A 274,977-nucleotide genomic window follows, 5' to 3' on the forward strand; every position below is an offset into this window, starting at 1 on the left:
CCACAGGCCGACGCTCCATCCACTAAGCCAAACCGGTCAGGGCAATGGTTTTAGTTTTTGCCCATTGAGTATGATGTTTGCTATAGGTTTGTCCTACTAGTATATGGCCTTTATTATGTTGAGATATTATCCCTCTATTCCCACTTCGCTGAGAATTTTTATCAAAAAAGGGTGTCACTTGACATGATCAAGTGATTTTTGCTTTTCAATTTGTTTATATGATATATCAAGTTATTGATTTGCGAACATTGTACCAGCCTCGCATCCCTGGAATAAATCCCACTTGGTCATGGTGTATGATCTTTTAAATATATTACTAGATCCAATTTGCTAATATTTTGTTGAGGATTTTAGAGTCTATGTTTATCAGGGATATTGGCCTGAAATTCTCTTTCTTCATAGTGTCTTTATCTGGTTTTGGAATTAGGATAATGCTGGCCTCATAAACAAAGGTTGGAAGTGTTCCTTCCTTTTAAATTTTTGGGAATAGTTTGAGGAGGGTAGATGTTAATTCTTTAAATGTTTGTTAAATTCTCCTGTGAAGCCATCCCAACAAGGGCTTTTGTTTGCTGGGAGTGTGTTTTGATTACTGCTTCTATTTCATCAGTTGTTATTGGCCTGTACAGGTTTTCTGATTCTTTCTGATTGAGTTTTGGAAGATTGTATTTTTCTAGAAATTTGTCCATTTCATCCACATTGTCCAGCTTGTTGGCATATAGTTGTTCACAGTATTTTTTCACAATCCTTTGTAATTCTGTGGTGTCAATTGTTACTTCACCACTTTTGTTTCTGATTTTATTTATTTGGGTCCTTTCTCTTTGTTTCTTGATGCATCTGGCTAACAGTTCATCAATCTTGTTTATCTTTTCAAAGAACCAACTCTTAGGTTCATTGATTTTTTTTGTATTTTTTTAGTCTCTATATCATTTATTTCTGCTCTGATGTTTATTATTGCCTTCCTTCTTCTTACTATGGGATTTTCATGTTGTTCTCTTTCTAATTCTTTAAGTTGTAGTGTTAAAACATTTATTATTAATTTTTCTTGTTTTAGAGGTAGGCCTGTTGTGCTATGAACCTCCCTCTCAGGACTGCTTTTGCTGTGTCCCAGAGATTTGGGGTTGTTATGTGTTCATTTTCCATTGTTTCCAGGAAGTTTTTGATTTCTTTCTTGATCTCATTGGCAACCCATTCTTTGTTTAACAACGTGCTATTTAGCCTCCATGTGTTTGAATATTTTTGAGGGTTTTTACTGTTGTTGATTTCTAATTTCATTCCACTGATATCTGAGAAGATGCTTGATATGATTTCAATCTGATTGAACTAGTAGAGACTTGTTTTGTGTCCTAACATGTGGTCTACCTTTGTAAATGATCTATGTGCACTTGTAAAGAATGTATATTCTGCAGCTTTGGGGTGAAATGCTCTATAAATGTCAATTAAATCCACCTGATCCAGTGTGTCCTTTAGAGTCACTGTTTCCTTGGTAATTTTTTTGTCTGAAAGATCTACCCAGTGAAGTCAGTGAGGTGGTAAATTCCCATACTGTGACTGTTTTATTATTGATCTCTCCCTTAAAGTCCTCTAGAAGTTTTTTTTATATACTTAGATGCTCCTATATTGGGTGCATATATGTTTACTAGGGTTATATCCTGTTATATATCCCTTTAGTGTTATATAATGCTTTTTGTTGTCTCTTGTGATGGCCTTCATTAGGAAGTCTATTTTGTCAGATATGAGTATTGCTATCCCAGCTTTTTTTTGTTTTGTTTCCATTTGCATGGAAATTTTTTGCCATCCCTTCTCTATCCTGTGTGAGTCTTTTTTCTAAGGTGGGTTTCTTGCAGACAGCACATAGTTGGGTCATGTTTTTGTATCCATTCAACTACCCTATGTCTTTTGATTGGAGCATTTAAACCATTTATATTTAATGTTATTATTGATAGATATTTATTGCCATTTTAATTCTGTATGCTTATGTTTCTCTCTCTCTTTTTCTCATTATAGCAGTCCCTTTAGAATTTCTTGTAGTGCTAGTTTTGTGGTGATAAACTTCTTTAGCCCCCACCCCTATTTTTAAATCTGGGAAGCTCTTTATTTCACCAACTATTTTAAAGGATAGCATTTCTGGGTACACTAATCTTGGTTTCAGATCCTTGCTTTCCATTACCTTGAATACTTCATGCCATTCCCTTTTGGCCTATAAGTTTCTGATGAGGAATCAGCTAACAGCCTTATGGGAGCTCCTTTGTAGGTAACAACTTGCTTTTCTGTTGCTGTCTTTAAGATTCTTTATTTGTCTTTAATTTTTGGCATTTTAATTATGATGTGTCTGGGTATGGGCCTGCTTAGGTTCTTTTTGCTTTGGACTCTCTGTGCTTCCTGGACTTGTGTGACATTTTCCTTCACCAGGTTAGGGAAGTTCTCTGCCATTATTTATTCAAATCACTCTCTATCCCTCGCTCACTTTCTTCTCCTTCTGGCGCACCTATTATGTGAATACTATTATGTTTCATGTTGTCCCACAGCTCCCTTAAGCTGTCCTCCTGTGTTTTTAAAAAATATATATTTTATTGATTTTTTTACAGAGAGGAAGGGAGAGGGATAGAGAGTTAGAAACATCGATGAGAAATAAACATCAATCAGCTGCCTCCTGCACACCTCCTACTAGGGATGTGCCCAGAACCAAAGTACATGCCCTTGGCTAGAATTGAACCTGGGACCTTTCAATCCACAGGCCAACGCTCTATCAACTAAGCCAAACCAATTAGGGCATGTCCTCCTGTTTTTTAATTGTTTTCTTCTTTCTTTCTTTCTTCCTTTCTTTCTTTCTTTCTTGATCTCTGATTTTTTTAAAAAAAATAAGATAACATTTATTGGCTAAATCACAGGGGTAGAAAAAGTAATTCCTAGAATCAATGGTTTTAGGAAAAAAGTCATAGATGTAAAGGAAGGGCCCTTGGAGCTTGGGAGTGAAGAAGCTAATGCTAATGTGCCTGAGAGGGGGAGGGAGAGGACACAGTTGTGCTCCTGGGAAGGAGTGTGCATTATCTACCCTGTCTTCTAATTCACTAATCTGATCCTTGTCTTTCCCAAATCTACTGTGTATTCCTTCCAATGTGCTCTTTATTAGTGCTATGTCATTCTTCCTAGTTACTATATCTTTTCTTATGCTGTTGAGCATCTTTACCATCATTTTTCTGACCTCTATGTCTGATACATTTCTTCTTATCTTTTAATCTTTATTGTTGAGATTATTACAGGTATCCCTCTTCTCCCCCCCCCCCCCCCCCCCCCCCGCCCATTGCTCTCCTCCACCTGGTTCCTGCCACACCCCAGGTCTTCACCACCCTATTGTCTGTGTCCATAGGTAATGTATATATGCAAATAAGATCTTTGTTTAATCTCTTCCTACTCCCCTAACCCCGTCCCCTCTGAGAATAGTCAGTATGTTCCATTTCCATGCCTCTGATTCTATTTTATTCACCAATATATTCTGTTCATTAGATTTCTTATTCAGTTATTTTGATTTTTTAGATTCAATTGTTGATAGGTATGTATTTGTTGCCATTTTGCTCATTATTTGATATTTTTCTTTCTCTTCTTCTTCCTCCTCTTAAAGAATACCCTTCAACATTTCATATAATACTGGTTTGGTGGTGATGAACTCCTTTAGCTTTTTCTTGTTGGTGAAGCTCTTTATCTGACCTTCAATTTTAAATGATAGCTTTGCTGGGTAGAGTTATCTTGGTTGTAGGTCCTTGCTATTCATCACTTTGAATATTTCTTGCCACTCCCTTCTGGCCTGCATAGTTTCTATTGAGAAATCAACTGACAGTAGTATGGGCATTCCCTTGTAGGTAACTAACTGCTTCTCTCTTGCTGCTTTTAAGATTCTCTTTTTGTCTTTAACACTTGCAATTTTAATTACAATGTGCTGTGGTGTGGTCCTCTTTGGGTTCCTCTTGTTTGGGACTCTCTGTGCTTCCTGGACTTGTAAGCATATTTTTTTCACCAGGTAGGGGAAGTTTTCTGTCATTATTTCTTCAAATAGATTTTTAATAGCTTGTTCTCTCTCCTCCTCCTTCTGGCACCTCTATAATGTGCATGTCCCAGAGGCTCCTTACACTATCGTCATATTTTGTATTCTTTTTTCTTTTTGCTCTTCTGGTTGGGTGTTTTTTGCTTCCTCATATTCCAAATCATTGATTTGATTCTCAGAGTCCTCTACCCTACTGTTGAATCCTTGTATATTATTCTTTATTTCAGTCAATGTATGCTTAATTTCTGACTGGTCCTTTTCCATTTATTGGGAGGTTTCTAGGAGATTCTTGAGTAACCTTATAACCATGGTTTTGAACTTTATATCCAGTAGTTTGCTTTCTTCCATTTTTTTCATTTGCGACATGTTTCTTTGTCTCCACATTTTGGCTGCTTCCCTGTGTTTGTGTCTATGTATTGGAGAGAGCTGATATGTCTCCTTGAGTAGGTAGAGTGGCCTTGTGTAGTAGGTGTTCTATAGGGCCCAGTGGTTCAGCCTCCCCAGTCACCTGAGGTGGGCACTAAGTGCACTCCTTTGTGGGCTGTGTGCATCGTCTTGCAGTTGAGACTTGATTTCTGTTGGTGTCACTGGGAGGAATTGACCTCCAGACCAATTGGCTGTGAGGACCAGCTGCAACTATAGTGGGAGAGCTGCTGTGCAGGAGACACCCCTATAGAGCAGGACTTGCTTCAGTGGGGCTTTGGTGCTCACTGAGTCTGCCCCTTGAGTGTGTTGCTTATGGATGTGTAGAGTTGTAATCTGGTATGGTCTGACATTGACTACTGAGTGCACTGGCTCTTGAGTCTCCAGGGAAGTGCAAAGTCAGCCACTGCCTTGGGCCACCTAGCAGGGGCTACTGGGGGATCTGCAGATTCCTCCTTTTTGTATCAGGTTTGGAAGTGCCCAGATGAGGCCCAGCTGTGAAGCAAGGCAGGCTAGTGCTGGTGCTGAGTCTTAGGCCTTTTATTGACAGGTTTGGGGCTCCCTGACCCAGTGTAGATTGTTGGAGAAATTTTAGCCTAAGCAAGGGCAGGTCATTCATATGCAAAACCCACTGCACACAGCTTGGGTGGGGTTATAAATTGAATGAGGTCAGCCCTGTGACTGGGGAGGTCCCAGCATAGGAACAATGATTCCTGTGAACACCTCCATCTCATTTGGCTTCTTTAAAAAACAGAGTTTCTCCCTGGCTGGTAGCTCAGCTGGTTGGAGCATCGTCCTGTGCACCAAAAGATCGGGTTCGATTCTCGGTCAGGGCACATGTTAGTTTGTGGGTTCGATCCCCATCATGGCTTGTAAAGGAGGCAACCCATCGATATTTCTTTCTCTGTCTCTCTCTCTCTCCCCCCCCTTCCTCACTCTAAAATCAATAAACATATCCTCAGGTGAAGATTAAAAAAGAGAGTTTCTGTACAGCCATGTTGATTTATTCTTCACTAAAATAATTAGTAATTAAGGTCAATTTATTTTAAAGGATATTCTCACTCTCTCAAGGCAGGGATTTAGAACTGCACTCTTCTGTGAAATTTTTGGTATTAGTTTTTCTAAATCTAGAGACTATCTGAGGATACCCGCATCCTCTCTCTTGGTCACGAACAAACATGGCATCATCACATCTGCTGGCAGTTTTTTATCATCTTTAATTAGCCAGTGATCTTTTCCTTGTAGGTCAAAATTAACTCTAAGGTCATAAAGAGATGGGAGATGGAAGCTTACAAAATTCACACACACACACACACACACACACACACACACAATATGTATCTGGCTAATCCTGATTTTTTTGTTAGAAAGTGTGTCTGAGAGAAAATTCAACAATATGATAAAATATGTATCTTTTTATGAGAATTGTAATTTTTTCACTTTCTTTTGTTATAAAGTTATTTTTAAATTCCACCAGTCATATATTTTTATCTCTAACGCTTCTAACTCGATTTGTTCTCATTCTGTGGATTTTATTTTCTGTCCACATTTCATAGACGAAACCCTTTTCTCTGTGTCACTGGGAATTTTCATTATGTTGTTTTAAATCGTGGTCTTGCTCGTGTAACTGGATTTTCTCTGATGCAAGTTCTTGCATTGCTCCCTCTCTCAAGGTGGTGTTACCCCTAAATGCACAGTGACATTTGAACATGCGCTCAGACCTGTGGCTGGGAGTCCCCGTCTGCTGCCTGTCACCTCTTGGGAAAGCCCGCTTGGGAAGGCTGGGGTCTGTGCCCTCAGCCTCACTGTCCTCAGAGACAGCGAGAAGCAGGGCTGTCTGACCTGCTGGACTCTGCTCTGGGCCTCTCTTAGGACTGAGCAGCATTTCCCACAGCCTGGTCTCCGCGCTGACCCACCCCACCCGGGGGGAGGTAGGCATTCCTGCCTTTTTACTGGGCCCTAAAGGAAAGGAGATGGGAAGGGGTCATCCCTCCGGCACTGTGGTCCCTTTGCCCAGCCCAGCCCCAGGCCCCTCCACCTGGAAGCCTGGGCACCTTGGTAGTGACCCTCCTCCTGCTGTGTCCCACAGATCCTGCTCTCCACCTTCCAGGAGCTCCTCACAACCCAGTCTCCACATGTGTTTTGATTTTGAATGTGACTTTGTATATTATTATTATACTTTATAGTTTTGCATGAATTTTGAGGCAAATGGGGTACTGCAGCATGTATGCAGTCTGCTGTCTAGAAGTAGTTTTGTACCAAAGTTAACATATTTTAGAGAAAAAGTTTAGTAAGGATGCTCCCTCTGTGGGCCTCCTGAGGGAGGGAGGCCAGGTAGGTCAGACTCATTCAGGTGCTGGCTTTGGCCCAATAAGACTTCACAGAAGTGCTGTCACCACGTGCCCATGACTGGCCGTCCTCCGTGCGCACCCCCTGCTGGCCTGACCTGGACGCCAGGCCCTGACCTGTTGGTGAGTGGCTGGTCCGTGCCAAACTCAGAATACACTCAGGCCTTGTCAGAACTTCCCCCCAACGCCCCCGTTTCCACGATAACAAGTTTCCCTTTGAAAGGTGCATTCCAAAGGGGGTGTCCTGGGTCTGGAGGCCTCAGCACCTGAGCTCAGGTATAAGAAGTCTGCACGTGCTCTTGGCGGCTGCCATGCTGCTGTCCTAGCCACCCATCGGTGGGCCCAGCAACAGAAGCAGACCCCGTCCACTGGCCACTCGGCTTTCTAGTCCCTCCCTCTGGGATTCTGTCATTGTCCTGAACCTCAAGGACTGGCAGTGGTTTAATGAATTAAACAACATTGTCAGTTTAGCATAATGCAGCAGAGCCTACTGGAGAAAACTATGGGTGATTTTCACTCTGGGAAAGTCTCAGTCCAAATCACAGCAAACATTTTTCTCTGTGCTTAGCTGGTTTCAGGGGACAAGCAGTTCTAATCTCAGCTAACCAAGTATGACAGGAGGAGGAAGAAGGAAGTTTGGGTCTGTCATGAGAGGAGGGAGAGCCTGTGTGTAGCCTGAGAGGAGTGTGAAACTGAATGAAGGAAACCTCATTTAAAATCGAGTGGGGAAGCCCTGGGGGGAGCTCTCACATACTACCACTCACTGCCCCTTGCAGACTCCAACAGGAAAAACTATATCCTGAAATTTCACAACTGCCTACTTTACTATTCCAGCTGGAGGAAGCTTTTCTCCTTGCCCAGCAACAGACTCAGCCAATAAGAACCTGCTATGACTCAATGGGAAGTCACTACACTTGGAACTCCCAGTTTCTTCCAATGGACATTCTGTTTACAACAGCCCCTCCAAATGTCCCCTTTTTTGTCTATAAAGCAATGTTTCTCTCCTTCGTTCTCCTAGGCAAACAAGGACTTGGATTATGGTTTGCCATAGCTTGCATGTCCTGAATTGTAATTCCTCTGACATTTCTGAATAAACTTATTTTTGCTGGTGAAATAACATGTTTTATTTTTAACTTTGACAGGAGTAAGGTGTTAGGGTCTCCAAAGGAGGAACACATGAGGCCAAAAGGAGTAAAGAATTATAAATTTACTAGTGGCCCGGTGCATGAGATTTGTGCACGGGGGAGGGGAGGGGTGTCCCTCAGTCCGGCCTGCACCCTCTCCAATCTGGGACCTCTCGAAGGATGTCCTACTGCCGGTTTACAGGGATCAGGCCTAAACCAGCAGTCGGACATCCCTCTCACAATCCGGGATTGCTGGCTCCTAACTGCTCACCTGCCAGCCTGCCTGATTGCCCCTAACTACTCTGCCTGCCAGCCTGCTCACTCCCAATCACCCCCCGCTGCCGGCCTGCTCGCCCCCAAAGTCCCCCCCCCTGCCAGCCTGAACACCCCCAACTGCCCCCTGTGCCAGTGTGCTCGCCCCCAACTGCCCCCCCTGCTGGCCAGCTCACCCCCAACTGCCCCCCCCTGCTGGCCTGCTTGCCCCCACCTTCCCTCCCCACTGGCCTGCTCACCCCCAACGGCCTCCCTGCTGGCCTGCTCACTCCAAATTGCACCCCCCCGCCGGCCTGATCACCCCCAATGCCCCCCCCCACCCGCCTGATCACCCACAACTTCCCTACCCTCTTGGCCTCTAACCACGTCTACCTCGGCCCCGCCACCATGGCTTTGTCCAGAATAATGTCCAGAAGGTCTCCTGGAAGGTCTCCCAGTCTAATTAGCATATTACCCTTTTATTAGTATAGATAGAGGCCTGGTGCATGGGTGGGGGCTGGCTGGTTTGCCCTGAAGGGTGTCTCAGATCAGGGTGGGGGGTTCCCCTGGGGCATGGGGCGGCTTGGTGAGGGGCCTGTGGTGGTTTTCAGGCCAACCACACTCCCATGGGGTGAGGTTCACCGCTGGGTGGGTGTGGACAGCCTGGGTGAGGGACTGATGGCTGTTTGCAGGCTGGTCATGCCCCCCAGCGGGGACCCTCACCCCATGGGGGTGTGGCCAGCCTGGTTGAGGAGCTGAGGGCTGTTTTCAGGCTGGCCACACCCCCTTCTGGGTGGGGGTCCTGCTGGGGTGCCTGGCCAGCCTGGGTGATGGGCTGAGGGCTGTTTTCAGGCTGGTCACGACCCCCAGTGACCCAGGCCCCCAGCCCCTCCTGGAGCCAAGCCCAGGCCCCCAGCCCCTCCTGGAGCTGAGGCCAGGGTGGGCAACCCAAGCCTCCTGCTCACTTCAGCTCCATGGCTGCTACCATCTTTGATGGGTTATTTTGCATACTCACCCTGATTGGCTGGTGGGTGTAGCGGAGGGATGGTCAATTTGCATGTTTCCCTTTTATTAGTGTAGATGAGGTCATCTGGAAAACCAGCTGGGCTGAGCCCCAAAATGGTGACAGCCCCCAGGGGTGGGGAGTCTGAGGTTTTAAAGGACTCTAGGCGGGCTTTTCTGGGCAGAGAATTCTCTGGGCGGGTCCTGAGGGGAAAGATAATGGTCTTAGGAGGTGGAATGTGGTCTTAGCAAGTGCTGAGCAAAAGGGAATGTCAGTTGTGAAGTGGTGTAAAGGTCAGTTGCCAGGGGAGGGGTGTTGATTCAATTATTTGATCAGACCTCACAGAAGGGGCAGGGGGTCTGAATCCGTCCTGAGAGGGGAATGAATCCTGAGGGTCTGTCTCCTTGTTAGCAGGTTCAGCAAAGTGGGTGTGGCTTTGCCAAGGGACACAGGTGGTTCCCAGGAGTCTTGTGGCCTGGACAGTGAGTCTCACCTGTGGCAAGGGACAGGGTGGACACAGTGGAGGACGAGATGTATAACTGCTGCTAATTCCGGGAGCACAGGGCTCAGGTAAAGCTAACAGCCAAGCCGGTAGATGTTCAAGGCCTCAGAGGAAGGGCCTGGGTGGGTGGAGTGGCACCTCCCTGCTCCCCTGGGAGTGATGGCAGCCTCCTGGGATTTGTCACTTCTCTTTGCCCATTTGACCAGAAAGAGAATGTTGGCCATAGAGGCTCCAGGCCAGCCCTGATTTCATAGTTGCCAGTTCAGACCATGTGCCTGCACGGCCACCCAGGCTTCTCCTGCCAGCAGCACAGGCCCACTGGGCATGGTGCCCCCTGCTGGAGCTTAGGGCGATGTGGGGGCACAAGCACCAGCCTTGACACGGCCCCAGCCAGTGGGCGACAAAAATACTGCAACTTGCTGAAAGGTACATGTGAGACAGATGCTTTGAAAACTTGACTCTGATGCAGACCAATGGGAAAGCCATGTATCAGGGGCTCGGGGTTCAGATCTCCACCCGCTCCCTTGTCACATCTTAGGTGCCATGCTGAAGTTTCCCCACATAATGGAGGCTGACCAAGGTAACCTGTCCCCTCGCTTACTTTATATTTCCACATAGAATGGAGACTACGTGCAGGCCTGGCACAGAGCCATCACCGGGCAGATGGTGCCTCTGTGCGCCCCTCCCCTCTGCCCACAACAGCCAGGGTATGGTCTCCTTCATGACTTCTGAACAGGGCAGGAACAGCCATGCCTGGGCCCACCGTGCACTGGGGGCCTTCCCTGCTCTGGCCAGGCGCACTCCCCCGTGCACCTGCCTGAATGATTCATTCGCCCAACCAGGAGCCACTGAGCACCTGGGGGCTCACAGCAGGCCTGTTGCGATGAGACGTGCATTCTATTGTGGGAAGACAGGAAGCCGGGGCAGAATCAACATGACAGCAGAATGACCAGCGCTCTGGGCAGAGCTGAGGCGCCATGACGAGGACAGTGCAGAGGGGCCAGGCGGGCCTTGCACCAGAGTGAGGAGCTGGGCTCCCCTGAAAAGGGGACGGGCAGGGAGGGTGGTGGCTGATGGAGTGTAGCTGGCACACAACGCCCATGCTTATTAAAGGTGAACAGTGTGGTAAGCTTTCACACAGCTGACCCTCGAACAACATGGGTTTGAAATGCAAAGGTCCACTTATATGCAAATTTTTTCAATAAATATTCACAGTACATACTATAAATTTTCTTTTCCTTCTGACTTTTAATAACATTTTCTGTTCTCTAGCTTATTTTATTATAAAAATAACAGAAAATGTATGTTAATCAGCTGTTTAAGTTACAAGACTTCCAGTAGTTAAGTTTTGGGGAGTCAAAAGTTATACAGATTTTCAACCCCCATGATGTTCAAAGGTCAACTGTACAGATATATTGGTGACATCACCACCAAGAGAGCAGACTCATCATTCACCTCCAGGACTTCCTTCTGCAGTCTCCGACCTCTCCCTAGGCAACTGCTGGCTGTCTTCCCAATACTATAAATAAGTTCACACTGCTTCATTTATACTGCTGTAATTAGCTAGTTATTAACACGTTAAGTGCCCAGCCTGTTTTGTCTTCCAGATGGAAAGTATAGTGTCAGTCACTGGTGACTTAACGCGTTAATAACTAGAAGCCAGGTGCATGAAAATTCGTGCACTGGAGGTGGGGGGTAGGTGGTCCCTCAGCCCTGCCTGCGCCCTCTCACAGTCTGGGAACCCTCAGGGGATGTCCAACTGATAGCTTAGGCCTGCTTCCCGGGGGCGGGGGGGGGGGGGGGGGGCGCGGGCCTAAGCCGCAGTATGGCCTCCCTCTGTGGGAGGCAACCAGGTGGGCTGATCAGGGGTCGGCCGGTCCTGCCCCGCCCCCCCCTCCCAGCCCCTCAGCAGTCACTGGTTGCCGCAGCCCCCCAATCGCAGTCCCCTCCCTCTGCCTGCTGGCATGCGCCTTGGATGGCCTGGCGTTGCCTGCTGGCCAACCTCACCTCCCGCCGACTGGTCGTTCTGCTGTTCAGTCAATTTGCATATTACACTTTTATTATATAAGACAGGAAAGGAGCAAAGAGAAGGCACACATTATAGGCATGTCATTTGTGCAACTTCACCAAGAAGCTGCAATTTTACACTCCCCACAGAGCACAGGGGAAAGAGGACAACAAAGGGGAGACAGATGCGTGTTTGGTGAAGTTGGCGGGGCTAGGGAAGGTGCCTCTCCATCACACCTGGGAGCAGAGGTCATTAGCCAGAATGGGCGTGGCCACTACATGCACAGGGAAATGCATGACTACATAATCCCCTAAACAAAGGAACTCTCTTGCTTGTTGCCTCTCTTGTTGCTTGTGTGGCTCTTGGCTCTCTTGTGTTCACCTGTGTGGCCACATGCAATGGACCGATGGACTAGAGTGGGAAACACAAGCTAAGCAGCCTCATGCTAGACTGGGCTCGACTCCGACATGGAAAGGAAACTGGACTCTGGCTCTGACTGGAGCTCTACTGAAGCCCCAGCTACGCTTCTTCTATGGCGGGACTGAGGGAGAGGGCACCTTGGAAACTCATGGATTTGATTCCACACAAATAAAAATTACTCATCCTCCTGTGCGAGTCTCAGAAACTCTTTTTCTTGGGATTTCACAAAAATTCCACTCCCATGAGCAGCAGGAGAGGACGAGGCGCTCCACACCAAGGAGCATCGTCACATATGATCACACACAGGCGGGCACTCCTGTTTGGTCGTGTGTCTTCACTTGGCACACACTTGAGACTTATCCATTTTGTTGGATACATTCTTCCCTGTCACTGACCATCGATGTAAGGGCAGAGCGCGAGGTGTCCACTGCTGCCTTCGATGGACGGCTGGGTCCAGTTCCTCCTCAGTTCCCGACTCTGCTAAAGCTGCTGACGCTCACATGCAGCCTCGGCGTGGACAGCTTTCATTTTCCTAGGTCAGTGGTCGGCAAACTGCGGCTCGCGAGCCACACGCGGCTCTTTGGCCCCTTGAGTGTGGCCACGAAGTTTCAATCGCATTGTACGTGTGCGCCCGCACGTGGTATTTTGTGGAAGAGCCACACTCAAGGGGCCGCAGTTTGCCGACCACTGTCCTAGGTGAATAGCCAGGAGTGGGAAAGCTGGGTCACAGGGCGAATACACAGTTAACTTCTTAAGTCACTGCCACATGGTTTCCCAAAGGACTGGGACCATGTGGCGCTCGCACCAGCAGCAGGAGTCCTGGCTCCGCACACCTCCCAGCACCTGCGCCTGGTGCTCCTCACTCCGCCTTTCCGGGAGCGCGGCCGTGTCTCTGCTGTTACATCCACGTGCTTGTGATGGCTAATGACAGCAAGGGCTTTTCATTGCTTCTTTGCCATTCATATCTTCTCTTTGGTGAAGTATCTCTTTAAATCCTTGGTTCATTTTTGAGAATTGGTTTATGTTCTTGTTTTGGCAGTTTTAGAATTTTTTATGCCTGGATACAAGTTCTTTATCAGGTATCAGTCTGTGGCTTGGCTTGTCTCTTAATTCTATTAACAGTGTATTTTGAACAGAAGTATTTAATTTTGATGAACTCTGATTCATGAGGGTTCTTTTTAAAATGTATTGTGCTTTTGGTATTGTATCTAGATCTTTGCCTAGCTCAAGGTCATAAAGACCTTTTAATTTTTTCTAAAATTTTTACACTTTTATGTTTTACTAGAGGCCCGGTACACAAAAATTTGTGCACTTGGCAGGGGGGAGGGGGTCCCTCAGCCCAGCCTGTGCCCTCTCGCAGTCTGGGACCCTTCGGGGGATGACGACCTTCTGGCTTAGGCCAGCTCCCCGGGGAATTGGGCCTAAGCCGGCAATCAGACATCCCTCTGGCAGCCCGGGAGCCCTCGGGGGATGTCCACTTGCCAGCGGGGAGCAGGCCTAAGCTGCAGTTGGACATCCTTAGCGCTGCTGAGGAGGCAGGAGAGGCTCCCACCACCACCACCGCTGTACTGGCAGCCATTAGCCTGGCTTGTGGCTGAGCAGAGCTCCCCCTGTGGGAGCGCACTGACCACCAGGGGGCAGCTCCTGCATTGAGTGTCTGCCCCCTGGTGGTCAGTGTGTGTCATAGTGACCAGTCATTCCCAGTCGTTCTGCTGTTAGGGTCAGTTTGCATATTACCCTTTTATTATATAGGATAGAGGCCTGGTGCATGGGTGGGGGCCGGCTGGTTTGCCCTGAAGGGTGTCCCGGATCAGGGTGAGGGTACCGCTGGGGTGCCTGGCCAGCCTGGGTGAGGGGCTGATGGGTGTTTTCAGGCTGGCCACACTCCCTTCAGGGTGGGGGTCTCCACTGGGGTGCCTGGCCAGCCTGGGTGAGGGGCTGATGGCTGTTTACAGGCTGGTCAAGCCCCCCCACCCCCAGTGGGAACCCTCACCCCATGGAGGTTTGGCCAGCCTGGGTGAGGGGCTGATGGCTGTTTTCAGGCTGGCCACACCTTCTTTAGGGTGGGGGGGTCCCCACTGGGTTGCCTGGCCAGTCTGGGTGAGGGGCTGAAGGCTGTTTTCAGGCTGGCCAAGCACCCCGGCAACAGAAGCTGCCAGCCTCTCCTTTTTTTCTTTTTTTTTTTATTCTGAGATTTATTTACCTTCTATAATTGAAACTTTGTAGCCTTGAGTGGAGCTCAGAGCCGGCCAGGGCGGTGGGAAGCTTGGCTTCTTCCATCGCCAGGGGCAACCCAAGCCTCCTGCTCGCCCCAGCTCTGTGGCCATGGCCGGCTGAAAGCAGGTATCTGGGGTTTATTTACCTTCTATAATTGAAACTTTGTTGCCTTGAGTGGAGCTCAGAGCCAGCTGCAGCAGGTGGGAAGCTTGGCTTCCTCCATCACTGGAGCAACCAAGCCTCCTGCTCGCTACAGCTCTGTGGCTGCCAGCTGCCATCTTGGTTGGGTTAATTTGCATATAGTCGCTCTGATTGGCTGGTGGGCGTGGCTTAAGGCATAGCGAAGGTATGGTCAATTTGCATGTTTGTCTTTTATTAGATTAGATATTTGGGTCTATGCCCATGTTGACTTGATTGTTGTAGATGGAGAAGTACGGGTCAGTTTTAGTCTTTACACAGGGACAGCCAATTGTTCCAACACTATCTGTTGAAAAGATTATCCTCTCTTAACTGAATTGCCTTTGTGCTTTTGTTGGAAATCTGGTGTCCAAATGTTATTGTGGCCCATTGATTTACTAAGCTATCTTAATGCCATTAACACACAATCTTTATCACTGTAGCTTCATAGTACACTTTTAAATCAAGTAGTTTAACCCCCAAATGTGCCCTGACCGGGAATCGAACTGTGACCTCCTGGTTCAAAGGTTGACGCTCAACCACTGAGCCATGTCGTCTGGGCTAAGTGTTTTAATTGCTTTGGCTGTGACATAGCTTAGTCAAAAATTAAGAAAATATGTTAGTCACTTATGGTCAAAGTTTATGAATGATGTGAGTCATGTTCGCAGACCTGCCTATAAAGCCAGTCCCAGGAGAAATGTTTAAAGCTAACTTTGCTGAGAGGATAGAACAATGCAGCTAGCTAAGCATAAAACAATGACGGCTCACACAACGGCAATGATAATACAACTTCAATTTCTGCCTTTTTCTTTAAAGATGCACAATTATGAGATATTTTGCAGAATCTTGGTTCTTCAACCTGGTTGGGTCACTGACCAGTGATGAAGGCACCAGACAAGGCAACATCAGAAACTGAATGAATGGGACAAAGGAAAATGCTGAGGCTTGCACAGCTCACCATTCAGCGTCACACACACACCCTCCCACCCTCGGTCTCTGCCTTCAGACACCCTTGATGAAAACCACCAGGGGCTGGGCTTACCTGGGGGCTTTGGAGGCTGGGTGTGCAGGATCCACGGCCCTGGGTGGTGGCCTGGCCGTCCCGTCGCTGCCCTGGCCTGGGCAGATGAACCTGCAGTGCGGAGCTTCCAGAGGCCATGCCCGTTCGCGGGACAAGCCAATGCTCCCAGTGTGGGGGCAGACTGGCTGCGGGGGGGGGGGGGGGGGGGGCCTGCCGGGCACGCTCTCCGCGGGATGGGGTGTGACGGGTCTCGCTGCCCACGCAGCTTTTACCATCAGCTCCTGTATTATCCCCCCATTTACCATTAGCTACTATCGTACCAATTTTTACCATTAGCACCTGTATGTTACTTGCTTAAAAGGAATGAATTAAATAAATTTGCTGTCCAAAAAGGTAAACTGAGAGAAACCCAGTAACATGAGTCACAGATGACGGGAGAACAAACCAAACAGAGTGAAAACCCAGGACTGCGTCCCGGCCGCTGCACCGTGCGCCTCTGCTTATCACAGGGCAGAGCAGGTCTGGAGCCCGGCGCAGGCCCAGGCGCAGACGGGCAGGTCCACTGGTGAGAGATGGGTGTGCAGCCCACGGCGCCCGTGAGCCTGGGGAGCTGCGGGAGGCAGGAGACCACCCACTCACCTTTCACCGGCAGCTGGACAGGAGCGCGGCCCAGGGCTGGCATTCTGTGAGGAACGTCAATGAGGTCTGGGGACACCTGCCACGGCCGCAACATCGTTCACAGCACCTGGGGGCTCCAGCGGCGACACCCAGGTGCTGATATCCCGACCCCCATTCCTCCCCAAGCAAGCCCTCAGTCGCTACCCGGAAATCAGGGAAAACAAGGATGCAGTTCCCACCCCAGCATGGAGCCCACGTCCTGCCCAGGCCCTGGCCTGGCCCCAGCATGAGCGGTCTGGGCCAGGCTGGGTTCCACCCGACCCTGTGGGACGACACGCAGGCTGCCCCTGTTCACAGCGTGCCCAGGGCCACGGGGGACAGCAGACCTGCACTGTGGACCCAGGACGAACAGCGTTTCAGGCCGTGGGATGCCCGTGCCAGCGTGTGGGGGGCACACACCAAGTGTCCGGAGCAGGAGAGCCAAGGCTGGCGGAATGGATGGAGCGAAGCGTGCAGAGGTCGGAGTCCTGCAGGCCCGCGCCATCACCTGAGGTAGGCCCCGCTGCTCAGCCTCCAGGGACCCGGAAAGAATGGGCGTTGCCCTGGACCCGAGGGGGAGACACCTGGAAACGGCCAGGCCCCCTGCCACCCAGGACGGAGGCTGCTGCTGGGGGTGACCAGGGCACTGCAGCGCCCCGGACACTGCAAAGCTCATCACCACCCAGAACCCTTGGCCAAGGCCACCCAGACTGCCCTGCGGTCCCCGAGCGTTCCAGCACCCCACCCCTCACCCCCACCCCGCTGCCGTCTCAGGCCGTCTGCTCCTCTGGGAGCCACTGAAAAGGAGAGTTTGAAAAACCAAAGTCCTTTTTCCCCCAAAATATTCTTTATTCTTGCATTACATTTGTGTTTCCAATTGTGAATAAAAAAAATGCTAAGAAAGTGATTACAAAACAGTGTGAGCGGACACGAGGCGCACTCGCCTTCTCTGCATGAGACGACCTGGGCCTGCGTCGGGGTCGGGTCAGCCTGCCTGGGCTCAGCTGGGCTTCTCACTCTCAGAATCTAGAAAACAAAACCACCACAGCTCATTACAGGCCCGACTGGCCGCCCGGGCCTGGGGAGTGGGGCTCCGTTCCTGGGAGGCCTGCCTGCAGCCTGCCCCATGCCCGCCGGCCGCCTGCACACTAAGCAGCTGCCCGAACCAGCCAGGACCCCCAGCCCCCCACCCCCAGGCTGGCAGGGAGAGCCATCTCCGGCACCTGTGGCACAGCAACCACGAGCTGCCCGGCCTCGGCCAAGGCCAGCAGTGAGCTGAGGCACCCAAGGCAGCTGGGGGTCCCCACTCCGGAGCAGAGGCCCCAGACCTGACTGCATGGCAGCGGGAGTGGGAGTGAGGCCTGCAGAGGGGGCGGCCGCCTCGCCGGTGGACAGAAGGCACTGTGACCCCAGCTTGAGTGCAGGGCCCAGGCCACGGAGCAAGAGGCCAGAAACACATGCTGAGTCCCACAGGGTGGGGGAAGGGGGGAGCGAAAGGGGGTCGGTCAGGAGGAGGACCCTTCCCAAACCCAGCCGGCACCGGGCCCTGTGCCTCCCGTACAACAGAGGCACTTCCATGGCCGTGGGTGGCCCAGCCCCAACCCTCCTCTCACAAGGCTGGAGTCTGGCCCTCCCCCGGCAGGGCCCGCAGGGCCCACAAACCCAGCTTTCCTGGAAACAGCCCCTGTGGACAGGGGTGGGGACCCCGTTTGGTTGACCACGAGGCTCACGCAGTCCGTGGACAGAGCCCCCGGATCGGCATGCAGCTCAGGCTCAGAGTGGTGGAGAGTGAGGAGGCCGCCATCCTGGGGCCCAGGCGCACCCGTGGGCCGAGCAGAGGCCCGAGTCCATAGGACCCCACTCACGTCTCCCGAGCCTGACTCCACGGGCGACGGCGCCCCTGCGCCCGCCCACCCGGCTGCCGCCTCCTGTCCTCCCTGTGAGGCTCGCTGGTTCGGCTTTTATGTGGACACAGAGTAAGAAAAATGTTGTTTCACACTATTTTCCAACAAAAATGTTTATTTTTCTCCTTCATATACAGTCTCCTGGGGATTCTGTGCCACTGGCCCTGCGTGTACAAGGCCGAGCACCAACACTCCCGAGGGTGCAGTGGGCTGCAGGGCGCGGGGTGGGGCTTCCAGACACAAAACTCAACAAGAGACAGAGGGGCACCTCTCGGAGAAAGAAGCCGAGCGCGTGCGCAGCCGGCAGAAGATGCTGCACAACCTCCCAAGTCAGTTCTCACTGAACTGACGGAGTAATACATAGACACCAAAGCAAGTGAGCCGTGCTAGCGAGGTCCCCAGGACACGGTGTCTGCAGTCACAGCTGCGCAGCCCCCAGGGCCTCCCGAGCAGCGGCCAGTGAGGGGCAGGGCCTCCAGCTCCCGCCAGGCTCCTGCCGCTCTGGGCCAGTCCCACTGCCCCTTGATGGGCAGCCATGGAATCTGGAGAGCAGCCTGGGGCTCCAGGGGTGGGGGAGGGGATATGGAGGGGTAGAGCAGGCCACAGGGGGGGCGCAGGCAGCCCCAGGCCTGGGGAAAAGAAGGAGGCGGGCAGGAGGAGGGGCGCAGGCCAAGGGGGTGCTGTGCCTGCAGGAAGGAGGCAGCTCCCAGGAGCCGACACCCTCACCTCCCAGCTCACAGCAGTCCTGCCTGGCTGTGGGCCCGAGGGCTCGTCTGCTCACCTAGCACTTTCCAGCAGCTTCCACACAGCCAAACACAGCTGCTAACGTTCCTCACTGAGACAAACGCACGGCTGGGACCACGCACCCTGGCGCTGGGCAGTGCCCAGCCTGCAGCTGTGGGTGTGCCCATGTTTGCGCCCAGGGACCTCCTACACGCAGGAAGCAGAGCTCCCCACCATCTGCAACTCTTCATAGTCAAGGTCACTAGTTCAATTTTAAAAAAATGACCACTTACAGCACCTAAAGGTCAGACTGCAGCTTCCGATTTGTAAACCACTGATCTCTCTCTGCAACTTAAAATAGGAAATAAGGTATCAACACACAAACCCGTTGTCAATGAAATACTCCTTTTCCAATACATGATTTTACACATCTCTTTCCATCAGTCCCAGGCACTGTAATCCTGCAGGGCGATTACAATGTGCTAAGCTTCGATTCAAGTACAGAAAGTGGATGCAAGATGGTGAGTGTGGCCTATGGGAACCTTGGGGGTAAGTGGGGTCATCAGCAGGCCCTTCCCTGGGCACCTCGGGCAGGTGGGGCAGGACCAGCAGGCCAAACCACAGCCCGACTCCTATGGGCATTCAGTTCAACACGTTCCGTCTGGCAAGTGGCTAGACAGAGCTACAGGATCCACGGCCTGGGGCCTGGCATGCTGACCACAGGTGGCCACAGGAACTCAGGAAGCATGGGCCTCCCGGCTGTGCCCACGCCCGGCCCCCAGGTAGAGCTCCGGCTGCCAGCCTGGGTGGCCCAGGGACCCCAGGACACAGGAGCTGGGAGCGGGCTTCTGTACTGGCCCAGAGGCCATGCACAGGGTGGGGCGGAGAGGCCAGAGAGGGCAGTACCTGGCATGGGCACGGGCAGGGCCAGGGCAGTTCCAGGAATGACGGTGGTGGGTAGAGGGCCGGACGCCAGGGCCAAACATGGTGTCCCCACTGCTGCTCGAGGTGTGTTCATCTACAAGACAAGAAGGGGAGGCACATGTGGCTGAATCAGCTGGCCCCCAGCGGCCGGTCCTGCAGTGTCCCAAGACCTGCCATGGGCGCCTCCTGACAGCAGACACCAGAGTGACAGTGAGGGGCAGGAAGCAGAGGCCCGCCTTTCCGCACTCTCCAATCTGCAGCCCGGGCACCTCTGGGCCAGACCCCCGCCATCCACAGGCCAGAGCCGCTGCGGAGGCCAGACCTCTGAGGGTATCACGAGAGACCCCGCACCCCAACCCGAGGCCTCCTATTTGACTGGTCAGTGCCTTACAGGGTGACAGAGCCCAGGAGCTGTGAGGGGCAGTGCCCAGAGCCTGCGAGCCAATGGCAGGGCAGCCCCCTGCTCCCCACGCCCCAGAGCAAAAGTACGGGTGTGGCGGGCAGTGAACAGAGAGGTTGGGAAGGCCAGCAGGCTCTGGTGCGGAAACCTCAGGAGCTGCAGCAAGAACAGAGGCCAGCAAACTTCAAATCCCCTAACAAAGTGTTAGCAGATCGAACCCAGCAACTAAAAAAGATAAAACCTCACCCACTACGGGGTGTGCCCCGGGAACACCTGGAGGGACAGCCGTGGGCTCTCGCTCTCCCAATGCTCTTCCCCCAGACCCTCTGCTCCAGCCCACATGCGTGGGAAGTCCCAGCCGAGGCAAGGGGAGGAGTGGAGGCACAGACCGGAGAAAAAGTGGAACCAGCTTTATTCACAGATGACAAGATTGTGTATGGAGAAAACCCCGAAGAGTGAACAATTTCTAGAACTAACAAGCAAATTTCGCAAGTCTGCAGGTTACAAGATACAGAACTCAACTGCATTTCTCTGCTAACATACACCCGCAGAATAAAATTTTAAAACAATACAATTTACAACTGGCATTCCAAACCATCTACTCCCTAGGGATGCATTTACTGACATATGTATAACAACTTTACACTGAACCCTACAAAACTTTTATTTTCTCTTTGAGAGAAAATAAAAAAGACATAAATGAACAGATATGTCAGGTTCATAGGAACACTCAATACTGTTAATATGTCAAATCTCACCCAGTTAAACAACAAAAAAAACAACCCCAATACAATCCCAGTTAAAATCCCAGCAGGCAATTCTGTAGAAATTGATGGGCTGTTTCTAAAACATACATGGAGATATTAAGAACCTAGAAAAATCAAGAACTTCTTGAAGAAGATCAATGCTGGAGGTCTTACACAGTCAGACAGGAAACTTACTATGAAGCCGCAGTGATTCGGAGGGAGTAGCGTTGCCACATGGATAAAAGAATGGCTCCGTGGAACAAGACAACGACTTCAGAACAGGGACCTGCACAGCTGCTGCTGAACAAGGAACATGCTGGTACAACCGGAGCTGTGCATGGGGGAACCTGAGCCCACATCACATCATACACAGAGCTAATCTGAGGTGCTTACAGGCTGGCTGCAACAGCTCAAACAGGAGAATGTCTCCTGGTCTTGGAAGAGATAAGATTCCTTAAATAGAACAAAAATATTACTGAACATAAATAATTTGATAAACAAAATTAAAAGGCCTGCCATTTCACTTTCACCAGAAGATGTAGAGAGCACCTGGGAAGGCACATGGGCATTTCTTTAATTATTGTCAGCTGCAGCCAGTGGCGTTGGCAAAGCCATGTCCTGGAAACACACTTTGCCAAAACCAGGTGCCAGGGGGTGGGTTTTGTTATTTAAATCCAGCCGAGCACGAGGAATGAATACCCAAGAATGCACATAATCTCCTTTGTCTTGACTTTTAGTAAAACTTCCTGTTTTTTGCTGTATAAAATAAACACGCTGTATTGGCTTGGGGTCCCTGTCCCTGTCTCATCATCAGAGGACAGTGGTCCCACCCGGCCCCAGCTTTTTTCTTCCATCTCTGTGTCTGTCTCTTTCTTTCATTTTCCCAATCCCCAGCCGCCCCTACTCAGGAACCGGAACGCTCTCTAGCCGTGCTGGATGCGGAGAAGAGAGACATATTTACAATAAGAAAACAGAGACAAGCCACAGACTGGCAGAAAAACCCACATCTCAGTGACCGAGCAGGTCAAGCCTGTGCTGTTCAAGGCCAGCTGCTGTCCCAGCGCAGTGGGGACCCATATGCAGAGGCTGATGACAGTCACATATGGGTTTTCAGCGGCATGGGGGTTAGCACCCTCAGCCCCGGCACTGTCCACGGCTCCGCTGTACATGGTGAAGGATAGACGAAGAACTCCAATAAGTCAACAATAAAGAGTTATCTCAACTTTTAAGTAGTAAAGTTCCTTGACCAGGAACTTTACACAAGATAGCCAAAAAGAATGCCCAAAGGCAAACAAAAATAATAAAGAACCTACTTCGAAGGCTTCAAATTCTTTTTACAGATACATTTTCAAATATACTATCCCCCACGCATTGTACAAAAGTCACAAGAAAAGACAAGGTAATACTAGGTGAAACAGAAAACGGAAACTATAAAATACTAAGTGGAGGAGAAAGAAGACTGAGAATTTGGACACAGAACTGGAGACTGTAAAAACATCCAGAATAAAGTATCAAGAGACAAAAGAAGTAAGAGATCAAGGACAAAGTGCGGCTTAGCTGGTTGGGCATCCTTCCATGCACCAAAAGGTTTCCGGTTCAATTCCCGGTCAGGTACATGCTCTGGTTGTGGGTTCGACCTCCAGTAGGGCCAGTGCAGGATGTAGCCAATTGATGTTTTGCTCTCATACCAATGTTTCTCTTTCTCTCTCCCCCTCTCCCTTAATCTCAAAAAAAATAAATAAATAAATTACAAGTGGACCGGAGTCTTAGGATGAGAGGTGAGTGCAGCAGGAGCAGTATGGGAACAGATAATGGGGGAAATAAAATTTGATCAAGAAATCAAGCCCTGGAGTCGTGAAGCCCTCTGAAGTCTAAGCAGGATAAAAATTTATATTCTTGGGCACCACATAATAAATCCTCTGAAAATTAAACTATTAGAAACCAGAAGAAAAAACATTTATTATCTTCAAAGGAGCAACATACAGATTGGCAGCTTACTTCCAACAAAAACAAGTGTAGCTAAATAACAATGGAATGAAAATGTCAACATGAATCGTATAACTATTGAAAATATCCTCCAAAAATGCTAATGAAATAAAGACATTTTTAGACCAAAACTGAAAAAATAGTCACTGGTCCACATAAAGGATCTTCAGAATGATTCCAGATGGGAGATCAGAAGCAAGGAGGAACGAAATGGCACAACTGGTAAACATGGAAATGGATGAAAACGTACTGGATAAAAACTGTGTTGTGGGATTGAAAGGCCATACATAATTTAAACAATAAATGCCAGGAGGGAAGTAAATGCAGTTAAAATGTTTTATGGTCTTTGTAGTGTCTAGAAAATGGGTAAGAAAAAGATAGGCTTTCATAATTTACATTAAATGTAAATAAACAAAATAATTTAAAGACAGAAAAAATAAACAGACACAAATTATGTGCTGTTTACAAGAGCTACATCTAAAACAAGGGTATAGGAAGACTGAAAGTAAAAAATGGGAAATCATACACCATGCAAATAATAATCCAACACAACCTAGTACAGTTATAACAATTTCAGACAAAGTATATTTAAAGGCAAAAATAATAATAGAACACAGCTGGCGTGGCTCAGTGGTTGAGCACTGACCCGTGAACCAGGAGGTCACAGTTTGATTCCCAGTCAGGTAACATGCCCAGACTGTGGCTCAATCCCCAGTAGGGGGAGTGCTGGAGGCAGCTGATCAATGATTCTCTCTCATCATTGATGTTTCTATCTTTCTCTCCCTCTCCCTTTCTCTCTGAAATAAATACAAATGTATTTTATTTTATTCTTTTAAAATATTTTTATTGATTTTAGAGAGGAAGGGAGAGGGAGAGAGAGATAGAAACATCAATGATGAGAGAGAATCATTGACTGGCTGCCTCCTGCACACTCCTTACTGGGGATCGAGCCCACATCCCGGGCATGTACCCTTGGCTGGAATTGAACCTGGGACTCTTCAGTCTGCAGGCCGACACTCTATCCACTGAGCCAAACCAGTTAGGGCAATAAAAATATATTTTTTAAAAATCATAATAGAAATACTTGGTAATATTAGAAGTTCAACTCACAAGTCAGACATGATAAATCTAAATTTGAATATACCCAATAACATAGCTTCAAAAAAAATATACAGCAAAAACCAAAAGAACTACAATAAGAAATACACAAACCTATGACCATGATGGTAAATTTAAAAATTCCTTTTTCAATAACTGACAGAATATACACAAACACACAGAAACTCATTAAGAGTGATGTCACCAAAATAGAAGAGTAGGTAGCTCCAAACTTTCATTTTTCCACAGAAACACTGAAAGAACAACCAGAAACTGTCAAAACTAACTTTATCAAAACTTCAGAAAACAGTTAAAGGTCTGTAGCAATCAAGTAGAAGCAAAAGGCAAATAAAGAAAAAGGCAAAATTTTGAAAGTAGAAAAGCACCGTGGTATCTTACTGGCCCGTGGCCCATCCCCTGCCTGGCTTTACAGCTATCTTGAAGAAGGCAGCCTACATTCCCAGTGTGGTACCTGGTCCATGGTTCTGGAGGGAGCAGAGATCTTATTCACAAATTATTTTGTATGTCTGTCCTAATCTGTCTGGAGGCCACCTGAAGGGCTGACACAAGGTTCGCATATCTCTGCCTGACCAAATGTGGAACTCTGTCAGGGCAGAAAAATGGCGTGTATGGTTAAAAACATTGCAAGACAATCAAAACATCCACAATTGCTCAGAGCCAAAGATCATGACTGAGACATATGCAGGCGGTGTAAAGCCAGGACAGGAAAGCATGCAAGAGAGCTTCTTTGGGATAATAGGGCGTTCACAGTGTTGTATACTCAGGAACCTAGAAAGCCATGTGCACGCCCAGAGCAGGACACTGCACAGAGAAGACCTGAGCAGACCCTAATCTTCACTATTAGTCTCAATGGAAGTAAGAAGTAAAGGCTCAGGCAAATTAAGCTCCTGGTGTTCAAGAAAATCTTAGCCAAAACAATGGCTAAACACAAGCTAAGTCTTCAACAAATAAAGCCAGCAAATACTGGGGGAAATGAGAATTTGATTTTCATAGTTACTACCTACAATATTCAAATGTCCTGTTTTCAATACAAAATCACAAAACATGCAAACAATTAGAAAAGCATGGCTCATTCAAAGGGGAAAATAATTAGCAGAAACCACTCCTGAAGAAGTCTAGATTTTGGACTTACTAAATAAAGACTTAAATCAGCTGTCTTTGTTGTTGCTATTGTTAATCCTCACCCAAGGATAATTTTTCCACCAATTTTTAGAGAGAGTGGAAGGAGGGGAAGAGACAGAGAGAAATATCGATGTGAGACAGACTCATCGATTGGTTGCCTCCTGCACATGTCCCGACCAGGGCCAAGGATCAAATCTGCAACCGACCTCTGTACTCCTGACCGGAATTGAACACAAGACCCTTCAGTCTGGGGGCCAATGCTCTATTATCAGACCAAACAGGCTAGGGCAGTGGTCAGCAAACCGTGCTCGAGAGCCACATGCGGCTCTTTGGCCCATTGAGTGCGGCTCTTTCACAAAATACCACGTGCGGGAGCGCACATACAGTGCAATTGAAACTTCGTGGCCCATGCGCAGAAGTCGGTTTTTGGCCTGGGCGAGACTATTGTGAAGAAGTGGCGTTAGAAGAAGTGGGAGGTGTCGGTCGGTTGGGCGACGGGAGACGCGGTGCAGGTGCGCCACGGGATACGCAGCACGGGGAAGGCGCACGTGATTCGTGCATGAGTTGACTGAGCCAGTCAGTCAGCAGTCTTATTGTGCAGTGGTTAGTGCTAGACGCGTCCGCAAATCGCGAGCGGGTGACAAAAGTACCTACTCGAAGCATAAAGTTACCTGTATTTTTCCAACCAGCTGCAAATCCTACAGGTATTTTTGTCATCAATTTAAGAATTGCAATTATTTTGTGTTGGTGGCTTTATTATTATAAAATGAGGACGTTTTTAGCAAAGGCCAGCTTATTATTATAAAATGAGGACATTTTTAGCAAAGGCCACCCTAATTAAGTTAATAACAATGTACCTTCAATATAGTTTAAGTTTAAAAAATTTGGCTCTCAAAAGAATTTCAATCGTTGTACTGTTGATATTTGGCTCTGTTGACTAATGAGTTTGCCGACCACTGGGCTAGGGCAAATCAGCTATCTTAAATGTGCTGAAAGAGCTAAAGGAAACCATGGACACACAGGAAACCAGGAAAATGACAAATGAACAACATGAGAATATCAACAGAGACAGAAATTATAAAAGGAACCAAACAGAAATATTAGAGCTAAAATACAAGAACTGAAACTTAAAATTCTACTGGAGGGAACCAACAGCAGACAGAGCAGGCAGAGTACATAATCACAAACTTGAAATCATACAAGTAAAATTACGGAGTGTGGGAAACAGAAGGAAAAAAAGAATGAAGAAAAGTGTACAAAGCTTAAGGTACCTGTGGGATACTGTTAAGCGATCCAACTTATGCATTATGAGCATCTAAGAAGGAGAAGAAAGAGAGATGGGGCAGAAGAAATACCTGAAGCACAGAAAGAAAAAACTGTCAACCAAGAATTCTACATCTAATGACATAATGCTTCAAGAATGAAGGAGAAATTAAGACTCTCAGATAAACAAAAACTAAGAGAGGTTGCTACTAAAAAATCTGCCCTACAAGAAATGCTGAAATGAAGGTATAACAGGCAGTAACTCAGAGCCCTATGAAGAAAAAATAAAGTACTACACAGGTGAATATGTTGGGCTTTCATTTTAATTCCTTGTTTCCCATGTATAACTTAAAAGGCAAATGCAATCTAATACTAATAAAATTGTAATATGCTAATTAGACCAAACATCTTCAGGACTTCCTTCCGGACAAAGCCACGGTGGTGGGGGCCGAGGCAGAGGCGGTTAGGGATGATCAGGCTGGCAGGGGAGGGCAGTTGGGGGAATCAGGATGGCGGAGGGGGGCAGTTAGGGGTGATCAGGCAGGCAGGCGAGCATTTAGGAGCCAGCGGTTCTGGATTGTGAGAGGGATGTCTGACTGCCAGTTTAGTCCTGATCCTGGGCAGTCGGACATCAACCGAGGGGTCCCAGATTGGAGAGGGTGCAGGCCAGGCTGAGGGACACCCTCCCCGCATGCATGAATTTTGTGCACTGGGCCTCTAGTCCTATATAATAAAAGGGTAATATGCAAATAGATCGAATGGCAGAACAACTGAACAACCAATCAAAGCGTAATATGCTAATGATATGCTAAGACTGCTCCAACCACTAGCTATGATGTGCACTAACCACCAGGGGGCAGAAAGTCAACTGGTCAACCAGTTGCTATGACATGCATTGACCACCTGGGGGGCAGATGCTCTGACCAGTAGGTTAGCTTGCTGCTGGGGTCCAGCTGATCGGGACTGAGTGAGATGGGCCAGATACGCCCTGGAGCCCTCCCTTGGTCCCTCCCCACCTGATCGTGCACTAATGGGGCCCTTCAGCTTGGCCTGCGCCCTCTCACAATCCAGGATCCCTCGGGGGATGTTGGAGAGCCGGTTTCAGCCCGATCCCGCAGGCCCACTCCCCTTGGGAGGGCGCCAGACACAGGGCTCATGGCTGGCAAGCGCTGCTGCAGCAGTGCGAGCCTCACCCGATCGGGACTGACTGGGCGCGAGCCTCACCCGATCGGGACTGACTGGGCGCGAGCCTCACCCGATCGGGACTGACTGGGCGCGAGCCTCACCCGATCGGGACTGATTGGGCGCGAGCCTCACCCGATCGGGACTGACTGGGCGCGAGCCTCACCCGATCGGGACTGACTGGGCGCGAGCCTCACCCGATCGGGACTGATTGGGCGCGAGCCCGCAGCAGGCACAGTGGGGCCGGGATGAGCAGGAGCGGCAGGTAGGAGCTGCAGGCGGCGTTGGACTGCGGGTTTCAGCCTGATCCCTGCAGGCCACCCAGAGGGACCCCACCAATGCACGAATTCGTGCACAGGGCCTCTAGTAAATAATCATTATAAATATATGTTACTGGGCACACAACATTTAAAAATTCAGCCTCAGCCAGTTTGGCTTAGTGGATAGAGTGTCAGCCCGTGGACTGAAGGGTCCCAGGTTCGATGCTGGTCAAGGGCACATGCCTGGGTTGCCAGCTCGATCCCCAGTGGGGGTTGTACAGGAGACAGCCAATCAATGATTCTCTCTCATCATTGATGTTTCTCTCTCTCTCCCTCTCCCTTCCTCTCTGAAATCAATAAAAATATATTTTAAAAAATTCAATCTGTGACAAAAACAATACAAAGAGAGTAGGATGGAAATATGTAGGAGCAGAGTATTTATATACTATTCAAAAGAGTTGGTATTATTCAAACTATGTTGTTATAAATTTAACATGTTAATTGTAATCCCCTAAAGGTAAAGAGAAAGGGAATCAAAATTATGTACTACAAAGAACAATCAAATATGTTTTTAAACTTTTAAAAAATATATATATATTTTTGTTTCAGAAAGGAAGAGAGAGGTAGAGATACAAAGACACAAAGAGTTGAAAGTAAAAGGATGAAAAAAGAGAGCTGGGTGGCTATTTTATTATCAGACCAAATAAATTTTAAGTCAAAAAAGGTTACAAGAGACAAAGAAGGACATTACATTGGATCCATCAAGATATATAAATTTATACATATCTAACAACAGAGGTCCAACTTAATAATGATACAAAGAGAGAGAATTAAAGAGAGAAATAGATAATTCTACACTAATAGTTGTAGACTTCAATATTTCACTCTCAATAAATAGAACAACCAGACCTATTAGTAAGGAAAGAAAAGACCTGAACATCACCATAAGCCAATTAGCCCTAGCAAACATTTACAGAATACTCCACCCTACAATAGCAGAAAATACTTTCTTTTTGACATTTTTATTGACTGAAGAGAGGAAGGGAGAGGAATAGAGAGCTAGAAACATCGATGATGAGAGAGAATCACTGATTGGCTGCTTCCTGCATGCCCCATACTGGGGATCAAGCCCATCACCTGGGCATGTGCCCTGACCAGGAATTAAACCGTGACCTCCTGGTTCATAGTTGATGTTCAACCACTGAGGAACACTAGCTGGGCCAGAATATACTTTCTTTTCAAAAGCACATGGATGATTCTCCAAAACAGGATATCTAGTAAGCCATGAAACAAATCTTAATACATTTTAAAAGATTAAAATCATACAAAGTATCTTTTCTAACACAATGAATGAAATTAGAAATCAATAACAAAAAAATACTAGAAGACTGACACATGTGCAGAAATTAAACAACATACTCTTAACCAACGGGTCAAAGAAGTAATCATAGGAAAATTAGAAAATACTTTGGGACAAATGAAGAGACAACACATCTATATTTGAGATAGAGAAAGAAATTCTCAGAGGGAAATTTACAGCTGTAAATCCTACATTAAAAAGGGAAGATCTTAAATTAATAACTGTATGTTATAATAAAAATAAACAAAATAAAGAACAGAAAAACAATAGAGAAAAATCAATGAAACCAAAATTAGCTCTTTGAAAAGATGAACAAATTGACAAACTTTTAGCTACCAAACTGGATAACTCACATAAAACAGAAAGATTTCTTTTACCATAACTCATTCAAGAAGAAACAGAAACTCTGAATAGACCTATAACAGTAGTGAAATTGAATCAGTAATCAAAAACCTCTCAAAAAGGAAAAGCCCAGGACCAGATGACTTCACTGGTGAATCTACCATCTAAAAAAGAAAGAACACCAATCTTTCTTAAACTCTTCTAAAAGTTGAAGAGGTGGGAATACTTCCTAACTCAATCTATGTGGCCAGCATTATCCTGATACCAAAACCAGATAAATACAACACAAGAAAATTACAGATTAATACCCCTGATAACTATTGATGGCAAAAACTTCAATAAAATATTAGCAAAAAGAAGAAAAAATATATATTAGCAAAATGAACTCAGTAGCATATTAGAAGGAGTATACACCATGACTAGATGGGTTTTATCCCAGGAATGCAAGGTTGGTTTAACATATGAAATCAATGTGATATACATTCAAAATTAATGCAGACAAAGCATTTGACAAAATTAACACTCTTTCATGATAAAAGCACTCAAGAAACTAGAAATAGAATGCACTTCCTCTATATGCTAAAGGCCAGATATATATATCTAAAAAACACATAACTAATATCATATTCAATGGTAAAAGATTTAAAATTAGAAACAAGACAAGGATCCTTGCTTTTGACACTTCTATTCAATATAGTATTAGAAGGTCTAGCCAGAGAAATTAGGCAAGAAAAAAATAAGTAAAAGGCAACAATATTGGAAAGGAAAAGTAAAATTATCTCTATGCAGAGGTGACATGATCTTATGTGTAGATGACTCTAAAAGTCCACCAAAAAAATTGTTAGAGCTAATTCATAAATTTAGAAAAGTTTCAGGGCATAAAATCAGTTGTATTTCCATGCATGAATGATGAATAATCTAAAAAATAGATTAAGAAAACAATACATTCACAATAGTATAAATAAGAATAAAATTTAGGGGTAAATATAAGGAGTTGAAAGAGTAGCACATTGAAAACTAAAAAACATTGCTAAAAGAAATTAAGAAAGACACAAATAAAGCATCCCATGTTTATGGATGGAAAGACTTAGTATTTTTAATATGTTAATACTACCCAAAGTGATATACAGATTCAATGCAATCACTATTAAAGTCTCAATGGCATTTTTTCAAAAAAATAAATAAACCATCCTAAAGTACATTGCGCGCGCGTGTGCGCGCACACACACACACACACACACACACACACACCATTAGGATTTTCAAGGGATGGCAAATAACCAAAATAATCTTGAAAAAGAAACACAAAGTTGGAGGACTTACACTTCCTGGTTTCAAAACTTACCATAAAGCTACAGAAATCAAAATAGTATCATACTAGCAAAAGGACAGACATATAGACAAATGGAATAGAATAGAGAATACAGAATTTGCCTTTGCACATATGGTCAACTGATTTTCAGCAACGGTGCCTGGTCCATTCAATGGAGAAAGGACAGTCTTTTCAACAACTATTGCTAGGAAAACTGGATATCCACATACAAGAGAATGGATTAAAGGGATAAACATAAGAACTAAAATTATTAAACTCCTAGAAGGAATCATAGGGGAATCTTCATGACATTGGATTTGGCAATGATTTCTTGGATATGACACCAAAGACAGAGGCAACAAAAGAAAAAAACAGATAAATTGGTCTTCATGAAAATTAAAAACTTTTGTGCATCAAAAGGCACTACTGACAGAGTAAAAAAGCAACCCACACAATGACACAAAATATTTGCAAAGCATATGTCTGGTAAGGTATTAATCTCCAGAATACAAAACTCCTAAAACTCAACAACAAAAAAAGCAATGCTATTTTAAAATGGGTAAAGGACTTGCATTGTTATTTTTCCAAAGAAGATATAGAAATGGCCAATAAGCACATGAAAACATTTCAACATCACTAATCATTACAGAATTGCAAATTAAAGCTACAATGAGATACTACACCTCAAACCCAATAGGATGGCTACCATTTAAAAAAGAAGACTATAGAAACTATTGACAAAAATGAGGAGAAACTGGAACCTCTGTGTATTGTTGGTGGGAACATAAAATGGTTTAACCACCGTGAAAAACAATTTGGCAATTCCTCAAAAAATTAAAAATAGAATTACCATGTGATCCAGTGATTCCATTGCTGGGTATATACCCCAAAGAACTCAAAGCAGGGTCTCAAACATGTTCATAGCAACATTATTCAAAATAGCTAAAAGGTAGAAGCAATCCAAGTGTCCATGGATGGATCAATGAATAAACAAAATGTGGTATATACACATGGAATATTATTCAGCCTTAAAAAGGAAGGACATTCTGACACATACTACAATATAGATGAACCTTGAGAGCCTTATGCAAGATAAAATAAGCCAGTTATAAAATGATAAACACTGTATGATTCCATTTATATGGGGACTGGACCTACAGTAGTCAGATTCATAAAGACAGAAGGTAGATGGTGGTTGCCAGGGGCGGTGCTCCTACAGGGAGCTATTTTCAATGGGTACAGAATTTCAGTTGTGCAAGATAAACCAATTTTGGAGAGGGATGGTGGTGATGGTTGAACAACAATATTAATGTATTTAATGCCAATGAACTAGCACTTAAAAATGATTAAGATGGCAAATGTTGTTACATGTATTTCACCACAGTCTTTAAAAATTAGGGTAAGGAATGAAGTTCTAAAACATGCTAAACACGAATGCACCTTGAAGACACGAAGTGGAGGAAGCCAGACGGAAAGGACAATGCTAAGTGACTCCACGTCCGTGAGGTGCCAGCCGTGCGCACTCGTGGAAGCAGGAAGCAGAAGGGGATTTACGGGCTGGGCAGCCAGAGGCCCGGCGCAGGGCTATTTCTGGTGAGCTGCTTCTGTCTGGGATAATGAAAATGGTCTAGATGTGGACAGTGTGATGGCTGTACAACATTGTGAATATTCTTTTTTTTAAATATATTTTATTGATTTTCCACAGAAAGGAAGGGAGAGGGAGAGAGAGTTAGAAACATCGATGAGAAAGAAACATCGACCAGCTGCCTCCTGCACACCTCCCACTGTGGAGGTGCCCGCAACCAAGGTACATGCCCTTGATCGGACTCGAACCTGGGACCTTTCAGTCCGCAGGCCAACGCGCTATCCACTGAGCCAAACCGGTTAGGGCTGAATATTCTTAATGCTACTGAATCACACACTCAAAATGATTAAATGGGTAAATTTTGTTATTTAGATTTATCACAAAAAATAATAAGGAAACAAACAAAACCATTATTAAGAATCTCAGCCATCTGAGCAGCAGGATTAGCAGCTGAGGGAGGGCGAGGCGGGGCCCAGGCTGAGCAGCGTGGGGCCAGCAGCGGAGTGGACGGCCTGTCCAGGTGTGGGCTCCGCAGGGCCTGGGGCCATGGTAAGGGTCTCAGCTTTGCTGCAGAATAAGGGAGAACGGACATGAGGAGTCAGACTAACAGAGGTGTGTGTGCCAGGAGGTGCTGCCGGCGCCAGGAGAGAATAAGCGAGGCTCAGGCTGGGAGTGGCCCTCTGAGGGAATGGGAGGGGCGGGCCTCCGTCCTCCATGCAGCAGTGACCAAGACTGACAGCCTGGGTCAGACAGCCAGTCCCGCAATGTTTAACAAACTGAAATCACTAAAGTTTAATCTCATCAGTTCAATTAGGCAAAAAACCCAACAAAACAAAACAAATAAATGGTTAATACAAAGATCACAAGGAAATTAATAACTATAGTATTTAAAATCATCGTGGAAATTGCAAATATTTTGAACTGAAGGTCAAAGAAAATGCTACTTGGGCTGCAGCTAAAATAATTAGAGGGAATTTCGCAGCCGAAAGCCTGTGCTATAAGAGAAAAAAGGCTGCAAATCAATGAACTGCACATCTCAAGAAACTTTCTAGAACAAAAATGAAAACCCAAAGATAGAAGGAAAGAAATAATAAAAGGAAGAAATTCATGAAACATACAATAATGAATATCATCAGAGCCAAGAAGAGTTCCTTGAAAAGGCGAATGCCGTTCATAAACCCTACAGCAGTGATGGCGAACCTTTTAAGCTCTGCGTGTCAGCATTTTGAAAAACCCTAACTTAACTCTGGTGCCGTGCCACATATAGAAATTTTTTGATATTTGCAACCATAGTAAAACAAAGACTTGTATTTTTGATATTTATTTTATATATTTAAATGCCATTTAACAAAGAAAAATCAACCAAAAAAATGAGTTTGCGTGTCACCTCTGACACGCGTGTCATAGGTTCGCCATCACTGCCCTACAGAAAGGGAGCGTGCACAGCTGCCTCGCTGCAGACCGGGGGAGAGGTTATGAACTTTAATGCCAATTAAATTGAAAACTTCGATAAATTTAGAGAAGCACCAACTGCTAGAAAAGCAGAGTTTAACAGAAAGAGAAACTCCACATGGTACTAAAACTATAAAAGAAATGGAATCCATTAACAAAACCTTACCCTCATGGGATGGAGGCCTGGGATAAAAAACAGCAAAAAGTCAATCACAGCGTGCAGGCAGGAGGCACACGAAAGGTCACTGCAGAATTTTAAACTGTCCCATGTGGTTGAAATTTTTCAAAATAAAAGGTCATAGGAGAACCTTCCCACACTCAGCAAAGAACTTCCAGCCCAGACAGTGTCCCCAGCAAACTTTGCTAAACGTTTCAGAAAGAGCACATCTTGCACAGACTCCCCCGGAACACGTCGAAGAGGGAGCACTCCTCCGGCAGGGCAGACACACAGCCCCACACAGGAACGCATCACGCGACAAGGTCAGCCAACAGCTCCCGGCTCCTGCCCACCTGCTACGGGCATACCCGAGCCCAACAAGGCGTGCCCCTGAGGGCAGGGTGCAGGCCCCCTACATCTCTAGCCTGAGGTCACCAGACCCGGAGCAGCCCACCTAGTTGTGCCCATGCCAGGCTGCAAGCTGCTGCTCTGCTGAAATCTGAGGTCCCAGCCCGGCTGCCATCCTGTCCCTTTGACCCCGCCACGCCCCACTTACAGCCCGAATCTCGCCGGAGGCCGGGGGCCAGCCAGCTGTCGCCTCCATGTCGTGCAGCTTCTGCGTCTGCTTCAGCTGGTTGAGTGACGGCTTCAGCTGCGGAGCCCCCGCCGTCTGGCTGGCCCACTGGTCCACCAGCCTGTGCAGGTCGTCCGTGAACGTGCCCTTCTTGTTGTTACTGTTGTTCACCTGCGCCTGGGCGTGCAGGGCGGCGGGAGGGCCCGGCTCGGGGCCTGGGGCCAGGCTGCTGGTGGAGGACCCTGGGGAGGCACACACAGGCAGCGTTGGCGGCCTCGCCACCAGCAACAGGGCCAGCTGCATCACTCAATGGTCGCACGTGCGCAGGCCAGGCAACACCTTGCTTCAGGAGATGGTCTGATTAGGAACCCACGTGCCCACTGCGGGCGTGGTGAAGCGCTTCCGCAGGCCACAGGGGCCTGGGCCGTCACCCCCTCATCAACCAGCAGGGGCAGGGCCCGCTGTCGCAGCCTCAGGGAGCATCCACTGCTCAGCCCGCCAGACCAGGGAGAGCTGGGGAAGGAAACTCCTGGCGCAGACGGGAGGCGGCCTGTTCGGGCCCTGCACGCTCAGCTGACATCAGGACGCCAAGGGGCTGCTCTGGGCACACAGCCGCTGCTGTGGGTGGATCGCTGGCATTCCTGTGACTTCAGTGGCTTGGTGTTTGAATTTAAGACACAGAAATTGCACCTCTCCTCGCCAGAGCATTGGGGGAGGTGCTGATAAAGGGCACAGGCCTAGAGCTTCCCACCCGCAATGGCCGCCACCTGGGAGCCACCCGAGGCAGCCACCAGCAGCTGGAGCGGGAGTCAGGCTGCGGGCCCGGCCGAGGCTCGGAGAGCTGGGCGAAGACACGGCCCTCCCCATGGCACTAGAAGGTGTGTTTTAAATGACCCAAACAGGGTGTTTTACTTTAAAAAAATGCTGTGCCCTCCCTTTCTTCAACATATAATTTCTGGTTGGCAATTTTGAATAGGCCACTTTTTTAAAGTTCTGTATTTAAAAATAACCTAATGACCATCTCTTCAAACAAGCTATTGCAAAATGTAGTCTACTTTAGTGTCTAGCAACAAAAAGCAGACACGACAGTTATATGTTAGTAATGAGAGTCTACACACAAGCTGTATCTACATGAATGTTTCAGCCAGAAAAGAAAAAAAGGAACAAAACAAAACAAAACAAAAACGGCATGACATGAGCAGCGGGCAGCCCAGGCAGCTGGTCCCGCTCTGGCCCGCACCCTCCTCTGGCGCTATCCTCAGCGCCTCACGGAAATACTCCTCCCTGCGGTTTTGGAAAAGGAGCCAATCAGCGGCTGGTAACGTATGATGCTCCAGAGGGCAGCCTGTTAGATGTGAACTGGCTAGAATGCAGTCTCAGACCCACAGAGACGCCAAGGGGCACCGCCAGTGGCTGCCCCACCAGGCAGTGGTGAGCGGTGCCCACGGAGAGCGGGCGCAGTGCAGGCCCACGCCTGCCCGCCCGCCAGCCCTGCGGTTCCAGGCGGCCGCGGAAGCCAAGGGGCACTAGCCACAAGAAAGGCCATGCGATGGCGAGCGGACGAGTGAAAAACCGATAATTACGACTGCTGTGCTCTTTGCCTAGACAGAGACGCTTCAAGGCAGACCCTGCAAGGGAGAGAGAACGACACAGACCACAGGGTTAGGCCAGACAGTAGCACGGGACAAGCCACACTCTAAGCGAAGGTCATCGGTGTGCGAGGAGGAGCGGTGGCCAGCAGGCCGGAGCAGGAGGACGGCCTCGGGCTCAGGGTGCCCCTGGCTCGGGGTGCAGCTCCGCACGCTCGCTGAGGGCGAGGGGCAGGCCAAGCCCACGTTCAGAGAGAAGAGTGTGTATCTCTAGAAACATATTCCAAAAAGGAAAAGAAAAGAAAACCAAACCAAGAAGAGGGCAGAGCTCACCACCTGGCTCTAAGGCAGGGCTCTGGGACCCCTGGCCGCTGGCTCTGGAGCCGACCTGGCCCCTGGGCCATGGGGTTTTCCAAGTGCAAAAAGATACATTGCTTTGCGGGCTGAGGCCAGCGCGGGCAGGAGGGAAGGCAGGGTCCTGTCCAGGGTGGGAGAGGCAGGGACGATTCTCTTCCACTGGGTCTTGTCTGGTATCTCCTACCCAGCAGGCAGGGCCAGGCCCCGCCCCAGGCTGCCGGCCCTGGGGTCCCAGAGCCTGACCTCAGTGTGGGCGGGTCCTGACAGGGCGGGAGGGACTCCGGGAGTCAGGAGCTGAGGTGGGACAGGCAGGGGGCTCGGCATCCCCAAGGTCACTCAGCAAGGCTGCGCCAGCGGAGGGTCTGGGTTCCTGCCCACGGCCCTCACAGCAGCAGGCCCTGCGCACAACCATGCCGCTCCCGGAGGCGCTGCAGCCCCCAGCACGAGCCTAGGAAAGCAAGCCACGTGCCCTGAGTGAGGGCAGGACAGCCACTGGGCCCCCATCTGCCTGTTCTTCAGTTCATCCTGCCGTCTCTAACGAGCACATAAAGCAAAGGGACAAGCAGCACCCAGACCCACCCCGGGGGGCGGAGAGCCTTGAAGGGCCTGTGCATCTGTGCTCCCCACGGGCCTCCAGGGCCGCAGGGCGCGTGGCCACCCAGAGCCTGTCTGCATGCTCCCCGTCACGTTCTTGGGTGAGAGCCTTAGCGTCTAGACCGCAGCAGGCCCCAACCGGTGACCCAGAACACGGGACAAACACCAGCCGGGTCTCCAGCCGAACGAGTTCTGAGCGGGCCGCGGGGCCACTGGCCGGAGTTCTGGGGCAGGGCTGGCTCCCATCCTCCGTGTGATGGCCACCACGGCCAGGTGCCTGCTCAGACCCCCAGAGGGCCCTCAGTGAAAGCCCAGACAGACCTCACCGGAAACCCAGGGCCGGGGCGGCCACCAGAACACTGCTCAGGGTGCAGAGCCATGCAGGCCCCACCCCACACCCGACACAGGCCGGTGAAAGCCAGAGCACAGCGGCTCCAGGCCCTCCGCTGACCTTCAAACACAAAGCAGCCCTGTCCGGCCATGCTCTGCGCTCACGCCACTGGGCTGAGGCAGAGCAGCCACCATGTGCTGGAGCCCACAGCCCTGCCCCTTCAGCCTCTCCCAGGGTCCGCGCCTGCCCGCGCTGCCCTGGATGCTCACCAAAGCGACGGGCCCTGCACTGCGGTGCACCTGGCTCCCACCCACAAGGCCTCGGCAGCAATGCAGGGCGCCAGGAACCACACGGGGCTGACACAGGCCCCACAAGGAAGCCCGAGGAGGCCTCGGGGGGCATAACGGTGAATAGCAGACCAGCTCCCCCCCCCACCCCCCCGCCTCCCGCCCAGTTTCCTGTGGAGTAGGGTGTCCCCGGCAGGACTCTGTCCTCAGCCAAGGCCCTGGGAAGAGACCAGCCAGCTTCCAGGCCCCAGAACACTCCGGAATGTCCACGTGGGCAGGACAGCTGCTCTCCTGCCTGAGGGCAGCACGGAGGCCGTGCAGTCTGTCCTATGCGGCGCATGGCTGCAGGGGTGCCGAGCGGCCCGCCTTCGCCCCACATTCACCCTGGCACAGGCACAGGGGCTGCTCCTGGCATGGACAGCCAGCCGGCTGGGTGCCTGCTGGGCACCTGCCCCCACCTCTCCCGGCCTCTGGCTGGCTGCCAGGCGATGCCTCCAACTTGAGGGTGCCTGCTACTCATAAATGGGCCAGGCCCATAGACGCCCACACCTGCCTCTGCCCTGTGCTCACATGCTGCCACAGGGCCGGGCCCCGCGGGGCTCCCCACCCCACGATGAGGCCCATCGCTGAGGGGTCGTGCACCCCGACAGCGTCAGGACGCACTCGGTTCTGCACAGAGAGGAAAACGGGATAGCACCAAGGTCCTGCTCTGGGCGTCTACTAGTATGTTCTGAGCCACCAACTTCTCAAGCTGAGAAAAGTGCCAAAACTGGTTTGTGGAGCAGAAACTGGGCAGCAGATGCGTCGGCTCTGCCCAGGGGGCTTCACCCAGCAGCCCTGTCTGGGACGCACAGGCCCAAGCACAGGGGCCGGCCCCTCAGACAGCCTGCGGGGCCACATGTAGGCGCTCCTCCTCGGTCCCCCTGGGCCCGCTCCCACACCCACCGCAGCGGGTCCTCACAGGGAGGCAGGAGGGACACACCAGGCTCAGGCGGGCCTCGGGGTCTGCACAGGGGCCACGGGTCCCAGAGACAAACTTGCTGCAGCCTGGACACTGGGCACGTGGCCAAAGGCACGGAGCACACGCCGGTCCGTGTGCAGAGCGAGTCCCGGAGGACGTGAGCCCTGCCTCTGGTCTGGGGGAGCCGAGGCAGGAGGGCCAATGAGGAGCGTGGGGCCTGTGCTGGGCCCTCTTGTCTGGGGCATGGAGCCGTGAACGCCCCTGCCGCTCTGCTGGGGCTGGAACAGCCAGGACCCCTCCCTGACAACTGCTGACAACAGGACACCAGGACACCGTCACTTCCGCAACCCGCCCCGGCCGCCCCAAGCCGTTCACCTGGGCAGGGGGCCTGCAGGATGAGCAGCAGCTGGACGGCAGCAGGGTCTGCCCTGCTCAGGGCCGCCCACCTGAGCTGCTGAGGCTGTGCCCACCTTGCTCTCGGCCCAGGCCTCCCAGCGCCTGGCACTGCCCACAGCTCCGCAGGGCCACCACCCATTAGCCACCTCTCTCATCTCTGAGTCCCAGGGGACCTGGGGCCTCTGTGCTTCAGAACTTTACACAGAGTTGACTTTCCCAGAGACCTGTCTCCTGTTCCTTTCAGGAGGGGGAACCGAGACCATTCTCTGCTTTCCCTCCGGCCTAGGCCAGGCCCGCAACCCTGACTCCAGCTCCGCTCCGCCTCCCCGTGGCCAACCTCTCAGCCCCCCCAGACCCATGTCCCGCCCCTGTCGTGTGCCCCTGGGACACCAGGCACCTGCAGACAGGAGCTCCAGGAGCCGAGGGCCGGGTGGGTACCAGGACCGAAGGGAGAGGTCCTGGCTGTCCCAGCCCCAGCAGAGCGGCAGGGGCGCTCACGGCTCCATGCCCAGTGCAGGCTGCACACTGCTCACCGCAGCCTCAGAGCCAGCGGGCCGCTTCACGGCCTGAGAGCCGGTTGGGCTGTGCAAACAGCAGAGTCATCGCCTTCCCAGCACCCGAGGGAGCAGGCCAACCAGGCAGCGGGTGCCACCTGAAACCCAGCACCGCCAGGCGGGTCTGCACCGAGCTGTGCCTCACACATTCCTTTCCTCCGGGCCAGGGGGGAAGCAAAGCCTAATCTCCTTGTTCCTGCTAGGCCTCAAACTTTTCTTTTATGTTGGAACAATAAGTAATAGTGAAAAAAGAGAAAAACCCTAAAAGAGAAAAGCAGAACCAGGTGGCTCTGCAGGGAAAGTGGTGATGGCCTGAGGCCGGTGGTGATGGCCTGAGGCCAGTGCTGCTCACACGCTGGCTTTCCTCCGTGCCCGGGGAAGCCCCTGCTGGCAGGCACTTCCCACAGAAATGCCCGGGAACCCAGGTGTGCTCACACCACAGCTCCCAGGCAGCCACACACAAGGCAGAGGAGTGACAGAGAGCTGGCCCCCCTCTGACCAGCAGCCTGAGCCCCCCAAGCTGAACCTGCATCTGTCCTGAGCAAGGAGCGCCCGGGCGGTCCCTGGGCCCTTCTCCCTGGTCCCTGCCTGCGACCCGCCCGCTGCCTGGGAGGAGCCGTGCCCTCTGGGGGGGGGATGGGTGCCTCCTGTGGGCGTGGCCTCAGGTCCCAGCAAGCAAAATGTATCTTTATTGTACAAGCAAAAGACCACACGCCCCAAACCAGCATGTCCAATCTAACTGGCAAAAAGCTTAATTTTTCTGTTAAAAACAAAAATCTAAAAGCCCACAGCTTTTGATTCACTTGCCAATCCATCTGAGGAATAAGAAACAATTTGGGAGAGCCCTGAGCAGGTGCCCCATTCCTGGGCACACGTCCTGGTCGCAGGAGGGCACCAGGGTGTGGGCGGCTGGGACTGAGTGCTGTCACGGGGCTTGTGGGCCGCACAGCCGGCTGCCTCGCTGGCCCTGAGTCGAGGGGGAGTCACCAGGTGCAGTGCAGGCGCTAGAGACCCCAGAGGGGCTGGGGGCCAGCTCTCCCGGGGCTGGGAGGTTCTGGGGCGAGCAGAGGGGAGGGGCTGGGTGGCCCAGCTGGCGTGCGCGCTCAGCATGTCTGCATGCAGGGGGGCGGGGGTTACTGGATGTTGTGACACGGGCCTTGTACGGTGACCTGCCAGCACTGTCTCGCTCACATGCATGTCTTCAAAGTCCAGACACGTGTGAAGCACGCCATGCATGCATGGAGAGAAGGCCGGCTGTCTTGTTGTTGCTGGAGCTGGGGACCGTGGACGTGTGGATTTGCCACAATCGCAACAGAAGTAAAAGTACGTCCAACGTTAAAAAATACAAAGTGACAAGAGAAGTGCAGGGCGGCCTGGGGGCGGGGCGGGTCTGCGTGGGCTCAGGCGGGCCGCTGCACGAGCGCCGGTGCCGGCAGGAGCCGCGAGCATGCACCGTGCTTTCTGGGGCCAGGCGGGTGGGTGTGGACGAGGCTCTGTTCGATATTAAATAAACGAGGTCAATGGTGTAGGGGAGGCTCCTATAAAGCATATGGAAGGTGATGGAGACAGGGAGGGGGGAGGGAGAACCAAGGGCCGGGAGGTGGTAAAATACAAAAGAACAAATACAGACAGATGGACACAGACACGGGTCCACTGAGGAATCGAGCGCGAGGTTTGCTACTAGACTTATGGGTCACTCTCTCAGACGTTGGGTGGAAAACCGTCCAGCCTGCAAGTGAATATAGAGGGAAGAGAACAGAGAGACAGGCATCAAGTACAGTCTCGGGCTGCCGCCTGACCACCAGCCACTCAGCCTCGTCACCTAGCATCCGCGGCTGCACCTAGCCCAGCCCCGAGGACCACAGCCACCGGCCACAGAATGGAAAGGAGGAAGCGCTGGAGCGGAAGAGGCGGACCCAGGAGCACGTGCGGGGCAGGGCAGGGACCGGAGGGGCTGTGGTCCCCACGCCTCTGCACAGAGATGGCGTGGGAGAAGCGCCTCATCGCACAGCTGCTGTGTCCACGGCCATTCCACCTCAAGGCCCAACTCCCAGCTCCAGAGCTGCGCCCTGGCCCCCAGCGGCCCTTCTGGACCCACGTGTGGCAGGGAACGGGGCAGGGCAGAGCGGGCGGCGCCTGCACCCGGCACAGACCGCACAGCAGATGCCACGTCTGACCTCAGTGGTCCCTCCCCAGGCTGCTCTAGCCAAGCATGCCTCCCTCGGAGCCACTTAAAGCCTGTGAGGCGTGGCCACCCACTCTTTTCATTCAAAGGCTGCCTCTAGGATCGCGTCTTTCAGAAGCTGTCGGCAGCCTTGGCCACAGCGCACATCCCCTCTACACCACACGGCCTGCGCGGCTAGCACATGCTCAGAGGCGGGCAAGCTGGGAATCACCTGGGCCGTGCGCTCCGCCCCCGTCACTGGCTAAGCCGGAGCAGATGTCTGCAGACAAGGAGGCCCGCACGGAGCAAGGCTGCTGGGTCTGCACTGCCTTCCCACAGGAGTCTGCCGCTGCGGCGGGCCCTGCCCCGGCCCTGGCGGGGTCCTGGGCAAGGGGGGCGCGGCTGCAGTCTGACAAGTGACCTGAGTGGGGAGAGGGGACAGGCACCATGAGGCGCCGAGGGCCGCGGCCAGCACGGTGCGCAGCTGTCCTCTCTGCTTGTTGCTGGGTGACCTTGGGGAAGCTGAGTCCCTGCAGGCAATGGGCACGGGGCTGGTGAGCCATGTGGGCGTGGTGGGAGGATTAAAGAAATGACCAGTCTCCACTGGTCGACAGCACCGATCGGGCTTGCCTCACGCCAACGCATGGGCAGGACATGGCAGCTCCGGAGGCCCTGGCCGCTCGGGCCAGCGAGCCTCCCCTCACTCCGTCGGCTCTCGGGCGGGCACGGGGCCTGAAGCTCTGCACCTGTGCCCCACACCCTGCAGGTGCCATTCGACGCCAAGAGGGAGGGCCTGTGGCCAGCTTCCCACCTGGCGTGACCGAGCGTTTCAACTCACTGGGTCTCCGCCCCAGGGTGCAAGGGCTCAGGGACCGTGGACAACCTCAGTGCTGGGGGTTGTGGGCAAGGGCTGGAGCCCCACCACCCTTCCCCTCCCCCAAGGCAGCTGCTCAGCCCCCGCTGTCAGCAGGTGACATATGTCTAAGAAACGGGCCAGAAAACAGCCCCGTCCTGGCAGCACCCTGCAGGGCGGAGCCCATGGGGAAGAGCAGCCCCTGCTCTGGAGAGCCTGAGCCCCCCCACCCCCCCTTCCTCGCTGCAACTCCCGGGCTGGGTCCTTTCCTCTGGCCACAGCATAGGGGCCCAGCCCGCCACAGCCCCATGGCCCGCTCGCATGAGGGGTAAAGAAGTGCCCCTCCAGGTCTGGGTACCTGCCTCCACCTGCCCAGCCCCCAGCCCAGCCCCCAGCAGGGCACAGGGCCGACCTGTGCTGGAGGCCACGACCTTGAGCTGCTGCACCAGTGGAGTCAGCAGCCTCCCAGCCTTCAGCTTGCTCCTGCTGGCCTTCCTCCGGCGGCCGGCAGGGGGGGCCGTGTGCAAGAGCCCCAGGTTGGGGGGCAGCGTCCTGCCCAGGCGGCGGTACAGGGCTTCGATCTCTCGCTTCTGCTGGCTCTGCAGCTCTGAGATCTCCCGCAGGTGCCTGCAGTGGGGAGCAGAGGAGGGCTGGGTGGGCCTCCCGGGCCCCTGGCGGAGAGGAGCGTGGGGCAGGCCCCTGCAGGACACCTGGGAAGTACGGCTGCTCAAAGGAGCCGGCATTTATTCCAACGTCTTCTCAACCACGTGGGACTCAAGGGGCCCTGACCAGCCTGCAGAGACGCGGTTCCCTCCAGGCTTGGAACAGGGCTGGGTTGTTTGTTTTGGTTTTTCTGGTGTGGGGGGAGGCTGGGGTATGGACACCTTCACACATTTATGCTCACAATATAAACCCTGTACATAATCACAGTGATTAACCAGCACTCAGAACTGGGAGGTGCCTCGTTTACAAGCTGTTTTCTCCTCCCCGCAGGGAGCTAGCACCAGGGTATCTCAGAGGGCCCGACAGGGGCGAGTGGAGACATGTGGTCAGCCAGGGATCTGAGGCCCTGGCTGCAGCCCCTCCCTGCCAGGGGCTCCCAGCTCGGGCACCACCCCCACGGGGCAGAGCGGACCTGGCAGGCCGCACAGGTGGGAAGCCTCTGCTAAGACGTGGCAGCACTGGCTGTGGGCAGCCTGGGCACCTCCTTGGTGTGTGGCGGGGAAACAGGTGTTCTCACGGTTAGGCAGAAGGAAAAAAGTTCTAATTTCTCCTATTACATCTTCAGCGCCTGCCAGATTTGTTTTAGAAAAATGATTCTCTAAACAGAAAAGTGCTATTGCATCAGATTAGATTCACAGAGTGTGAAGTTTCCAGGGGGAAGCTGGCTGGAGTCGGGGAGAGATGCCTGGTCAGCTGGGAGCGCCTGATTCAGGACTTGGGGGAGACCTGCACGCTCCCCAAGTCCTGCCCAAAGTGGGCCTCTCAGATTATGGGGCTCTGGGGCCCTAAGAACTGCCAGTGCAGGTGGGGAGGCAGGCACTGTATCCCCACAGGGTGCCCAGGGGGCTGACACAAGGCACCAGGGGAGGGAGCTCAAGTATGGGGTGCCCAGGGCTGGGATGAGGGGGTGGGTAAGGGAGGGGCTGGCCCCTCAAGGGGTGGGGGGAGGGGGCCAGGGGCCAGGGCAGGGCAGGGCAGGCAAGCTCTCCTGCCCCCTCCCTGCAGGCACAGCCCTGCCTGCCCACCCAGAGGGAGGAGCAAGAGAGGCTGGCTAGGCTCCTGGGCCTGTGGGCAGCTCCTGGGTCCGCCCCAGAGCTCTCCGCCCTCAGCTTTCTGTCCAGGACACCAGCCTCTCCCACGGTAGCAACCACATGGGGTCCTCCTGCCCAGGAGGCCAGGGTGCAGCTTGCTGGGGCCCTGACCAGGTGGTAGCCGCACTTCAGACCCAGCGTGAGGGGCCTGGTCTGAGCAACACCTTGCTGTCCTGCTGAGGCCACAGGAGGGGGTGGCCGTGGGTGAAGAGGCACCGCCCCAAGGCCAGGGACCAAGCCACAGCACAGCAGCGTCGCTCTGCCCGGCACTGGGCCCATGCCCTGGGGTGCATGGCAGAGCCTGGGCCTCAGCGGCCACCGCCCACGGGACCTACTTCTCTCGCAGGCTCTGCAGCTCCTTCCTGATGTCTGCGTCCTCGGGCTCCGAGTCATTGTCACTGCTTATGTAGGACGACTGGGAGTGGAAGGAGGTCACACTGATGGTGGGGACCTTCACGCCCGGCCTGCGGGGGGCCTCGGGGCCCGGGGGGCCAGCCCCCGCCGACCTGTGCAGGAGGGCGGCGGCCTTCCGCACGAAGTCGCCAGCTGAGCTGCCACTGCTGCGGGGCAGGGAGCCCGGCCTCAGCGCCGGGGGCCTCCCGGGGACACGCTCGTCCCCAGAGTCGCTGGACAAGGGCTCCTGGCAGACCTCGAGGGAGGAGGCCGTCTGCGCCCGCCGCAGGGCCAGCTTCACGTCGGGGCTGCGGGGCGCCTCCTCCAGGTACACGTCAGGCGGGGCCGAGTACCGCAGGCTATGGGGGGAGGCCAGGGTCCACTCGTCCTGGGTGCTGACCACGGAGAACCGGCCCACGGTTTTGGCTGGAGAGCTGCCGTCCCGCTGCCCTGGCTGCTTCTGAGGGGACCCTGAGGTCAGAGCACCAGGGGGCTGGAGGGGGCTGGCCGGGCCGCCCTGGGTCAGCAACCCCGGGGCCCTGCCGCTCTGGTCTGCGGGCTCCAGATGTGCAGGGATGGTGGACACGGGGGCATCCTTGGGAAACAGGAAAAGAAACGATTCCACACGAATACCAGCAGAAAGCGAGCTCCACCACCCGGCCGAGCCCCTCACGGTCTCATCGCGGAAAACGACCTACCTGAGGGGCCCTGGTTGCTGCCGGTGAGCCTGAGGCTGCCTGGCCTCCCTCGGGGCCCAGTGTGCTGCTCACAGGTGCTGCTGGGGACAGGGACACCATCATTCGGGCGAGAGCCAGGACAAGGGCAGGCCGCGCTCAGGCCAGGGAATCACGGAAGGCACGGTGGGAGGGAAGGCGCCACAACGGGTAGCTATCCCAACCTCCCCGCCTTCACAGGGGGCGCCCTAGAGCCTGGAGGGAGCAGGTCTCAGCAGGCCCTCGACACAGTGATGGTCACCTGTCCGCGTTAGGGAGAGGAGGCAGGGACTGGCCCAGGGCAGGCTGAGGGGTCTCGCCAGATGCACTGGGCACAGGGCCGGGAGCTGGCAGGGCATCGATCTGGGGGTTGGCCTTCTTGGCTGAGGCGGGCTCCCCGAAGCCTGCAGGGTGATGGGGCCTCTGGAGGGGAGGTGCAGGGCCCTGGGGCCACAGCCAGGACCCTAGCAGCCAGCTGGGCATCACGAGTCTCTGCCGCCTCTACCACCCAATGGTGTCACCGCTCTCACTGACACCTCTACCACCTGACGGTGTCACCTCTCTCCCTGACACCTCTACCACCTGATGGTGTCACCTCTCTCCCTGACACCTCTACCACCTGACGGTGTCACCTCTCTCCCTGACACCTCTACCACCTGATGGTGTCACCTCTCTCCCTGACACCTCTACCACCTGACGGTGTCACCTCTCTCCCTGACACCTCTACCACCCAATGGTGTCACCGCTCTCCCTCTCACCTCTACCACCTGACGGTGTCACCTCTCTCCCTCTCACCTCTACCTCCTGACGGTGTCACCGCTCTCCCTCTCACCTCTACCACCTGATGGTGTCACCTCTCTCCCTCTCACCTCTACCTCCTGACGGTGTCACCGCTCTCCCTCTCACCTCTACCACCTCATGGTGTCACCTCTCTCCCTCTCACCTCTACCACCTGACGGTGTCACCGCTCTCCCTGACACCTCTATCACCTCATGGTGTCACCTCTCTCCCCCTCACCTCTACCACCTGATGGTGTCACCGCTCTCCCTCTCACCTCTACCACCTGATGGTGTCACCTCTCTCCCCCTCACCTCTACCACCTGATGGTGTCACCGCTCTCCCTGACAGGGTCTGGTATGAACGGGCCTCAAGAGGCCCTGGAAGGTGCAGATCAATAGTGCTGATGCCTGGCCCTGCTGCTTGTGTCTAGGGAAGGTCACCGAGGCTGCCTCAGTTTGCCCTCTATAGAATGGGAGCACAGCCTGGTATTTCTGAGCCGCATTCCCAGAACTGCTGTGAGGAGTGAATGATAAGAGTAGAGCGAGCTGATGTGTGGGAGTCTGGCCTGAGCCAAGACCCACATGCGACAAAACCCATGCAGGTGGCACCGTGTCAGCTGGCTGCACTGACAGGCTGACACCCCGCCAGGCGGAGGGAGGGGCCGCTGTGCCCACAGACTGTGGACTTTCTCTTGGCGCACGAGCACGTACTAAGGCACCATGATGGGCTCTGCTCTGTCTGGTCCCCACGCAGGTGCTGGGGAGGAAAGGTGGGGTGCACCGTGCCCCCCGGGCCCTGGGGCGGGTCGGCGACTGGGCTCACCACCTGTCCCTGGCGAGGCTCTGGCCTGCTCCAGCGCAGCTGCCGGCCCAGGTGCCAGTCCGGGCTGGTCCAGCTGCAGGAAGAAATAGAGAGGAGCCAGGAGCCTCACTTGCTGCCATCCCTGCAGCTAAACCGTAAAGCTCTCCCCACCCACGCTGTCTCCTCCAGGCTGGAGCCGGGCAGCCCAGGCGCTCCACACACATATCATGAGTCTCTGCCGCCGGGTCCTGACTCGCACACCACACCCTGCGCCCCCCAGACTGGCCACTTGCTGCAAAACACACTGGGCAGGTCGGGCTCAGAGGTGGGTCTCGGAGCAGGAGCGCCGGCTGGAGGGAGGCGGTGCTGCATGGCCAGACCAGAGCTGGCCCTACCCCCACCCGGACCCCTGGCCCAGGATGGCACCTCTGGCCAGGCCAGCACTCACCACCAGCTGGGGTGGCAGGGCCAGGTCCCCCGTGGAGGCCTCTGTGCAGGGCGGATCCCCTCTCGGGGGCTCCAGGGTGAAGTCTCGGTCTCCCGTCTCCACCGGGGTCCCAGCCGAGGCTGAGGAGGTGGGCACGTGCTCCTGGTAGAGCAGGGTCCGCAGCTTCTCATCCAGGCTCTTGATGGTGCTGTCCACGAAGCCCACCCTGGGAGGCGGCCCTTCCCCGTCCGACTCCAAGGCAGACAGTGGCTGGGGGAGGGTGCTGGCCCCCAGAGGAGGGCTTGGGAGCTGGGGGGCAGCCAGGCTGGCGGCCCCCACCGCGTTAGGGAGAGGAGGCAGGGACTGGCCCAGGGCAGGCTGAGGGGTCTCGCTGGAGGCACTGGGCACAGGGGCCGGAGCTGGCGGGGCATCCATCTGGGGGTTGGCCTCGTTGGCTGAGGCGGGCCCCCCGAGGCCTGCAGGGTGAAGGGGGGCCTCTGGAGGGGAGGCACAGGGCGCTGGGGGCGCATCCCGGGGCCTAGCAGCCAGCTGGGCATCACGAGTCTCTGCCGGCGGTTGGGGGGCATCACACTCATTGGCCGTCCCCTGAGAGGTCACTGGGGCCCCTGCCTGCACGGCAGCCCCCGTCGCTGGCTCTGGCCTGGGGCTGGCGGTTGGTGCGGCCATGTCCTGGGGCACAGCAGTCACAGGAGGGGAGGATGGCACCGCAGGCGCTGGTGTGCCCCCGGTGGTGTCCCTGGAGCCTGGTGGCTTCGGAGGCTGCACATCGGCCGGGGCGCTGGGCTTTTCCTTCAAGGACAACTGGTCTTTGCAGGGAGCTGGGTCTGAAAGAAACAGAAGAGGCGCCTCTGTGCCCGCTGGTCCTGGTCACCTGGCACCTGCTGCCAAACACGTGCCCTGCACACGCTGGCCGCACCCACACACTGGTCTCCTCTCCTTTTCTCTGATGCATCAGCTTCAAAACAGGGCAACTTTGAACACACATATTCCCTGAATTATAATTTGCCCCAATACAATAAATGCTATAGCAAGGGCTTCTTAGGATAAGATAAGGTATCTTATTCTGTCCAAATTTTTAATAAAAAGTGACAATGTTAAAATGGAACCTCCCCTTTTATGTACACCAACACTGAGTTATATCAAGAAATCAGAATCACCATTCAGCTCTGGGCATCTTACTACATGGCAGGAAGTATGTATTTATTTCCACTTAAAGAGTTGGCAATATTGGACAGATAATAGAAGAGTGGATGCCTTAAGTTGGTACCGACTCCAAGTAAAACTTTGCTTTAAAAAACCTTGTTTTGAAATGAATGGCATTTTCTTCAAACGAGAAATAAAGCTTTTGTCTGACCACCACGACACGTCCTTAAACATTTACAGGAAGCAGACAGGGCGCGCTCTTAAACTCCGCGGCAGAGGGAGGCCCCGGGGGCGCCAGGGTGACGCTGTCCGGGCCACAGAACTCAGGTCGCACTGTGTGAGGCCAGTCTAGGCTTCTTCGGTCCTGTGGCTTTTCCTTCTTTTTGCTACTTCTTTCTCCCGTTCTCCTCTCCCTCCACCCTCCTAGACCCTCCCCTCCGCACCTCCGGGAGGGGACTGAGGGGAAGTGGGGATGATGTGTATCCTTATCTTGGTCTTTCAGAGAGAAAGCACTCCACACAGCAGCAAGGGAGGATTTCCTATTGTTTTTAAAATAAAAATACTTAGGTCCCTGTTATTTAAAGTCACTAAAGGACACGCACAGGGAAGACGAAGTGCAGACACGAGGGAGAGTCTTAGGACCACAGAGGCAGAGGCAGGGACGCGTCCACAGACCGGGCGGCACCGCGCAGACGCCCTGCAGCCCGGCACTGCTGGCACCGCATTTCAGTCTCCCCCTTCGGAACTGTGAGAACAGACATTTCTGCTGTTTTAAGTCACCTGGCTTGGAACACCTTGTCATGGCAACCCTGGGCAGATAATACAGACTCCATAAACATGAAAACATGAGCTTAGAAAAAAATCAATTTAAGTAAAAATTAAATGATTGAGTTCCAGCAACCGTGGGTAAAAAGGCTGGCAAATCCTCTCCCCCCAAAACAACTATAAAACTGGACAAAACACGTATTGAAAACAACAATTATTCCAGGACTTTGGAATAAACCAAAGGCATGCAACAGACCGAGGAGCATCTATTTAGTAAAAACTGCTGCATTGTGGGTAAGAATAGTTTGCCTTAATGGCAGCCAGGAAAGTCAGTTGAGACGCTGCTGTGTCCTGCACCCCTCCTCCCAGTTCTCATCCAAACAAACAATCACACACACACACCACACGGGGGCACTCTCACTGCAAAACAGCAAACCACACCACATGAACTCCACCGATTCTCATCCTCCCGCCTCACCGCTCTCCGCTGGCATTACCGCAGCTACACAGAGAGAAAGGATTTTGTTGTGCGTTTGTTTTGATATTTAGATAAAGGTGTACTGTCCTATAAAAGAGAATAAAGCCATGAATGAATGTAGAATTTGATTAAATGTTTTCCTCCATCTACTGAGATGGTCAAATGCTTCTCCTTCAAACTGTGCCTCTGACAACCGCCATTTCTCTCATTGGTTCTGAGTTCAACTTTATCCCACCCCCCCCGCCCCCCAATTCCACATATGATTGAGATCGTGCAGTGTTTGTCTCTCTCTGGCTTATTTCCCATAGATAATGACCTCCATGTACCTCTATACCGTCACAAACGGCAGGATTTCCTTCTTCTTGAGGCTGGAGAATTTCCCACTGTACATAGATTTACCCCACTTGCTTTACCCCATCAAGTGTCGACACTGTTCCCACGTCTTGCTGTTGGGATGCTGCTGCAATAACCACGCAGGTGCGGCCATGCCTGCGAGACAGGGATTTCGTTTCCTTTGGCTGCACACCCGGGAGTGGACTGCTGGGTTAAAAGGTAGGACTATTTTTTGAGGAACCTCCATAGTGGCTGCACCAATATACATCCTCATCGACAGTGGGGAATAGGGCTCCCTATTCCCCACATCCTCTCCAGCACGTCATCTACTGCTTTTTTCTCTCTCTTTTTTAATCCTCACCCAAGGATATTTTCCCACTGATTTTTAGGGAGAGTTGGGAGAGGGAAAGACGGAGAGAAATATCGATGTGAGAGACACATTGATTGGTTGCCTCCTGCACCAGCCCTGACCAGGGCCCGGCCCGGGGAGAAGCCTGCAACCAAGGTATGTGCCCTTGACTGAAATCAAACCCAGGACCCTTTGATCCATGGGCCAATGCTCTATCCACTGAGCCAAACCGGCCAGGGCTCATCTACTGTCTTCTGTAACAGAGCCATCCTCACAGGCGCCAGGCGACGCTCGGCACGGACTGCACGCATTTCCCTGACGTCAGTGCCGCCAAGCGCCTTTCCAGGGGCCGTCGGCATGTCTTCTGGGAGAAACGCCCCCTCCTGTCCTCTGCCGTTTTCCAATTGGATTATTGGTTTTCTTTTTTCTTGAGCTCTGTGAGGCCCTTCCATATCTAAAGAGGCCACTATCCCCTCCGCAGCTGCCTTTTCGTTTCGTTGCTGGCCCCTCCGCTGTGCACAGCCTTTCTGTGTGACGTGGGCCCACTTCCAATTTTTGCTTTTGTTGCTTGTGCTTTATTGTCAGATGCAACAACAAAACCATTGCCACAACCAGCATCAAGGAGGTCCCCGCTTTCTCCCGGGAGCTTTATGGTCTCAGGTCTTACGTTTAAGTCTTTTATCCATTTTGAGTTGATTTTCCTTGATGGTGGAGGTAGGGACCCACTTTCGTTTTTCTGCATGTGGCGATCCGGCTTTCCCAGCACCGTTTACTGAAGAGACTGTCTTTCCCACGTGTGCTGGCAGCCTTGTCACAGGTTAACTGGCTGCACGCGCACGGCCTCACTATTCTATTGGTCCAAGTGTCTGCTTTTACGCCAGCACAATGCTGTTTGATTACTATGGCGTTGCAACAGAATTTGAAATTAGGAAATGAGATGCTTCCCGCTTTGTTCTTTCTCAAGATTGCTTTGACTATTTGGGGTCTTTTGTGATTCCAAATGAACTTAGGGTTGTTTTTCCTATTTCTGTGAAAAATGCAATTGGAATTTTCACAGGGATTGCATTGACTCTGTAGGTTTGGGAGTACGGACATTTTACCGATATTAATTCTTCCAACCCGACAGCACAAGACAGCGTTCCATTTATTTCCGTCTTTCTCACTAAGGTCTCACAGTTTTCAGTATACAGGGCTTCGTCTCCCTAGTGAAACTGATTCCAAAGTTTGTTTTTTTATGCTACTGTACGGGGTTGCTTTTCTTCATTCATCTGTCAGGTGGTTCACGGTTAGTGTATGAAGTACAACTGATTTTTGCAGGTTGAGTTTGTATCCTGCAACTTCACTGAGTTCACTTACTAGTTCTAACCACTTTAGCGGAGACTTTAAGGTTTTATGTATGTAAGACTATGTCATCTGCAAACAGAAACAATTTTATTCTTCCTTTCCGATTATAATACATTTTAGCTCTTTTTCTTGCCTAACTGCTCTGGCTAGGACTTCCAACACAATGTTGAATAGAAGTGGTCAGAGTGGGCATCCTTGTCTTGTTCTCAACCTCAGAGAAAAACTTTAAGCTTTTCACCACTGAGTATGATGTTAGCTGTGGGCTTATGTATATGGCCTTTATTATGTCGAGGTACATTTCTTTTATTCCTTATTTGTTGAAAGTTTTTAATCATGAAAGGATGTTGAATTTTGTTAAGTATTTTTTTTCTGAATCTATTGAAATGATTGTGGTTTTACCCTTCATTCTGTTAATGTGGTGTATCATATTTGTTTTTTGTTTTGTTTTGTTTTTTTGCTTATATTCAACCATTCTTGCATCTCAAGAATAAATCTCACGATCATAGTGTATGGTTCTTTTAATGTGCTGTTGAGTTTATAATGCTCGTATTTTGTTGAGAATTTTTGCATCTATATTCATCAAGGATACTAGCCTATAGTTTTGTTTTCTTGTCATGTCCTCATCTAGCTTTGTTATCGCGGTAATGCTGGCCTGGTAAAATGAGTTTAGAGGTGTCCCCTCCTCTTCCATTTTATTTGTGAAAGAGGTTGAGAAGGAGTAGTATTAATTCTTCTTTAAGTGTTTGGTAGAATTCACCAGTGAAGTAATTTAGTCCTGGACTTTCCACTGTTGAGACATTACTGATTACTGACTTAATCTCCTTACTAGGTATAGGTCCATTCAGATTTTCTATTTCTTCATGATTCAGTCTTGGTAGGTTGCACAATGCTTTTAGGAATTTACACAATTTTTTTCTGGGTTACCAAATATGTTAGATTACAATTATTCACAGTAGTCTCTTATGATTCTTTGTATTACAGTTGTAATGTCTCTTCTTTCGATTATAATCTTATTTATTTGTCCTTTTTTTAGTCTAGAGATTTGTCAATTTTGTTTAACTTTTCAATAAACTACCTCTTAGTTTCATCTTTCCTACATTTTTATCATCTCTAGCTCATTCATTTTTGCTCCTATCTTTTTTCTTTCTTCTGCTATAAGCCTTAGTCCTTCTTTTTCTAGTTCTTGAGGTGTGAAGTTAGGTTGTTTTAAATTTTTCTTGTTTCTTAATGTGGTCTAAACTTTCCTCTTAAAACTGTTTTTGCTACATCCTATTAGTTTCAGTATGCTGTTTCCACTTTCATTTCTCAAGATATATTTTTATTTCTCTTTTGACTTCTCCTTTGACCCACTGGTTATTCCAAAGTGTGCTGTTTAATTCCTAAATATTTGTGTATTTTCCAGCCTTCCTGTTGCCGATCTCCAATGTGGTTGGAAAAGAGAACCTGATGTGACTTTAACCTTCTCAGGTTTGTGAAGACGTGTTTTGTGATCTGATACAGTACCTCTCGGGAGAAGGTTTCATGTGCACTTGTTAGGTCCATGTGTTCTAAATGGTGTTTAAGTCCAATATTTCCTTATTCATTTTCTGTCTGGATGATCTGTCCATGTTGAAAGTTGAGGTATTAAAGTCCCTACTATTGGTGCATTGCCGTCTATTTCTGCCTGCAAATCTGTTAATATTTGCTTAATATATTTTGGTGCTTTAATGTTGGGTGTGTATATATTTACAATTGCTATATCCTCTTGGTGAATTGATTCTTTATCATTATAAAATGATATTTATCTATTATGCAAATTTTGACCTAACGTCTATTTTTGTCTGATGTAAGTATAACTATTCCTGGTCTTTGGTTTACATCAGCCTGGAATATATTTTTCCAACCTTCACTTTCACGTGTCATTAAAGCCGAAGAGAGTCTCTTGTAGAGAGTATATAGTTTTATCTTGTGTTTTTAATCCATTCAGGTACTTTATATCTTTTGATTGGAGACCTTAGTCCATTTACATTTAAAGTAATTATTGAAAAGTAAGAACTTATGACATATTGCTGTTTTGTTGTTGTCTGGCTGTTTTGTAGCTCCTTTCTTCCTCTTTTGCATGGCGTACCTTTGTGATTAGATGATTTTTTCCACAGTGGTAATCACTGGTTATATTTTGTGCATCTACTATAGGTATTTGCTTTGTGACTACCATGAGGCTTATGTTAAAAATATAGTCGTCACAGTCTATTTTAAGTTGTTAACTTTGATTACATACAAAAACTCTACACTTTTACTTTCCCACACATTTAATGTCTTTGATGTCACAATGTACATCTTTTTATATTGTGTATCCATTAAAAATTACTATAATTATTTTAAATACTTTTTTAACCTTTTTACTTGAATTAAGTGGTTTACACACAACCATTATACTACTGTTCTGAATGACGGTACTGTGCTTTACCTGTGGATTTCTCCTTCCTGTGTCTCCATGTTGCTAACTGGGGTCCTTTCCCTTCAGCTTGACGAGCTCCCCTTAGCGTGCCTTGTGAGGCCGACACAGTGGTGAGGAGCTCCTGCAACTTTTGTTTTTAATGTAGGAAAGCCTTGACTTCATTTCTGAAGAACAGTTTTGCCAACTGAAGTGTCCTTGGGTGTCAGTTTTATCCTCCCAGCACTTCAATTATATTATTTCCACCCTCTCCTGGCCTGCAAGGTGTCTGAGAAATCTGCGGAAAGCCTTGGAACATTCCCGAGTAAGATATGAATTAGTGGGGGTTTCCCCTGCTGCTTTCAAAATTCTTTGTCTTGGATTTTTTGATAGTTTTATGTTACTGTGTCTTGATCAAGTCTCCTTTGGGTTGAGTATGTGTGGGGACCTATGAGACTCATATACCTGGATGTGTATATCTCTTCCTACATTTGGGGATTCCTGTGCTTTCTCCTTCTGGGATTCCATAATGCAAGTATCACTTGCTTCCTGGTGCCTATAATTCACATAGCCTTTCTTTACATTTTTCACTCTTCTTCCTTTTTGCTCCTATGACTGGATAATTTCAAATAAACTGATTCTTTTTTCTGCTTGATCAAGTCTGCTTTTGATGCCCTCTATTGCATTTTTCTTTCATTTGTTGTATCTTCAACTCCAGAATTTCTGTTTGGTTCTTATTATTTCTACTAGAAGCCTGGTGCGTAAAATTCGTGCACTGGTGGGGGGAGGGAGGTCCCTCAGCCCAGCCTTCACCCTCTCACAGTCCAGGACTCCTCGCTCCTTACCACCCACCTGCTCGCTCACTGCTCCTTACCGCTTGGCTAGCTGCTCCTTAGTGCTACCACGGAGGCAGGAGAGGTTCCCGCCACTGCCGCTGAGCTTGCCAGCTGTGAGTCTGGCTTCTGGCTGAGCGGTGCTCCCCCTGTGGGAGCGCACTGACCACCAGGGGGCAGCTCCTGCATCAAGCGTCTGCCCCCTGATGGTCAGTGTGTGTCATAGCGACTGGTCTTTCCACAGGTTGTTCCACCATTCAGTCAATTTGCATATTAGGCTTTTATTATATAGGATTTCTCCACTGAACTTCTCATTTTGTTCATATACTGTTTTTCCTGATTTTATTGAATTGTCTCTTGAAGATCACCAAACTTCCTTAAAGTATATTATGCTGATTTTTTTGGCAATTAATGGATCTTTAATTCTTCGGGGGTCACTTATTGAAAAATTAGTGGTGTCATGGTTCCTTGCTTTTTGCTTTTCTGTGTCTCTTGTAGCCCTGTGTTGATATCTGTTCATCTGATGGTGCAGTCATCCCTTCTAGTCATTAGAAACTGATTTTGTTGAGTAAAGACCTTCACTTGCAAGTAGGTGCAAGGACACCAGATGGGATGGGGTGGTTCTGGCTACAGGGCTCTGTGCAGCTCTGTCAGCTGGGAACAGCATTGGCAAAGGCCTCAGGTGTCCTCAACCACTGGCTGAAGTGGCTGTGGGGGCTGTTGGGGTCTTCAGCGGTGAAGGCTTCCGGGCACCTTCTGCTCTCTTTTTCTCCCGTGAGGACGTTGTGGCTAAGGGGATCCCCTTTGGCACCAGGTCCAGATGTGGGCACTCTTGTGGTAGTGGCTGCACTGGTGGCTGATGTGTAGGCCCCCATGGTACAAAAACAAAGCAGAAGTCTAAAAGTGCAGATGCTCACAGAGTGATGGCAACTCCAGATTCTGGGTGCTGGCTAGTCCACAGCAGCAGGGCCTCCAGTGTCTGGGGTACACGAGTACGGAGCTACCGTGGAGCTGGGGAATAAAGCATGTGTGCACCCAAAGCAGCCAGAGCTCTGGGATCAGGGGTCTGCAGGGGGCTGGGGAAGGCAACTGGCAGGCCTGGTCCCAGGATAGCACAGCAGAAGCTCTTTTTTTGGGGGGGGGGTGCAATAGCATCTCCCTCCCTGGAGGGTCCCTGGCAGCAATGGCTGTTGCTTACCTTGACAGCAAAAGCTGCCAACGTCTTCTGCAAAGCAGGCCAGTGGGCTCTAGGCCAAGTCACAATGTGGGTCCTCTGCTCTGAAAGCTGTATGGAGCCCAGGGCTGTTCTGGGGGCTGCAGAGCTCCTCAGCAGCAGAGGATGCTGGGTCCCCCAAAAGCAGACCATGTGACTGATACAGATACCAGCCCTCTTTGTTCCTAGCTGTCTCCTGAGAGCTCAGCTAAGGCCATCTCCCCAGCAAGCCTTTCTTTGCAATTATTCTTTGCTTTTGTTCTACTGTGTTCCCACAGGTTCTTAATTGGACTCTTAATCCCTCGCAGGGATGTTTCCTTATATAGATAGGTGGCTAATTGTTGTTTTTATGGGGAGATGAGGGCTGGTGTCTCCTACTCTGCCATCTTGCTGGCGTCACTCCGTCCCATTATCTTCTCAGGGGTCTCTTTCCCTCTGTCTTTTCAATCTGGGCAGAGTTCTCCACTCCTCAAACTCCAGCTGTCCCGAAGACTATTTTCCCCGAACACAGAATTCTGGGTTGATGCTTTCAACACTTTAAAAATACATTGCCGAAACCGGTTTGGCTCAGGGGATAGAGCATCGGCCTGTGGACTGAAAGGTCCCAGGTTCGATTCCGGTCAAGGGCATGTACCTGGGTTGCGGGCACGTACCCAGTGGGAGATGTGCAGGAGGCAGCTGATCGATGTTTCTCTCCCATCGATGTTTCTAATTCTCTATCTCTCTCCCCTCCTCTCTGTAAAAAATCAATAAAATATATTTTAAAAATAAAAAATAAAAAAAATAAAAATACAGCACCACTTCCTCCTGGACGCCATGGCTCCATGGCTATCTGAATGACCATTCCCCTAAAGGTAAAGCGTAATTTTTCTATGGCTGCTTTCACAATGTTTTGTCTTCAGTTTTCAGCAGTTTACAATGTGTCCAGATATGGATTTATTTGGGTTAATCCTATTAAAATTCACTCAACTTCTTGAATCTGTAGATTTATGTCTTTCACCAAATTTAGGAAGTTTTCAGTATTATTTCATTATTTTTTAAGCACTGCATTTTTCTCCTCTCCTTCTGGGGCTTTGATGGCATAAACGTTACACCTTTTTTCTTGTTCCACAAGTTCTGTTTATTTTTTTGGGTCTTTTTCTAAGTTCTGATGGGATAGGTTTGGGCATTCTAATTTCTAGTTTTACAATTTCCATTGCTCTCTTCTTCATATCTTTTATTTCTTTGCTGATACTTTCTATTTTACATTTGTTTCCAGAATGTTTATGATTGTTTGTTCAAGCATTTTTATAATAGTTGCTTTGAAGCCTTTGTTAGTCAGATCATTCCAACATCTATGTTATCTTGCCATTATCATGTGATGGGCATCTTTTTCCATGCAAGTTGAGATTTCTATGGTTCTTCATTGGACGAATACTTTTGGATTGCATTCATTTGGTTGGATTAGACTGGATTTTGCATAATATGAGATTCTAAGCCTGTTTAAATCCTACGGAAATGTTATTTTTGCTTTAGCAGGCAACTGACCTGGTTAGGTTTAAGTTGCAAGTTGCAACCAGCCTTCTATGAGCTGTGGCTACACAGTCAGTTCAGTTATCTGTGTCTCTGCTACACTAATCTGATCTGAAACACGTGTGTATCATCCAGGAACCAGTTTAGGACCAAGGTGAGAATCCATCTACTAGCTCAGTTCTCAAAGTTCTGTATATGCTAATTCGGATCAGAACCATGCATGCACAGGTGAAAACAGCTTTATCAGGTTGCTTTCCCAAGCTCCTCTTTCCATGGTTGCCCTGGTACTTCCTGGTTCCCTGCAACTCCCCTTACAGACCTCTGGAGAGAAACCATCCACTCCCACAATTGTGAGAAGCAAGACTAACTGGCAGGAGGTCAGAGAGAAAAAAAGTAATGGTTTTGGTTATGAACTCTTTGAGCCCCAGCTCCACCCAGTGGAGAGGAAGGCTCTCCCCTCCCGAGGTTTTCTCCTGCTACCTGTCGCTGCCCCTCAGGACTTTCTGTGAGCTGAGGAGGAGGAGAGGGATCCACACAGCTCTCTCAGAGCTTGAAAAGTACCCTTTCTGCTCTGTGGGCTGAAACCAGAGGGTATCTCCTGGAGCTTCTCTGCACCCAGAGTTCACTCGAATCTTCACGCTGCTCTGAGCCAAGGTCAGGAGACACCACGGGGGAAACGCTAAGCTTGCCACCAGCTCCATGGTACTTGGAATTCTGGGTGCTTCCCCATCCTGCCTCTGCTATAGATTTCCTGAGTCCGCAAAGGTCTGTGCCCTGCATCAATGGACCCAGGTGTATAGTTAGGTTCAGTGGAGAAAGGGGTGATGGGCTGTGTATTCACCATCTTATCCAGAACCGGGACTTTCTGACCTGTTACTTTTTATGATGTGCCAAATACTGGGTCCAGAATGGTGTCACCTTTGTGTAAAAAGAACTTCTGTACTTCTGCCTGAGCACGCGGCATTCTGAAATCACCTTCATGAGGGCACCATGCTTGGAAGCAGCCCCTCTCTCGGCCTCGTTCCAGCGGCCCTTGCTTCTGCAGCCCAGTACTCCAGCAGGGCCCACCTCCTGGCCGGGAGTTCTGGGCCCCTTACCCCAGGCGAAGCATCAGTGCTCAACCTCTCAGCCATCCTCGAGAATGGAAAACGCCCCAGGGGAACAGACCAATACTGGGCTCACATCCCAGGGCTCCGTCCTCTCTGGACCCCAGCCTGATCATTCTCCACAGTCTGCAGGTTTCCCAAACACCTTCACAGGCGAGCTTTGTACTTCATCCAACTTGTTTGGTCATCCTCCGTGAATAGTTAATCCAAATCAATCAATCTGCCATCCCTGGAGGTGGCCACCTCCTCTTCCTTTTATTTATAGATAAAGAAGCTGGCTCTGGAAGGTTTCCTGAGGTTGGTGCAGAGATGAAGGACTAGAGTTTAACTGCAGGCATGTCCTTTTAATCACTAAACCATACTGAAAATTAAGATTTATTTTGTAAGGGTTTTTCTCCCCCAATTAACTGGCTATATCAAAATGAAAAAGTAATACAAGAACACATTCTTATTTTAAAACTGAGCCCCTGCAGGCAATGCTGCTTCCCCCTTGGTCCCTCTGCCAGGCAGGGCCAGGCCCTTCACCAGGTCTGTCAGTGGCTTCGTTAGGGCTTAGTAGGCTGACCTGTTCGCTTTGGGAATAAATCTTCAAAGATACAATGGAAGTTGCTGGAAACATATGGTAAAACATTTAAAATGATTAACAGATATTCTTCTTCAATGTACAGTAGTTCCACTGCATGGGACACATCACCAGATCCCCAGTGGATGCCTGAAATTGCCTTACAGTACCAAACCCTAGATATACTATGTTTTTTCCTATATGTAACATACTTGTTAAAACTTAATTTATAACTAGGTGCAGCAAGAGATGAAAAACAACAGCATAATAAAATAGAACAATTAAAACAATATACTGGCCCTAGCCGGTTTGGCTCAGTGGATAGAGCATCAGCCCATGGGCTGAAGGGTCCTGAATTTGATTCAAGTCAAGGACACGTGCCTCAATTGCAGACTTGATCCCTGGCCCTGGTCAGGGCATGTGTGAGAGGCAACCAGTTGATGTGTCTCTCTCACATCAGTTTCTCTCTGTCTCTCCCTCTCCCTTCTACTTGCTCTAAAAAAATAAATCTACACTAATAAAAGACAAAGATGCTAATGGACCATACCTTCGCTATGCCCTAAGCCACACCCACCAGCCAATCAGAGCAACTATATGCAAATTAACCCAACCAAGATGGTGGCAGGCAGCTACGGAGCTGGAGCAAGCAGGAGGCTTGGCTGCCCGGGCGATGGAGGAAGCCAAGCTTCCCACGAGCCCTGAGCCGGCTGAGGCCTCCGCTCATGGCAACAAAGTTTCAATTATAGAAGCTAAATAAATCCCAGATACCTGCTTCCAGCCAGCCTCCACTGGGAGATTGGGTGGCTGGGGGCTGTGGCCAGCCTGCAAATAGCCATCAGCCCCTCATCCAGGCTGGCCACACCCTCATGGGGTGAGGGTCCCCGCTGGGGGGCTCAGCCAGCCTGCAAACGGCCCTCAGCCCCTCACCCAGACTGGCCAGGCACCCCAGCAGGACCCTCCACCCTGAAGGGGCTGTGGCCAGCCTGAAAACAGACATCAGCCCCTCACCAAGGCTGGCCAGGCAACCCAGGGGGGACCCCCACCCTGAAGGGGCTGTGGCCAGCCTGCAAACAGCCATCAGCCACTCACCCAGGCTGGCCAGGCACTCCTATATAAAAAAAGGATAATATGCAAATTGACCCTAACAGCAGAATGACTGGGAATAACTGGTCACTATGACACACACTGACCACCAGGGGGCAGACGCTCAATGCAGGAGCTGCCCCCTGGTGGTCAGTGCGCTCCCACAGGGGAAGCTCTGCTCAGCCACAAGCCAGGCTAATGGCTGCCAGTACAGCGGTGGTGGTGGGAGCCTCTCCCGCCTCCTCAGCAGCACTCAGGATGTCCGACTGCAGCTTAGGCCTACTCCCGCTGGCAAGTAGACATCCCCTGAGGGCTCCCAGGCTGCCAGAGGGATGTCTGACTGCCAGCTTAGGCACAATCCCCCAGGGAGGGGGCCTAAGCCAGCAGGTGGTCTACCCCTGAGGAGTCCCAGACTGCGAGAGGGCACAGGCTGGGCTGAGGGACCCCCCCCCCCCCGCCCCCGAGCGCACAAATTTTTGTGCACTGGGCCTCTAGTAAATAAAAGTCAATGGAAAAATATCCTCAGGTGAGGATTAACAAAAACAATATACTGTAATAAAAGTTAGAAAAGTTATATGAGTGTGCTCCCAGCAAACTAGCACTAACTTCTTTTTCCTTCTTCAGCTTCAGATAGAAAATTTGTTCTTACTACAGACTTTAGCAACCTAACCATACGATCTTTATTCTTTCCTTATTAAGTCAAGAACTTTCACCTTTCCACTTGAAGAAAGCAATTTACAGCTTCTATTTAGTATATCTGAATCATCAGCATCGCCGCTCTTGTACTCTGAGGCCATTATTGAGAAAAACACAGGTTTCTTGAACACAAGCACTGTGATGCCTCAGTGTAGGCAGACTCAGGGAGTGTCAGTGACTGAGTTGTGTGGCTCTGGGGCAAGGGCCCCCCACTCCCTCCTTCCCTGAAGTCTGGCCAGCACCACCTTCACAGGAGATTCACTCACCTCACCATCCCAACTCCCAGCAGCTCCACCCAGCATAGCTCAGGTTCCTGACAAAACCTGGGACAGACTGAGTTATGTGCTCCAGGACAGGGCCATTTTTCCCTCACACACTTGACCAGTGCAAAGCCTTCCCTTCACAGGGAAAAATCTTGGTCTGTTTGGGCCTGGTAAACTTGGATGGCTTCCCCCTGATGATTTCCTGAGATCACAAAGGTCTGTGGGCACCTGGGGGGTGGCAGCTAGATGTGGGTTACTCTGGGACTTTTACTGAGTGGCCTCAGACCCAGCACTGACACTGAGTTGGAACCTGCATCAGTGGGCATGTGTGGGAGGCAACCAGTTGATGTGAACACCCCTCACCTGTGCCTGGGGACTCACTGAGAACCTTCCTCATGCAACCTGAGTCCCACCAGGCTCTTTCAGCGACAGCCTAACAGGCAGCCAGCAGGTGGAGGCAAGTGTAGGTGGATCTAGGGGTGCCTTGGGACTTGCTGACCTGCGCCCAGACTCACTGCTGGTGGAAGCCAGACATGGTGTACAGCTTGGTCCTTCCCATGCGCCCAGGCCCAGCAGAGGCAGCCAGAAACTGCAAATTGCTTTGTAGCTCCAAACAGGTTACCAGGCCCATCACAGGCAGCCTCTGACAAAGACCTGCACCAGAGTCTCTCCTCAGAGGCCCCAGAACCAACATGCCCAGTGGCCAGCTTCAGACAACACCAGATTAGATTCACAAGTGGCGTATATAAAGGGAGATCTCAGAGAGCACAGACCCTTCTGCTTCACGTGGTCTGGACCCGCACCCGCACCTGCACGGCCAGCCAGCCTGAGGGTCAAACCCATGCATGAATGGGCCAATAGTAATCAAGACTCAATTACATCAGGAGGGTTCACATGGCCCACACAAGGGACATTCCTGGAGCACCCAGCTCAGGTGTTCAAAGAGACTGTGCCACTGGATCCCAAAGGACACCTACTACATAAGGCCACCCAACATAGCAGATATACCCAATACATAGAAACAAACTCAAAGAGGAAGACAAATGGGGAGCAAAGAAACATGTCCCAAATGAAAGAACAGGAGAAATCTCCAGAAAAAGAGCTAAATGATAAGGAGCTAAAGCAATTTACCAGATACAGAGTTAAAAAATATGGTTACCAGAATGCTCAGGAACTTAGTGAGGACTAAAATAGTGTGAAGAAAAGACATAGAAACCATAAAAAGAACCAGTCATAAATGGAGAACACAATATCTGAAATGAAGAATATACTAAAAGGAATAAATAGGAGGTTAGATGAAGCAGAGGACTGAGTCAGCTATTTGAAAGACTAAGTAGCAGGAAACACCCTATCAGAGCAGCAAAAAGAAAAAAGAATTTTAAGAAATGAGTGTAATTTAAGGGACATCTGAGACAACATGAAGCATAATAACATCCACATCATAGGGATACCAGAAAGAGAAAGAGAGCAAGGGATAGAGAACCTACTTGAAGAAATAATGACTGGGGATAACCAAGATGGCGGCATAGGTAAACACCGGAGACTGCTGCCACAAACAACCACTTCAAAAATACAACTAAAAGACGGAACAGACATCACCCAGAACCACAGGAAAGCTGGCTGAGGAGAGACTCTTCAACTAGAAGGAAAGAGAACAGTATACCGAAGCTCAGAAGAGGCGCAGTGTGGAAAATATAAAGGTACCGAGGTGCACGCGCAAAGCGGGCTGGTGGCTGAGGGCGCGGTTGTCATTTTCAATCAGGAGGGAGTCTCAGACTCTGGGCTCCAGATCCGAGAGAGTCTCTAGGGACTCAGACTCAGACGGGAGAAGCGGGATTGTCCGGCATCAGTTGGAATCTGAGGGCAGCCTTCTCTCCGAGGTTTGCAGTGGCGGCCGGGGTTCTGAGAAGCAGAGCCTCTAGGACCAGGACTGAGAGCAGCCATAACTGCTCCCTCCACCCGCCCTGTTGATCCCGCCCCGCCCAAGCCCTGCGCAGAGCCATTTGCTGGATCGCCTCAGGCAAAGACTAGATTAGCACCTCCCCAGAGGACAGAAGTTTTCCACACAGCTGATTCTCACAGCCAGTCGGCCTGGCGGTCAAATCCCTCTAGTATTAACTACAACAATCAGGGCTTAACTACAACAAGACTGCACACAAAGACTACTAGGGGGTGTACCAAGAAAGCGTAAAAAATGCGGAGACAAAGAAACAGGACAAAACTATCAAGGGAGGATATTGAGTTCAGAACCACACTTTTGAGATCTCTCAAGAGGCTTCTAGAGTCTGTCGATAAACTTGATGAGATGTACAGGAAATCTAATGAGACCCTCGATGGTGTGATAAAGGACCATCTAGAAAGTAAGCATACACCGACTGAAATAAAGAATATTATACAGACTCCCAACAGCAGACCAGAGGAGGGCAAGAATCAAGTCAAAGTTTTGAAATGCGAAGAAGCGAGAAACACCCAACCGGAAAAGCAAAATGAAAAAAGAACCCAAAAATACGAAGATAGTGTAAGGAGCCTCTGGGACAGCTTCAAACGTACCAACATCCGAATTATAGGGGTACCAGAAGATGAGAGAGAACAAGATATTGAAAACCTATTTGAAGAAATAATGACAGAAAACTTCCCCCACCTGGTGAAAGAAATGGACTTACAGGTCCAGGAAGTGCAGAGAACCCCAAACAAAAGGAATCCAAAGAGGACCACACCAAGACACATCATAATTAAAATGCCAAGAGCAAAAGACAAAGAGAAAATCTTAAAAGCAGCAAGAGAAAGAAACTCAGTTACCTACAAGGGAGTACCCATACGACTGTCAGCTGATTTCTCAACAGAAACTTTGCAGGCCAGAAGGGAGTGGCAAGAAATATTCAAAGTGATGAATAGCAAGAACCTACAACCAAGATTACTTTATCCAGCAAAGCTATCATTCAGAATTGAAGGTCAGATAAAGAGCTTCACAGATAAGGAAAAGCTAAAGGAGTTCATCACCACTAAACCAGTATTATACGAAATGCTGAAAGGTATCCTTTAAGAAGAGGAAGAAGAAAAAGGTAAAGATACAAATAGTGAACAACAAACATGCATCTATCAACAAGTGAATCTAAGAATCAAGTGAATAAATAATCTGATGTACAGAATGAACTGGTGATTATAATGAATCAGGGACATAGAAAGGGAATGGACAGACTATTCTTGGGGGGGAAAGGGGAATGGGAGATGCGGGGAGAGACTGGACAAAAATCGTGCACCTATGGATGAGGATAGTGGGTGGGGAGTGAGGGCGGAGGGTGGGGCGGGAACTGGGAGGAGGGGAGTTATGGGGGGGAAAAAAAGAGGAACAAATGTAATAATCTGAACAATAAAGATTTTAAAAAAAAGAAAGAAATAATGACTAAAAACTTCCCTAACCTGGAGAAGGAAAAAGACACACAAGTCCAGGAAGCACAGAGATTCCCAAACAAGATGACCCTGAAGAGGCACCACACCAAGACACATCATAATTAAAATGGCAAAGGTTAAAGATAAAGAGAACCTACAAGGGCACTCCCATAAGACTGCCAGCTGATTTCTGAACAGAACCATTTCAGGCCAGAAGGGATTGCAGGGAGAGAGAAAGAGGAGGAAGAAGGAGAGGAAGAGGAAAAAGAAGAGGAAGAAGAAGGGAAAAGGAAGAAAAAGGAAGATGAGGAAGAAGAGAATGAAAGGGGAAGGAGAAAAAAGAGAAAGAAGGAGGAAGAGGAGACGGAGAAGAAAAAAGGAACATAGTTAAAATAATAAAATGGCAATAAATATGTACTTATAAATAATCACTTTAAATGTAAATGGCTTAAATGCTCCAATCAAAAGACATAGGGTAGCTGAATGTATTAAAAAAACAAGACCCATATATATGCTGTCTAAAAGAGACCCATCTCAGAATGGAAGAGACACTCAGACTAAAAATAAAGGGGTGGAAAAAGAGATTTCATGCAAATGGAAATGGAAAAGAAAGCCAGGGTAGCCATACTTATATCTCACCAAATACACTTTAGACAAGGAAGAGACAAGGAAAGACACAACATAATGATAAAGGATCAATCCAACAAGAGGTTATAACTCTTGTAAACATTAATATACTCAACACAGGAGTACCTAAATATAAAAGCAAATGTTGATGGACATAAAGGGAGAGTCAACCGCAATACAGTTATAGTAGAGGACTTTAACATCCCATGGCAATCTATGGATAGGTCTTCCAGACAGAAAAATCAACAAGGAGATGGCTACCTTAAATGACACACTAGACCAGATAGATTTAATTGATATCTTCAGAGCCTCTCAACCCAAAGCAGCACAATGTACATTCTTTTCAAGTACCCATGGAACATTTTCTAGGATAGACCACATATTAGGACACAAAACAAGTCTCAATAAATTTAAGATTGAAATCCTAATTTTCTCTATCCATAATGGTAAGAAACTAGAAATTAATCACAAGAAAAAAAATGAAAGACACACAAAGTCATGGAGGCTAAACATGTTACTAAACAATGAATGGGTTATCAATGAGATTAAGGAAGAAATCAAAAGATACCTTGAAACAAATGAAAATGAACACCCAACAACCCAAAATCTATGGGACACAGCAAAAGCAGTTCTGAGAGGGAACTTCAGAGGATTACAGTCCTACTTCAAGAAATAAGAAAAATCTCAAGTAAACAATCTAACTTTACACTTAAATAAACTATAAAAAGAAGAAACAAAGCCCAAACTGAGTAGAAGAAAGATATAATGATAATAGCAGAAATAAATAAAATAGAGTCTAAAAAAATAGTACAAAGGAAAATGAAACCAAAAGCTGCTCTCTGAAACAATAAACAAAATTGACAAATTTTTAACAAGACTCGTCAAGGAAAAGAGAGGACCCAAATAAGTAAAATCAGAAATGAAAGAGAAGTAACAACTAACAAGAAAATCATGATTGTAAGAAAATATTATAAACAGCTATACGCCAAAAAATTGAAAAATCTGGATGAAATGGATAAATTCCTAGAAACATACAATCTTCCAAAACTGAATCAAGAAGAAACAGAAGCCCGGCCGTGGTGACTCGGTGGTTGAGCATCAACCCATAAACCAGGAGGTCACGGTTCGATTCCTGGTCAGGGCACATGCCCAGGTCGCGGGCTCCATCCCCAGTGTGGGGCATGCAGGAGGCAGACAATCAATGATTCTCTCTCATCATCGATGTTTCTATCCCTCTCTTCCTCTCTGAAATCAATAAAAATATATCTTAAGAAAAGAAGAAACAGAAAATCTGAACAGACTGATTACAAATAATGAAATCAAAGCAGTAATCAAAAAACTTCCAACAAACAAAGTCCTTCACTGGATGGCTTTATAGCTGAATTTTACCAAACATTCAAAGAAGAACTAACACCTATCCTTCTCAAACTATTCAAAAAAATTCAAGAGGAGGGAAGATTCCCAACCTCATTTTACGGGCCAGCATTACCCTAATTCCAAAACCAGATGAAGACACTACAATGAATGAAAATTATAGGCCAATATCCCTGATGAACATAGATGCTAAAATTCTCAACAAAATATTAGCAAATTGGATCCAGCAATAAATTAAAAATGTCACACACCAGGACCAAGTGGGATTTATTTGGGGGATGTGAAGTTGGTACTTGCATCCATATTTGTAAATAAATAAATGTGATACATCACATAAACAAACTGAAGGATAAAAACCACATGATTATATCAATAGATGCAGAAAAAGCATTTGAAAAAATCCAGTATCCATTTATAAAAAACAAAAAAACAAAAAAACTCTTAGCAAAGTGGGAATAGATGGATCATACCTCAACATGATAAAGGCCATATATACAAACCGGCAGCCAAAATCAGATTTAATGGGCAAAAACTAAAAGCTTTTCCCTTAAGATCATGAACAAGACAGGGATCTCCTCTTATTCAACAGAGCACTGGAAGTCCTAGCCACAGCAATCAGACAAGAAGAAGAAATAAAAGGCATCCAAATTGGAAAGGAGGAAATAAAACTGTCACTATCTGTAGATGACACACAAGAAACTGTATATAGGGAACCCTAAAGGCTCTACCAAAAACTACTAGAACTGATACATGAATTCAGTAAAGTAGTAGAATACAAAATTTATATTCAGAAATCAGTTGCCTTTTATTACACCAACCAGGGGCCGAGTGCATGAATTTGTGTGCCTTGAAAGGAACTGTGGGTCGCGAGGCTGCGGTGGGCACAAGGGCGGGTCTGAGCCCATCCTCTGTGCCCCAACCCAGCCCCTCCTGCCAAGGCCCCCAGTCCCATCTGCTGGCAGCCCCGCTCCTGCTGCTACCACTCCCACGGCGTGGCCCCGCTCACACCCACTGGCGATTGAGCCTGTGGCGCCAGCAGTGGGTGCGAGCAGGGCCGGTGCCATCAGCGGTTGCGAGCAGTGGCTGCTGCCTTGATTGCCCCTCAGGAGCAGGGGGAGGTGGAGAAGCCCTGAAGGGTGATTGGGGCCGGCAGCCACTGCTCGCACCCAGTGACAGCGCCGAGTGACTGGGACCAGTGCTGGTCGCCAGCAGCAGGTGTGAGCAGAGGCTCTGGCATAAGCAGCAGGTATGAGTGGGGCCATGGCCAGAGGCAGCTGCCGGCCCAGATCAGCCCTCAGGAGCAGGGGGAGGTGGAGAAGCCCTGAGGGGCGACTGGGGCCGGCAGCTGTTGCTCACACCCTCTGACAATGCCGAGCGATCGGGGCCGACACTGGGCACCAGCAGCCGGTGTAAGCAGGGCTGGCACCGGCAGCAGGTGCAAGCACCTGGTGGGACCTCGGCGCACAAGAACGAAGAATTTTCAGCAATCACCAGAGGCTCTCCCCGATGACAGTGACCGGCACCCCATCTTGGTCTGGCGCCCCCGCTCACCTGCTCCACCATCCTGCCGCGGCCGATGCCCGCCATGTTCTGCGCACGCCCCCTGGTGGTCAGCGCATGTCATAGCGACTGGTTGTTCAGCTGTTCTGCCGTTCGGTTTATTTGCATATTAGGGTTTTATATATACAGGTAATAAACTATCAGAAAGGGAAACTAAGAAAACATTGCATTTACAATTGCATTAGAAAATACATGGGAATAAATTACTGGCATAGAACATAAGCATATAGATAAATGGAACAGAATAGAGAGCCCAGAAATAAACCCACAGCTATGATCAATTAATACTTGACAAAGGAGGCAAGAGCATACAATAGGGTAAATACAGTCTCTTCAATAAGTGGTGTTGGGAAAACTGGACAGACACATGCAAAAAAATTAAACTAAACCACCTTTTTACACCATACACAAGAATAAACTCAAAATGGATTAAAGACTTAAATGTAAGATTAGAAATCATAAAAATCCTAGAAGAAAACATACACAGTAAAATCTTGGACATTTCTCATAGCAATATATTTTCTAATATATCTCCTCAGGTAAGGGAAACAAAAGAAAAAATATAGAAATGGTACTGCATAAAACTAAAAAGTTTTTGCAGCCCAGCCAGTGTGGCTCAGTGGTTGAGCATCGACCCATGAACCAGGACAGGGTTCAATTCCAGGTCAGGGCACATTCCCAAGCTGCAGGCTCGATTCCCAGTAGGGGGCAAGCAGGAGGGAGCCGATGGATGATTCTCTCTCATCACTGATGTTTGTAACTTTCTCTCCCTCTCCCTGAAATTAATAAAAACATATTTTTTTTAAAAAAAGTAGAGTGACATTTAAAAAAATAAAGTTTTTGCACAGTGAAGGAAACCAGCAACAAAATGAAGACAACCACTGAATGAGATAACACATTTGTCAATAATAAATCTGATGAAAGGTTAATATCCAAAATTTATAAAGTACTTATACAATTCAACACCAAAAAACCCTCAAACAATCCAATTAAAAACTCAGCCGAGGACACAAGTAGACACTTCTCCAAAGAGGACATACATACAGATAGCAAGAGACATGAAAAGATGCTCAATATCATTAATCATCAGAGAGATGAAAATTAAAACCACAACGAGTTATCACCTCACACCTATCAGAATGGCCATCATCAATAAATCAACAAACAAGTGCTGGCAAGGATGTGGGGAAAACAGAACCCTCGTGCATTGCTGGTGGGATGCAGACTGGTGCAGCCACTGTGGAGAACAGTATGGAGTTTCCTCAAAACATTTAAAATGGAACTGCTTTATGACCCAGGATTCAGCATTGGGAATAAATCCAAAGAAACCTGAAACACTAATGAAGGAATATACGCACCCCTATGTTCATCACAGTGTTACCGACAACAGCCAAGCCCTGGAAGCAGCCCACGTGCCATCGGTGGTAAGTATAGAAAGAAGCGTGGTACCTCCACACCAGGGAATACTACTCGGTCTTCAGAAAGAAGGAACTCTTACCACCTTTGGCAACGGCATGCAGGGGCCTGGAGGATCAGGCTAAGTGAAGTAAGTCAGTCAGACACACAAGTACCATATGGTCTCCCTTGTATGGGAACCTAATGAACAAAATAAACAAACAGAACAGGAAGAGACTCATAGAGAACAGACTGACTGCTGTCAGTGGGGAGGGGAGCTGGGGGGCTGGGTGAACAAAGGCGAAAGGATTAAACAAACAAAAAGACACCTCACAGACACAGACAACAGGAAGGTGATTACCAGAGGCCAGGGGCGCAGGGGGAGGTAAAAGAAGGCGAAGGGCACGAATGCTGATGTAAGGAGACTTGACTTTGGGTCAAGATACTATATTAGGCCAAAACCAGTTTGGCTCAGTGGATGGAGCGTCGGCCTGCGGACTCAGGGGTCCCAGGTTCGATTCCGGTCAAGGGCATGTACCTGGGTTGCGGGCACATCCCCAGTGGGGGATGTGCAGGAGGCAGCTGATGGATGTTTCTAACTCTCTATCTCTCTCCCTTCTTCTCTATGGAAAATCAATAAAATATATTTTTTTAAAAAAAGATACTATATTAGAGGATTGTCTGTTTGAAACCTATAATTTTATTAACCAATGTTATTCCAATAAGTTCAATAAAAATTTAAATAGCCCAACTGGCATGGCTCAGTGGTTGAGCATCAATCTATGAACCAGGAGGTCATAGTTTGATCCCCAGTAGAGGGCGTGCAGGAGGCAGTGGATCAATGTTTCTCTCTCAGCATTGATGTTTCTATCTCTCTTTCCCTCTCCCTTCCTCTCTCTGAAATCAATAAAAACATATTTTTTTAAAAAATTAAAATAAGTAAATAAAATTTATGGATTGTTATTTCTGGGATTTTTCCATCTAATGTTTTTGGGTCACAGATGACTGCAGGTAACTGAAGACAGAAAGTGGAAATGTGGATGAAAAGGACGACTGTCAAGTTATATAATCAGCAACGTTTTCCTGCCAGCTTATAGGGAATTAACCTTAAATCTGTTTAAGTGATTCTTTTCAGCCTCCCAAGGAACCACAAAAATCAGGACTTAACCGACAGCCCAAGGGCAAGTTTGCTGGTATTTGTCCACCAGATAAAGATCAATATCCGAGCGTCATTTTCCTTGGTGACAATTTAAAATCAGAGTCTCAACACTACAAGGGACTTTTCCACCCCAAAACCAGCAGGGCATCCCTGCCGGCGGCCGCTGAGGGATGGGGCAGGGAGCTGGGAGCTGCAAGATGACACTGGTAAAAGAGAACGAGGCGGAACGCTTCCAGCACACACCTGTGCAGCCCTGGGCGGCACCTCACAGCCAAGGTAACCAGCAGCCCAAGCCTGGGTCCTGCCATTCGGTAGAAATTCTGGAGAGGAATACAGCCCCGCAGGCGGCTCTGGGCTTTGGGATGACAGCGGGGGCCAGTTCCTTGCATTTAGCGGGGCACACAGCACTGGCGCTGACCTGCGCGCACGAGTGGAGCCAGGTGCAGAGCAGTGCCAGGGAGAGAAGCGCTGGCCCCAGCAGGCGGCCTGGCGGCTGGTCCTACCTGGGCTGGCTTCTGGCTGCACGGAGCTCGGAGGAAGTGGGGGCGAAGATTCGGGGGCCTCTGCAGCCGGGTGTTCGGCCACCGGACAGATGATAAACCACCTCTTCCCAGTGTGCAGGACTAAAGGGCAGGACAAAGCAGGTGGTGAGAGCAAGCATGTTTCTCCCGTGGGACCCTTGCCCCTGGGCCACACTTGCCATGAGACGCTCTGGGGAACTCACACACCACTGAGGGGCATGCAGCCGTTCGCGGCTCCTCAGCGGCAGCCCGGGGCCCCAACAAGCACTCCCACCGGCTTAGTTCCCAGGACGCCCAAGGGACCATCACTGAAGGGGCAATGCCAGCCGAGGCCAGCAGACAGTGGGAATCTATGCCACCCTGCCAACACCTGGGCCCGACAGGGAGGAGCTGGGGGCGAGGTCACCACACAGTCCAACACCCACAGTGTGATGGCCAAGCTCCCGCACAACATGCTCAGTGGGGCTCTAATCACCCGCCGCTGGAGAAAGAAGGGACAATGACAGGAGTCTGGGGGGGCTCAGGAGGCACGTACCGTTCTGCTGATATACTGGGGCGTTAGCTTGGGACTGGCGATTCTCCTGAGGGAGGTGAAGGCAGCCATCAGTAAACTGCGGACTGAGCACACGGAGCCCAGGCCTCGCAGCCCCGCGGCCTCGGAGCCGGGCACTTCCACCTGTGCTAACCGCGCGCTCTGGGCGGGCACCTCGCCCCACGCTGCACCCTGCAGGCTCTCCCGGCAGGAAGGTGGGTGGCTGCTGCCCGCAGGCCTGGAGTGGGGGACTCAGGCCCCGCCCTCCCAGGACAGCCGCCCAGCTCACCTCTCCGACACCCAGGCTGCAGGTGCTGAGGGGTGGTGGGCTTGCCCCCGGGTCGGAGCCACGGTCCACGTCCGTGTCCTCACTGAGCATGTCCTCTGCCTTGTCCATGACATCCTTCATCTGCTCAATGAACGTTTCCCGCTCGGCCTGCAGGATGAAGTCGTGCTCCACCTGCAACGGTACACGCAGCCCTGCCCATGGGGACTCACAGGGCACACGCAGCCCTGCCCATGGGGACTCACAGGGCACACGCAGCCCTGCCCGAGGGGACTCACGGGGCACACACAGCCCTGCCCGAGGGGACTCACGGGGCACACACAGCCCAGCCCGAGGGGACTCACGGGGCACACACAGCCCAGCCCGAGGGGACTCACGGGGCACACACAGCCCAGCCCGAGGGGACTCACGGGGCACACACAGCCCAGCCCGAGGGGACTCACGGGACACACACAGCCCAGCCCGAGGGGACTCACGGGGCACACGCAGCCCTGCCCGAGGGGACTCACGGGGCACACACAGCCCAGCCCGAGGGGACTCACGGGGCACACACAGCCCAGCCTGAGGGGACTCACGGGGCACACGCAGCCCTGCCCGAGGGGACTCACAGGGCACACGCAGCCCTGCCCGAGGGGACTCACAGGGCACACGCAGCCCTGCCCATGGGGACTCACGGGGCACACATAGCCCAGCCTGAGGGGACTCACGGGGCACACGCAGCCCTGCCCGAGGGGACTCACGGGGCACACACAGCCCTGCCCATGGGGACTCACGGGGCACACACAGCCCAGCCCGAGGGGACTCACGGGGCACACACAGCCCAGCCCGAGGGGACTCACGGGGCACACGCAGCCCTGCCCGAGGGGACTCACGGGGCACACACAGCCCTGCCTATGGCGATGCAGAGCGGCCTGCAGATCTCCACCAAGTGACCCGCTTGGCCTCTGCTCTGCACTAAACCCCCGTGGGCAGAGGCAGCGGCGGCCTGGTCCCAGCCCAGGGCTGCACAGTTCAGCAGGAGAAGCCGAGGCTTGAGCAGCAGCCCGCGGGGACCGGGCCCGGCAGCCACTGCAGAAGCTGCAGGACAGGGAAGGCTGGCCACAAGGGGGCTGGCAGCCAAGTGCCCAAAGGACCCGGAGGGGGCAGCCTGGCCACCCCGGGCGGTGCCGCCGACCCAATCACCGGGCAGACACCTGCGCACCATGTAGGTGGCGATCTCATCGGGTGCGTCCCCATCCAGGTCGAACTTGAACGTCACCATCTTGTGGTTGTGGGTCTCCAGCTGGCACTCCACCATCTTGTCACCTGTGTTGCACACCTGCGGGTCCAGGACAGTGAGACCCAGTGTTGCACACCTGTGGGCTCAGGGTGGTGAGACCAGGTGTTGCACACCTGCAGGTCCTGGACAGTGAGACCAGGTGTTGCACACCTGCGGGTCCAGGACAGTGAGACCAGGTGTTGCACACCTGCGGGTCCAGGACAGTGAGACCAGGTGTTGCACACCTACAGACCCAGGGTAGTGAGATCAGGTGTTGCACACCTGCGGGTCCAGGACAGTGAGACCAGGTGTTGCACACCTGCAGACCCAGGGTAGTGAGATCAGGTGTTGCACACCTGCGGGTCCAGGACAGTGAGACCAGGTGTTGCACACCTGCGGGTCCAGGACAGTGAGACCAGGTGTTGCACACCTGCGGGTCCAGGACAGTGAGACCAGGTGTTGCACACCTGCGGGTCCAGGACAGTGAGACCAGGTGTTGCACACCTACAGACCCAGGATGGTGAGACCAGGTATTGCACACCTGCAGGTCCTGGACAGTGAGACCAGGTGTTGCACACCTGCGGGTCCAGGACAGTGAGACCAGGTGTTGCACACCTACAGACCCAGGATGGTGAGACCAGGTATTGCACACCTGCAGACCCAGGGTAGTGAGATCAGGTGTTGCACACCTGTGGGTCCAGGACAGTGAGACCAGGTGTTGCACACCTACAGACCCAGGATGGTGAGACCAGGTGTTGCACACCTGCAGACCCAGGGTAGTGAGATCAGGTGTTGCACACCTGCAGACCCAGGACGGTGAGACCAGGTGTTGCACACCTGCAGCCAGGTGGGAGCTCCCGCCCGCCACCCACCACCCCTGCCTCCTCACATTCAGGATGGTCAGCCGGGGCCGGCTGAGCCTCTCCGGGCGGGATCGCGTGCGTGTGGACCTGCGGTGGTGTTTCCGGGCCGGCCTGCCTTCTAGCCTCCCCACTCCGAAGGTGCCGTCACCGCTGTCACTCAGCTCCCTTCCAGAAGGGGCGTCAGACCCTCCGTAGCTGTCGGAAAACCAGGGTTACTCACCCACGAAACGACTGCACACTGGCCTCCCGGGGAAGCTCAGCTCTTCAGGAAGCAGCCAGGAGCTTCAGCATCTGCATGCTCAGCTAGACCACCTGAGGGCTGCAGCCAGCCGTGCCCCACGGGGCACCCCTGCACGCAGCCCTCCTGCCGCCTGGGCAGCACTGAGGTGACGGGGGACACGTGGGCTTTCTGACCTAGGACCTTGGTCCTCTCAGCCTCCTGCTCTATCAAGCAAGCCCCACCTCCTCACGGTAAACATCAAAATTCAGAAACAATCCTCTCCCGTGCCTCAGTTTCCCTATCTGTGCAAAAGCAACAGGAACATGCCAACCACACGGTTTGCTGCAAGTATGAGAACTTGCAGAGCAGTGAGCTTGGTGCTGACCTACCAAGAGGGTGGGACCCAGGGTCACTTCCTGTAACCAGTTCCCTCCCAAACTCCGCATGCCCATGCCTGGGAGCCACGGGGGACGGGGTGCGGGCCCTGCCCTCCCAGTCTCCTCCCCACCAGCACCTGGAAACTCTCGCACACAGACCAGCACCAGGACCAGGACACAGCCTGAGGCATCGCACAACCCAACTCCAGCACGTGCTGGCCAAGACCCAGAGGCTCCTGGAGGCCCCAGCAGGTCAGGGAGGCCCCACTGATGTCATCAGAAGCCCTGCCCCGTGAGGGGCCGGGCAGGCGGGTCCCCGTGACACAGCCGCGGGCCATACCTCTCACAGCTCTGCAGGAGGCCAGGCTGCGTGTCCTGGGAGGCCTGCTCCTGAAATAAACACGAGGATGAAGGGTCACGTCCCTCCCGCAGCCAGCGCAGCAGCCAGCCCAGCCGCTGCCTGGTCCCTTCTGACCGTAGCAAGCAGACCCCGTAGGGCAGCGGGCATGAGGGTTTCATCTTGTTGGAGCCAAGCCAATCCCTAAGAGCCGGGACCCTCCCCTTCCCAAGCACACTAACCCACTCTGGCCACCCCTACAAGGAAGCACACCGCCAGGGAGGCTTGTAAAAAAAATCTACTTGTAAAAAAACAATCACACCTTCCACCTGGAATGCATTTAAGGAAACTGACATCTGGGGGCAGCAGAGGACGGTGAGCAGGCACATGTGTCCCAAGGTGCGCGTCCCACCTCCCCACACACCTCTGGAGCCAACTCCACAGTCAGCTGGACGGCTGAGCTGAGGCTGGCGAGCCCAGGCCCACTGGTCAGGGGCAGGTTGGCGGGGGGCAGCGCAGTGGACTGGACAGGCAAGCTCGGAGTCGCAGCCATCGGTGCGGGGGCCTGCGAGCTGGGGAGCTGCAGCAGGTGCTCGGGGGCAGCGGAGGGCAGCCCTTCCGGCACGGGCGGGGAGAGGACGGCAGCAGGAGTGGGCCCCGTGGGGGCCTGGGCGGTGACATCCACAGCATATGGAGGCGGGTGGCCAAGCAGGATCTGTGAGCACAGAAGGCATGCAAGTTGGAGTGCCACTGCCTTCCGGGGGCCCAGCAGCCAGGGCACAGCAGACACCTCCCTGTCCGGGCGGGTGAGCAGGTCTGGGGGTCTCGAGGCACCCTCTCCAAGGCACTCACTCCTGCCCAGGCGAGCCCTGGCCTCTGAGAACACTTGTACACAGACTTAGAAGAAACAAACAAAGGCACTCTGAGTCCCCACTTGTGTCAACTCTAATCTAAAACGACACCTCCCTTTTGCACGTCTAGTGAGTCTGGCTGAAAAGCCCTACGTGTGGTCACTCAGCGTCAGCCTCGGGGCCTGGACCGAACGCTGCCCTGACCCCTGCCTCCTGAGGGAGAAGCGCTGGACCTTGGCCTTCCTTGGGGTGACCTGGGAGGTGGGCCTGACTCCCCACTGTTCCCTCTTTAAAAGCTCTCTGTGGAAGAACGACGCGGACTGAAATGGAAGGCCCCCTGCTGGGCCTGCTGGCAGGAGACTGCTCGGCCAGGGGAGGAGGGGGTGCGGCAGGGGGGGAGGGGGGGAGCTGGCTAGCTCCTCGATGAAATCGAGCCAGCGCGGTGCTCCCATGTGCCAGCCAGGCCCTGCCACCGCAGGCCCCGAGCCTCCCCACAGGCCCTGGCTTTCCCCACATGGCCTTGACCCGTGAGTGGACACCACTCTGACCCACGAGCTGCCCAGGGCCTGCACAGCCAGGGCGCCGGCTGCTGACCTCCTCGCGCGCGCGCGCGCGCGCGCGAGTGTTTAAACAAACGCCCTCCTGTGGTCAACAGAAGCCACCGTCCTTCTCTGAGTGCCAGCCCCTCTGGGACTCAGACAGTAAGAAGCACGCCCAGGAGCCTACGCGACTCAGGACGGGCTCTCAGCCAGACTGGAGCAGTGCCGTGAGCTGGCACCCGGCACCCATGCTTCGGGGTGGATCTTCCCGGCAGAATCAAAAGGAGGCATCTGCCTACCTTAGCTTAGGAGCCTAAGCTTTAAAAGGAAAGCACGGTGCCCATGGCACAGGCTGTTGAGGGTTAGGGCCAGGTGGGAAGGCACCCAGGTGGGAGGGCACCAGGTGAGAGAGTGCCCAGGAAAGAGGCCCCACCCCACTCCTCTCCTCAGAGGGTGGATCACAGCCCTGACTCTAAAACACAGGGCTGGGCAGGTAGCAGAGCCACGCGGAGGCTCACCCAGCCAGCCCGGCGCGTCTGCGTCCCTTCACTGTCCGCGTGCACCGGCCAAGATCCCCTCCTGACCCTGGGACATCATCCTTGTCTGCCAGGCCCACCCTGGAGCCAGCAGCCACACGCTCCCAGCCACTGCCTGGACCCCAACTGATAGATCAGGTCCCTGGACCCTGGGGCCCCATTTCCCTGACATGGGGTTATTAACCTACCTCGTTTTGACAGGTGACAAGATGGACAGTGTGAGCCTCCCCAGCACCCTCAGAGGAGGCTGCCAGGCCCCACTAGGTGAGGGCAGGTGCCGCGGCACAGCAAGGTGGGGAACCCACAAGCAGCTACTGCCCTACCGTGGAACCTTTGGCTTCTGACAGGTGCTGGGAGTAGGAGGAGGCAGCAGACACCCAGGAGGAGAGCCCAGCCGGTGGACAGCGCTGCCTGCTGGCCTGTCCCCACTGGGACCCCGCCCTCCAGCCACGAAGGAGCAGAGCCTCGGGCCCTTTGCATCTTGGGCACCACAGGGTCTCCCAGTGCGGGACAGCAGGCCCTCCTGGCAGGCATTACCTGGCTCCCCACCTGGGGGACAGCAGCCGGCTCAGGAAGGTGGGTGACGCTTGGCAGGCGGGGCTGCGGCAGCACGGGGGGTGCCTGCTGCAGAGGGGCAGCCTGCACAGTCTGCGCCGTGTGGAGAGGAGAAGGCGGGACGTCACTGGGCACCATCTGCGGGAAGGCTGCCTGGTACACGGGCTGGGCTGGGAGCTGGGCCACGGCTGGGTGGATGGACAGGGTGGCCACGCCCTGCGGGGCCACGGCCAGCAGAGGGATGGCAGTGGCGGTGGCCGCCACATTTGGCACAATGGTCTGGCACGGCATGGCCAGGGGTGCCCCGGCGGTGTGGGGAAGCTTGACCGTCTGCAGAGGCAGGGCTGGGGACGCGGGCAGGGGGCCGGCAGCACTGAGCGGGAGGCTTGGCAAGATGACGGCAGGAGAGAAATACTGAGAGGGAGGCGGCACCGCAGGCCCACTGGCAGCCGGCAGGTCGGGGAGCGCCGAGGGGAGGCTGTCGAGTGTGGCCAGCGGAGCAACTGGTGGGATGACAGGAGGTGGAGGCATCTGAAAGAGATGGAGCACGTCGGCCCCGGGAGGCTCGGCCCCCGGGACAGCGCCAGCACAACCAGGTTCTGCCTGAGATACTTCTGTGCAGCTGCTGCCAAAGGAACCCAAGAGGAAACTCAATTCCAGTGAAACCAAGCGCATGACACCTTCCACAGGGAAGGAAAGAGGGTGGCCTGGGGGAGCCCCCGTCGGCCCCACCGTGAGGGCCGCAGGCGGTTCTGAGGATGGCCAGGCATGTCGGCTGTGCCACCAGGACTGGGAGGATGAGTGTCCCCACCATGGGAGCACCCAAACCTTCTGGTCCGAGGCACCCAGCACCTGGCCCCTGGGTTCCACACTTCACACTCCAGCGCTTCTCGGCCAGCTCTCTCCGGAGCAGGGCTTCTGCCCGGCGTGCATGAGGACTCGCCAGCACGCAGCGCCTGACTATATGTCAGCGCACTGACCTCTCCCTTCGATGGTCAAATAAGGAAATAACAACAGCCAACACAACCATCGATGTCTGCTGTGAATGAATCAAAATTCAACCTATTTTGTCAGATTGGCAAAAAATACATTTTCTGAGTGCTGCCGAGTTTCAGGAATCAGTCTGTGTGCCATCAGGTGACAGGGCTCGCAGCCGCTGCCCTAAAGAGAAAGCCGTTCTGGCGGCAGCACACGAGCGTCACACGCACGCGGCCGGGCAGCTCGAAGGTGGTGACGAGGTGCAGGCCGACCTCTGTGCATTGAAAAGCAACTAAACGCCGCGGCCACCAATAAGCGAGGGGTGGTTAACTAGACGGGAAGGGAAACCTGGGCTGTGCCAGGTGACAGCTGGCAGGTAGGAACCTGTGTCGTGGGGGAACCTCAGGGACACTCATGCCTTCCCAGGAAGCGGCACTTCCCATCAGCTCGGTAACCCCCACGAGGCAAAAGCACCCATGACCATCACTGGCACGAGTCTGGGCGATGGCACCCGCACCAAGCATGTGCTGCCAAGGACCACGTCAGCAGGGGGCGGGGAGGAGAGGGGCGGTACCTGCGGGGGGACTGGAGTGAGTGGCTGCAGAGGCACCGGTGGCATCTGGATGGGCGTCGGCTGCGCCGCGGCCACCTGGGAGGTCGAAGCCAGGTACGGAGGCAGGTGAGCGGGCACCGGCTGGAGAGGGCGCATGGGCGGCGGGGCCAGGACCTGTGGCAGGGGCGCTGGCTGGGCCAGCGCAGGCTGGAGGGAGAGGGGCGTCTCTTACACAGCGTCCCACTGAGATGCCCACAGGTGCTCGGACGTGACAGAGATAATCAGTGAGTGTGCACACACACATACTTACAAACCCAGCAGGGAGCCCAGGACATGCAGATCTGGGAGAATGCTGTGTGTGAATGAGGCCCCTCTCAGTGCTATGGGACTTGAATTCCACAGACACAAGAGACCTCCCTGTCCCATGAGCGCCCTGGGCCCAGGCCAGCCATGGCTGATTGTCAGGGGAGACTGAGGCACCGACGGTGGCCATAGGAGGGGCAGCCCACACTCACCTGGTGGCCCGAGGGCATGGGCTGGCCTGGGCCGGTCAGCACAGGGGTAAAGCTCACGGCTGGCTCCGGGAAATGCTGCGGTGGGAGCGAAGCGTGGGTGGAGGGCGGAACGGAGCCCGCCGGCAGGCCAGGCTGCAGAGAGCGGGGGCACGCTCAGTGGCTGCCCTGAAGACCCCACCCCCCACGAGCTTGACAGACGCAAGGACCCACTCACTCCCCATGCCCATCATCTGCTAGGGACGGTTTGCCTAGGAACATGACTCACAGAAGCAAGATGTGGCGGCCTTGAAGGCAAATATGGTCACAACTCCTAACCAAGGAATGTTCTAGAGCAGCGGTTCTCAACCTGTGGGTCGCAACCCCTTTGGGGGTCGAACGACCCTTTCACAGGGGTCGCCTAAGACCATCAGAAAACACATATATAATTACATACTGTTTTTGTGATTAATCACTATGCTTTCATTATGTTCAATTTGTAACAATGAAATTGGGGGTCACCACAACGTGAGGAACTGTATTGAAGGGTCGCGGCGTGAGGAAGGTTGAGAACCACTGTCCTAGAACATTAGCACCAGAGAATGTGATGCAGTCGTGAGAAAAGGCCGTTATAAGGGCTTTGTAGAACTAGAGGAACGCTGGTTATGACAACAGTGGGGAAAGATAAAGTGCATTTGCTTCCTGACTGTATAACACACGTGTGCACATGCACACAACACGGAAACGTGGAGGCAGACATGCGGCCTGCAGCCCCGGCCCCTGCAGAGCGGGGTCTCCAGCACGGCTGTGGGGGGCCAGTCAGAACTGCTGCTGATGTGTTCACTGCTGGTGCACCATGGGAGTGGGTTGTTTCCAGGGGTCTGGATCCGGCAGGTATAGGCTGAAATGTTTACGGACAAAATATCTTTCCGTTTGGGATTTACTTCAAAATAGTGGGGAAGTGAGAAGCAGGAGGACACGGCAGGTGGCAGGAGCCAGCCTGCTCTCAGCGACGGGTCGTTGTCTCTGGGGCTTCTGGGTGAGTCCCAGGATAGTGATCTGCCACCTGCACCTGTTCTGTCGTGTCCACCTTTCGCAGTGAAGGCTGCGACGGACAAGCCTGCCATGCACTCAGCGGAGCCCGGGCGAGTCGCCCTGCACGGCTCCCGCCCAGCCTGGCCACGCTGGTTCAGGAGGCCCCAGCCCCTCCGCCCTGCTCTCCTTCACCACAATCACCCTTCCCAGGAGACCCCGGACACTGGGGATCCCCTCCCACCCTCTGTCCAAGCTGTTTCTGCATAAACAGGCAAGACATGGGAGAAAGCACTCTGGTGGCATCCAGCTCCGTCCTGGCCGCCGGCCTGTACCCCCGGGGCTCGGCCTTCCCGTCTGCAGGCAGGAGCTGGACAGGCAGGGCTGCCCGGACGGGCGGCCGGGAGCCAGAGGCCTGACCTGCGCCACCGGGCAAGCCCAAAGCCAAGACACGTGCTCTGAGTAACAGTGGCTTTCCCGACAGAGCTGCTCGTGCTGTGATGACTAACTGCACTTCACCTCATTTCACAATACGAGCAAACCACGCCAGTGCCACAGAGCCTGGGCTCTGCCCAGCCAATGCCGACTGCTTGTCCGGAGCAGCTTCTGAGCCCAGAGGACAGTGGAGGCGGGGCCACCGTGGGAGGGTGTGGAGAGGGAGGGAGAGCCTGGGACCGCGCTCCAGGCAGGCCTGGCCCTGACCACCTAAGCCCAGGGGCCCTAAGTCTCCTGCTGGACCGCACTGCACCACCTGCCTCAAGGGCAACTTCTCTGCCTGCTTAGGACTGGGAAGCAAGCAATTGCTTTGCTTTTTTTGGCATTAAAATCAACATCTATGGATATAAAAGCCTCAACGACTGAACAACAGGTCCACAGGTGGCTAAGATGCACACGGACCATCAGGGGCAGATGCTCAATGCAGGAGCTGCCCCCTGGTGGTCAGTGCGCTCCCACAGCCAACCTCCACTGCCGGTCAACCTCCTGTGGTCCCTCCCCCAGCCGCTGGCCCCAATTGGCCCCGATTGCTGGCCAGGCCGAGGGGCCCCACCCGTGCACAAATTCATGCCCTGGGCCTCTGGTTGAAAAATATATGCCAAATGTGACCCTTTACCTAGCCATTTCCATTCACCTAGGAGGCTTACAAATTATTCCTCGAACGCATGAGCCCTTTTAATCCGCTTCTCAAATGGCACTGAAAACATTTCTCACGATTCATGCACCTCCACGCCTCACACTGGGTTCACTGGCTGTTTTCTGTATTTCTCACCGGCAGGCCTCCAGCCTGCAGCCTGCACTTCCCCGCACAGACGGACCTCCTGCGGACCTGCTCAGGCAGGCGGAGCTGAGCATGGGCCGCAGAGCCGAGGGCCCATCCCCGGCTCCAGGCCGCGTGGACGGGCTCTGTGGGGCAGGGCCAAGCTGACTCACCGTGGCGGGCTGCGGGTAGGCCCCCAGCGAGGGCAGGCTGTGCGGCAGGACGAGCCCCTCGCTCATGCTCACGCTCACGCTCACGCTCACGGGGGCGCTGCACACGCTCTGGGCGGTGAGTGGGGCGGCATCTGCCAGTGAGCCCAGAACCACGCTCTGCTGGCTGCTCTGTGAGTCCGAGTACACGGTGGAGCCCTGGCCGCTGTCGAATGTGCTGTCCGCTGGGGAGGACAAAAGCACAGCTCAGAGTGGGGCCCCAAACGCCGCCCCCATGACACGTCACACAGGCCCCGGGAAGGCAAACGTGGGCTCCCACGAACACGCAGTTCGTCCGGACGTTTCTCCTGGGAGAAGACTTGTGTTTCCAGGTGGTGTAAGCAATGAATGTGCAGCATTTCACATAACCAGCGACAGAGCCGTAAGGGACCAACTGCACCCCGAGACGGCCCTGGCAGCCCACCCACACAGCTGACACCTGGGGGGCTGCCGAGGCCACCACACATCCTAGGGCACCTCACACAGTCCGCACAGGCCGGGCAGCTCCCTCCGCCCTGGCTTGGACGGGGCCTCACACAGCGCCACCCCGGCCTTGAAGTAAGCCCTCGTCCAGCCCTGCAAGGGCGCAGGGTCTCGGGAGGCCGGATGTCCGCGTGCGGAAAGACTCCGGTCAGCGGTCACCCGTGTCTTATGATGGGGGGTTCGAAGACCCTGACCACCTTCACCTACAGTGACAGGGTCTGAAGCAGGAGATCTGGGTCCAAACCCGGCCCCCAAGTCACAGGCCGGGTCTAACTTGGTTGGAAAATGGGGCTGACAAGGCCCTCACCCCACAGGGCCTGGGACATGGCCAGTGGGCGGAGCTGCCCACACCTGGGGGCGGGGCTTGTGAAGGGAGCAGACAGGACCCACATGGCCCACCGGCTCATCTGACCAAAGGTTCAAAAACTGTTTAAAACGGCACTCCCAGTCCATTACTACCAGATTCCAAAAGCTACACAAACATTACAATTTGTCATGGATGTACACCAAGCTATTTCTACAGGGGGCCACTGTTCAGATTGGCAATATTATTTAAACAAATAAAGTAAAAGGGGTATCTTTTCAACTTTGTATAAAAATAATTTTTTCCCACGACTGATTAGGACTTATTTTGACCGAGGAAGACATAAGAATGCTGAGGTGGGATTGTGCAAAAGCAACCAGACAAGCGGCTCTGGTTTTTAATGAGGTGACTGGCAGTCATTTCCACTTATACAAAGAGAGAGAAAGAGACAGACAGACGAAGAGACAGACAGAAAAGGAGTTCACAAGAGAGACAGAGAGACGCAGAGGAAGAAAGAGACGGAGGGAGCTGCACGGAGGACGTGAAGAGACCCGACAGGTCTCACGTACAGCAGCTCTAACCATGCACGTAACTTCCAAAATTCTGAGGTGGACATGTCTATTATTTGTATAGTTAAAAATCAAATTTTAAAAAGAGATTTTAAACTACTGATGAATTCCACTCTCACGGTCCGGGGAGTGGGACCACGCCTTCCTTGCATGGAGCGCGATCTGAACTGCGGAGGCGGTCACGGCGTACGCGGCACTCGTGGGCACATCTGCTGCACCTCCCGATGGGTGCTGGTGCGTGTGCTTCCATTTGCTTCCCACGATCCGGTCCTTCCTCCGGGGTGTGCTGCCTGGGGCCCCTGTCTGTCCAGCTGTCTGTCCGTGGGCACTGTGGCCACAGGCACGGCTGTGCACGGGCTCCCTGCTCTGACTGAGAGTGCGGTGCTGAGTGTGCAGGTGCTGTGGGCGGGAGCCGAGCGTGCAGTGTGGGTGTGAGTAACCGTGCGTGCAGGCTGTCTCGGGAAGTTAGCGGGCATCAGCGGACCAGGGAGGACGCTCACTGGCTTTGTGTACATCCTCTTCAAATGTGACAAAAGGCAACCTCCTCACTCCCATCTCAGAAACCGTGCAGCTAACGAGTATATTTGCAGAGTGTGTGCGCTTTTTCCTTCAAAGTTATGCACGTCGATTGATTGATTTGGTTTATAAAAACATGGAGTAAGATGCTACAGCAGTTTTATTCTCCACAACAAACTTGAGGAGGTTGGGAAGGAAGCAAACAGTAAGCTAACTGTCTCAAAGTGACACCAGCCACTGCTTTTAGCTTAAAGAGCCTGCTCTGAAACCATCCCACTGCGTTAACGGTAAATGGAGGGGGTGCCTATTCAATACGTCACTCAGACTGTTCCACCTCCCCACGCACACAACCCAACCGCAGCCCATGGTGCTGCCCGGCAACTCTGTGCTTCTCCAGAGAGGAAGGCCGCCCTGCCTCGGCCACAGTGGCACGTGGGCACGGAGGGCAAGGCAGGCCCGCTCCTGCCTGGATCTGCAGAAGACGCTGCTCTGGTCCAAAGGTCTGGGCAGAGCCAGGTACGCACGGACCCCAGTGCCCACCAGTAACACACACAGTCTCAAGGTTCGACACTAGGTCACCTTGGGGACGGACACTCCTAAGGACAAAGGTCACACAGCACGACCACTCAACCTTCGGCCGGCAGCCCAGGGCCCCATGCTGCTGGCCGGTACCCTCCAGTGGATGAGGAGCCGCCGGAGCTGCTACACCCACAGACTGGCACGGCAGCTCTGGGGGACCTGCACGTCTGTGCCCCTGTCCTGAGGAGCTGGCCGAGAGCTCTGTGCAGCACCAGGGATGCTGCCACGCCTGCCTGGGAAGAGCCCTCCCATGCCAACCCCACACCCGCAGGAGAGCCGGGGACGGGGGAGAGCGGCACTCACAGGCCAGGGAGGTGGCACTGGCCGGCAGCGCGGGGGGCAGGAGGTGCTGGTCCGCCTCGGGCTCCTCGGGCTCCAGCGGCCCCGCCGGCGTGTGGTAGGTCACCTGGACCTGCAGGGGCGCGTGCGGAGCCCTGGCTGTGTCGGGGCTGCCCGGGTCCTGCCGCTCCTGCGGCTGCAGCACTGGCCAGATCCTCTCCCGCCGCCACTGGATCAATGCCACGCGGTCTCGGATGGACTTGGCCACAATCTTCACATCGCTCTCGTGGAAGAACCCAGACTCGATCTGCAAGGGGATCCCCGGTCGTTACTGGGACCATCCCCCCACCCCCTCCCGTACACCCCACTGCCCAGCCTGCCCTCCAACCGCACCGCCACTGCCCAGTCACCGGGTCTCAGCACCAAGTCCCTCCTCAGGCTCCTCCCATCCTTCAGGGACGCTCTCATCATCCCATGAGGACAGCCTCAGTGCCAACTACACCCACAGGGGGAGTGACCCTCTGGGCCTCACTGAGGTGAGCTGGAGGGAAGGAAGCAGCCTACTGTCTGAGCCCTGAGGCTGCCTGGTGCCCCTCCCCCACCAGGCTGCCTGAGCAGACGGTGTGCTGGGGGCAGGGACAAGGACCCGAGGCCAGCGCTGTTCTCAGCATTCTCCGAGAAGGCATGGCTCTGTAGCTGGAGACCAGGACCTTGTGCAGCATTAGGGACCCGGCGCACCCCACAGGGTGTTGGGGAGCATTTGTAAAGGAGCCGAGGCTCCTGGGAAACACCATGGCTCTCTCCAAGGAGATTCATGGTCAAACCACAAAAGAGGGGAGGCCAGGCTCCTGGCCATCACTCGGATCCCCATGTGGAAGAGAGAAAATCAGAGGAGAAGCCTGCGGTGCTGGCCTGGAAAAGTGTGACCCCAGTTTACAGGCACAACAGACAACACGCAAATGTCGACAGGAGCATGGCACAGGGCGACAGCCCACGCACGGGGTCAGGTCGGCAGGAAGAGGGCAGGGGCTGGACGACGCCTCCTGCCAGAAGGGAAGCAGATGCCAGCGCCCGGCTGCCCACCGGCGGCATCTGGACATTCTGAGCGTCTAAGTGCACCGTGCTACCAGGCGGGTTAAAGGGCGTGTCCACACGCGTACACCCAAGGGACACAGGTCTGCGGGCAGCAGCGGGAGTGTCCCTGTGGTCCGAGGTTACAAAGGGGGGCCACGTATGGGCATTCCGTCTGTCTGTCCCTCTCCTGCCTGTCTCTCATCTGCGTTCATCTCAATCCCTCTCTCTAACTCTCTCTGCCTCTCTCCACCTCTCTCTGCCTCTCTCCTTTTGTCTCTCAGCCTCAGCGTCTGTCTGTCTCCCTCCCTCCTGGCTCACTGGCTCACGCGAGGCCACGTCATGAACGGTCTGTGGAACAACCCCCCTGGCTAGAGACTGAGTCTCCCCGGAGCCACGTGAGCTGGCCTGGTCCTCACCCCTGGTCGCCCCTCAGCCCAGGTCAGCCTTGGCCACACCTCACGAGGGGCCCTGACCCCAAACCGCCTGCTGAGCCACACCTGGACCCCCGACCTTGGAGAATGGGGAGAGGTGTGTGCACAGTGTGGAGTTGGGGCATTGGTTGCACGGTGAGGGGTAACTCACCAACGGAGCATATAACCTACTGAATAAAGCCCAGCTGTGCGTCCACAGAAATAGAAATAAAAAACCTGGTGGAACGGAGACACTGCTAGTTCCACAGCACCTCCCACCAGCAGTCACTACGGAGGGCTGCACCTGCAGACCCCCACCACGCGACCACAGGAGTCCGGGAGGCGAACTAGAGGGCGGGCTGCCCTGCCTGCGCACAGGGCTCCTGAACACAGCCTGGCACTGAAGGATGGGCCGGGGGCGGGCTGCACTCCGGCTCTGACCCCGGGAGCTGGGCAGCCACGTCCTCGTCCTAGTCCTGGGGCGCAGGCCCCAGGCTGCCCGGTGGCGATGTCCTCACACAGGGCTTGGGCGCATGCTTGCAACCCTTTGGGACGTCCGTGATGACTTCACTCACTCAGGAGACGACCCCCGCGTGCCCCTCCCCCCCACCCCAGGCTCAGCGGGTGAGAGCAGGGGCCAGGCCGGGGGTTAGCACGCGCCGCCCAGGGCACAGCCGCCTGACTGGAGGCCCTGAAAAGAGGCCGCCCCGGCTCCTGCTGCCACTTCTATTTCTGCCCGTGACCCACTTTCCTCCCTGCACGGCACAGACGCCGCGCCTCCCCACAGTCAGCCTCGCCAGGCCTCGCTTCTGTTTTTTCCCAACCAGGGAAGATTGTAGCCACATCGTATGTCACCCCGAAAGCCCCATTATCCGGGGGATGAGGCAGAAGTAAAGCTGGCACATGACCTCGAGAACCCCCTGTGCTGGGCTCCCCACCCCCGCCCGCCGCCCAGGGCCCACTGAGGGGAGCCTCCAGATCAGAGACCTGCCTTCTCTCAGCCCCCCAGGCATCGTCTTTCTGATCCACATCCCCCACCCCATGCCCCTGCCTGAGGACCTGCTGGGAGGGGACAAGGGTGTGTTTAGGGGGAGAGCAGAGCTGTCCAGCAGCCTTAACCAGCCAGCTGACCAGCACCAGCCAGCTGACCAGCACCAGCCAGCCCGGCAGGAGCCGCAGGGGCCAGGCGCGAGCACTGCTCCCTGCCACCCTGAGGGCCTTGTCAGAACCAAGAGCGGGTGCCAGGATCCCCCCCCCCCCCTCCGTGCTCAGACCTCAGTCCTAGAACGAGGCAGCAGCCCCAGTGCTCACTGACCTCAGTCCTAGAACAAGGCAGCACCCCCAGTGCTCAGACCTCAGTCCTAGAACGAGGCAGCAGCCCCAGTGCTCACTGACCTCAGCCTTAGAACGAGGCAGCACCCCCAGTGCTCAGACCTCAGCCTTAGAACGAGGCAGCACCCCCAGTGCTCACTGACCTCAGCCTTAGAACGAGGCAGCACCCCCAGTGCTCAGACCTCAGTCCTAGAACGAGGCAGCAGCCCCAGTGCTCAGACCTCAGCCTTAGAACGAGGCAGCACCCCCAGTGCTCACTGACCTCAGCCTTAGAACGAGGCAGCACCCCCAGTGCTCAGACCTCAGCCTTAGAACGAGGCAGCAGCCCCAGTGCTCACTGACCTCAGCCTTAGAACGAGGCAGCAGCCCCAGTGCGGGGTCACCCTATGCTCCTGCTGAGTTTCCTTGTGAGTTACCTTCCATTTATGACAACTGGCACGTCTCATTCATGACGTCTGTTACTCTATGTTTGGAGGAAGTCTGTGCTGAGTTAAGGCTGCTGGGCAGTGAGCCTCCTCAGGTCCTGGCGCTGGCCCAGGGCTGGCTGGGAGACCTGGGGCTGCAGAGGCCGGGCCCCTGGTGCCAGCTCTGGGGTTTACGGTGGGTGGGGAGGTAAGAACCGGGCCAACAGCCACGGGACCAGCACCAGCCAGCCTGGCAGGAGCCGCAGGGGCCAGGCGCGAGCACTGGCAGGCAGCGCTTCGGGTCAGCACAGCCGCTCCACCCAATCCGGCCCGCGCTCCACGCAGAGCAGTGGGGACACGCTGTTCTGGTTTTGCCTGGAACTGAGCACGGGACGTGCCTGCTGCGTGGACACTGCACTGCAGGGAAAGTGCTCCACATGGAAAGCTCTTCTGAAGGAGACGGGGGTGGGGAGGGGTGCGGGGGGGGGGAGAAGGGAGAGGAGAAACACTGGCCCAGGGCCTCCACTGGGACCTGCTGCCAGTTCAGCGAGTGCCAGGGACTGGCGAGTCAGGCCTGGGGGGGCGGCTGGGCTGCAGGAGAGCAGCATCGGGTGGGAAGAGTCCTCCAGGGAGGTGGGCAGACCCAGAAAGGGCAGCTGGGTCCAGACCCCTGAGCGGGAGGCGGAGGCTGTAGGCTGAGGGGCAGGCAGCACCAGGAGGCGCCCCTGCGGCCCAGGCACTGGACACTGGACCCAGCTTGGCCCCCCAAAGTGAATCCCTCCGGGCAGGAAGGCGCCCTGGTGCCCAGGCTGACCCAGAGAGGGCGGGGCGCACCGCTGGCCGCCTGCGCCTCCTGCGTCCCTGGCCCTGGCCCCACCCTCAGAGCCCAGAGGCACCTGTCCCCCAAGGCTGTCCCAGGGCACCTCATCTCCTCGGAGGGCCCCCTTCCTGCCCCCTGGTCAGTGTGTGCTGCTGGCCAGGTCCCCGGCCCGAGGTCCCTCCAGGACACTGCACACGACCCACACCCTAACGTCGCCTCAGGCTGCTGGCCTGCATGTCGCCTCGCATGTCACTTATTTGTGCTTTAAATTTCGGCAGAGCGCGGAAAGGAGCCGGCAGCGTGAGGAGGGATGGCGCTGCCGCATCACAGGGCACTGTGCAGGGTATTGTGTAGATGCGACGCTAAGTAAATGCGCAGCAGTCCCCAGCACGCCACGTGGGCCAGCGTAACACGTGTCTGCCTGTGGCTGGCAGCTGGGAAGGGGCGGGCTGGTCCTGACCTGGGAGCCAGGCCACCGACAGGATGTCACACCCACTGCAAATGCGAGCGCTGCAGGGCACAGGCCGCATCCGGTGGAAGGTGGGGCCGTGGCTGGCCATGCGGCGCCCACTCCGTTCCCTGCTGGCCTGTTGCACCCTCACCTCACCACGTGCCTGGGCCCCGTGAGCCCACCGACCGCCCTCAGCCGTGGCTCCCGCACTCGCCTGCACAACCAGCCTGGCTCCTCCTGGGAGCAGGGCCTGGACCCAGCGGGAAGCTGCACCTCTTCCGGGCCAGCCCTGCCCGGCCACTCCTCCTCCTAAACCCCCCGCGCTGGCGAGTCCAGCTGGGCAGCACCTGTTGGTTGCACCCTGTGGGCACTTCTGATAGATGCGCTATATTCAGTCACGGTCATTTAAAGGGAAGGCGGGCTCGCCCTCTGCAGTGACCCTGCTGGCTCTCACTTCTGCCCAGTTTCTCCAGGAAAAGCCGGTCTCATCAGTTTCTCACGGTACCTTTCCTCTCTCCGCGACCCTGAGCTCACCCCTGCCTGCTCCCGCTGGCCTCCTGGGCCAAATGCAGCTCAAAACACAATGTAACACAATCCAAACTCAAAGGCCCACATTTATGCAAAGTCGGCAGAACCCGGTCAGAGCGGGGCCTTTCCTGACACCCCGTTTCTGAGCCACGTCCCGCATCTGGGCAGCGGGGTATCCGACCCACGCTGTCCCTCACAGACACACGCAACACAACCTCCTTCCAGACGCCTCCCACGGCAACACCCTTCTGGCTTTGTTCCAACCTTTGGAAACCACAGACTCAAGGCTGTGCCCCACGATTCCACAGCCCACCCAACGCCCACCACCACCCTCCACTGCCCACCAACACCCACCGCCCCCCCACTGCCCAATGCCCACCGCCACCCTCCACTGCCCACCAATGCCCACCGCCACCCTCCACTGCCCAACGCCCACCGCCACCCTCCACTGCCCACCAACGCCCACCGCCACCCTCCACTGCCCACCAACGCCCACCCCCCCCACTGCCCACCAACGCCCACCAACACCCACCAACGCCCACCGCCACCCTCCACTGCCCACCAACGCCCACCGCCACCCTCCACTGCCCAACGCCCACCACCACCCTCCACTGCCCACCAACGCCCACCGCTACCCTCCACTGCCCACCCACCTCCCACCGCCACCCTCCACTGCCCACCAACGCCCACTGCCACCCTCCACTGCCCAATGCCCACCACCACCCTCCACTGCCCACCAACGCCCACCACCACCCTCCATTGCCCACCAACGCCCACTGCCACCCTCCACTGCCCACCTACGCCCACCGCCACCCTCCACTGCCCACCAATGCCCACCCCCCCCACTGCCCACCAACGCCCACCGCCACCCTCCACTGCCCACCAACGCCCACCGCCACCCTCCACTGCCCACCAACGCCCACCACCACCCTCCATAGCCCACCAACGCCCACCACCACCCTCCACTGCCCACCAACGCCCACCGCCACCCTCCACTGCCCACCAACACCCACCACCCACCGCCACCCTCCACAGCCCACCAACGCCCACCAACACCCTCCACTGCCCACCCACCTCCCACCACCACCCTCCATAGCCCACCAACGCCCACCAACACCCTCCACTGCCCACCCACCGCCCCACCGCCACCCTCCACTGCCCACCAATGCCCACTGCCACCCTCCACTGCCCACCAACGCCCACTGCCACCCTCCACTGCCCACCAACGCCCACCGCCACCCTCTACAGCCCCCCGCATTGAGTATCACTTTACCATCTCCTGCGCCACATCGTCCGGCGTCTCCTTCTCCAGGTCGAAGGTAAACTCTATGGCCCCATTGTCCTTGGGCTTGCCCTTCAGTTTCTTGGGGTCCTCTACCCAGAGCCTCAGGGCAATGGTGGACTTCCGGCCGTGGTCCTCCTCAGCCAGCTCCACCCTCACGCCCGTGTCCTCCGCGAAGAAGGCGTGGCTGAGCAGGTCCTTGATCTCGTACCTGGGGAGGGAGCAGCTGAGGGCACACCTGCTGGGGTGGAGGCCACCCGCTCTTTGGACCATCTGGACCACCTGCTCGACTGCTCTACCTCCAGGGGGCACGGAGCAGCTTACCAGTGCCCGCCCTGCCTCCTGGGGGGACAAGATGGCTCCTGACACATCTCACCGGGCAGCATTTGAGGCTCTTCTCTAATTATAAAGAGAAAGCATGCCCAGGGTGAGAGCCCAGGAGCCCAGGGAGGGCCGGTCAGCCAGGCTCTGCAGTGCGGACATGGGCCACTGTGGGGCAGGGAGCCCGGCGTCAGACACCTGGCTCCATAGGACTGAATGGGACCTGGAATCTGAAACCATCTTCAGGGGTTTTCTGGAAGCTCCTCAGGACAGGGCAGGCGCAGCGGCTGGGAGTTGCCATGGTAACCACTTTGCCCCCACCGCCCCCCCCCCGCCCCCCCCCACCATTCCAAACACTAGCGGCTGTCTGGCAGGAATGGATCCATGCACTGTCCCAACAAGCCTCCACCAGGGTCAACTCTGGTCACCACGGCTGCGAGCTCCAGGGCCCAGCCCTGCGGGGCCGGCACACACAGGGGACCGGGCGAGGTCCTGGCGGGCGCTGGCGTCATGGCTAGGAGGTGGTCTCACAGGGTCTGTGCGAGGATTCTCCCACCCTATTTGTGTTCCTGCACTGTTCTGATAGGGGTTATAGCTCACACTTTTTAGTATTTCTCCTTAAACGAACAAAACATGACCACCTGCAGGGGAGGAGAAGTGCCCAGGGACCAGGACAGGGCCCTGCCCCAGAGACGGTGGCTGTGGAGAATGGCAGTGACCAACCCTGGGCACAGTGACTGAACATGGGGCTGGGAGGCGAGGGCTGAGGAAGAGGAGGAGGACGGGAGGGGAAAGATGGGCAGGAAAGGAAGGGCAGGGGGAAGGCAGAGGAGAGGGGCGCAGGGGGAGGGAGGGAGGAACGGGAAGAGGGGCAGGAGGAGAGCTCAAAGCACAGCCTCGTTTCCTGCTGAGCAGCTGAGGGAGAGGCCTGAGACCACCTGAGGAGGCGGGCGGTTGGGCGGCCTCCCGGACTCGAACATGATAAGCTGCAGGAGGTTTGGATGGATCAGACACAGATGCATGGGATGTGCACAGGGGCATCCTGCAAGCCGGAACAGACGGATCCACCAGAGAAAACAGAAAAGGCAAGGGGCAGAGCGAGGCCCCAGGAGCCCCCTGGTGGGCCAGAAGCTCCCAGCAGATGGAAAGAGGGCTCCAGGACAGTCCCCAAGGTCAAGGAGTGTATTCCAGTGCGTCCCACTGACTGCAGCGGGCTGGCGCCCATGGCCCAAGCTCTCTGCAGGCCAGCTGGAAAGATTTCAGCGGCCCGGTGCCGCTGGGAACTCACCTCTCCTCCTTGTTTTTGCAGATGCACTCCCCAATAATCTCCTTGATTTCGGGGTCGTGCACTTTCTCAAAGCTGGCCGGCTTGATGCCCTGCAGAGATGAGCAGTGTCACCTGACGCGGAACTGGGCTCTCCAGGGCCCCCACTCTCCTCACACTAACCCCGAGGACCAGGCAGGAAGTGCACCGGCTTCGGGTGGGGACCGGTGGGCGTGAGCTGGGGAAGGAAGTGGGGACCCTCACCCACTTTGGTGAATGGAGGAGGCGGGGCTGGTGGGTCTGCCCGAGGGTCTTGGAGGCTGGAGGAAAGGCCCCTCCCAGGTCAGCCTTTCCCCCACACGCTTGCTCAGGGGCGCTAAGGGCAAGATCCGTAGTCACTGCGGCTGACGCAGGGCCACCGAGACCCTGGCCCACTGAGGGTTGATTTCCCAGGCCCGTAGCTCAAGGCTTTTGCAAACGACTGTGCTATTCAGTTCCACCATCCAGTTCTGTGGCAGCGACCAGGCCAGATGACCTTTAGGCAGGGGCAGGGTGTGCCAAGCATCCACACGGGCCAGTGCCCCAGCGGGCAGTCACCGTGCAGCCTGGCCACGGTGCGGCAAAAGCGCACAGTATCGCAGGGCGGGGCCAGACCGCAGGGTTTCTCTGTCATCTGCGGGAGCGAGGGGGTGCCTGAGGGACATCCGGTGGTTAAACATTTAAACACACTGAGGGCTCAGCCATCATGTTCTTTCTCCTTCAGCAAGACCCCCCTCCCAGGGCCGTCCCGATGTCCTTTTTCATGTATAGAATGGGGAGCGCATTTTCCCACCATGAGGGGGGACAGACCAGAAAATGCCCCACAACTCCGCAGTCCAGGTGAGGCCCCACTGCACCCACCAAACCCTGACCCCCAGGACCACACCCGTAGCCAATGGGGGTCGTTCTGTGTCTGACCCTGGGCTTCAGGAGCGGAGAGGGCTCCCCGTGGAGGCAAGAGCTGTGCCTCTCCCCGAAGCCACAGAGCAAGAGGCTTCCCGCTGCCGGGAGGAAGGGAGGACCCTGTGGGCGGGTCTGAGGAACCACCACAGGCAGGTGGGCACACTGCCACTTACATCTGAGAAACCGGAGCCCCCAAAGCCGGTGAAGACTGTGCCAGAAGAACAGGGCACGGCTCTGGAGGGGCCATGTCTGGGCTCGTTGCATGGAGCCAGGGGAGCTGAAAGCTGAGGGCACAGTGATCCCCCCGAGCCTGAGCCGAGTGCGGGTGCACAAGGAGTGAGCTGACGGCAGGAGCACGGTGCCACTGGCCCGAGGACACACTGAGGGTCAGGAACACGCTGCCCGCTGCCTCCTCGGGGACGTGCTGTCTGGCTGTGCCTTGCTTTCCCAAACCACCATGGGTCCCACAGGCGCCTCGGGACCTGGCCATGGCTTGTTTCTGGGGCCTAACAGGGCTGTGGGGCTGCTGGGAGAGCCAGGTGGCCGAGGAGCACGCCCTCGGGGCTCAGCCCATCTCCCCAGGTCAGCAGGTGGACCAGAATGAGGGTCTCCAGGCGGCTCCTCCCACACCCAGAGCCAACACCAAGGCCCCGCATGAACCTGCATCTCTCAGGCCCCGCCACCCTGGAGGAACTGCCCACAGCCTTTCCTGCCAGCAGCACAGGGAGCTGCACCCAACTGTGGGTCCTGACCTGCCCCGGGGCCTCCAACCAGAGCCCTGCTCTCCTCCTCAAAGCCCGAAGCCCGAGCAGCAAGCAGGAGGGGCTCAGAGCTCACGCGTGACCACTAACTCAGAACTGAGAACCAAAGGCGAGAGCCAGCGAACCCCAGGCTGGCTAGGGAGTGTGCAGTGGGCTGGTGCTGGAGTGGCAAGAACCAGGCTCCTCTGCAGAAGCCAGGAGCCTACAGAAGGGAGTGCTCTGTCTGGGGGGAGCCCGCCCAGTGCTGCAGGCAGCCAGGGACCGACTAGGGCCCGGAACAGCCACGCCCGCTGCGCTCCCCCAGGCAGAACGGCTGCAGGGGAGAATGGGTGGCCTGTCTGATTAAATCCAGAAGACACACACGCCCGCGGCCCCTGGCATGGCCCAGGGGAGGGGCTCCAGCCTTGCAGCACTGAGGCCCTGGCAGCCCCAGGCACTGCTCGCAGCACTCGCATTACTGCTGCTGCGGCTCCACCTGCAGCTGGAGCCCGAGCCCCCCCCCCCCCCCCCCCTTCCCCATCGGAGAAGGCCCGGCCCTTCCTCTCAGCGCTGTGCTTTCCGAAGGCCTCGCCGCGGCACTCACACAGGTGACCTTGCGGTAGATCTGCGCGGCGTTCTGGCACTCCGAGTAGGGGTACTCCGAGGTGGCCATCTCCAGCATGCACATGCCGAAGGCATACACGTCCACGGACTCGTCGTAGTGCTCCTCGTACATCTCGGGCGCCATGAACTCGGGGGTGCCTGTGCCGGGCAACAGGTGCAGGTCAGCGGTCAGCGGCCCAGAGCCCCGCCCCATCCACGTGCCGGGCAGCAGGTCCCGGAACCCTGACTCAAACAGGACTGTTCTGTAGACAGAGGTTCCCGAAAACCCACCCAGGACCCTCCTGCTTCTGGCTGGACCAGCCCACAGAGCTGGGAAATGCTGGGTGCCTCTCAGGGGCAGAGCACAGCCCGCACTCCCCTCCGCAGGCCCAGGGAACCAGAGCAGACAAAACCCGTGGCCACCACAGAACTGCTGAGATGGCAAAAACCCAGAAGAGCCCCAACATCCCGACAGGCCCATCGCACGGCAGAGCGTGGGCAGCAGAGCAGGACGGCACGGCACGGCACGGGCACTGGCTGGCAGGTACCAGGTGGAGACCATTCATGCGTTCCAAGACACAAGGCTTTAAAATGATGTTCACTCTGAATTAAGGCCGTGAAGACTTACCACAGGCAGAGCAAAGTACACAAAACACACACGTGTGCACACGCTGACCTCACGGGGCGCGGCCATGAGCACAGACGGGACTCATCTGGCAGCTGTGACAGCGGTTTTCCTTAGTGACACTAGTCTAGGTTTTTTTTAGTTTTTCTCTAACAAATTTTTGCTCTAATAATCACACTCCTTTTGTGTGAACAAGTCCAACTGAGCATCTGTCAAGCTAAACACAAAGGGCATCCTCCTCAGTGAGGCTACTTTTTAACTTCTCCACTGACTATGGGAGGTTTTCTGAAGGTCCAAGTTTTTTAAAAAGCAGCTGCAAAATACCATGAACTAGCTGTTGTGTTAGAAAGCATATGGCGGGAGGGGGGTTGTCTTCAAAATGTTTATACCGCAGCCCTGGCCTGCGTGGCTCAATGGTTGAGCATCGTCCCGTGCACTGAAAGGTCACGGGTTCGATTCCCGGTCAGGGCACATGCCTGGGTTGGGGGAGTGCAGGCAGCAGCCAACCAATGATTCTCTCTCATCATCGATGTTTCTATCTCTCCCTCTTTCTCAAATCACATGTCCTCAGCTGAGGATTTACACAGCTATCTCTGTGGTGTCTCACGGAGCCCCACTGGGAGCCGTCGAGCCCTGCAGCACGTTAGTGAGTTCCAGGTGTCCTGAACCCCATAAAGAGCTGCCCCAAAGCCCCTCCAAGCTCTCTCTCGGCAAAGCCAGGAGAGCCACTGCCTGAGGCCTAGACCCTGTGGACAAAGAGCACCCCCTGCTGGCCAGGACCCCACTCTGGCCACACTCAGAGGCCAGACGCACCTGTCTCCCCTGACTGCAGCCAGGGCCCCGGCCGCTGTGGCTCAGTGGTTGAGCATCATCTCATGAACCAAAAGGTCGCAGGTTAGATTCCCAGTCAGGGCAATGCCTGGGGCTGCGGGCTTGATCCCCAGCAGGGGGCGTGCAGGGGGCAGTCAACCAATATTTCTTTCTCTCCCTCTCCCTTCCTCTGAGGGCTCTGCCCAGAAAGGCTGCGGAGTGGCTCTCAGAGGAGGAAGAGAGAGGCAGAGGCCAACACAGCCAGTAAACCGCATCCACAGTGAAGCCCCAGACCCCGCCCACCCAAACCCTTGTTCAGTCCAGGCCCCAAATACCTCGGCTCCCCACCTGCAGAGGGCGCTCCAGCCTCACCAGCCGGAGTCCCCGAATCGCTCTGTTGTTCAGGCCACCTTCCTGCTCCTGAGCGCCACAGCCCACAGGCGCCAGCCTCACCACCTGACCCACAGCCCCACGCAGGCCCGGGAGGCCACAGCCTGGCTGAGGGGAAGAGGGGGCAGAGGGGGTGGCAGGGCCTGGGAGAGCTGAGCTCACCTATCACACTCTTGGCAAAGGACGCTCTCTTGAGGGTTGCCAGGCCCAGGTCGCCAATCTTGACGGAGCCAGTGGGCCCAGTGATGAAGATGTTGTCACACTTGAGGTCCCGGTGGATGATGGGGGGTGTCCGGGTGTGCAGGAACAGCAGCCCCTTCAGGATCTGCCGGCACCAGCTGCGCAGCACCTTGGGCTTCATCACCTTGAACCGCTTCAGGTACCTGCGGGGGGGGGGGGGGGGGGGGGGGGGGGTGGCTGCTGGTCACCAGCTACTCATGTGTGAAAGGGCTTCCCACTGCGGCGGGCCATGCATTTGTCACCCAACAGGGCACCCTGTGAGACAGGAGTGTTGACCAGACACCAGGCAGGACCACCGGCTGCTGTGGGCCCCGCACCCTGGGCCGAGCCCGCCCTGAGGCCCCGGTGGGCCAGGCGGCCAGGCAGGCGACACACTCACGTCTTCAGCGTCCCGGAGGTCATCAGCTCCGTCACCAGCACGATGCACCGCTTCCCCTTTGCGCTGGACTCCCAGAAGTCATAGAAGCGCACGATGTTGGGGTGCTGCAGGCCCTTGAGCATCTCGGCCTCCTCCTTGAACCGCTGCCGCTCGAGCTTGGTGAGCTTCCGGTCCTAGAGAGACAGGCACAGCTGAGCGGGACAGGGCATGGCCTTTCACAGAGCCTGCTGATCCCAGGGGGTCACTCCCTCATTTCCTCCTGCTCAGGGAGCACAAAGGAGGGGGAGGGGGAGGGGAGAGCCCACCCTGAGGAGGAGCCCCTAGCTCATCAGAAAGAGCTCTGCCCTGGTGGGTGTGGCTCGGTTGGTTAGTGTTGCCCAGGGCACTGAAGGGTCACAAGTTCAATTCCTGGGTGAAGGCACATACCCAGGTTGTGGGTTCAATCTCTAGTGGGGGCACACACAGAGGCAACCGATGCATGTTTCTCTCTCACATTGATGTTTCTCTCTCTCTCCCTAGATTCAATGAAAATCATATCCTTGGGTGAGGATTAAAAAAGAAAAAGATCTCCAGAGCCAGAGCAACCTCCAGCCACTGCAGTGCCAATGCTCCCCTCCCTGCGCACACTGAGGGTGCCTCCTGGCGCACCTGGGATCTCGCGCTGCCGAAGGGAAGCACTGACATGGGACTCTGAGGGCCGGTTCATGACCACAGCATCACAACCAGAAACCAGGAGAGACCAGAGCCAACGGCAGAGGAGGAAGGCCAGGGTCCCAGCCACGCCCACGTCGGTGCTGGCACAGGCACACATGCTGCACCCACACCCTCAGCACATGGGACACACTCCAGCAGCCTGCCCAAAGGCTACACCTGACCCCGCGCCAGCCACCACCCAGGCCCTGCCTCGTCCATCCCAGCAGCCTTCTGCATCTAACTTCGCCTCACAGATCAACCTCACCTCCGCAGGCCCCAGCACGCTTCTCCCACATCCTGAGCACATGGCCCCCAATGTCACCTCTGTCGCAGTCCAGCGAGCCCACAGAGCCTGGCAGCACACGCCTGGCCCTCCCACAGAAGGAGCCCCAGGAAACAGGAACACAGCTGTGAGTGAACAGGGAGCTTTGAGGAGTTGCAGGAAGCAGAAGAGGTGCATTTGGACAGATGGTGGGAGAAATCAGAGCTGAAAGGAAACACAGGCCTGGACTCTGGGGATATTTCCAAAAGAGCCCAAAGGCATAAAGATTCCAACAAATCCAGAGAGGAGGTGGGGAGGGGCTGGGGTCATATAGAGGTCATCGGGTTACGGGATTCTATCCCAAGTGGTGCTCTGAGCCTTAGGCACCCTTCCCCACAAACCAGCCCCATCCCACAAACCCCCCATCAGCCTCGCCATGCCAAGTGGGCCCAGCTGGCACGAGCACCCCAGAGCAAAGGAATACCAGGAGAAAACAAAGACAACTTCGAGAACATCTAGCTCATGTGCTCGAAGGTCCAAGAGGCTGACACACATAAATGAGAGCAAGTTTCTACTGAAAAAGGAGCAATCAAAATTCCCAGAGAACCAAGATGGTTGCGCAGGTACTCGCCACCTCCCACAACCACATCAAAATTACAACTAAAAGACAGAACCACATCATTCAGAACTGCCTGAAATTGGGTTGAATGGAAGCCCTACAACAAGAGAAGTAAAGAAGAAAGCACATTGAGGCTGGTAGGAGGGGCAGAGGCACGGAACAGGCTGGTCCAGCACCCACCTGTGGTGTTTTTTAAATCAGAGGGAGATCTCAGCTGCAAAGGCCTCCCATGTGGAGCAAGGGGTCCCAGCTCAGGGTTCCAGAGCTGAGAAGTTCCCATAACTCTGGGCTGTAAAAACCAGCAGGGATTGTAGCTGAGTGACACAGAGGCTGCTGGAGACCCAGGTGTTCCTCTTAAAGGACAAGGCACACGGACTTACACGGAATCACATCTTCTGAGCTCCAGCACCAGGTGGCTTGGGGGGGCCCAGGGACATACGAAGAGGAACTAGACTGTCTGGTATTGGAGCAGGAACTCGGGGGCAGCTTTCTCCCAGATCAGGGAGCTCACAAGGGTCATTGTTCCTGTGCTGGGACCTCCTGTGTCACAGAGCTGACTGGCAGCCATATCTGAGTTTTCACTAGCTGGAACACACTGTTCACTCCGCCCTGGTGATTCTGAGACCCTGCCCCATCCAATTTGCAGCCCCACCCAAGCTGTTTGCAGTGGTTTTCCCATATGAATGGCCTATCATGGCTCAGGCTTCAGACTTTGCTAAAATCTCTCAAACAAGCAGTAGCTGGTGTCAGCATGCCCCAAACATATCAGTAAGAGGCTCAAGACTCAGCACTAGCACCAGCCTGCCTTGCTTCACAGCTGGGCCTTGTGTGGGCACTTATAAGCCCAATACAAGTAGCAGCCTCTGCAGACCTCTCTGTATCTATTGCCGGGTGGCCCCAGGCAGTGGCTGACTTAGCACCTCCTGAGAGGCCCTAGAGCCAGTGCACCAGGTGGACAACTTCAGGCCATACCAGACTACAACTCTACACATCCACAAGTGGCACACTCAAAAGGCAGACTCAGTGAGCACCAAAGCCCCAATGAAGCAAGTCCTACTCCATAGGGGTGCCTCCTACACAGCCGCTCTTCCACTGTATTCCCAGCTGCTCCTCATAGCCAATTGACCTTCAGGCCAACAGCAATAGAGGTTCAACTACAAGACTGTACACTAAGCCCACACAGGGGTGCACCTAGAGTGCCCAGCTCAGGTAACTGGGGAGGCTGAACACTAGGCCCTACAAAACATCTACTATACATGGTCACCCTACCAATTCTAGGAGATATAGCAACTCTACCTAATACATAGAAATAAACACAGGGAAGCAGCCCAAATGTGAAGACAAAGAAACATGTTACAAATGAATGAAATGAAAGCAAGCAAACTACTGGATACAGAGTTCAAAACCAATAGGTTACTCAAGGATCTTGATGAGAGCTTCAAAGGACTCAAAGAGAGCTTCAAGGGGCTTAGTGAGACTTTCAAGGACCTTAGTGAGAATGTCAAAGACATAAAAAAGGACCAGTCAGAAATTAAGCATCCACTAACTGAAATTAAAAAAATAATTTACAGGGATTCAACAGTAGAGTAGAGGATTCCAAGAATCAAATCAACAATTGGAATATGAGGAAGCAAAAATCACCCAATCAGAAGAGCAAAAAGAGAAAAAATAATCCAAAAATATGAAGATAGTGTAAGAAGCCTCTGAGACAACTTCAAACGTACCAACATTCGCATGGGGGGGGGGGGGTGCCAGAAGGAGGAGAGAGAGAACAAGATATTGAAAACCTATTTGAAGAAATAATGACAGAAAACTTCCCCTACCTGGTGAAAGAAATAGACTTACAAGTCCAGAAAGCACTGAGAGTCCCAAACAAGAGGAACCCAAAGAAGCTCATATCAAGACACATCATAATTAAAATGTCAAAGTTTAAAGACAAAAAGAGAATCTTAAAAGCAGCAAGAGAAAAGCAGTTACCTACAAGGGAGCTCCCATAAGACTGTCATCTGACTTCTCAACAGAAACTTTGCAGGCCAGAATGGAGTGGCAAGAAATATTAAAAGTGATGAAAAGGAAGGACTTACAATCAAGATTATTCTACCCAGAAAAGCTATCATTTAGAACTGAAAGTCAGATAAAGAGCTTCACAGACAAAAAAAAAGCTAAAGAAGTTCACCACCAAACCAGTATTACACATAATGTTGAAAGGGCAAAGTGGGGGGGGAGGGGAGGGGAGGAAGAGAAGGAGGAGGAGGAGGAGGAGGAGGAGGAGGAGAGGAGGAGGAGGAGGAGGAGGAGGAGGAGGAGAAAGAGGAGGAGGGGAAGGAGAAAGAAAAAAGGAGAAAGAAGAGGAGGTAAAAATATGAACAATAAAATGGCAATAAATACATAGCTCTCAATAATTGAATCTAAAAATCAAAATAAACAAAGAAGGAATCTAATGAACAAAATAAACTGATGAATAAAATAGAACTAGAGGCATGGAAACATGGAACAGACTGATGAATCTCAGAGGGAAGGGTGGGCAGGGAGAGATTAACCAAGGAAAATATATATGTGTGTATATATATATATATATATATATATATATATGCATGCCCTGGTGCACAAAACTTTGTGCACTGGCGGGGGTGGGGTGGGGGGGTGAGGGGGGTGTCCCTCAGCCGGACCTGTGCCCTCTCACAGTCTGGGACCCCTTGGGAGATAACCACCTGCTGGCTTAGGCCAGCTCCCCGGGTGGCAGATGGCAGGCCCTCTGCCGCGGCGCCCCCCCCCGCTGCCCACCACACATGGCAGGCCCGGCGGGCGGTTGGACGGGGCGGGCGGATCACAATCAGCCTGGCGGGCAGCAGGGCGGGGCATGGGGCGGGCAGAACACCAGGCCGCGCACACGGACTGCAGGCCCCGCCGGGCGCTGGGCCGCGCACACGGACTGCAGGCCCCACCGCCCGCCAGGCTGCGCACATGAATGGCAGGCCTGGTGGGCGGCAGAGCAGGCAGCGGCTGGCGGCAGGGTGGGCGGATAGCACTGTCCGGCCCTGCCTGCAGTATGCAAATTATCCGCCATCTTTGTTGGCAGTTAATTTGCGTATTACACTGATTAGCCAATGGGAGGTGTAGTGAAGGTACGGTCAATTACCATGTTTGTCTATTAGTAGATAGGATATATATATATATATATATATATATATATATACGCGCCTAAGCGACCGAAGGACCAGTTGCTATGATGCACACTGACCACCAGGGGTCAGACGCTCAATGAAGGAGCTGCCCCCTGGTGGTCAGTGCGCTCCCACAGCCAACCTCCCACGGTCCCTCTCTCCAGCCAGCCAGCTCTCTCATCAGTCTTGATCAGGGGGGCTGGCTGGCCAACCTCTCGCAGTCCCCCCGACCCCCTGCCGCCAGCCAACCTCCTGCGGTCCCTCCCTCCCCCCCGCTGGTCAACCTCCTGCGGTCACTCCCCCCAGCCAGCTGCCCCGCCCCCCAATCAGCCCCAATCGCTGGCCTGGACAAGGGACCCCACCCATGCACAAATTCGTGCACCAGGCCTCTAGTATGCATATATGCATTACCTATGGACACAGGCAGTGGGATGATGAACACCTGGGGAGCGGCGGGGACTGGGTGGAGGGGGACAAAGTGGGGAAGAGGAAGACATCTGTAATACCCTCAACAATAAAGATTTTTTTAAAAGAAAAGATAAATAGCCCCAGCCGGTTTGGCTCAGTGGATAGAGCGTCAGCCTGTGGACTGAAGGGTCCCAGGTATGATTCTGGTCAAGAGCACACGACTAGGTTGCGGGCTTGATCCCCAGTAGGAGGTGTGCAGGAGGCAGCCAATCAATGATTCTCTCTCATCATTGATCTTTCTATCTCTCTCTCCCTCTCCCATCTTCTCTGAGATCAATAAAAAATATATTTTAAAAAAAGATAAATAAATAAAAGTTTTTAAAAAGGAACAATCAAGAATTCTTGAAAATTAAAGTTCAATGTTTTAAAAATAAGATATTCTGTAATCCAATGAAACATTAAGTACAAAATGTCAACTTTTATTTTCTTTTATTGTTGACAGTATTACAGATGTCTCCCATTCTTTCCCCCTTTACACACCTCCGCTCAGCCCCTACCCACCCCCCAGGTCTTCACCACCCTACTGCCTGTGTCCATGGCCTATGCATATCTATATATATAAAAGCCTAAGCGACCATTCAACCGGTAGCTATGATGTGCACTGACCACCAGAGGGCAGATGCTCAATGCATAGGTATGAAAACATGGAACAGATTGATGAATCTCAGAGGGTAGAGGGGAGGGGGGAAGAGATTAACCAAAGATCTTATATGCATATTAGAGGCCTGGTGCACGGATTTATGCACCGGTGGGGTCCCTCAGCATGGCCTACGGGGATTGGGCCAAAACCGGCAGTCTGACATCCCCTGAGGGGTCCCGGATTGGGAGAGGGCGAAGGCCAGGCCGAGGGACCCCACTGGTGCACGAATCCGTGCACCAGGCCTCTAGTAAGATATAAGTTCTTTGATTTAGCTCTCCTTGTCCTCCACCCCTATATGGAGATATGACAGTCTGTTCCATGCCTACATGCTTCAGGTCTTATTTTGTTGGCCAATTCATTCTGTCCATTAGATTCCACAAATAAGTGAGGTCATGTGATATTTGTCTTTCTCAAATTGGCTTATTTCACTTAACATAATAGTCTTCAAGTCAAAAAGTCAACTTTAATCTAGATAACATGGAGACATATTTGACTCATCAAATATTTAAGAAAATACAAGTCAAGCCATAGACTGAGAGAAACTATTCCCAAGCAAGTATTTGACAAGGGACTCATATGAACTCCTGCTGTTACCAGAAGTGAGGTATCCCCTTCCCCCCTGAGCACTGGGAGTCGTGCCCTTATGATATCTCAAGAGAAATAATTTTCTGTGACTCACATGGGCGGATGAATGATTTTTATTTGTGTGGAATTAAATCCTTGGGTTTCTAAAGACCCTTTCCTTTAACCCAGTCCTGGAAGATGTGAGGCTGCGGATTCAGTAGAACTAGAAGCAAAGCCAGTGTGCAGAGCTCCTGTTCCATGTTGGAACTGGGTCCATGTAGCATCAGGCTAGTTGCAGTCCCACAGTCCATTGTGTGTTGGGTCCACATGGCTGTGAACCACGGGGATGAATGCAGGAGCGCAGATGCATGAGAGAGCCCCTGAGGAACCAGGAGCATAGGAAGGCAAGAGGGAGAACTCCTTTGTTTAGGAGATTAAGTCTCTCCAATCTTCCCGCTCGTGCAGTGGCCACGCCCATTCTGGCCAAGGACCTGTTCCCAGGTGTGACTGATGGCTAGTACCTTCCCTATTTCACCTAGACTTTATTGGTCATGAGTCTATTCTCCCCCTGACGGGTGGCTCCCTTGCAAAGCTGAACAAATGGCTATAATATTTGGCCTTCCCTTTGCTCCTTTCCTTTATTCATAACTAGGTTTATTACGGTACCACTATAACTCAACAACAACAAGAGCAGAATGGCTATGTGACACAAAAGATGCATATGAAAAGGCGCTTGGCATCCTGAGTCATCAGGAAAATCCAGCTACAATCACAAGATCCCGCTTCACACCCACCCGCAGAGTCATTCCAAGAAGCGTCCTTCCAACCCTGGATGGTGCTGAAGCTGAGCCCTCTGGCACGAGGCTGTTGGAAGTGCAGGTGGCACAAGCCTCAAAGAAGCCTTGGCAGGTACACACCCAGCTCTAGCCCTAGTCACACCCCACCAGATACCCACACAAGAAAAAGAAACAGGCAGCCACATAAGACAGGCACACTGGGTTCAGAGCTGCTCCACTCACAACAACCCCAAACTCCAGAAAAGGCAGAACTGTGGGGTAGAAATCAGAGCAGCGCTTGCCTCTGGGGGGCAGGTGCAGGTAACTGGGTGCAGTCACCCCAATACATACACCTGCTTGTACACTTAAGATGTGTTTTATTATATGTCAGTCAGTGCTCAACTTTCCAAGTGTCAAAAAAATAAAGAGAAAACATCCAAAACCAAATGTGAGAAATAGAAGAGAAACATCAAAACATGGAGATCCAGATGAAAGTCCTGACAACATGTACCAGGAGTTCAGAGGGAAGGAGAGGAATCAGGAAGGAGAGGAGATAAAGAAACAGCATTTTCCTGAGCTGAAAGCAGAACTACCCTATATAATAAAAAGCTAATATGCAAATAGACCGAACAGCGGAACAACCAAACAACTGAACAACTGGTCACTATGACGTGCGTTGACCACCAGGGGGCGCACACGGAACATGGTAGGCATCGGCAGCAGGCAGCAGAGCGCAGAACATGGTGGGCGTTGGCCGCAGTGGGATGGTGGAGCAGGTGAGGAGGGCACCAGACCAAGGTGGGGCGCCATTTGCTGTTATTGGGGCGAGCCTCTAGTAGTTACTGAAAACTCCCATGTGCCGCAGTCCAGCCCGGCACCTGAACCTGCTGCTGGCTCTGATCGCCCCTCAGGGCTTCTCCACCTCCCCCTGCTCCTGAGGGGCAATCGGGGCCAGCAGCCACCTCTCTCACCCACTGTCAGCGATGACCCCGCTCGCACCCGCTGCTGGTGCTGGCCCCGCTAGCACCCACAGCCGGCACTGATTGCTTGGTGCCATTAACAGGTGTGAGTGGTGGTTGCCAGCCCCGATCACCCCTGAGGGCTTCTCCACCTCCCTCTGCTCCTGAGGGGCGATCGAGGCAGCAGCTGCCATTCACACCCGCTGCCAGCACCAGCCCCACTCGCACCCACTGCTGGCGCCGGCCCCAATCACACTCTGCACCATCAGCAGGTGTGAGCAGAGCTGGCGCCATCAGTGTGTGGGAGCGGCGGCGGGAGTGGGGCTGCTGGCAGACAGGGGACCAGGGGCTGTGGTGGGAGGGGCTGGGCGGGGGCGCAGAGGATGGGCTGAGACCCGCCCCTGTGCCTACCGCTGCCTCACAGCCCACAGTTCCTTTCAAGATGCATGAATTCATCTGGGCCCCAGTCCTATATAATAAAAACCTAATATGCTAAGTGTCCGGTCGACCAGTCAGCCATTCAACCAATCAAAGCATAATATGCTAATGATATGCTAAGGCCTCTCAACCGCTCGCTATGACGTGCACTGACCACCAGGGGGCAGACGCTCCAACTAGTAGGTTAGCTTGCTGCTGGGATCCTGCCTATCAGGACTGAGCAAGACAGGCCAGACACGCCCTAGAGCCCTCCCGCAGTCCTTCCCTGGCTGGCCAACCTCCCACCTCCCTCCATGGCCCTGATCATGCACCAGTGGGGTCCCTCGGCCTGGCCTGCACCCTCTCACAATCCGGGACCCCTCGGGGGATGTCAGAGAGCAGGTTTCAGCCCGATCCCGCAGGCTAGGCCAAGGGACACCACTGGTGCGTGAATTCGTGCACCGAGCCTCTAGTCTATATATCCTATCTAATAATAGACAAACATGGTAATTAACCATACCTCCGACACGCTTCCCATTGGCTAATCAGGGCAATATGTAAATTAACTGCCAACCAAGATGGCGGCCGGCAGCCAGGCAGCTGAAGCAAACAGGAGGCTTGCTTGCTCCAGTGAAGGAGGAAGCCAAGGTTCCCTGCCTGCCGCTGCTGGGCTCTGAGCTTGCACTCTAAGAAACAATGTTGCAATTATAGAAGCTAAACAAACCCCATGCTTTCAGCCAGCCAGCCGAGCTGGAGTTGCAACAGTGTTTCAACTATAGAAGCCAAACTAACCCAGATACCTGCTTTCAGCAGCCAAGGTCTCAGAGCTGGAGCTGAGCCTCAGAGCTAAAGCCGGCTCTCAGCTCCAGTGACAGCCATAGAAGGTAAATAAATCCCAGAATTAAAACAAAAAAGAAAAAAAGGAGAGGTTGGGAGCTTCAGTCACCCGCCAGCCTGAAAACGGCCCTCAGCCCCTCACCCAGACTGGCCAGGCACCCCAGTGGGGACCCCCACCCTAAAGGGGGTGCGACCAGCTGCAAACAGCCATCATCCCCTCATCCAGGCTGACCAGGCACCCAAGCGGGACCCCCACCCTGATCTGGGACACCCTTCAGGGCAAACCAGCCGGCTCCCACCCGTGCACCAAGCCTCTATCCTATATAGTAAAAGGGTAATATGCAAACTGACCCTAACAGCAGAAGGACTGGGAATGACTGGTCACTATGACACACACTGACCACCAGTGGGCAGATGCTCAATGCAGGAGCTGCCCCCTGATGGTCAGGGTACTCTCACATGGGAGGAGCTCTGTTCAGCCACAAGCCAGGCTGATGGCTGCCAGTACAGCAGTGGTGGTGGGAGCCTCTCCTGCCTCCTCAGCAGCGCTAAGGATGTCCGACTGCAGTTTAGGCCTGCTCCCTGCTGGCAAGTGGACATCCCCCTAGAGCTGCCGGGCTGCCAGAGGGATGTCTGATTGCCATCTTAGGCCCAATCCCCTGAGGAGCAGGCCTAAGCCAGCAGGTGGTCATCCCCTGAGGGGTCCCAGACTGCGAGAGGGCACAGGCCAGGCTGAGGAACCCCCCCCCCAAGTGCATAAATTTTTGTGCACCAGGCCTCTAGTATATGTATAAAGGCCTAATATGCAAATTGTCCCCTCAGGAGTTCGATTGCTCACTATGATGTGTGCTGACCACCAGGGGGTGGCATGGAACAAAGGAAGGCCCCAGCTGGCAGCCAGAAGGCCCTAATTGGCCCTGATTGCCAGCCAGGCCTAGAGACCCTACCAGTGCACGAATTTCATGCACCAGGCCTCTAGTTTAGAATAAAAGCAAGAGTAAATGAAAAAATGATCCACCATCAGACCAGTTCCAGAGAAATTCAGACCACTGAGGGCTGAGACCAAGCCCTGCCCACCAAGGAGGGTTTGTGTGGTTTGTTGTGGTGTGGTTTATTTGGGGCAGGGGGGAATGGGTGTCTCATCAGCAATCAAGGGCACAGCCAATGAGGCAGCCTCCTCAAAGTGCTGACTCTGATGTGAAACTCTATACCCAGCCAAACTGATGTCAAACCCACGGCCCCAGGTCTGATTCTCAAATCAGAACTCAAAGGTAACTCTCCTTCTGCACAACACAAAACAATGAGTGAGTGTGGCAAGCTGTGCCTGCCATGGAACGTGGCCACAGGGCTGTGCCTGCCACTAAACTTAGCCACGGGACTGTGCCTGCCACCGAACGTGGCTGTGGGGCACCCCTGCACCACATCCGCAGGGCAGCTGGCTCAGGACAATGACATTTCAGCTCCAATTCCTTCCAAAGGTCTGCCCACGGATTCTACAGGAAACTCAGACTTGCTTACCATAGAAATTGTTTTTGCCAATATTTCAGCACTAGCCCGCAGCAAAGTAAAAGATTGCTCTGTAGTCTCAGAGCAAAAGATTCGTGTTATATAAATAGCATAACTGACAACAATTAAGAGGGAGGAAGGTGCCCAGGACATGCTAGTTTCGTTCCCTGTGACCGACACAGGCCAGTGGTGACAAGGACATGGGTACGATGCGGAGGCTAGCTCTTTAGACAATGCCTCTTAGAGCTGGGTGGGGGCAGAAACAGGAGAAACAGACCTTACTTTATGTTCTAAGCCACCAGGCTATTTTTAACTTCGTGACACACTGCTTGATAATTTAAAAGGTCAGTTGGCGGGTCCTCAGAGTGCTGCTCAGTGTCTCCCCACCGAGCTGGCCCAAGTCCTCGACACTGTTTGTTGATTGCTGTGCAATCAGTGCCTCCACGGAGGTAGAGCCCCTCAGCAACTGGCATTGTCACTGCCGTGGGAGGAACTCATTCCCTGGCTTCTGGGACGGCTGTGGTCACAAACCAGGGCAGGAGGGAAGCTCCTGGTCCCTGCGGGGCCCTCCAACCCTGCCAGTCAGGTTGTTCTCCAGGTGCAGTGGTGAAAGGTGCTCTGCTGCTCACAGGGCCTTGCTATGGGACGGTCCATGCCCCCAGACAGGTGGGTAGTCACAGACCAGCCTCCCTGCCAACAGGCCCTGATGCTGCCAGGATTAGTGGTTCCTATTCCCCCAAAGATAGTGAGAGCCAATCAGATTACAAAGGAGAAAACATTCTGGACAATGCTGGCTCTCGTCTCCACAGGAAAAAAGCCAAGCTAGTTGCAAATGTCACTTCGTCCCCAGCGCCACCCTCAGAGCGCAGGCAGCGAGGTGAGTGGGGTGCTCGGGTCAGGAGGCCAAGCTGGCCAGGAACGGCAGCCCTGAGCATGAAGTGCTTCCCGTGTGGCTCAGGAGGCGCCAGCTCCGCTCCAACAGCCATGCCCGTGAGGCTGAGTCCTCAGACCCAGAGGCCACCCTCCGTTCGTGGTCGGGTCCTGCGGCCATCTCCTTCCAGCTAGGCAAAGCCCAACCAATCCCATGAGGACAGAGCTGCCCAGGGACCCCAAGTCCAGCCAGGGATGTGAGATCCACACACACAGGGCAGAGGAATAATAAGCAGCTGGAAGGAGAGTGTCCAGAATGAGCACAGGTTGTCAAACCTGGCCTGGGACCTCTCTCTAGCCCCATTACATCATAAATCAAAACGAGAAAAGCTTAAAGAGACCCATCACTTATACAGAGAAGTCAGCCCAGGATGGGACTCCGGGTGCCAAGTCAGCTCAGATCATGCAGCTGCAGGGGCAGGGTTGGCCCAGGAATGGGGCTCTAGGGACGGGGCTGGCCCAGTAGAGAGGGCACAGCTCAATCCATCAAGGCCCCTGCTCCTAGTGGGCATCCACTGGCCCAACTCAGTTACCAGATTGTCTCTGAGGCTATGGGTTGCAGGTCTGGGCTGTGGATAACTTCGCGGGGAACAGGCAACAGACAAGAAAACAGATAACCACGCAGCTACACCACGCCTGAGAACGGATAACCACGCAGCTACACCATGCCTGAGAACGGATAACCATGCAGCTACACCATGCCTGAGAACGGATAACCACGCAGCTACACCATGCCTGAGAACGGATAACCATGCAGCTACACCATGCCTGAGAACGGATAACCATGCAGCTACACCACGCCTGAGAACGGATAACCATGCAGCTACACCTGAAAACAGGGTGAGGGAAAGGTGGCAGCACCAGCCGGGACGCCCTGGGCCAGGGGAAGTTCCTGTGGCCTGGGCGAAAGGCAGGGCAGGTGTCCCAGGAGGAAGTATCCCATGTGCAGGTGTGAGGTCGGGGAGAGCAGGTCACCTGTGGTTTATGTCCTCAGGGGCCAGCAGGTAGGCTGGCAGCCCGATGGTGGGGCTGTCCTGGCCCCAGCTCCCACCAGGGCCACCAAGGCAGAGACCTTGATAGAGTGTGATATCTCATACTTTTGGGCTGTGACTTGTACCCTCTAATATTTACTGCAGTTTTAAAAGTAAACTCACTTCTTTTAATCCCAAGTGCTTTCCTATCTCATCTGAGTAATAAAATATGTGAAATCACAGGTGAGTGGTATATGCTTTTTGGTTTCTTTAGTCATTTTTTATTTTTCAATTATAGTTGCCACACAATATTATACTAGTTTCAGGGGATTTCCAGTGATTTCTTGCTCCCTCTCTTCTCCTTCTGGCACCTCCATGATGCGAATGTTAGTATGCTTAAAGTTGTCCCAGAGATTCCTTACACTGTCTTCATAATTTTGGATTCTTTTTTCTTTTTGCTGTTCTGACTGGGTGATTTTTGCTTCCTCCTATTCCAAATCGCTAATTTGATTCTTGGCATATTCTACTCTACTGTTGATTCCCTGTAAACTATACTTCATTTCAGTTAGTGCTTCCTTCGTTTCTGATCAGTCCTTTTTTATGTTGTTGATGTTTTCACTAAGTTTCTTGAAGTTCTCAGTAAGTTCCTTGAGCATTCTATAACCATTGTTTCTGTCTCCATATTTTGGCTGCTTTCCTGTGTTTGTTTCTATGTATTAGGTAGAACTGCTATGTCTCCTGGTAGAGTGGCCTTGTGTAGTAGGTGTCCTATAGGGCCAGTGGCTCAGCCTCCCTAGTCACCTGAGCTGGGCACTTTAGGTACACCCCTACAACAGTCTTGTTGTAGTTGGGCTTGATTGCTGTTGGCATCACCGGGAGGAATTGACCTCTAGGCCAATAGGCTGTGAGGACCGGTTGTGACAGAGGAGAAGCTGTTATGCAGGAACTGATTCTATGGAGTAGCACTTGCTTCAGTGGGGCTTTGGTGCTCACCGAGTTCGCCCCTTGAGTGTGTTGCTTGTGGATGTGTAGAGTTGTAATCTGGTGTGGTCTGAAGCTGACCATTGGGTGCACTGGCTCTGACCACCAGGCATGAGCTACAAAGCAATCTGCAGATGGCTGCTACTTGTTTGGGCTTGGAGGTGCCCAGGAGAGGCCAATCTGTGAACCAAGGCCGGCTGCTGCTAGTGCTGGGCCCAGAGCTACTTACTGAGAAGTATGTGCTTGCTGAGGCCAGCTGCTGCTTATTGGAGAGATTTTAGGAAAATCTGAAGCCTGAGCCAGGACAGGCCATTCATATAGAGAAGCCACTGGAAACAGCTTGGGTGGGCCTGCAAATTTGGGTGGGACAGGGTCTCAGAATCACCAGGGCAGGGCTAAGAGTGTGAGCCAGGTTGATGGAGACTCAGATATGGCACCTGCCTGTGGGCTTTGTGGTTGGGAGGGCTCAGCAAAGGAACAATGACCTCTGCCAGCACTTTTGTCCAAGAGAAAGCTGCCCCCACAGCTCTTGCCCTGATGCCAACAATTTAGTTCCTCCTGTATGTCCCTGGTTCTTTTCAAGCTACTGCCCCAGCGTGGAGTTCAGAGGCAGTGAGTCTGAGTAAGTTCATCAGCAGGTCCTTAAGGGACTCCCGCAGCCTCTGTGTCACTCAGCCACAATCCCCACTGGTTTTTACAGCCCCAAGTTACAGGGACTTCTCTTCCCAGTACTAGAACCCTGGGCTGATGGATTTGGTGTGGGATTGGGACCCCTTGCTCCTCATGGGGACCTCTACCACCAAGATATCCTTCCCGATTAAAATAAAATGGCACACATGGGTGTTGCACTAACCCATTCCGCCCCTCCGCCCCTCCTCCAGTCTCAATGTGCTTTCTCCTTTACTTTTCTAGTGGGAGGCTTCCATTCAGCAGCTTTCGGGTGGTTCTGAATGGGTGGTTCTGGGGCCGAGTTGTACTAGTGATTTTAATGTAGCTGTGGGAGGAGGCAAGCACCTGGGCTAACCTAGGACACCACCTTGCCCTCTGTGGTATGTGCTTTTTCTTGTTTCTAATTCACATTTAGAATAAAGGCATTGCTACTAAAACAAGTAGTCCTCGGGAGTTCTCCGGCCACTGTTACCACTTAAGACATGCCCCTTCCCCTCCTCTCTCTCCCCCCACCCCCGCAGGCCTGAGAAAGATTGCTGGGGTCCAACCCCAGCGGGTCCAGGAGTCCCCAAAGGTGTGGACGGAGTCGGCGAAGAAGGAATGACACGGAGACAGCCTTCAGTTGATCAGCAGCCTAGCCAGGATCTCTAGCCAAGTTCTCCAGCCAAGTTCTGTCTAGGATCTCCAGTGAAGTTCTGGTCAGGATCTCCAGTGAAGTTCTGGTCAGGACCTCCAGTGAAGTTCTGGCCAGGACCTCCAGCGAAGTTCTGGCCAGGATCTCCAGCAAAGTTCTGGTTAGGTTCTCCAGCCAGGTTCTGTCTAGGTTCTCCAGCCAAGTTCTAGCCAGGTTCTTCATCCAGGTTCTGTCCAGGTCCTCCTGCCATGTTCTGTCTAGGTTCCCCAGCCAGGTTCTGTAGCCAGGTTCTGTCCAGGATCTTTTGCCATGTTCTCTCACTAGGTTCTGTCTCTAGGTTCTGTCTAGGATCTCCAGCCAAGTCCTGTCTCTAGGTTCTGTCTCTAGGTTCTCTCTAGGATCTCCAGCCATGTCCTGTCTCTAGGTTCTGTGTGTGATATCCAGCCAAGTCCTGTCTCTAGGTTCTGTCTCTAGGTTCTTCAGCCAGGTTCTCTCACTAGGTTCTGTCTTCTGTTGTCTTGTTACATCTGTATTTATACCAGTTGATTTTAACCCTGTCAATTTCTATTCCAAAGGTTAGGGCGTTGTTTCTTATCTCCATTCCAGGGAGTAAAGATTATGTAGCTTAAGCGTGATTGCTCTTTGTTAAAGTGATTAACTACCCGCCTGGCACTTAGTTAAGGGGTTTTATTCCCTCCCTAACTTCAGGGAAAAATTCCTACCTGGGGAAACAACCTTTCTCGGAGAGGTGACCTTGGTTAAAACACATAGCACCAAGAAGGGGAGCAAACATATTAAGGACAGTATGCCATATACGCCAGGTCCCTTGAAACATGCTGTGCAGATGTTTCTTCTCTGAAGCGACTGTGTCAAGCAGAAAGGATGGACCGGCTCCCGGCAGAAGATCCCGCTGGGCAGGGGCTGAGGGTAAAATCTTGGGAACAGGTGGCTCAGGGAGGGTAAGGCACTCCAACACTCACAGCTTCCCTGTCACAGAGCCAACGAAGTTGTCATTCCCAGAGAAGGACAGCTGAATGCTGCTACCGGCTCCTCACAGCGTGTATAAACACTATCTTTAAAAATATTTTTGCCAGGACCGGTTTGGCTCAGTGGATAGAGCGTCGGCCTGCAGACTGAAAGGTCCCGGGTTCGATTCTGGTCAAGGGCATGTACCTGGGTTGCGGGCACATCCCCCATGGGAGATGTGCAGGAGGCAGCTGGTCGATGTTTCTCTCCCATCGATGTTTCTAACTATCTATCTCTCTCCCTTCCTCTCTGTAAAAAATCAATAAAATATATTTTAAAAAAATAAAAACATTTTAAAAAATATATTTTATTGATTTTTTTTATAGAGAGGAAGGGAGCGGGATAGTTAGAAACATCAATGAGAGAGAAACATTGATCAGCTGCCTCCTGCACACCCCCTACTGGGTACATGTCCTTGACCGGAATCGAACCTGGGATCTCTTAGTCTGTAGGCCAATACTTTATCCACTGAGCCAAACCTTGTTAGGGCTATAAACACTATCTTTAAAGAGGGAAGGAGCACAAAACCCTCCAAACCAGTGTCTTTAAGGGGCCTTTGCTCTTTTAAAAGCCATGCTGGGCCCAGTCAGTATGGCTCAGTGGTTGAGAGGATCAACCCATGAACTGGGAGTCATGGTTCTATTCCCCATCAGGGTACGTGCCCGGGTTGCAAACTCAATCCCCAGTAGAGGACATGCAGGAGGCAGCCAATCAGTGATTCTCTCTCATCATTGATGTTTCTATCTCTCTCTCCCTCTCCCTTCCTCTCTCTGAAATCAATAAAAACATATTTAATAAATAGAAATATTTTTTAAAATAATGAAAACCATGGGTCATGGGACCCCTGCTCTTCCCTCAAAAGGTAGAGTCACCACGAGCCAGCTGGTGGGCTGGCTCACCTGCCACCTTTGGGAGACTGTGCACTGGTGTTCTCGCACATGGGAGCTGGGATCTAGACTGCTCTGTCATAGTTTGTGTAAAGGACGTCACCTCCAGCATTCTGTAAATACTGACATTACTTTAATGCTCTGAATCAGTTCCCAGGGCATTTGATAGTCTCTCTGGCCGTTTTGCAAACACATGAATGAAACCGCAGTCCAGACCCACATTTCCACACCCGCAGACCTAATGGAACAGTTTTCCTGAAAGTCCTTATTGACCACCTGCCATGCTTCTCTGCTATAGGACAGTGCTTACTGCAATTTCCACTTATTTCCTATGGTCGCACAACCCTGGTCAGCTTTTTCTTGGATTGAGTCACCAAACAGATAACAAATGTGACTGAACATGCACCTCTCCCAACTGCTTCACACACCACCCACAGTGCACCTTATCACCACCAGATGAGTCCAGGCCAGCATTGCTTCTCTCACCGTGGGCTCATGGCATGTCAGCCTGCAGGCAAGGGTGAGGGAGCAAATCACAACATGTGCAGAGCTGTCTCGACTCAATCTGAGTGTGTCCCCAACCACAAGGAAGCACCATCAGGGCCTCCTCAGGTTCCATGAACACAGTGTAGCTGTCAGCCCATCCACAGTGACCCATCCCCGGGCTTCCACTGGGGTCTGGGCAGGGTCGGCCGTGAAGTGAGAGTCAGGGTGGGTAGGGGTGCCCCCTGCCTATCAGAGAGACCCCGCCCCTGGCATGAGTACAGAGGGACAGTTTTGGGATAGGCCCTCTGTGGTGGACATCGTGGGATGAAGGTCTCTGCTCTATCCCCTACCCAAGCCATGGGTCAAGGTCAAACTGCAGGGCCCTATCCATCTCAGGCCTGCCCACCACCCTCACCATGGAGCACAGACAGGGCCATTATTGGAAGCCACAGAGCGGGCACAGGCTAAGGAGGAGCCAAGAGAAGGAAGAGGACTGAGTGGGGTGGAGAGGCTGCCAAGTCTATGGAGCTGGCAGTCTGGGGGTGGGGAGCATTTGCTCAGAGTCATGGCCACAGGGCATGAGCACCCCCAGGGGCAGGAACAGACTGGGCAGGCCCTCCACCCCACAAAACCTGCCCCAGGGACCGCAGGCCTCACCCACGCCATGGGCAGACCTGAACAAGACCCAAAGACAGTCCAGGGCAGAGACAGAGTCACAGTGGAGTTGGTTTCTTCCTGACCCAAGCCCTCTCAGGTGGGATGAGAGAAACCTCGAGGCCAGGGCAGCAGACACCACCCAGGACCATGGCATCATGGAGGGCTTGGCTCTTCTCAGGGGCACTCAGTTCTAACCCCAAGTGGACCAGAGCAGCAGGTCTTCAAGGTGTGAACTGCAAGCAAGAGCCAGCAAGAGCATGTGCACTGGCCACCCTCCCTGGGACTACCAGGAGGACCCCCGAGACCCCCTGGGCAAGAACATCAGCACGCACCCAAGGTGCCCCTGAAGCACAGCACACAAAGGCTGGGCAGTGGCCACCCCTGCAGCTGACCACACCACATGTCTGATTGCCAGGAAGGACCACCCCACCCCAGGCCCTGGGGACCCCCTAAAGATAGATGTGGACACACCATGGACAGAGGATCATGCTTGTAGGAAGAGGTAGGGCAGTACAGTCAATACCCCACACCCCCAGGTCAACTCTTTTGGGTGGGGCCAGTCAAAAGGCATCTGCCCCACCCCTATCCAAAGGAGGGTCCTTATGACAATCTGCTAAATTCTGTCGACCCTCCCCCAGAAAGCACACCTCCCTCCCCCGCACACAACCCACCCCAATGAAAGCTCAGATCCACAGCTCTAGCACTTAGGATCAGAGAGGAGGGGGACCTGGTGCCTCTGGCTGTAGAAGGCACTGTCTGCCAAGCCCTCTGAGCCCCACATTAAGTCACCTAGAAGTCACCTAGACCTCACTCTTCTGTCCAGAGGCCCTGGGCAGCCTGAGCAACCCTACCACCAGACCTAAGATGACCTCACAGACCAGATAGCCTCAGGCCAGTGGAGATGCTGCCAGAACTGAACATCCACGATGTCTCCTGGGCCAGGCACTGTGCCAGAGTATGTGGTAGGGGCTGGGGAGCATCAACAGATAAACCTGCCCATGTGATCAGGGCCACAAAGAACCACAGAGGCCCAGGGCAGGTGAGGTAAGGCTTTGGAGCTCACATCTGGCCCAACCCTGTGAACTAACTTCTTGGTTCTTCCCCAAGTTGGCAGCAAGAGCCTTGGGGCCAAAGTCCGAACTAGACAGCAGACACACAGTGCCCACGCATGTGCTGAGACACCAGTTCCGTGTCTGCCTGCACCCAGCACATTCTCCCTAGTGTTCTGTCATCCAAGACAATAGCTAGGAGCACTTCACATGCACTAGCCCACACGAAGATACACACTAGACTTCGGCTTTCACAAGACAGTGCTGTCTCAATATCAGCACCTGGCACTGGACTGGAAGCTGAGATGCTGGACAATGCTTCCCAGTCTGGCAGGGCCTGCTGAGGGAGGCCTTGGGTAATGCCCAGGCTTTTACTCTAGTCCAGGAGATAAGACTAAACAGCAGAAAACCAAGAGGAAAAACCAGACAATAGCAACAAACCCCCAGAGGATCCAAATATTGTAGTTAACAGACACAGACTTTACATTACTGTGATTAGTGTGGTCAAGAAAATAGAGAGCAAGATGGCCAAGTTCACCAGAACTGAAATCTGCAAAATAAGAATAAAATTAGCCCAGCCAGTGTGAATCAGTGGTAGAGAGTCATCCCATGCACCAGGAGGTCACAGTTCAATTCCCAGTCAGAGCACATGCCCGGGTCGTGGTTCAATCCCCAGTAGGGGGCATGCAGGAGGCAGCTGATCGATGTTTCTCTATCATTAATGTTTCTCTCTCTCCCTCTCCCTGAAATCAATAAAAACTTTTTTAAATTTTTTAAAGAATCAAATGAAAGCTAGAACTAAGAAATGAAACTCAATATATGGGTTTAACAGAAGATTAGACATAGCTGAAGACAGGATCAGCAAACTGGAAGACATGTGAGTAGAAAATATACAAAGTGAAATACGAGAGACAAATGGATGGAAAACAAGGGAAAGAAGATTAAAAAAAAAAAAAACTTATAGAACACAGTGAAAAGGTCCAACCCATGCATAAGTGGAGTTTTGAAAGAAGAGGGTACAAAGAATAGAACAAATGCAATATTTAAAATAATGCCCCAAAGTTTTGCAAAACTGAAATTCAAGATGTGTTATAAACCCCAAGCAAGTTAAATAAAAATAAAAAACACACCTACACCCACACCAAGCCACATTACAATAAAAAACAAACAAAAAACCTCCTGAAAACTAAAAACACAAAGAAAGTCTTGGATGCAGTATCACAAAAGGCAGGCAGAGGGGGTAGGGGTAGAGAGTTCAATGTTCTAAGACCTGTGAGTTTATATCAGACTTTAATAATCAAGGATACATGCTGTAATCTCTAGTGGAACCACTGGAAAAAAATGTAAAAGAATGCCTGACAAGCTTTCTAGGTGCAAGCTCTAAACTGCCAAAGCCTGGAGCTCCAAGAATGGTTTGTCCAATTACTGGGCAGACACGTCTGAGACCACACCTCAGTTGTTAAAATCACTGCTGTGTGGATACACAGTCTACAATGAAATAATGACCCCAAATTACAAATACACAGTGAAATGAGCATGCCACCCAGTGACCCTGCTCTCTGTCATCCTCCTGCTACCCTCTCCAGTTGCCCAGCCTTACAGCGCAGGTCTCCCAGGGTTGCCCTGATCATCCACGGGAAGATGGCATGTTTGTCCTTCCCTCAAATCAGAACAGAATCCCAAATCCAACAGAGCCAGTGCTCAGTGGGGCTTCCTTCCTGAAGGTGTGTTTGCTCCCCAGGTGATGGTAAAGCCTCCTGCCATCTCATGGCTGAGACCAACAAAAGCTGTCTGGCATCCCTCAGGGGCTTCTCCACCTCCACCTGTGATGTCTCATCTCCAACAGATGCGAATAACCCAAGGCCCAGGAGCAGCTCTGAGGTCCGACACCACGTGTACTCAAGGTTGGGAGAGCTGGAGTGGGGAGGTGGGTGAGGAATGCCCCTCCCTCAACATGCCCATCGCTCTCTCCCTCAGGCAAACATATAATGGCCATGACCTACTGGACAGCCACATGCCAAGCCCACAAAGATGACCCCAGACAAGACCTCTGCCCCTGGTGCTCACCCTTAAAAGCCATGCACGTGCATGCTGCCCATTTACAAAGAGGAAGCTAAGGCTCAGAGAGGCTCAACACCCCCAAGTGCAGGTCAGATGTGACCACCAGCCAGCCTGGCTCTTTCTGCTTCTAGATGTGTGGGAGGCCTGAGTGTCCCAAACCCTAGGGGACAAGAGGGGAGGGGGCGGGATGGGGGCCTGACTGAAGCAAGCAGGTCTCTGTCAGACAGAGGGACAGGGAGGGGCCAGCCCCTCTGGACACTGGCCTGCTGATGCACAAGCTGTGACCACACCAGGCAGGCAAGCTGCACCAAGCAAAGCCACGGGAGCAGCTCTGACTCCTAAGCCAGTGCTCCCTTATCTCACCTTCCAGCAGCTGGCTCTGCTGGAACCCACAGACCCAGACGGGAAGGAAATCCTTTCCTCTGGGGTCCCCTGTAGGGTCTGGGAAGGCCCCACAACTGATGGATGAGAGCAAATGAAGGAGTGAATGAATGAAGAGTGAATGAATAAATGAAGGAGCAAGTGAATGAAGGAATGCAGACTGAGATGGATAACAGAGAAAAGTGAGGGGCTGAAGGCTGCACAACAGCCAGGGAGAAACCAGCATGTCGCAAAGGCCCAGCCTAAAAGAGCCCCATGTCGCACAGTACATAGAACACCATGCCATGTGCCACACATCACTCACACACCAGGTCACGGCACGCATGCTGTCCATGACGGCACTGGCACATCACATCACCTCAGCTATGGTTGGGCCTCTCCCTTTTTTCTGTAAGATCGGCGTGATTTCCGTTTATTCTTTCCTGGCCACATCTTCCAAACAGCACATCCTGAAGAGGAAGGGAAGTACCTACCTCGACCAAAGACTTTCAAATGGCAGAGTGAGGCCCTTACCTCTTGTCCATCGGACAGGTGAGGAGCGAGCATCTGCTGAGCCCCCACCGCCACCTCAGCCCTCCCAGAAAGTGAGCCTCCTGGGATCTGTCCCCCAGGGAACTTCTGGGGACCCAGTGGGCCCCATCATTCCTCATCACACTCCTCATGCATCCGTGTGTCCCCTAAACCAATCACCACAGGAGGACAAGGCATATCTGTCCTGTTCCTGCACAAACAGAAAAGGGATACAATGGTATACTGGGCTCCCAGGCCTGGGGGCTGCCCTGACTCAGCATCCCCGAGGCCTGCCTGCCTGCCCCCTGCTCAGCTGCCCAAGGACGTGGACCTGTGTCCTGGCTGCAGACTCCCAGGAGCGAGGCTGGCGCAGGTGAAGCAGCACTGCAGGTGGCGGTGGGTCTCGGGCAGCGTGGAGCACACATCACCCTGGGCCAGGAGGTTTGAAGGGATCTGGGCCCTCTGCCCACAAGGGAGTGCCCACCCTCAGCTCACCCAGAGCAGGGCCGCTCAGAAGCAACAGTCGCCCTCGCAGATGCCCAGCTCAGTCCCAGGCAGGAGGTACCCTCTCCCCCTCCAGCCCTCACAGGGCACCTCACCCCAGAGCCTCTTCCCTCCATCTCTGTGCCCCCTCCTCCATCCCGTGCCTCCTGAACCCACAGGTACCCACGATACCCAGCTCAGGACCTGAACAACCGGCCCCATCGGCTTCCTCGCCAGACATAGGGACCCTCCTTTCTGGGGCCGGGCAGACGTGGGCGAATGTCAAGGCAGGAGGCGCCTGCTCCCAGCCGCCTGGCCGTCCCTGTCTTCGGGGACGGACACGGGGGGCGGGGGGGGGGGGGGGCCTGCTCCCAGCTGCCTGGCCGTCCCTGTCTTCGGGGACGGGCGGGGGGCGGGGCGGGGGGGCGGGGGCCTGCTCCCAGCTGCCTGGCCATCCCCATCTTGGGCGGGGGGGCGGGCGGGGCGGGCGGCGCCTGCGGTCACTGCGCAGCTCTGACCTGGCAGGGCTCCTCCTGAGCGAGACCCCCGGCCTGCAGTCCCGCCTGAGGATGCAGGGGAGCACGTGCTGCGGCCGGACAGGAGGGGCACTCTGCCCTGTAAACACCTGCTCCCTCTGCTGTTGTCAAAATATTCCTCAGGAGCAAAGTCCAGAGGGCGGCAGAGTAGCACCACATGTCTGTCTCGCATCCACCCTCGCCCTCGGCTCCCACTCCCGGGAGCCTCCAAAGCCTCGCGGACGGAGTCTGGCCGCTTAGTTACAGTCACGGGAAAGCGCACTCCCGAGGGCCTGCGGTGGAGACGAGGGCTCTGCGGGCCTCAGGGCAGCTGGGAGCGGGCGAGGGCGCAGGCGCCAGGCTGGGATTTACTAGGAAGTCACCCTCGCCAGGGGAACGGCGAGAAAAGGGCTGTGCTCAGGGCGGAGTGGGCGTGTGTGTGACCTTTTCTTCCTGCCTGGTGTTCCCAGTCCTCTGCAGTCTGCTTCACGTCACAACTAAAGGGAAGCACACGGCCGAGTGCCGGCTGTGCCCGGCAGCATCGTGTGGCAGAGGCTCTCCCCCACAGAGGGGGCAGCCCCCAATTTCCTCAAGTGCCACCTTTGGAGTCTGTCCTGTAAGTGGCTCTGGGGTTTGCACCAAACATGCTGGATACAGAATCCCAACACTGCAAAACCCACAAGCCTCTGACCATATGCCCCAGGGGCTCTGTCTCCTCCAGGTCAAAGAGGAGGGTGGCCTGTCCTGGACTGTGCTATGTACCAGGAGCTGCCCGAGATCTGGGCAGGTGACCCCCAAGGGTGCATGGGGGGCTACCCAAGTCTGAGAGCTTGAGAAAAAGATAAACATGGCCCGGCTGCGTGGCTCAGGAGTTCATGGTTCGATTCCCGGTCAGGGCACATGCCAGGTTTCAGACTAGATCCCCAGTGAGGGGTCTGCAGGAGGCAGTCAATCAACGATTCTCTCTCATCGTTCATATTTCTCTCTTTCTCTCCCTCTCCTTTCCTCTCTGAAATAATTTAAAAATATTTTTTAATTTTTTTAAAAAGAAAAGGTAAACATGGGAGACTTCTGATGGTACCTGGGGGTGGGACAAGGTTTGTTAGTCACTGTCTCCACTTCCTGGCCTGTTGGAAGGGCCAAGCTGATGTCAGAAATAACGGCGCTGGGGTTCTGGCCCTCAGCCTGCATCTGGTGCAGCTCACCTGGCCCCGATGTGGACGCACCAGGCATGGCCCATGGGGCGGCCATGCCAGGCGCAGGAACTGTGGGCAGCAGACCTATGGACACCTACGAGAGGCCGTCACCGCAGCAGGTGAAGACAAACAGGGAGCGGCGCTTGGCAACCCCTAGGGACTGGCACCCAGCTGCCTTCACAACCTTCCCCAAGAAAATGAGGGGAGGGCTGTGAGGGACCAGAGCTGCACTAGCTGGACTTCCTGCTCCCCGCCCGCTGGCAGATGGCGGCCGGCGCCCTGAGGACCCACTCCTGGCTCACAGGACAAGCACACCCTGGCCTCTGCCATGTGGCTGCCCCCTCCCTGGTGCTCCAATGAAGGACACCTAGGAATTCACCCGCTCCCAGCCAACGCCCAGGTGTGCCGAGCCAGACGGCATCTTCTGGGCATCCCGGGGGCACCCTGGCAAGGGGTAAGGCCATGTCACAGCAGTTGCAAACACTGAGCAACATGGCTGCTCCTAGCTGCCATGACAAGAATGAGTGGGGGGACGCAGCCCTGGCATCCAAAGAAATGGGGCCACATGGTAGGGGTAGGAGTGACAGACACCATGCCCCGCGGGCTGTGGAGGCAGGACCCTCTGTGTCCTTGGTCACACCAGAAGCAGGGGCGTGACTGCCCAGCACATGTGAGGCTCCACGTGGGTCTCCATGGGGCCTGGGTGCTGCCGGTGAGCTGTATTCTGGCCACCAGCTTGGGCTCAGCGGCTTGTCAGGGCCCCCATTCCAGACTCCCCGCTTGGGATCCTGTCACTGACCAAAACCCCAATGCAATCTGTGACCCACATTATCTGCTGCCCTAGATGCTGCACAAAGTAGTCGGTGCCTCTGACCTGTCCACGGACCCCGGGGGAGGAGCCACCTCTAATGAACTCACAGAGAAGAGGGGACCCGCAGGCAAGATACACCCAGAGCAAAGGCTTCCTTGCACGCTGCCCTGAGCTCTTCCTGGGTACTGCGCACTCCACTCAAAAGCAGCAGTCAACACCAAAGATAAAATAAATAAAACCTGCGGTGCCAAAAATACCTCCCCACAGTGAGGAGCCACGCCAGCTTCCACAACAGCAGTGGTTGCTATGGATACGGGCTCCAGCCAGCAGGGGGCTGGGGACTGTGTGGAGAGGTGAGGGAGAGGGGACAGAAATGGGGGAGGAAATAGAGACGCACAGACCAAAGGTGGAGGGAGAGGCCAAGACAGGGCGGACAGACACTGAGGCAGAGATGGGGAGAGGACAGGGACGGGGCAGAGACTGGGGAGAGGACAGGGACGGGGCAGAGACTGGGGAGAGGACAGACACTGGGCAGAGACTGGGGCAGGAGGCAGGAACGGGGCAGATAGGGGAGAGGCAACAAAGATGGGCAGGACAGCTGAGATGTGGGCAGAGACATGGACACAGGGGGTGGGGGAGGGGGACAAAGCAGTGATGGGGACAGACAGAGATGGGGCGGCACAGAGAGGTGCTGGCAGGGGCAGGAGAGACTGGCAGTGAAAAGGAGAGGTGCCTGGCCCTCCTGCCCGGTCACTGGCGCCTCTGACCGGGTAACGCTGACCTGCAATAGATTCTAGGGAGGGGCAAGTGCTGAGCAACAGCGCTTATGCGGGAGGAAACAGCATCTCCCACAAACATGAACACATTCTGATGTGAACACCACGGGTCAGCCCTGTTCTCATACCCCAGCTCCCCTCACTAACACTGTCACCGCCGCAGGCTTCTCTCTGCTGTGGGGGTAGCCGGACCGCCCCCAGCCCGGCCTGCCCTGGACACCACCAGGCAGGGCGATGGTGCCGAGGGAGAGCCACGCGGACACAGGCCCCCTTCCCCTCCCTGCCGCTGCGCCCCCAGCCCTGGCACACGGAGCTCTGTGACGGTGGACAGGTACGGGTGCCCCTCGTCCCCAAGCCCAGAGGCCAGGCCCCAGGCAGGAACTTTCAGGACAGACCTGAGTCCTCCTGCACCCAGTCCCGGCCCAGCCACACCTGCCAGGGGCTGTGCAGGGTGCTCAGCCCGTCCCTGGAAGCCGCCCTCCCCGGGAGCCTGGCGTGTCTTCAGCACATGCAGCCTTCAGAGGCCTCACTTCCTTCTGCCACCCCTGCCAGGCAAGTGAGCCCCGACCAGGCGGCTCCTGACGGAGGGGCCCTACAGGCATCATGGCCACTCTGGGTTAATGCTCCTGCACCTCCCACACAGCGCCAGGTCCCTGCTCCTGTTTTCATGTCACCCTCCAAGGCCTGCAATGGCCCTGGTACCACTGACCAGGCCAGAAGGTTAATACACCCCCGTGTGGCCTCAGGTGAGCCCTCTTCTCCAGCCCTTACCCAGACACACCCCCTCACAGCCAGCTGTCCCAGAAACCTGACCTGGAGGCCATGCCAGTTGCTACCAATGGCCGGCTCAAAGCTAGCCTTGTCAATGGTCCCCAGCGCCCAGCATAGGAGCCTCTCAGCCCCTGTCACTCCCGCAGCCCCTAGCGCTGTGGCCAGAGCAGCCTGAGGAGGCATGTCTCAGGCGTGGCTGCCTCCTAGGGCTTTGTGGGGAGCGGGCCCCTTGTCCAGTTTCTAGACAGTACCAGTTCCTTGGTATCTTCCGCAACTACATCTCCCCAAGACGCCATGCCCCTCCTATAAAGACCAGGCCCACCGTGAACCCAGGATCATCTTCCACCTCAAGGCCCTCGAGTCAACTGCGCCTGCAGTCCCCCCAGCAGGGCACATGGCCACAGGCACCTCTATCACCCAGCCCTGCACCTGGCGTCCACCGGCCGTGGGCCTGGCCACGGGCACCTCCTCTATCACCCAGCCCTGCACCTGGTCATCCACTGGACTCTGGGTCTGACCACGGGCACCTCTATCACCCAGCCCTGCACCTGGCCATCCACTGGACTCTGGGCCTGGCCACAGGCGCCTCTATCACCCAGCCCTGCACCTGGCATCCATCGGCCCTGGGTCTGACCACGGGCACCTCTATCACCCAGCCCTGTACCTGGCCGTCCACCGGGCCCTGGGCCTGGACACAGCAGCTGCCCCCGGCTCCCTGCCAGCCTCCCTTGGGCCAGGCAGCGCCAGGCTTCACGCCATATGTCCAGGCAGCACCGCCATCTCTCTTATTTTTCCTTTTTCTTCTGTAAGTGAAGAAAGAAGGTCCGAGCGGCCACACTGTCTGCATCCCCAGCTACCGCAGCCCTCTGCCGCTGCCCACCCAGGCCCTTGGCCAGTGGGCCAGGCCTGCGTGCCCTCCTGGCTGCCACACCTTTCCCTGGGCCACACCCCAACCCCCAGCTGGTACCCCAGTCCAGCTTTCGCGCCCCAGCGGTCACATCCACAAAGATGCTCACGGCCCAGACAGTGCCTCCACCAGGCCTCCCTCCACCAGTGCCCCCATCACAATCAGGGCTCTGAGCTCCAGGGGCACCGGCCAAGGCAGCCGACTGACTCCAGCCAGCGCAGCGGCATGGCCCCAGGCCCCACAGCCCAGGGCTGAAGAACTCAACAAGAGGAGGTCCGCACAGGCCGGCAAGGACCTGTGACTGTCAGCAGGACCATTCGTAATTACACTCAGTCTTTCAAAACCAGCCTGATCCAGCCTCCGCCAAACTGTACCTGTCCCGCCCCGCCCTCCGCATATTCCCTTCCCAAAGAGAAAACACAACAGAAACCTTTTGTTGAAAGGCCATCAGCCATAGAACATCCGCCTTCCCAGTTCCTGCCCAGTCGCAGGAGGAAGCCTCTGCTGCCCGGGAGGGCCCGGGCCACGCCGCCAGCACCCTGAGCCTCCAAGGGCTCGTTCCCACTGCAGCACCCCCGGGCGGGCAGGCCTCTACACTGACAAGCAACCCGGGACACCATGGCACAAACGGCCTGTCCATGCAGCAGCCAGCGGGCGGGGAAGCCAGGGTCAGGCGCCATGGCTGCCACACACAGGCCACGGGAGCAAGACCACACAGCGCGCCTGTAGCAGCCCAGCCGAGCCCAGCCGAGCCCACCAGGGCCCACCAGTCCACTGGACACTGACCCCTCTGCTGTACTGTCAGGCACCCACACCAGACCTAGACCCCTGGCTCCTCTGAGGCCCTCCCAAGACCTGGGGCCGAGGGTGTGCCCTAATGTGAGTCTGAAGGGTGCGCCCCACTGCGACCTCGGGCCCAGCCCAGGAACAAGGGGCAGCAGGCGGGGCTGACTGCTCCACCTTGCCAGGCCTGGGAGGCCCGGCCCTGCTCCACACAAAGGGCCAGTCTCAGGAATGTCCGGAAAGGGCTCCAGAGGCCTCGCTCACCCTCCAGAACAGAGCAGCCTTTGTGCCTTATCGTCACCTCATCGCATCTCACAGAGGCGGGCGCCCCTCCAGGCCCACAGACCTGAGCCAGACGCCAGCCAAACACCTGCTTCCGCGACCGAGGGGCAGGTGGGCCGGCGGGGCCTTTGGGGCGGGTCTGTATCCTTGTCACCTAGACATGAGCCCTGGCAGGCTGCGCCACCCACCTCGCTCCCAGCACACAGGCACAGAAAACAGCTCTGGGGAGCCGAGGGCAGGGAAGGGGCGCCCCGAGCCCACGTGCCTCGGTGTCCCTCCGCCAGGGACGCCAGAGTGGAAACTGCCAAGAACCCAACAGCAGGTGGATGGACAACAGACTGTGGAGGTCCACGTGGTGACCAAGGGGCCGACTGCCCACTGCTCGGCCGGGCTGAGTCCCAAAGAGCAGGGCAGCAGGAAAGGCCACACACTCGTGAGACCCACGTGCAGGAAACAGGAGATCCAGGGACCCACAGGACAGGAAGCAGCGTGCCTGCGGCCGGCCGGGCAGCCCGCCTCCTGCAAGGGCGCAGCACACCCCCCACCGAGGCTCCAGCAGCTTCGCTCTAAAACAGTAAAGTGCATGCCTCGGTCCTTCAGTGTCTTTTTATTGGTTTCAGAGACAAGGGAGGGGAGGAGAGAGAGAGACCTCAGTGATGAGAGAATCACTGTCAGCCGCCTCCTGCACGCCCCGTACTGGGGATCGAGCCCACGACCTGGGCATGAGCCCTGACCAGGAATCGAACCGTGACCTCCTGGTTCCTAGGTCGATGCTCTACCCCTGAGCCACTCCGCGGACAATATCTTATTTTTATAAAATACCATTTATCCACTTCTTTTAAAAAACTCTCACTTCTTTTCATCTGCTTGTAATGGGTTTTGCCACTTTCCCTCAACTCGTCCTATTCGCTCTCTCTCTGAGTTTACTCACTCTCTGGCCTCCTTTTCAGCCTTCTTTTCACAAACGGCCATTGCGGCGTCTGTGCAGCCCCACGGGCCTGCGTGCCGAGCAAGGCCATGCAGTGGCTGACAAGGTGGGAGGAGCAGACGAGCCCCAAGCCCAGGAGATGCGGTCAGTGGGGTCAGTGGGGTCAGTGGGTCCACTGGCATCGAGAGGCAGAACATCCCACGCACAGCCCCTGCCCTTCCCCAGGGGACAAACCCCTCCCAGCATGAGCAGTCCCTCCCCCAAGGGGGTGCAGGTTTGGGTCTGCTCGATGCCCACATGAGGCCCACAGTCCAGCCTCCACGCCTTCACCGGAGTCCTCCCCTGCGCCCTCAAGCACCAGCTCAGGGGCTGTCCCAAGGAGACCCACTCTGCTCAGAAGGCACCTGCGAGCCGGACAGGACGACAGCCCCATGAGGCAGCCTTTGCCCCAAAAGAGCCCAAATGACAAGCCAACCCCCTGCATCCTGTCAGGGTCAAACGATCCTGAAGCCAATGCCAGCACAGCTCACAAGCAGGTCACAGTGTGCAGGCAGGGTCAGAGGGTGCGGTGTGTCCCCAGGGCCCAAGGACATGCCGCCGCCCACAACACTCCATGGGCCCCTAGAACTGGCCTCTCTGCCTATGCCTGTGGCCACCCCACCCCAGACCCCAGGTGCCTGCTCCCCGAGCAGGAGCACAGGCTGGCCCGTGACCCCTGAGGGATGGAGAAAGGGGCTCCTCCAAGGGTCATTCAGCCGTGGAGGGGACCCTGTGCTGACCCCCAACTCTCGTAAGTCCCAGCAGGTCAGTCCTGGTGTTGTGTAAAAAGGTTTTCCCAAAATCCAAGCACTCGGGAGCCCCACAGACCCAGGGAGAAGTCCCAGCATTGCACCCACCTGCTCCCCATCCTCTCTCCTTTGCCCTTCAGGGCCCTTGCAATGATTCTTCCAAAAATGAACTCACTCTCCTGCTTGAACCCCTTAATTAAAAAGAAGAAATTCCTCGTAACCTGTCTGGGCAGGTGTCAATGGTTTGGTGCCGGCCAACTTGGCAAGACGCCTTTCTGGCTGGAAGAAACAGCACAGCGCCATGCTCCCCTGGGGGCCGCCATGCTCCCCGGGCCACAGGGCTGAGGAGACACACCCTCGTCTTGCAACACGTCAGGCCTTGCCCATGCTGGAGGCGGGGCCCAGCTGCAGGGGCGGGGCTAGTGCTCAGCCCACCCTGAATTTGCCCACCTCCACCCCCACCCCCCACCCCCCACCCGGGACAAGGGAGGCTGGGGGCTATGAGCCCTGCAGTGGGCTCACAACGCAGGTGGGGCCACAATATGACTTTGCAAGGAAACCAAGAACATAGAAACAGACAAGAAGGGCTGGTACCAAAGTGAAGATGGCTGTCTCAGGAGATTAGGGGCAGCTTTTTTGTAAGATTTAATTGGCTTTCCTAAACGATTCATGAATCAGGCAGCATCCCTTCTAGCAACGAGAAGGGAACGCCCAGGGGTCGCACACAATGAAAGGTTTTCGGGGGCAGCTTCTTTTTCAGGTTTCAGCACCTGCCCGTCTGTCACATTCCGAAGAACTTAAGTAGCTGGAAACATCCCCCCCCCCCCCCCCGTGAAGTGGCCTCCCCACCCACTGCTGGCCACCGCCGCCGCCATCCTGACAGTCCCCGCTCACTGGGGGGTCCAGCACTGGCACCTGGGGGACCTGGCCCTCTCCTCCCTACTGCCCCCTTCCAGGATGAACAGGGGTGGGGGTGGACAAAAGCCCCTCACGGGCAGCAAGGCCTGAGGATGGCCCCTAGAGGTCGGGGGTCCCCTGCCAAGTCTCAGGGCAGGGCCCCTTCTCCTGCAGAAGCCCACACCGCCGGCACCGGGAGCTCAGGGTACAAGCAGCACCATGTCCAGCGTAATCCAGGTGGGCACCCTGTGCAGGTCGCTGGCTCAGGCAGGCAGGGCAGGCGGCCCAGGAGGCCCACATCTGCAGCAGCCTCCTAGCAGTACCCTTCACGGCTGGGTCAGGTCCCGGCTCCGCCTGACTGCCCATTGGGAGAGACCAGCATGATCTGATCTGTCTTCCCCAAACCCTGGATGATTCCAACAGGATCATCCCATATGGGGGCCCAAGTCAGAGACTGTGGGGCCAAGAAGAAGGCAAGGTGGCAAAAGATACAAAAATAATGATTAAAGGGGTGGGAGGGCTGCTCTAGATTAAAACTGACGTGAGCTCGGCCGGCCTGGCTCAGTGGTTGAGCGTCGACCTACGGACCAGGAGGTCACGGTTGGATTCCCGGTCAGGGCACATGCCTGGGTTGCGGGCTCTATCCCCAGGAGGGGGCATGCAGGAGGCAGCCAATTGACGATTCTCTCTCATCATTGATGTTTCTCTCTCTCTTTCCCTCTCCGTTCCTCTCGGAAATCAATTAAAATATATGTATTTTTAAAAAACTGACATGAGAACCAGAAGCAACACCCCATTACTGACTGGGTCCTGGATCCAGGCGGAAACGCCGAGCGCACGGGCACAGTCCACGTCAGCCGCGGCTGCCGCCCCCTTAGCTTCGATGCGCACAGCTGTGTTGTGTGGGAAAACGCCCTGTTCCTATAGGAGCTGCTGCTGGGGTGCTCAGGGCGAGGTGTAAATGGGCCAGAATAACGCATATGCAGGGAGAGAGAAAATGCAGGTGTGGCAAACTGTTAAAAACTGGTACCACAACTTTCCTACGTTTTCCAAAACAAAAAGTTGGTTAAGAAATAAAAACTGGATTGCTGGAGAGAAGAAAGCTCCCAGGAGGGAGGAGAGGGGGAGGTGGGGTCCCAGGGTGGGCGGAGTCCCCTGCACAGCTTGGAGGTGGAGGGGCGGGGTAGGGAGGACCCAGAAGCATGCCTCAGCCTCAGGGAGCACTGGCTCCTGCAAGACCTGGGGGGATGAGGGACCCAAAACAGGGCAGGTCAGCCCACCCTCCCAGCAAACCCACCGTGCCCAGGCCCCGGGAACAGGACAGAACCGACCGGGGCCTTTGAGCCTTTCCCAGAGCCCCTTGCAACCCGCTTCTAGCCAGAGAGACCAAGAGGATTACAGCCAACATTCTCCTTTACAGATTCAAGTGTGACACCTACACCTAGCCAGGCCCTTCCTTCCTGCTTTAAGATGCAGTTGGAATTCCTGGTGTGGCAGCGACTGCTGCCTGAGGCCTGAGAGAGGGGACAACCCAGCCAGGCTGAGAGCAGGGAGCCGTCTGTCTCTGTGGACACTGCCGGCGCCAGGGCCCTCCAGCGGCCATTTCCAAGAGTCAGATTCGGGGCGACCCAAGTTCTGCACTGCTTGGTCACGTGGCTTGTAGTGGAGACTGTTCCCAGGCACTGGCTCCTGAGCAGGCACACGCCAGGGAAGCGGGCGAGGGGAAGAGTGGGTGTGGGAGACCAGCAAGGGTCTCGGGCAGGGCCGATTTCCACGTCCAGCTCCAAGCACCCCAACCCCAGCAGCAACAGGGCCAAGACATGCCCTGGGGGCATCTGCCTCCGACGGCACACCTCTCCCCATGGCCCGTCCTGTCCCATGGAGCACGAAGGACAAGGTGGAGGGGCGCCTCCCACGCCCACCCCTTCAAGAGCTTCACAACACGGCCAGCGTCTTACAGGCTCTGAAAAGTCCCCACAGCAGCCTGCCTGACCCCGCACTTCCACGTCTTTCTGTAGCAACCCTTTGAACGCTGAAAGGTGACCGCCCAGGGGAGTCCTGGCGCTGCCGTCTTGCTCTATGAGCTTAAATATGACCCACCTCCCCGGCGCCCCTCATCTGGGAGAGGCCTGGAACCCTAACAGTGGCTCTGAGGACCTGATGTGCTCAGAGCTTCCTTCCCGCCCTCCCACCTGTGTCCTGCCCACGGCCAGCTGATGGCCAGGCTTGGACCTTCTGCCGAGGAGGCATCCCTGAAGCCCAGCCAGAAAAGCCCTTGACAACTACCAGGACTCGGGGGCACCAAATCCCTCACCCAGCGCTCCCACCGCCCCACGGGCTCCTCTGCCCATGTGTCTCGCTCGGCAAGCTCACGGCACACCTTTCATGTCCGGAGCCACTGTGGAGACCTCACCCCTAAACACTGGGACGTACACCTGCTGGAGGTGAGGTGGGTGTGAGGGGACCGCCTTCCCCGGCACACCCGCACTAAGACCCCTGGAAGCAGACACTCTAGAAACAAAAAAATAACAGATTTTAAAAGCTGTGACACCCTGCAATCGCAGCTGCATTTATAAAAAAGATGTATGTGTATATGAATAAGCTTCAAAGTAATATGCAAAAATAATAAGTTATATTCACTTGGATTATGAGTGGTTTTTTTCATTTCTGCAAACTTCTTTAGAGTAGCTGTTATACTGTTTTTTACTTAACAGACTACTTTTCAGAGAAGTTGTAGGTTTATGGAAAGACTGAGCAGAAAGTATTTGCCATGAATTCTCTCATACACACAGCCTCTTCTATTAGTAACATCTTGCATTAATGTGGTACATTTGCTAGAACTGCTCCACAGCTGACATCAGGGTTCAGTCTACGGGTTCTGACTGGTGTACAAGGACACGTATCCAGCATTATCTTACCACACAGCGTATTTCAGGGCCACCCTAACCCTGACCACCCATCCCCTGACTGCCTCCACAGCTTCGCCTTTTCCAGAACGTCACGGCAGGCGGCCTTCCAGATTCCTTCTCACTCAGCACGTGCACATGAGGTTCATCCGTGTCTTTCCGTGGTCTGACAGCTTTATTAAAATCACAGAATGTCCACGGTCTGCGTGGACTGCCGTCTGTGTGTCCGTCACCTCCGAGGACACCCTGGCTGCGTGCGCGTCCTGGCGGCTGTGAATCAAGTGCTATAAACATCCTGTGCGGCTTTTTGTGTGGACATAGTTTCCAGGTCCTTTGGGTAAATGCCAAGGAACATGACTGCTGGATCGTGCGGTGTGTTACATAAGAAACTTCCCAACTGCCTTCCAAAGTGGCTGCACCATCTGCGTTCCCACCGGCAAGGAGCTCCGGGGCTCACGGGCCAGCACTGCGCTGCCAGGGCGCTGGCTTTTTCGCGTTCTAATAGGCGTGCTGTTTCAACTTGCATTTCCTGTCAGTATGTGAGGTGTCTTCCCTTTTCATATGTCTATTTGCTATCTGATTATCTTGTTTAATGAGGTGTCGACTAAGGTCTTTGGCCCATTGTTTAATCACACTGTGCGTGCTTGTCGTTGTGTTTTAAGAGTTCTGTGTACATTCTGGGTCGCAGTCTGTTATCAGGTCTGTGTTGGGCAAAGACCTTCTCCCAGTCTGTGTTCTGTCTTTCCGTTCTCCCTTAGTGGCTCTGCAGAGCAGTTTTCCATTTTAATCAAGTTCAACTTACAGTTTTCCTTTCTCGCATTTTACTTCTGGTGTTGTATCTAAAAAGTCATCTCCATGCCAAAGGCCACCTACATTCTCTCCTATTATCTTCTAAGAGTGTTAGCTCTGGTTTTACAGGGAGTCTGATCCATGACGAGCTAACTTTTGTGAAGGGAGGAAGTTCTGCACACACACCCCCTTTCTGCACGTGGGTGGCCAGCTGCTCCCGCCTGCCTGCCTCCCCGAGGGCAGCTGACTCTAGGATGTGGGTCTGTTTCTGGGCTCTCTAGTCTGTCCCAATGATCTATTTGCTATTCTGTCACCCAATACACAGTCTTGATCTTTTATTTTATTCTTTTCCAAAAATCTTTATATTATTAAAATGCTGGCACTATTGGATGTAGAAATCAAGGCTTCCGGGCGATCTTAAAATTCAACCCTCCCAGGAACAGAGCCCGGATTGGAAAACTTTTTGAAGCAGGAAAACACTCAGGCTGCCCACGTCCCAGGGCTGTGCTTCTGCTCTGAACTGATCGCTCTGGGCCTCTCTACTGACCCCCAGCACCTCCACCATCTGTGGTTGAGGCAGATCCTCACCTGCTTCCTGGCGATCCCAGTTGCTGCCTCCACACACCCTTTCCTCATCTGCAGCGCAGAGTGGGTGGGTGCCCCATCGGCCTGCACCAGCGGGGAGCGACAGGCAGGCCTGGCCCCTCCAGGTCAGCTTGCTCACCCTTCCACCTGTGCTTCTCAAAACTGTGTCCTCGAGGGGAGCACAGGGCGAGGAGAGCTTCCCTGCGAGTGCCTGCTCTCCAGTCTCCTCACTCAGACAGGTAAACTGAGGCGCCCCAAGGGAAGCTGTGGGGCTGGGGTCTGCATGGAGCAGGCCTCCTGCTTCTAGGGTGTTTGTGTGCCTAGTTGCAGGGCTCCTGCACACCCCTACAGCCCCCGCAGGCAGATGCCAGCACCCGCCTGCCACTCAGCCCGGCGGCGGCACGGACCACAAAGGAGACCAGGCAGGTGGCCACACCTCTGCTGGGCCAGGTCAAGCTCTCTCCCACCAGTGACACTGGAGCTCCATGTAGTCACCTTGGGCATCACCAGCTCTGGCCTGAAGCTGGTCTGAGCCACTGGCCCCACAAGATGGTCAGAGGCCGCCAGTCCAGGCCGATATGCAAGGTGAGTGGCAGACGCAGGCAAGCCCGCCGGCCCCTGACCGCAGGGCAGGCTCTCCCCACGCGCACCCCGCCCCACCCTGCAGCTTCTCACAGACGCCTCTCCGTGACGGGCCCTGCCCATGGTGGTACCCCAGGTGAAACCAGAGCACACACTCAACGGTGCCATACATCTGAGCCAATGAACCATACTGCACTGCGGAGCTCTGAGCACGGGGCCTGGTGCCGGAAACTTCTGGAACATCTGCTCCCTCTCCTCTTAGCAATTTTTTTTCTCACCACCATCATGTCTGGAACCACAACCCACCAGCAATGCTCACCCACTCAGAGTAAGCCCCCAGCCACCACCCAGAAACGGCACAGGGTGGGGAGGTGCCCGCCAGCCCTCTCAGGGCGTGAGGCTGTCTGGGCCCAAGTCCTTCAGCGATTTGGCCCTGAATAAGGCTTAGCTGCTGCCCACACAGCAGGGCCTCCAAGGACGCCCAGAGGGCACACAGCCGGTCTCAGGAGCGCTTATTTCCAAAGGGAAGGAGCCAAGAGTGCCCCATGTGCCCACGATGGTGGCCCCAGCCTGTCCATCTTCACAGACCACATCCCTCTCGCCAGCACCACCCAGGCAGAGGCACCCACGGCCTGCCTTGGCGGGCGGGAGCGGTCCTCACAGGCCTCCAGGTGGCTGGTCCCAACCTTTCTCACCAGCCAAACCAGAACCGTGGTGTGACTTCGCTTGGAAAAAACAAGCACAGCGTTGGCATCCAACTGACTTCAAAACACAGCTCTCGCAACAAAACTCAGCTCTTAGGAGGTTAATAACAATACCAACACAGGGTAACCACCTGCAAACTGACTGCAGCCCCTCTCAGGTCCTGCTACACGTGCGCATACCATCTCCTCGGAACATCCCCCTCCCATCAGCTGCTGAGGGCTCCTGGGAAAGCAGGAGGGGCTGGGAGGGGCGACCTCTCCACCTTGGCTGGGGTGCTGGTGAGGTGGGTGGGCGCAGCCTGTCTACGAAAGGGGGGGTGCACTGGCAGGAGGCAGCTGAGCTCAGGGCCAGCGCGGTGCAGGAGCCATGGCCACAGGAGAGGCAGCTGGCCATCCTCTGAGGCCAGTGAGTGGACCGGCGCAGTCAGCACGGCCACATGCAGCACATTCCCAGGCGCATCACCCACGTCCGAGGCACAGACTGGTGAACAGGACACAGACGTCTGCCTGGCACAGGAGGTGGGGAACACGGTGCCTCTGTGGCCGCATCGAGGGGACACCAGCAGGGCACACATTATCAGGTCTTGTGGTCCCCACATTCGCAAGCTGCTCCCTGGCCTGAGTCCAGGCCATCCCCATCCCCGGGAGCCAGCCACCTCCAGGCAGCACAGAGGTGCAGGATGGCTCCATGACAGAACCGGGGAGACCCAGGGCCTGAGGAGTGGGGCTCGGCCTCGGGGTTACCCTGAAGGGGCGCTCCGTGCCTGGGTGAAGGTCAAGGACTGACACACCCCATGAGGCAGAAGGACCCCAGGCTGGGCATGAACCTGGACACACGTGGGAGACAAAGGTTCCGGGGGGCCCGCCCAGGAGGCTGTGCCCAGCCCTGCAACAGCGGCTCAGACCTCCGTGGGGGGAGTTGCCAGGGGCCTAGGACTCTGAGAGAAGGGACGCCTGGTCCCTGAGGAAGACCCGGGAGAGGCAGGTGGGCCGGGAGCCTCCAGCTAGGCTCCCGCCTCGGCCTGTGTGGGCTGGCTTCGTTTTCTCTCCAGGTCTCCCACCGGCACAGAAGTGCAGTGACCTGAGCAGCTGGGCCGTGCGCAGACTCTGCTCCGGCCGCAGGGCAGGACCAGCCGCCGACGAGAGCACCGTCTCTAAGAGGGGTCCCCGTGGACCCCTCGTGGGCCGGCGGTGGCCCAAGGACGTGGAGACGTGGGAACCTGAGCCAGAGCGAGGGCAGCGATTCTGGGCACACTTGCACTTCCTACCTCAATATCGTAATGTGGTCTGATGCCAGGATAAACGTCCACTTGGAAGAAAAGAGACAGGAATAATATTTTTAAATGGCTTCCCCAAAACATCAGTGTCATCTCTGGACATGTGCAGAGTTCAGGTGACGCCTCACTGCTCCCTCGGCAAAGCACTTCCAACACTGAGGACGCCAAGGGGACCTGATGTCCTCCAAGTCACACTGTGAGATCCAGAAACGCGCACGGCCTTCCCCGGGCAGGAGACCCAGAAAACGCAGGCAGGTGACGCTGTCTGTTCTGGGTGCCCCAGAGGCGCCCAGGGGTGCCAACGCCCCCTGCATGCAGAGGGTGAGAAATTACACAGACTCTGAGGGTGGGACTTGGGGTGTCGGAAGCTGCCGGCCAGGCGTTCTGAGACAGGGAAGCCTCCTGTGTGAAGCTCCCTGCACTGAAGGTGACGCTCCAGGTGACCCACCCTCCACTGGGAGGGAGCCTGACACCAGGCGTCCACACTGGAGCCCTCTCCAGGCAAAAAGCCAGAACACCACCCACTGTGCTCCCCATGTGCAGTGGTCCTCCAGGCCTAACCTGGCACCCTACCCTCCACGCTCACCTCCAAGCCTAAGTGGACGGCCACCAGGCTGGGCCTCCTCCCAGGATGATGCTATCTCCCTCTCCACCTATGTCCTCACCGCTGGCCTGAGTGGGGGTCCTCAATAAAGTGGGGGAAACAGCAGCCTCTGGTGGGTGAGGAGCAGGTTCCCAGCTGCCCTCAGCTGGTCCTCACTCCCCCAGCAGCAGGCAGACGCCCAGCGCCGCACTGGCTGAGGCTAACATTAGCGGGACCCTCACTGGGGGAGATACAGGACGGTTTCCCTGCTGGCTCGGGACTCCCGGTAACGCTGGGCCAAGGCACATGGAGGCCTTCTCCAGCCTTCCCACCACCAAGTCCAGGCCCTGGACAAGGCAGGCTCCACCTCTGAGCTCTGCTCAGGCCCTTGCCCTAAAGGAAATGAGGGGCGACAGCACCCACAATGCCGCGGCCAAATCCCCTGTGCTCCACGGCTGAGGTCTCACCAGGCCTGCCGCCTCCTGCCTGGGCATGACCCGGGAGCACCGGGGTGCGCACTGCCATGCCGGAGGCCGGATCACTGGGCGGTGGGACTGCACAGCTACTCTCTAGAACCAGGAAGCCTCCTCCTCCCTCCCCCACCCCTCGTCCCCGATCTTCCCTCTCAGATCTTCGCTCCTCTGCATTCTCGTGAGCAGTGATGCCCACTCACTCCCGTGCCATCTCAGGCCCCGGCCACCTCAGCGGGGCCATGAAGGGGAGGGGCAGCTCTTTCGTCCTTGGACTCCCTGGGACACGCCTGCATTTCCACAGCAGGACCAAGGGCTTCACTCGGGAGGGCGACCTCTGGGTCCTTTGTCTCAGGAAAAAGGCTGAGGACAAGTCAGCACCACCAGCCTAGTCCAGCGTGCGCGTGCTCTCTCTCCTTCTCTCTCAAACACACACACACACACACACACACACACACATACACACATCTAACCAGAGCCTGGAGGACAGAGCAACCAAATCCCTTTTCTGAGCCGAAAGGCAGGCAGCCTGCAGTGTGGCAGTGGCCTGCGTCAAACCTGGAAGGCCCAGCTAGCTTTACGGGCACTGGGGTCGGCTTACACCACCGAGGCCGGCCTCATGCTGGACAGCTGCCCCCACAAGACAGAGGGCCAGTAAACACCCACTGTTACAGGCATGGCCCAGGCTGCCACGGCGCCCAGGGCAGCTCGGGTTACGGTTTATATAATCTTCCAGGGCTGGGACTGACACAGCCATCGCAAGGGCAAGGTGATGAAAAATACATGCACAGAGCCTTGGCAAAAAAAAGCCACCCATCTGCCTTCAGCATGACTGAGTTTTAAGACCTCACGCACCCACTTTGTGAACAAATGTGCTTTGGGAGCTCCGAGAAGCACTCACAGCGCTTCCAGGCCTCGTCCAGCAGCCCAGGACCACCAGCCCACCCTCAACAGGCCTGGGTCCGGAGCAGCCCCTTAGGGACCCCAGGCCAGGGCACCTACACCTGGCAAGACTGGAAGGTGCTCATTAAAGCGCAGCTCAGAGTTCCCAAGCCCAGGACTGCCCGGCAGCCCCCACACTTCTGCAAGGACACAGGATCCACACCGCCTGGGTCAGTACAGCCCTGAGTTCCGAGTAGGGAGGGGCCGTGAGAGACACACCCTCCAAGTGCTCACTCTCGTGTGGGCCACGTTGTGCCAGACTCGGAGGCCACACAAGGGGAGATCCCACCTCCACCCCCAATCGGTACCACACGGAGCCACCCTCACCCCGCCCCACACGCCGGTCACACACAAAGGTGAGCGCTGCTTCAGGCCAGGTAGGCCAGGCACGGAAGGAGGACATGCAGGGCCCACCACGCACCTGCAGCTCGCACCAGGCCACCTCCACCCAGGTCTCCGTGTCCAGCCCCTTGTACACCGTCTTGAAGGAGCCGCGGCCCAGCTCGATGTCGAACTTGAGGAAGCGGCCGTCCAGGGAGGTGGCCACGGCCTTGAGGTCATCCTCATCGTCCTCCTCCTCCTCGGGCTCATCCCGGCGCACAGGCCCGGGCTCCGGCCTGGCCTCAGGCGCCCCTGCGTCCTCCTTCCTCGCCGCTACCGCCTCCTCTCGAGGCCCGTCCGGGGCGGGCGCCGACACCGTATCCAGGCCAGGATCCTGCGCACCCGCGGGCTCGGAGCCAGGGGTGCTGGGGGCGCAGGGCGGCGCGGCGGCCGCGGCGGCCGCGGGGGCGGCGGGGCGGCCGCGGGCGCGCTCGGCGATGAGGCGGCGCGACTTGCAGAGCAGCAGCACCCGGCGCTGCAGGGGCTGCGGGGGCTGCGCGCCGGGCGCCTCGGCGGCCTCCAGGCCCGGCGGCTCCTCCTGGTCCGACTCCACCACGCTGCGCCGCAGGAAGCGCTGCGGTCCGGGCCGCGCCGCCCTGGCCCTGGGCACCGCCGTCGGCTCCGCCATGCCCGCGGGCTCCGCGCCGCGCCCGGCCTCCCCCGGCGCTCCGCGGGCGTCTAAGCGGCCATCACCGTCCATCTCTGCGGGCAAGGACACAGGCCGCGTCAGCGGGCCCGCACCTGTCCGTCCCGGCCGCGGTGAGACAGCGCCGCGCGGGCCCGTCCGCCCCGCCCGCCCGGCCGCGGAGGGACTCGGGGCTGTCCCCGCGGAGGGGCTGCGGCGTGAGCGGGCCTGGGTGGGGGAGGAGGCCTGATGGGCTGTCCCCGGGGCCCCGGGCTGAGAGCTGGGGGCCGGGAGGTGAGGGGTGAGGAGGGAGGGACCAGCGCACAGCGGCTCCACAAAGGGCTTGGCCGGGGGCGCAGGAGGGGCGCGCGGGGAGGGGGCTGCGCGGCGCGGCGCGCGCACAAAGGAGGCGGCGGGGGGCTCCGCACTCACAGGGCGAGCGGGCGCCGTCCATGCCGCGGCCGGGCGGGCAAGGCAGCGCTTCGGGCCGGTGGCTCTCGGGTCCGGTCGTGACGCGCTCCCTGGAGCCTTCAGCTGCGGCTCGCGCTCCCGCGTGCGGCTCGGGTTCCGCGCGGCTGCGCTCCGCACCGGCTCCGGCTCCGACCCGGCGCGCGGGAGGGCGGGGCGTCAGCGGCGGCGCGGGGCGGGGCTGGCACGCCCACCTGGCCGCGGGGCTGGCGGCCACCTGCGGGCGGGCTCCGGGGCCCCCAGGCCTCCGCCCGCCCGGGGAGCCGCAGCACGCTCCGCGCTGACCCCTGGCGACCCCGGCCCCGCGGGCCTTTGGACTGCCTCGCGCAGCTGCCGGCCGGAGAGCCCGTGTGTCCGCGAGAAGAGAAACAGGCTCACCTCCTCACCTAGCGCAGCAGGTGTGCCAGGCCGCTGAGCCCTGCGCCAGGGCAGCATGGGCAGGCCAGAAGGCAGCGGTCCAGCGCCAGGGTCCCCGCCCTTAGGAAGACCGCGAGAAGATGCCTCCGCCCCGCCCCGCCCCAACGGGGTCTCAGCCTGGTGGAGGGGTGGGGTGCCCCTCTCACTTCACTAGGACCCGCCAGGACCTCACCACCTCACCAGGAGGGTGAGTGCTGTCCTCATAATTCCCATTTTTCAATTAAACAACCGAGACCCCAAAGGCCGAAATTATCTTCTCTAAACCCCAGAGCTCCTAAACAGGCGAACTGCCCTGTGGGTGGTGCGGGCAGGAGAGCCTTGCGGAGGCCCCGCCCCAGCGCCTCCTCACCCCCTCCTTTAAATGGCACCGTCCTCTCTTTGCAGATCCTCTGGACTCCCACAGACATGCCCTTCTCTGGAGCACCTTGAACCTTGCGTCAGGGAAATGGCCTCCCGCAGACTACCCTGCTAGTTTCCCAGCCCCACTGCGTGCAGGCCCTGAGCGCACCCCCTCCCCTGTCCTCCGTGAGCCTGTGGTGTGTGGTCATGGGCCCACTTCCAGAGCCGGAAAGGGAGGCACGGGGAGGCAGCTGCCAGGGGAGATGCCAGGCTGTTCTCATGTTGGTCCCTACCCCCTGCCTGGCACACTGTCAGCACACAAACTTTCAAACAGGTGGTGTACCTGTGGCTGCTGGGCCCGGGCCGTGGCACAAAGGCACTCTGCGCCGGCAGCCCTCGGCGTGGGGCGGGGCCCGCTGACTTTCCAGAGCAGCAGGGCTTGTGAGGTCAGGCCGGTGCCCTTGGGGCTGGAGCCAGCAGAGACCACCTGGGGAGGGTTGACAGTCACACGTGGCAAAACAGGGAGAAATCGCACCATGGAAATGGGCAGATGCCACGGATCAGGACTACCCCCAAGAGCCGTGGTCCCACGGAGTGCTGGACTGGGCTGGGCATGTGGCCCACACCTGCTAAATACAGACTGCAGTCCTCACGTCTACTCGTGGGACGGGTATCAAGCTCAGAGTCCACGTGAGGAAGGGTTAACAGCAGACCCAGCTCTGCCCCCCGAGGACACCCTCTGATGTGGGGACCTGAGCAGGTCCTCCCCCCGAGTGGGGGCCTTCCGGGCAGAGGAGAGCGGGTGAAGGTCTTCCCTGTGGGGCTACAGACCCAGCCTGGCCCTGCCCTTCGCACGGCCCTGGGCCGTCCCGCCCTGCCGAGCCCAGTATCCCCCCTGAAGAACTGGCCTGACCTCCTGGTTTCTCCCATCTGGAAGACTGCCAGTTTCTCCAAGACTCAGTACGTCCTCAGGCACCGGCAGTCCCGACCTGGGATAGGCGTGCCTCGCCTTTCCAAGGGGAAACTCAGCAGGGGTGGATCTCTGCATGTCCCAGACAGATGCATGTCACCAGACTGGCCCCACTGGTGGCATGTGGCCATCATGCCTGCCTGGTGATGGAGGAGATGACTGGCCATTCACATTGTGGCCTGTGAGCCGCTGCCCACCCACAGCCCGCAGGTGTGCAAAGTATGGCAGCAGTGTTCCCACACATCAGAGCAGCTCAGGGCCTGGGCGAGGGGGACAGCCTGCCCTGCTGAGTGCGGTGTGTGCTCTCGGCCCTAGGCTGGTTGCAGGCCCCCTGCTCACACGCCTCCGTGGCAGGGAGCTTGACTCCTCTGCTGCCCCATGACCACGGAGTCCATGGCTGAGCAGCTAGTGGAGAGGTCACCATTCCCTTTGCGAGAAACCTTGCACTGGGCTCTGGTACAGATCCTAGGATCCGGGAAGGGGAAGGCGGAGGCGTCCTTGAACAGACCTTGGGACCAGAACTTTGCCAGGATCACTGTGTGTCCTCAGCCACGTCTCTTGACGCCTCTGAGCCTCTATCCCTGGCTCTGACGGGGAGAGAAGCACTGCCTGTCTGGTTGCCTTAGGCTGGGACAGCCAAACCGGTGGAAAACACTCCGCACAGGGTCTGCCCCGGCTGGTGATGGCAGCACCTCTCTCTGCTGCCTGGAGCGGCCATCTCAGTGGCTGTTGGGGCCAAATGGGTTGATTCTCTCCATGTCACAGATGAATATGTTGAGGCCCAGCCCAGAGACTTTTTGATTTTAAGTAGCTTGCTCAAGCCACAGAGCTAGCCACGGTAACCCTCCACCACCAAGAGCTTTCAGCCACCTACCTCAGACTCCAGTGCCAGTGAGCCCCAAGTCACCCCAAGTCCAGTCTGCCCTGGTGCCCAACCTAGTCAGTAAGATGGGCACTTCCAGGGCCAGAACCCAGCAGGCAACAGAACCATGTCAACAGTTTGGTTACCTGTGAGATGGACATAATGGCCATAATCAACAATGCTGAGGTGCAGTCAGTGTTCAACACAAGTTCTCTCATGGAGGCAGGGAGGGAAGAAGGTAGACCCCACCGTCTGCCTCTGCTCACTCCTCCCTGGAAAGCACCTCAGCAGCGTGAGGTTGGCCCTGCCCGAGGGAGCACAGTGTCCGGCACTGCCTCTGAGTGAGCTCAGGCAGCCAGGACAGTCTAGTGGTCAGACCAAGTGCAGCCTCCTGGAGCCCCCACAGGGCACAGCACAGGGAGGCAGCCCCTCGCCAGCAGGGGCCACTGGACCACCGTGTGGAGCCGCCCAGTACCAAGCAGGACAGCAGGGAGCTCTGGTCCTGAGGGCACAGTGAGGGCGTGGAGGCAGGAGAGCAGAGTGGGGGGTGGCAGGAGTGTCCTGGGAGCACAGGGACCTGCAGAGGAGGCCTCTCAGGGACCAAAGGAAGGGTACAGTTGGGGGAACACGTGGGTGTGGTTGTGTGGCCTCTGAAGAGTCCTGTGTGGCTTGGGGGGCAGTCTGGCCCTTCCACTCCCACCCCACCCGATGGGGGCAGTGTTCTATAGCAGCAGCCACTAGCCTTTCGGACCTCACAGGCCACCAGTGGTCCGCGGACTTCCAGTTGGCGACCGCTGTTCTATAGCACAGTCTTTATTTTATTCTTCTTCATAATTAATACGCTGATGTAACATTTTCTTTACTCCCAAATTTAAAAACATGTTGATTTTTTAAAATAATAGCTTTATTGAGGCATAATTCACACTCCACAGAATTCACTTTTGTAAAGTGTACAATTCAATGGTTTTTAGTATCTTCACAGAGTTGTATCCCCATCACCACTCTCTAATTCCAGAACATTTTCATCACTCCCCAGAAAAGCTGTCCCAGTTACCAGTCACTCCCACTCGCGCCCTCTCAGCCCCAGGCTATCTCTATGGGCCACCTCTGCTGGACTCTCATGAGTGGGGCCTCACCATGGTGCTCCTTTGTGACTGGCTCTCCCCCTCAGCATGACTGACAGCTCATCCAGGTGGCAGCAGGTGGCAGTACTTTGTTTCTTTTTATGGCTGAACTAGAGGCCCAGTGCATGAAAATTCATGCACTGTGGCGGGGTGGGGGGGGGGGGGAGGTTCCCTCAGCCCGGCCTGCCCCCTCTCACAGTCCTGGGGCCCTCAGGGGTGGGAGGCGACCCAGAGATCAGGGGAAGGTGATACCCCATCACACCTCTGCTGCTGCCACTGCCGGCAGCGCAAGCCTCAGCCGGCCCTGGTTACCTGCGCCTCGGGCGGCCCTGGGCAGCTGGAGGACCAAGGGGACTGGGGGACTATGGAGGCAGGCATGTGGGCCCAGCCTTACCACGTACCTGCTGCCCCGGCAGGGCTGAGGGGACTGGGTGCTGCCATCTTGTGGCTGTGGGTGTCGCCATATTTGAGGGTGAGGCAGTCAATTAGCATATTCCCTCCTTATTGGCTGTGGGTGCTGCCATCTTTTGTGACAGCGTGAGGGTCAATTAGCATATTTCATCTTTATTAGATAAGATAATATTCATTGAATGGGTCTGGCCAGTGTGGCTCAGTGGTTGAGTGTTGACCCATGAACCAGAAGGTCACATTCAATTTCTCGTCAGGGCACATGCCTGGGTTGTGGGCTCAGTCCCCAGTAGGGGGCAAGTAGGAGGCAGCCAATCAAAGATTCTCTCTTCTAATTGAGGTTTCTATCTCTCTCTCCCTCTCCCTTCCTCTCTCTGAAATCAAGAAAAACTTATTTTTTTAAATATTCATTGAATGGATATACATACTGATTTTTTAAAAGCATGTTCACATTATAGAAAATTTATAAGACAGAAAAAGTGGAAATAAAAATTTTTCAGTGGTCCTTGTGTTACTATCCAAGTGTGACACCCAGGGCACCCCCTGCAGCTGCATGTGTGTGTTGGTGGCAGTTGTCTCCTCAGGAGATTCTTAGCAGGCTTGAATCAAATAAGCAAATTGCAGTTTGAACCTTTCCTCTTACGCATAGTTATTATTTAATTTTACTCAATTAGATTTGCACCAGATGCAAAATCATACCTCCTGTTTTGTGTGGTCCCGAGCACAGGGTTTTAGCCCTCAGCAGCCCTAGGATGCACAGGTGTTTGATATCTCCTCCCATATCCTGCTGAGGCAGCCAGGGCGGCGGGGGCGGGGGCGGGGGGGTTGGTCCATCAGCCCACAGCCTTCCCTGAGGCTCAACTCTAGGCCTCAGGAATGTTTTTCAATGGACACAACTCTTAGAAATGGTTTATTTTCATTTTCTGCTGAAGAATTTTAGGAAGAACAGCTAAGACCAGTCAGTGGTAATTCCAACCCAGTCAGTGGCCTGAGTAGTGGGGACTGCAGCCCAGTCTCCACTGGGAACTGCAACATAGGTACCACATTGACTGTACGCCTGAGACCTGGGGGCAGCAGCAGCTAGTTTGGGAGCTGGAGCGGTGCTTTCACCCCGATGCCCTCTGTGCCCTGGCTTCTCACTCTCTTCTGGACTTGGTAAAAGAAATCAGGTGTGACCTCTGGGTGCTCACAAGAGAAGGTGCCAGTGACCCTCTGGGCAATTCCCTTTGCAGCATCCCAAAGCCAGACTCAAGTTGTTCTGCAAACAGAGGGCCATGAGGCCCAAGGGGCTTGCGTGGATCATGAAATATGGGGATGAGCAGAAGAAAACAAAGGCCATTTTTCAAACTTTTATTTTTTATTTCTTTTTCATCTTTATTGTTGAGAATATTACAGATGTCCCTCTTTTTCTTTTCTTTTTTATATTTTTTATTGATTTCAGAGAGGAAGGAGGAGGGAGAGAGAGATAGAAACATCAATGATGAGAGAGAATCATTGATAGGCTGCCTCCTGCAAGCCCCCTACTGGGGATCAAGCCCACAACCTGGACATGTGCCCTTGATCGGAATCAAACCTGGGACCTTTCAGTTCGCAGGCCGACGCTCTATCCACTGAGCCAAACCAGCTAGGGTGATGTCCCTCTTTTTCCCCCCATTATCACCCTCATCCTGTTCCTGCCTCTGACCTCCCCGACCCGCCCAGGCCATCACCACTCTATTGTCTGTGTCCATAGGTAATGCATATCTATATATATAAAAGCCTAAGCAACCATCCGACCGTTCAACTGTCCAACCGTTAGCTATGATGCACAATGGCCACCAGAGGGCAGATGCTCAATGCAGGAGCTGCTGAGCTGCGGTGACTTGGCAGCTGCGGTTCTTGGATGATGCACCTGGAACCGGAGAGGAGAGAGCTCGATTTCGGGATGATTCACCTGAGAACCACCCTCTCGCAATCCAGGACCCCTCAGGGGATGTCAGAGAGCTGGTTTCAGCCTGATCCCCGCAGACCAGGCTGAGGAACCCCACCGGTGCATGAATCCATGCCTCTAGTATGTATATAAGATCTTTGGTTAATCTCTTCCCACCCCCTATTCCCCTTCCCTCTGAAATTCTTCTATGTTTCTATGCCTCTAATTTTATTTTATTAATCAGTTTATCTTATTCATTAGATTTCTTATTCATTTATTTTGATTTATAGATTCAATTGCTGGTAGGTATGTATTTATTGCCATTTTATTGTTCATATTTTTTACCTTTTTTTTCTTCTTCCTCTTCTTAATGAATACCTTTCCACATTTCGTGTAATACTGGTTTGGTGGTGATGAACTCCTTTACCTTTTTCTTGTCTGTGAAGCTCTTTATCTGACCTTCAATTCTAAATGATAGTTTTGCTGGGTGGAGTAATTTTTGTTGTAGGTTCTTGCTTTTCATGACATCGAATATTTCTTGCCACTCCTTTCTGGCCTGTAAAGTTTCTGGGCATTCCCTTGTATATAACTAACTGCATTTCTCTTGCTTCTTTTAAGATTCTCTCTTTGTCCTTAACCCTTGGCATTTTAATTATGATGTGTATTGGTGTGGGCCTCTTTGGATTCCTTTTGTTTGGGGTTCTCTGTGCTTCCTGAACTTGTAAGTCTATTTCTTTCACCAGGTAGGGGAAATTTTCTGTCATTATTTCTTCAAATAGGTTTTCAATATCTTGCTCTCTCTCTTCTTCTGGCACCCCCATGATGTGAATGTTGGTACGCTTGAAGTTGTCCCAGAGGCTCCTTACACTATCTTCATATTTTGGTTGTTGTTGTTTTCTTTTTGCTCTTCTGATTGGGTGATTTTTGCTTCCACATATTCCAAATCATTGATTTGATTCTCAGAATTATCTACTCTACTGTTGAATCCCTGTAAATTATTCTTTATTTCAGTTATTGTTTGCTTAATTTACAACTGGTCTTTTTTTTTTTTATGTCTTTGACATTCTCAGTAAGCTCCTTAAGAGTCTCACTAAGTCCCTTGAAGCTCTCATTAAGATCCTTGAGTAACCGTATAAACATTGTATTGAACTCTGTATCTAATAGTGTGCTTGCTTCCATTTCTTTCATTTTTGACATGTTTCTTTGTCTCCACATTTTGGCTATTTCCTTGTGTTTGTTTCTAAGTATTAGGTAGAGTTGCTATGTCTCCTGGAATTGGTAGAGTGGCCTTGTGTAGTAGGTGTCCTGTAGGGCCCAGTGGCTCAGCCTCCCTAGTCATCTCAACTGGGAACTCTAGATCTTGTTGTAGTTGAACCTTGATTGCTGTTGGCGTCACTGGGAGGAATTGACCTCCAGGCCAATTGGCTGTGAGGACCAGCTGAGACTACAGTGGGAGAGCTGCTGGGCAGGAGACACTCCTATGGAGCAGGACCTCCTTCAATGGGACTTTGGTCCTGGAGTCTGCCCCTTGAGTGCCTCACTTGTGGATGTGTAGAGTTGTAATCTGGTATGGTTTGAAACTGTCCACCAGGTGCACTGGGTTTGGGGCCTCCTAGGAGGTGCAAACTCAGCCACTGCCTGGGGCCACCTGGTGGGAGCTACACAGAGATCTGAAGATGGCTGCTATTTGTATTGCTTAGAAGTACTTAGGCGAGGCCCAGCTGTGAAGTAAGGCAGGCTAGTGCCAGGTCTTGGGCTTCTTACTGATAGGTTTGGGGCACGCTGACTCCAGATGCTGCTTGTTTAAGAGACTTTAGCAAAGTCTGAAGCCTGAGCCAGGACAGGCCATTCATATAAAAAAAGCTGCTGACAACAGCTTGGGTGGGGCTGCAAATTGGATGGAGTGGGGTCTCAGGGAATCACCAGGGCAGAGTGAACAGTGTGGGCCACACTGATGGGAACTCAGATATGGCTGCCAGTCAGCTCTTGGATGGGGAAGGTCTCAGTACAGGAACAATGACCCCTGTGAGCACCCCCGTCTGAGAAAAAGCCACCCCCAATTTCCTGCCCCGATACCAGACAGTCCAGTTCCTTTCCATATGTCCCTGGATTCCCCCAAAGCCGCTGCCCAGTGTTGGAGCTCAGAGGAAGTGAGCCCATGTAAGTTCATGCTCAGGCCCTTTAAGAGGAGCACCTGGGCCTTCAGCAGCCTCCCTGTCACTCAGCCACACTCCCTGCTGGTTTTTATAGCCTGGAGTTATGGTTACTTCTCTTTCCAGCTCTGGAACCCTGGGCTGGGGGTTTGGTGTGGGGCTGGGACCCCCTGCTTCTCATAGGAGGCCTTGGAAATATCTCTCCTGATTAAAAAATCACACGGGTGGGTGTCAGACCAGCCCATTCTGCCTCTCTGCCCCTCCTACCAGCCTCAACGTGCTTTTTTCTTTACTTCTCTAGTAGGACTTCCCTTCAGCCATATTTCAGATGGTTCTGGATGATGGTGGTTCTGTATTTTAGTTGTAATTTTGATGTGGTTGTGGGAGGCAGCGAGTAACTGCGTTTACCTATGCCGCCATCTTGGTTTGCATTTTTATTTCTCCTTAAAGCCCCAGGAATTTGGCCCAAGGATCTTGAGAAACTGCTAGCCTCCCAAAGTGGGAATAGGTCGCTGATCCCAATAGGTGGTGTGGATCCCCAAGTGAGTCGCGCAGCTAAAATAAAAATAATGCTGATGCTGCCAGCACCACTAGGCACGTGGTACATGCCCACCACCTAGCTGTGTCTTGTAGGAATTCTCTCACTCATCCCACAATGCCTGAGCGGTGGCCCTGTGATCAACAGGTAGGAAGTAGCAGAAAAGCCACCAGACTGACCCAAGCTCAACCTGCGTCCTGGACATGATAGGCCAGCTCCCCCCCAGCCTACCACGAGCTGCTGCTCAACCTGCGGCTGCTGCTGACCAATCTTCGTAAGGCCTCCATGGCCAGGCCCTGCCTCTTGGCCTTCGTTAACTCCAGGGCAGGTCCTTGGCCAGGCTGGTACGTGCCCTCCACACCAGCTCTGTCAGCATCTGCATCCATGCAGCCATGGTGGCTGTGGAGGTGCTGGGAGGAGTCTGAGTGGAAGGAAGGTGTCTCTTCCTGTTTTCGATTACATCAACCCCACTGGGCGCAGGGCACACGGCATCCAGCGTCCTTTGGCCTCACGCTGGTCACACTGTGTCCCTGTGAGCGAGTAGTGAGTGCATGGCAGCACCACCATCCATTGGGCCCGAGCACCACCGGAGGTGGCCGCCCTCTTACACTTCAGGCTCCTCTCTGCTCCCAGCCCCAGCGCAAGCTGCTTTCTGGGCCCCAGAGGTCCCCATGTGCTCACTCATGCTGGCCCCTGGCACTGCCATGGTGTGGAACCCTCTATTGGAAGAACCCCACTCTGCTGTGCCCAGTATCAGCTTCAGCTCTCTTCTGTGCTTCTAAACTCCTTCCTCTTTGGGGCTCCATCTTAATGGGAAGGCCATGGGTCAGAGCCCTCCTTTAATTCTAGTTTGATCTCAGACCCAACATGTCCATCCCCTGCTCTCCAGGGCAGCCGCCGCCTCTGAGGCCCTGGACTCTAGGCGATGTTCTCTTCTTGGCCCTGACAGTTCATGTCACCACCCTGTCTTGTCTGCTGCCTTCGAGTGATTCCCTGGGCAGACAAGTGCCGGCTTCCTGGAAAGAAGTTCAGGGTTGGAGCAAAGTCCAAACAATGTTCCTACCCTTGACGTGGACAATCTCCTTTTGGAGATTTATACCAGGAAGGGACCAGCTCTGCGGCCAGTGGTGCCTACAGATGTTCACTGAAAGGTTGTTTGTAATAAGCATGAATGGCATAAACATTCAATAATTGGAAAATGGCTCAGTAAATTATGCTATCCTTTATAATAAAACCCTAGTATGCAAATCGAATGAACAGTGGAATGACCGGTCACTGTGATGCGTACTGACCACCAGGGGGCAGACACTCAATGCAGGAGCTGCTGCCCCCTGGTGGTCAGTGTGTTCCCACATTGGGAGCAATGCTCAGCCGGAAGCCAGGCTGACAGCTGGTGGAATGTAGTGGCAGTGGCGGGAGCCTCTCCCGCCCCCACTGCGGCACTAAGGACCCTTCGGGGGATGTCCGCCAAGGGGTCCTGGACTGCGAGAGGGCACAGGCCGGGCTGAGGGACACCTCCCTCAGTGCACAAGTGCCGTGCACTGAGCCTCTAGTTCCTACATAATCACACGTGGTGAAGCCCTGCCCTTCAAATGCTGCGTGTGGAGGCTTATAGTGAGAGACAGTGGAAAGTGACTGCACAGGAGAAGGATCAGAAAGAGATACACCAAAATGTCCTACTTTTGTGCATTTTTCTGCACTTTGGACAAGAGGCAGCTGCTCCTAACTTCTGGCCCATGTTGTTGGGAAAGGGGGGAGCGATGAGATAAGTGAGGGTCAGTGGAGAGCAGGGTGTGTCTGGAGGCGCGGGTCTGATTCACATCCTGGTGCCGCCCACTGGCTGCAACCTTTGACCTGTCACTTTTCCTTTTTCTGAACTTCAGTTTCTGATCAGTCACTGCGTGGCAGTGGAATCCATCTCCCAAGGGCTAAAGACAGCGGTTCTCAACCTGTGGGTCGCGACCCCTTTGGCGGTTGAACGACCCTTTCACAGGGGTCTCCTAAGACCATCCTGCATATCAGATATTTACATTACAATTCATAGCAGTAGCAGCATTACAGTTATGAAGTAGCAACGAAAATAACTTTATGGTTGGGTCACAACATGAGGAGCTGTATTTAAAGGGCCAGAAGGTTGAGAACCACTGGGAGGATCTGAAGTTCCCAGGTTCCAGCAGCACAGCAGGCCTGAGCGTGGGCCTCCTGGTCTCTGCCACTCCGGCCTCAGCGTCTGCCCCCTTGTGGTGGGACCCGCCATGAGAGAGGAATGGCCCTGACTCAGGAGAGCTGTCCAGCCCTCATTTCCGGGGTGGAGCTCTGGAGGTCCTGGCCATGCCCCTGGGAGAGGTGCGGGCTGTGTGAACAGCAGGTGGAAGACGCATGAGGAGCTGGGTGGCCACAAATCTTGGCAGCCAACCAGTGGGTGTGGCTGGGGTCCTGGGAGCAGAGCCCAACCACAGACCAGGTAGGTCTGACCAACTGGGGTCTGGGGTTCGCAGGGCCTACCCCGCCCCCCGCCCCCCCCGCCACCCTACCCCCGTCTCCGCATTGTACTCTGTGGGCGCTGTGCAGCTCTGGGTGCAGCGAGTGCCCTCTCTGAGTCACTGCCCGCAGAGGGCTTTCTCCACTGGCCTGCAGCTCTCCTGCCTGTGAGAGTTCCTGGCTGCTCAGTGCACTAGCACTTGCGTGCCTGCCCCTGGCAGCACCTACTGGTTCAGGCTGAAGAGGTGCCCGCGTGACATGGCACAGCGCCATGTCACTGCCAGGCCTCCGGTGCGCTGGCCCAGCAGGCACATCGCAGGCAGGCCCCAGGGAGGGAGAGGAGGTGCTATTGCTAAAGGGAGACACAGAGACCAGGGAGGTCAGGGTGCCACCTGAAAGGGACCGCACACCCGGTGGCCCTGAACCGTGTGGGGCGACGCAGGCGCACGCCTGTAAGCCTCTGGCCACAGCGCTTTTCCTCAACCAAGGAGTACAAACTTTTCTGTATGTTCCCACTTGGGACAGCTTGGTCACTGTACTGTCAGTTCATTGCCACTGAGCTCCGAGCGCAGCACTGTGACTCCTGCCTCGTGAGCCTCCTGTGCATTTGCTCCACGAGGCCCCGCACACTTCCTGGTGGACAGGACTCCAGGTCTGCAGTTGGGACCATTATAAACTGCAAAACCACTCACAAAAAGGCAGAAAGACGCAAAAACTGCGATACAGAGAGATTGTGAAAAGAGCACTTGCTTCCCGTCTGAGATGAGAGCTGGGACCAGAAGGCAGGTCACCGGGGCGGTGCTCGCGGGGACTCAGGCTTTCCTCGCTCTGGCACGTCCACCATGACCTTGGAAGGGCAGCAACCATGGACTATGGGGTCACAAATAAATGTTAGCGAGTAGGTGAATTCACAAATACAGAGGCCACAAATGATGGGCATCAATGCATACCACCCAGATAAGAGAAGGATGGATTTAATGATATAAGGCTGCCTAGCAAAAAGTACCATGAAGTAGGAAGACAAAGGACAGTTTTCTTAATTCATAAATTGCTCCCACAAATCAGTAAGTAAAGACCAACAACATAATAGAAACACAGACAAATCATGGAAGGAGACAACTAAGAAGAAAAATACAACTGCCTCGTAAATACAAGAAAAGCTCAACTTTGCTCATAATAAGAAAATTTCCAGTTAAACCCTCCTGATACCACATTTCACTATCAGGTTAGCACAGGGGTGGGCAACCTTTTTGTGAGTGCGTGCCAAAACCAGCCAAATCTCTGACTCAAAATTCTTCTGCGTGCCAACCCTAATTTGTTGAGAACATGTTACGTGAACTTGATATCTCTTAAGGTGTACGTATGTGAAGAACCTTGAAGAAATAATAAAATTCGAGCAACAAAAACACAGTATATGATGATGAAAAATACATTTATTTTTTAATGTATACATGTTATGTAAAATTATTCATTTATCTAAGATGCACTTACACTGAATTTATTTGAAAAATAAAAAAGTCGATATTAAGAAAAAAATTGTAAATTGGAAGATTATAAGAGAGGGTTTTGCGTGCCAGCAAAAGCGACTGGCGTGCCATGTTTGGCATGCGTGCCAGGGGTTGCCCACCCCTGGGTTAGCAGAACCGAGAAAGTCTGAGAGCGCAGTGGTTGTGGAGGGGCGGTCCGGTGCCCTGGGCCACAGAACGGCGCCCGCGCCTCTGCCCAGCCACCCAGGAAGGGCTGCAGGCTTTGCTAGAAATAAATGGCAAGCAGTTGTTTGGAGGCCTCAGAATGTGCACAAGGGGACACAGCCAGGCAGCAGTGCAGCAATGTCTCAAAGAAGAAAGGCAAGTGAAAGTTCTCACAGTGGAAAGCATGGTCCTGAGAGTGATCAGTTCTATCCTTAGCCCAGGATCAGCCCAGGGTGCTTATCCGGCAGGTGTCAGGAGGACGGGTGGTGGGCGCCGGGATGGTGGGCGTCGGGAGGACGGGGCGGGGGGCGCCGGGAGGTCGGGTCACTCGGTGCTCGGAATAATGGATGTTGAGTGGAGCACATGTGAGTCCTGCAGGGGAGTCCAGAGGTCCGTCCAGGAACTGGCCAAGGCCGGGCATTTAGAGTTCAGGTGCCACGGCCAGTGAGAACGAGAGGGTCCCCCTGCCCCGCCTTCGCAGTGTGAACAGCCCACCGGCTCGGTGCCGAGTCCAGCACGTCCCTCTTCACCCTCCTGCCCCTCCCGGGAGCACTGAGCCCTCCCACCCCGGGAGCACTGTCCGGTGACCGGTCCTCCCCTACTGCGTGGGCGCCCTGGGCTCCAAGTCACGTGTGTGAAGGTTGCGTGTCTCCACATCTCCCTCCCTCCAGTGTCTGGGAGTGAGGCCCTTGGGGGGGGGGGTCTGTTCACAGAACACACTTGCCAGCCTCAGGCGAGCGGGCTGGTGCTGTGCTCTGGCTTGTGGGCTGAGGTGCCTCAGGGGGGCCAGGCCCAGATTGCAGGTTTCTCAGTTCATTCCCATTGAGGCCACCCCCACACCGCCCCACCCCCCGCAGGACAAAGACCCCCTCCGACACCCCACACCGCCCCACCCCCCGCAGGACAAAGACCCCCTCCGACACCCCACACTGCCCCACCCCCCGCAGGACAAAGACCCCCTCCGACACCCCACACCGCCCCACCCCCCGCAGGACAAAGACCCCCTCCGACACCCCACACTGCCCCACCCACAGCAGGACAAAGACCCCCTCAGACACCCCACACTGCCCCACCCCCTGCAGGACAAAGACCCCCTCAGACACCCCACACTGCCCTACCCCCTGCAGGACAAAGACCCCCTCAGACACCCCACACTGCCCTACCCCCTGCAGGACAAAGACCCCCTCAGACACCCCACACCGCCCCACCCCCCGCAGGACAAAGACCCCCTCAGACACCCCACACCGCCCCACCCCCATAGGACAAAGACCCCCTCCGACACCCCACACTGCCCCACCCCCCGCAGGACAAAGACCCCCTCCGACACCCCACACTGCCCCACCCCCCGCAGGACAAAGACCCCCTCCGACACCCCACACTGCCCCACCCCCTGCAGGACAAAGACCCCCTCAGACACCCCACACCGCCCTACCCCCCGCAGGACAAAGACCCCCTCAGACACCCCACACTGCCCCACCCCCCATAGGACAAAGACCCCCTCAGACACCCCACACCGCCCCACCCCCATAGGACAAAGACCCCCCTCAGACACCCCACACTGCCCCACCCCCCATAGGACAAAGACCCCCCTCAGACACCCCACACTGCCCCACCCAGCGCAGGACAAAGACCCCTCCAACACAGGACCAGCAGATTGGGGACACCCTGTGCCATGCGGGCACAACGCAGACAGCCTCCCTTGCCATCCTGGACGTGCCCCAACACCCTGCAAGCGCTGACTGTCGCTCCCCGGGCCGGGCTGGTCCAGGCCCAGCACACGTGTCCTGACTTCAGGCCCCAAGGCCACCTGACGAAGCAGGAACTGCAACTGAATTTCATCCACAGAGAAGCCAGGCTCTGGACACTGTTAACCACCTGCCCAAGGCCACGGGCACGTGCCAGGTCCCTAAGGGGCAGATGCAACCCAGGCAGAGGCCCCACTGCCCCACCAGGTGCCCCACGGGCTCCAGGGTGGGCACAGCAGCCCCTCCCCACAGCCCCGTGCTGGCCGAAATGGGTGTGGCACAGGCTTGTCTTCTTTTTCTCAACTAGACTATGAAGAATTTGAAACTCACAAGAAAAGGTGTGAGGTTTTGCTACCACTGCTGTTTATTCGTTCTGCGCGAGTCCTGCTGTGTCCTCTCGGTGCCCTGCGGGGCTCCTGGGCCAGCTTGCTTCTTCCTAGAGGCAGCGCCGGCCTCTGCCACTCCCTTCCAACAGCAGCCCTGGGAAAAGCACTGGCCTGCCCCGCCCGCGAACAGGCTGGACCACTCCACGCCCCACCTGGGGCACCTGCGTCCGGATTGAGGGCAGGGTGCAGAAGGGTTTCTCCAAACCAACGGGAAAGCATTCCTGGCCTTGACCTGGGGTGCAGGCTGGGCCCCCTTGACTGGGGTGCAGTATGGGGCCCCTTGCAGGGATGCACCACCTCCTGGGGCTCAGGCATGCCTCACCCCCATGGCTTCGAGGGCGTATCCTCATCGTGCTGTGCAAGGGGCGTGGGAGTGTCCCAGAGGTCCTGGCACAGAGGAGGTGCCTGCCAGGGGAGCAGGTGGCAATTTCCATTTGTCTAAGTTTTATGGGAGCTACACATCCAGGGAAGAATCTCAGCGGTGAAACTCGATGAACAAATCGGAGTTGCCCTTTTGCAAGTTGGGCCCCAGTAACCAGAGTGCCCTGTGCTTTAAGTCGAGGCCTACATGTGACTGGCCCCCAAAGGGCACCCGCAGAGGACTGCCGGCAGCCTGGGGCTGAGGACATTGTCCACACCAGCCCTGCAGGGGTGGCCAGGCCAGAGCAGAGCCCGGCCAGTCACAAGATAAGGATGGGAGGGCGGGGGAAGGCGGGGCGGCGCATAGGCTGCATGGGCTGTGAGGTGGCTCTGGCCCTGCTCCTGAGGATGAGGGCCGGGGCGAGGTGGCAGGGGCCTGGGGCCTGAAGCTGAGGGTGGAGGCCAGCGCAGACACCGGCCAGCAAAACAGGTCTTCTAACTGGTGGAGAAACCAGTCCTGGAGGGGAGGGAGCTGGATGCGGGCTTGTCCCAGCCCGGAGGGAGCGTTCTGCCCGACAACAGCGATGGCAGCTGGGGCCACGTGGGGAGCGCTGCTGGGCTTTAGGAAGAAAGATAAAACTGGCTCCAAACTACTTGGAAGCCAGATTGAACGGCAGGTGTTTGCTTGAGAAAAAAGATTCAAAGCGGCTGTGGAAAGTGAGGGGCTCATCATTAATATGCAAAAAGCTCCTGTGAGTCAATGTAGGTTCAATGGAGACGGAAAGCCCCAATTCCCCCAAAGAGGATGCACAGGACACGCTCGGACAGAAAGGCCACGGAAGCGTGGCACCAGGTTCCTCTCGCCAGAACCATCCAGGGCATGTCCATGCGCCATTAGCGGCCTTGTTTACCAGGAGGGTGCAGGCGCAGGCAGGGAGGGTCACGCTTACCTCTAGTCTCTGACCCCTTTTTGGAATCCACCCTGAGAAAAGCAAAGATTCGGCCTAGTGTTGTTTCCCTCAGAGTTATGAAAAATGCAAAAGTTGGAACAATCAAATCCAGCGGGACACCTGGGTAGTCCCTGGGTCCCTGGCAGGCCACGCCCAGAGACCTGCTACCTCAGCGGCCTCTCACCTCTCTGGCTTCCCCGAGGGGTCTTGCTTGGTGCATCATGGGAGCTCAGCGAGCAGCTGTCAAAACAGCAAATAAAAGAATGAGCCCAGGCCGTGTCTCAATGGTTAGAGCACCTGTCCGGGCACCCATGGCTCGTGGGTTCGATTCCCGGTCCCGGTTGGGGCAACAGGGGGAGGCAACTAATTGATGTGTCTCTCTCCCATCATTCTCTTAAAAAGGGGGTGGGGGGGATCGATGAAAAAAATATCCTCCAGTGAGGACTAAAAAAAGAACTCAGAAAAAAGTACTGCAAAACACACACTGGGTATCAGCAGTGCTCTCTGTGTGGGTGAACCACATATCTCCTTCTGCTTTTCTGGCACATTCATTCACATGGCAGCCAGCTGTGGGCGGACTGTGTGCATTTGTAATTGTGACAGATTTTGTCAAATGGTCCTCCGGAGAGGCTGTACCAATTGATCCCCAAGCCAAGCAGCCGTGCCCACAGAGAAGGTACCTGGCTTCACGTAGGACAAGGATGGTCTCCCAGTGCAGGAAGAGGGCCTCTGCGATCCTCTCCAGCAGAGTCAACGTTTAAAGGAAGCGGTCGCCGAATGTCCCTGGCAAACAGAATGTAGGGAGGAGGGAAGAGGATGTAGGAACAAAGAACTGGGCCAGCATCACGGTGGGAACCCCCGGGGCACCTCCTCAGACAGGGGAAGATGCAGGCAACTAGAAAAGGCCTCAGCCCATTTTTAAATGGCCCAATGGGAGACAGCAAGACCTAGGCGACATATGAGGAAACAGGTGAGCCCATAGCAGTCAGCCAATGAGGACCCGGGGGAGGGACTCTCGCACCTTAGAGATAAATAGGCTGTGATCGCTGCCCCGGGGGGGCCTGTACCACGGACACCCCCCTCCAAAACGTATTAAGAGTCTGGGTTTTGCCCACTTCTATCTCTGAGTCCGTTATTTGAGTTTGGACAGGCAGCCTTTCTCACACCAGCCAGGGTTAATTTCCTGCCTCTTCCTAGGCGTGAGCTCAGCCTCCCAGCCCTCCCTGCCAGGACTGGCCTCCCAGCCTCTGACCATGTGACCTAGCGCTGTCCCTACAGCCGGGCCACCTCCTGAGTGCATCAGGAGCAAGCTGTGAGCTCATTCCCAGCTGAGGGAAGATTCAAGCAAACGGGCCTGTGTTGGTCTAAGTGACATCGGCTTCCGTGGGAGGCTGGGAAGCTGGAGGTGCCTGAGGCTTGTCCAGCCCACGGCCCCGCCACCGCTGCCGGTTCCCTGGAATCACCATCATCGCTCCCCTGCCCCACAGGCAGGTCTCAGCCAGGGGAGCCCACCCCGTCCCCCACCTCCCGCAGGGCCCCACTGGTGGGAGCTGAGTGGGCGGGGCCAGAGCCCAACTCCTTTCAGGGACCCCACCAAGCCAAGCCTTAGTCTCAAGACCATGGTGGGAGGAGGGGGGCACTTGCAACTTTAGAGGTGTTTTGAGTGAGCCCCACCCAGGGCCTGAGGGCTGATTGCTGGGAGCACAAAGCCTTCAAGATACTCAGACTAGTCCTGCACCTCCTGTGCCAGTGTCAGGGCCCTGGGCTGACAGGCCAGTGAACAGGGAAACTGAGGCAGAGAGCTGAACACACTGAAGCAATTTACACAGATACACGGGTCCCCTCCCCACAGGTAACATCTAGGCTTCAGTTGTACTTCAGCTCCAGGCCCAGAAAAGCAGCAAAACCAGGTGGGCGACACCAGGACCAGCTGCGATGACTGACAACCCGGCCCTGGCACTGACCCATCAGGGGAGACCACTGCCCTGGAGGAGCCCACCTGGAAGGCTGTCGAATATTCTGCTGGAACCCTCCCCTGACACCTCCCCTAAGGTTCCCCTGTGAGACTAAGGACCCCGTGCATTTGTCTCCTCTAGGAGCAGCCCCCGAAATTCCCTCCCCCCCTTCCCCCACAGACAGGCACCTCCTAAACCCTAAGGGACCCCACGAGGCTTGCAACCTGGGGAGCAATGGGCAGTGGCAGCCCGGCCTGGCTCTCCTGTTGCTGCTTCTATGCTAAGCCCTTTCTTGTTTTACTGTCCCAGCTTTAATAAAGTTCCCGCATGGTCACCTGGACTCTTGTTGTGAAATCTTTTCTCCATGAACTCAAGAACCCACACACTACCGGCCGGCCCCAGGCAGACCCACCAAGGGAAGGACCCTGTCCAGTAACAGGACCACACAGCAGGGTCAGAGGTCAGTGAGCACCCCACCTCCGCCTGCACACCCAGTGCCCCACTGCGCCCCGCTGCCCGCCCCCAGACCAGACACCAGACACTTGTTTGCAACATTGCAACTTTTCACCAGGCCGCGCCCCCCCCCCCCCGCCCCCGCCCGCAGAATCACAGGAAGACGCTAACAAGAACATGCATTCAACAGAAAGCGGAAATGTCTGGAAATGGGCGGGGCTGTTTAACAATACGGGGGGCGGGGCGGGGGGCGCAGGACCAGCATTTCATGAACGTGTGGGCATGTTCACACTGACCGACAAAGCCTGTGTGACGCCTGTGTTCAAGCACACGCTCGCGGCTGTGAGCACCTTCCCGGCTCGAGGAACCACCCCCTCCAGCATCCCTCACTCCGAGGCGCCGATGAGCCAGGCCGCTGCAGGTCCTGCTGCCCGACGTCAAAGATGAAGCAGAATTTAGAAACGTTATGGTTCAACTTGACGACCAGACAAGTGGATGGAAGACAGAGGTGATTTAAGAAACACCCACGGCAGTGACGGGCCTCGCTCCTCGGGAAGAATCTCAGAGCCCAGCGTCCTCTCCGGGCCGGGTGCTCAGCCGTTAGACCAGAATGTGGAGAAAATGCTGGAAACAGGAGGCGCACCTGACAACACAGACATGCTGGCAATGCAGCTGCAAACGCAGGGTCCTGAAGGGCTGGGGTGTGCACGGTCCTGGGCTTGAGGCTGATGTCCCTCTTGCTCCCTCATCGTCAGATCGTCAGCACAGCTCTCAGGAGCCCAACCAGAGGCGCGGGGGCGGGGTGGGGTGGGGGCCGCGAGGAGCCAGTCCTGTGCGGGCGCTAAGGAGATGGGCGCGGGAGGGCTGGCCCGCTGTGGACACCGCAGGGTCTTGGCTGTGACACAGGAGCCACAGCTCAATGTAGCGGCTCCAGTCCTGCGATTGCTGTACTCAGGGAGCTGCAGACAAAAGGGGAGGAAGCCACAGTGCCCACAGGATGCAGAGGGGAAGGAGGGGCAGGTCAGGGCCCCACCTCTCGCCTGCTCAGTGCGCTCCCGCGTGTGTCTGGAAATCAAAGGCCGTGTTTTCAAGGGCGCAGCCCCCAAAATTGACTATCTCCTAGAGATTTCCATCATTGCTTTTTTATTTAATAAAGTTAGGGCCCTGGCCGGTGGCTCACTTGGTCGGAGCACCGTCCCATACACCACAAGGTTGCTGGTTCAATTCCGGGCAGGGTGTGTATGGGAGGCAACCGATGGATGTTTCTCTCTCTCTCTCCCTTCCTCTCTTTAAAACAAATGCATCCTCAGGTGAGGACTGGAAAAAAAATGTTTTATAATAAAGTTTGGGAAAGTTGGTGGAAAGCCCTTATCAAGCAGTCACACCTCACTTCCCTCCCTCCCCGCCCCTGACAGCCACTTGTCCACCTCTGTCTCTGGACGTGCCACTCAAGACATCTACATTAATAAAAGAAAAGGATGCAAATTGGCCATACCTTTGCAACGCCCAGCAGCCAATCAGGAGTGAGTATACAAATTAACCCAACAAAGATGGTGGGTTAATTTGCATAGCAGGCCCCCAGTGGCTGGGAGTGGGACACAGGCATTCTGAACAGCCCCAGCCACTCCAGGCGTCTGGGCAGCGTGGGAAGGCAGAAAGGCGGCTCTGGCCAGAGCGAAGGTGGTGCTGGCAGCCAGGGGAAGGAAGGCCGTCCTGCATTGGGCTACTTGTTTCGTATAAACAGGATCGTACCCCAGGTGCCGTGCCTGGCTTCCTCACTCACAGTGCTTCCTCGTTCCTCTGGGCAGGAGCCTGGGCGCGAGCTCCACTCCTCTGATGGCCGAGGACCAGCCAATGATGGACATTCGAGCTGCTTCCACTTCGGACTGCGATGAACTTCATGTGCACATTTTTGGGTGCATGTGGGGTTGGGCCACAGGTCACTGTTAGCCATCGGAGCCGAGCAGACTGTCCTCCTGCCCTGCAGCCTTTGAGACCCGCCCTCGGCGCAGGCCCGCTCTGCATGCGCCTGCCAGCACTTACTCTCCGCGTCAGAGATCCTGACCGTCCTAATGGGTGGGAGGTGATTTTGATTTGCAGTCTTTCCACATGGTTATTGGCCGTTTGTGTATCTTGAGAGAAATATCTATTCAAGTCCTTTGCCCATTTTAAAATCCAGCTGTTTGAACATTTGCTGCTGAGTCTCAGGGGTTCTCTATATATTCTAGACATTAGGCCCTGATCAGATCTGTGCTTTGCAAATATTTTCTCCCGTTCTGTGGGTGCCTGCCTTGGTAGAGTCCTGTGGTGCACAAAAGTGTTTAATTCTGCGGAAGTCCGTTTTTCCCTTGGCTGTCTGTGCCCAACATAATTGTTAACTAAATTCTCCACACTCTTCTGGCCAAGTCCTGGGCCTCCTCCAACTCGGTCCCCTGAAGGCAGGCCTTTCTCCAGCTCCGGGTGTGCTGCGCCCCCTGCTGGCTGGCGCCTGGCACAGCGTGGGAGCGTCATCAGCTGTTAATTGGGTTCCTTTGCTAACCTGTGCTCAAGGCTGCCGTTCCTCGGGGGAGGGAGGAGAGGAGATGTTGTTTCTGTCCCCAGTCCCGTGCTGTCTCTCAATGTGGCCCCAGCGCTGTGAGGTCCCCATCCTGCTCCAGGAGAGGGCCCTGGGGCTCCAGAAAGTGCAGTACGTGCCTGAGGGCCAGAGTTACTGGGGTGGCTGCAGGGACAGGCTGACTCCTCCATTCATTCAGCAAACATTTGTGAGGACACACCCCACCCCACCCGGGCTGAGCCCCTCGAGCTCACAGTCCCCGGTGGGACAGACTTACAGACTGGTGCCATAGCGGAGTGCAGGCCAGGCCCCTGGAGCCCAGCCTGGGCTCAGGATTTGGGAGATGGGAGCATGGGAGAAGGGATACCCCTCACCTAGCTGGCAACCAGAGCTGACCGCTGACCAAAGAAACCCAGGGAGGGGGTGTCCAAAGCCTCACTGGTCCTCCTTGTGCTGTGAGTGAGCTGTCACCCAGAGAACCTCTGCGGCCCAGGCTGGCCAGGTGGGCCCCATCACCAAGGTGCAAAGTGCAGCCTTGTGAGAACACAGCCTGCCAGTCCACGTGTGGAGACACCGTGTCTGTGTCCCCTGCCGCATGCCAGCAAGAAGTTCCGGAAGGAAACACAAACCCCAAAGGCAGTGATGTCCTGGGTGTGGGGCCACCGAGCTGGTGGGGGCAGGCATGCAGGAGAGGCCTTCTTAAAATGTTTGAGCCACTTAAATAAGACTGTTCAAAAATTAGGTTAAAAATGAAAGAATGGTCAGAGTGTAAGCACTGGCTATGGGATGGGCGCCCAGGTCAAGGTCAGAGCACACTCAGTGGGTGAGAGGCAGGTGACTGCACCCGACTCCCTTCCCCCCTCTCCTCTGCGCCCCCCCCCCCCGCCCCCCCGCGTTCTCAGCTCGGAGGAGCTGTCTGTGGTCCTGAGTGACACAACAGCAGGCCCGTGAGCATCAGCAGTGCTTCCCACCGATTGGCCCTCAGACTGTAGCTGGCTCAGAAACCCCTGGGCGAGCTGAAATACAGATGCCTGGTCCCACCCACAGACAGGACCATGGCCTAGGAATCTGCATTTTAAAAATCCCCTAGGATGCTGGGCCAGTCCAAGGACCCACTTTGAGAACTGCTGGCTCAGATGACCTCTGCTGCCCTCTGGGGGCAGGAGAGGGAGGGGCAGGTTTCACCACATGCCATTTTGAGTTTCATACTGTGATCAGGCTACTTAACAAAAATATGTAAATAAGATTTAAACTTCAGAAATTATTTTTATTATTTATTTATTTTTAGAAAGAGAGGAAGGGAGATGGGGAGAGAGAAACATAAATCAGCTGCCTCCTGCATGACCCTACCAGAGATGGCGCTCACAACCGGGCATGCGCCCTCACCAGGAATCGAACCTGAGACCCTTTAATGCCGAGGCTGATGCTCAACCATTGGAGCCACACTGGCCAGAGCAAACTTTAGGACTCATTATAACTTATTAGAATTAGGGATGTGTCACAGATGGCTAAGTGCCCTCCACTGTCCATTCCCTTCTTCCTCCATCATAGAAACCCTGGACTTTACTTGGGAACATGGTGCCTGGAATAGAAAACCCACCTCCCCACTTCCCTCATGTCTAGACCTGGCCACGTGGATGAGCTCTGGCCATGGGTGTGAGCGAGCGTGTCCAGGAACTTCTGAGAGGTGTCTGAGAGTGGGGGTGCACTCCTTTGTCTCTCCCTTTCCCCGCTGGCTGGGCTGGAGCTCACGGAGCTGTCTCAGAGCACGAGGGGGAGCATGTTGAGGATGGTGGAGCAGGAAGATAGGAGGAGCCTGGGCTTCTGACCGCGTGATGCCACCACTACCCTTCCTGCTCGGCTCAGGCACCCTCGATGTGTAAGAAAGAAACATCTTCTTGCTTAAGCCACTCACAGTCACACTTGTCATATGTGACATAACATATAAAGTAATTGACTCGTGGCCTGGAGGAACTAATATTGTTAAATGACCATATTACCCAAATAAACTTACCAATTCAATGCAATCCCTATCAAAATACCAATGATATTCTTCTCAGAATTAAGACAAATAATAGTAAAATTTATATGGGATTACAAAAGATCACAAATAGACAAAACAATTTTGAGAAATAACAAAGTGAGAGTTATGCTCCCTGCAAAACTGTACTGCAAAACTATAATAATCAAAACAGCATGGTGCTGGCACAAAAGCAGACACATAGTTCAATGGAACAGAATAGAAATCCCAGAAACAAACCCACCCTCACATGGTCAATTAATCTATGAGAAAGGAGGCATAAACATAAGTGGGGAAAAGAGAGTCTATTCGAGAGTGATGCTAGGAAAACGGACAGATACGTGCAAAAAAATTAAACTGGACCACTCGCTTACATCACATACAAGAATAAACTCAAAATGAATTAAAGACTTACATTTAAGACCTGAAACCCTAAAACCCCTAGAAGAAAACATAGGTAGTAAACTATTTTATATTAGCCTGAGTAATATCTTTTTGGATATGTCCTCTCAAGTAAGGGAAACAAAAGTAAAAATAAACAAAATGAGACTTTATCACATTAAAAAGCTTCTGCACAGTGAAGGAAACCATCAACAAAACAAAACAAAAACCTGTTGAGTGGGAGAAGATATTCATTAATGATACATCCAATAAGGAGTTAATATCCAAAATCTATAAGGAAATCATACAGCTCAACAGCCAAAAAATAAACAATCTGACCCAAAAATGGGCAGAGGACATGAATACACATCTCTCCAAAAAGTACAAACAGATGGTCAAGAGACATATGAAAAGATGCTCAACATTACTAATCATCAGAGATGCTAATTAAAACCGCAATGAACTTTCAACAATAAAGATAAATTAAAAAAAAACACAAATAAACAAAACATGATGAGATACCACCTCACACCAGTCAGAATGGCTATTATAAAAAAAGTCAATAAACAGCATGCGCTGGCGAGGATGTGGAGAAAAGGAACCCTCGTGCACTGTTGGTGGGAGTGCAGACTGGTGCCGTCACTGTGGAGAACAGTGTGGAGGTTCCTCACAAATGAAAAATAGAACTACCTAATGGCCCAGCAATTCCACTCCTGGGTATATAACCAAAGGAACTCAAAACACTAATTTTAAAACTATATGGCCTGGCCCATGTGGCTCAGTGGTTGGGCATCAACCTATGAACCAGGAGGTCATGGTTTGATTCCCAGTCAAGGAACATGCCCTGGTTGCAGGTTCCATCCCCAGAAGGGAGCGTGCAGGAGGCAGCTGATCAATGATTCTCTCTCATCATTGATGTTTATATTTCTCTCTCCCTCTCCCTTCCTCTCTGAAATCAATAAAAATATATTTGGAAAAAAAAGATATGTACACCCCTATGTTCACTGCAGGATTATTAAAAACAGCCAAGATCGGAAGCAACCTGGTGTCCATTAATAGATGAATGAATATACGTGCTACATACATTCAAGGAGTATTATCAGCAATAAAAAGGAACGAAACCTTGCCACCTGCAGTAGCATGGATGGACCAGAGGGTATTATGCTCACTGAAATAAGTCAGAGAAAGACAAATGCCATATGATTTCACTTAGGTGTGGAATCTAACAACAAAACAAAACAGGCTCATAGAAACAGACCAAAGGGATGGTTACCAGAAGGGAGGGCGGGAGGATGGGGGAGGAGGGGGGGGGGGGGACTGTAGTCCAGCGGTTCTCAACCTGTGGGTTGCGACCCCTTTGGTGGTCGAATGACCCTTTCACAGGGGTCGCCTAAGACCATCCTGCATATCAGATACTTACATGACTATTCATAACAGTAGCAACATTACAGTTATGAAGAACAACGAAAATAATTTTATGGTTGGGTCACAACATGAGGAACTGTATTTAAAGGGCCAGAAGGTTGAGAACCACTGTGTAGTCCATCATATTGCGATTAGTTTGCACAGTGACAGGTGATTACTAGAATTAGGGGTGATCAATTATGAGGCATCAACATGCCAAATCACCATACGATCCACCTGAAGCTGATGTAATATTGTATGCCAACTATACTTACCTTTAAAAAGAAAGTTAATTTTAAAAGAAACAAATAAAGTGCCAGGCACAGCTCCCAGCTGCGAATCTGACCCAGCCGCGCAGCTCTGGCTGAGGTGGGGTGGAATGAGCTGGGACTGTGAGCCTGGGAAGGGACTGACGCAGGAGAACGCAGACCCAGTCCCTGCCTCAGCCCTGCCTGCTCTGGGCCTGGGCTCTCTACCGTGAATGCTGACCACCTACCGTGTCGACGTGCCCAGCCACAGGCTTTCTGACCCTACATTTTGTCAGCAGAATTAGCGTTTCCTCCGGTTGGCATTAGAGTGAGGCTTCCTGTCCTGAGCAGGTGCTCTCTGGCGGCAGGAACGTCCTCCCGGTGCCAGAGGAGGAGCAGCCCAGGGACGGAAGTGCCCACGGACGGCCAGGAGCAGCAGGACTGGTGCGGTGTCCCTGAGGCCCCGAGGGGCACCCACAGAGCATCGGGGCGGCCAGCACGGGTCTGAGCCCTTGTAAAAAAGTAGATGAAGGTCAGCTAAGAGCGAAGGGGTGTGAGGGAGAACATGTGTGAGCATGTGCATGTGTATATGAGTGAGAGTGTGTGAGCATGTGCATGTGTGTATGAGAGAGTGTGTGCAAGCATATGTGTGTATGTATGTATGAATGAGAGTGTGTGCATGTGCATGTGTGTATGAGTGAGAGTGTGTGCAAGGCAGTGCAGCACAGGTGTGGCTCAGGTAGTCTGTCTTCTAAGCTCCAAGGGCTGGGTGCAGCTTTGGGTTCCACCCAAGTCTTCCCACATGGTCCTCCTGACCTTGCCCTCCCCTGTCTTAGCACAAAGCACACACCAGTAAGCAGCCGCCATTGCCAAGCCCGGCCACAGTCATCCGCATGTGTGGCTCGTCCTTGCACACCCAGGCTCAAGCAGCACTCTTCACCACAGTCCCAGGTGGCAGCAGCCCCCGTGCCCATCGGTGAGTGATAAAGAAGTGTGGTCTATACATACGAATAACAATATGATTCAGACTTAGAAAGAAGGACATTCTGACACATGCTGCAACATGTGGACATGGGAAACTTCATAGAGACAGAAATGAGGATGCGGGTGCCAGGGGCCGGGGGCCAGGGGTAGGGAGTTAGTGTTTAATGGGGACAGAGTTTCCATTGGGAGGGTGCAAAGGCTCTAGAGGCCTGTTGCACAACAATGTGAATACGCTTAACACTACTGAGCTTTGCACTAAAAATGGTTAAGATGGTGAACTATGTACATATATGTCTCATCGCTGGCTGGTCACAGACCTTCTCAGCGGGCATCTCTGTGGACGGAATGGTCTGTGTCCAGTTTGAGGTGGGGCCTGAGCAGGGCGTTTGGTACAGTGAGGGAGGGAGCTAGTGAGCTGTAAGGAAGCCCCAGGGCCTGACTGAGAGGACTGGCTTGGGGGGGCCTAGGCCTCGATGGAGAGGGTGTGCCGGTGTGTGTCCACTAGACACCAGGGAAGTCTGCTGGTTCCCGCGGGCCAGGCTGGTCTGCAGCCAGCAGGGTGCAGGCTCCGCAGGCCTGGTGGTCAGGCACACGGTGGGCGAGCTCAGGGCATCAGGATGTAGGCACAGGTCTACAGCTCAAAACCTGTATCGAGAAGGTACATGGCGCCCGGCCAGTGCGGCTCAGTGGTTGAGTGTCGACCTATGAACCAGGAGGTCGAGGTTTGATTCTCGGTCAGGGCACATGCCCAGGTTGCAGGCTCAATCTCCAGGCCAGTGATCTCTGAAATCAATATGTATATATTTTAAAAAGGAAGGTACATGGAAGGTAATCACCAGGCCAGGGTGGGGCTGCAAGGTGGCACGGGAACAGCAGTCAGGGTAGGTGGCTGGGCATCTGATGCCCTCACCCCACCACAGAGCCCCTTCCCCCTGAGCTGGAAGAGCCTGGCCCTGCCCTCACCGGGAAGGAGGATGGAGGACGTCACCACAGGCAAGGTCTTGAAGGGGCTTGGAGCTCAGAGGCAATGAGCCGGTGCAGTGATCGTGGAAGAGCAGAGGCCTCCGGGCAGGACGCCAACAGAAATAACCAGAACATCTGGTAAACTGAACTTCACCACATTTAAAACCTCTGCTTATCAAAACATACCATTGAGAAAATAGTAGACAAGACAGACTTGGGAAAATATTTACAGCACCGGTATCCAAAACACAACTAAGCATAATGGAGAACTCCTCAGATAAATGCTACATGAGCTCTCTTATAAGCGGAACCTTAAGCAACAACACAAAATCTCATAGGTGCAGAGAACAGATTTGGTCGTTGCCAGCCGTGGGGGATGGGAGAAATAACATTTTTGAAAATTAAAAAGGGAGTCCTTAAAAAATCAAGGCTGAAATGATGAACAAATTTCGAAATGAGCCAAAGACTTGGATGGACACTTCACCAAAGAAGATATGCAAGTGGCTGAGCACATGGGCGTGTCCGCAGCGCCGTCAGCCATGACGGAAGTGCTCCCTGAAACCTGGGCGAGGCACTTCTGCGGCGAAGAAGTGTCATCCAGGGGGGTGGCCCTGGCCAAGCCTCGAGGGCGGGCACGCTCTGCCCACGGGCCCCAGCGCGCTGCTTCCGGGACCAGCCTGGAGACAGCCCGTGTTGTTGAGACCAGCTGGATGGCAACGGGCCGAAGCCGGGCAGGCCCGCTACCAGCTCGGAGGTCCCAGTGGCAGGAGCTGAGACCCATGGTCCTGTGGCCAAGACCAGCCTGGGAGGTTCCTGCCACCTGACATGTGCGTGGCCTGCTCAGTCCCCTTGCCCTCTGGGTACAGGGGCCATTTTATGAACCAACAATTGGCGATCCGACCAGGAGGTGGAAGTCATGAGCCTGGGAAAGGAGTGCCTGGGAACCGCGGCTGGCCATGGCCGCTGTGGGCGGGGCCCCTAGGTTAGAGGCTGTGGGCTCTGCGTGAGTACAAGGACACCCCGGAACACTGGCTGCTCGAACTTGAAGAGCTGCATGCAGTGGCTGCCACTGTGGCTGAAACTCAAGTGAGAAAGTGGAACGAAGAGCTGAGAATAGAGACAGACATGAGGTGGTCTCTGTCAGCTCCAGGACCGGCAAGGAAGGTGGCAGAGCGGGCGGGTTACAAAGCCGGGAGCACACCTGCTGCTCACAGAGGTCCAGGCGCCGAGACAGAGCAGGACCAGGACTGAGGAGAGGGAATCCCTGGGAAAGTAAGGAGAGCAAAGGGCCGTGGGGTGTGCATGGCAGTGAAACACATGGAGTGCCCATGCCATTCAGCCCCCAATACGAAGGGAAATGTTGAGTAGCACTTCCTGGACTTCTGACAGTAGAGAAATGAACTCCAGCACTCCTAGGAGAAAGCGTGCGTGTTTTCTCTGTCCCTTGAAGTTTAAATCTTATCATGTTTTCGAAATGGCAACATCCCAGGAGATAACAAACATCCTGCCCCCGAGTGCCTGAGGCTGAAGAGAAGAAAGGGGAAGGGACTCCAGAGCACGGGCCACTGTGAGCTGACGAGGCTTCGCTCTCACATCCATGTTTTACTCTCTCCCTTCCTTATCTCTAAAATCAATTTTAAAACACATCTATCTATGTAAAAGGCTAATGTGCTAAGTGTCCTTCCAGCCATCTGACTGGTCACTATGACGCACACTGACCACCAGGGGGCAGATGCTCAATGCAGGAGCTGCCGTGACGCACACTGGCCATTTACAAAGAAACGGCACTGCAGATCTGGCACCAACAAAGCAACGCTCAGCTTCCCCCAAGTGGGACACAGGCCCCACCACCACCCCCGAGTGACAGCCCACCAAATCGCAGCCAATTCTGTAGAGACCCCATGGCACAAAATGCGGCCCACAGCCGAGCCCAGCCCGGAAATGGTGGCTGTGGGCGCCGGGTAATGACGTCACATAGCAATGCCTGGCTTCCTCTCCCTAGTGACTAGCCCCCTTGGAGTTTCTTCAGCTCAGAACTTGACTTACTTTATAGCCAGGTGCAAACGTTTTACACTTTAACCAAATGTCTATGAAGTGTTTTCCCGTGCCTCATCTCATTTGATCCTCACAGAAGTCCTGGAGTAGGTAGATAGGAGACTCAGTGGAATCCTATTTTCTTTTCATTAGCCAGAAAATGGAGATTTAGAAAGTTTAGAAACTTGACCTGACTGAAAAGAAGTAAGAAATGGTGGACCTTGAAAATGACTTCAGGTTTTGTTACTGCGCAGAATATAGTCAAACACTGCTGCAGTTAAATCTTTTACTTTTTGTTCTCCCTGCATGACCTACAATAATAATCTGCTTCGTGTTGATATTTACTGCTGTGTTGCTGACAATCCTGAAAGAAAAGTTGGGGTGCTTCACTGGGCTGGAAAAAGTTTAGCTAAATCAGAAAGCAGGTCTAATTAAGCAAGTTTATTCTATATCTATAAAAGGCTAAGTTGATTCATGCATGTGCAGTACATATAAAGCTCTAGCTGGCGCCAATCACACATGTGTGTTTCCATCTGTCATTGTCGATCCTGAATTTGGTTGACACTTCTATTATAGAGAAAGGGCGAATAGCAATATTAAAATATTTCTTCTAATTAATTTCTTTTCAATGTGCATGAATCCGTGCACTAGGCCACTAGTTTTTTAAAAGCTACATTAATAAAGGAGAAACATGCAAATTGGTGTCACTCTGCTACACCCACCAGCCAATCAGAGTGACTATCAAATTAACCCAACAAAGATGGCAGTTAATTTGCATACTCAGGCGCAGAGCGAAGACTGAAGACTGAAGACTGAAGAGGCTTGGCTTCTCCGCTGCAGCCGGACCAAAGGCCCGGGTCCTGGGTGCTGGAGGAAAACTGGTGCTAGCAGCCAGGGGAAAGAAGGCCTATTGTGCGAATCTTCGTGCAATGGGCTTCTAGTAATAAAATAAAGCACAGGCCACTATGGAAGTTCCCTTACCCAGAATATAGTCCACAGCATCATCAGGCCATTCACCCAGGGCTACCGCCAGGGAATAAAGCTGTGGGGTCTCAGTTTGTGTCTGATTGTATGTTTACGTGCGTCTATGGATATATGTTATGTGTACGTGGTGTTTTTCTGCCTCCAAAGGGTATTGCCAAAATTAATCTGTAAAAGAGCTCCTTTTAGTTGGCTTAAAGGAAAGTAAGCTCTAACACCAGTAGTACTTACATAAAACTGAAGCTGAGTTCTCCCATCGGGGGAAGGACAAAGTGTTCTTGGACTATTGGTGGGAGGGACCACCCGGGTCCTGGCAGGCAGCCCTGCACCCCCCAGCTGGGCTGCCCTCGAGGGATTTGCCCTGGGCATGGGCAGTTGCTGGGAGCCAGTCCATCCTTGCTGTTTCAAGGGACCTGGCATATATGGCATACTGTTCTTAATATGTTTGCTCACCTTCTTGGTGCTATGTGTTTTAACCAAGGTCACCTCTCCAAGAAAGGTTGTTTCCCCAGGTAGGGATTTTTCCCTGAAGTTAGGGAGGGGATAAAACCCCTTAACTAAGTGCCAGGCGGGTAGTTAATCACTTTAACTACAAACAATCACACTTAAGCTACATAATCTTTACTCCCTGGAATGGAGATAAGAAACGCCCTAACCTTTGGAATAGAGATTGATAGGATTGGAATCAACTGGTATAAATACAGATGTAACAAGACAACAGGAGACACAGAACCTAGAGACAGAGCCTAGAGATAGGACTTGGCTGGAGATCCTATACAGAACCTAGACAGAACCTAGAGACAGAACCTAGGGAGAGAACATGGCAAAAGATCCTTGACAGAACCTGGCTCCAGAACTTGGCTGGAGATCCTGGAGGGAGAACCTCGCTATGCTGATGAACTGAACCCAGTCTCCACGTCATTCCTTCTTCGCCGACTCTGTCCACACCTTTGGGGACCCCTGGACCTGCTGGGGCAGGACCCCAACAGGCAGTGGGGAGCTGGAGGTAGGTGATCATGTGTGTGGCCTGTGGGGTAAGATGGGGGGCATTCGGGTTTGCCTGCCAGGGCCCGAGGCAGCTCTGACTGTGCTCCACGTGCTGGCTCACGAGCACTGGCATCTGCCTTCCCACAGGCACCTGTGCTCGGCCCCCAGCACCGACTTCCTCGCCGCAGCAGATGGGCCGGGGAGAGCAGCCTCCAGGGTGCCTGTGGGGTGCGTCCTGTGAAGGACGAAGATTGCCCTGGAAGCACAGCGACTTGTGCAGTGGCGGCTTATTCCTTGTCTGTAAGCAAGGCCCCAGGCAACCGCCAAAGGCGTCCCATCCCCTCAACCCCCCACCCCCTCGCAAGCCAGTGAGGGTGCCCAGCCCGAGCTTGCCCCTGTCCCTTGCCACCCAGGCTGCATCACTGGGGGACTAGCAAAACTGAGTGTCATGTGTGGACACCCTCATCAAAGAGACAGGGGCCAGAGGTCACAGTTTAGAGGTCATGACCTGCAAGACCAGCAGAAGAGCATGACCCTGAGCGGCGGCGTTCTGTCTCTGTGGCCGCAGGCCTGGGGCTGAAGGAAGGAGGCAGGGAGCAGGAAGAGGTGAAGCTATGGCAGGTGAAGTAGGCTCCAGGACACCCGTTTCTCGGTCTGCATGATCAGCCAGGAGGGCCTGTTGCCACACGTGCCGGACAGAGTGCCCTGCCGAGACACCCAACACCAGAGACGGCAGTCAGGAGACCTGTGGCCCGCCTCCCTCTGCAGGTCCCTGCGAGAGCATGAAGCCCGTCGCACCCGGCACAGGTGTCGTCTCTGCAATTTGCAACAAAACATCCCACTGGATGGTGAGCGAATGGGCAACCCCGAGTGAGGGGACGTTCCCAGTCTCCACTGGATCCCATGGCCCCGCTGCGAGGCCCGGCCTGCAGGACACTCCCCGCTCCCCAGCTCCATGCGGAGGGGCTGCAGGCACCCCCACAGTGGCTGAGAAGAACCCTGGGCAGAGAGCTGGGCGGGACTGTGTGCCTAGGAAACAAAAGAGATCCAGTGCCCGGCAGTGTGGCTCCGTGGCTGAGCATCGACCCAGGAACCGAGTTCAGCAGCTGGATTCCTCATCAGGGCACAGGCCTGGTTGTGGTCTCCATCCCCTGTGGGGGGCATGCAGGAGGCAGCCGATCCATGATGTCTCTCTCTCATCGATGTTTCTCTCTATCCCTCTCCCTCCCTCTCTCTCTAAAACATCAATAAAAACATGTATTTTTAAAAGAGAGAGATCGAACTTTCCTACTTCACTTCCACCTCAGGTGTGCTTGCCGTGCCCTCTGTGGCCCGTGAACCTGCTGCAGCTGCCAATGCTGCTGGTGTCCAGCCTAGGAAAGGGGGTGGGCGAGAAATCAGAGCCGCTGGGGCCGGGCTGGACTGACCGGGGCTCCGCATTTGGCCGGTTGGAGCCTGGGTGGAGGCCCTGCCCATCGCAACCGGCTGCGCAGAAAGACTGACCTGCCAAGAGGGCTGCTTTTTGTTTGCTTTTTGTCCCCTCCTATTTGAGAGGTGGCAAGGCAGGGCCGGAGCGGGGGAGCTGGAATGCTGCACGGTCTCCCTGGGTTTCTCTCTCGGTGGTCTGTGTGTGGGAGGTAGAGGGGTGTGCACTGGGCCCCTGGGGGCCTGACAGGGAAGCAGATGGGAGCTCCCCGGGGAGTACAGCCAGCGCAGCCGACCCTGCCTAAATGACAAAGTGCCCGCCCGCTGACGGATTATCAGCAGGACCCCCACACGAGTCTGCTTACATTCGGTGTCATCAAAAACCAGGCAGGGAAGCGCCTGGGAGGCCCATGAGCGCACAGCATTGGAGCAAAACCCAGTGACGGCCACGAACAGCAGAGCCAGAGGGAATCAGGGGCACCAGGATCTGGGAGCCCAACTCCACTTTTTTTCATTTTCTTTTTATTTCTTTATTATTATTTTGTACATAATCTTCTCTTTATTTTTTAGATTTCACTTCATTTCTGCCTCTCTTTATCTCTCTCATATCCCATATTTCTCTCTTTCCTTTTCTCCAACTAGTTTTTTCTTTCTTTGTTTTTTTTAAAAAAATTTCCATTCTTCTCTTCTTATTCTATACATTATTTTATTCATTATTATTACATTTTAACCCCCCCCAAATGTCTCCATGTTTTCCCTTCTAGCCCACACCCACCATCCACACCAGGGCTTCACCACATCATTGTCTGTGTCCATGGCTTATGCATATATGAATATAAGTTCAAAAAGAGAGAATCATAAAGGCAGCAAGAAAAACAGTTCACTACCTACAAAGAAGCTCCCATAAGGCTGTCAGCTGGTTTCTCAATAGAAACACTACAGGTCAGAAGGGATTGGAATGAAGTATTCAACGTAATGAACAGCTAGGACCTGAAACCAGGACTACTCTATCCAGCAAGGCAATCATTTAAAATTAAAGGTGAAGTAAAGAGCTTCCAAGATTAGAAGAAGAAGAAGCAGAAGAAAAAGAAGAAGAGGAAGAAGAAGAAGAAGAAGAAGAAGAAGAAGAAGAGGAAGAAGAAGAAGGAGAAGGAGAAGGAGAAGGGGAAGGAGGAAGGAGTTTTTCTTACCACCAAACCAGCAATGCAAGAAATGTTAAAGGGTCTGTTTTAATAATAAGAAGAAATAGAAAGTGAGAGGAACATGGGCACAAGGAATTAAAATGGCAATAAATAAATACTTATCAATAATAATTTTAAATATAAATGGCTTAAATGCTCCAATCAAAAGACAGAGGTTAGTTAAATGGAAACGAAAACACGACCCATATATTTGCTGTCTACAAAAGACCCACCTCAAAACAAAAGACTCACACAGGATGAAAGTGAAGGGGTGGAAAAAATATTCCATGCAAAAAGGAAACAAACAAACAAAAAAAGCTGGGGTAGCAGTACTCATATCTGACAAAATAGACTTCAAAACCAAGGCCATAGAAGAGACAAAGAAGGTCACTACATAATACTATACGGATTCATTCAACAAAAGGATATAACCTTGGTAAACATATATGCACCCAATATTGGAGCACCTAAATATATTTTTTAAAAACTATTAGAGGATTTTTTTATATATATATATTTTATTGATTTTTTACAGAGAGGAAGGGAGAGGGATAGAGAGTTAGAAACATCGATGAGAGAGAAACATTGATCAGCTGCCTCCTGCACACCCCCTACTGGGGATGTGCCCGCAACCAAGGTACATGCCCTTGACCGGAATCAAACCCGGGACCCTTCAGTCCGCAGGCCGACGCTCTATCCACTGAGCCAAACCGGTTAGGGCTATTGGAGGATTTTTTAAAAATATATATTTTATTGATTTTTTTACAGAGAGGAAGGGAGAGGGATAGAGAGTTAGAAACATTGATGAGAGAGAAACATCGATCAGCTGCCTCCTGCACACCCCCCACCAGGGATGCGCCCGCAACCAAGGTACATGCCCTTGATTGGAATCGAACCTGGGACCTTTCAGTCCTCAGGCTGACACTCTATCCACTGAGCCAAACCAGCCAGGGCCTATTGGAGGATTTTAAAAGAGAGATAAACAACAGCACAGTCATAGTAGGGGAATTTAACACCCTGCTGACTTCACTGGATAGATCTTCCAGGAAAAAAAAGTAACAAGGACACAGTGACTCTAAAGGACACACTGGATCCGATGGATTTAATTGACATTTATAGAACATTTCACCCCAACGCAGCAGATATACATTCTTCTCAAGTGCACATGGGTCATTCACAAAGATAGACCACACATGTTAGTACACAGAACAAGTTTCTACAAGTTCAAGAAAATTGAAATCATGTCAAGCATCTTCTCAGATTAAAATGACATGAAACTAGAAATCAACTACAATAAAAAAAACTCAAAAATATTCAAACACATGGAGGCTAAATTGTATGTTATTAAGCAATGAATGGGCTACCAATGAGATCAAGGAAGAAATCAAAAACTTCCTAGAAACAATTGAAAATGAACACACAACAATCCAAAATCTATAGGACACAGTGAAAGCAGTCCTGAGAGGGAAGTTCATAGCATTATAGGCCTACCTTAAGAAGCAAGAAAAAGCTTAAATAAAATATCTGACCCTATATCTAAAAGAACTAAAAAAAGAACAACAAACAAAGCCCAGAGTATGTAAAAGAAAGGAAATTAATAAAGATCAGTGTGGAAATAAATGACATAGAGTCTAAAAAAACAATACAAAAGATCAATGAAACCAAGAGATGGTTCTTTGAAAAGATAAACAAGATTGATGAAACTTTAGCCAGACTCATCAAGAAACAAAGAGAGAGGACTCAAATAAATAAAATCAGAAATAAAAGAGTTGAAGTAACAACTAACATCACAGAAATACAAAGGACTGCAAGAGAACTTTGACAACCAAGATGGCGGCATAAGGTATATACACGTTAAAACTACAACTAAAAGACAAAACGGCTATCATCCAGAACCATGGGAAAGCTGGCTGAGTGGAAGTTCTACAACTAGAAGGAAAGAAAAAGGCGCATTGAGGCTGGGTAGGAGGTGTGGAGGCACCAAGAGCAGAGGTACGAAGGCATGTGAACCGGGCTGCACTTGGGTGCACCGTTTTTTTCAGTCGGGAGATACAAGCTCCCCACTGTTGGGGGCCAGATGTAAGCTGGCAAGGTCCTTGCACCTGTAGGGGCTAGCAAGGCTGGGATCCTTACCCACACAGTTTTCCCAGATTTGTTTGGATGGCAGTTATCAGTAGAATAAGAGCAACATTTGTAGAATGAGAACAGCCTCTCATAGCTTACTAAGAAGTCTGTAACTGTTTACTGAGATACGCTGTACTGAGAACTTGTCCTTCTGCTGTGTCCTTCCCTTAGAGATTAAGAGGAACAAAGAATACATTCCTCTTGATAGACCTCCTATTCAGTGTGTTATGTATAAATAGTATTGTGTGGCTAATAAAGTTGCTTCAGTTCATCAAGAGAACTGGGGTCCTCCCGATCCCGCTTTCCTGTCTTTCTTTCTTTTCTCAATTCCCACCTCCCTGCCTCAGCCCGGCTCAACCCTGTCAGGCTGGCCCTGACAGATCTGGCGCCCGAGCTAAGGGACTGAGGAACTGGGAAAAAGACGGTGAGGAACTCCGTCGGGCTTGGAGAGACGACGGTGAGAAACTCCTCCAGATAAAGAGTGCACTCATTAAGGTAAGGGAGGAGCAATTTTTTGATAGTCGGGAGTAAAGCATGGGGCAATTAGAATCTAGAGAAAATGCTCTTTATGGGCAAATGTTAAAGTTTATGCTCAATAGTAAAGGAACTAAGGTTAATGACAAGCAATTAGAAAATTTTTTAAAATCCATTCAGGAGGTCTGCATTTCCTTATCAAATTTAATACGGGATTATTTAGATCTCAGGCATGACCATAACCAACCATCTCTTAAGCCAGAAAAAAAGGAGAAGCAGTGTGATAGCACAAAACAGGGGTCTAAAAAAGACAGTATATTAAAAAGAAATAATGTAACTTTTAAAGGCAATTTAACTCCTCAAGATGAGGAGGATTTTGAGGAAGCTGCTGCTCTTTGTCATAATGATAATACAGGTATTGTTCAGGCAAAAGAGGAGGAAGAATATTTTTCTGCTGGAACTAAAGAGGGCAGTGATATAGAGGATGTGTTGGAATGCTTTTTAGAAAAATTAAAGCTTCTTGGCAAGAAAAAGAGAAGCCGCGGGGGCCGTTCCCGCAGCTCTCCACTGCCTTGTGCAGCACCAGTTCCACTTTCCCCTCTCCAAATGGCTTTGCAGGAAGCACGAAAGTGTGGTGAGGAATTGGGCATTCATGCCTTCCCTGTTATGGAACAGGTGAACCCTCATACGGGACAGCGTGAGCGTGCTTATGAACCGCTTCCTTTTAAAACCTTAAAAGAGTTAAAAACAGCCTGTGCTCAGTATGGGCCCACTTCCCCTTATACTTTAACCATCTTGGAAACTATGGCCTCAGAGGCTCTCCCACCTAATGATTGGAGAGCTATTGCCAAGGCTTGTTTATCAGGAGGGGATTATCTCTTGTGGAAATCAGAATATGATGAAAAGGCTAAGGAACAAGCTGCTCGTAATCGAGCTGCCCAGATTAATATTTCTTATGAAATGCTGGTAGGTGAAGGAGTCTATGCTGATACCCACAATCAAATTCAATACCCCCAGGAAGCTTATGGACAGATTAATGGAGCTGGGATTAGAGCCTGGAAAAAGCTGCCCACCTCTGGTCAGAAAACAGAGGAGCTCTCAAAAATTATTCAAGGGCCAGATGAAAAGTATCAGGATTTTGTCTCTCGGCTATTACAGGCTGTTGGCCGAGTAGTGGTGGATGGAGAGGCTGGCATGTTAATAGTTAAACAGTTGGCATATGAAAACGCCAACACTGCCTGCCAAGCTGCACTGCGGCCCTATCAAAGACAGGGGACTCTCTCAGATTATATCCGAATTTGTGCAGATATTGGTCCCTCATATATACAAGGAGTTGCCATTGCAGCTGCATTAAAGGGAACCACCATTGAAGGGATTCTTCAGCAACAATTTAGCACAGGGAAAAGTCCAACATACAAGTGTTACACTTGTGGAGGAACAGGACACATATCAAAACAGTGTCCTTCTAATAAAGGGGTTAATAAAGGAAATGGCAGAGGTCCCGAACAACCTGGACTATGCCCTAAATGTAAAAAAGGAAAACATTGGGCAAATGAGTGTAAATCTAAGACGGATGTCCAGAGAAATTCTTTGCCTCAACACCAGTCGGGAAACTACCAAAAGGGGCCAGCCCAGCCATGGCAAATAACAGGGGCATTGTCTATTTACCCTTCTGTCTCTATGCCATCTCAAGGCCAGCAGGCTGCACAGTATCCAGCCTGCCACAGAAAACAAAATAGATACAAGAGCTATTCCAAGCAACCCCCGGAAGTACCGGGCTGGACCTTGGATCCATAGAAATGAGACATTCTCTCTGCCCTGGGTGCTGCCATTGCTTATTAAAATAAACAAAATATCATTAGATTTAAAACCTTCCACATAGAGAAGAAATGATGATTTCCTTGCATTTCTGATACAGCTACAGCAAATGCCACCGGATCTGAAATTTAAAAATATGTCTGGGATTTCTGTACACGTGTAAAGAGAAAACTAGCTTGGAACTAAGGCGCCCATTGTCCGATTTTGGACATTTAGATAGAGTTTTAAGCTGAAATCTCTTTGCAAATATACAAAATAAAACCCAAGACTGATTATTTCCTAACAAAAATAGCAAAATTTGACCCAAAGGAAAAAAGATGCTGGCTAGATTCTAGCAGCAGGATTGGCATTTCCATAATAAAGAACAGTTTTTAAATACTAATAAAGGGTGTTAAAAGGTTAACTTCAAGGCTGAAAAGGAAATTCAGTAAAATTATCTCTGTTACAAGAATTTGCTAAAGAATATGCCTTAAAATAATAAATTAGATTTAAATCTCAAGAATTATTGAAATATATTAATTATAAAAATCTAAATAGCCCAGATAAAAGACAGCTACACCCTTTAATTAAGGCTGGCTTCCCAAAACAATTTCTAATAGAGGAAGGGCTAGCCTCCCTTCCCCCAACAGAGCAGGTAGGCCAAAAATTTCTCGCCAGTGACAACTTTTAAAGAGAGGTTTGCCTCTCAGTTTCCCATCCTTAGTAGAAAGAATGTAACTAATTTGCATTTTAATGGTTACCTGTTTCCAGTCAATGGCAGCCCAAGGCTTTGAGAGTTTACTAAATTGAATTAGATATTCTGAAATAACTAAATACTAAAATATTAATCTAAATTTCCCTCATGAAAAATCTAGAGGATAGAATTAAATCTACTCATTATGTCTTATATTTTTAAAGTTTATTCTTAAAAATGTTACTGATTGAGAAATGCTGAATGTTTAACTTGCCAGCTAAGAGTTTAAAGTTCTGGTTAAATAAATTGGGAAAAATCATATAATTATAGTAAAATTTCAACATTTATCTAATTGAAAAAAGAGGATAAATTCTATTATCCCAACCGAAATTTTTAAATACAAAGATCAGTTTTAATTTAATTGATATTTCTTAATAATTATAAAAGGTATATAATCTTTAAATTATATATACACATATATATTTAATAGTCTTTTAAATTAGATTTCAAAACTATAATCAAGGAATGACTTTAGGACATTTCATGGGCCCTGAAATGTTTTCAAAAGTTTATTCTCTCTTCTTAAAGGATTTTTTAATAAAGGCAATTTAATATACTTGAAATCACATAGAAAGTTTTATCAAATAAATATTAATAAATATATATTTTAAGTTTTTGCCTCTAAGAAAGGGCAAAACAAGTTATCTTATTTAATATTTCTTAAAATACAGCAGTAGAATTTTAAGATATAATTTAAAATAACAAAAGCTCATTAATAATTTTTAATATTTTACAACAGCATATTATACATTTATTCCAAACAAGCTTACAAACTAATTGTTTGGCAGCAATTTAATAAGAACATGAAAGGATTTTATCCCTTCCACTGTGTGGAAGGCCCCCTGGGAAGGCACTTAAGCATTCTATATTGACCTTTCTTGCCCTTTTTGCCAAGGGGGTCCCTCTTCCAATTACCTATAGCTGTTACCTAAGCTCTCTGTTCATACTGAGGTTGAAGCCTCATGGTGGCTGGTACCATGGATCTGTCTCTTGCCCAATAGCGTAAGCTGGGCCCTCTCTGGAGAAGAAACCTGGGTTCCCCATGATCAATGCTGGGGCCCCGCCAGCAGGCGAGGGATTCCCAAGGCAGTTACTGGGCATGGAGGCCACAGGGGCATATGCTACCAAGGAGACAGAACTAAACCTCACATCACCCTGCTTGGCCCCAGAGGATGGCTGGTTAGTCAATGACGGGTAAGACCCCTCTGGGAGGGGCAACCTAAGACAGGCACAGTCGCAGGGGGCCTCAGGGGAGAACTTGGGGGTCAACAGAGGTGGGGCAGAGATCCTCACCCCCCCCCAACTATGCAGGGGCTTGAACACTCGCCCCTTCTGAGGAAGGTCTCCTGCCCCCATGGCTGCTGCGCTTCCCATGCCCAGCTCAAATCGGAACCTAGATAACAGAAAGAGACTTGATCCAGCCGAAATCGGTACCCAAAAAACAGAGACTTGGCTAACAGCAACTACCCTATATCTAAATCCAGCTTAACACCAGGAATGCTCAGGGCCTTCTCAAGGATGCAAAATAATCCTTTCCATTAATATTTACAGTATAAACTAAGATTGTTATTAAAGTATTAAATTTGACAGTAAAATAGTAGTCAAGTTTTCAGATTAATTAAAATTATTCAAAAAGTATTAACTATAATTATCATTTCATAGTAAAATTGCTTAACATACAATAAACCTAAAGCAGTCATATTTTTGTACAAAAAATTAAAATTTAAAATTATCTAGACTTCATTATATAATTTCCAAAAGCCTCCTAATAATTAAATTTTTTAAAAAAGGGGGGAGGATAGTGGAAATATAGTGGAAGAATACCATATAAGAAAAAATATCCTGTAACTAATTTACATCTAGAAAAATTTTTTCATTTATAATGCTAATAACAAGACACCCATGAAAACACATATGGTGTCAAATAAGCCAAAGGAAAATCGTTTGGACAAAAATTAAAAGAATCCCAAGTCTAAATTATAGATATGATTCCTTTATTAACCTTTGGTCGAGAATACGTTTGTATATTTTCAGAAAACAACTCCAAGACCATGTGGATTCCTGCAACAGAAGAGAATTATCAGGACTGCTCCAGCCACAGAATAGCAGTGGCCCCGTGAGACAACAAGAAGAGAAGCAGTCCAGAAATGAAGATGGTGACAACACCTTATCATGCTAGCAGTCAGCAGCTGTGCGTCGCTGCAGGTTGCCCAGGACCAAACCAGAGGGTCGGACCTACATTGCCACCATTTGTCCACCATCCAGAACTGAAATATTACTGCTGACATGTACCCATAAAAACCTGTCGGACACTGAAACATGAACTTCGCCTAAGAAACAAAGAAGGGGGATCTGTTGGGGGCCAGATGTAAGCTGGCAAGGTCCTTGCACCTGTAGGGGCTAGCAAGGCTGGGATCCTTACCCACACAGTTTTCCCAGATTTGTTTGGATGGCAGTTATCAGTAGAATAAGAGCAACATTTGTAGAATGAGAACAGCCTCTCATAGCTTACTAAGAAGTCTGTAACTGTTTACTGAGATACGCTGTACTGAGAACTTGTCCTTCTGCTGTGTCCTTCCCTTAGAGATTAAGAGGAACAAAGAATACATTCCTCTTGATAGACCTCCTATTCAGTGTGTTATGTATAAATAGTATTGTGTGGCTAATAAAGTTGCTTCAGTTCATCAAGAGAACTGGGGTCCTCCCGATCCCGCTTTCCTGTCTTTCTTTCTTTTCTCAATTCCCACCTCCCTGCCTCAGCCCGGCTCAACCCTGTCAGGCTGGCCCTGACACCCCACTGCACTGAACTCATTTCCGGTGAGACTCTAGGGATCCAGACTCCTACGGGGAGAAACTGGACTGTCTGGCATCAGGTCGGAAAGCGAGGGTGGCTATCTTGCAGAACTGCTCACAGGGATCATTGTTACTGTGGGGGCGCAGGACTCGGGGATGCGGGGATGCAGGGACTCGGAGACCTGGAGATGGCTGATGTCGCTGATTGCTCTGCCCTGGTGATTCTCTGAGACCCTGCCCCATCCAATTTACAACCCCACCCAAGCTGTGCACAGCAGTGCAAATGAATCGCCTGTCCTTTTGCAGCCTAACCTAACAAACTGCAACTGGGTCAGAGAGCTCCAAAACTTCCAAACCCCAAACAAAGAGGAAAAATCTGCAGATCTCACGATAGCTCCTGCTGGAAGGACTCACACAGTGGTTGAATTTGCACCTCCTTGGAGATCCAGGAGCCAGTGTACCCAGTGGTCAGATACCAGATTTCAACTCCTCACATCCATAAGTGACACACTCAAGAGGCAGACTCAGAGAGCACCAAAGCCCCACTGAAGCAAGTCCAGTCCAGTCCCGGGTGTCTCCAGCACAGCAGTTCTTCCACTATAGACACAGCGGGTCCTTGCAGTCAATTGGCCTGGAGGTCAATTCCTCCCAGGGATACCAACAGCAATCGAGGCTTAACTACAATAAGTCTGTGCACCCAGCCCACAAAGGGGTGCACCAAGAGTGTCCACCTCAGGTGATTGGGGAGGCTGAGCCACTGGGCCCAATAGGACACCTATCACACAAAGCCACTCTATCAACACAGGGAAGCAGCCAAAATGCAGAGACAAAGAAACATGTCACAAATGAAAGAAATGGAGGAAAGCAAATTACTGGATTTAGAGTTCAAAACCACAGTTATAAGGTTACTCAAGAATCTTCTACAAACCTCCAAGGAACTTAGTGAGACCTTCAAGGATCTTAATGAGAATGCCAAAAAAAAAAAAAAAAAATGGAAAAGGACCAGTCAGAAATTAAGCATACACTGACTGAAATAAAGAATATTATACAGAGATCCAACAGAAGACTAGAGGATCGCAAGAATCAACTCAAAGATTTGAAATACAAAGAAGCAAAAAACACCCAACCAGAAAAGCAAAAAGAAAAAAGAATCCAAAAATACGAAGATAGTGTAAGGAGCCTCTGGGACAACTTCAAGCATACCAACATCCAAATTATGGGGGTGCCAGAAGAAGAGAGAGAGCAAGATATTGAAAACCTATTTGAAGAAATAATGACAGAAAACTTCCCCTACCTGGTGAAAGAAATAGACTTACAAGTCCAGGAAGCGAAGAGAACCCCAAATAAGAGGAATCCAAAGAGGATCACACCAAGACACATCATAATTAAAATGCCAAGAGCAAAAGACAAAGAGAGAATCTTAAAAGCAGCAAGAGAAAAACAGTTAGTTACCTACAAGGGAGTACCCATACGACTGTCAGCTGATTTCTTAACAGAAACCATGCAGGTCAGAAGGGAGTGGCAAGAAATATTCAAAGTGATGAATAGCAAGAACCTACAACCAAGATTACTCTACCCAGCAAAGCTATCATGTAGAATTGAAGGTCAGATAAGGAGCTTCACAAACAAGAAAAAGCTAAAGGAGTTCATCACCACAAAACCAGGATTATATGAAATGCTGAAGGGTATTCTTTAAGAAGAGGAAGAAGAAAAAGGTAAAGATAAAAATTATGAACAACAAAGGGACAACAAATACATATCTATCAACAAGTGAATCTAAAAATTAAGTCAATAAAAAAATCTGATGAACAGAATAAACTGGTGAATATAATAGAAGCAGGGGCATAGAAAGGGAGTGGACTGACAATTCTCAGGGGGAAGAGGGTGTGAAGGGTGTGGGAAGAGATTGGACAAAAATCTTACACCTATGGATGAGGACAGTGGGAGGGGTAAGGGCATGGGTTCGGGTGGAAACCAGGTGGAGGGGAGCTATGGGGGGAAAAAAGAGGAACATCTGTAATAATCTGAACAATAAAGATTTATTTTTAAAAAAAGGACTGCAAGAAAACAGTATGAACAATATATGCCAACAAATTGGACAACCTGGGCGAAATGGACAAATTCTTAGAAACATACAATCTTCCAAAACTCAATCAGGAAGATTCAGAGAACCTGAATATTCCAATAACAACTCATGAAATTGAAGTAGTAATCAAAACACTCCCAGCAAACAAAAGTCCTGGATGGCTTCACAGGTTAATTTTATCAAACACTCAAGAAAGAACTAACACCTATCCTCCTCAACCTTTTCCAAAAAATTCAAGAGACAGGACGACTTCCAAGCTTTTTTTTTACGAGACCAGCATAATGCTAATCCCAAACCAGACAAAAACACTACTCAAAAAGGAAATTGTAGGTCAATATCCCTGATGAACATAGATGCTAAAATTCTCAACAAAATATTAGCAAATTGGATCCAGCAATAAATTAAAAATGTCATACACCAGGACCAAGTGGGATTTATTTGGGGGATGCAAAGTTGGTGCTTGCATCCATGTTTGTAAACAAATAAATGTGACACATCACATAAACAAACTGAAGGATAAAAACCACATGATTATATCAATAGATGCAGAAAAAGCATTTGGAAAAATCCAGTATCCATTTATGATAAAAACTCCCTTCAAAGTGGGGACAGAGGGGTCATACCTCAATATAATAAAAGCCATCTATGAAAAACCTGCAGCCAACATCATACTCAATGGGCAAAAATTAAAAGTGTTTCCATTAAGATCAGGAACAAGACAGGGATGTCCACTTTCACCACTCTTATTCAACATAGTACTGAAATTCCTAACCACAGCAATCAGGCAAGAAGCCACCAAAAAACTACTAGATTTAATACATGAATTTAGCAAAGTAGCAAGACACAAAATTAATATTCAGGAATCGGTGGCATTTTTATACACTAATAATGAACTCTCAGAAAGAGAACCCAAGAAAACAATTCCATTTACCATTGCTACAAAAAATAAAATAGGGTACCTACAAATAAACTTAACCATGGAGGTAAAAGACCTGTACTTGGAAAACTCTAAGTCACTGAATAAAAGAGATAGAGGAAGATACAAAAAAGTGGAAGCATATACTATGTTCATGGATTGGAAGAATCAACATCATTAAAATGTCCATACTACCCAAGGCAACCTATAGATTTCATGCAATCCCTATTAAAATACCAACAGCATATTTTACAGATCTATAATTAATATTCCAAAAACTTATATGGAACCAAAAATGATTCCAAATAGCCTCAGCATTATGGGGGGTGGGCATTATGGGGTAGGAATTATGGGGGGTGGGCATTATGGGGGTGTGTATTATGGGGGTCGGCATTATGGGGGTGGGCATTATGGGGGTTGGCATTATGGGGGTGTGTATTATGGGGGTCGGCATTATGGGGGGTTGGCATTATGGGGGTGGGCATTATGGGGTGTGGGCATTATGAGGAGTGGGCATCATGGGGGTGTGAGCATTATGGGGTGTGGGCATTATGGGGGTGGGCATGGTATGGATTGGCGTGGTAGGGGTGTGGACACTGGAGGGTCATTGGTATCATGCAGTATGAGTCAGGGAGGCACAGGGGGCCAGTGAGTGGGAGGCCTGGCTGTCGCACCCAGGAGCCCATGGTGGGCCCCACCTGGTTCCTATGGATACAAGACCAGCATCCTGGTGCTGCTCCAGAGCATCCTCTGTGCTGCGCCCTCCCTGTCCCTGCTCCTGGGGAAGCTCCCAAGAGTGCAGGGAGCTGTCGCCTCGAGAAGACGGGAAGCCAGCACATCCACCTCTGATTAGGGACCCAACACTCCAGCATCTCTGTTTAAGTGTCTTCCTTTCCCTTTTTGGTCTTGGTATGAAATACACATGAAGTTATATGCACAGATGGATGGAGAAGGAGGCCAGAAGGCTTAAAGGTGCCACTGGAGAAAGCTTGTCAAGTCAGCAACGACCCCCTCCCATCGCCCAGAGGAGACAATTAGCATTTCAGTGCTTCTGTTCTATGCAAGTGTGTGTGCATCAATGCATTCATTCCCTTTGCGACCTTCGCCCTTGCCTGGGAGGCACTCTACTCAAGCACTGCTCAGACTGGTCACATGGCGCTCTCACAGGGGTACTGCAGTCTATATTTAAGTTGCCTCTGATTTTTCTTTACTGCATACAACACTATGGTGAATTATATGTAAAGCTTTATGATAGTAAAGAATGCTTCTTTAGATTCCCAGAAGCAAAATTATTTGGATCAGAAAATATAGATAATTTAGCCTTTTGATACATATTCTCTACTTGAGGCCCAGTGCATGAAATTCTTGCACTGGGGGAGGGTCCCTCAGCCCAGCCTGCGCCCTCTTGCAGTCCTGGAGCCCCATGATCAATTGCCCCGCCCACCCGCCACAGCGTCACCCGTCAGGTAGCCTGGGCCCCCCTCTTTGGGGTGATCAATCACAGGGATCTGCAATTGATCGCCCCAAAGAGGTAGGCCCTGCCCACCCAGCTGGGGTGCCGTGATGGATTGCCCCCCCGCAGAGGGAGGCCCCGCCCACCCGCCGGTCAGTGGCCTGGGCCTCCCTCTGTGGGGCGATCATGGGCCCCCAACCAATCGCATCACACCCGCCTTGGCTGGCCTGGTGCCAGTAGGTGTCCTAGTGTGGTCGTCCAGACGGTTATTCCGCTGTCATATTATGCTTTTATTATTATCCTATATAATAAAAGGCCAGGGACCATAAGCGTAATGACCGGATTGACCGCTCAACCAGTCAACATGAGGTGTTTTTTTAAAAAAATATATTTTATTGATTTTTTACAGAGAGGAAGGGAGAGGGATAGAGAGTTAGAAACATTGATGAGAGAGAAGCATCGATTCAGCTGCCTCCTGCACACCTCCTACTGGGGATGTGCCTGCAACCAAGGTACATGCCCTTGACCGGAATCGAACCTGGAACCCTTCAGTCCCCAGCCCGATGCTCTATCCCAGTGATGGCGAACCTTTTGAGCTCGGCGTGTCAACATTTTGAAAAACCCTAACTTAACTCTGGTGCCATGTCACATATAGAAATTTTTTGATATTTGCAACCATAGTAAAACAAAGATGTATATTTTTGATATTTATTTTATATATTTAAATGCCATTTAACAAAGAAAAATCAACCAAAAAAATGAGTGTCATAGGTTCACCATCACTGCTCTATCCAGTGAGCCAAACTGGCTAGGGCAACAACATGAGGTGTATTGACCACCTCTCGGTCCCTCCCCTCCCCCAACTCCCCCACCCTCCCACCCCGCCTGCTGGTGAACAGGGAACCACAGGGAAGTGGGTGGGTGGCAGCAGGGTGGGACTGGGGACTGGCGAGTGGGCGGAACCGCTGACCTCTTGGTCCCTCCCACTAGTCCGCAGGCTCCAATGGATCAGTGATGATGAATGGGGGAATGAGGGTGGGTGGTGGGAAGACTGGGCTGGCTGTCAGGCCATTGGGATCCCCAGCTCATCCCTGGCTGCTTGGGGGCTCAGGCCAGCAGGAAAGCAGGCGCCAGTGACTTCGCCTCCATGCCCGTGCCCTGGGCAGGCCGCTGATGGAACGTGCGGCCTGCTTGGAGCCACTCACGCGGGCGCTGACGCTGTCACTGCTGCTGCTGCGGGGGCTTGCAGCGCTGATGGAAGTTACGGGCGCACCCACGACCTACCCGCCCCAGCAGCAGAGGCGGCGTTCAGCCTGGAGACTGGCGAATGGGCAGAAGATGGCCCTGATCGCAGGCTAGGCCTGGGACCCTACCCGCACGATTTTGTGCGCTGGGCCTCCAGTAGATAATAGAAGCCTAATATGCAAATTGTCCCCTCTGGCGGTCATTTGACCACGAGTTTGACAGGGAGACTGGGAGTTCAACCGCTCGCTCTGATGTGCGCTGACCACCAGGGGGTGGTGCGGAACATGGCAGGCATCAGCGACATGGTGCTGGCAGCAGGCCACAGTGGAGGCACAGCTGGCCCCGATGGGCCCCGACGAGAGTGGGACCACGGCGAGATGGTGGAGCAGGTGAGTGGGTGGCTCCAGGCCAAGGCAGGGTGCCAGGTGGGGCTGCGGGGCTGTAAGGCAGGGGGTGCAAGCTGTGGCCCGATCTCCACAGGCCACCCCGAGGGACCCCACCTATGCACGAATTCATGCACCGGGCCTCTAGTTATCAGATATTTGCAAAGAAGAGTTGCTTTGTTTTCAAGCTTCTGTCTTGTAACAACTGTGGAATTTGGATACTCTCAGGTTTAAAATGAAAAAAGGTTTCGTTTATTCCATAGAAAGTGAAAAGTTGTGAATCATAATTTTAAAATGACTGTCTTTAGATCTGAGGTCATTTTTAAAATAGGTAGCAGCCATTTATAGTGATTTTGATTCCTATGGCAGAAACAATGCTCATAGTTTACCCAATTACTTTCTTGGTTCCATACATCTGGGTATGATCACATGACCCATCTCACCCTCTGAATGTGACAGGAAGTGATCTGCTACTAGAGTGAAATATACTGGTGCCTGGATGCCACCTGGGTGCACAGGAGATGTGCATGAGTGAGAAATAACCCTCAGTGTGATTGCCACCACTGTGTTGGGGTTATCTGACGCCACAGCAGAATTTGGCCTCTTGACCAAAATCTTTACTGTTTTAGTTACCTATGGCTGTGAAACAACTTACCCTAAGACTTAGTGGCTTTAAAAAGAAATAATTTACTGTCTGTCAGTTTCTATGGGCCAATTTAGCAGTGACTCTGCAGGGTGATTCTAAGTGGGCTGAGGTCTTATCTGAAGGCTTAACTGGGGCCGGGGATCCACTTCCCGTGATTCACTCCCTCACGGCCAGTAGGTGCCAGCCAGGGGCCTCAGCTCCTCCCTACACCAGGTCTCCTCACGACAAGGTAGCTGGCTCCCAGAGCAAGTGACCGAGGAGAGAAAAACCAAAGCCACCATGTCCTTTGTGACCCAGCCTCTGACATCCCACACGCCACCTGGCTGTAATTGATTGGGCACAGAGATGGGCACAGTGACTGAGGGAGGCCAGACAAGGGTATAGATGTGAAAGTGAAGGTCTCTATTACTAGCAACCAAGCTACTTCTTAACCTTCCCAAAGCACTAGTAACATTGGTTTGAACACATGAAAAGGTTTAGCTACTATAGGTGTCAACTAGGAGTTAACTGTTACTTAATCGTGCACTTGCAGGAGCAGCACAGCCACGCTGTACCGGCTGGGGGGGAAGCACAGGCATTTTCGGGGACAGGAAGTCACATCCTGGGTGTGAAGCCCGCTCTCAGCTCACCGAGAGGGTGTCAGGGAGACATAAACGCACCTGTTCACACCCAGGGAGCCGCTGAGGCAGAGCACCCCAGGGAGACGAGACTAACCTGTCTCCATGTTCTATTGTCTAGCTCTCTCCGACCCCCTCAGTCCCTCTCCCTTTGTCTCTCCCAGGCCCCATCTCTCTCTCTCTTTGTCCCTCCATCTCTCTCTTCCCCTCTCTGCTTTCTCCTCTCTCATGGTTTCTGCAGGAAAGAGGCAGGAGGCCCTGCCAGGACAGAATGAGTAATGGGTTGGAGAAGGATCTGGAAAACCCTGCCGAGCAGGAGGGCCAGCCTGCAGGGCTTCCTGAAAGGCTGTCTGTCCTCCCTGTGAGCAGAGGGGGACCCGCCGTCCAGCGGATAAAAGCCCCTTTGTGTTGCCTGGGTTTCCATCAGCTTGGGAGATGCCCTTAGTGAGAGCCAGCTGCAGGCTGCCCTGGGCTCTGCCCAGCACCAGGCCTGCCGACCCCGGTGCCATTGGAGCCACGGACAGAGATGTGGCGCCCGGGGAGCCGCCCCAGAGACGGCAGCCTCTGCCCAGGGCAGACACCACCCAGGAGCAGCACAGGCAGCTGGTCCCACAGAGAGGCCGGCGTCCGGACCCGCCTTGACTGCGCTGGAGCCTGGGGCTCGGCCCCTGAGCCCCTGCAGTCGGCTGTGCCCTCCCTAGTCTGTAGGCAGCAGCTGGGGAATCAAATGTAACACCTCAGCTCCCAGATGATCTGATCGGCCTGAGCTGGCAGGAAGGAAGGAAGGAAGGAAGCAGAGGAAGGAACTTGGAAGCTGAGGCGGTTGAAGCCAGCATTTCAGACGGAGGCAGAAGCCACAGCTGCCCGCTCCCCACCGGCCGCCCCACCCCGCCCCGCCGCAGGGTCTCAGCAAACAAGGTCTCCGCCCTCCCTGGGTGGGCAGTGCGTGCATCTGCTGGACTGCATTTGCTCTTCAACCGTGAGAGGTGACAGGTGGCAGGAACCCAGGTCCCCGGGAGCTCGGCACCCCCGGTTTCTCCCAGTGAAACGACTGCAAACAGTGCCTCTGAGGCGGCCATTTCCGTGGCCACACGGACAGGCCCAGGCCTGCCGCAGCAGAGGGCACCGGCCGAGGGCACAGGGAGGGCCGCGTGGGAAGGAGCACATGGCACGTGCCCAGAAGTGGGTCCCCAGTCAAACCCATGACTTGACCCTAGTCCCCACCTCAGGGCGCAGAGCGAGGTCCTCAGAGCAACCCCTCCTGGGCCGGGCAGAAACGGAAGCGGGGGCTGGTGAGCCTGTCCCTCCTGGTTCTGGGACTGGCCAGCCAGAGCGGGACAAGGACACCCCCTGGGTGAGGCCGCCCACCGTCCCCTCCCCACTCAGATGCACACCAGGCCCGAAGCCCCGCTCCGCGCTGGCCCTGGAGCGTGCTGGCCTGGGGTCTGAGGTGGCCCCACTCCAGGGAAAAGCCGGTCCCTCGGGCCTCACCATGGCCTCCGGGCGGCTCTCGGCACCCATTTCGGGAGGGTGGGTGGGCTCAGGAGGCCTGTATTCAACCTCAACTCTGGGAATCTGTTTCCCCACCTGAAGCAGGAGTGAGGCAGCACCGTCAGGCCCCAGCCAGGCCTCTGGGTGGCAGTGTCTCCACTCGGCCAGAACCATGAGGTCATGTCACAACTCAGAGCCTTCAGGGCTGGGAAGCACCCTGGACGCTGTGGGTGCCGCAGGAGGCAGCTCCTGAGCCCCAGTGAGGGGGGAGTCTCGGCGGGGCGGGGGGGGGGGGGGGGGGCAGGAAAACCTCGGGGTACAGAGAGGATGCCCTCAGGGGCACCTGGGACTCCCTGGAGGAGGCAGCACCCAGACTTGGGGAATAAAGAGGCTTTGGCCCTGGACAGGGAAGGCAGGAGGGAGTCAGCTGGGTCTGCTCGCCTCATTGCTCACTCAGCAGCTGTCTGCTGAGCACCTGGGCCAGATGTGAAGCTTTCAGACCCAACTTACTAAGGGGCAGCCGTGGCCTGCCCAGGCTTCCCCACAGCCCTGCACAGGCCACAGCCAGCAGTGACCTCGGGAAGAGGAAGGGGCACCCAGACTGGACCTGGCCTGCCAGCGCCTGCTCTTCGCCAAACCAGACCACTTGCCCCGAGGGTTCCAAAGGGCGCGCTCCTTTCCACACTCACCCGCGGCCACTGACTCCGTTCTTGGTCGGGCCAAGCCCCGGGCCCGGGCGGCTCCAGCGTGGCCGTGTCCTCAGTCTCTGTGGAGCACAGGCTGCACCCACTACTCGCTGAGGGGTGCCTGGAGGCTGAGCAGAGGGACGTGGCCAGGGCGTGCCCCGCACAGATGGCCGGGTGGGCCACGGTCAGCAGTGCCTGGGCTTTGTGTCGGGCCCCAGGAGGGCACAGTCAGCCCCACACGAACACGACCAGTGCTTTCAGGCCTGCCCCAGGGCATGGTGAGGGGCCAGGGGCTGTGGCCCACAGCGGTCTGCAGTCAGGGGCCAAGGCGGAGCCTGGGGGCAGGGCCATGCAAAGGCCCCGAGGTAAACGGGAGTCCATGGAGCAAGAGGAGGGCGGCGGGAGGGGGTGGGGAGCACCCAGGAGCGAGGACTTTCGAAGGAAGACTTCGGAGGGCCTCAAGCTGGCCAGCGGGATGTACTTTTCAACATAGGCTTGAGGGGAGGGGCAGTGTTTAATCTGTTGTATGTTCTGTGCTTAAAGAAAAAGTGATTTATTAATGAAAATATATGAAAAATAGGATTGAGATCAGCTGTGGATATCAGAAAAAAGATTACAGCGCTCTCAAAACAAGACAGACTTCTTTCTTACTCCCACTGAGAAGTGTGGAGGTGGCACCGGGGAGGGTCTGGGCTCAGCGGCCCACTGGAGAGACAGGCTCTCTGTCTTCACTGTGCTGTGCGAGACCCCCAGGCCCACGCCCTCCTCCTGGGCCAGTGGCTGCGGGAGCTCCGGCCATTGCACCGTATTCCAGGAAGGAGTGAGTCGTGAGGACAGCACAGCCCCCCGACCCTCAGGAAGCAGCCAGGGCACGCGAAGCTGCAGGTAAATGGGCACCATTTGCTGCACCGAAGTCAGGGCTCACATGGGCTGAGCGCTGTCCCCGCCGCCTTTGCCCTGACTGCTGGGGAAGGGCTCTGCTGGCACAGGTGCCAGTAGCTGACAGTGGAGCCAGGCCTACCCGTGCTGGGGAGAGACGGGCGCACAGGCGAGCAGCCGGCCTGCGCATCGGGACCCCTTGCCGGAGCCGGCCGCTGCGGCGCCTGCTCTGTTGATGGCTGCAAGACAGTTCAGCACCCACTTTGTTTCTGGGGATCAGCGCCTTCGAGGGCCAGCTGCTCCTTTCCATGTGGCCCTGGCATGTCAAGTCCTGCAAGGGCCGAGGGGCGATGCGCCTGCGTAGGTGCCCACCGCGTTACCGGCCTGTTACCAGGCTCGGCCGGGCTGTCTGTGTGACACAGCGGCGCTTCCTCTCCTGTCTTCAAAGTGGGAGCGATGGCAAGGCACCTTCCTCCGGTGGCCGCCCTCCCCCCCCCCTCACGCTGTCACCACCTGGTGGGAGCTGTGGTTCCTGAAAGTGCCTGACAGAAGCAAAGAGCACTGGGCCCCACCCATTGCCATGTAACGGTGCCCGGGGCGCCCGGGGGCAGCCACCAGCTCCTAGGGAGTGTCCGCTGCCCCGGGCACATGCTCCTGGCGGTGGGCATGTGGGGGCGGGCCCGGGCCCAGGAGGGCAGAGCTGCAGCTGCAGAGCCAGCCTCCTGGCCAGGACCTTGCACAGGCCTGCCGCCCTCCACCCAGGATGCCAGGGCTGCCGCCCTCCACCCAGGATGCCAGGGCAGGCCTTGCCACCTCCAGCCTTGTCTCATCCCCGCCCCACTCCCACCTCTCAGAGATGGAGAGGGATAGGAGCCCGCCACTTTCACAAACAGGGTGTCTCAGCGCACCTCCTCCCCACACCCACGCTTCTCCAGGGGCCACTGAGAGGGGCGGTGAGGGTGTGCCCGGAGCAGAGCGAGGCTGCACCTCTGGGCCTGCCCACGGGTCGAGGCTGCCTGCTCCAAGCAACAGTGTGCGGAGGGGCACCTCTTCCCGGCACCCCCATTTTACAGACAGGAGGCACGGCCCAGTCACACCGCTCAGAGGGGCAAGTGCACTCAGCCAACGCTGCGTGTGCAGCCGGTTGTGCGTGTCCGCATGTGTGCATGAGTTGCACACGTGTCTTCCCTACAGAGCAGGGCGACATACCCAGACCTAAAGGCCCGACGGCCCACTGCCCACCGCGGCCTTTCCTGGCTCCTGCCTTCTGCACGCAGGGACACGGGACCCCAGACCAGAGCTGTCGGGAGCCCCACAGGACAGCATCTTCAGGGTGGGAGGCCAGGCACCCCAACTCCCCGCTGAGCCACCGAGACACTCGTGGTGCAGGACAGGCAGGGGCAGGCTCCTCAGCCCCCCTCCTCCCCCCACCCCTCCACTCTTGCCTTCAGCACACAGGGACACAGGACCTCTTTCCTGGCTGCCTCTCCCTGGCCCGCCTGAACCAGCGCTGCCCCGGGAGGGTGGGGTGTGAGTCCCATGTGGCTGGGGCAGGGGCACGTGCTTTCTGCGCAAAGGGTGCCAACATCTAAGTCTGCACTTCCAGCGGCTCCTGAGCGCAGGTTGGGTTATGTGAGCATAACGGCCTCTGTGAGGGCCGCGTGCCGGGCCTGACTGATCCCAGGCACCCCACGCTCTTGTTCCTGTAGCAGGGGAGGCAGACCGGGAACTGAGCAGCTCTCTGACCCTGCTTCCGTAGCTGGGAGGTAGGCTGACAGCAGCTCCGCCCGCCTGGGACAGCCGCAGGAATGCCGCCACCCAGGGGACCCTTCCCCCAGCCCCCCAGCTGGCAGTCTGCGTGGAGGGCAGAGAGACTGGGGCTGCAGTTGGGTGAGCTCCTGGGGCAGCACACACACCCTGACCTCAGGCAGAGCCCTGAGGGGCCAGATCCAAATGCCTCCGTGAGCAGGTCCTACAGCAGCCGGGGCCCAACGGGCGGCGTGGATGTGCCAGGGGTCACAGGGAGGCCTGACCAGGGCTGAGTGGATGATTCCTCTCCTGGTAAATCCCCAGGGTGACTTGCATTTTCCATGCCTTCAGTTTCACACACAGAACACCCCCGCCAGCAGGGGGAGGACCCGTGTGTGTGTGTGTGTGTGTGTGTGTGTGTGTGTGTGTGTGTGTGTGGAGAGCAGTGCTGGGCAAGGCCTCGGGTTCCAGCCCCCACAGGTGCCCACCTGCAGGCAGGCAGACCACAGGGGGCCCACCACTCAGACAGCTGCACCACCTCCCAGGAGTTCTGAGCTTGGCCTGCGGGGCCTGTCCCCAGCTGTGCCTCAGTGTCCTCCCGTCAGGTGCGGGGAGCACCTGCTTCCCAGGGAGAGCCAAGCGGTGCACCTGGGTCCAGCAGTGCCGCCCCACGAGCACAGCTCCAGCGACCTTGGGCCTGGCACACAGCACGGCTCTGACCACCCGGAATGACTGCGCCCCCTGCAGCCAGCGGGGCTCAGGGGCCTACCCCGCTGAGCTACCGTTTATGGGGGAAGACCATGCCCCCCGGCCGTGTGCTAAGGGGACCCCTTTCCTGCCTACGCCCACACAGCTGCTGTCGGAGGCTCAGCTCACGGAGCCCCGCAGCCTGGCACCCACGCAGCCTGGCACCCGCCAAGGGACCAGCTACCTCCCCAGGTGGCCGGAGGAGCACGGGATGGGTGGTAGCTCTGCTCAGGGCGCACCGGGGGGAGGGGCTTCAGAGCGGAAATCAACGGACGCGGGGGGGTGGGGGGCGGGCGGACAAGGCAGAGTCGGGGTCTCCACCGGGAGGGGGTGAAGGCAGCGGTGCCTGGGGCCCGGTCATGGGGTCAGGGTCCCGAGAGGAGGGCGCAGCAGCCGCTCCCTTGTAGATCACGCCCTGGCGGCTCCGCGCCGGCACCTCGGAGGCCCAGGTTCTGGGACCAGTTAGGGCTTCGGGAGCCCCGGGCTCCGACCCGCCCCGCCCACTGGACGGGCGCCGGGGGCCACCGGGGGCACGCGGGGTGGCCGGCGAGTGCGGGGGAGGCCCTCGCGTCCGGTTTCCCGGGCGGAAGGCGGAGGCAGCCTCGGGGGCGCACCGTGTGCCGGGCGCGCCGGTCCCGCCCCGGCCTCCGCGGGCTCCCGCGGTTTGCAGATGGCCCGTTCTGGGCCTCGTTTTGTGGATGAAAATTGTCCGACGGGGGCGGAGCGGAGGACGGGGGCGGAGGGGCCGGGGCGCACCGCGGGTCCTCCCTCGGGAAGGGTGGAGCCCTGGGAGTCCCCGGAGCGGCGGGCGGGGCGCCGGGCGGGGCGGGGCCTGGGGCGGGCGGACGAGGCGGGCCGGTCCCGGGGGCGGCGCGCACAGGACACCCGCGGCGGGGAGCGGGCGGCCTCAGGCTCGGAGCGAGGCGGCGGCGGCCGTGCGCACCATGGACTCGACCCCCGAGGGGTACGAGCTCAACGGTGACCTGCGGCCGGACTCGCCCGGCGCCCGGGATGCCCCGGTAAGCCCTGCCCCCCCGCGCGGCCTCCGCGGGCCGCCTCCCTGGGCTTCGCGCCGCGGCTCGGGCACCGTGAGCCCCCCGGTCCCCCCCGCTCCGTCTCGCCGCCCCGCAGGTGAGCGGGGGCGCGGGGCTGGCTGCCATCGGGCGGGCCAGGGGCGCCCGAGTCTCCCCTCGGCCGCCCCCCCCCCCCCCCTCCCCGCAGCCTCTAACTTGCAGCCGCCTTATCTGCTCCCTGCGCCCGGGCGGGAGGGGTGCCCGCCTCCGGGCCCCGGGCCAGCGGCGGGCAGACAGTGACATCACCCGCGGCGGCCACGGCGACCGCAGAGTCCCGTGTTGCCTTGACGGGGGACCTGAGGCCACTGGGGCCCGCTCTCCTCCGCGCACCGCCCCCCCTCCCCCAGCGACCGTGGTTCGTGTCTGACGGGGAACTTGGGGCCACTGTGGCCCTCTCTCCTCCCGCACCCACTCCTCGGCCTGTGCAGCGTCTGCCCTGCCAGGCCAGGGGAAGGGGGGAGCGTGGGGCAAGCAAGGGCAGAGGTGCCCCCACATCAGAGCTGGTGCCCTCCTGCCCTCGGTCCCCTCTGCTGCCGGACTGGGCCACTTGGGGGCCAGCACTCCCAGCCTGGGTGTGAAGCTGCCCTGGGCACAGCCTCGGGAACTGGTTGACAGTCTTTCCGTTCCTGCCCCCCTGGGGGGAGGGCCTGGAGGAGGGTGGGGGGCAGAGATGGTAGGGCCCAGGTGTGCGTGCAAGCCAGGCACCAGGTGGCGTGGATGCCCTGGGTGGAGCCGGTCCCACACAACCATCATTTCCCTCCTTCTCCCACAGCAACCCCCGAGCCCAGCCCCTTACCCCGCCCTCCCTAAAGCCGGGCAGCCTGGGGCCCAGGATGTCTGTCCTGGTTAGAGATGAAGCCAGGCGGGGCGGGAGCTCACTGGCCCTGCCCTGGCGGGAAACTTGGAGCCGTGGGCTGTGTGCTGGGGAGCTGCTCCCCTCACTGGGCTCTCTCCCGGCCTGGGGCTGTGTGAGCAAGTAACACCAGGCCAGGCCGGGGAAGTCGGTTTGAAGGGAGGGGTCCTGCTCACCTCCCAGCCTTGGCTGCACACTTTGCTGCAGACCTTCGGTCTCAGGGGAGGGGCACTGCATTGGCTCTGGAGGGGGAGGGGCACTGCATTGGCTCTGGAGGGGGAGGGGCACTGCATTGGCTCTGGAGGGGGAGGGGCACTGCATTGGCTCTGGAGGGGGAGGGGCACTGCATTGGCTCTGGAGGGGGAGGGGCACTGCATTGGCTCTGGAGGGAGGGGGCACTGCATTGGCTCTGGAGGGAGGGGGCGCTGCATTGGCTCTGGAGGGAGGGGCACTGCATTGGCTCTGGAGGGAGGGGGCACTGCATTGGCTCTGGAGGGAGGGGGCACTGCATTGGCTCTGGAGGGGGAGGGGCACTGCATTGGCTCTGGAGGGGGAGGGGCACTGCATTGGCTCTGGAGGGGGAGGGGCACTGCATTGGCTCTGGAGGGAGGGGGCACTGCATTGGCTCTGGAGGGAGGGGGCGCTGCATTGGCTCTGGAGGGAGGGGCACTGCATTGGCTCTGGAGGGAGGGGGCACTGCATTGGCTCTGGAGGGAGGGGCACTGCATTGGCTCTGGAGGGGAGGGGGCACTGCATTGGCTCTGGAGGGAGGGGCACTGCATTGGCTCTGGAGGGAGGGGCACTGCATTGGCTCTGGAGGGGGGGGGCACTGCATTGGCTCTGGAGGGGGAGGGGGCACTGCATTGGCTCTGGAGGGGGAGGGGCGCTGCATTGGCTCTGGAGGGGAGGGGCACTGCATTGGCTCTGGAGGGGGTGGCTCTGCATCCTGTAAGCAGAGCAGACAGAAGCCCCAGGGGCTGGTGTGATGGCAGTGGGCCCCGGAGGACTGGAGTGGTGCAGGTGCGCCCCCTACCCCCACGATGTGGAGTAGGGCACCGGAGGCAGAGGGAATAGGGAGAGGAAGGCCCTCAGGCTGGGCCACCAAGCACGTGGGCGCTGGGGAGGAGGTGTGATGAGAGGTCAGGCCTTGCTGGGAGCCTGAGTGAGCCAACACACTGGTCTGGCTCCTTTGGTCACGAGTGGGGAGCTCCTGGAGGGGTGGCAGCCACAGGGCCACTCAGCTTGCCCACTTCCACCCGACACTGCACCCCGGCCTCTTCCCTCCCTTCCCATCCTCAGGACCTGCCTTGTTGTGTTCAAGGTGCATCACTCTGTGCCTCAGTTTCTCATCTGTGAAGTGGGGTGGTAGCAGTGCGTTCCTCGAGGTCATTGTGAGGACTAAAGGAGTTAATGTGTGAAGTGCCTTGTGCCCGCCTGCCACACACTCCCCTCTCCTGGTGGGGACGCAGGCAGCGTGTTCCCCGGGCGAACGCCGGACATGCATGACTCCCCTACACTCTCCTGGCTCGTCTTAGGCCTTCCCTTCATGTCCCTGCCAGAATCGGAGCTTCAGGCACCTGCCTGAGGGCGGGAAGAAAGGTTTGCTGGGAGGAGGGATAAACCAAGGCATCTTCAGGGGCATGTGGGCTGTGTCCGCAGCGTGCCCCTGGCCCCAGGAGAACAAACTGGGAAGCCTGGCAGGTGCAGAGTCGATCCAGCCTCAGTTTTCTCGTCTGTGAAGTGGGGTGGTATGGTTCACCCCGCAGGTGGCCAGGCCTACGGAGGAGTCAGACATGTAACCTGTGGGCAGACAAGCCCCTCTGGGCCAGGGCAGTGGGGAGATCCGAGATGCCTCTCTCCGTGTGCTCGAGCACGTAGGCCCATCTGCCCAGCCCTCCCTGGCCCTCCCGGAAATGTTTTCTGTAAGTCAGCTCCTTTTTGCTAATGGCAGGAGGAATGGTGAGGGTCAGTGTTATTGTGAAAGTGGCCTGCAGCTATGTCTTGCCTGGGGGCTTGGGTTGGGGCAGCCGGGGACACGGCTGCAGCAGATTCTGGGACTGTGGCCAGCTGAGGACAGCACGGGGGGTGGGACAGGATGGGCAAGGCTCCAGGCCACCTCGGCCACGCGCAGCCTGAGGTGCTGGGGGACCTTTGCTCCTCTCCTTTCTGCTTTCCCGGCAGATTCCAAGGCTGACAGGGTCTTAGCCAAGTTCTAAAAGGTGACGTGGATGTGGCCACAGGGTCACTGAAGGCCAGTGCTGAGCCCACAGGAAGTGGGTGTGCCCAGCCTACAGCCCAGCTGCCACCGGAAACACCCTCTCTGTCCCCCACCAAACTTCCTGCCAGGAGCGGGTGGAGACCTCTTGCTGGCTGAGTGGGACGGTTTGGCGATGCTGTGGGCCGATGTGGCCCCAGGCGCTGCCGACACGGCCTGAGCAGTGGTCCCGATGGCAGCTCCGACGGGGGACACCCCGGCCCTGCCAGGCCAGTCAGGTCTCCGTCCCTGGACAGCCCTCCTCCGCTGTCAGCCACCACTCGGACCCTCATCCCATCCCGCCAGTCAGTTTACAGACGGGAGAGAACCGGGCTCAGGGCAGGGATGCCAGAGCAGAGGGCCAGGTGATGAACCTCATAGATTTGTTGGGGTCCTCGGTCTGTCACCCAGCAGATGTGAAAATGGGCTCCGGGCAGACAGGCAGGACTCCCATGCGGCTCCTTGCTCCGCACTGTTCTCAGGATTGGGGTCCATGGCAGAGTGGAGTCAGGCCCAATGGGAGGGGGTCAGTCACCAACCCCTCAAGTTCTGCAAGGCCTCAGTGGGCCTCAGTCCATCCTGCTTGGTCTCCCAGGGAAGCCCCCTCTGTCACCTCCCATTCAAGCCTGAGTGGGCTGGAGTATCCCTTATACTGTGACCAGAACTGGGCACCCAGGGTGCCTCAGACCTGGGTTCAAATCCTGGGTTCAAATCAAGTCCCAATCCCCCTCCTGCCAGACAGAGGATGCACAGCAGTGTGTTCTGGGCCAGCGGCCTGGGTAACCGTGAGCTGCCTTCGAAGAGAGGCCACAAGACCCTGTCCACAGAGGGTGGCAGCCCTGCACGGAGTCAGCTCCCTGCCCACAGGCCCCTTCCTGGCTTTTAGGGGAAACGGTCCGACAGCCCTGAGCCACCCAGCCCCTGGGCCACAGGTGAGGTTTTGGGAAGTCCTGTTGGCCCAGGAGCACATTAACAGGGCCAATGTGGGCCGGTGTGGCCCCAGGCGCTGCCGACACAGCCTGAGCAGTGGTCCCGATGGCAGCTCCGATGGGGGACACCTGGCCCTGCCAGGCCAGTCAGATCTCCGTCCCTGGACAGCCCTCCTCCGCTGTCAGCCACCACTCGGACCCTCATCCCATCCCGCCAGCCAGTTTACAGACGGGAGAGAACCGGGCTCAGGGCAGTGTCCCCTGCACTGCCCAGGTCTTGGTAGGAGGTTCCCAGGGTGGCTCCTGGCAGCTGGGGAGGCAGGTAGCGGTTCATATGGGCATGTACATATGTGTGTGTGCTTATGCACGTGTACATATGCCTGTATTGTGTATGTATATGTGTGCATGTTATGTTTATGTATAGGCTTTGTTTTATGTGTGTGTGCATGTTTGTGTTTATGTGTGTGTGTATATGTGTGGATGTGTGTGCATAAGCTCGTGTGTACGTATGTGGCCCACAGAAGGTGGAGCCCTTTGTAAGTCTGCACCCGGCTGTTTCTCTGGGCGTGGAGACTGGGATGAGCATTAGGGTGGCTTCGAGTGAGAGCACTCTGGCCCCCTTGGTTTATGAAACTCAGGGGCACGCATGCAACCGGGTGTGGAGCGAGGGGTGGCCGCATGCTGTGTGGGCAGTGGCTGCCGGCTCCAGACCCTGGCGAGGGAGCAGCCCCGAGGCGTGGGCGTGAGGCACGGCCACCCGCTGTGAGCGCAGCTGGAGACCTGGCGTGGGAGGCAGAGGGAGACCCACACGGGGCTGCAGGGAGGCCCAGCGGCTGGCCGGGCTGCGGAGGCCGCCTTCCCTGTGCCTTTGGGTCTGGAATTTTAAACCGAGTGGATTCACTACTTTAGAGCCACTCACGTGAGGGAAAGTGGGGCAGGCAGCAGAGCCAGCTCTGTTCTGTGTGCCCATCCTTCCTTCCAGACTAAACTTCAACTTAACAAAGCGAGGCCCTCCCTCCTGCAAGTGCGAGCGTGGAGGTGGGCTGAGCACCGTGTGGCCCCTCCCGCACCCGCCTCCCATTCCCATCTTTCCTGAGTCTAGAAACAGGATCTCCTTGGCCCCAGGAGGCCACAGTTCCAGCTTGGCAGCACAGCGGGCCCCCGAGGACAAAGGGCCAGGGCGGGAGGGCCAGTCGGGGGCAGTTTGAGGTCACCTGGAGGTGGAGACGCCGGGAGTGGCGGGGCCCGCTTGGAGCGGGCTGTTCACAGCAGAGGCAGGGGGTCTGGACTCCCCTGTGGTGTGGCCCGGCAGGAAGGCGAGGGGCGGGACTGCCGAGCGGCGGGTCACAGTGCCGCCCTGCGGGTGGCCTCACAAACCCTGTGCACAGGGGCAGGGGCGGCGGGCGGAGGCCTGGGCGGGGACTTGCCTCCGGCCCTGCAACGCCTGCATTGAACGTGTGCAGCTTATGGCCTGTCAACCATGTCGCAATTACATGGCTTAAACTTTTTAAATGAAACTTAAGGAAGATCTAAGCTCAACTGCAGCATCGAATGCCCAGGCGGCTCTGGAGTCTGCTGTGCGCCCTGCTCAGCGGGGTGCTCTGGGCGGGGCGGGGTCCAGGCAGGCAGTTCCCGGCTGGGCTGGGCCAGTGAAGGGATCTGCCTCCCACCCGGAAAGCCACCTCTGCCCTGGCACCCTCACCTCAGACCTGGGGAGAGGATGCAGGGGTGCCGTGGGCAGGCGGCCCGGGAAGCAGAGGCCACGTGCCGGCAGTCACTGGTGGCAGCGTCCAGCCTGCGTGTGTGCTGAGGTTGTGTGTCTCCTTTCTCCTCCAGGGCTCGATTCCTAGGGAGGGTCTTGCAGGGGCTACTCACCCTCTTGGGCCTCTTGTTCTGTTAAGCGCTTCCCTCTCAAGCCTCACCTGGGCCCCCACTTCCCTGCCAGTCCCGGGAGGAGCCCCGGGGGGGGGCCAGCAGCCCCTGCTGCTCGGTGGCCAGCCCACTGACTGCCCCTCCCCACAGCCCACGCGCTGGGGCAGGAACAGGCTCATCAACGTGAACCACTACGCCAACAAGAAGAGCGCCGCCGAGAGCATGCTGGACATCGCCCTGCTGATGGCCAACGCCTCGCAGCTGAAGGCCGTCATCGACCAGGGCCCCGGCTTCGGCTTCTACGTGCCCCTGGTGGCCCTCATCACCATCTCCCTGGTGCTGCAGATCAGCGTGGGCGTGCTGCTCATCTTCCTGGGTATGAGCTGGCGGCCGTGCCTGCAGGCCTGCGGGCACCTCCTGGGCGGGGCACTCACCATCGGACACCCTGTGAGCAGGGAGCCCTCAGAGCTGCCCAGGGGCGGCGGGGGGGGGGGGGGGGGGGCACCTCACTTCGCCCTGCAGTCCAGGATGTGCCCCAGAGAGCCCCTCGTGGCTCTGTCCTTCCACCCCGTCCCCAGGTGCGGGCAGGGCTGGGAGCAGCAGGGCTCGGGGGTGCCTCCCCGCCTCCTGGCTGCTGTGTGACCTCCTGTGGCTACTTGATCTCCTGCCTGTTGCCCTGCCTGTCACCTGAAGGGGAGGCTGGCGGGATGACCTCTCACAGGACACTCAGGAAGGTGCTGGCTGTGTGGCCGCAGGCGCCAGGCCCCTTGTCAGTAGTGCATGAAAGCAGGTGTGTCTCTGCTGGACAGAGGTGGCCTGATGCTCGGCCGCGCTGGGCCCGGTGCGGGCGGCCTAGGCAGTGTCCACACCCTCTCGCCCACAGTCAGGTACGACCTCAACAACCCAGCCAAGCACGCCAAATTGGACTTCCTCAACAACCTGGCCACCGGCCTCGTCTTCATCATCGTCGTGGTGAACATCTTCATCACGGCCTTCGGCGTCCAGAAGCCTGTGGTGGATCTGGCGCCCCGGCAGTAGGCTCTGGTGAGTGTGAGGACCGGCGGGCACTCCCCCACCACAGCCCGCCTAGGCCCTCTGGCCACTGACCGTGAGCTGGGCCCCCCACCTCGCGTCCACCTCTGCCCGGGCCTCGTGGGCGATGCCTGCAGCGGAGCGTTCCCACCCACACGCAGCCCTGCCCTTGCTCAGAGGCTAAGCGCCTGCCAGGCACCCCGCTGGGCAGGTGCCGAGGGAGGCCAGCGGCCTCCTGCTGTGCGGAGCACCTGAGTGTCGCCAGGGCAGACTCAGGAGGTCACTCTGCTGACTTGAGGGCAGCCACGGGACACGGGACGCAAGGGTCCTGCACTCGGGACCCCGGCCAGGGATGCATACCACAGGGCGGTGCGGCCTGACTGACCAGAGGAAGGGTGGACTGCTGATGGGCAGCTGTCTGTCCAGCAGGGATGCCCATGGCAGCGTGGGAACCCCACAGAGCACCTGGACGCCAGCGTGCTCCCTTATTCATGGCATGATGACCAGGCCAGGGATTAATGGCCCAGTGTGTCCTCAAACATGACCCTGACTCTCCCCAAGCCTGGAGCTCCTTCCGGCCCTGTTCCCCGGGTCCCCGTCAGTGTGCTGGGGCCAGGCCCTCCAGCCCTCAGTGACTCTGGAGGGGAAACTGAGGCTTGCCCAGGTCAAAATGGGGCCTTTCTGGAGTCGGAGTGGCCCCAACACCATGGACACCACTAAGGCAGGGTCACAGGACAGCCCGGGGCCCCTGGCCTGGCAGCCCTCACCGCTCTGCTGCCCTTTGCAGATGCCCGGCCTGTGCCACCACAGCCTCACAGACCCCAGGAGCTGCCTCGGCCGCGGGCCCCGGCCTGGGCGCTGCACCCCTGCGAATGCCAGAGCCAGGACTGGGCTGGAGGACACTCGCCAGTGAGTCCTGCTCCATCCGTGGCTCCTCCCCCTGAAGCAGGGGCAGCGAGGCCAGAGGCGGAACTGGACCCCCAGGAGGGCCATGTAGACAGACACGCAGCAGGTCCGAGGAGGGTGGGGGGAGGGGCCAGGCCAGCCTTAGTCTCGGGACATTTCCAGAAGGACAGAGAGATGCCCCCTCAGCCAACACACCGCTGGGGGCTCGTGGCCCCTGCCCTTTCTGCCCGGAGCCTGGACCAGCAGCTTCCCCGGGGCCGCCGTATGCCCACCTCCCCCCAGCCCCGCTTCTCTAAGCACAAACGACCAATAAAATGATTGCTCCTCCTTGCTGCTTCCAGCACAGCTCCCTCCCGCCCGGCGGCCTGTGCTGGCCTCTCTGCCAGGCAGCCACGGCCTGGTTCACGCCTCACGTGCCTTCTCCAGGCAGGTTTCCCGGTGGAGACAGAGTCTCGGGTCTCCAGTGCCCCAGGGCCTTTTCACAGAATGGGTCAAAGAGCTCCCGCAGCCCAGGCCCAAGGCCGTGGCCCGGTCACTGCGGTCATCGTCCGCTCTGCTGGGAGCCTCCCCGGTGCTCCCCATCTGGCGGGGCCCGTGAGTGAAGCGCACACTGTGCCGACTCCACAGCTTCCCTGCAGCCGGCCGGTGGCTCGGTGGCCGGAGCGCGGTCCGGATACGCCAAGGTTGCGGCTGGGTTCGGTCAGGGCACATGCCCAGGTTGCAGATTCAATCCCCAGTTGGGGCGAGTACGGGAAGCAACTGATGTTATCTCTCTCTCTCTCTCTCTCTCTCTCTCTCTCTCAAATCAATAAACACGTATCCTCTGGCGAGGATTGAAAAAAATAAAAGACGCTTCAGTTGCAACCTCCCAGAAGTGGGCTCCCGGCCTGACTGCCCCCGCCAGCCGGCCAGGCCCTGCACTGGCTGCTGTTCACAGCAGCGGGACCCACCTGCCCTGCCCAGCTCAGGGCTCCCTGGCACTTCTCAGGCCCAGGGCCCGTGGCGGCGCGTTTGTAAGGCGACGGCCTGGGGTGCCTGTGTCAGGGTTGGGGAGGCGTGGCTGGTCCCCACATCAACTTTGGGGGCATTTGGGGTCAGAAGCCTAGACTGGAGCCTCCTCGCGTTGGGGGAAGAGTGGCAGGCAGCTGCTGGGGCCTCCTCCCGGGCACTCCGCCTGGGCCCCTGACCGGCCCAGGCGGTCCCAGCGCTCACTGTCTTCCCCCCCGCCCCCCACAACTCTCCATTGTGACTGCCCTCCTGTCAGGAGAGCAAGGGGAGCGGGGCTGCCCCAGGTGGGCTGAGAGCCCCCCCCAACAAGGGCCTGGTGCTCTCTGGGGCCTGGCCTGTCTCCAGGGCTCTCACTTCACCTGGCTGGAACCCCCAGCTCCCTCCATTCACCCTCAAGGCCGCCAGGGCCTGAGCCCTCACTCTGCCCTTTATCTCCTCCACCGGGACCTCTGCTCCCCCCATCTCCTGGTGGAGGCCTGGCCTCAGCTGGGACCCTCGGGGGCCTGGAATCCCGGGGAACCCCTGTGGTCTTCACTCCTCCTCTCCCCACACCCACCCAGGTCCCTTAAGATGGTCAGGTGACCCTGCCGTCTGGCCTGTGGGGTGAGAAGGTCAGCTTGGCACCAAGGGATAGATAAACAGAAGTGCCTGTAGGTGAGACATCTGGCATGAGCACGGGAAATGCTGAAGCAGGTTCCGAAAGTGCTGGGACCCGGGTTGAGCCGGGCGGCCCTGCTTGGGGGGCCTGGGGTCCCGTGGAGAGGGTTTCTAAAGGAGGCCCCTGGGGTGAGGTCCAGGAAAAGCAAGTGGGCAGAGTGGGCAGTGGCTGGGTGGGCAGAGGTTCAAGTTTTGCAGATGCCCGGCCTGTGCCAACACAGCCTCACAGACCCCAGGAGCTGCCTCGGCCGCGGGCTGTGGGAGTAGCTCATGCATGAGGGTGAGCATCACGTGTGGGGCCCGGCACTGCTCCCGGGACTCACTGCTCCGGCTCTGCTGCAGACACGCCGGCTCCCCACGGGCCTGATGGGCACCACCCCCGCCTTGTTGGGCCTGTCGCCACCCTCTGACAGGTGGGGGATCCGAGGCTTGGAGCCCAGGACCACACAGAAGCCGAGAGTGGGGCTCCACCGCCCACCCCACAGGTGCACAGGCACAGGCAGTCATGCCTGCACGCACACACATGCACACGCACAGCTCTTCTGTACACGTGCACACGCATGGAGACAGGCTGTGGGCCTCGGCCCGGCCCGGTGGGTCCTCTTGTGATTGTCTCCCTCTGCCAGCCCTCCCCCCCCCCCCCCCCCCCGTTTTGGGGAAACAGAAGCATATTTGTCAACCCAGGAATCATGAGTTTGTGTTTTCCACGGAGGTTTCCGGGGGCACGAGGCACAGAGGAACCAGCTCCAGGACACGGGGCCTGCCCTTGGGGAAGTGGGTGCAGGAGCCCTCCCCGTGCCAGGCAGCCAGGATGGTGGCTGGCCACTCACTCCACCACTCGGGGCTGCAGGCTGGGGCATCTGTGCGTGGGCACCTAGCTGGGCGCTGCTCCTCGGGCACACTGGGTAGCACTGCCCAGCAAAGCTGTCCCTGCGCGTCGCCCCACCCGCTGACCGCCTTGCTGGGCACGTGGCCCAGGCAGGTTTCTGGGGCGGCAAGAGCAGTTACTGCCCCCAGTGGGCAGGTGAGCGAGGGGACGCCTCTGGGCCTGGCTCAGGATTGGGGTGGGTCTGCCCACTGGGTGGGTCTCATCTTACCTTCCCCTCTCAGGCTCCCAGCTGTGGACTCTACCCCCCGCCGCCCCCTGGCCCTGTGCCAGACGATGATGTGCCCTGTTGCAGCCCCTCAGCCCCGAGCCTGGCCATGCCAGTGTCCAAGCAAAGGCCACCTGCACCTTATCCCACGTGGCCTGTGGCCCGTAGCCACGGGGAGCGATGGCAGCGCCTCCGATGTGGCCAGCACATGGCTTGGTTCCTTCTTCGGCCAGGACCGGAAGTCTGTGCGGACGCAGCTGGGGGGCAGCCTCAGATCGGGGGCTGGGCCACCAAGCCAGGCTGGCCTGCATGGGTGCTGGGGGCATTGGGGACAGCCCCATCCCAAGGTGCCCACCAGGCAATGATGGCCTCCACCTCCCAACACACTAGCCCCCGGCTCAAACCTCAACAGCCACTCCAGCCCTGACCCTCACTCCAGACCTGTCCCCGTCTTGGGCCTTGGAACGTGCCGCCACCTCCTGGGGACAGTGTCCAGCCCTGCAATCTTCCCCAGGCCTTCGACCCTCTACTTGTCACTATCACAGGAGGCCATTGGGTTTACTTGGCCTTTAGGGCTGTGGGCTGGACTCACTGGCCACCATGTCCCCCTGGCCATTGTCTGAGCCCCGCCCACCCTCGCCATGCCGGCCTAAGACCAGGCTGCAACCGTCCTGCCCACCAGTCTCCCCACGCGGAGGAGTTCAGCCAGAGAGGGGCGACGTGGCCCCATTCATGCCTGTGCTTCTACTTATGGGACCTTGGTTGGCCCGGGTCTCCCCACGGGTGCCCCCACCCATGGACTGTGTCCGGCACACAGTAGGTCTTCAGTAGGTGTCTACAGCATTCTCACTCATCCATGTGTGCTGAGGCCCAGAGAGGGGGCGGAGCAGAGCCAACTCTCAGGGCTCCTCCTGGACCCTCACACTCCACTCCTCCCACCTCTCCTGTGCGCCGCCCTGCAGCTCAGCTGTCCTCTCAGGGGACATGAGAGACCCCAAGAATGAGTGAGGGTCTAAGGAGCAAGAGATGCACACGTGTGTGGGGTGTCCTGGAGGGACACCAGAAAGAAGGGGGTTGGGGAAGGCTCACGAGGGAGCCTTGTGGAGGGCGAGCCCTGCCTGTGGCCTGCACTGGCCTTGGGGGAGCCTGGAGTGGTCGGGTGGGGAGGGAGCCGCAAGTGGAACCTGAGTGGGGTTCTGAGTGGGACAGGGCAGGGGACTGTATGCTTAGCCTTCTTTCTGCAAAAGATGGACGATGATGGATGAATGGACTCAGAGATGATAGAGGAACTGATTGGTAGGTGAAAGACGGATAGATACGGGAAGATAATTGAATACTTGATCAACAGAGGAAAGAGAAGTGGATACATAAGTGATAGATGATAGGTGAACGATCGACAGACATAAATGCCAGACAGGAGAAGACAGACAGATGGGGTAGGGGTGAGGGAGCAGGTCTGTACCAGAGAGAGATTGGCAGGCATCTCCCGCTCAGGGCGGGGGCCTGAGGGTGTCCTCGTGCACCCCAGGGCACCGCGTCCACTCACGCCCGGCTGACCCGCGGTGTCCAGGCCTGGCTCCTGCTGCAGGCCTCCCTGTCCTGGCTCTTCACCCTCACCTTCCACACTCAAAACCCCAGCCACCTTGAAGGAGAGAGGGAGCAGGAGGCCAGGGCAGGTTGTCTCGCCCCCAGGAGGTGACAGTGGACAGAGTGGGGCTAGGGGACCGAGAAGGAACCTCCCTGGCCCAGCAGCGCCTGCCCTTGGGGTCCTCTCAGCAGGAGATGAGGGTCCTAGCTGCCACCTGGCCAGTGCTGATGGAGGGCCCCAGTCCCTAAAGGGGTCCCCTTCTTGCCCCTGATATACAGGGGAGCCAACGCAGGCTCCAGGGGCAGGCCTAGGGCAGGACAGGTCCACCAGCTCTTCATCTCCTGAGCCCTGCAAGTCGGGCTCTGTCTGTGAGACTGTGGGTCCAGGGCCTGTCTGGCAGGGACCTGACGCAGGGCCTAGTATGGCCTGGGGTTCATGCAGAAGTTTGGGGGGGGGACACAGGGGAGCATGGCGGGCGGGGCTCCCTCAGAGCACTGCCTCTGAGCTGAGTCAGTGGGAGCTGTAAACAAGCCATTCCAGCAGCGTCAGCGCCCTGCGCAGCCCGGTGCCCGCAGTCACCGTCCCCCTTGCCAAGGGGAACCCTGTGTTGTGCAAGATGCAGCTGCATTTCGGGCTCTGAAAACAAGAGCTGTGTCATACAGCTTGTACCAGCCTCTCCTGGGCCAGAGCCACTGGGACCCAACTCCACCTTGAGGAAGGTGTCACTCGGTTCAGAACTATGTCAGTGGCAATTTGCTCAGTTTATTTTATTTTAATTATTTTAAGCACGAGGATATTTTCCCATTGATTTTTAGAGATGGTGGAAGGGAGGGAGGAAGGAGAGAAACATCGATGTGCGAGAGACACACACACCCTGACCTGGGCCGGGGGGAGCCTGCAACTGAGGTGCGTGCCCTTGACTGGGAATCAAACCCAAGACCCTTTAGTCCACAGGCCAGTGCTCAAACCACTTAGCACCTCTAGGGCAATTTACTTCTTTTTTGAATCATAGATTATGTTGCAAGCATACAATGCTCCATGAACATTCCTCTCTCAATGAAAACCTTTTGGTGTTGGGGTCCATGCTTTCAAAGTTTTTTTTTTGCCATTTTCTAGAAAAATTTATTGCACTTAATTAACAGATGTTAAAGGAGCTCTGGGGTGGGGCTTTGCCATGAAAACCAGGTGCTCTCGGCCCTTGTGTTACGTGAGGCAGAGCTCCCAGGGCCTGGGTGGTGAGCTGCCCGCACAAAGGGGCCCCCTTCTGCTGGCCCTGTGCCTGCACCCGCCTCAGGGTGGGGGACAGCAGGAGGCCCGTCCAGGCCCCCGGCAGCTGCTCAGCAGGTGATGCTCACCCAGTCAAGGCTCACTGCTAAGTGCCTTCTTCCCCTTTGGCCGCTAAGTGCCTTCTTCCCCTTTGGCCGCGGGTAGCTGCCCAGGCCCTGCACCAGGCCGCTGCCCGCTGGGAAAGCTCGCGATACGTGTACTTCCATATCGAGGTAGGTGCTTACTATGCTCTTGCAACATTCTAGCTCTGTGGTCGGCAAACTGCAGCTTGCGAGCCACATGCGGCTCTTTGGCCCCTTGAGTGTGGCTCTCCCTAAGCCTTAGGAGCACCCTAATTAAGTTAATAACGATGTACCTACCTATATAGCTTAAGTTTAAAAAATTTGGCTCTCAAAAGAAATTTCAGTCATTGTACTGTTGACATTTGGCTCTGTTGACTAATGAGTTTGTCGACCCCTGTAGCTCATTCAACATCCTGCTCATTCACGATTTGTCTGTTCTGAGGCGGCAGCAAAGCTGCCGGGAAACGGGCGACGGCCTCCGCAAGGGAAGGTGCCTCCCAGCCCATCGCACCCGTGGGCAGCCACTTACTTTGGCTCCTCCGGCCTCCGGTGCTTTGTAGTTGTCAGAGGTTTGAGCAAAGGAGGCTCAGTAGTCGGCTGTCAGCCCAAGATGGAGCGGGGCCAGGAGGGAGTCAGGAGACTCCCAGTTCCATGGAAACTAGCAGGCACCCGCCCTCTCCTGCCAGGCGCTTCCAGACTTTTCCAGGAGCTCGCTGAGCTCTGCAACAGCGTCCGCTGAGCTCTTCACTGCGCGTCTTCTTGGGGGTTTTCTTCTTTTCCCTCCCCTGCAGCTTCCGTTTCTCTGGCTCTTCTCAGCTCCGCGTTCCTGCTCCAGGTCCAACAGCTCCTCCCTCGGCAGCTCCTCAGGGCCCCACCGCTAGGAGCTCCGCAGGCCCCTCCTCGCCCAGTGAGCCCTGGGCCTCCCAGCTCCTCAGGGCCCACTACTGGGAGCTCCACAGGCCCCTCCTCGCCCAGTGAGCCCTGGGCCTCCCAGCTCCTCAGGACCCACCGCTAGGAGCTCCGCAGGCCCCTCCACGCCCAGTGAGCCCTGGGCCTCTCAGCCACAGCTGCTGCGCTGGCAGCTCCTCGTGCTTGGCAAGGCCTTTGACATCATGGACGAACCTCTCGAGTGTCTCCTCCTGAGTGACAGTCCTGACTCGCTGGGGACTCACAGGGAGGCTCTGGGTGCAGCATGGACGCCGTCACCCTGGAGTGGCACCCGTCCTCCCTCAGCTGCACAGCAGCCAGGCACAGGGCGGCCTCAGGACACGCCTAAGGCTGCACCCCCGCAGTTCCTGGCGAGAGAGGGGGTTGAAAGGATGCACATCCCTTGGAGATCGGGGTGAAGAGCACCCACAAAGGGCGCCTGTCCACAGGAGGCACATCCTGCAAGTGTGTTGTTCCCCACGCAGCCCTTCCCTGTCTTGCCGCCCGGCAGTGAGGCGGCAACTGGGAGAGGAGCCGGCGCCCAGGATGCTCACTGCTCGGCAGGTCCAGGGGTCTCACGGTGCCAGACACAGGGTCTCCCCTGGGGCCCTGCCCTGGCCCCGGGCAAGGCTGTTCTCGCTCCTAGAAGCGGACCGGCCTGCGGCCTCCCTGTGGACCAGGGCCTCCCGGTGCCCCAGGAAGGGCGGCTCCATCCACAGGAAGAGTCCCGGCCTCGTTTTCTTTACAATCAGCTTCTCCGGAGCTTCCCGCCCGCCCCCCAGCAGCACTCGCAGCCACGCTCACCTCACTGGGGAGTGAATGCCGGGTCCTGAGTTGCTCCCGCCGCCCAGAGCCAGCAGCCTCAGCCTCCGCCAGGCCTGGCCGTTCTCTAAAGCAGCGAACGTGTCTGGTGGCTGTGACCTTGGTGCCCGGGACCCGCTGTGGCCGGCCTTCCCTCCAGGCCCGGGCGCTCTCTCATCAATGTTTCTAACTCTCTATCCCTCTCCCTTCCTTTCTGTAAAAAATCAATAAAATATTTTTTAAAAAAGAAGAGATGCAGTAAAGAGATGCATGAGGCTGCTGCCAGCTTAGCTTGGCATATTGTTTTACAGCAAACTTTTTCTTTTATAAGTAGGAAGAGTATACTCCCCCATAACAAGTATAAATAGTAAACATATGAACAGTAACAGCGATGTGACTACCAGAGACTGTGTCCTGTGCACACTTGCACGTGCTGCGCTTATTCTATGACCGGTGGTCGGCGGGCTTGTCAGCAGCCTCGCCACAAGCCCGTGAGGGATGCCTGCCTATGAGTCCCAGCCAGGAGGCGCTGGGTGAGAGGGATCCGAGGCTCCAGTCAAACCTATGGCCCTGTTGCACGTGTGGTCTGATGTGCAGCGAACGCCATGCGGCACATGGGCTGTTGGGCAGGGCTTCCTGGAGGAGGTGGCACTTTGCCCGGGGCCTGAGCGGGAGTAGGAGGCGCTGGGGAGCAGGAAGGAGTGCTCCAGGCAAGGGAGCAGCACTGCACAGGCGCGGAGGTGTGGTCATGAGCCTGTCCGGCACCAGAGCCCGTCCTCACCAGCGTGTGGCAGTGGGAAGCTGGGGACAGGCAGTGAGGTCCTGCGGGCGGGTCACCAGGAAAGGCTGTGCCTGTGGTGTTGGTGCCAATGGGCTTCACTCACCCCGGGTCACGAGCACCGACTGACAGGGGCTGCCCGCTTCTCCCTCCCCGAGGCCCAGCCCAGGGGAGGCCTTGCCGGCTCCCCCAGCTCCAGGCAGATTCCAGGCACCGCTGGGAAGGGCGTGGGGCGGAGACCTGAGGAAGCTCCAAGGCGGCCTGGGCTCAAGGGCGGGCTTGGGGCCTCGAGGGCAGGACTTGGGGGTCGTGGATAAAAGAAAACGTCAGGAGTCACAGGAAGTGGCCCAGCCGCAGCCAGAGACAAGCACCCTGGCCTCACAGCTCCTGGGCATCCGAGGCCCTGGGACAGCCCTGAGCTCGCCTCACATGGGAGGGAGCCGTGGGCTTCGTGGGCCTGAGGTGAGGGCAGCTGGGCCCCTTGTCTGTCGGACCTGCCTCAGTCTGTCCAGGCTGCTGTGATGGAGTCCACAGCTTGGGCTGCTCATTTCTCAGTCTGCAACCTGCAGACAGGTGTCTGCCCCTGCCCCCCGGGGCCTCTGCCCCCTGCCCCCTGGCATCTCTGTCAGTCACCTTCACGTGGACATAGCATCCTTGTCACATTCACCCAGCGCTGCCTGTCACCTTTCCCAGCTGTGTCTCAGGGCGCAGGACAAGCATGGAGAACACCCCCAGCTTCTGCCCGCAGACCTTCACCCAGGAACCAGGAACTTGCCCGGCCATGGTGGGAGAAGCTGCAGATGGACAGGCCGTGCCAGGCTGAGTGCAGGGTCTGCTGGCCTGAGGACCTGCCCAGCCCCCGCCGAGCTCACCCTGGAAGTGGCACAGGCACTAGTCCCGTCTCACCTCAGGGCCTCAGGGCCTCAGGGGCGATGGCTCACATGGGGCTGGAGCGCCACACATTCTCCCACTGGGGAGGGGGCGGCAGGCTCACCACAGCCTTCACCCCCGACCCTGAGCCAGGCCCAGAGGCGTCCCCTCGCTCACCTGCCCACTGGGGGCAGTAACTGCTCTTGCCGCCCCAGAAACCTGCCTGGGCCACGTGCCCAGCAAGGCGGTCAGCGGGTGGGGCGACGCACAGGGACAGCTTTGCTGGGCAGTGCTACCCAGTGTGCCCGAGGAGCAGCGCCCAGCTAGGTGCCCATGCACAGATGCCCCAGCCTGCAGCCCCGAGTGGTGGAGTGAGTGGCCAGCCACCATCCTGGCTGCCTGGCACGGGGAGGGCTCCTGCACCCACTTCCCCAAGGGCAGGCCCCGTGTCCTGGAGCTGGTTCCTCTGTGCCTCGTGCCCCCGGAAACCTCCGTGGAAAACACAAACTCATGATTCCTGGGTTGACAAATATGCTTCTGTTTCCCCAAAACGGGGGGGGGGGGGGGGGGGGGGGCTGGCAGAGGGAGACAATCACAAGAGGACCCACCGGGCCGGGCCGAGGCCCACAGCCTGTCTCCATGCGTGTGCACGTGTACAGAAGAGCTGTGCGTGTGCATGTGTGTGCGTGCAGGCATGACTGCCTGTGCCTGTGCACCTGTGGGGTGGGCGGTGGAGCCCCACTCTCGGCTTCTGTGTGGTCCTGGGCTCCAAGCCTCGGATCCCCCACCTGTCAGAGGGTGGCGACAGGCCCAACAAGGCGGGGGTGGTGCCCATCAGGCCCGTGGGGAGCCGGCGTGTCTGCAGCAGAGCCGGAGCAGTGAGTCCCGGGAGCAGTGCCGGGCCCCACACGTGATGCTCACCCTCATGCATGAGCTACTCCCACAGCGTGAGCCAGAGGAGATGGGGGGTGGGGGCAGCACCTGGGCAGGGGCCATGCACTGAGGAGGAAGAGGAACAGCAGTGCCAAACCCCAGCAGCTGATCGAGGGCTTAAGGAGCCAGAGCTCAGGACTTGGGAAAGCACAATGATGTTTTTCATCTCTAAAACTTCTAGAATGTTCCTTGGGCTGTTTTCAGTCTGGATTCCCTTTCTCCTGGGATCCCGGACAAGACTTGGTGTCTGTTTCCAGGCTCTGAACCACTGCTACCTGCCATCCCCTCCCGTGTGGGTGGGGGTGAAGGGCGCTGTCCCACGGGTGCCTGTGGGGCCAGCAGGCCCTGGAAGCAGGTCTCCTGGGGACCGGCCACGGGGGGAGGAAATGTGGCTACGTGCAGGGTCCTCTTTCTCGGCTGACCAGCCTCCACCTCGGCCTCACCCCTCACTGGGCGGCACAGGCAGGCAGGGCCCACAGGCCAGGCTTGGTGCAGAGGCTCGTGGTGAGTGTCTCCCCCCGCCGCCCCCCCCACCTCCCCACCATGGGCCTGGGGCGGGTGGAGCGGAGGTGAGAGGCGGTGGGAGCTCAGGAGAGCAGTGGAAGGAGGCCCTGGAGGGCAGGGGACATGGCAGGGCAGTGGGGGGGGATGTCTGGGTCGGGCAGAGCAGGGGGCCTATGGTGGGGAGTGCAGCCTGAGCCTCAGGGTCAGCCTCTGCCTGAGGTGTGTGGAGTCTGAGGTCAGGATCACCCAAAAGCACTGAGAAGGCAGGAGACTCCCGTTTAATTCACTGAGCAGCTTGGCAAGATGAGGACGTGCCTTCGAGATCCAAGCCTGTAGGCAAGAGGAGGCCCCGGCGGGGGAGGCGGGCTCTTTGGTGCGCGGTGGGCGGAGTGGGGCTGGAGGGGGGCTGGTCGTCAGAGGCCCCCCAGCTCGGCCGCCAGGAAGGCCAGCAGGAAGCGGCTGACGTGTCTGTCCACGATGAGCGGCGAGAAGCCCAGGACGCGCCGGGCCCGTGGCAGCACCTTGGGGTCTGGAGCACACGGGATCTCAGGGCCTCTCGGCACTGCCAGCCCACACCCGGTGATGCTGCTCGCACCGCAGAGCAGGCGGCCAGGCACTGACCCCAGGATCTCGGCAATCTCAACGTGGCCAGAAAGGAATGGCGGGGCCGCGCCGGGCCACCCGTCAGGGCCATGGCACTGGAGGGGACCCCAGGCCCCACGCAGGCAGGGCTTTCTAACCCCTGAGCCCTGCTTCATGCACCCCTCCTCCCAAAGGACCCCTGGAGGGGTCACTGAGGGCCAAGTGCAGGAACTGGGGCCACCACCACTGGGCCCCGCACCCTCTCCCCTCAGCCGGCCACTGCCCCACTGCGGTGGGACACAGAGGCTCGGAGAGTCGGGCAGGCTTCCTGCAGAGCCGAGCGGGCACTGTGCCCCGGGGGCGGGAGGGGAAGCCTCTGTCCTGGGCTCGGAGCCAGGCCGCGCTGAGCGGCACCCACCTGGAGGGCAGCAGTAGACGAGGAGGGCCAGCCCCGCGGCCAGGCCGAGGCAGGCCAGGAAGGCCATGGGTCCTGGGGGAGAAGCACAGGTGAGCGGCTCTCATACCTCTGAGGGCGGGTGCCGTCCTCGGGCCACGAGGGACAGCCTAGGACCCACGTGGGGTCAGCTGGGTGGGGCACCCCCAGGGAGCACCCTGGGGGATCTGTCCACGGGGAGCAATCTCAACATGGCCAGAGCCCACCGTGGAGGGGAGCCCGGGGTGGAGGGGGGCCCGGAGTGGAGGGGGGCCCGGGGTGGAGGGGAGCCCAGGGTGAGGGGAGCCCAGGGTGGAGGGGGGCCCACCGTGGAGGGGAGCCCGGGGTGGGGGGCGGCGGTTACCCCTGTCGCTGAGCACGTGGCTGGCGGTGCCCGAGTCCAGGTCTGCGCACTCCAGGTTGGAGTTCTCTGGAAACAGAAGCAGAGGCGCAGTTGGTGGGGGCCAGAGAGGAAAGTGGTCGCCGGCCTCAGGAAGCCAAGGGGGCTGCCGAGGTCCCTCGCCCCCGGGCCCCCAGCCCCTGGCGGAGCTGGATCAGGCTGTGCTGCCACTGAGCCTCGGGCCCGCGTGGTGGAGTTGGTGCCGGGGAAGGGACCCTGCATAGTTGGGGGTCTCCTTTTGTCCACTTCCTGGGACCCTGGGAGTCATGAAGGGGGGGCACTGTTCCCTCGTGACCATGAGGTGCCTGTCAAAGGTCTGACGATGCCCACGTCAGCAGGTGCTCTCTCCCCGGCCTCCCCAAGTGGCCACCCGCCACACACCCTTGAGGGCACCCGTGAGCCGGGCCGCACAGGGCCGGAGGGCGCCACGGCTGGTGTGACAGCACCGTCGGTGCCAGAGCCCAGAGCCAGTCCTGCAGGCCCGGCATGGGGCAGACGCCAGCCCGGCATCACGGCTGAGTGGCCTGGGTGAGCCACCCCATCCCTGGGGGCCTCTGACTTCTAAGAGTCGGGGAGAGTAGCCCCTCCTCCTGGGCCTGGTGCAGACGCCGTAGGGCCTGCGTTTCCCTGTCCTGGGCCCGGCAGGTCAAAGGGACACAGCTCAGCACCCACCACGGGCCGGTTCACTCAAGCTGGCCCAACCGGGGCGGTGTGGTCAGCAAGGGGAGGGTTCCCACAATGCACTGGTTACAGGTGGAAGAGGCAGATGCTACCTTTTGTGTAAAAACTGGCACAAAAGAAAGAGACAGAGACAGGAAGACAGAGATATCTGTGTGGCCAGACACCCTCCCTCCGCTCTGGGACCACAGAGAGGAGATGCGGTGGCCGGGAGGCCTCTGGCCGAGCAGGTGGACGCTGAGGCCTGGCGCTGGCCGTGCACTTACGCCCGGTGTGCCTGCTGGGCAGGCGGCTGTGCAGGGGCTGGGCGTGGATGTACAGGGCGCGGTAGAACTCCTGGCAGTCCCGCTCGCCGCTCCGCTGCAGGTGGCCCAGCAGGTCACAGAGCCGGATGCGCAGGGATGCCCTGGGGTTCCGGAACTGGGGCATGAGGCACACAAAGGACAGTCAGGCCCTAAGGGGCCGCGCCCGCGCCCGCCCCTCCACCCCGCTGGCTCCAGCTCTCTCGTGGGAGGTGCCTCCGACCAGGGGCTCCGAACACCCCTGCAGAGAGCGACTGAACCACGGCCTCACGGTGCCAAGACTGTGCTGGGTCACAGCACGGCTAGTCCTCGCACTCCCGTGACATGGAAACCAGTCACCAAGGAAGGCGGCAGGGACATTATCCGTGTGGGAACCCAGCGGCCTGTTTGTGACTTCAGCAAACTGAAGACTCGGTTTGCTCGTGGTGAAAAGGGAGTGCTGAGCGCCCTGCAGGGCTGTTGAGGGAATCGCTGCGGTGATAGCATGATAACTTCTAGTGGTTTATCGTCTAGCAGTGGTCAGCAGAGCCAAATATCAACAGTACGACTGAAATTTCTTTTGCGAGCCAAATTTTTTAAACTTAAACTATATAGGTGGGTACATTGTTATTAACTTAATTAGGGTACTCCTCAGGCTTAGGAAGAGCCACACTCAAGGGGCCAAAGAGCCGCATGTGGCTCGCGAGCCGTAGTTTGCCGACCACGGGTCTACAGAAATGTGATGCAAGTATTTAAAAGGGGTAAGGAGGAAAGAACTGGCGCCTTTGATGTGTCTGATGGAGAAATGTGTAGTTCTAAAGGTCAGTGGACAGGCACGTGGCATGACCTCCAGGATCTGGAGGCCGTAGCTTGGTGCTGCCACCTAGTGGCGAAATACCATTCCACATGGACACAATGGGGAGGTAAGTGCAGGCCTGAGTGTCCCTTTTTCCTGTACAAACATGGGAAACTGTTCAAATGGTTTTTACAATGAATGTGTATTAGACTTTTAATTTCAACAGTGCAATACAAATTTGGGCTCCTCCTTTTTCACTTCCTGTGCTACTTCCATGACTTGAGAAAGCAGCCCGTAGCAGTCCCTGCGCTTCCGATCTGCCCGGACCCACCCCTCCCTATGCCAAGGCAGGGAGCTGCAGCTCAGTCACCCCGCGGGGCGGCAGGCTCTATACCCCAAAGCCCTGGCTGATCCCTGGCACCCACCTCAGCCCCATGGGGGAGCCAGAGAAGCAGGGACAGCAGGCAAGGTCACCCACTCTTACCCAGTGTCCACAAACAGCTGAGCCAGATGACATCTAAAATATTTGCCCATTATGACCTTTCGGAAGAGCCCTGTGATGCCAGGGTGGGGCCTAGCCAGCACCCCCGTCCCCGCTCCCCGCTCCCAGGTATGTCACGTTGTGGCGTGTTGTCACATGTCTCCCGTGATACTTCCAGCCCTGGGTCCAAGGTCACCCCAAAGAGATGGGTCTTCACTTCCGGGCTCTCCTCACCCCCACCCAGGCCCGCCCCTCACCTTTTCCGCATCCTTGTTGCTGAGGATCTGGGGGCAGTAGCGGTTCAGCTGCAGGATGATCCTGTCCACCTGCTGCTCGCTCAGGTGCCCAGGGCTCAGCAGGAAAGGCGTGTCCTGCACCAGCCGGTCACAGTAGGTCTGCTCTGAAACAGGCAGAGGAGAGCAGGGGGGCCTCAGTCAGCGGGCCCCAGGCCAGGGAGGCACGACGCTGTAAGCACAGGGACAGCTGCTGGCCCCAGCCTGCATGGGCCTCACGCACAGCCCAGAGCCCTCCATGTCCTGCCAACCTCTTGGCCTGAAGATGGGGTGGTGGGTACAGTGAGAACTGTCCAGAGTGCGGGACAGAGCCTCTGCCCCTCTCTTCTACGAAATAAACTCAGGGGCTAAGAGTCTGCTGTTCACGGCCCCCACAAAGCCCGCGGGAGATACCCAGGCCTGGGAAGGGCACAGGCAGCCTGGGCAAGGCCCGACCACGGCTTCCACAGGCACCATGTCCCGGGGCCAGAGCGCAGGCTCGGGGGCTGTGGTGGCAGGGCCGCAGGACCGTGAGTCGCAGGAAGACAGCATCGCCCTCAGCCTGTCTGCAGCAGACCGTGTGCCTGCCCGGGTGCTAGGGAAGGCTTCTTCTTTTGTCTTTCTCTCAGAATCACCATTACAACATTGTCGCTGCACCTTCTTCCCGTTAAGAACATTCTTTACAATGACAAGCCTTTAAAGATGAAGGGTGGGGTAAAGGCTGGCAGGTGGGGGCACAGGGTCTCCAAGGGAGGATGCCGAGTCCCTGAGCACCAGCTGCCTGAACAGACGCAGCGCCTTACTTACCTACCTGTGCCAGCTTGTCCCGTTTCCCGGTGGACACAGGGGCAGGGGGGGCGGGCAGAGCTGTATAGGAGAAGAGTTTTTGTATGTGATTGGAGTTAAGTTGGTATCAATTCAAATTAGACTGTTATAAGTTTAGGAGAGTATGTATGATCTCATGGTAACCACAAAGAAAATTGCCACACTATATTGTTACTGCAAAAAAACAACTAAACACAAAAGAAGGCAGTAGTGGAAGAACTGAAGGACAAAAAAGCTACAAGACATACAGAAAAGAAATAGCAAAGGCAGAAACAAGTTATTTCTATCAGTAATTGCTTTACATCTAAATAAGTTAAATTGTCCAATCAAAGGCAGAGACTGGCAAAATTTATCTGTGATAAATGTTATAATTTATAAGAAATATATATTTGGTCTTTATCCCGCTTCCTGGCACACAGCTCCTGAAACCCTGGGAATTTCTCTTTTTTTTAATCATCACCCAAGACTGCATCAGCCTCAGCCTGTCTGCAGCAGACCGTGTGCCTGCCCAGGGTGCGGGATATTTTCCCCACTGATTTCTAGAGAGAGTGGAAGGCAGGGAGGAGGGGGAGTGGGGGGGAGAGAAACATAGACATGAGAGAGACACATGGATTGGTTGCCTCCGGGGCTGGAGAACCTGCAACCGCAGTGCATGCCCCTAACCAAACCCATGACCCTGAGCAAACCGTCCAGGGCAGAAATGTCTCACATATATAAACAGCACTCCACCACACAGTAACAATATACATTCTCCTCAGTGCACATGGAACATTCTCCAAGGTAGGCGTCAAAACAAGTTTGGCCACAAAACAAGTCTTAATTGATTTAAAAATTTTGAAATTATACAAAGGATCGTTTCTGATCACATGGAATAAAGCTAGAAATCAACAGAAGGAACACTGAAAAATTCACAAGTATTGAAAATTAAATAACCAACAGATCAAAGAAGTCACAAGGGAAAATAGAAAATACCTTGAAACAAATGAAAAAACCCCACAGCATATCAAAACTTAAGGGATGCAGTGAAAGCAGTGCTGAGAGGGGAATTTATAGAAAAAATATCTTAACTCAATAACCTAATGCTTCAAGGAACTAGAAAAAGAGCACACTAAACCCAAAGAGGCAGGAGGAAGGAAATAATAAAGATTGGAGTGCAGCCAGCTGGTGTGGCTCAGTTGGTTGAGCATCGACCTATGAACAAGGAGGTCACAGTTTGATTCCAGTCAGGGTGCATACCTGGTTTCAGACTTGATCCCCAGTAGGGGGTGTGCAGGAGGTAGCCAATCAATGATTCTCTCTCGTGATGTTTCTCTCTCTCTCTCCCTCTCTCTTCCTCTCTCTGAAATCAATAAAAAAAATATTAGAGTGCGGGTAAATGAAATAGAGAAAAAAACAGTAAAAAATTCAACAACACCATAAGTTGGTTCATTGAAAAAATCAACAAAACCTTTAGCCAAACTAACAACAACAACAAAAAAGACTCAAATTACTAATATCAGAACTTAAAGTTGGGATACTACTACCAATTTTACAGGGGCGGTGGGGGAGGCTTATAAGAGAGCACTATAAACATTTGAATGGCAACAAATTGGACAACCTAGATGAAATGAACAAATTCCTAAAAGCACACAAACTACCAAAGCTGACTCATGAAGAAATATAAAATCTGAATAGATGTATAACTAGTAAGAGATTAAATCAGTAATCAAAATTGTTCCAGCAAGTAAAAGCCCAGGACCAGACAGCTTCACTGGTGAATTCTACCAACATTTGAAGAACTACCACCAATCCCTCTCAAGCTCTTCCAAACAACTGGGGAGGAGGGAACACTCCATAACTCACTCTTTGAGTCCAACATTGCTTTGATACCAAAGCCAGACAAAGACACTACAAGAAAGCTATAGACCAATATTGCTTATGAATACTGATGTAAAATCCACAACAAAATACTAGCAAATTGAATTCAGCAGCATATTAAAAGAATTTATTCCAGGCCCGGTGGCATGGCTCGGTGGTTGAGCGTCAACCTATGAACCAGAAGGTCATGATTTGATTCCTGGTCAGGCAATGTGCCTAGGTTGTGGGCTCCATCCCCAGTAGGGGGGCATGCAGAGGGCAGCCAATCAATGATTCTCTCTCATCATTGATGTTTCTATATCTCTCTCCCTCTCCCATCCTCTCTGAAATCAATAACAATACATATATTTGGGGGGAAAAAAGAATTCATTCCACGAATGCAAGGATGGTTCAACATATGAAAAACATTACTATAATAGATCAGATTAATAGAAGAAAAACAAAAGATCACCTCAAGTGATGCAAAAAACAATTTGACAAAATTTAATACACTTTCTTGATTTAAAAAAACCAATACATGCTGAAACCGGTTTGGCTCAGTGGATAGAGCGTCGGCCTGCAGACTGAAAGGTCCCAGGTTTGATTCCAGTCAAGGGCATGTACCTGGGTTGCCGGCACATCCCCAGTGGGAGATGTGCAGGAGGCGGCTAATCGATGTTTCTCTCTCATTGATGTTTCTAACTCTCTATCTCTCTCCCTTCCTCTCTGTAAAAAATCAATAAAATATATTTAAAAAAAAAACACAAAAAAACCCCAATACATTAGAAATAGAAGAAGTTTCTCAACATAATGAAGGTCATATAGGAAAAGTCTACAGCAAACATCATATTCAATAGTGAAAGACTAAAGCTTTTCCTCTAAGATAAGAAATAAGACAAGGATACCCACTCTCACTATTTTTTATTCAACATAGTACTAGAAATCCTCATCAGAGCAATTAGGCAAGAAAAGCGGGGGGGAAAGGCATTCATTTGGAAAGGAAGAAGTAAAATTATCTCTGTTTGCAGATGACATGATCTTATATATAGAAAACCCCAATGTTTTTTTAAAAAAGACACCTGTTAGAACTAATATATTCACAGCAAAGTTGCAAGATACAAAATCAACACACACAAAACCATTTGCTTTTTTATACACTAACAGTGAAAAATAAAAATAAAAAAAACACAATTCCATTTATAGTAGCATCAAAAAGAATAAAATACTAAGGAGTAAGTTTAACCAATGAGGTGAAAGACTGGTACACTGAAAACTACAAAAAGAATTGCTGAATGAGTGAAATAAGACACAAATAAATGAAAAGATATCCCATGTTCATAGATTGGAAGACTTAATATTGTGAAGATGACGATACTACCCAAAGTGATCTGCAAATTCAATATAATCCCAATCTAAATCCCAATGATGATTTTTGTGGAAACAGACAAAGCATCCTAGAATTCATATATCAAGGAACCCTCATAGCAAAAACAATCCTAAAAAATAACAAAGTTGGAGGACTCACACTTTGTAATTTCAAAATATACTTAAAAGCTACAAGAGTCAAAACAATGTGGTGGTGGCATAAAGACAGACATATAGACCAATGGACTAGAATAAAAAGTCCAGAAATAAATAGTATTTTGAGTGGAAAAAACAGAGAGCGAAAAAGATAACCCACAGAATGAGAGAAAATATCTGTGAAGCATATATCTAATAAGGGAATAATATTCAGAACATATAAAGAACTTCTAAAACCCAACAACAAAAAACACAAACAATACAATTTAAAAATGGGCATAGTATTTGGATTGGAATTTCTCCAAAGATATACAAGTGGCTACTAAGCACATGAAAAGTTGCTCATATCATTAGTCATTAGGGAAATGCAAATCAAACCACAATGAAATATCAGTTCATACTTATTAGGGTGAACTATCCTTACATTCTCCTTTAATGTGCTGCTGAATTCAGTTTGATATATATACACGGAGAATGAAGATGTAAAAATTGGAATTCTCATACATTGCTGGTGGGCATGTAAAATGGTGCAGCCACTGTGGAAAAAGAGTATGATAGTTCCTCAAAAAGCTAAACATAGAGTTGTCATATAATTGAGCAATTCCACTTCTAGGTATATACTAAAAAGAATTTAGCCCTGGCCAGGTAGCTCAGTTGGTTAGAGTGCCAACTCGATACACCAAGGTTGCAGGTCTGATCCCTAATCAGGCACATACAAGTGTCAACCAATGATTACATAAATAAGTGGAACAACCAATTGATGTTTCTCTCTTTCCCTCTCCCTTCCTCTCTCTAAAATCAACAAATAAAAAGGAAAAAAAAGAATTAAAAGCAGAAAACTCAAACAGATACTTGAACAAACATCAATGTTCAGAGTAGCGTTATTCGCAACAGCCAAAAGGTGAAGCAACTGATGGATGAGTGAGTAAACAGAACGTGGTCTGTATAATTCAGCCTTAAGAAGGAAGGAGATGCTGACGCCTGCTATGGGTGGACACTGAAAACATTATGCTAAGTTTAAATAAGTCAGACACAGAAGGGCAAACATTGTGTGACTCCATGGATATGATATATCCAGAACAGGCAAATTCTAGAAAGAGAAAGTAACATCAGGAGCTGGGGCATGGACGAAAGGGGCGTTATTGTTTATTGGGGATAGAGTTTCTGTTTGATAAAAAAGTTCTAGAAATGGATAGTGGTGATGGTTTCACAACACTGTGAATGTATTTAATGCCACCAAAATACTGTTAAAGTGGTACAACCAAAAAAAAAAAAGTGAATGGATATTTAAACTGTGGTTCATCCATACAATGAGATATAATTCAGTGATAAAAATACCTATGCAGTCATGAAAAGATAGGGAGGAAACAAATGCATATTTCTAAAAGTGAAGGACGCTAATGTGAAAAGACTACACACTGCATAATTCCAACAGAAAATGCAAAACTATGGAGACAGTAAAAAGATCAGTGGTTGCCAGAGGTTAGGGAACAGGAGGGGCGAATGGATGGAGCAAAGGTTTTTAGGGCAGTGACACTACTCGTATGACAATAATGGTGAATACAGGACATCTTACACTTTTCCAAACTCGTCGAATGTACAACACAAGGAGTGAACTATAGTTAGTACTAATCTATGAAATTGGTTTATCAAGTGCCAAAAATGCACATACTAATGCAAGATGTCAACAATCCTGGGAACCGAAGTGGGGGTGGGGCGGATCCTCTGTACTATTTGCTCAATGTTCTACAAACTAAAATTGCTCTAAAATAAAACCTCATAAATAAAAAGAAACCCTAGCTGCTAATCCCACTGCTGAATTTTAAAGCAAGCAGATGCCCCTGAGGTGGGGCTGCCTGGGAAGGGGCACAGGGACACGATGGAGGATGGAGATGTTCTGGCTGACTGGGCCTGAACGGTCGTTCCATGGTGCATACACTTGTCCAAACTTACCTAATTATTCACTAAAATGACTCATTTACTTGTAAGAAATTTATACTCAGTAAAGGTGACTTTTTTAAATGGGGTCATCATGTGGGAACACGTGGGTCTCCTCCCCAATTTCCTCTGTGGGGCTGACTAAACAGACCATTTGTCTTCCTCATCTCGCCCTCCCAATGCCCGCTCACACTAGGGTCTTTACCCTAGAAAACAAATCTCTAACTTCTAAATTCTCCCAGCCCCTGAAATCTACCTGGAATACAGACTTGTCAGCAGCCCCACCACAGTGAGCAAGCTGCACACAGGATGCCCAGGGACCTGCCACAGCCATGTGAGCAGGACCCTCCGGCCACCCGGCTTCGGCACTCTGATTACTCCTTCGTTAAGGGCCCCAGCCAGCTGTGCCCCACAGCTGGGTATTCCATGGAACAGGTCATCTGCATCCTTGGGTCAGTGCAAGCACAACCCCCCCTTCCCCTGATTTCAGATAGAGAAACTGAGGCACAGCAAGTACAACTCAGCCAGCTAAGGAGTGATGGATCAAGGTGGATCCAGGCACTGTCGGGGCCACCTCTTGACATCCAGAATCTCTGCCCCATTAAGTGACAGACTAATGAACTGTGCACTTAGCTGCGTCATGTCTGCCCCTCACCAGGCCCACGAGGGCAGGCCCAAGGCCATCCTGTCCGGCATGTGCATCTGTGCCCGCAGCCGGCACACAGTAGGCAGTCACTAGAACTCTGGAATGAATGGACGGAGGTGGGCGCACCTGGGCCAGCACCCTGCAGCAGCTCCTCCAGCCCTGCGGGCCAACAGCCAGGCGGGGCTCCTACTGCCCCAGCTGTAACCACCTGGCACAGTGCCACTGCCTGTGGGATGAGGCTCCAGGCTCTGCTGCACCCTGTGGTTGCTATAAACTGCACGCACACCACACCCAGGCGGCACTCGGAGGCACGAAAAGGCACCGGAAAAGGAAACCACTTTGGTCTAGGTCCTGATACACAGTCCCAGATGGTTTTTACAGAATATAGGAAGAAAAATGCTCTGGCACAAAACCCACCAGGATTTTGCCAGCTTCCTCTGCCAAGCCCCACCTCCATGCCCAGCTGGCGCTAGGACTACAGACTCATTACACCCGCCGGCACTAGTGGCCTGGTCGGAGCCGGCCCCACTGCTCTCACCTGGCGCCCAGCCCCCTGAGCCTTCCCACATGGCAGCCCCAGCTGCACCACACTGCCAGGAGCCCTGCCCCAGGCAAGAACACTATCCCAGTGGTTTCCACCTGGCTAATGCTCAGCCCACTGTCCCTCCCCACCCCTCCACCCCCAGGCCTTGCCCCACGCACTTCAGATGCTTGGGCTTCAGCCTCCCATCCCGAATGGAATCTCCCAGGATTCCCTCCTGTCTGAGTCCGACCTGGCCTTGGGCACGAAAGAGCTGAGCTGAGATTGCTCTCTCTCTAGCACACAAGGCAGGGACTGATTCCACAGCCACAGTAACATCTGCAGCCACAAGTAAAAAGGGTTCAGAGGAATGACAGGGGAGGAGCAGGCGACAGCTGGGTCCCTTCTGGCCTAGACTGGGACCTGGTGTCCCGGAAGTCACCAGGTTCCAGCCCATGAAATCCTGTGTGTGCAGGATCCATTCTGAGACTCCACTGAGTTCTGGGGGGGGACGGGGGGGGGGGGGGGACGGGGGACGGGGGACAGGGCCTTCTGGGCCTACCTGACCCCCTGGTGCACCCCCAGGTGACTTCTGTCCCAAGAGGCAGAAGAGTGGGTCCCTCAGGGATGAGGTATGACTTCTGGGAGCCCCCACAGTCCCTGACCACTCTGCATGGGTTTGCAATGGCCCATCACTCGGGGCTTCTCCAACTGGGGAGGGTCCACAGAGCAGTGTGGCCCTACGGCTAGGTCAGGAGTGCGCTGAGAGCTCCAGTTCATAGAGGGGCGGGGGGGGGGGAGGGGGGGAGGGGTAGTGCTGGAGGCTTAGCCCCCCATTTCCCCGAGCCTGCCCCTGCGCCAGTTGTGCAGTGCAGGGGTGCCACACACAGCCCAAGCGCGCAGCGCCTGCGGCCCAGGTCAGGAGGCTGGCAGGACAGTGTCTGTTCTCCCCCTGCAAGCACAGCAGGACCCAGCACTTCACCTCCCCCTCGGTCAGGGGCATCCTCACCCAGCACCGCCCGGCCACAGGTGAGCATCGGCCTGGGTCCACCCAGGGCCCTCCAGGGCCTGACCACGCCCTCGGCCCCCGTCGTCCCGCCGAGAGAGAAGGCGGTCACCGGCACGCGGTCGCGGTCACGGACAAGGTCACTGGGGCAAGGAGTGAGGAGCGGCCCCCAGGGCGACGTGGGGCAGCCGGGCCCTGGAGACCCCCGGGGGCGCGTGCCGTCCCGGGATTGCAGGCACGGCCGCAGCCCACGCTCACCTGTCATGCTGGCCGCACAGGTGCCCCCGGCGGGCACCGACCTGTCCCCCTGCAGCCGCCCGTCTTCCCCCTGCCGCCGCGGCCCGCTAGCCCCCGCTGACCTCCGCCCACCGCCCGAGGCGGGCCGCCCCTTCCCGGAAGGCCCCGCCCCCAGCGTCGCGACGTCGCTCGCACAACCCTAACCCCGCCCTCATGGAGGCCCCGCATTGCCGTTAGGCCGCGCCCCTGATCCCCTAAGCTCCGCCCCTCCCAGCCTTAGCCGCTAAGAGGCCGCCGGTGCCCTTAGCTCCGCCCCCAACTGAACAGGGCGGTCCCGGGCCGCGTCCCCACCCAAAGCGCCAAACCCCGCTCTTCTTAGCCCTGTCCTTCCCTTTAAGCCCCGCCCCCGACGACGACGTCACCGCGCAAGCCTTGAAGCCGGCCCCACTGAGCCCCGCCCCCACGGGCCTGGGCTCCCGCACCGCCTCTCACGGAGCCCCGCCCTCGCCAGCCTGAGGCCTCCGGGAACGGGAGTCTCAGCCCCGCACGCCGGGCACGGCCTTCTCAGAGGCCCTTTGCCCCGCCTCTTACTCTAGCCACGCCCCCAGCCCGAGGCAGCCTCTGTGAGAGCCCAGGCGCACCTTCCTGGCCCCGCCGTGCCCTCCTATTGGCTCCCTCCCTGGATTGGTCCCGCCCCCGGCCCTACCTTCTTGGCTGCCTGTGGGATTTCTGCTGAGGGCCCATGCCCAGGTTGCAAGCTCATGGCAGTAGGGACTTGCAGGAGGCAGCTGATGGATGTTACTCTCTCACCTCATTCTTTTTCTCCTTCTCTCTCCCTTTCTCTCTAAAAATCAATTTAAACCAATCTTTTTTAAAAACGGAGGCTTTGAGAGAGGAAGTGACTTACGGTCATGTAGAAGGTCAGGAAACGGGGGTACAAACTGGAAGCAAAAGGTCGGGGAACGTCTAGTGCCCTAAAGGGATCAGCCAAAGAGGACAGTGCCTGCACAGTGACCACGCCCTGATCCAAGATAGAAGTTGGACTCAACGGTGTGGCTTGAGTGGGATACTCCCCTCTCTGGGGCCCCCATCTGCAGAAGGGGGCCACCTGTCTATCAGTGTGACCCTGACTAGGAGGTCATTTAAGTTGCCTGAACCTCAATTTTCCAGTCTGTAAAATGGGTGACCTTGGACAAATACCTCCTTCCCCAGAGTCCCACTCCCTTTCTGTCACAGGCCTGGCCTTTCCAGTTCTGGTGCCCACTCCAGGAAGCTTCCAGGCCCACAGAATGTGAATGCACAGGGCTCCCACCACAAAATGGAGAGCTGTGGCGGAAAGGGAAAGCAGGGCCTCCCATCAGCCATTTGGTTTTATACTTGGTTCCTTCTCTGCCTGTGCTGGCTGCTCCCCCATTAGCATGCTCTCATCTGAGCTGCTGGGGCTGGACTTAGAGTGGGGGCCCAAGCTCAGTATTTACTTCTTGGACAGCACAGGATGCTCAGGTTCCCAAGTCCATGTGCCCCCTTCCATGTCTGTGCCTCAGTTGTCCTCTGTAAAACAGGACTGGAACTGACCATCAAAGGTTTGTGCAGTTGGGGTATCCAGAGAATGAGTGCAGTTATCTCCTGGACACCCCAAGCCCTGGGCCAAGTCGTGGTGGTCACTACCTGGGAGCCACCACTCTCTAAAACTGAGGACGCACCTGGCCCCGCTCCAGGAAAGGCCCAGCCTGAGCCTGCTCTCCCTGGAACGCCCTACACCGTCCTTGCAGGGACTTCTGGAGAGTCTTCTTGAGCAAAGTAGAACCCAGCCTGGACCCTGTTAGCCCATATCTGTCACCCTGTGTCAGGCTCCTAGCATTTACCATTTAGTTCATTCATTTCACCTAGAACAATGGTCCTTTTTCTGCCAAGGGCCCTTTGGATATTTATAGCATCTTTTGTGGGCCATACAAAATTATCAACTTAAAAATTAGCCTGCTATATTTGGTCAAACATTTACTGAAATCACCCTGATGTGATGGCTGGAACTGCTTCTCTTTGGTGAGGCATGTGATGTTAGCTGGTGTTGATGATATTGCTACTTGCAACTGCTTTTCCAGGTTTGCGTCTGTCAGTCTAGAATGCAGTGGACTCTGCGATGGTAAGTTTTGGAAAGAACTGCTTGCACAGATTAAAAATGGCAGCAGTGTAAGTGGATGCTACACAGACACACTCCCAGGACCAAACTGAAATTAAAATACAAAAAAAACCCCAAACACATCCTGAATAATCAACTGAAGACCAGCTGGAGAGAACCCTGATAAACAAGGAAAGTGGAGCACACAGAGACTGGGAGGAAGGGCAGAGGAGCAAAAGGGCTGGCCAGGCTCCCACAGATATATTTAAAAGGTCATATATGATGACCATGCAGGATTTATTCCAGGGATGCAAGGCTGGTACAATATTCACAAATCAATAAATGTGATACATCACATAAACAAAATGGGAAAAAGTCACATGATCATAGCAATAGATACAGAAACAGCATTTGATAAAATTCAGCACCCATTTTTTGATTAAAACTCTCAGAAATGTGGGAATAGAGGGGTCATACCTCAACATAATAAAGGCCATATATGACAAACTGAAAGCTAACCTTATACTCAATGGGCAAAAATTAAAAATGTTTCCCTTAAGAATAAGAACAAGACCACTCTTATTCAACATAGTACTGAAAGTCCTAGCCACAGCAATCAGACAAGAAGAAATAAAAGGCGTCCAAATTAGAAAGAAGGAAGTAAAACTCTCATTATTCGCAGATGACATGATATTGTACATAGAGCCCTAACCGGTTTGGCTCAGTGGATAGAGCGTCAGCCTGCGGACTCAAGGGTCCCAGGTTCGACTCCGGTCAAGGGCATGTATCTTGGTTGCGGGCACATCCCCAGTGGGGAGTGTGCAGGAGGCAGCTGATCGATGTTTCTCTCTCTCATCGATGTTTCTAAATCTCTATCCCTCTCCCCTCCTCTCTGTAAAAAATCAATAAAATATATTTTAAAAAATAAATAAATAAAAGATATTGTACATAGAAAACCCTAACTACTACATTTAATAAATTAATTTGGCAATGTAGGAGAATACAAAATTAACACCCAAAAAATCAATGGTTTTTTTATACATCAGTAATGAATTATCATAAAGGGAAACTAAACAAACAATCCCATTTACCACTGCAACAACAAAAAAATTATGATACTTAGGAATAAACTTAACCAAGGAGGTAAAAGACTTGTACTCAGAAAACTACAGGACATTGAAAAAAGAGATAGAGGAAGATATAAACAAGTGGGAAAATATACCACAGATTCATGGATTGGTAGAATTAACATCATTAATATGTCCATACTACCCAAAGTAACCAATAGATTCAATGCAATCCCTATTAAACTACCAATGGCATATTTCACAGATCTAGAACAAATACTCCAAAAATTTATAGGGAACCAAGAAAGACCCCAAAAAGCTGAAGCGATCTTGAAAAAGAAGATCAAAGTGGGAGGGATCACAATACCAGATATCAAGTTATACTATCAAGCCACTGTACTCAAAACAGCCTGGTACTGGCACAAGAACAGACATAGAGCCCAATGGAACAGAACAGAGAACCCAGAAATCGACCCAAGCCATTATGCTCAATTAATATCTGACAAAGGCCCTAACCAGTTTGGCTCAGTGGATAGAGCGTCGGCCTGCGGTCTCAAGGGTCCCAGGTTCAATTCCGGTCAAGGGTATGTACCTTGGTTGTGGGCATATCCCCAGTAGGGGGTGTGTAGGAGGCAGCTGATTGATGATTCTCTCTCATTGATGTTTCTGACTCTCTATCCCTCTCCCTTCCTCTCTGTAAAAAATCAATAAAATATATTTAAAAAAATATCTGACAAAGGAGGCAAGAGCATACATTGGAGTCAAGACAGTCTCTTAAATAAATGGTGTTGGGAATAATTGGACAGATACATGCAAAAAAAATGAAACTAGACCACCAACTTACACCATACACAAAATAAACTCAAAATGGATTAAAGACTTAAATGTAAGCAGTGAAACTGTAAAAATCCCAGAAGAAACCACAGGCAGCAAAATCTCAGGCAGCTTTCATAGCAATATGTTTACAGATACATCTCCTAAGCCAGGGCAAAGGAAACTAAGGAGAAAATAAACAAATGGGACCACATCGAAACAAAAACTTCTGCACAGCAAAAGAAACCATCAACAAAATGAAAAGGGAGCCCACTGTATGGGAAAACATATTTGGCAATGATACATCTGATAAAGGGTTAATTTCCAAAATATACAAGGAACTCATACAACTTAACAAAAGGAAGACAAACAATCCAATTGAAAAATGGGCAAAGGACTAAAATAGACACTTCTCCAAAGGGGACATACAGATGGCCAATAAGCATATGAAAAAACGAGAGCCCCGGTGCACAGGTAGGGTCCCTAGGCCTGGCCAGCGATCAGGGCAGACTGGGGGCCTTCCTTCCAGCTGCTGGCCGGGGCCTTCATTCGTTCTGCACTGCCCCCTGGTGGTCAGTGCACATCATAGCTAGCAATCAAACTCCTGCTTGCCGGCCCTGCACCCCACTGCCGTCAGTTGCCTCCCTCTGCAGGGCCACTGGTGGGGCGATCAGCGTTCCCCTGCTGGCACCCACCTTGGTTGACCTGGGGCCTTCAGGCTGGGAGCAGCTCCTGCATTGAGCATCTGCCCCCTGGTGGTCAGTACACGTCATAGCAACCGGTCGTTCCTGCCATTTGGTCGATTTGCATATTAGGTTTTTATTATATAGGATGCTCAGAATCACTGATCATCAGAGAGATGCAAATTAAAATGACAATGTGGTATCACCTCACACCTGTCAAAATGGCTACCATCAACAAATGACAAGTGCTGGCGAGGATGTGAAGAAAAGGGAACCCTAGTAAACTGCTGGTGGGAATGCAGACTGGTGCAGCCAGTGTGGCTCAGTGGATAGAGTGTTGGCCTGGGGACTGAGGGTTCTGGGTTTGATTCCGGTCAAGGACACATGCCTAGGTTGCCAGCTTGATTGCCAGTAGGGGGCGTGCAGGAGGCGACCAATTAATGATTCTCTCTCATCATTGATGTTTCTATCTCTGTCTCCCTCTCCCTTCCTTTCTAAAAGCAATAAAAATATATCTTTTAAAAAATACTTGTCAAATGTTTAGTCTCCCTGCTGCTGAACTTGAAAGAAAGAAAGAAAGGAAGAAGAAAGAAAGAAAGAAAGAAAGAAAGAAAGAAAGAAAGAGCAAGAAAGAAAAAACAGTATGGTGTTTCATCAAAAAATTAAAAATGGAACTGCTGTTTGACCCAGCGATTCCACTCCTAGGAATATATCCTAAGAAACCTGAAGCACCAATCAGAAAGAACGTAGGCACCCCTGTGTTTATAGCAGCACAATTCTCAATAGCTAAGATCTGGAAACAGCCCAAGTGCCCATCAGCAGACGAGTGGATAAAAGCTGTGGTACATTTACACCATGGGATACTATGCAGCTGTAACAAAGCAGGATCTCTTACCCTTTGAGACAGCATGGAGGGACCTAGGGAGTATCATGCTAAGTGAAATAAGCCAGAGAAAGACAAGTATCACATGATCTCACTCACATGTGGAATCTAATGAACAAAATAAACTGATGAACTAAATAGATCCAGAGACAAGGAAGCATCAAACAGACTGAGGAATTTGTTCGATGGAAAGGCAGGGCAGGGTGGGTGGGTGGGAAGTGATCAACCAAAGATCTTGTATACATATATGCATATGCCATAGACACAGACAAAACAGGGTGGTGAAGGCCTGGGGCGGGGTGAGGGCGGGCTAGCAGGGGTCAATGGGGGCAGAGGAGCATATAGGCAATGCTTTCAACAATAAAGAGTTAATTTTAAAAAGGAAAGAACTCACAGCAGGAAGTTGGGGACACAGATGCATATGTCAATGCATGTCTCCTCAAAGTGGGAAGCGCATTGTTGCTGAGGCCACGTTTGTAGCACTCAAGCAGCTCCTATCGCTCTGCAGCTGAGTGATTCGTGTTGTAGGCACACCAAGGGCTCCACGCTGAATGGCTGGCAAAGGTGCTCAGTTCCATCGGTTTACTCTCCACTCCTGAATCTTCCCTAAAGGCCTCCGCGAGTCCCCGCAGTCCCCAGCATTCTCCTGTCCTACAGGCCTGTCCTTTCAGAGTGACCAGCGCCGACCTATTCCTCTCGAGCTGCCCTGTGCTCAGCCTCAGTCCAGCCTCACTGGTTTCGCGGTGACAGCAGGGAGCCGAGAAGCCGGCTGGGCCCTGCAGCCTGACACGGCTCCGGCTCCGAGAGGCCACCGCGCACTAGACCCACAGCCCTGACCGGTTTCCCTTCCGCTCCGCGAACTGCGAGGCTCCCCCGGCTCCCCCCCAGTTCACAAACCCTCGGGAGCACGCACTGCACCTGGTGAACAGGGTCACCGTACTCAGTCAAGGTCGTTCAGTGACTCCTTCCTTGCACTGGCGGCTGTTAAACTCTCTGCTTTTGGCAGAGTCTAGGCATGACACCACTGCTGTCACCCGCTGTTGGCACAACTGTGCACAGAGGCTCCTGGCGTGTGACACGGTGGCCCACAATGAACCCACTCCGATCCCGCCGAGACCTTTCAGTTCCTTCTTGACAAATGCAAGTGACCCTTTTTGCTCGGCAACCATGGCTGGAGCTCCATCTATAAAGGCCACTTAACTTTTCAAATGTTAGCTCAAATTTTCATCAACCAAGTCTCTCAAACAAGCCCTCACCTCTTGCCCATGCGTGGCTGCCAGGGCCAGCGACTCCGTTCGCCTGTCACACTCCGCCGTTATCCCAGGAAGGACAACCGCCCACTGGGCAGCATTTGCTACGCCCCTGGAGTTGCCAGGGAGCAATGGGAACCCTCCTGCAGAACCCTCCAGTGCTTGCAACACCGCGCTGTCAGTGACCCGAGGGAGGCAGTTCCCCGACTCTTGGAAAGATCGACACTCTGCACCAACTTTCCTTTTCTTTGTAGCCACCATTGGTAGGATGTCAGACCATGCAAGTTCTCATAACTATCCAGTGTGTGTGTGTCGCCAGTGACACGATTATTTTGCTTTGATAACTGTACTTTATAAAAAATCCTCACCCGAGGATATTCTCTCTATTGATTTCTAGAAAGAGTGGAAGGGAGGGAGGAGGAGAGAGGGAAACATGGATGTGAGAGAAACACCGATTTGGTTGCCACCTCATGCACCCCTACTGGGGTTGGGGAACCTGCAACTTAGGTATGTGCCCTTGATGGGGAATCGAACGCGTGACCCTTCGGTCTGCAGGCCAACACCCTAACCACTGAGTCAAACCAGCCAGGGTTCTAATCCTGCATTTTGCATTTGAAACATATCCAACATTTGTCTTGATAAGGGTTAGCTAGCTAGCTTAATTAGGCTGACAGGAGAGGGGTCCAGGGAGGATGGAAACATTGCTGGCCTGAGCAATTAAAGCAGTCATAAACCAAGGACAGCAGTACCTCTGGCCTGAGCAATTAAGCATCCATAAGGCAGATCAAAAGCAGCGCTGATATGAGCAGCTGGGAGAGCAAGGGGTAATAAAACATCTCTGGCCAGGACAACTGAGAGAGAGCCATAAGGAAGGTCAAAAGCAACTCCAATCTGAATAGGTAAGATGGATATGTGAAGGGCAGAAATAGCTACAAGAGGCCAGAATGCTTTCACAGAGGATAAAGAAATGTTACAAGATGGGGGGAGGGGAGGAGCACCACGTGGGCTTTAGACTTTGAAATGGATACTATGTAGCAGAGTGACCAATGAGGAAAGCACGGGGTCCTAGATTAAGGAAGGGTCCAATTATAAAGGGTCATGTTCAGACAAAGAGCTACAGCCTTTATAAACCCAGAGACAAGGAGACTCAGTATATTTCAGATTTTTTTTAGGTTAATTTTTTCCCATTAGAGAGAAAGAGAGAGAGCGAGAGAGCAGGCTTTCCCATTTGAGGGCTCCTCCCCAGGGAGTGCCCTTTGGGGACATCCCTGCCCAGATGAAATTTGTATATGCTTCCAATAAACTACATTTTTATTAAAAGAAATCTGCCTTAGTCCACAAGTTTATTCTTCAAACTTTGTAGAGCAAGGAAGACTCTGCACCCCAAACAACACGTTTCAGTATCATCTACTCTTGGTCTTTTTTGGGTACCGTTATTTCCTTCATCTTCACCTGAGATTCCGTTTTCTCGAGGATTGTTGATGGTGGGCGAGTGGATAGAGGTTGGATCGGAGTTATGGTCTGTGTCAATAAAGAAGTCAACAACATCACTGTCAGCCATCGGAGGCGAGGTCATCCACGTCGCGAGGAAGCGCCGCACCGCATTGCCTCGGTCTCATCAGCACCGGCCGCCGTGGCTTGGCCACAGTTGTTGGCACTTTCCCGCCTGCCTGGCGCTGACTGCCCTCTGAGTCACGCACTATGGCAGCCGGCCGCGGGCAGCCGGCGAGAGGCATATGTGTCTGTCCTGTCATGTACACGTGTGTGTCTTGTCTACCTTATAATTAACGTTCCTTGCTTGTCCCTCAAAATTTACATTGTTATTATGATTCACTTAATATAAATGTGTGTTGCTATGAAGAAAGCTCCTAGATTTATTGAATTTCGAGTCCCACCTGCGGTTGCCTGGGCAGGACCAGACCACACGATTTCTTGGGCCTTATATGGCCGTGGGCTGGACGTTCCCCACCCCTGCTTAGAAGTACTGTCAGTGCCATAAGGGGGTTCTGGATGGACAGGCGACACAGTGGGAACAGTGAGGGTGGGGGCTCCCAGGCCCCTCCCAGGCAACCAGCATCCCACCTTCCCAGCTGCTCGAGATGGAGGGGAAGGGTCGTGGCATGGTGGAGGAGGCTGGACCTCCAGGTGCGAGTCACTCCCAGGGCCAGAGCTCACAGACAAGGCCAGTGCCCCTCAGACGGGCATGCAGAGCCAGCAGTGGCACGGGCGAGGCTGCCAGTCTGGATCCCTACTCCAGGTGGCAGGCGGGCATATGCAGCTCCCGGGGTGGTCAGAGGGCGGCCCCCGGCACGGCCCTTTCCCCTCGCTTGTTCCCCACCCCCTCCCACTGCCACAGGAGTGAGTGCTCAGGCTGGAGGCCCAGGCATTCATGGGAGGGGAGGGATCCTGGGGCCCTCGCCTGCTCCACTGGGGACTGTGGGCTCACACCTGGAGGGGACCAGACGGCCTGTGGCTATGCAGACTGAGGCTGCTCCCACCTGTCCCTGATGTCATGGACGCACTGCCCTGACCCTCAGCCTGACAGCTTCCACCTCCTTCGCTTCTTTCAGACCTTGTCATCATGGCATCTTTACCTGATCAGAAGGAAATACAACTTTAAACCACCAGGGAAAGCTCATGCAATGTGGTGTCTGCACTTGCCGTCCCCTGACTTTCTCAGGGCCCGCTCCCCTGTGCAGGCCCGTCTCCAGCCTCCACTCCAACAGGTCATCAAAGTCAAATAGCAAACAAGAAACCTTGGAAATGTTGGCAGCTCAGCTCCCAAATTAATAAAGAGCTCCTAGAAACCAGGAAGAGGTCAACACTCCTATGTTCAGAGAAAGAGGAAACACCATACTAAGCTGTTCAATCCCATTCATAGTAAGAACTTCATGTTTCACAGATCCGTCCAGCACAAACCCCAGGGTCTGGTCCATCCCTGGGGAACGCCTGCCACAGGGCTCCTCCCCGGCCCCGGTCCTGTTGCTGGCACTTCTCGCTGTCCCCTCTCCCCCTGGAACATCAGCTCCCAAGGACAGGGGCCACGTGGGCTGCAGTCAGACTCCGAGACAGCCCACAACCGTCACATCCTGGGTCACACTTTTCTGCAAACTGTTCTTATGGCAAATCGGGCTGTCTGTGCAACGGTGAAATGGGGCAGAGGTGGCGGTCAGGACTTCGGAGGCTGGGTCACAAAGCTCACTGTGGCTCCGGCCTTTCTTCCACTTGCTCTAGGGAGCCAGCCACCCGCCGTGTCGTAAGGAGAGTCCCACGTGGGGAGGAGGCCCCCAGCCATCGGCCAGCACCCACTGGCCATGAGGGAGTGAATCACGTGGCAGTGGATCCCCGGCCCCAGTCAAACCTTCAGATGAAACCACACCCCTGGCTGGTCTGACCTCAGCCTCACAAGAGACCCTGGATCCACAGTTGCCCTGCCAGGCCTCACTGAAAACTGTGAGATGACAAATGATTATTGTTTTTCTTGTTTGTTTGTTTTTTATCCAGAATCGAACCTGGGACTCTTCAGTCCACAGGCCGGCGCTCTATCCACTGAGCCAAACCAGTCAGGGCAATGATTATTGTTTTTGAGCCACTACATTTAGGGGCAGAGGCCTCGCTGAAGTGAGGGAGCAAGTCACATGATAGTTGGGGAAGTTTTCCAAAGGAAACGTGCATATGAGAGCCCAGGCCTGGATGCCCTTTCTGTGCATGTGGGATGGCAGGGGGATGGAGGGGAGCGATGGGGGTAAAGGCGGACGGTGAGGGGCGGATCACGCACGCCAGGCAGTCAGGAGCCCATAGTCTGAGTTAGGATATGAGGGAAGGTGTGGTGATCTGCTCTGATTTATGTTCTTAAAACAACCTTCTGTCTACATAAGAGTTGAAAGCACGGCCTCAAAAATATATGTGCACACCCATGTTCATAGCAGCACTATTCACAGTAGCAGAGTGGAAACAGCCCAAGCGTCCATCAACCACAATGGATAACCCGTGTGTCGGAGACAGCCAGAGCCCTGCTCAGCTCTGAGTCCATGTATTCCCAATTCTTCCCGACTGCGCCAGGCTGGCTCCTGCCTGAACCCTGCCCGCTGTATAACTGTTGGGAACTTAGTCCAAGGTCCTCCTCTCTCCTCTGCTCACAGTAACAGGTGTCGGGTCTGAGCCCTCTGCCTGGGGCTGGACCTCCTTGGACCCTGGATCTTAGACGGAAAAGCCATGAAAGGCTGTGGGTGTATAAGGATGAGTCTTTATTGCAGAAGCCAGTGGCCACACAGCCACCAGACAAGACAGTCCTCACAGCAAAGTCCACACAGGCAGCAGCCGGACACGGGCTGGTGAATATGTATCTTCCTCATAAAACAGCATCAGTCTCTGTACCCACAGCCATTATCTGAGCAGCCACACGCTGCCCCCTAGACTCACCGCCTCACATCGTAGCGGTACCTGAGCTCTCTGGCTCGGCAGCTTCTCCTGTCTCCCCTGCCCAGCACACTGGCTGGTTAACGTGGCAGCCATAGCTGAGCTCTTAGCCTTACATCATAGCAGTCCAAGCTCTCAGCTCCGTCTCTCCAGTTTAGTCTCCTTCACACTCCCCTTCAGACCAGCTGGTCAGTAGCCTGTATATTGCTCCTTAGACAAAGAAGGCGTCGTGCCAATAGTTTCACAATCATATTGTGGCTACAGAAGCGCACGTCTGTGCAGTGTAAGGCTTCGGCGACCTTGCACCTGCATACAAGTATCTTGGCCTTGAGCACCCCGACTAGACCCACGCTTAGAGCGGCCTTGACCATCCAGCCAGTGTACTCTTAGACAGGCCCACACCGCGCTGTAGCCATGCAGTGAACAAGGATCACCTGAAGGACATCACACCCAGCGACACCGTGCAGCCAGAAAAGGACACAGACTGTGTGCTCCCTCCTACGAGACTCCCGGAGCAGTCAGTTCATGGGCAGACAGCAGATGGTGCTTGCAGGAGCTGGCCGGGGGGGTGGGGGGGGGGGGGGTGGGTGGGTGGGGTGGGGGTGGGGGGGGTGGGTGGGTGGGGTGGGGGTGGGGGGGGGTGGGATGGGGGCGGTATTGCTTAATGGACAGTTTTGGTTTGAGAAGCTGAGCAAGTTCTGGAAATGGATGGCTGTACAATAGTGAGAATGTACTTAATGCCACTGAACTGTACACGAGAAGATAATTAAGTTGGTAAAATTTCATGTTATATATATTTTACCACAATAAAGAAACACAGCCCTCTGATAGCGGTGGGAACGGGTTCCGGGACGGGGACGGGATGGAGGCAGGGAGACCAGGAGGCGGCTCCCACCCTGGCCCAGGCAGAGGAGGCTGAGGCCGGGCCAGAGTGGCGGCTGTGGGGCGGGGAGACGGTTCCCAGACGGATTCTGAGGTTGAGCTAAAGGACTTGCTGCAGGATTGGATGTGGGGTCTGAGAGCAAGTGCGTCAGGGTGTTTGGCGGGGGGAGTGGGGCATCCCTAGACCTTCTCTGGCAGCCGCCCCTCTAACTGCTCGGCCCACAGGGCACAGTCTGGGCTCAGGCCTTAGGAACCCACAGCCCTGCTTCCTGATTCTCGGGAGACACCCTTGGACCCGCCCCCATGCGGGAGGGATGCTCTAGGCACCGGCTTCCTGCTGAGCACCCAGCTGAGCTCCCAGACGCGTGGATGCGTGGGAAGGGGGGGTCCCCGCAGAACCAACAGGAACGGCAGAGATGGGACAACATGGCAGCGGTGGTGTCGCCACGGTCTGGCTCTCTCCCCGGCAGCGGATCAGGGGACACAGGGCCAGCTGCGGAGGAGTCGTGAGGCAGTCTTCCCGAAGCCTGTGCCCAGCTGCGGCGGTGCTGCCTGGCAGTGAGGTTCCCCGGTGAGTCCTCAGCCTGACCCTGCTTGCCGCTTGGGGATGAGGACTGAGGACGGCCCCAGCAGCGACGGCTGGCGGGCTTCTCTGAGGTTCAGCCATCACAGCCACTGCACACCGTGGGCTCGCCAGCACCCAGGCCTGAGGGTGATGCGCCCAGTGCCCAGTGGTGCCGCTCTCCCTGCTATGCCCGCCCGCCCACACCGAGGGTTCCTCCTGCCACGGTCAGTGCCGCCAGGCAGCCACCCAGGGAGCTGTGTCCCTCCAGCCCAGACCCTGGTCTGCTGGGGCCGCCCTGCAAGGCTCCCCCCTCCCCGAGACCTGGAGGTACAACCGCATAGACCTCTATGCATTTCTTTGATGCGACCTCTTCTCCTTTCTTTCCTTTTGATTCAATGGCCTCATCCAGCACCTGCCTCACCTGCCCCTGCTCCCTACGGCCACTCCCTTAGGATGAAGCCCTGGACAAGGAGGTTCCGATCAGCATGGACTCATCTTGGGAACAACGCCTGGGGTCTGCTGGCTCCAGAGACCCAGTTTCAGTCAAACCAGAGATCACAGCTAGGCCTCAGTGTGTTTCAGCTCCAGGCTCAGAAAAGCGGCTCTGATCACGCCCCACGCCCCCGCCCCGGCCCCCCCCCGCCCCGCCCCCCCCCCCCCCCCCCAGCACTGACCCATCGGGAAGGGCCGGCCCTGGCGCCTGAGTCACCGTGATTAATGATTTCCCCGGAAGCCATCGGGCGCCAGGTCTTTGAGCAGCAGCCCTGTCTCTGGGCTGGGCCATTTCCTAAAAATAAGCCCTGCTGTCTGTGCTGCGCACTCCCGTGTGTGTCTTACTGGGGTCTGAAGCGCAGGCAGGTGGCCCTTCAGGCCTGTAACAAGGCGTGTGCTGGAGCGGATGCTGCCCCTGCCTCCAGGGGGCAGAGCCCCGCCGGTCACACTGGACCTGCAGGAGCAGATGAGGCTGTCTGGGCCTTTGAGACGCTAGGGAGAGGGGTTGTCATGGACTGAATGTTTGTGTGCCCCCAAGTCCGCATAATCAAAGCCCTACCTTCCCACGTGGTTGCATTTGGAGATGGGCCTCTAAAGAAGTAATTAGGGGGATGAGGTCTTAAGGGTGGGGCCCTGATCCCATAGGGTTAGTGTCCTCATAAGAGATACCAGAGCTCACTTTCGTCCTCCTCTCTGTCTCCCTGCACATGAACCAAGAAAAGGCCCATGAAGACCCAGGGAGAAGCCGTCCGCAGGCCAGCAAAGGGCCTCCAGAAGCCAACCCGCCCGCACCTTGAGGCAGAGCGTCCAGCCTCCTGGGCCAGGCGATGAGGGTCTGTGGCTTTGTGGTGGCACCCGAGCTGTCCAAGGGGCTGTCTCACAGCCTAACTTCACTGAGCCTCGTGCTGTCAGCAGCACAGTCCCCATTTCTCAGCTGAGAAGGGGGTGCAGGGGAGCCCTGTGGCCGGCAAGCGATGCGCAGCCCCGCGGTGAGGTGGGGGGTCAAGGAACAGAAGAGAAGGGTTTCTCTCTTCCCAGGACAAGCTGTGATCTGGGGCCAGCTGCCCACCCCCCTCGTGTCCATGGCTGGGAGGCTGCTGTGCTCGGAAAGCTTGTAGGAAGGCAGCTCTGTCCCTGCTCCTGGTGGGGCACCTCCCAACCCCGCTGAGACCCCAGACCACAGGGACCACGCACCGCACTGCTGAGGCCGCCTCCCCCAACCTCCTGGCAATGGCGGCACCAGGCGGCACCCTGCCAGCGGGGCACCACCGCCTCCCCTGCCTCTGCCCCTGCAGCCCCTGTGGGCACCTGGAGGCCTCTCTCTCAGCTCCTGGGAGCTGGAGGGGAATGGGGCCTCCCTCTTTTTGCCACTTCACCCCACTCCTCCTGTCCTCTGACCAGTGGCCTAGGGTCAGGCACTGGGGACAAAACACCGGCCTCCCCTTGCCCTCCCCAGCTCCCACGGCAGGCCTCCTGCCCCCAGGTTCTGCCACTTCCTCCCCGTGAGGGCTGGCTGGGCGCGGGGCCCGCTGGGCTTGCTCCCGCTGAGCACTGAGGACGAGGCACTCGCCCTCTACAGGGCCAAGGAGCAGAGGCTGCCCGCTCTGTCCGGCCCGCAGGACCCCTCGCACGTGGCTGAGGGGCCTTGCTGGCCACTCCAGGACAAGTGGGAGAGCGGAGCCTGCAGGGACCCCAGGACGGACCCTGCGCTGCTCTGGTCGAGGGGGTCACTGTGATGGGGCTCCCTCCAGGCACCCCCTCGGGAGCAGGGCTGGGGGGCTCTGTATCTGATTGCTCTGGCCGGGAGGGCCAGGGACTGGGATGGCTCCATCGGGCCTGAGGGAGCTCCTGGCCGGTATGTCCTCCCCTCAAAAGTGGGATCTGCCTCTGTGTTGACCAGCAGTGACCAAGCAGGACTCCTGGGCCTTGGCAGCTCTCACCGTGAAAGCCCACGCCTGTGTGAGGAGCCCTGGCACTGGAGGTGCCACCGCCCAGGAACTCCTGACATCCAGCAGCACTCGGAGCCGCCAGCGGCCTTCACGATCCAGTGCCTTCCTCACGCTGACGCCCCGACACAGGGTGGGGGGGGGGGGGCGGGGGAGAGGGGGGTGGAGAGGGCTCCCCACGAGAGGCCCTGAGACCTGCCCTGCTGAGCACGCTGCCCAGAGGGCCGGGGGGAGGGGGTGGGTGGGCGGGGGGATAAAGGCTGCATCTAGACACTTCCCCTGAGTGGTTTGCAGGGGTTGAACTGAGCCGTGGTTTCCCCTCTCGATTTTCAGTTTGAGACTTGTTTATTTCCCACCCTCCCCGCAACCGCGCAGACCCTGGGAGGAGCACTCCCTGTGGAGGCAGCCTGGCCGCTGGGAGCCAGGACAGGCTGTCCACTCCCTCTGGGCTGTGCGGAGCAGATGTCCTCACGTCCAGCCGCTCAGGTCCCTGGCTGGGGGCTGCCGCTGCTCTGCCCGCCTCAGGGCGATTCCCAGGAGCCCGGCTGTCACAGCTGCTGCCGCTGAGCTGCAGACACAGGGCACGCCCAGCTCCGCACCAGGCCCGAGGATCCCGAAACCAGACCCTACTTCACTGACCCGCCTCGAGCTGGACACACGTCGAAACACAGGTGGCCAGCTGACGGGTCGGCCCGGTCGCCTCGGTGTGGAGGGCAGCTCGGGCCTGGGCTGTCTGGGCCTCGCAGCGGTGGGCCTGGGGGCAGGCGGGGTCTTCCCGGGGTTCACTGTGCACCGTCACCGGGGCCCAGGGTGAGCAGGCGGCACTGCCAGGGGCCCGGGGGTCCTTGTCCACACAGCCGGCTACACCAGTCAGCGCTCTGGCGCGCTCACCGAGGTCTCTGCAGAGAGAGGAGGTGTGAGCTGCGGAAAGGGCCAGGACTCCATGGACCCAACACTGCCCCCTGCTGGGCCCCAGGCCCGGCCATGGCCTTCAGTGGGCCTGGAGCCGACCAGCACCCCAAGGCTGAGGAGCCCCATTTCTCCCGCTGGAGGGGCCCTGCCATTAGCGCCCTGCCTTGAGCCGCAGGCCCGCAGCTGCGAGGGAGTGAGCCGAGGAGAGACCCAGGTCTCAGGGACCCTGCTCCGGGCATTTCCAAGGGCGGGGCGGCGTCCCCGGGCTGTGTCAGGAAGGGCCTTATTCAGAGTGTGAAAACCACAGGTCAGGCTGCCTCCCCAGGCCAGGGGTCTGAGGGCCAGGTCACTACCTTCTCTAGCTTCTGTTCCCTTGTGGCCCCTACTCCCCAGCCCACAAACCAACCAGTCCCCAGGCTGATCAGACCTGAGACCTTGGCCTGAGATGTCACCTGGCTCCTCTTTCTCCCCCGAAAAACTGGCCTCTGCTCCACCTTCAGCCTCTGCAGGCTGCTCCCTCCCGCAGGGGCTGTCTCCCTCTTTCCCCGAAATCCAGGCTCACATCATGTGCCACCTCCTCCGAGAAGCCTTCCTGGCTCTCTGTTCCCACCCACAGCTAATTCTCAGACAAGCCCTTGGAAGTAGTAGGAATTACGAAATTATCTCTTGGTTTCATGGACACGTGAATGAATCAATTAATGAATTAGTGAAGAGGAAAGACAGCTTGGGGGCCAATACGTGGACTTTGGATCCAGAAAGCCTGCGTTAAAGCAGCTTCATGCTTAGCAGCTGTGCATGGTCTGGACAAGTTCCTTGAAACGGAATCAGAGCGGTGCTTGCCCCTAAGGTTAGAAGTGGGAAGACCTGAAGGAGCTGAGAACAGTGCCGGCTGTGCCGAGTCCTGGGACGTCTTTATGAAGTAAAAGCAGGTCAAGGGCAAACCTCGCCTCGCTGATGACAATCACCACCATCAGTGTGAGAACAGGGCGCCTGGGCCTTGGTTAGGACGGCCAGACCCTGGGCTGCTGTCAGGGTCCCTGCCTGGGACCCAGAGGCCCAGGCTGGGGGGCCTTGCTTCCTCCATCAGGCTGTGCAGTCCTGGCAGGCGCTGCCTTCTCTGGTCCCCATGAGCTGGACTCAGAGCGGGAGCCTGGGGGCTGTGGGAGAGCTCGGGGAGGGGCTCTGACCCCCATGCCCCCCGAGCCTCGCCTCCTACTTCCTGCCTGAGCTGCCCTGATTAGAGCTGATTCTGAGTGGCCCCCAAGTCGCCCTCTGGGGACGTGGTCACACAGTTCCCCACATGGCTCTGAGCTGGCCATCAGAGGAGAGAGAACAAGGCCCCAGGTCTGAGGACAGGCGTCGTGGGCAGGCCCCGACCCCACAGCACCCACCCGGGGAGACCCATGCAGCTGCAGCAGCACTGGCTGCCCAGGATGCATGCTGCCTGGGGCAGGGGTGAGGGGCTCCGCTGGGCTTTCCCAGCTGAGCCAGGACGACCTGTCAGGGTGAACCCCCGAGGGGCCGCACGGGCGGGGCCTGAAAGGAATCTGACTCATGGAAAGGAAAGGCATGAGCAGGACCAGCCCAACTTAACCAACACGAAAAGGAAAGGACTTGCGCCAGCTCTGGAGTCAGGCTCACTTCTGCCCGGTGCACAAAGCTCCCAGCACACATGGGAAAACACCAGCAGGCCCGTCAGCAAAGCAAAAGAAGATGACCACACCCCAGGGCGCAGCCGGCAAGCAAGGGCCGGAGGAAAAGCCCTTCCTCACGGCCAACGGAGAAATACGAAGGCACGCAGAGGGGCTCCCGCGAGGTGGCCCTGCCAGTCCGCCAGGGGAAACATCTCCACGCAACTGTGCTGGGTCCCTGAAGAATCTACACTAATAAAAGAGAAACATGGTAATTGGCGTACGACCGCTACCCTTCCCATTGGCTAATCAGCGTATCCTTATGCAAATTAACTGTCAGCCAAGATGGCGGCCGGCAGCCAGGAGCTGGAAGCGGAACAGGAGGCTTGCTTGCTCCAGTGACAGAGGAAGCCAAGGTTCCCCGCCTGCTGCCGCCTGGCTCTGAGCTCCTGAAGCAACAGCTCCAAAAGATACAATGTTTCAATTATAGAAGCTAAAAATGGCGGTTAATTTGCATATACCAGTTGCAAGGGAAGACTGAGGACAACATGGAGGCCAAGAGGTACAGAAGGGAGCTAAGTAGAGGCCTCAAGGACAGAAACGGACCCAAGGCTATAGGTGGGAGGTGGGAGGTGGGAGGGCAAGCCCAGCCACAGCGGCTGGGAGGAGGGGCAGTGGCTCGGAGGGGAATGGGCAGCGCTTGGGAGCGGGAGGGGAAACCCGCCACAGCGCCTGGGAGCTTAGGGGAAACCGGCCACAGCGCCCGGGAGCGGGAGGGGAAACCCGCCACAGCGCCCGGGAGCGGGAGGGGAAACCCGCCACAGCGCCCGGGAGCGAGAGGGGAAACCCGCCACAGCGCCCGGGAGCTGAGGGGAAACCCGCCACAGCGCCCGGGAGCTGAGGGGAAACCCGCCACAGCGCCCGGGAGCGGGAGGGGAAACCCGCCACAGCATCCGGGAGCGGGAGGGGAAACCCGCCACAGCGCCTGGGAGCTGAGGGGAAACCCGCCACAGCGCCCGGGAGCGGGAGGGGAAACCCGCCACAGCGCCCGGGAGCTGAGGGGAAACCCGCCACAGCGCCCGGGAGTGGGAGGGAAAACCCGCCACAGCGCCCGGGAGCGGGAGGGGAAACCCGCCACAGCGCCCGGGAGCGGGAGGGGAAACTGACCACAGCGCCCGGGAGCTGAGGGGAAACCCGCCACAGCGCCCGGGAGCGGGAGGGGAAACCAACCACAGCGCCCGGGAGCGGGAGGGGAAACCGGCCACAGCGCCCGGGAGCGGGAGGGGAAACCCGCCACAGCGCCCGGGGAGCGGGAGGGGAAACTGACCACAGCGCCCGGGAGCGGGAGGGGAAACCCGCCACAGCGCCCAGGAGCGGGAGGGGGAAACCGGCCACAGCGCCCTGGGAGCGGGAGGGGAAACCCGCCACAGCGCCTGGGAGCTGAGGGGAAACCCGCCACAGCGCCTGGGAGCTGAGGGGAAACCCGCCACAGCGCCCGGGAGCGGGAGGGGAAACCCGCCACAGCGCCTGGGAGCTGAGGGGAAACCCGCCACAGCGCCCGGGAGCGGGAGGGGGAAACCCGCCACAGCGCCCGGGAGCTGAGGGGAAACCCGCCACAGCGCCCGGGAGCGGGAGGGGAAACCCGCCACAGCGCCCGGGAGCTGAGGGGAAACCCGCCACAGCGCCTGGGAGTGGGAGGGGAAACCGGCCACAGCGCCTGGGAGCTGAGGGGAAACCCGCCACAGCGCCTGGGAGCTGAGGGGAAACCCGCCACAGCGCCCGGGAGCTGAGGGGAAACCCGCCACAGCGCCTGGGAGTGGGAGGGGAAACCCGCCACAGCGCCTGGGAGCGGGAGGGGAAACCGGCCACAGCGCCCGGGAGCGGGAGGGGAAACCCGCCACAGGGCCCGGGAGGTGAGGGGAAACCCGCCACAGCGCCCGGGAGCGGGAGGGGAAACCCGCCACAGCGCCTGGGAGTGGGAGGGGAAACCCGCCACAGCGCCCGGGAGCGGGAGGGGAAACCCGCCACAGGGCCCGGGAGGTGAGGGGAAACCCGCCACAGCGCCCGGGAGCGGGAGGGGAAACCCGCCACAGCGCCTGGGAGTGGGAGGGGAAACCCGCCACAGCGCCTGGGAGCTGAGGGGAAACCCGCCACAGCGCCTGGGAGTGGGAGGGGAAACCGGCCACAGCGCCCGGGAGCGGGAGGGGAAACCCGCCACAGGGCCCGGGAGGTGAGGGGAAACCCGCCACAGCGCCCGGGAGCGGGAGGGGAAACCCGCCACAGCGCCCGGGAGCGGGAGGGGAAACCCGCCACAGCGCCTGGGAGCGGGAGGGGAAACCCGCCACAGCGCCTGGGAGCGGGAAGGGAAACCCGCCACAGCGCCCGGGAGCGGGAGGGGAAACCCGCCACAGTGCCGGGGAGCAGGAGGGGAAACTGGCCACAGCCCTGTCACAGGGACAGGCGTCCTCTGGAGCCAGGCCGCTCTGAGCCTGTAGGCCCGTCCATAGGCCCAGAGCGGCCGAAGTCCGGAATGCCGGGCCTACGCTTGCAGGTGCCAAGCGGCCGGGCTTGGGGTGGGAACATCCCCAGGACCCAGGCACTCCAAGCTGGCGCACACCCAAGCGGCCAGGAACGGGGCGGGGAATGTCCCCTGCAGCAAGTGAGCAGACAGCAGGGCGCTGCTTGCCCCCGACCCCAGCGGCGAAGAACAGGCAGTCCCCTACAGAGAGCAGACACCAGGCCTACGGTGGCCTCAAGCAGGCAGGTCCGCAGAGAGCAGAGGACCATGGGGAGCAGGTCTAAGCCGTCAGTAGGACATCCCCTGAGGACTCCCAGATTGGAGAGGGTGCAGATCGGGCTGAGGGACCCCTCCTTCCCCGTGCACGAATTTCGTGCACCGGGCCCCTAGTCTATATATATAAAAGGCTCATATGCAAAGTGTCCCCTCACTCACTATGACGTGCGCTGACCACCAGGGGGCGGCGCAGAATGAAGGAAGGCCCCGATTGGCCCTGATCACTGGCCAGGCCTAGGGACCCTACCTGTGCACGAATTTTGTGCACTGGGCCTCTAGTTTGGTAATAAAAATATTAAGACTCGCCCTAACCAGTTTGGCTCAGTGGATAGAGCGTCGGCCTGTGGACTCAAGGGTCCCAGGTTCGATTCCAGTCAAGGGCATGTACCTTGGTTGCGGGCACATTCCCAGTGGGGGGTGTGCAGGAGGCAGCTGATCGATGTTTCTCTCTCATCGATGTTTCTAACTCTCTATCCCTCTCCCCTCCTCTCTGTAAAAAATCAATAAAATATATTAAAAAAATATTAAGACTTTTTGGCCTAAACAGTCTATTTCTAGGATCACCCCAAAATGTCATCTCAAAAAAGAGAAACAGCTCTAAGCACCAACATTTACCCAAACCTGAGCAGTCAGGGGGTCTCGTGAACACTGACCATCGGAGCGGAGCTCGGGGGTCCACCAGCCGTGTAACCACAGCTGCGTCCCAGGCCGAGGGCAGAGGCAGTGCAGGTGCGGCCTCCAGCAGGCAGGCCCAGGTCTGCGGCTCAGGGGCGGGAGAGGGGACCAAGCCCTCCGCAGGGCAGGCCCACAGTTCCTGCAACCCTGGGCAGCCAGGCCAGCCCATCCTGCGCCTGCTTTCTCATCTGTGCGGTGGGACAAGAGCAGCACCAAGAGCAGCACCCACAGCAGTGCCCGCCCACCCGCCCTCAGCCTTGCCCACTCCTGGTGCCTCAGCCCTGCCAGGACCTCACTGCGCAGGGAGGCGGCCGTCGAGGGAGCGGGAGCAGCCCAGGGCTCGGGGGGGGGGGGGGGGGGGGGGGGGGGGGCCTGCTCTGTGAGGGGGGCCTGGTCCTGAGCGCTGCCTCCACCCAGCGCAGTCGGGGCGGGCTCCCAGGGAAGCGCCGAGCCCACGGCCTGGCATGATGGGGACAGTGACTGCTGAGGACAGCAGCGGGGACAGACCCACACATTGTCTCTGCCTCTGCATTTGTGACATTTCCCCAGAATAAAGCTTTAGAGAAGAATAGCCTCGAGTTCACGGTGATACAACAAAATAAAATGAAAAGGGAAAAGCAGAACCCATCCTCATTCCTCGCAGAAAAAAAAAGACAGAATAACAACAGAACTAAAATCACACTTTTGTAAGGTCCCGGGGAGAAGCTGAGGCCAGGGAAGAGGTCCCTTGCAGAGCCCCGTCTCATCAGCTGGCAGGGACTCACCTCGGCCCCAAGAGCACCGTCTGCATGTGCGGGGGGCGCCTGCCCCGCCCCAGCACCTAGGCACCTGCGTGGGAAACGCAGCGCAGCCCGAGGGCCAGTGCCCGACAGCCAGTCTGAGCTCGGGCTCTGCAGGGACCGCTGGCCACCAGGACGAAAAGCCGAGAGGCCGAGCTGCTGGTGCCACGTGGGTCCTGAGAGGGTGCGCAGAGCGGTGACCACTTTCAGCCAGACCAGACTCTGGGAGTCAGAAGGGGGTGTGTGAGAGAACCCCGTGTGTGTGTGTGTGTGTGTGTGTGTGTGTGTGTGTACGCACGCACGTGCGCTGAAAGGTAGGCAGCGGGAGAGGCGGGAGGACGGAGGGAGTCCACAGGACACGGCGCAGCCTGCGGGGCTGGGCGAACGGGACACGCAGGCTCAGGAGCTTTGCCTTCTCCCTAAGGGTGATTCTCACAATAAAGCCACGGGGTGGGAGGCCCGCAGCCAGGGTGCGGGGCCAGCACAGGTGCCAGCAGGACCACAGCCCGTCTCTGGGCCAGGATGTGAGGCCCAGGTGAGCGGCACAGCGTGAGGGGGGCAGCCAGTACCCGCGGGTTCCTGGTTCTCCTGCCCTGTCCTGACCAACCCAGCCCCCCCCCCCCCGCCCTTATCCCTGCCCACTGCCCAGCCGGTGCCCACGTGGTGAAGCTGTGGTGGCCACGCTGGCCTCTGGGCCCCACGTTGCCGCTGCTGTTCTTCAAGCCCGGGAGGCCCAGGTAGGTGGCCTGCAGCGTCTCCAAGTCTTCACCTCGCAGCTGGAGCCACAGCTGGGCAGCTCTGCAGGAAGAGATGCAAGGCAGTCAGTGCGTGAGGGCCCAGGCCACCACCCTGAGCCTCTGCAAGCTGGGCTGGGAGCACTGGAGGCCCTGTGGCCTCCTCAGTTTTTTGGGGGGGGGCGGGGGGGACGTGGTCACAGGCCATCGGAACATGCCAGACCACTCTACCTGCCAAGCAGGCGAGGGACATTCTAGAGACAAGTCGTCAAGGACAGCGGCACAGTGTAGTGTAGTGAATGGAACTAGTGCCCCTGAATTCTACTCATTAAGACGGTTAAATGGCAACTTTTATGTTATAAACATTTTACCACCATGTAAAAACTACCGTCAAACCTCAGTTCTCATATATCTCCCACCTCAAACAATTCGGTTCTCTACTCAGTTGTTCACAAAAAAATATCTCAATTGTCGCCCTAGCTGGTTTGGCTCAGTGGATGGAGCGTCGGCCTGCGGACTGAGGGTCCTGGGTTCAATTCCGGTCAAGGCATATGTCTGGGTTGAGGGCTCGATCCCCAGTAGGGGGCGTGCAGGAGATAGCCGATTGATGATTCTCATCATTGATGTTTCAATCTCTCTCTCCCTCTCCCTTCCTCTCTGAAATCAATTAAAAAATATATTTTAAAAAATCTGTTGTCAAACAAAACTTCAGTTCTCGACCTGACAACCCTTTCATGCTGATACCTGTATGACCAGTCACGTGACTCTCAAGTGACAAAGAAAATACTCAAGTGTGAGTCAGTTTACTGCTGACCCTCGCATTGTTAACATCTCAGGAAATTGTGCTGTGAATATTTCCATGTTTTTCTCCTTTTGTTGCTACTTGTTATTATTAAATATGTACCATGGGTCCTAAGGTTAGTGATAGCAGCAAAGTGAAAAGGAAAGTTGTGAGAAAAACACTAGAGCTTAAAAAAGAAATAATTGCAAAGTAGGATAGAGGTGTTTGCATGTCTGATCTGGCTACTGAGTATGTCATGGTGAAATCGATGATTAGCACAATTTTAAAACATAAAGCGGCCATCAGAAAAGCTGATGTAGCTAAGGGTATGAAAGAAACAATGATCACAGGCAACTGAGGAAGGCAAAGACGAATCACTTGGGGGTCTGGAATAGATTAATTCACTGTACATTACTTTAATGGGAAAAATGATTCAGTTTACAAACAAATCGCTTCTTGAACAGCCTTCCGAGAACCAAGGTTCCACTAGACTCCAAAAAAGGACAAATTACAGTGAAGCAGCCGCCGGCAGTGAGCAGAGTCCGCTTGGAGCTGCAGATACCACAGGCCGCAGCCCTCAGCCCTCACGCCCCACAGCGGCTGCACGCACTGCAGGACCAGCCAGCCCCTGTCCCCGCAGCCCACACGCCCGCCAGGGCCATGACGCTCATGACCACGATGCCACACCCCAACCGCAGTGCAGACCCTGACTGACCGTGTCTGCAGCCGTCGTGGGCTGTGAGGGCAGCTGTTGGTAGGGTGACCCTGCTCCTCATGCCCCTGGGCACCCTTAGGAGGCCCAGATGGGCATGAGTGCTGGCACCCCTGGGGCAGTGCCGGGCCGGCTCCTGGCTCCAGGGAGTGGTCAGGGCTCGAGGCCACAGGCCCACCTCCCACAAGGATGCGGGGCCACCATGCCTGTCGAAGCGCCGCTGCTCGGTCCTCTTCACGCACTTCAGGAGGCAGCAGGTGAGGAAGGCCATGGACATGAGCAGGATGATGGCGCAGCTGACGATGGAGGCAATCACAGCCACCCTGAAGCCAAAGGTCTCATGGGGCGTCACAGCTGCAAGAGAGACGAGACCAGCTCCTGGCATGGCCCGCCAAGGCCCAGCAGTGGCGCTCACCCCGCCCCCAGGAGCCCATGCCATAGGGACGCAGGGCAGCTGGCTGCTAAGTCGAAGGTCTGTTCAAACCCTTGTAGGAGTGAGGCTATCAGGGAAGACTGCCTTGCAAGAAGGGGGTGTTGGAGCAGGGTTTTGGAGTGTGTGTAAGAGTTTTTGGGGGCACACGGGAGAAGCTCTGACGGTGCCAGGGAGGCCCTTCTGGCTCTCACCCACTGCAGTCTGGGCTCAAGGCCAAACCCAACAGAGCCACAACATGGAAGGGTCCCCACCGTGGGGCACCATATGAGCCGAGGACTCCCAATCTGAGGGCCATGGCAAGAGACATCTCCCATACCCCTGTTGGCTAACTCCCGCTATCTTGGGTTTTGTATCTCTAGGAATCTAATCCTAACAGATACCCTCTTTCTCGAGATTCATCCAACACAGGAGCATTTTAAAGGCTCTGAGAAGTCCTGCAGCCTTTAAGTTAACATGGCTTTTTCCAAACTGTCTTGACTACTGAGCCCTTTTCATCACACAATACACTGGCCTCCCTTTGAAAACGGCTGTGCTGGGTATTACCCTTCAACACCCTGCACTACAAATACAAATAGAAAACCTCTCCCCAACGGGCTCCAGGGCCAGGCGCATCCTGGCCCTCGGTGTCCCGGTCCTAGAATTCTTGGCACGTGGGGTCTTCTATCAGGGCTTGCCACAGGCATGCTTAAAGCCTGAGTCAATGAACAAATGTAGAACAGTAAGCTCTGGCTCAGACAGCAAGGTGACCGCTGGGAAGTGGTGGCCATGCCAGTGGCAGGCCTAGGGTCTGGAGCAGCTCCTGGGACTTGAATCCACACTATGGACGTGAAGCCACCAGGGTCACCAGCACCGGGAGCAGGAGCCTACACAGAGGCTCAGCGGACTCTGGCATCCATGGCACCTTCTCTGTGGACACCACGCTGTCCACATGACAGCACCAGGCTCCTCCCAGGGCGCCAGCGGATCTGGGGGCAGCTGAGGGAAGTGGGCCTCACCTTTGCACACAGGGGTCCCTGAAGACCACTCAGCGACGCTCCCCTTCCAGGTGCAGGCGAGGAGGCCAGACCCCACCATCTGGTGTCCTGAGGGGCAGTGGAACACGATGACAGTCCCCACAGAGGCCCCGTCACCGCGGAGCACTTGGAGAGTACCCCGCTGGGGCGGCCGCACTTGGGTGCACGTGCCTAGGGAGAGTGACAGCATGAGCCCCCATTCCGGAGGCAGGGGCTCTGCAGTAGCCTCGGCTGGCATGGGCATGGCTGCCCGCCGGCCATGGGAAGCCCTGGGTCATCCAGCCCGGGACAGGAGTGGCAGGCAGAGCCAGGGGCTGGGAGCCGACCGACCTGAGGCAAACTCTCTGTGTCCTGAGGACCCAGTGCTGGGAACAGACCACGCGGGGACATCGCTCAGCAATAGAAACAATAAAATCTTGCCACTTGCAACAACGCGGATGGATCTAGAGCGGATTATGCCAAGTGATAGGGCAGATAGAGAAAGATAAATACCATGTGATTTCACTTATATGTGGAATTTAAATAATAAAACAAGTTAATAAACAAAAACCAGAAACAGACCTTAACATACAGACAGCAGGCTGGTGGTGGCCATGTGGGGGGAGTGGGGGATGGGTAAAACATTTTTTTTAAAGGAGACAATCCGATGTTAAAGAAAAATTCTGAGCAGGGGGTTCTTTAAAAAGAGATGTAATGCACACCTATGAATGAAAAAAGGTAGATTTTATAGTAATAGGGAAAAATTAAAAAATAATGCCGAAACCGGTTTGGCTCAGTGGATAGAGCGTCGGCCTGCGGACTGAAGGGTCCCAGGTTCGATTCCGGTCGAGGGCATGTGCCTGGGTTGCGGGCACATCCCCAGTGGGAGATGTGCAGGAGGCAGCTGGTCGATGTTTCTCTCTCATCGATGTTTCTAACTCTCTATCTCTCTCCCTTCCTCTCTGTAAAAAATCAATAAAATATATAAAAAAAATAAAAATAAAAAAAAAATAAAACGCATGTGCAAAGCTTGGCACACAGAAAAAAGAAAAAGAAGAAACACGCATCAGAAGACAATGAAAGCAATGATACAGGGATCACCCAAGTATTACAGGCCAAGGTTCCCAGGGTCTGGGCGTTCCTCACTAAATGCTATTCTTGCTACGTGTTAAAATGTAGCACAATATTTTGCAGACCAGCTGTAAACAAGATGACCTTGACAGGAACCCAACCAGATAAGTGTAGCCAACTGCAAAGAAATAAAAGTGTAATTAACCAAATAGTGTATGTTGGCAATGGCGACTCAGCCTTTCCTCCTGGAAACAGCTTTGGGAGGGGATCTGGGCTCCTTCCCGCTCTGAGTAGAAACGACCTTGCGACAGACAGCCGGTCCGCACCTGGGAGTCCCAGCACAAGCTCCAGAGGCAGGCTGGGGGGGGTGGGGGTGGGGTGAGGGGCGCGGGGGCGCTGCATGAGAGCAAAAACTTTTGTTACTCCCTAATAATTGAAAAACAAACATAAACTTGGGTTTAAAAATCAGGAAAAGATCTTTGGAGGATACAGGACAAAGGTTCAACACCCTTATTCATAGAGATCTCACACCATGAAAGCTGAACCTCCAAATAAAGAAGTGCCTGGCGCGTGGGCAAGCTTCAGAGAGAGATAACCGTCCAGCACGCACCAGAGTCGCTTGCTACAGGAACTGAGGAAACTATTCAAACGAGTGCTAATCTTTTACTCCTCAACTCGGCAGAAAGGCAAAAAGAGAAAGGCCAAGGCCAAGTTAGAAAGGGCCTGGGCAACTCCTCTGGCCCTTGCTCACGGGTGCAGATCCACCCCTGGATGGAGTTCTGGCAAATGCAGTGAGAGCCTTATGCTGTAGATGCAGCTGAGGACGTCACCAATGGAAATATTATGAGTCCGCTGCCAGGACCTCTGCACCAGGAGGTTTGCCTCACAGCAGTGAGCAGTGAAGTCACCCCGTCTCCAGCTGTGGGGACAGTGCTGCAAGGAGAGGTACATCTGGTGATGTCAGCAAGGCCGTCCTTACAGAAGGACAGAGAGACAATCACGGCATCCTATATAATAAAAGGGCAATATGCTAATTGACCATCACACCATCACAAAGATGGTGGCACCCACAGCCAATAAGGAGGGACTATGCTAATTGACTGCCATGCCCTTAAAGATGGCGGTGCCCACAGCCACAAGATGGCGGCGCCCAGTCCCTTCACCCCACCGGGGCGGCAGGCGTGTGGCAAGGCTCCACACACCTGCCTCCAGAGTCCCCCAGTCCCCTCAGCCCCCCAGCCACCAATGGCCGGCCCGAGGCGCAGGCAAGCCTCGGATGGCCAGTCACTATGAGGTGTACTAACCACCTCTTGGTCCTTTTCCCTGGCCAGCAGGCTCTGATCGCCCAATGACAAACGGGGACCTGGAGTGGAGGACAGAGCCAGGGAGTGGGCAGAATGGCTGACCTCCTGGTCCCTCCCCACAGCTGCAGGCTCCGATCGCCTAATGGTGAACGGGGAACCGGGGGTGGGCAGCAGCGGGGGGCTGGGCCAGCTGTGGGCAGCTGGGGAAGATGGCCCTGAACACAGGCCAGGCCTAGGGACTGTACCCACGCACAAATTCGTGCACCAGGCTTCTAGTTCTTTATAAAATAATAACATTGAAACAGCCGGATGTGCTGGCGGAGGGCGGAGGGCTGTGTCCCACACGGGGTGAAGCTCAGTGGACGCCCTACATGCCTCCCCTGCCCGCGTGCAAGAGGCTCTTCCTTCTGCTTTTCCAGAATGTTCTGATTTTGAGCACTGACTCCCCGACTTGGGCAGAAAGGTAGAGTGGCTCATCTCAGAGACCGGGAGGCTGCCGTGGACACACTAATCGGGAGGCGTCTGCAGGAGCCCCGTGGCCGAGGCCTGAGCAAGGCGGGGGGGACAGACGCCAGCTCCTCCAGGCCGAGGCCCGTTATTCCGGTGACCTGTCCTGGTGATGTGCGGCCGGGCCGCCCTGCACACCAGGCACAGACCCTGCTGCCCACTCGCCTGCCCACCCAGCCATGCCCTTGTGCTCCCTCCCAGGCCGCCTCCATGTTCACTTTGAGGTTAGTTACCAAACCCTCGCTTCTTTACTGGTTTTGGCCCCAAATCTTAGAATTTAATTGGACTCCTTCTCAATCCATGACCAACCTATCAGCAAACTTGCTTTCCGGATATAGTCCACACCGGCCATCTGTACTGGGCCGGAGTGCCCCCCAAATCAGGCCCACCTGGCAGCAGCCATGGAGGCTCCACTGTGAAACAAAGCCCCCTTTCGCACAGATGTGGGGACCACACACGCCACCAGCTCACATGCCTGGGGCTCAGGGAGGCCGGGCGTGGCCGTGCTCAGCCAGCTGCCTGAGCCCACCCTGCCTCTGCCCCACCAGGAGCCGGCGCAGTGTGAGCTGGGGGCTGCCTTCTGGATCCCCACAAACAGCACCAGGTACCTAATGGGTGTTTGCTGGGTTGCAGCCCTCTGAGGAAGAGGGGAAACTGAGGCACAGCAAAGCTGAGTGACAGGCCGAGTCACCAGCAGAAGGTGGGGGCAGCACGCCTCCCCCTCGGGCTCACACACCAGCAGCACGAGGCCCGCCCAGGCTCCCTCGGCCCGGGAGCAGCGCTCTCCCCACTTTCCCACGGAAAGGCCACACGCCGACGCCCAGACAGAGGGAGCAGCGCCTGGCGGTGCAGCACCTCGGGTTCCTATAGCACAGCAAGGGCAGACGCGGGGCCTTGCGACATAAACAGCATGTACACTAATAAGACGCAACAACAGTCCCAACAGCCTGGCCACGCTCCGTGGGTGGAGCCCACCCCACGCACCACAGGCTGTGGGTTCGCTCCGGGTCAGGGCACATGCCTAGGCCGCAGGCTCGACCCTCAGTCGGACGCTCACAGGAGGCAACTGATGGCTGTTTCTCTCTCACATCGATGTTTCTCCCTCTCTCCTCATCCCTCTCTCTAAAACAATAAGCATATCTTCAGGTGAGGATAAAAAATAATCACAGCTACAAAAAAGGTTAAGTTAGAAAAAAAAGACAAAGAGCCCCCAAGCAGTGGTGTAGGATACTTAGTTAAGAAAATTAAATGGCCGTAACCGGTTTGGCTCAGTGGATAGAGCGTCGGCCTGCGGACTGAAGGGTCCCAGGTTCGATTCCGGTCAAGGGTATGTACCTGGGTTGCGGGCACATCTCCAGTGGGGAGTGTGCAGGAGGCAGCTGATCGATGTTTCTCTCTCATCGATGTTTCTAACTCTCTATCTCTCTCCCTTCCTCTCTGTAAAATATCAATAAAATATTTTTTTTCTTTTCTTTTTATTTTTTTTATTAAATTTTTATTGTTCAGATTACATTTGTTCCTCTTCCCCCGCCCCCCCCCCATAACTCCCCTCCTTCCAGTTCCCGCCCCACCCTCCGCCCTCACTCCCCACCCACTGTCCTCATCCATAGGTGCACGATTTTTGTCCAGTCTCTTCCCGAATCTCCCATTCCCCTTTCCCCCCCAAGAATAGTCAGTCCATTCCCTTTCTATGTCCCTGATTCATTATAATCACCAGTTCATTCTGTACATCAGATTATTTATTCACTTGATTCTTAGATTCACTTGTTGATAGATGCATGTTTGTTGTTCACTATTTGTATCTTTATCTTTTTCTTCTTCCTCTTCTTAAAGGATACCTTTCAGTATTTCGTATAATACTGGTTTAGTGGTGATGAACTCCTTTAGCTTTTCCTTGTCTGTGAAGCTCTTTATCTGACCTTCAATTCTGAATGATAGCTTTGCTGGATAAAGTAATCTTGGTTGTAGGTTCTTGGTATTCAGCACTTTAAATATTTCTTGCCATTCCCTTCTGGCCTGCAAAGTTTCTGTTGAGAAATCAGCTGACAGTCGTATGGGTATTCCCTTGTAGGTAATTGAGTCTCTTTCTCTTGCTGCTTTTAAGATTCTCTCTTTGTCTTTTGCTCTTGGCATTTTAATGATGATGTGTCTTGGTGTGGTCCTCTTTGGATTCCTTTTGTTTGGGGTTCTCTGCGCTTCTTGGACCTGTAAGTCCATTTCTTTCACCAGGTGGGGGAAGTTTTCTGCCATTATTTCTTGAAATAGGTTTTCAATATCTTGCTGTCTCTCATCTTCTGGCACCCCAATAATTCTGATATTGGTCCGCTTGAAACTGTCCCAGAGGCTCCTTACACTATCTTCACACTTTCGGATTCTTTTTTCATTTTGCTTTTCCAGTTGGGTGTTTTTTGTCAAATCTTTGGTTTGATTCTTGTGCTCCTCTGGTCTGCTATTGGGTATAATATTCTTTATTTCAGTCCGTGTATGCTTACTTTCTAATTTCTTTATCGTAGCATCGAGGGTCTCATTAGTTTTCATGAGGCTCTGCTCAAGTTTATAGCAAGCCCTCAAAATTGCGATTTTTAACTCCATATCCTCCATTTCTGTCATGTTTTTTTGCCTCCGCATCTTTTATGCTTTCTTGGTGCACCCCCTTGTGGTCTCTGTGCGCAGTCTTGTTCTAGCCAAGCCTTAATTGTTGTAGTTAACACTAGAGGGATTTGACCACCAGGCCGACTGGCTGTAGGAATCAGCTGTGTGGAAAACTTCAGCCCTCTGGGGAGGCGCTAATCCAGCCTTTGCCTGAGGCGATCGGCAAATGGCTCTGCGCAGGGCTTGGGCGGGGCGGGATCAACAGGGCGGAGGAGGGAGCAGTTATGGCTGCTCTCAGTCCGTCCCCAGGGGCTCTGCCTCTCTGTCCCAGCGACCGCTGCAAACCTCGGAGGGACCGTAGCCAGATAGTCCCGCTTCTCCCGTTTGAGTCTGGGTCCCTAGAGACTCGCCCGGATCTGTAGCCCAGAGTCTGAGACTCACTCCTGATTGAAAACGACAACCGCGCCCTCAGCCACCAGCCCGCTTTGCGCGCGCACCACCGCACCACCGTACCTTTAAATTTTCCACACTGCGCCTCCTCTGAGCCTCGTAATGCTGTTGTTTTTCCTTCTAGTTGAAGAGTCTCTCCTCAGCCAGCCTTCCTGTGGTTCTAGTTGATGTCCGTTCTGTCTTTTAGTTGTATTTTTGAAGTGGTTGTTAGAGGCAGCAAACTCCGGTGTTTACCTATGCCGCCATCTTGGTTTCCCCATAAAATATATTTTTTAAAAAAAGAAAATTAAATGAATAGCATCCAAATCAGAAAGAAAGAAGCAAAACTTCTCTATTAGATAACATGGTCTTGTGTCCAGAAAAATCCCCAGGAATCTGCTAAAAACCTATGAGAACTAATAAATACGCCCAGCAAGGTGGCAGGATACAAGATCAATATATGAAACCCAAGGCATCTCAGTGCAGTGGCCAGGAACATGCTGAAAATGAAATTAAGAAGACAATCCATTTACAAGAGCATCAAGAAAAATACATTACTTATAGTTTTAGAAATAAATTTAAGAAAAGCAGCACAAAACGTAAACTCTGAAAACTACAAAACATTGTTAAGGAAATTAAAGAGTTAAACAAATGGGAACTGCCACGTGTCGCGGGGGGGGGGGCGGGGGAGGGGGGTCGGAAGCCTTCCCAGTGAAGAGGGCAGATGCGAAGTCCACGCTCCAAGCAGAGGCCCCTCGGCTGCCCCTGCAGAAATTGACAAGCTGCTCCTAAAATTCACAAGGAAACGCAGAGCCTCAGAATAGCCAAACAAAACCAGACCGAAAAGGAACAAAGTTGGAAGACTCACACTTCCCTATTTCAGAACTCACCACAGAGCTATGGGGATGGAAGCAGAGGTCCTGTGTAGAGACAGACACATGGCGGTGGGACCGACGGACCTCCAGGCCCTCGCCTCGGACAGGGGTGCCAAGACAATGCCATGGGAGGGGTCGGTCTCCAACAACCGTGCTGGGATAACACCCACACGCAGAAGAATAAAGCTGGGCCTGTCCCCACATCCTGTACAGAAATCAACTAAAAGTGAATCAAAGACATAAATATAAAGGCCAAAACTTTAACACTCTTAGAGGGAAGCATAGGGATCAGTCTTCTTGACCTGGGATTAGGCAATGGTTTCTTAGATATGATAACAATAGCCAAACAACAAAAGAAAAAATAAACTGGACTTCAGCAAAGTTAAAAATATTGGTACTTCAAAGGACATGACCCAGAAAATGAAAAGGTTTACAAAGTGAGACAAAATATTTGCAAATCACGTATCTGATAAAGGACTTGTCTCTGGAATGTATAAATCATTACAACCGAATTATAAAAACACAAACAACCCAATTTTAAAATGGCCAAAGCTCTGAAAAGACATTTCTCTAAAGGTTTACTGATGACCGCCAATACCCACATAAAAAGATGCTCGACATCGTTAGCTTCAGAGAAATGCAAACCGAAACCCCAGGGAGCACACAGAAGACAGGTGTACCAGGGCCGTTCGGAGCCCAGAGCGGGAGCGCTGCAGGGGCGGGGCCGCAAAGGGCGGGGCAGGGGGCTGCTTGGACAATCTCTCCAGCAGTTACTTGGCGCATCACCACAGGTCACAGTGACGCCCTCCCAGAAACAGAAGAAGAAACACACGTCCACACGCACACACACACAGACACACACAGACACACACACGCACACACACACACAGACACAGACACACACACGCACACACGCGCACACACACAGACACACACAGACACACACGCACATGCACACGCACACAGACACACGCACACACAGACACATACATGCACACATGCACACACACAAACAGACACACACACACACACACGCACACACCTGTACATAAAGCTCACAGCAGCATCGTTGCCAGTAGCCAAGAGGAGAAATAACCCAAGTGTCCACCAACTAAAATAGGTCCATCCATACAATGGAATATTATTTGACCATAAAAAAGGAATGAAGCACTGACGGGCTACAATGTGGAGGAACCTTCAAAACATTGTGATCAGCGCATGAAGTCAGCACAAAATTGTACGACCCGTTTCTGTGAAATGTCCAGAAAAGGCAAATCCACAGACAGGAAGTAGATTAGCAGTTGTGGGGGGGGGGGGGGGGAGGGGGGACCTGACTGTGCTAAGGGATGTGGGTCTTCTTTCTGGGGTGATGACAATGTCCTAAAATTGTGACTATTCTAAAAGCCATTGAGTTGTACACATTAAATGTACAATTTAAATGGGTGAATCATATGGTATGTAATTTATACCTCCATAAAGTTATTACAAAAACTCAGGGGAAATATATATGTCAAAGAAAGGCAAATTTGAAACCTAAAATACAGTTTTTGGCCTCTTAGCTTGGTTAAGATTAGAAAGACAAACAGCCCACCAGAGTAGTGCTGGCTTAGGGGCAGGGGGCCCCTCTAGACCTGTCCAGGACCCCCCCACGGACCCTCGCTGGCCATGGCCCCGGCGCTGAGAGGTGCAATGGCCACGGCGGAGCCCAGTGTCTGGGCTCTCAGTTGACCACAGTGTCTCCACAAGGGCCAAAGCGGCGAGGGCATGCGCGGTGCGTGGGCGGGCGGGTGAGACCTAACGCAGGACACGCTCCTTTCTTTCCCAGGATCTGTGGGCTTGGACATGCCCTTTCCTTCCGGCCAGGAAGGTGGACGTGGACTTTGGGGCAGGGTAGATGGGCCGGGCGGCCACAGGCGGGTCACGTGGCCCTTCCCCAGGATTGCCAGGCAGGCAACACTTCCCAGTCCTCCATTTAGAGCTGTGACTTCTCTATTTTTCCGTAACTAAGTGCCTTTTCCCCCCTTTGGTGTACATTTAAAAGATGTATTTATTTCAGTATAGTTGGTACACCCTTATATTGGTTATATTCGTTCCAGATGGATAGCATGGTGATTTTGCATTTTGATACCTTACAATTGATCACCCCACTAATTCTAGTAATCATGTCACTGTGCAAACTCATCACAATATGATTGACTACAGTCCCCTCCCTCTTCCTTCCACCCCTTCCGTCTGTTTCTGTGTGGTTTTTAGATTCTACATAGAAGTTTTCACATGGTATTTGTCTTTCTGACTTATTTCATTTAGCATAATACCCTCTAGATCCATCCATGTTGTTGCAAATGACAAGATTTCCATATTTTTATTGCTATAAAATATTCCATTGTATATATGTACCACCTCTTCTTTATCCATTCATCTATCAATGACACCCTAGGTTGCTTCTATAACTTGGCCATCATAAATAATGCTGCAATGAACATAGAGGTGCATATAGCTTTTTGAATTAGTGTTTTTATTTTCTTTAGATAAATACCCAGAATAGAATTGCTGGGTTGTATGGTATATCCATTTTTAGTTTTTGAGGAATATCCGATTTTCCATAATGGCTACACCAATTTACCATCCCACCCACAATACACAGCGAAAAAAATTTTTCTAGATGTAATTTAGTTACAGGATATTTTTCCTTACATGGTATTTTTCCACTACACAATGGTTCCCTTTTCTCCACATCCTCGCCAACACTTGTTTATTGATTTATTGATGGTAACCATTCTGGCAGGTGTGAGGTGATCTCTCATTGTGGTTTTAATTTGCATCCCTCTGATGATCAGTGATGTTAACTTCTCATATGTCTATTGCCATCTGTATGTCCTCTTTAGAGGGAAGCCAAGGGGAGCCCAGAGCAACCTTCACCATCCCGCATCCTGCGGCTGCCTCCTTTCTGCCCCCCCCTCCCCCCCCGCCCTCCAGGTGCAGGGTGCAGGAAGTGCTGGAGCCTCGGGGAGCAGGCCTGGGCCTGCGGGCAGTGGGAGGGTGGTCTCTACAAGGGCTGGGCACCCAGTCAGCCAGTCAACAAACATTTAAAGCCCAGCTCTGAGCCAGGTTCCCCCACCCCACCACCCCTCACCAGCCTCACGGGGGGCGAGAGAAGGACACAGACCCCAGGACACTGAATCCATCTGGTTGGACTTTCAGGAAGAGCAGAGTAATGCACCCATTTTACAGATTGCAGGAAAAACACAGCCCATTGCTGTGTTTTAGACAGTGCCAAACTATCTCCAAAGACCCCTCCCTTCACAGCCCCACAGAGAGAAGGGTGCCCATTTCACAGCCCAAGAGACCAGGTGCATAGGGCAGGGGAGGGGTGCGGTGGGAAGGACAGTGTTACCCCAGAGAACAGCCTGGGGGCAGGTGGATAGTGTCCACCACTTAGCACACCTGGAAACTGAGGCACAGAGGCTGAGATGCACCCCAAGTAAAAGGGGGCTTCCAACCTCCAGTTTCAGGGAGGGTTATGGGTTGGGACCCAGGGCTTCCATGGGCAGGAAGCTGTGCTGCAGCAGCCCAGAAGCAGGGCTGGGGCTGGGCTGGTGGCCAGAGGGCAGGGCCAGGACTCCGTGCCTCTCTCCCCCAGGAGAGTCCTCTGCAAACAGCCTTTTGTATGCAAACCTTGGAAGGCCCCTCTCCCTGTCCTGGCTGACCTTGGGCAAGTCCCTGCGGCTCTGTCCACACCCTCCTCCCAGCACGCTAGCACACACTGTGTGCCTCCCACACCCGGCGAAGCACCCAGGTCAGGGCTGGGCATCAAGCTGCCCTGGGATGTCAAACAGCCAAACAAAATAAAGCCACCCACCAGGCCAGGGCAGGTCTTAGCTCCTATTGGTGACTCAGCTCCCTGGGCCTCAGTTTCCCCATCTGAGAGGACCCCCCACCCCCGCCCCCTGATGGCAGGTGTCATTGCTGTAAGTGGGACCAGCTGCACCCAGGCTGACCTGGGCCCATCCTGCCGAGCGCCGCACAGGTGCCGAGACTCCTCAGCGTCTACAGTGAGCCTCTGGGGCAGTGGTTCTCAACCTTGGCTGCACTTTAGAATCACCTGGGAATCTCTTTAAAATCCTGATTTCTGGGCCTCATCCTCCGGAAATTGTTTCTTTGTTACTAATGCTGTGACCCCACCCCATAACAAAGAAACAGAATTTCCGGAGGATGAGGCCCAGAAATCAGGATTTTAAAGAGATTCCCAGGTGATTCTAATGTGCAGCCAAGGCTGAGAACCACTGCTCTGGAGCTTCCAGGGCGCATGGTCCAGGCTTGATTCCGTTTCTAAAAGGGTTAGATTTCAGGTGCGTTCATGGGACAAAGTCGGCATTGGAGCTTCAGATGCCTTCCTACCCCAGAACCAGGGCACGAAGGTGAACCCTCTTCAGATCATTCTCGAAACCAAACACCAAGCCAGCCCTCCGGTCCTTAAGGATACCCTGAGCCTCCAGGCTGGCCGGCATCCGCGGGACCCCCCGGCTGTCGCTCCCCCCAGGCTCGGGTTTCCCACAGTGAAGGGGGGCTGGGAGCTAGACAGGAACCAGGGCACCTCCCCGCAAGGCGAGGCCAGTTCCGATCTCCTCACCTCTGCTGACTTCCCCAGCACCGGCGGGGGCGCCCACGACCCACAGGAAAGGGCGCGCACCTGGGCACCTAGGAGTCTGGCCTCCACCGCCAGCCTTCGGTCCCCAGGGACGCCCGCGGGATGGAGAGGGTTGGGGAAGTGCGCGCCCTCAGCTGGTCTCCCTCTCTGTGCCTCCCCTCATCATGGTCTCCCGCCCCGCGCGCGCTGTGGGTCCGCTGTACGCCCCCATAGGCAGAGCGCCCCCTAGGCAGTGCGCCCCCTTAGGCAGTGCACACCCCCACCCGCCCCCGCCAGCTGTGCGGTGTCTCCCAGGCGGTAGATGAACCCCCGCCTCCCGGGGTGTGCGGTGCCCCCCGTCTGGGAAAAGGGCACAGAGACCGGATCGCGCCCCGCGGTCCTGGCCTCACCTGTACTGTTCCCGGGGGCGGTCGTGGCGTCCCCCGAATGGCCCCTAGGCCTCGCCCTGCCACGGAGGGTCTCGGACGCCTGACGCATCCCTGCGCGCTCCCGGCGGTCCACCAGCCAGACTGCCCCGACTCGGCCGCGGGACGGGGCGGGGCACCCGGCCACACCTCCCAGAGTCCCGCCCCCTCCCCGTGGGCCCGGGGGCGGGGCCACCCCAAGGGAGCCCAAGGCTCGAAGGGCCTGGCGCAGGTGGTGACCGCACCCCCCCCCTCCGGCCCCCCCCCCCCCCCCCCCGCCTCTCCGATGGAGCGAGCCTCCCTAGGCCAGAGGTCAGGGGGACCCCACTGTGTCACTGTGGGCGGGCCCTCGGAGGCAGGGGTAGGCACTGTGCGCCTCACCCGGGGACGCCTGGGTTGCGGGGCAGGATTCGGACCCTGGGGTCTGGCGCAGCGCGCCCAGCGCACACCCCAGCGGACCCGCCCTCTCCTGACTCCCCCCATCCTGCCCTGGTCCCTCTGAAGAGGTCTTCCCAGTCCCCATCCCGGCCCAGCCCAGCCCGGGACACCACGGAAGGGGTGGGCGGCTCAGACCACAACCGGAGCTGGAGCCAGACAGGGCTCAGGGCGGCGTTTGAGCGGGAGCCTTGCGGGCCGAGTGGCGTAGGCGGTCCTGCAGCCCTAACAAAGGCCCCGACGTCTGCGCACGTTGGAAGCTTGAGGGACCCGCTAGTGTGGCTGGCACAGGAGGTGTGGGAAGGTGGCCCGTGGACGGGACTGGCTCTGGAGGCCTGGCCAGTGGCGGTGGTAGGTGAGTGTTCCCTGGGACCCCGCAGTGCGGAGCAGGCACCCCGCTCTCCGAGCCCGGCGGAAGCTGAGGTTCAGTATGACAGCCAGTCAGGTTGGTTTCCCCGTCTCCCATTCCCACTTCAGACGCGTGGGCCACACCTGAGGACGGTCTTCAGTTCCTCCACGTGAAACCAAGCTCCGTCTGCCACATTGGGAAGCCAGGTGAGTCCTCAGGGCCCCCAGCGGCCTCCTAACCCCCCACCCCAGACCATACTGGGGACCTGGAACCCCCGAATTCCCTGCTGAATGGCCGGAGCCGACCTCTGGGGCCTTGTGACCTCACTGGGTCTGGGCCCTGTGCACAGGGCTGTGCGGAGGGCAGCTGTCAGTAGGCAGGGGACCGGCTGGGGGAAAGCTCGGTGGCCCTGGAAGTGCAGGCTGGAGCTGGTGGGAGCTGCCCGCGGGCCGCCCACAGCGCTGCACTCTGGCCCAGGCCTGCAGGAGCCCACAGGCTGAATCCAAGCCTGGCCGGGAGGTGGACATGCCTCCTGGGGCTGGGAGCCCACGTGCTGAGTCCAAGCCTGGCCAGGAGGTGGACATGCCTCCTGGGGCTGGGAGCCCACAGGCTGAATCCAAGCCTGGCCGGGAGGTGGACATGCCTCCTGGGACTGCTGTAGCGAGTGCCGCAGATTGGGTGCCCGAGCACCACAGAATGTATTGCCCGGGGGCTCTGGAGGCCGCACTCAGAAGGGTCTGTCCCAGGCCCTTCCAGCTTCCAGTGGTTCCTCGGCTGTGGCAGCAGCACTGTGGGCTTCACGTGGCTGCTTAGTCCCAGGTGCGTATCTGTCCACACTCCCCGTTTGCACAGGACACCAGTGCTGCTAGGTTAAGGCCCCTAACAACCTCGCTGACTTGACTGCATCTGCCTCTAAAAGAGGGCGTGTTCTGAGGGATGGGGGTTAAGACTTAAGCACAGTTCAGTCCATAACAGACATGTTTTCTCGGCCATCTGGTGTTCAAGCATGTGGGCCAGCTTCTGCCTGTACCAGCTGGGAGCCGGGTGGCCCGAGACCTCCTTCCTGTGCCAAGGAAGCCATGCGTGTTACCACACCTCAGGACCCACCTGCTGCCAAGGCTGTCTCGGGGCGCACGGGGGGCCCTGGGGCTGGTTCTGGAGGTGGAAGCCTGGCCAGGATGGGCCTTGCCTGGCTGCCCCATGCACCTTCCCAGGGCCTCCTGGAGGGTGCCAGCAACGCTGACAGCACAGGGAGAGAAACTAGGCCAGGTTCTAGCCCATCACAGACAATAGACCAGCTGGGCCCTCTACACACCTCTCCCCACCTGACAGGCCTCCCCGTGCCGGGGCCTTAACGTTCTCATCTGAGGGATAGAGAAGGTTCTGTCACCTCCTGAGGCAAGGGAGGCGGTGACCCGCTCCAAGATGGCACAGTGCTTGCACGTGGGCACCTGCCACCTGCTCCTGGCTCTCCCAGCTCCCCAGGCTCTCTGCGTCCCAGCCCAGACCCGGAGCAGTGCCTGGGTGGTGCTGGGCTGGTGTCTCCTTGCCCTCGGGCTCAGCCACCTCCTCAGGGAGCCTTCCCTGGTGCCTGCCCAGCACAGGCATGCTCTGACCTTAAAGCCTGTGCCATGTCTGCGAGTTGGAGACAACATGTGGGCAGCTGGCAGGGAGGCAAGGAGAGCCCAGCACAGATGCCGAGGAACTGACTATAGCCTTGACCTCTCTGCATTTGGGGGTCCAGCTCCCACCCCATTACTTACTCCCCCATCTAGGTTTGCAGCTGGGAGCACAGTCTGGGGTAAGGAGCCAAGGAGGCTGGTGCAGGGGGAGGAGTCTGAAAGTCCTGGGCCTCAGTGTTGTGCTCTGTAATATGGGCTTCCACATGCTGCCAGAGGTATCGGGCATTCCACAGGAAGAGCTGGTGCCCTTATGCAGGCAGCCGTGGCCTGGAGCCCACTCACCACCCTGGTCCGAACCCTGACCAGTGTCCTCCCTGCCAGGTGCCCGCACAAGCCAGGCTCGCCTGGGCTTTCAGGAGGAGACCGTCGAGTCACTTCAGATGCCATCGAGCCCCTGGCCACAGGTTTGAAGTGACTACTTGGAGACACGCAGAGGGCAAGAGCAGGCGACACGACCAGCCCTGTGCGCGCCAGGCCTCCCCGAGCTGGGACTGTGTACCTGGGACTCCTCTGCCCTTCTGGGCAGCCCGACTGTGGTTATGTCTTCCTGCTGCTTGACTTCTTGTGTGTGAGCTTGGACCTGTTATCTAAGCAGAAAGCAGGACATGATAAAGGTTTCAGGGCGGGTGCACTGGACACACGGACAGGACAGGTCTGAATTCCACCTGCAGGAGACACTGGCCTGCCGCCTCCCTCACAGATGGGAGCCCGAGGCTGGGAGAGCAGGACAGCCCTGGCCAAGGCGCTCGCTCGTGTGCTGGGTCCTGACACCTGACTGGCTGAGGGCTCCCTTGTGGTGGTAGGGCCGGGCACCTGCTGGGGACAGGGTGTGTGCCCACCGCCCAGTGCCCGCGGGTCAGGCATCCAGGGGCTCAGTGCACCCGCCCAGCCAGCGTGTGCAGGGGAGGAAGGGGGCACTCGACCCTCCCCCCCAAGTGTGCCAGCCTGCTCTCCACACTCCCCTCCCTCCGTGCTCCCTGCTGGCCTCCCCCTGCCCAGCACAGACCCTGTGCCACTGGCCCTCTGTCCTGCGCTGACAGCTGCACGGTCCTAATAAGCAGGCACCCAGGGAGCTCCTTCCACAGCTGAGACAGGCTCAGGCCTGCTTCCGGGGAAGGGGGTGAGGGGGGCGTGGGCGGGCTGCCTCAGGCCGCTGCAACGGGGTGATGGCTGCTGGCAGCTTGAGCTCCGAGGGAGGCCCTGTGCCACGGGTCCCAGAGCTGGAGGCCAGGGGCCAGTGCATCTGACCTTCCGGAGCAGCAGCAGAGAGAGCCCTGGGCAAGGCCGCACGGCAACAGCCCCGCGCAGAACGGCCGCGGGCATGCTGCTCAGCCTCCTGGTCCCGGCTAGACGCCTCCCCAGCGGGGAAGGGGGTTTGAGCCTCCTCACCACGCGGGGGCTGGCTTCTGGGAGCAAACATCCGGAAGACAAAGGGGGAGGGGAAGCTGTCGCATCTCCAGGCTGTGGCCACGCTCACTTCTATTGCCTCCTGTTCTCTACCCCACCTCTTCCTGGGTATCTGAGGCCCCCCACCAGCAGCCACCCGGCTGTGTGTGCTCCCTCTCCTGGGGTAGAGGGTTCTGCACTGGGTGGAAGCTGGGCCACGGGGCTCCTTTGTTAAAGAGAAACAATCGCAGATCATTGGCCTCAGACAAGGTCACCCTGAGACAAGGTCACCACCATCCGTCACCTTGTCGGCACAGGGGCGAGTGAAGATGGCCCGAGCGAGCCAGCGAGCGTCCTTGTCCTGGGAATCTGAGTGGCTGTGGCCTCCTTAACAACTGTGGCCTCGGCTCCCCGCCCCCCCCCCTGCTCCCCCCCCACTTTCTACTAAATGTATTGATTCCCAAGCATAGAACAAGCCTCACTTCCTAACCGTATCCCATCCAGCCTGCATCCTCCCCCCCCTTAGTCCTCCCTGACACACCTGGGCTTTCCGGGGGAGGGGGACCCAGCATGGTTGGCCTCGGGCAGGCTCCAGGTTCGGGCTCTGCTGGGAGCAATGGTGGCCGGGGGCTTCCCTGCAGCCGAGCTCCGTTGCCTCCAGACCTCAGATGCTTAACAGCAGCCTCCGGGTACCGGTGACCTGGGCACCACACCAGGTACCACAAGCCAGGGGCTTCCAACAGCGGAACCCCGGGCTCCTCGCTGTGTTGTCCGCCGCCCCGGGCCTCCACCTCATCGGTGTGTCCTCTCCTCACAAGGACCGAGCCACTGGGCTTAGGGGCCACCCCAATGCAGTGTGACCTCAGCTGAGCTCACCTGCAGAGACCTCTCCAAACAAGGTCGCATCCTAGCGCTCCAGGTGGGCACAAATTTGGGGAGAACACTATTCAACCCCCCATCTTCTGTCTGACCCCCTCAAAAGTCACTTTGGTCCCATGTTTAAAATACACCCTCCTCATCTCAACATCTCTCGGAGTCAGCTCAGTCCAAAGGGAGACAATGGAGGGGATGACGGGGCCACTGCCCCAAGCAAGCCCGAGCCCCGTGCCAGTCCTGCGAGCCCCAGGACTGAGAAGAGCCTCTTGTGGCTGGATGCTGTGTCCCTGGTCCCTGTAGCCCCTCCTCTTGGGGGCCTTGCAGCAGCCTCAGCCCCACCCTCTCTGGTCTCTGTTTGCATTCATGGCTTTGCCCTCCAAGTTCTTCTTCCTTCACTCCATCGCTCGCTGCTCTCGGGCCAGGCTGCTGGGGTTTCTGCTTGCGTAACATTCTCAAACACGGCATCGGCCTCCCATGTGATTCACAGGGGTCCACACCATCAGACAGGAGCTCCAGGCCCCCCGGCACCTGACCTCGGTCCTGCACCCCACTGCTCGGGGGCACCCAGGTCCCACCGAACCTCCTCAGCAAGTTCTTCCCACCATCGTGTTCTTGGTGTTCTTTTTGGACCACACTCTCTAAACAGTGAACTTCCTTTTCCTTTTTAAAATATACCTTCATTGGTTTCAGAGAGGAAGGGAGAGGGAGAGAGAGAGAGAGAGAAACACCAACGATGAGAGAGAATCATTGATCGGCTGCCTCCTGCACACCCCCGACTGGGGACCAAGCCCGAAACCCGGGCCTGTGCCCTTGACCGGAATCGAACCCGGAACCCTTCAGTCCACAGGCTGACGCTCCATCCGCTGAGCCATACCAGCCGGGGCTAAACAGTGAACTTTCTAATTTTAACTGTCTGGACGGGCTAAGGACTTCCTTCCCAAGTCCTCGAGCGCTGGTTCCTTTCTGCTTCAGTTTCTTCCCCATTTGACTTCTCTCCTCTGAGACTGTCCTACCTGCAGCAGGAGACCCGGCTCCACTGCCCACACCGGCGTGGACAGCTCCTCAGCGAAACGTTCATCCCTTAAAACGTCTACTTTCTGCTCAACACCAGACCACGGTTCAGCCACGTTTCTGCCTCTTCACAGGACGGTCTTCATCCCGTTTCGCAGAGCCTGTCCCGCAGCCTCTGAGCCTCAGCCGCTGAGCACGCGCCTTTCATGCTCACACCCCCGCCGTCCGCTGCTGGGACGGGCGTGTTCTGAAGCAGACCCTGCTCTGCCTTCTCCTCACTCCTTCCTGCGCTCTCGCAGGCTCACCTCCCACGTTTCTGTTTCCATCAACAGTCTCTTCGAGGAAATCTAGGCATTTCCATCAGAAGCCTCAGAACTCCTCTAGCACCTGCACACGCCCACGTCCATGGCATTTCCAGCGTCAGGTATTGGGCACAGCAGCACCTCTCTCCTCTGCAAGCTGTGTGGTGCTTTGCTACGGCTGCTGTGCAATAGCCACACACTTTATTCTCTTATCGCTCTGGGGGCCAGGAGTCCAAAGGCAAGGTGTCAGCAGGCGCGCTCCCTCTGTGAGCCCGCAGGGAGCCGCCTCTGCCTCTCCAGCAGCCGGCCCTCTTGGTGACCTTTGGTGCCCTTGGCCCGTGGCTGACCGTGCCAGTCTCCACCCCCACCATCGAGTGGCCTTTCCCACGTGTCCTCGCCTAGGCAGTGGTTTTAGGACCCACGCTCTCCCCAGTTTAACTAACTACCTCTGCAAAGACCTTATTTCCAAATAGCGGCACATTCTGAGGTTCTGGGTCGACATGAGCACTGGGGTGACACTGTTCACCCCGGACACCAGTGTTGGCATCCTGCCCTTCGGTGCCTCGCTCTCCACTGCGTTACTGTTTCCCGGGTCCCCTCCTCCCACTTCACGCACATTTCACACCTGCGCAGGAGCTGCTGCGAGTCCTGCCTGAACACAGCCCGCACTGGAGCTCCTGCAGCACGGACAGCCACCTGAGCACCGGCCCCTGCCCTCCGCTGCTAAAGCCCCCCTGGACGCAGGGCCTCCCCTCGGAGTTACTGGGACCGTCCTCAGACATAGACCTCCTGCTCTGAGTACTAGGGGAACACCCCAAACAGGTACTCTCTGTATCTGGGGACCCACCTAAGACACTACTCCCTTCTGAGCTTTGAGAACCCACCTAAACATGGGCCATCTACACTGAGCTGCCGGGGACCCACCTAAGACACACACCCCTGCTCTGAGCTACTGGGATCCACATAAGAAATGGCCCATGCTCTGAGCTACGTGAGCCCTAATTAAGACATGAGTCCTTCCCTCTACACCAGTGGTTCTCAACCTGTGGGTCGTGACCCCTTTGGCGATCGAACGACCCTTTCACAGGGGTTGCCTAAGACCATCCTGCATATCAGATATTTACATTACAATTCATAGCAGTAGCAACATTTCAGTTATGAAGTAGCAACGAAAATAATTTTATGGTTGGGTCACAACATGAGGAACTGTATTTAAAGGGCCAGAAGGTTGAGAACCACTGCTCTACACCAAGCATGTCAAACTCACGCCCTGCAGGCCACATGCAGCCCACAATGAATATTTTTGCAGCCCAGCCAATATACGGTATGTAAGAAACATTTTAATAAAAATTTCATAGCTTAATTTTTAAAATATCCTGTTATACATAATCCTATATAATAAAAGGCTAATATGCAAATTGTCCCCTCAACTGGGAGTTCGACCGGGAGTTCGACCGTGGCCCTTGCCCCCTCCCCCCCACCCCTGGCCAGCCCTGCCCCTGATCAGCCAATTGGGGCGGGCCGGCCAGACCCCACCCATGCACGAATTCGTGCACCAGGCCTCTAGTTATTAATAACGAACTACAACATTCGCTAATGACTGGTCACTATAACCGTGTTGCATTCATTTCCCTTATGTACCTTATGCGCAGGCGCACCATTTCTCTCCACTAATACTAGCAGCGAATATTTTAGCAGCCGATGGCCACGTCATTAGTCTTGGACTGACTTGTTTGGTGTGTGTAACAAGAAATATTTCATTTTCAGAGAACAAGAAAAATAGGTTTATTTGCGTTACACTTATTAATTTGTGAAGTTATTCAGTGTCTGGTAAGTTAATGTTCAAGAAAAAAATTAATTTTTATTAAAATGTTCCATTATTTTATGTTAACGACTCATTTATTTCAGCTTTTTGTATTCAGCATGTCTCTATCAAAATAAACCTACGTTTCTATGAAAATGGAAGCTTTTGCTTTCTGCTGCCTAGATAAACTTAAACCTTGTTTATTTGGCCCATGGTAGCCTTTGAGTTTGACATGCTTGCTCTACACCAGTGGTCGGCAAACTGCGGCTCGGCAAACCGCGGCTCTCGAGCCCCATGCGGCTCTTAGGCCCCTTCAGTGTGGCTCTTCCACAAAATACCGACTTCTGCACATGGGCCACAAAGTTTCAATTGCACTGTACATGTGCGCCCGCACGTGGTATTTTGTGGAAGAGCCACACTGAAGGGGCCAAAGAGCCGCATGTGGCTCACGAGCCGCGGTTTGCCGACCACGGCTCTACACTACGAGGACCTAACTAAGATTCAGGCCCCTTTTTGAATACTGTGGACCCAACTGATAAAAGTTGCCCGTTCTTAGCTACTGAGGACCCACCTCAGACATGAGCCCCCCATTCTAAGGTATTTGGGACCGCCTCAGGCAGCCCCTCTGTGTCCTGCAGTGCTCCCTTCTGTGCGGGGGCGGGGGGGGGGAGGGGAGGGGGGACGATGGTCCCTTCCTGTGAGGTTTTTGGGGAGCCCTGAAGATTGGGCTCCCAGGCAAGCCTGGCCCTGACTGTGGGGGGAGGGGGGGAGGGTGTTGTCCTCTCAGAGGTACTGCCAGCCTGGATTCAGGCAGGGAGCTAGCGCCGAGGCAGGGCGTTTTGGGGGTGGGGGTGTTGCAGGCTGATTGTGGGGATTGGGGGTGGCAGGACTGCAGGGACCAGGACATCTGACTCCAGAGGAACTTTGCTCTCACTCCCAGGGCACAGCGAGCAGCTCCCTCCACCTGTGGCTGGGCTGCCTTGTCACAGGCCACCTGGACCAACCTGGTGCAGGAGTGGGCGGGCCAGCGAGCTGTGGCCCACCCAGCACCAGCTCCTCTGCAGGAAATCCCCGGCACAGCCTTGAGTCTTCAGCCCTGCTGGCCAGAGAGGGCCATGTCTATGTGGGGCCAGCACTGGACGGGGTGGAGTGGGTGGGCGTGGGCACTAGGAGTGTGAGACAGGGCTCAGGGACCCTGGGACGCTCCCACCGGGGGTGCCAGCAAGGCCCAGGGGCCTGAGCACATGGGGCTTCGAGGAAAGGGCTCACAGTCAGGAGGCGGTGCGGGGCGGGGGCAGCCTTCCCAGGCCGGGCCTCCCTCAGGACTTTGCACCTATGAGCAGGGCACTGAGGCCACAGATCCGTCCAATTAGGGCAGAGTGCGGGTGGCCAGGAGGGCACGTGCAGAATGTGGGGTGGGGCTGCCTACCTCCTTGACACCATCCCTCACCCCGGCCTTCAGGCTTCTCCTTGTAAATGGGAAAGCGGTGCTGGGCGGAGAGAGCGTGTGGAAAGGGAGTAGCAGGCTTCCTCGGGTCCACCCAGAGCCCTCGGGGTGGGGACCACCCGGAGCCCCTCGGGGTGGGGACCACCTGGAACCCTCGGGGTGGGGACCACCCGGAGCACTCGGGGTGGGGACCACCCGGAGCCCTCGGGGTGGGGATCACCCGGAGCCCCTCGGGGTGGGGACCACCCGGAGCCCTCGGGGTGGGGACCACCCGGAACCCTCGGGGTGGGGACCACCCGGAGCCCTCGGGGTGGGGACCACCCGGAGCCCTCGGGGTGGGGACCACCCGGAACCCTCGGGGTGGGGACCACCCGGAGCCCTCGGGGTGGGGACCACCCGGAGCCCTCGGGGTGGGGACCACCCGGAGCCCTCGGGGTGGGGACCACCCGGAGCCCTCGGGGTGGGGACCACCCGGAGCCCTCGGGGTGGAGTCCACCGGAGCCCTCGGGGATCAGGGCGGCAGTGGCCTGGCGGGCCATGCAGTGGAAGCATGCCTGCAGACACCTTCCAGGCAGCCCTGGGCAGGCGAGCCCTCCGCCTTCCTGGAGGCCCAGCACCAGGACTGTTTGCTCAGAGGAACTGGGGTTCCCAGGCACAGTCAGACCCAAGGAGTGGGGTGGCCCCTCGAGCAGTTGGGGAGGGACGAGGGCTTCAGCCCCCTAGGCCTGGGTTCTGGGTTCTGGGTTCTGGGGTCAGTTGGGACTTTGGGGGCTGACCCACCACCTCGCTGTGCACAGTGGTGACCTGCTGTGCCCTGGGGGGTGGGGGGGCACAGCCGCACATGGAGCCCACCTGGGTCCCAGCGCCCCTCTGCTCCTGTTCTGGGTGGGGGCTCCCCTCGTCTCGTGCCGATCTCTGCAATGGAACAGGCGTCTGAGGGGAACGGGCTCTGGGTCCCTGAGACCTGGAACCACGGGGAGTCACGGAGCCTTCGTTTCCCATCTGCAGCCTGCGGGTTCCAGACCCGCGTGCTCAGGGTGCACAGGCTGCTGACCGGTGTTCACTGAGCGCCTCCTTTGTGCAGGCCTGTGGCAGTGCTGCTGCCGCCCTCAAGGTGGGGAGACGTGAAACAAGAGGGCAGATGCCCAGCACAGAGCTGAGAGGGCAGGGCTGTCTGTGCAGAGACCTACAGGAAGCGAAAGAACAGCACATGCAAGGGCCACGTGGCGAGGAGCTGGGGCCCGAGAGGTGACCTGGGCGGAGACAGAGCAGGAGAAGACACGGTGGGAAGGGTGGCAGAGCCAGAGGCCACGGGCGTCACCTGACCCCAGTCCCAGAAATCCAGGGCCGGCCCCCCGGTGCCGAGCACACAGAGGTGCTAGCAGTGCCTGCAGAGTGATAAATGGTTGAAGAGGGACAAGTGACTCCTACTGGTCCCTAAGTCGCTGCGTGATCTCAGGCAAGTGTATTTCCCTCTCTGGGCCTCAGTATCACGACTGCTAGGATGCTCTCCGGGTCATAATTCTTGCCAGCAGGTGGTTGGGCCAGGCACCTGGCTGCAGGAGGCCCACGGGGACGCTGCCTCCTTCCTCTTCCTAGGATTGTGGAGGGCACAGCCAGCACCCCCTCTGGGCCTAGTGGGGATGTGTTCCCTGGCAGGGTGGTCAGCAGCCCCTTGGAGCCCATGACGGGAGCCTGGGCTCTGACCCCAACAGGAACTTCGCCACCTCGCTTTCTCCTTTCTCTCATCTCTACCTCGCTCCTGGGCATCCTCTCAGGTGCACGCCCGCTCCAACCTCCGCTCCTGGGGGTGAGAAGACCCCTGTCTCGTGCCCCCCGACTCCTGGGGGTGCAGGATGAGTGAGAGCCGAGGAGGTGGGCGGTGTGGAGCCTGGGCAGGGAGCAGGAAGGGCAGAGGCCTCGGGCGAGAGGTCCCTGGGGACAACCTCAGGAAGGTCGACAGCCAAAGAGTGCAGCACAGGGCTCTGTGGCCGACGCCCTCCATGGCCTCGGAGCCTCTGCTTCCACTTCTGGGAAAAGTGGGGACAACAGTCTGCGGCCAAATGAGCTCAGCTCTTGGCTGTCCCCCGGCAGGGACCCT

General features: G+C 54.9%; 4 protein-coding genes across 13 annotated transcripts; 1 reads left to right on the forward strand and 3 right to left on the reverse strand.

The window, feature by feature from the left end:
- Window positions 1-17,023: 17,023 nt before the first annotated feature.
- Window positions 17,024-139,659, reverse strand: WNK2 (WNK lysine deficient protein kinase 2). Of its 7 annotated transcripts, none has more exons than XM_070400897.1 (30): window positions 139,534-139,659; window positions 138,517-139,178; window positions 97,974-98,146; window positions 97,517-97,737; window positions 95,531-95,688; window positions 93,269-93,357; window positions 91,651-91,870; window positions 85,383-85,665; window positions 82,593-82,813; window positions 80,157-80,288; window positions 79,663-79,848; window positions 78,093-78,641; window positions 76,054-76,344; window positions 75,633-75,682; window positions 74,722-74,890; window positions 73,776-73,892; window positions 72,578-72,748; window positions 72,292-72,337; window positions 71,739-71,858; window positions 47,638-48,461; window positions 47,214-47,283; window positions 45,594-45,673; window positions 44,838-45,490; window positions 43,101-43,315; window positions 42,068-42,256; window positions 41,302-41,400; window positions 36,186-36,230; window positions 34,585-34,844; window positions 19,725-19,836; window positions 17,024-17,217 (listed from the first exon to the last, which is right to left on the reverse strand). In XM_070400897.1, exons 2-30 carry the CDS (start codon window positions 139,174-139,176, stop codon window positions 17,192-17,194), a joined length of 6,429 nt encoding a protein of 2,142 aa, XP_070256998.1. In that variant the 5' UTR covers window positions 139,177-139,178; window positions 139,534-139,659; the 3' UTR covers window positions 17,024-17,191. The 7 variants fall into 7 exon arrangements, with proteins under 7 accessions (XP_070256998.1, XP_070256997.1, XP_070256996.1 ...); XM_070400896.1 differs by having other exon boundaries at window positions 45,594-45,670; window positions 47,211-47,283; XM_070400895.1 differs by having other exon boundaries at window positions 47,211-47,283.
- A 55,520-nt stretch (window positions 139,660-195,179) lies between these two features.
- Window positions 195,180-203,558, forward strand: NINJ1 (ninjurin 1). Its single transcript, XM_070400965.1, has 4 exons — window positions 195,180-195,331; window positions 201,444-201,669; window positions 202,177-202,337; window positions 203,113-203,558. Exons 1-3 carry the CDS (start codon window positions 195,257-195,259, stop codon window positions 202,329-202,331), a joined length of 456 nt encoding a protein of 151 aa, XP_070257066.1. The 5' UTR covers window positions 195,180-195,256; the 3' UTR covers window positions 202,332-202,337; window positions 203,113-203,558.
- Window positions 203,559-213,994: 10,436 nt separating this feature from the next.
- Window positions 213,995-226,340, reverse strand: CARD19 (caspase recruitment domain family member 19). 4 transcript variants are annotated; one of them, XM_070400837.1, is made up of 7 exons: window positions 226,214-226,340; window positions 218,475-218,530; window positions 217,649-217,786; window positions 216,100-216,253; window positions 215,120-215,185; window positions 214,741-214,812; window positions 213,995-214,269 (listed from the first exon to the last, which is right to left on the reverse strand). In XM_070400837.1, exons 1-7 carry the CDS (start codon window positions 226,218-226,220, stop codon window positions 214,154-214,156), a joined length of 609 nt encoding a protein of 202 aa, XP_070256938.1. In that variant the 5' UTR covers window positions 226,221-226,340; the 3' UTR covers window positions 213,995-214,153. The 4 variants fall into 4 exon arrangements, with proteins under 4 accessions (XP_070256938.1, XP_070256937.1, XP_070256940.1 ...); XM_070400836.1 differs by having other exon boundaries at window positions 217,649-217,791; window positions 218,471-218,530; XM_070400839.1 differs by lacking the exon at window positions 218,475-218,530 and having other exon boundaries at window positions 217,649-217,791.
- A 15,415-nt stretch (window positions 226,341-241,755) lies between these two features.
- Window positions 241,756-263,657, reverse strand: SUSD3 (sushi domain containing 3). Its single transcript, XM_070400867.1, has 5 exons — window positions 263,570-263,657; window positions 251,758-251,946; window positions 250,536-250,683; window positions 248,763-248,900; window positions 241,756-242,210 (listed from the first exon to the last, which is right to left on the reverse strand). The coding sequence occupies exons 1-5, from the start codon at window positions 263,655-263,657 to the stop codon at window positions 241,943-241,945; spliced, it is 831 nt and encodes a 276-aa protein (XP_070256968.1). The 3' UTR covers window positions 241,756-241,942.
- Window positions 263,658-274,977: the final 11,320 nt, after the last annotated feature.

Source organism: Myotis yumanensis, unplaced genomic scaffold, assembly GCF_028538775.1.
Source record: "Myotis yumanensis isolate MYYU_CA2020_CCGP unplaced genomic scaffold, mMyoYum1.0.hap1 SCAF_21, whole genome shotgun sequence".
NCBI lineage: Eukaryota > Metazoa > Chordata > Mammalia > Chiroptera > Vespertilionidae > Myotis > Myotis yumanensis.

Excerpts from the sequence above, each read along its gene's own strand:
- WNK2 (XM_070400895.1), bottom strand. The coding sequence starts at position 139,176 with ATGGACGGTGATGGCCGCTTAGACGCCCGCGGAGCGCCGGGGGAGGCC. Across the intron at positions 82,814-85,382 it reads CAGTGCCACCTCCCTGGCCT|CGGACAGCACATTCGACAGC; the intron begins GTGAGTGCCGCT and ends TGTCCTCCCCAG. Across the intron at positions 78,642-79,662 it reads TCACTCCAGTCCCCCCGCAG|ATGCCTCCACCTCCTGTCAT; the intron begins GTACCGCCCCTC and ends CATCTCTTTCAG.
- NINJ1 (XM_070400965.1), top strand. The coding sequence starts at position 195,257 with ATGGACTCGACCCCCGAGGGGTACGAGCTCAACGGTGACCTGCGGCCG. Across the intron at positions 195,332-201,443 it reads CCGGCGCCCGGGATGCCCCG|CCCACGCGCTGGGGCAGGAA; the intron begins GTAAGCCCTGCC and ends CCCTCCCCACAG. Across the intron at positions 201,670-202,176 it reads CGTGCTGCTCATCTTCCTGG|TCAGGTACGACCTCAACAAC; the intron begins GTATGAGCTGGC and ends TCTCGCCCACAG.
- CARD19 (XM_070400836.1), bottom strand. Across the intron at positions 214,813-215,119 it reads CCACGTGCTCAGCGACAGGG|GACCCATGGCCTTCCTGGCC; the intron begins GTAACCGCCGCC and ends CTTCTCCCCCAG. Across the intron at positions 214,270-214,740 it reads CGTCTACTGCTGCCCTCCAG|ACCCCAAGGTGCTGCCACGG; the intron begins GTGGGTGCCGCT and ends CGTGTGCTCCAG.
- SUSD3 (XM_070400867.1), bottom strand. The coding sequence starts at position 263,657 with ATGCGTCAGGCGTCCGAGACCCTCCGTGGCAGGGCGAGGCCTAGGGGC. Across the intron at positions 250,684-251,757 it reads AGGGACCCCTGTGTGCAAAG|CTGTGACGCCCCATGAGACC; the intron begins GTGAGGCCCACT and ends TCTCTCTTGCAG. Across the intron at positions 248,901-250,535 it reads GAGCAGCGGCGCTTCGACAG|AGCTGCCCAGCTGTGGCTCC; the intron begins GCATGGTGGCCC and ends CTCTTCCTGCAG.